General features: G+C 43.0%; 2 protein-coding genes and 1 pseudogene across 2 annotated transcripts; 2 read left to right on the top strand and 1 right to left on the bottom strand.

The window, feature by feature from the left end:
• Window positions 1–70,985: 70,985 nt before the first annotated feature.
• Window positions 70,986–271,782, bottom strand: kdrl (kinase insert domain receptor like). The gene is made up of 30 exons (XM_078547471.1): window positions 271,432–271,782; window positions 238,048–238,144; window positions 223,270–223,490; window positions 208,673–208,797; window positions 190,069–190,228; window positions 188,878–189,017; window positions 186,007–186,166; window positions 182,286–182,403; window positions 177,056–177,225; window positions 168,441–168,597; window positions 167,477–167,591; window positions 153,176–153,284; window positions 141,276–141,584; window positions 135,365–135,511; window positions 131,358–131,489; window positions 130,512–130,618; window positions 127,951–128,086; window positions 125,913–126,017; window positions 122,251–122,364; window positions 119,158–119,246; window positions 118,368–118,533; window positions 117,133–117,230; window positions 115,326–115,448; window positions 115,123–115,234; window positions 105,137–105,236; window positions 103,825–103,930; window positions 97,905–98,035; window positions 97,636–97,726; window positions 86,911–87,011; window positions 70,986–74,003 (listed from the first exon to the last, which is right to left on the bottom strand). The coding sequence occupies exons 1-30, from the start codon at window positions 271,493–271,495 to the stop codon at window positions 73,790–73,792; spliced, it is 4,017 nt and encodes a 1,338-aa protein (XP_078403597.1). The 5' UTR covers window positions 271,496–271,782; the 3' UTR covers window positions 70,986–73,789.
• LOC144684118 (5S ribosomal RNA) lies at window positions 158,098–158,206 on the top strand (annotated as a pseudogene).
• On the top strand, window positions 158,230–158,619 carry LOC144683908 (histone H2A-like). The gene has a single exon (XM_078547472.1). It carries the CDS (start codon window positions 158,230–158,232, stop codon window positions 158,617–158,619), a length of 390 nt encoding a protein of 129 aa, XP_078403598.1.
• Window positions 271,783–288,358: the final 16,576 nt, after the last annotated feature.

Below are 288,358 nucleotides of genomic sequence, written 5' to 3'. Positions count from 1 at the left end.
TTACTTTACTGATGATGGAGAGTAGACTGATGGGGCGGTAATTGGACGTGTTGGATTTGTCCTGCTTTTTGCGTACAGGACATACCTGGGCAATTTTCCAATAGCTGGGTAGATGCCAGTGTTGTAGCTGTACTGGAACAGTTTGGTTCGGGGCGCAGCAAGTTCTGTAGCACAAGCCTTCAGTACTATTGCTGGAATATTGTCAGGGTCCATAGCCTTTGCAGTATCCAGTGCCATCAGCTGTTTCTTAATATCACGTGGAGTGAATCGAATTGGCTGAAGACTGGCATTTGTGGTGCCAGAGGAGGCTGAGATGGAACATCCACTTGGCACTTCTGGCTGAAGATTGTTGCAAATGCTTCAGCCTTAACTTTTGTACTGATGTTCTGGACTCCTCCATCATTGAAGATGGGGATATTTGTAGAGCCTCCTCCTCCAGTGAGTTATTTTATTGTCTACCACCATTCATGACTGGATGTGGCAGGGCTGCAGAGCTTACATCTGATCTGTTGATTGTGCGATCACTTAGCCCTGTCTATCACTTGCTGCTTAAGCTGTTTGGCACGCAGGTAGTCCTGTGTTATAGCTTCACCAGGTTGACACCTCATTTTTAGGTATGCCTGGTGCTGCTCCTGGCATGCCCTCCTGCACTCTTCATTGAGCCAGGGTTGATCCCCTGGTTTGATGGTAATGGTAGAATGGGGGATATGCTGGGCCATGAGGTTACAGATTGTGTTCGAGTACAATTGTGCTGCTGCTGACGGCCTACAGCGCCTTATGAATGCCCAGTCTTGAGTTGCTAGACCTATTCAAAATCTATCCTATTTAGCACGGTGATAGGGCCATCAACACGTTGGAGGGTATCTTCAATATGAAGGTGGGACTTTGTCTCCAGAATGATTGTGCGGTGGTCACTCCTACTGATACTGTCATGGGCAGATGCATCCGCGGCAGGCAGGTTGGTGAGGATGAGGTTCAGTATGTTTTTCCCTCTTGTTGGTTCCCTCACCACCTGCCGCAGACCCAGCCTAGCAGCTATGTCCTTTAGGGAAGGAAATGTCCTGTCCTTATCTGGCCTAAATGTCACTCCAGACCCACAGCAATGTGGTTGACTCTTAAATGCCCTCTGAACTAATAAATGCTGGCCTGACCAGCGAGGTCCACAACCCATGAACAAATAAAAAAAAATCAAGGTAGGCAGCAATCCGTACATGGTCCCTCCCAGGTGGCATGTGCTTAGGTCCTTACATGCTGTTGTGTGGGTCAGACCAAGCTTGAGTACTTCACCACTGGTGCAAGTAAATCTCCTGAACGACTCTTCTTTCATCTTCCTATAATAATGCCAAGGAGAAGGATCATGGTTGTAATTCCCATTTCTATAACGCAATTTGTAGCAAGGAAATATCTCTTTGGCAAAATTCGTGAATGGAAACATTCAGTAAAAATAAAAAAATAGTGAAATGGGATACTAAGTTCACTTTTACATACACAGGAATTTAGACCACACATGATCTCCTTTTAAATCTTTAGTTCTGGTCAACTGAGAATATGTTTGTCTATCATTGCCTGAAACAACTGGGAAATAGAATGCGTGCTCATGTACTAGTGGGGTGGAATTTAATGCCCTCCCCTGTTGTATGATGTTGTATGTGCCCGCATGCCATTGTAATGTAAAGGTGCTTGGCAGAGCATGGGTTAATGTAGGACTGAACAATAGCACCACCCACAGTATTATGTATAGAGTCACATGGTAATAGACTGAGAGAACAGTCTAGAGAGAACACTCTGGAACCAACCTGCATGGAGGTAACAGCACCATGCATGACATTAGCCTGGGATCTGTAAATATTAAAGGTAAACAATAAAGAGTTCATGTTTAAATATACAAGTCTCAAGATCTTATCATTGAGACATCTAAAGAACCCATATTACAACATCCCAAGAAGAGTTTGTTGGAGGGGCATTTAATTGGGCAGGAGGGTGCAGGGTGCTGACCCTGACACCTCCCTGTCTCTGCCTCAATTAAGTCCGGAGTGGGAAGGCTTGTGGGTGGCCTTCCTGCCCTGACACCAACTGGGGCCCTTAAATGGGCAATTAATGCCACAGGTATTCACCCAACGGTGGATGGTGAATTCACCATGCAAGAAGACCGAAAAGCAAATCCTGATGTTCTGGCTGGCAAGTGGGGTCCTTTGTTCAAAGGCAGCACTCAGTGCCTGACCGAAAAATTTGCATCAGGATCTTTACAAAATCTCTACAAGATGCATTGCATCAACCCACCAAGGCTCCTCCGACAACACCTTCCAAACCTGTGACCTCTACCACCTAGAAGGACAAGGGCAGCAAACACTTGAGTACGCCACCACTTTCAAGTTTCCCCCCAAGCCACACATCATCCTGATTTCGACCTATATTGCTGTTCCTTCACTGTCACTGGGTCAAAATCCTGGAACCCACTCCCCAACAGCACTGTATGTATTCCTACAACACATGGACGATAGTGGTTTAAGAAGACAGCTCGTCACAACCTTCTCAAGGGCAAGTAGGGATGGACAATAAATGCTGGCCTAGCCAGCAACACCTAAATCCCATGCAGAGCCACCCCCCTGCCCTTACTGCAGATCTCCTTCCTCTCCCATTCCACCTGGCTCCCTTGGCGATCCTGGGCCTTAGTAGGTGTGATACCAACAGAAGCCATCATTCCCGCTGGCACTACCAACCAATGTACAGCTGCCGGCCTCTGATTGGTAGAGGCGGGGTTCTCGCCAGCTCTCTAGCTGGCGGATGAGTCCCCCATCGCCTCCAATAAATACCTGCTTATGATTTTTATTGCCTATAATTTGATTAAAATCAGGGTCTCCCCAATTTGGGTGAGAGCGCCTTAAATTGCCCATAAAAAGCAGTGTAAGTTTATATGCACAATGGATAAAGTTCCAGCAAAATTGATCTCCAGCGAGTTTTCTGAGCTGTCATTGTATCAACCATAAGAGGTTGAAAAATTATATCCTGTTATTTTACCACAAGGAATACGCAACATTCAAAGTATACCACCAGAGTGCAATGTTGAGCTGTCTTTCTACTGGAGGCTCCAGTCAATATTGAACTGGACGATGTACTCGAGGAAATATTTTACATCGATTAAAATAATGGATGGAAGAATTTCATCCATGTTTATTTCAACTATGGTTTTGTTAGCAATTTGGGTGTGATTTTAGCTTAGTCATTTGTTCAATTACACAGAATGGTGTAAAATGGTGCCCTTTATTGGTTTAGCACCATTGCTTTAAGGCATATGTTACACAAAGGAGAGAGAGAAAGATTGTCGACCCCATCTTTGCAGATTGCACATATTGTAAGCATAGCACAAATCAATAATTATTTACACAATCCGCAACATTTTCTACTGATTTTACTCATATCTAAATGACGAATTGTTAGAATACTTTTTGTTAGATACTTTCTGCTCATCTTATTTCTGTACATTGCCAATAGCACTTAATATCAGTAAGGCCAGTAGTGCAGTTGTAGCATTTTGGCATGTACACTACCAAGCACTACCACAGACACTTTCATTGACTTCAGCTGCAATTTTGTTTAATGAACTGAGTCATTCTTTTGAAAACCCACTTGCTGGACTAAGCTTTTGGTCAACCCCACAATATCCCCTTTTGTGGCTTGATACACATTGTTTTTCCATATGCGTCTGTAAAGCACCTTGAACTGTTTTCTGTATTTAAACTTGCTTTTCAGATGCAGCTTTATGTTGTTGTTAAGTCTTGAAGTCGGTAAAGTGAAACATTCACACCAGGAGGTCTCAGATTGAATTTATAGTCTGGGCTGAAATGGGTGTCATTGGGATGTAATGACCCTCAGTGCCCCAAAGTTCGAGATGGGAAAATCGTCCTGGGTTCTTTTTGGCAATCCTTACCAAGTGACCCTTTGCTAGAAAGTGTACCTGTCGACGTTCCATGAAGTTATGATTGTACAAAAATCTCTTTCCTGCTGCAGCTATTTAACAATGCCCTCTTCACTGTACAGTTATATCTTTCAGCTGGAGAAAACAATAAGGAGGGAGAATTTGTTTTTACCTGACACCTCCAAACGCTTAGGCTCTCCAAAAATGCCCAAGTCAATTCATTACCTTTGAAGTGAAGCCACTGTTGTTAATCTATTTTCGTGTTGTTGGCTGATGGATAAATGATAGCCAGGACACTCCCTTGTTGTTTTTCAAATACTGCTATGAAATTCTTTATATCCACTTGAACAGGCAGAGAGTTGACAGTTTAACATCTTATCTGAAATGCATCACTTCCAACAACACTTCCAACAATGCCGCCTCAGTCTTCCACGTAATCAGATTACATGCTCAGGTTCCTAGAATGGAGCTTGATCCTTCAGCCCCTAATGCTTGGACTCGGAGCAAGAGCGTTACCACTGATCCAAGATGGAACTAAATATAGTTTCACATTTTTCAATTGGAAACCCAAGGATAAAATGACCAAAGTGCAATTTCTAGTACCAGAGCCTTTTTCATTATTCATGAACCACTAACTCTTGGGAAAAGTTGTCGGTGAATTAACTTCATTTAGTTTCTTAGGCATTACAAAGCCAGATAATTAGAAAATATTAAAGCTTGGTTTTTTTGTTTAAGAACTTGTGCTTGACTCAGGAGCTCTATTTATGAGAGGAACTGCATCTATTAATGACAGGTATACCTTGCAAACAGCACATTTTTTTTTACAAACTTGCAATTTTGATTGAGGGGTTGGTTAGCTCAGTTATCTAAATCAGATGAATGCCAATAGCACAGGGGTCAATTACCCATTCTAGCTGAGGTAAATTCAGGGCCTGCACCTCTTTATCTTACTCATAGTAAAAAAAACATAGCACCTTGCTATGGTTCAGCAAATAATCACCAAGGACCTGTCTTCAGGCAGAGAACTGAAGAAGAATTTGGGGTACAGCAGTTTTACAAAACTTTGCAATATTATAATGAATAAATTACCTATGTTCCATTCAATGGCTCTAGACCCTATAATTGAATCAATTAGTATATTAATAAGGAAACATTGGCTATCATTGGAAAAGGCACAATTTTGATACTTATTTCAGTTTCTTGCAGATGACTAGGAACATAATACATAGGAAATTTCTGTTGTTTGAACTCTAGGAGATAGTTTTCTTTACATATGGTTGATACCTTCGGAAGAGGAAAGAAGAAACCTGCAATGGAGGAATTAAAAACAAATCAACCCTAGCAATGTAAAGGAACCCATTAAACAAGAGCTTCTTGGTCCAATATGTTAGATGATGAGTGAGCAATCATTCTTCAGTGGAATTACCTTTCACAACAACAAACAACCCAACCAGTTCCTTTAATACAATCAAGTGCCCAAATTGCCTGACAACATTCACTCGCCTAAAAGTAGAGAGTCAAAAGACAGAAACTTAACCTTAGCCCCGGCTATGAACAGGGGGATCATTTTCATCAAATACTTTAGGCATTAAAGAGCCACTGAGGTGGCCTGGTGGGGTCTTGATCAGAAACTGCGACTTAGCACAAGACGTCAAATTGGTGAAGGAGTTAAGTCTGCACTATAACATCTTGTTAAGCAGCCAACTTAAAATGTCTGCTCGTGCTCATTAAAGAGGCTGCATGAAATTTTGTTGCCATCAACTAACGCCCTTTCCTAACAGCGACCAGCTAGTTGGGAGTAAACACAGGGATGATGTTGATTTCAAGCATTACTTAAATGATAAAAGGCTTTACCAGCACTCAAACAAAATTAATTTCAGAAATTTCCTGAGGGCTCCATCCAAAAGGAATAAGTGTTGTGTTACTCCACCTTACTGGACACTTTATATGAGTTACCAGGAGGAAGGGCATACTTGGTACTTGCTAGAAATCCCTGAAGGAGGAATGGGAGGATATGAGCCCTGGCAGAGCCAGTTGCTGCAAGAGAGAGGGACAGGAGGGTGGTAAGGGAGATTTGGCATCCTTACCCCCTGAAGGACATCCCTCCCCCTCTGTCCCTCCTTCACTAGGATGTCCAGAGTTGCATCTGAGAACCTGTGAGCCCTCTCCCTTTGCCCCTGAGCCATCCTGCAATGTGCCCCTTTGTGCCAGTCAGAGCGGTCCACGCCTTCAATAGATGTGGGTGTGAAGTACCCACATTTACTGCTCCATGAAAATTATGTCTAATCAGCACTTGAGTACTGAAACTGCAGTTTTCTGGTTTAGCAACCCAAGGCAAATTCAAATTATGGTATTCAGAAATTAAGACCAGCATTGTGTGCTAAATCCGCACTTTCATCTGTTATTGTGGTTTTATCTTGGGATTTATTAACTTATTACTCTAGAAGTGCTCTTACTGGAGGTAAAGTGACCAGCCTAATGAGAAAACATCAGCTGTTCTGCAGTATTGCCGTGTAGGAATATTTCATAGGCAACTGGAACAATATGTAATGAATCAGTGCTACTCCTCTCTACGGCAGCATCTTAATGTCATTAAAACGTTTCCATTTTGTAATAAAGTCAGTTTTAATTTTCAATTTGCTTTTAGATAAATATACTTGCATTAAATGTATGCCAGTCAAGTTGTCTGTGTAGACATTTCTATTAACAGAAACTATGCAAGCAGTGATTTCACACTATTATTCTAATGCTTTAGATTTCATGATGAGGTCCTTGGGTGATCTGGGGTGGGAATGAAAGTAGAACACTTCATTCATGTGGTGCTTTACCATGTCAAATTACTTATTGAAATCCAATGGTTGTTGTGTCAATACAGTGACCCAGAAATACAAGCACGCCTAGAAATGACCCTCCAGTGGGTGCAAGGATCCATCCCTGTGCATAAATGGATGGGCCTGATGCACACGTAATATTGGGTTTCAAGCCTCATTATCATCAAGCCAATTAGCTACAGATGCTTATTGTCAGTTTGATGGAAATGACAGCTTAAAGCCCAGACGACTGCAATGTCAACAGCAATCCTACACTGAATCCTTAAAGAGGCCCAAGAAGGGGGACGAGATTGGGAGAGGAGGCAATCAAGAGGGAGTGTAACGGTGGCCAGGAAGGAGCTGAGCAGTGACTGGAGGGTGGGTAGAGCTGGGAGTGGAGGCCCGGATGGGAGAGGATGAAGGCCAGGATGGGAGAAGGTGGGGGCCAGGCTGGGAGAGGGTGGAGACCAAGGTGGGAGAGGGTGGAGGCCCAGGTGGGAGAAGGTGGAGGTCAGGATGGGAGAGAGTGGAGGCTGGGGTGGGAGAAGGTGGAGGCTATGGTAAAAGAGGGCAAAGGCTTGCTTTCCCTTCTGGTTTGCAGCATACCTGGAACAACTAGAAATAGGAAAGGGTCCATGAGGTTTTACCTCACATTCCTGTCCCAAATGAGTGTTTCCCTCTTGAAGTGAATTTGGAGGCTGGATACACTGCCTGTTGAATGTAACTCTACTCACCATCCTCATTTGGAAACATATCGCCATTCCTTCACTGTCACTGGCACAAAATCCTGGAACTCCCTCCCTAACAGCACTGTGGGTGTACCTACACCACATGGACTGCAGCGGTTCAAGAAATCAGCTCACCACCACCTTCTCAAGGGCAATTAGGGATGGGCAATAAATGCTGGCTTAGCCAACGTTGCCCACATCCCATGAATGAATAAAAAAAAACTTAAATTCTACTGTTATGTCAGGTGCCCAGTCCCTTTTGGTTGCTGCCTATGCTCTTCCCATTATAAAGACTGTGCTATAATGTTCAGCATTGTTAGGCAGCTGCTGACAAATGAAATGGAATTTAAAGAGAACCTTAATAGGATAAGGTAATTATTATAACTTTCCATGAGACTAATCCCTGGAAATATCATTTTTTCCAAAAGGAACCTTGAAGATAGACTTAGCATTACTTTTGTGCTTGGGGATTTCCTTTCTGTACTTTGGGGCACTCAAAGAGGAGGTAATGGTGTTTCCTTGGGGATTCCACAGTGCTGGTGTCAGGCAGATAAGGAAGAGAATGGAGAGGAGATAGATGTTGAGGGAAGGCTAATGAGGCACCATAGGAGATGTCAGAAAACTACTGGCAAACCAGTATTACTGACCAAAAGTGCTCAATTCCTGATCTATGCAACAAGCACTGCACAAGAGGGCTGCACATCCTGCTTGAGAGTATATAGGACTTGTGGCTTATATCACAGGCTTGACTTAGACATGGAACCCATCTCCATCAGAGGAACTCCATTGTCTGTGCCTGCCAAAGTAAAGCATTTAATATTTATGCCACTGGACCTATTCAGTTGGCATTCGGACACACACATAATACCAGTCATCTCTCCACAAACACAGTGCCACGTTTTGTCTACTAAATGCTCCTGTGAAGTAGAATTGGGATGTTTTATTACTGGCAAGTTGTGCAACATCTGCGGGCACAGCTTATTCAGAGTAAATTTTGCCAAGTGTTACTTGTAGACATTGTAAAAGCAATTCTTCTGTCATCACCTCTTTTCCACTAACAGGTCACTCATTTGCAGACTCCTGGCTCCCAAAGGAAACTACAGTGACTCTCATTTTGGAAACATTCAGCAATTCCAAGGTTGCGTCCCCATTTTTCCCTAAAACAATTTTTTTTGTTTTGGTTGGTTTTAGTATTTGGGTTACATCAGGCAGGTGGTGGACAGGGCATCCTCTCTCCCTACCTGTTGATGTTGGTTAGGGGTGGGGAGGGAGGGAGTGAGAAATGCAAGGAGACCCATAAATTCCAGTAGTGAGCAGGAAGCTTTTGTAGACACAGAAGGAGCATTCTTCCTTGTGATTCCACAAAAATCATGTCTTTTTTTCAGATTGGCTGCAGTTGGCCCTTTAAGTACTGCTTGTATTGGCCACCCTTACTTTAGTTCCACTGGTTTTTTTTTTATATAATGCATGATCTGAAACATTGAATGTCTTCTGTCTATTTAGCTAGATAAAGCATCATAGCCAAGTCTGATACTGTCCTTAACCAATGTTCACCCATGTACATGAGTCACTAGGTAGTGATCACATTCGTAAATCCTTCTTGATCTTCTCTTAAGAATTGCATTTAAAAACTGGACTCAGAATCTGTTTATCCAAAGCAAGAAAATAACATCAACAGGAGAACTCTCCTAGCTCCTTACGGAAAGGCAACAGGGAGGGATCCATTGCTGAATACCTTGTGCTGCCAATAGTTTACATTTATATTTCTGGCACATGTTGAGTTCTGAGACTTGCTGAATAAGACACTGTAAACAGCGCTCTACAATTGTAGCAGGACTTTGTACACATGTACGAAATCTGGTTCTGTGCATTTAGAGGCATAGTTCTGTTAAATACACTTCTTAGGTAAGAGAGCCTTTGCATTTCCTTCAGTTGTAATTTTAGGAAAGAAACCATTCATGGACCTTACAGGATGTTTTAAGACCTTTGTTATTGGGCTGCAGGAAAGGGTGTTTCTGGACCTAAGGGACAACATTCTTTTCAGTAGTAGAAATTTTGTTCTAAGTGTAAATTATAAACAGATTTTCAGAGGACTTTAGTTTGAAGATTGAAGCTCCTTCCAATGGGAAACACAAATCAGGAAGTATCAGCTTGGTTTGCTTTGTCTTGCCAATGCTCAATATTTACGAGCAATGAGTTCAAAGCAGTGGCTATGGTACAGTTTTGACGAGGCCTCAGCATTTAATTTTGACACATTAACCTCTCCATTCCCATTGCCATTTCCCATACAATTAATCTGCAGTTTTTAGAGGAGTATTAAGAGGAGTATTGGTTGGATATGCTTTGTGTTGAATCTATTAACACTCCTCTTAAGGGGTAGCCTAATGTGTATTTCAGGTTTCCACTTAGGGAGTTCTGATCTGGCTTCATAGACCTGGCCTTGAATTTCCTTCTTGTATTGGAAAATTACACTTTTCACCACCAGAGTAAGTTACACTGAGATTTAGAAAGTTGGCCCCCCAGCCCTTCGAGCTTCTCTGCTAAATTAGGACTGGGCAGGGAAAAGTTAATTTAAATACTTTTGATGCGCCTGTAATATAACTTGATTGTATAAATTGTGTAAGTTGCTGACATCCTCTTTTGGGAAACCATCGTGTAACAATGGTGTATATCTTTAAAAGCACCACATAGACATTTTGGCTAACAGGAACAAGGTAAAAATTTGACAAATGGTTTCACTGGCAATTGTCAGCAAATCAGGTGACAGCATCTCTCACGCACAGCTTCAGTGCAGATTGGCGCCATCATGGCCATTTATGTGCCAGAAGTGCCCATTGCAGCACTATGCTAGTGCAGTTGGCAGAGGAAGCCCAACTGGCTTCTCAGACGAAGACTGTCAAGTTCTCCATTCATGGGATTAGAAAGGGCACCTGGGTGTCTTCGGGCTGGCATGGACAAGATGGGCCAAATGGCCTCCTGCTGTGCTGTAACTTTTCTATGGTTCTATGGTTCTATGAGTCACAATTCAGGAACCTCAGTGTCCCAAATTTTCCTTTCATGAAGCCAGGCACCAAAATTGGTCATGGTGCCTGCAGGGAGCTGACACTGGCGCTGACTTCCAACTCCTTCACATCCAGGACAGATCAACGGTGCAGAAAGAAGTGAAACACTTCGCAACGTGAGGCAGGGGTAGCATGTCACCATAATTTCCCTTTCCTCCCTGTCCACCTTGGATGCCACCAAATTCTTCACCCTCTTAAAGAAACAGTCACACTAATAAGCTTTCAAAATTATCTTGTTCAATCCCAGAACACCTTCTTCCTCTCTAACGTCTTCGCATTCCCACATGTTTCACTTCACTTGTACCAACACAATTGCCCCACAGTCCTTACACACACAGCCTTCCAACCCTTAGTTAGCAAGAAATGATATGTTTGTTTTGAAATGCACCAGGAGCTTGTCTTGTGGGTTGTTATTGTGTTTTATGAATATTACAGCAGATCAGGAAATAGACCATTATGTAAGCTCTTTGCATGGCTGAAAATTCTTGGCACAATCCTGCCGGACCAAACAAATCTGCTTTAGTGTCATGTGTTAGATTGCTTAGGAGAAGGTAATGCTAAGGTGCTGCTATTAAAATTGATCAGTCGATGAAGCCATCCTGAGAATCTGCCCTCTGATGCCCCTTGCAGTGGTGTGCCACGATGTGGCCTGGTTGAACAAGATAATTGTTATGTATATTTTGAAGGCCTAGTAGTGCGACTGTTTCTTTAAGAGGGTGAAAAAATTTGGTGGTATCCAAGGTGGACAGGGAGGAAAGGGAAATTATGGTGACATGCTACCCCTGCCTCACGTTGTGAAGTGTTTCACTTCTTTCTGCACCGTTGATTTGTCCTGGATGTGAAGGAGTTGGAAGACAGTGCCAGTGTCAGCTCCCTGCAGGCACCATGACCAATATTAGTGCCTGGCTTCATGAAAGGAAGATGTGCAACAATGACCTGTTGGAATGGAACCCTGCCCTATTCACATACTTCATTCGGTTGGTGCTTACAATGTCATGTGCACCTCAGTGTGGCACTCAACACCCTGGGAAACTCAGCTATAAGGCCATAAGACCATAAGATATAGGAGCAGAAATTAGGCCATTCGGCCCATCGAGTCTGCTCCGCCATTCAATCATGGCTGATAAGTTTCTCAACCCCAATTTCCCGCCTTCTCCACGTAACCTTTGATCCCCTTACCAATCAAGAACCGATCTATCTCGGTCTTAAATACACTCAATGAGCTGGCCTCCACAGCCTTCTGTGGCAATGAATTCCATAGATTCACCACTCTCTGGCTAAAGAAGTTTCTCCTCATCTCTGTTCTAAAAGGTCTTCCCTTTACTCTGAGGCTGTGCCCTTGGGTCCTAGTCTCTCCTACTAATGGATACATCTTCCCCACGTCCACTCTATCCAGGCCTTTCAGTATTCTGTAAGTTTCAATCAGATCCCCCCTCATCCTTCTAAACTCCATCGAGTATAGACCCAGAGTCCTCAAACGTTCCTCATATGTTAAGCCTTTCATTCCTGGGATCATTCTCGTGAACTTCCTCTGGACCCTCTCCAGGGCCAGCACATCCTTCCTGAGATACGGGGCCGAAAATTGCTCACAATATTCTAAATGTGGTCTGACCAGAGCCTTATAAAGCCTCAGCAGCACATCCCTGCTTTTATATTCTAGTCCTCTCGAAATAAATGCCAACATTGCATTTGCCTTCCTAACTACCGACTCAACCTGCAAGTTAACCTTAAGAGAATCCTGGACTAGGACTCCCAAGTTCCTTTGCACTCCAGATTTCTGAATTCTCTCCCCATTTAAAAAATAGTCTATGCCTCTATTCTTCCTACCAAAGTGCATGACCTCACACTTCCCCACGTTGTATTCCATCTGCCACTTCTTTGCCCATTCTCCTAACCTGTCCAAATCCTTCTGCAGCCTCCCTGCCTCCTCAATACTACCTGTCCCTCCACCTATCTTTGTATCATTTGCAAACTTAGCCAGGATGCCCTCAATTCCTTCATCTAGATCATTAATGTATAAAGTGAAAAGTTGTGGTCCCTACACTGACCCCTGTGGAACTCCACTAGTCACCGGCTGCCATCCTGAGAAGGACCCCCTTATCTCCACTCTCTGCCTCCTGCCAGACAGCCAATCTTCTATCCAATCTAGTACCTTGCCTTTAACACCATGGGCTCTTATCTTACTGAGCAGCCTCCTGTGCGGCACCTTGTCAAAGGCCTTCTGGAAGTCCAAGTAGATAACATCCATTGGCTCTCCTTTGTCTAACCTACTTGTTACCTCCTCAAAGAATTCTAACAGATTTGAAAGGCATGACCTCCCCTTGATGAAACCATGCTGACTTTGCCCGATTTTACCATGCACTTCCAAGTATTCTGAAATCTCATCCTTAATAATGGACTCTAAAATCTTACCAACAACCAAGGTCAGGCTAATTGGCCTGTAATTTCCCGTCTTTTGCCTCACTCCCTTCTTAAACAGGGGGGTTACATTAGCCATTTTCCAGTCCTCTCGGACCCTCCCTGACTCCAGTGATTCCTGAAAGATCGCCACTAACACCTCCACTATCTCTTCAGCTATTTCCTTCAGAACTCTGGGGTGTAATCCATCTGGTCCAGGTGATTTATCCACCTTCAGACCTTTCAGTTTTCCTAGCACCTTCTCCTTGGTAATGGCCACCATACTCACCTTTACCCCCCGACTCTCTTGAACTTTGGGGATGTTACTCGTGTCTTCCACCGTGAAGACTGACGCAAAGTACCTATTCAGTTCCTCCGCCATTTCTTTGTTCCCCACTACTACTTCTCCAGCGTCATTTTCCAGCGGCCCAATGTCCACTTTTGCCTCTCTCTTACCCTTTATATATCTAAAAAAAACTCTTGCAATCTTCTTTTATATTACTGGCTAGTTTACCCTCATATTTAATCTTGTCCCTCCTTATTTCTTTTTTAGTTGTCCTCTGTTGGTCTTTGTAGGCTTCCCAATCCCCTGGTTTCCCACTGCTCTTCACCGCATTGTATGCTTTCTCTTTAGCTTTTATGCTGTCCCTGACTTCCCTTGTCAGCCATGGTTGCCTTGTCCTCCCTTTAGTATGCTTCTTCTTCCTAGGGATGAATTTTTGCTGTGTCTCCCAAATTACTCCCAGAAATTCCTGCCATTGCTGTTCCACTGTCTTTCCTGCTAGGCTCATCACCCAGTCAATTCTGGCCAGCTCCTCCCTCATGTCTCTGTAGTTGCCTTTATTCAACTGTAATACCGTTACATCTGATTCCAGCTTTTTCCTCTCAAATTGCAGGGTAAATTCTATCATATTATGGTCACTTCCTCCTAAGGGTTCCTTCACCTTAAGCTCCCTTATCAAATCTGTCTCATTACACATCACTAAATCTAGAATTGCCTGTTCCCTAGTGGGCTCCACCACAAGCTGCTCCAAAAAGCCATCTCGTAGACATTCCACAAATTCCTTTTCTTGGGATCCATTACCAACCTGATTTTCCCAGTCTACCTGCATATTGAAATCCCCCATGATCACTGTAACCTTGCCTTTCTTACACAACTTTTCTATCTCCTGGTGTATCTTGTGCCCCACATCCTGACTACTGCTTGGAGGCCTGTACATAACTCCCATTATGATTTTTTTACCTTTGCGGTTCCTCAACTCTACCCACACAGATTCTACATCATCTGACCCGACATCATTTCTTGCTTTCGATTTAATTTCATTTCTTACTAACAAAGCAACCCCACCCCCTCTGCCAACCTGCCTATCTTTTCGATAGGATGTATATCCTTGGATATTTATCTCCTAGTCCTGATCCCCTTGCAGCCATGTCTCCATAATGCCCACCACATCATACCTGCCATTTTCAATCTGCGCCACAAGCTCATTTACCTTATTTCGTACACTGTGTGCATTCAGAGACAACACCTTCAGTCCTGTATTTCCCGTCCCTTTTCTCATTGTCGTCCCTTTATCTGATGTGCTTGAAGTTAGATTCCTAGCCCTTTCCAAACACTCTGTCCTATTTTGTGTTCTGGAGACTTTAATAGCCTCTCCTGGGCTCTCCTTTCTTTTCAGTTTTTTCATAATTTTCCATGAAGTTGAATCCACCCCCCCACACGCTAACCTGCTGCTTTGTTTCCCATTAGTTATACTTCTTGGAGTTTTACCCTTCCCTCCCCCCCACTTTCTAGTTTAAAGTCCTGTTGCCCACCCTATTTACCCTTTTCGCTACAACATTGGTCCCAGATCGATTCAGGTGGAGACCAACGGCACAGATCCCTCCTGTTCCAATACTGATGCCAGTGCCCCACGAAATGGAACCCCTCTTTCCCGCACCACTCCTTTAGCCACGGTAGAATTCTATCCGATAGAAGTAAAAACAGAAAATTCTGGGAATACTCAGCAGGTTTGGCAGCATCTGTGGAGAAAGAATCAGAATTAACGTTTCAGGTCAAGGATCTTTCTTTAGAACTGCATATGCAGTATTTGGCTTTAGTTATCCTGTAGAAGTCGCTGGCTCTGCGCCTCTGCTGTCTGGGGATGATGCTGCAGTAGGGATGAGCTTGGCTACTCTCCAAAAGATGGTGGGCATCACTTGCTGGATGCTTTACCTGATACCATCCTGGTTAATGTCACTCAGATCAGTTGTGGCAGTTAGAAAGATCTGGAAGTATAAAAGTTGAGGGCTGATGTCACTTAAATCACCAAGGAGATCAGTTGTGGCAGTTCAAAACCCTGAGTTATGCTATTGTAAAATTAGAAATAAAATAGAAATATGAATGATCTCCTATTAAGGTAAGACACTCGGATTGTTTATAAGAGTGAGTGAACATTTGAAGGCCCAAATTTGGAACATGCTCCACCTCCATCTTTCGTGCTCTTGCCTGGAAGCAGAGATGACCACCTGGACACAGCAAACTGAGATATATTAGACGTGCTTTCTTAAGACCCTAGGTGGCCAAGGCCTCCTGAGGAGATACTTCCTCCTCCTCCCTCTGTGAACAGCTCCTTCCAAAAGTCCAGCACCAATCCCTTCTTATTAAAACAACTTCTTTCAATTCCTTCAACACCACTGTTCTTCCAACACTCTTCACAGCAACAGGATAGTTAACAGCACTTCATCTGAAAATTTAATGGTGATGACTTTAAATTACAGTAGTGTTAGGTCTTTTGTGCAATTGAATACATGCAGAGCTGTGCGGGTTTAAGGGAAGGCATTACCAGGACTGAGAAAGTCCAGTATGGCAGGTTGGACACGGAATTATCATTACACACTGACTGATGCCACAATCTGTCCACTCTCCATGCTTTTGGCGCACACACGCACGGGCTCATTATTCCACTTCAAAATCTGGCGATCAGTGTGTGGAAGGTTTTGACAAGAGTACCTCCTCACTATTTATTTGTTACCTGGCTTCCATAGTGTTACCTTAAGAGAATAAATATCATTAAAAGTTGGCCTAGCCATATCAGGACAGGCTTTCTTCCAAAAATAACTTTCTCTCAAAACTCAGCAATTCAGTTGGGTGCAATGTCAAGTTTGTATTACAGCAGATGGTATGTCTGCTACAATGTGAACTTCTTAAAAACCTTGCCTCCATAATTTTCCTCCATCCTTTCCTGAAGTCTCCAGCTCAAGCTGGAAATGATTCATCATCATCTGGTACCTCGTTCAAGTATCCATCATTCATTTATGAACACAGTGACTACTAGCAGGTTATTTAATGCAACAACTTCATAGTTCAGTTCCATCCTGTCCTCAACCCTTATCTATACCAACACACTTTCCATCAGGCCCTTAAGCCAAGTCTGAATTCTTTCCTACCCCTCATCCAGGGGTGCAAAATCCTGCTGTTTCTTTACTGTTCTTATTGTGAGATCACCGAACATAAAACTGATCAGTAAGTGAACGTTGGGGTCTTCCTGCTCGCTGTATTGTTATCACATTGAGATGTATTTACCTATAGAGCTAACAGGCAGCAAAGTGTAAGCATTTTAAGTTCCAGTTTACTTTTTAAAATCTTAGCAGTTCTTAAAAATATTAAATTTATCGTGTCAAACACAGTTTGCAGCGCAGTGATACAATTTACTTTTCGTTTCACTAGCCAATCAGCAATATTGCTTTAAACATAGGATTAGTAACTTTGTCTGCAATTAGCCGAACTTTGGAAATGAGATGAAGGGACATGTGGGATGAATTAAAAACCCCACATACGTTTGTTTTTTTTAAGCCTGACATTTTATATTATTTTAAACAGAACTACAGTCATGTAAAACATTTTGTGGTCAATTAAGATGCTGTGGGCATTGATAGGTTTCCATTTATGTAGCTGATTGCATGAGGCCCTAGTGTGATTCAGACATGGAGTTTGGTTTATTCTGGCTTGTGACTTTCTTTACCCTTATATTGTTAATAAAAGAAATGGTCCATTGAGACTATTAATTAAATACAAAGACACCCATTTCCTCCTTTACATAGCAAGGGTGGGGCCAAGATTTCCGCAGATCTGCACGTACCCATGGCAATTCCAGGCACTGTTTTAATACTTGTCCATAGTACCTGGATTTTAGCCAGAAGCTGTTGATAATCATCATAATGCCTTCACAGGTCATGTGTTCAGTGTCCACACCAAGACTCAAACGCAGAAAAACTAGTGCAATGTTGAGGGAATGCTACATTATTGGGGATGATGAGGTATGGATGAATTGATAAAAGCCATGCTCCACCTTCAGTTCCTCCCACAATCAACATCACAAAATTAACTGGCTGTAATAACTTGAGGGAGGAGCAGGTTTGGTGCAAAAAGGCTTAAATTTTATTCAGGACACATGTAGAGATGCTTACATTCTTGTCACCATCTCACTGTTGGGAAGCCACGCCCCAAAGCATAGCTTGCGCAAGAAGCTTATTGGTCGAAGCCTCCATAACTGTGTCACATGGTAGTTGAGTGACAGGAGGGAAGGACAACAAATCTAATTACTACATTTCCTCTCCCTTAAGTTCCTTGTGTTAAAAACATTATCACATCTTAAAATTAACAAAATATTTGTAATATCTCTTGTGACTACAGGTTAAGTATCTGAGGTGTTCTATGGGGACGGTCAGAGCGATGCGGCTCTACTGAGGGAGGTTCTGGAACAGGGACAATGGGATCTTGATGTGCACAGAAAGATGCATCACTTGGTTCTGCATTCAGCAGTTCATTGGATGTGCCAGCAATAGCAGCTGTTGGGCGATCACGCACTTCAGAGGTTGGCAGCAAAACGTCAATCAAAGGCTGAGCTTACATTCATTGGGATGTTCCTGTTGCTCAAATTTGATCCACATATTTGCACATTACTCTGTTCTTGATTTGAACTTGAAATTATAATGGACCAGCCTCCAAAATGATGTCTCCTGGAGTCCAGCATGGTCCACCTTTACGCACGTTTACAGGGTTGCCTACTTTGAACGTACGTGTGTAGGTCGTGGTTCAGTTTCTGAGTAGTTTGTTTCTATCTCACCTTCCCCTCCAAATCCAGACACATGCGCAAGTGCCGCTTTATCAGCAGCTCTGAAAGTCTGGAGCCCATAGTAGTTTGTGGTGTTGTGTGGTAACTCAGAAGGAATTTGGAAAGACGAGACTCCAAAGTACCTCCAGACAACTTCTTCACACCGGCTTTAAAGGTCTGGACAGCTCTTTTGGCAAGACCATTTGACGAAGGATGCCAGGGAGCAGTCTTTATGTGCCTTTCAGGTTTGTGAACCTCTGAAATTCGATGCTGGTGAAAGCTGATCCATAGTCAGAGACAATAATCTCAGGCAAACCATGTATACTGAAGGAATGACAAAGCTTCTCAATAGTTGCAGCTGAAGTTGGCATTTTTACCTCGTAGAAATCAAGACACTCCGAATGTGCATCAATGAGTAACAGGGACATGGTGCCTAGAAACTGTTCCACATAATCAGTATGCGGTCTGACCCAAGGACGGCCAGGCCATTCCCATGGGTGAAGAGCTGAAACAGGTTGCTTCCGGTGTTGCTGGTAAAGGGAACAGCATTTAACCATGTTCTCGATGTCATTGTCCATCCCTGGCCACCAGACATAACTATGTGCCAAAATCTTCATCCTTGATGTGCCTGGGTGTGCACTGTGGAGCTCTGCCAAGAGTGGCTGTCTGCCCTGGGAAGGGACCATGAGTCTGGCACCCCACAGCAAGATTCCGCCCTGGCAACTCAGTTCAGTGCTTCTGGAATAAAAGGGACACAGGTCATCAGCCACAAGTGCACTTTGCCAGCCCTGTAAAATAAAGTCTTTGACTTTTGACAGTACTGGGCCTCTGCTCATACAATTCTTGACCTGTTTAGCACATACAGATGATGAATCCAAAACTTTTAACAACAACACTAGCTCTTCTGGAACAGGTGTGTTAGCAGGTCTGCCAGGTAATGGAAGACAACTGAGTGTGCCTGCATTGGCTATATGTGACCCAGGGCAATACATGAATGTGTACTCATAAGCTGATAGGGTCAGGGCCCAGCACTGGATTCTCGCTGAAGCTATAGGAGTGGGAGTCACAACATGGACGACAGCACAGAGAGGCCAAGAGGCTATGTATCCAGGATACTTACCACAGCTGAAAAAGGATATTCTTAGATTGAAAAGGAAGGCCTGTTGATTATTCTTTGTGTAAAATAAGTTCCAGCAATATGTGCACGGGTGACAATTCACAATAGTATCAGACCACATACCGCTTTTGGATCTGTTTAGCGAGTAAAAGGCTATACCTCCCATGCTATCCTTGCCTCTGCAAGAATACAAAGATGGGCCCTAATTTTGGCAGCATATGAATACACCTTTGTACATTGACCAGGGATTCATATAACAAATGCCGACACCCTAAGTCGCCTTCCTTTGTAAGAGAATGATGACCATGCCCCAATCCCACAGGTGCTCATGTTAGTGATGAATTTCCTAGATTCCTCACCAGTCTGTGCCAGGCAGATAAGAAACTGGCTGAATCGTGATCCAGTCCTGTCTCGAGTGAGAGACCAAGTGTTACATGGATGGTCCCAGGAACCAGTCTCTGATGAATTGAAGCCGTTTTTCAACCGAAGACATGAGATGAGGTGTCAAGATGATATTCTATTATGGGGTGCATGGGTAGTAGTTCCTGCACAAGGAAGGGAACCACTTTTAGTGGAGCTACACAGAGCCCATCCAGGGACCTCCCGGATGAAGACAATAGCACAGAGTTATCTTTGGTGACCGGGCATGGATGGTGATATTGAAAATGTGGTAAAACACTGCGTGCAATGTCAACAGCTATAAAAGTTACCAGTGGCAGTCCCATTACACCCATGGGAGTGGCCTGGTAGACCCTGGTTGGACCCACATTGATTAAATAGGCCCTTTCCTTGGAACCATGTTTCTACTGATTATAGATGCTCATTGCAAGTGATTAGACGTTTATGAGGTAAAGTCGCCAACGTCTGGCACTTCTGTAGAAAAACTAGACCAGAGCCTCGCCACCCACGGATTGCCAGAGGTAAGCGTCTCAGATAATGGGACTGCATTTATGAGCGCTAAGTTCCAAAGATTTATCGGCCTCAATGGTATCAACCACATGAATACTGCACCGCACTACCTGTCATCAAACAGACTGGCAAATAGTGCATTACAAACTTTTGAGGTGGGAATGAAAACGTTGACAGGCGATTCGTTGGAGATCAAACTTGCTCATTTCGTATTTCACTACAGAACGACCCCCCCATACTACGACAGGAGCAACACCTGCAAAATTACTGATGAGGCGCTGTCTTTGGACAAGACTAAGCCTAATACTTCCCAATTTGGAGGGAAAGGTGTAAAAATTCAAGGGAACCAAAAAGCGACTCATGATTTGCATAGTCATGAGCAACAATTTACTATTGGAGAAGCAGTTTTTGTAAAGAATTTCGGTGGAGGACCAAAGTGGTTACCTGGTAAAGTGAGCTCTGTGACCGGTCCACATGGAAGTGGAGGGCCAGATCACCCGAAAGCATATGGGTCATTTAAGAAAAAGAGAGATACCCCAACAAAATGTTGTTCTACCTGTAACCATTACTGAACCAGTGGTTCCTGTTGAAGTTGCTCAACCAAGGTCAGGCATTTCCGATGTCTCTGTCAGAGTCGAAGACACTGAACTGCATGTGCCTAATGAGGTACCTGATGTTAAAGTGGTTACAGAGAACGTGCTTCCTATGAAAAAATCCAAAGTCACGGAGTTGCGACATTCCACACGGAACAGGAAGCCATCTGAAAGACTGAACTAGTAATTTCATGACCTGCGTAAATATTGTAATGTCATTAGATAAATATCCTTGTAAATACAAAATGTACAGAAAAGTTAAAGGGGGAGGAATGTAGTAATTATAGTTTTGGGAAATGTAGGACTGTAGCTCTAAGAATGACCCTGTGTTGTAAGATCACATGATGTGTGTAAACCAATGTGTCAGCAGCGCGGGGAACCTGTAGGAGGGAGTTCTTCTTTAGTTATGGAGTTTGATGCATACATGTAGTTGCTGCTGCTGTAAATAAAGTTATAAGTTTCCACTAAGAAAAGTTGTCTGAAGATCAACACTATAATAGAGGCCTAGGTAGGTTATGCCTGGAACGTGCATTTTTCTCACTTCAAACGCACACCTGCTTCCATAAATCATTTCAGCACTTTCTCAAGGTTAGCTAAATGTTCAGTTTCAGTCGGTCCATTGACAAGGACGTCACCTAAGTACACAACCACATGGGGAAGTCCCTGCAGGAGACTCTCCATGGTTTGCTGAAAAATGGCACATGTGGAGGAAACTCGAAAAGGCAACTGGGTGTACTGGTAGAGGCCTCTGTGGGTATTGATCGTCATATACTCTCTTGATGTGCTGTCCAATTCCAACTGCTGATAGGCATGACTCATGTCTAGCTTTGCGAATGGCTTGCCTCTTGCTAACTTGGTGTACAAGTCATCGATTTTTGGAATGTGTTATTTGCTGCTCTGTTGACTGTCAGCTTGTAGTCACCACATAGATGTATGGTCTGGTCTCGCTTGACAACTGGGACTGTGGGTGCGGCCCACTCAGAAAACTGGACAGGCTGAGTTATTCCCAGGTTTTCCAACCTACACAACTCTGTTTCGACTTTTTCTTTTAGTAAGGAACCGGTCTGGCCTTGAAGAAAAGTGGTCTTGCCTGGGGTCGACATGTATTTTAGCTTGCATGCCCTTCAGTTTTCCTAATTCGTCTTGAACAAACAGTGTCATATCTCTTCAAGAGCTCTGGAATTCCAGCGGACTTCAAATGGAATATTTCTGACCAGTCTAGTTTTATTTTCTGCAGCCAATCTTGACCCAAAAGGCTGGGCCCTTCCCCCTCAATGACCATCACAGGAAGCTGGGCTGTTTATTGTTTGTAGCAGACTGGAAATGCAGCAATGCCTTTGACATGAATGGGCTCTCCAGTGTAGGTTCTCAGTTTGGTGGCTGTGTGCTCCAATGTCAGTTACTGATTCCCTACATGACTCATACCAAATCTTGTTCATCACCGCTGTGTTTGCTGACCTATATTGGTTCCTGGTTAAGCAACAGCTTGATTTTAAAATACTCAGCTTTGTTTTCAAATCCCTCACCCCTCTGTATCTCTTTAATTTCCTCTAGCCCTATAACCCTCTGAGGTATCTGCACTCCTTCAATTTTGGCTTCTTGGCCATCCCTGATTTTTATTGCTCTATCAGTGGTCGTCTCTTCTGCTGCCTCAGTCCAAAACTGTGAAATTCTCTTCATAATCCTCTGTACCTCTTGTCATGTTTTTATAATGATATAAAAGCACCAATCACTTATAAGGGATTGGGCAAACACGTTGTAGGTTCATTTATTTAGACTAGGCATATGGGAACAGATAAACTTGGATAGAAATCTTGAAGACATCAGCAGCAGAGCTGTGTGTGCTGTGTTCTGCTCACAGGCCAAAGTGACACTGAGACTGAATCACATGACACACTTCCCCTCTGGTCATGGCATGCTGCTATCTCTTAAAGACATTTTACAACATCTGCCTTTCTTTTCTAAGGTACAGTCCTTCCTTCCAAAGAAGTATAACTATTTACAATATATGTTCATGTTTAAGTTACCATTACATAAGTGTATAGGACTGGTGAATCTATGAGTCTCTAAAGCGAGAGGTCATCTGCTAGTACGCCCAGGCCTCATGATGGTAACCTTGTCTGGTGTTTTCTTTAATTGATTACAGTGATCTGTGGAGTTGTCATTCTTGGATGTTGTTCCTGGTTGTATTTGGGCCTTGTCCTAGATGTTTTTGAGGAGCTGGCATGGATCTGATTGTCCTTGGTTACACCTCACCATTGTACCTTTGTGTGTAATGGCTTCAGAGGAACTTGTTTCTGAACAAATGCTTGTCACCTCAACTGGTTGCCATGTACTTTCTGTGGGATTCTGGATGCAAACATATTGTCCCAACTCCAAACTTGGCAATTCTGTTCCTGCATTTTTATTGTGCATGTTGGTCATCTTCTCTTGCAGGTTTAAAAGTTGCTCCCTAGTTATTGAGGGAGTAGAGTGGGTAAGAATAGGTAAATTGGTATGCCCTGGTCTGCCAAAAGTGAGCTCTGCCAGTGATGTAATAGTTGCACTTAAAGGTGTTGCTCTCAGGTGTAATTGCAATGTGTAGATCTTGCTTGGTCTGTCTACATTCGAGAATTAGGAATTTCATTATGTGAATCATTCGTTCAGCTAGATCTAGGGTAATGAGGAGAAGAAGTAACGTGATCGAAATTCCACTTCTCACATAGATCCTGAAATGGTTTACTGATAAATTGTGGACTGTTATCCATAATGATCTCTCCGGGCACACAAAATAAACTGAAAATAGCACTTAGAGTGTGTGTGACAGTTGCGCTTGCCACATTGTGCAGTTGTCAAATAATGGGGTACTTGGTAAAGTAGTTGCCAATGATGATGAAGTCAGTGCCATGGACATAAAAGTGGTTGATTTTGGACCAAGAATGGGTAGGAACTTCATGCGATATCGATGGTGCTTTGTGCTGGCTTGGCATATGCTCTTGACATGTCTCATACTTCTTGATGACAAATTCAATGTCATTGTTCATGCCTGGCCAATAGACTGTCTCTCCTGTGAGTCTTCTTATCTAATCCATGCTCATGTGTGAACGATTAAGTTGTTGAAGAATATCAAGTCACAAATATTGCGGTATGATCACCCGTCTGCCATTAAAAATGACTATGACTATGGGTCCTGAGCATGGAATGTTGTACGTTGAAAGGTGCACAGTAGTAGGTTTTGCATTGGCCTTCCATGTCTGTGGATGCATGTCTTTTAGAATCCGTAGAGGTAGTATGTTAACACTTGCCGCTGTGTCAACCTTGGCCAATAACGAGTAGTTGCCAACTTTTTTAGGGCAAATAATTTGAATTTTGGCAAACACTTTGGGTGGTGTGACGGTATCTATGGTTTCCATGAGATTGATGGTGTGAAACATGTGTTCACCACTCTTCAACTTGTCGTGCACTTCATCATCATTTTCTGGTTTGTCAATCACCTCATGTATATGTTTCTAACTGGATACCAGATGGTCAGTCTTATTGCTTGAAGGTGTCCATTATTTATGGGGTGTTTGAATCAGTGCATGGCTCTTTGTAGCTGCATCATCATTTGCTCTAGTGCACCGCCACTGCCAATGGCCCTTTCTGCCACATGCCTTGCAGGATTGTTGGAAAGCTCGGCATTTCCTTGGTGCTTACAGAAGGCTACATCTTCCACATGTCTTGCTAGGTTTAGGTGTGCTAGTGAATGCATCAACAATTGGTGTTGTGCTTAGGCCCTGTCAGCTTCGTCAACCTGCAAGGGTTGCTTCGTACTTATTTCTATCCTTGGGTAGCTCTTCAATGCTATAAGTTTTGGGCTGTCTAGCAGATTTTTCTGGAATGCTTCCATGGGAGCGGAGGTGATCACCAACTCAACAATTCTGTCTGTTAGCTCTGCGTTTGAAAAATCACAGTATGTACCCTTTTCTCTGCATCTGCTGATGAAGCAGTCCATGGATTCTGTAGGTTGTGGAAATGACATGAACTCTAGGTGATGAATATGGAAGTTTAACCTGATTCTGAACCGCTCTTCCAATATAATCCATATCTTTTAAGGATCCTTTAGCTCTTCTGCTGTTAATCCTGATGTGTTCAGCCTGTGTAGGCCTTCATTCCCAATTGCTAGGTGAATTTTTATGACTTGCTTGTCTGTTTCAGACAAACCTGAATCAAGAAACCAAAGCTCTGAATGCTGTTTAAACATTTTGGGTTTGGATAGTAGGTCAACTGCATCCTAATTCAAAATTGGAATTTTATGGTCATGTTGACAATATTCCTTTAACCTTCCTCCTTGTTTTATTCAATTTATTTTTCAACAAATTTCAAAGCCACCTGTTACAATCACAACTTTCTCTGGCCAGATTTTATGATTTTTTTTTGTATGACTCTCCTTCGCTCGCTATTGATCTGGCCCCACCCTGGTCACATGCCTTTCCGGACTGAGCTAATCCAGTGCTGTTCCTCTTGCCTGCTGTCCCACTCACTGAACTGATAGGCTACGTATTGCAATTTCACCACGAGGGATCCATCCGCTCACTAGCTCTTTATTTGAGCACAATCTCTGCACTTAGTCGTCCATATCATTCCACTCCACTCCCATGGAAGAATTCCAGAAAGATCCATTAGACAAGCCCAAAGTGTATTGCATCGAAGAACTACTCAAGGCTGGACATAAGTATGAAGCAATTCTTGCAGGTTGACGAAGCTTACAGGCCCTAAGCACAATACCAATTGTTTTCTATGCAGTCACCACACTGGATTTAACACTCTCCGATGCTGCAGCTTTGTTGCAGTCTGACCAAAATGTTGAGAGTTATCTCATGCCATGTAACACAATCTAAGGCTGTTCACCATGTCGTACCTGTACATAATCTTACTGCCATGCTGTTTGACCCCCACTAAAAACCATGTGTTTTTCTAATACAAAAGCACCAATTGCTCATAAGGGATGGTGCAAACACATTGTGGGTTCATTTATTGAGACTAGGCACATGATAGCATATATACATGGATAGAAAGCTTGAAGACAGCAGCAGAGGTATATGTGCTGTGTTCTGCTCACAGGCCAAAACAAAATTGAAACTGGATCACATGACACGCTACCTCTTTAGTGATGGCATGCAGCTATCACTTAAAGTCATATTACAACACCTCTACCTCTCTTTTCTCCTTTAGGATGCTACTTAAAACTTACCTCTTTGATCTAGATTTTGGTCATCTACTCTAATGTCTCCTTAAGAGCCGCAGTGTCAAATTTAGTTTGATAAACCTCCTGTAAATGCCTTGGGACACTTTACTACATTAAAGACATTATGTAACTACAAGTTATTTTTTTGTTGTTGTTGTCATCCTTCATATGTGCCCAGATAATGAGTGCAGGCAGAGCATTCAGTAATTGAGGGGATGATGACCAAATCTAATCCTGTTCTCATCCAACATTCATACTCCCCAGCAAGAATGATGTAGTAGCGTTAAGGGTCTGGCTGATTTTTGCCTTCAGTGTCTGAAGGGTTTGAAGTTTAGTGTAACACTCCTTCCATCTGGCTGATGTTAATTAACTCAACGTAGACAAGGGATTGAAATTGAGGCTTACCTAGTCTGTCGGTTGAGTTGCACAATTCAGTTAAAAACAAATTTACTGTTATTTGTATTGCACTATTTGTGAAATGTGAAAAAGCTGCCTACAGCTTCAATTAGGTGATATAAATAATAGCTGTTGCTAAGATACAGCTCTCTACTCAGAATAAGTAGCAGAAAGCAATGAACTAATGGGACATAAAAGTAGTACTCAACAGGCAGTTATATATGGTATTGAAAACTATTTTTCAGTAATGTAGCATACTTTTTGGTCTTGGGCACTATTTTGCATTGCAACAAGTTACTGCATTAATCATACAATGTTAGCACAAAGCACTGAGGTCAGGCCCAAAGCAACTAGATGCCAATTCATGCTCTAACTATTCTAACAATGTATCTTTACCCCAAAACCATTTTCTGACAAATAATTTCTGAATACTAGCAACCTCAATGAGGACAGCCATTTAGGACAGATAACTCTTGTTGAAATGTGGCTAAATCAGAAGATTTGTTTGTATTGGCTTCTGACATTTACATCTCTTTTCTAGATACTGTTAATCAAAATCCAAATTTAATTCATATTGCTCCATGTGGAATCCCCCACTATCAACATCCTGGGGGTTACCATTGATCAGAAACTGAACTGGGCTAGCTATATAAATACTGTGGCTACAAGAGCAGGTCAGAGGTCAGGAATCCTACAACAAGTAACTCAACTCCTGACTCCCCAAATCCTGTCCACCATCTACAAGGCACAAGTCAGGAGTGTGATGGAATACTCCCCACTTGCCTGGATAAGTACAGCTCCCACAACACTCAAGAAGCTGGACACCATCCAGGACAAAGCAGCCCACTTGATTGGCACCACATCCACAAATATTCACTCCCTCTGCCACCGATGTACAGTAGCAGCAGTGTGTATCACCTATAAGATGCACTGCAGGAATTCACCAAGGCTCCTTAGACAGCACCTTCCAAACCCACGACCACTACCATCTAGGGCAGCAGATAGATGGTAACACCACCAACTGGAAGTTCCCCTCCAAGCCACTCATCATCCTGACTTGGAAATATATCGCTGTTCCTTCACTGTTGTTAGGTCAAAATCCTGGAACTCCCTTCCTAACAGCACTGTGAATGTACCTACAACACATGGACCGCAGCGGTTCAAGAAGGCAGCTCACCACCACCTTCTCAAGGGAAACTAGGGATGGGCCATAAATGCTGGCGCAGCCAGCGAAGCCCACATCCCGTGAATGAATTAAAAAAATGTATTTAAAGGCGTACAAAAAGATATAATAAAGAGTTGTTTACTGTTTGACACAAGGAAGTTATACAACCATCAATCCAATTTTTATGTTTATATGCAATTGTTATTTATTTCTGCTGCTCTAGCATTTCACTGTTCATTAAGGAGCTGGGACCACACCTTAGAAATTATGATTCCTAATTGGCTGTAAGTTGACACCAAACAGTAGATTTTCAGCCAATAAAGAACTGCACCATTCAAGGCTGACCTAGTTACATCACTGGAGCAAGCACGTCAAAACAATGATACTTTTTATTGCTGCAGTCAGGTATTCCCAGTGATTGTATCATCAGCAGATCGCTCGACTATGTAATGCCAAAATTAGTTATCTCACTGACAGAGCTATATGAGCCAAAAGCATTGGCAGCATCCCAAATTAAGCTTTGAAAAAGGCAGCTTTTCACAAAATCCTGGATTGATACACCTTGAAACAACTCCTTGGAAGCTCTGGCCCATTTGAATTTATTCCTTCACTAACAGTGATGGGTCGTGGATTGGTCAGAAGTATCCACACTGAAAAGGAAAATATAATAGCTGCCTAAAATGGACCCATTGTTATCATTCTACAGTATTCCACAGGAAAGGTTTGGTATGATGTAGCTGGTTAACACTGCAGTGAGGAAAGTCAGTGGATTTGCTAATGAGAAAGAGAAAGACTTGTATTTATATAGCACCTTCAATGACCACCAGATGTCTCAAAGCACTTTACAGCCAATGGAGTACTATTGAAGTGTTGTGATGTGGGAAACTTAGTAGCCAATTGGCAAACAGCAACATTCCTATTAACAGTATCACCAATTAATGTATTTTTGTGATTGAAGGATAAATATTGGCCAGGACACCAGGCTAACTCCTCTGCACTTCGAATAGTGTCATGGGCTCTTTTACGTTTTCCTGAGAAGGCAGATGGGGCCTCGGTTTAACATCTCAACTGAAAGCACCAACAGTGAACAGCATACCCCATACTGCAATGGAGCATCAGCTTAGATTTTTGTGCTGGAGTGGGATGTGAGCCCAAAACCTTCTGACCTAGTGTCATGACAATGGATCATAGCCCCGAAAGCTTCTGGACATATTGAACTTTTAAGTAAGACATGTGTTTTTTAAAAAAGGACATACAGAGACTGTAAGGTAACCATCTGCTGGAAAATTACTTGACCAACTATTTCAGAGAGAATGGAATGTCCCACCTAAAAGTTATGACACAGCCTACTTCAGACAAAGGCACTTTGAAGGAAAAGATACAATGCAACCTGAACTGTAATCTTCTGTAGTTGCAAAGATAATGGAAAATGATTACCATCTCAGCCAAAACCACTTCCTTTTGAGTTATATCCCAGACTGCAAACATGAACTGAGTTGAAAAGAAAACAGATCTGGGTGAAATACATGTTTGTTTTCTCCTTTCCAGGAATACACAAGGAAAGGGGTTTAAAAAAAACCCACTGCAATCCTACTGCTGTGTGTTAGCCTGGTGTTCTTTTCTGGTATGTGTGTGCTGTGAAGGTCACAGCTGAAGAATGCCAACTGGGCATCCCTGCAGCTTTCAGGTAAATAACTCTTTCTCTCTGATTGCTGGAAGCAAGTCACAAGTCAGCAAAGCAACAGTGGAAAAGGAAAGAGGACAACTCCTTTCAGCTAACCTGCAGAACCAAGAATCTCCAAATCAATTGCTCAACTGCCAAAGCCAGTGCTACCGGATTCACCCCAACTTAATGGCCGCAACATTTCACAATCTACCCCTCACGGACATGCCAAAGGACTGATTTGTATATTTTTTTAACTTTTATTTTTGGACTCAGTTTCTCATTTCTAATCTGTGTGCATGTGTGTTGCATTTTTATTATTTTTTCTCGCATTTAGTAACTAATAAACTCACTCTTTCTTTGACTCAAGACAGCCTGGTTAACTTGGCTCCTTTTAAAACATAAATACATTTGGACTGGGTAAAAGTATCCATGAGGGAAGGGTCCTTTTTAAATTAACCTTGTTGCAACTAACTGAGGGGTTTGAGGAAAGAAAGGGAGCCAGTTCATCCCTCCTCACCCCGGGAACACAACAATTTAGGGCACCTTGTCCAGGATCATAGAAAATTGGGGGAACCTCGCCCAGGGACTGGTTGTAACACCTAGGGGCAAGAGTACGACCAACTGAAACACAATTGACACTAATTATTGAGATCTTTAATATAATAAAAAACTACATTTTACAGTATTTGATAAGACATTTTTGCGCATAGAAGGATTCTATGAAAGTGACATATTAGTTTGTTTAACTCCACTTCACCTGGGATCTCCCAGGTGGGCCCCTGCTTTAAGTTTAGTAGCAGATTGGTGGAAAGCCTGGTAGGGTTTTCGCCGATCGTTTGTCGAAATTATGGTGGGAGATCAGGAGAACCCATGCAGAAATTCTAGGCAAACCTGCCTTGCTTTTTTCCCGAAGCTTTGAAATCAGACTGCTTTGCAGCAGCTGACGAAGCTCTGCAACTTGTCCACTGTCGAGCCTGAGCTTACAGAAGTGGTTGTCCTCAGTGAATGGCAGGCTATGTGAAGGCCTACAGATATGATCCATGGCCCAACATGGCCAGTGCAGTTCAGGTGCCTGTTGCTCCGACTTGACCATCTTTTTACCACTTCAGCCATGAAGGACTGCATTTGTGAATATCCAAATCAATCTGCATCATTAACTTTACCTTCACTTGCCACCTGGGACTCCTGTAGCTGGCACCTGACAACTGACAATCAGAAATTGAATTCTGTCATACCAGCACTCTGCAGCTTGCATCTTGATGTCTTTTGGCTCCTTGAGTAGTTGTGATAATTTGAATTGGAAAACTCCTTTTCATGTGTCCATTTTTTTTCATTTGTTCCAATTCTGTTGAAGTCTTGTTCATGATTCACTTTTGGTTCCTTTTCTTGCTTACTTAGCAGGCTATGACTTTTTTGTGCACAAGAACAAATGTGCACTAATGATTAAATGTAAGTTTGCCCCTAAACATTATTGCAAACATGCATATTAATAAAGTTCATAACTATTTAAAAGGCACTAAAAGCATTACTGTAAATGTCCGTATTAACACATCTTAAAAGCTTGTTCCCTCCAACTCACATGTGAGAGTTTCTTCTGCACTCATTCAAAATGGGCTTTGTGGAAATGTTCTCAAATATTCTAGGCAAGCAAGATCTCCGAGTTCAAATCGGGCATTGTGCTTTGCGCAGCTGCTGGAAAATTGAAAGCACATTGTACAAAACAAATGAAATCCAGATGTACTTGAGTAAGTGAAATAGTGTGACAAATACAGTCTTACATTCTACCCACCTCGGGTTCGCCACTGGCTGGCTGAATAGGTGAAGAGAGTTGTGCTCTATTATAGTCAGGCATAGAGTCCTTGGGTGGAATTGTCCCAAAGTTGCACTAAGTGCGGTAGCGGGCAGGTAAAATGATGTTTTACTCGCCGGCCGCAATGGTGGCTTTTCACGCTGTATTGTCCCAAATCCGCCGCCTTAGTTATGCATTCCCAGCACGCTCTCATTTGCCCGCCACACCATCACCTCGCTGCTTCATCACACTGGGCACCATATTTAAAGTCCAGCTGCGTGCACACATCTCAGTGCTTCTAGCCCCCAACTACTTCAGGGAAAATGTCCACGAAAGGCAAAAAGACTGCAGCCCCTTGTTTAAAGGTGCGTCACTGTAATGCCTTTTGGACACCGTGGAGGCCCATCAGGACGTCCTCTACCCCCGGTCTGCCCACAGGCAATGGCACCACTAATCCAGCATGGCAGGCAATGGCAGCGGTGGTCAGTGCCAATGCCCTGCAAAAGAGGACAGCCACCTAGTGCTACTACAGGATGAATGGTTTCATCTGCTTCGCCAGGGTAAGTCACTCTTCTCATCACCCTCAACTCACACACTCACAAGCCCATCACACATCCACAGGGAGCTCACACCTCAAGGGACAACACTACTAACTCTCACACACACCATCACGCTGACTGGTGAGGATGTGGATCGTGCCTGTGGTGCTGGTGAAGTGGGCAGTGAATCCCCACCTGAGGATGCTACACCACATCAGCTCTCCCTCAATGCAACTGTGCGTGCTCTCTCTCCTGTTTTTGACTCTGCTGCCATGCACTAATTATCTTTACTTTGGTTCACAGGGAGCTCTGCAAAGGGACCGACACCCTCAGCCGCCAATACCTCAGCTCCATCCACAGTGTCCTCTGCAGCCAAGAGGACACCTCCTCCAGTGAAGAAGTAGAAATAACTAGCCTGGAAGACCCATCACAGCGTTTACCCACACACTGCACCAGCGCAGAGACACACACTTTGGTGGGACCTAGATCTAGAGCAGGTTCGGGTCCACAACCTGGTGGTCACTGCGCGGACATGTATCCAGAGCAGGAGAAGGCAGTTTCAGCCGAGCTCCCTGACATTCGGACTGCTAGAGAGGAGGCATCTGTGAGATCTGAGTCAGATGATGAACCTCTGGATTTGGCCTTCCAACTCATCTTGGAGAGTCAGCAGAAGGCAGGGTAACATCATACAAAGCTGTTGGAAGCACTGTTGGCACGTGAGTTGATGGAGTGCGTCCGCCTGCTCCCTGATGAAGTGATGCCCACATGTGCATGCATAGAGGTCTCCATGGGGAGGATGGCGGACACCACAGAGACCCTAGTCAAGCAGAATGCAGAGATATGTGCAGACCTACAACCCATTGTGGGAGCCATGGGTGAGTCCCTGCAGTGACAATTTGAAAGGGAAAGGGGAAACCTTGACGTCGCTCCGGGTGCTCCTTCCCTTCAATGAGTCAGGTCAGGGCCCTCGGGTACTCGAAGGGAGGAGGAGCGGCAGCTGGATTCCCCAGAGTCATGCACTGAGCAATCTCAGAGGCTGTCCTCTCCCTCCAAGTCCCCTTTGCCTGTGACCCCTCAACCTTGTCCTCTGTTACCACAGAGGGAGCAGCTGGCCAACGAGTGATTCTGGAGGGAGAAGAGTGTGTGTATGGCAGGGCCTTTTGGAGCCTCGTGTGAGCACTCTCACACGCACACAAATCCTTCATATATCACACTCACCTCAATGTCCTGAGTATTTTGAATGCTGCCTGCTGGGGTTCACTTTCAGTTGTCCATCTGAGCTGACCTGCATCTCCGCCCACCCAATGATCACACTCCCATACAGCACCTGATCTTGCCCACCATGACTTTCGTTTTAATTTCGATTTGGACAGAATGGCCTGCATTCCCCTCCCCAAGTCACCAATTTCCTTTCCCCAACACAGTTGACCCCAACCAACCACCACCCGCGACCCCCCCCCCCCCCCCCCCTCCACCCTCCCCAACTGGCATCATTGTGCATGTTCCCTTCTTTCCTGAAAATCCCACCCCCCTTCCACATTAACACCCCCGCCCTCTTCATTCCCACTCCCAGAGTCCTTGTCTGCCTCTGAGTCCCCACCAACCACCCTCGCTGTCCCTTCTATCGACTCTACTGTCTCACTCTGCCCTTGGTCATTGTCACCATTCCTTCATACCATGCCCATCTTCAGTTTGCTCCCCAGGATGCAGACATGGACCTATCACACCCCTCCCTTGCACGTTCACCTGCACATCCCCCCCTCCAGACCCTTTCCCCCCTCCGGACCCCTTCCCCCTTCTGAACCCTTTCCCCCCTTTGCACCTCTTCCCCCCCTCGCACCCCTTCCCCCCTGGACCCCTTCCCCTCCTGGAATCCCTTCCCCCCAGAACCCCTTCCTCCCCCTTAGTCGTCCCACCCTGCTTCCCCTCCGCATAGTCCCTCTGACTTCCTGACTTCTTCCTTCACCCTTACTTCTTCCACCAGTCTTAGTCCTTCCCCGCTCCCGACTCCTTCATTCAGCCTTACCTCTTCCAGTCTCACTCCTTCCTCCAGCCTTCATTCTTCCCCCTTCCTGACACCCTCAGGCACCCTTACTTCTTCCTCCAGCTTTACGCCTTCCCTCTTCCTGACTCCTTCCCCCACCTCTACTTCTTCCTTCACCCTTACTCCCTCCCCTCTCTGCATTCCTTCCTCCCCCTGGACTCCCACCTCTCTCCTCATTCCTTTTTCCCCTGGACTCCCTCCCCTTTCTGTACTACTTCCCCTCTCCACACTCTTTCATTCACCTGGACCCCCTCCTCTCCCTGCACTTCTTCTCCTCTCCGCACCCTTTCCCTTACACCTTACACCGGCCTTATACCTACCTACCCAGTTGCCGTCTTCTCCCCTGTTACCCCCTCCTCTCCCTGTACTCTTCCCCACTCCCAACCTCCCCTCCCCGATACCTTCATTCCCCCCTCCCAACCTCACCCCCTCCGACACCTTTATTCCCCCCACATCCCAACCTCAGCCCCCAACGCCTTCATTCTCCCCTCCCAACCTCACCCCTCCGACACCTTAATTCCCCCTTCCTGGCCTCACCTCTTTCACTCCCAGCGAACCATGTACCTTCCTCTCCCAACCCCTTGAACATCATCTATTGTGAACATCAACGGTGACTATCCAATTTCCATGAGCTGCTTCACAGCAGAGCAATGTCCATGAGAATCCACCCAGCATGCCATGGATGTTCCTCCAGTGTGTTGTTGCTGTCGGGCTCCAGCATCTTCTGCTCCTCAGATGTCTACGATGTGAGCAAGGCCCTGGCGGGTAAGTCCCAACTTCTGCGCATCACACTTGACAAGACGTGTTCTATACTGGTGTGTTTTCCCGCCGAGGTGGGCGGACAAACCAGCGGAGAGGGATGAGTCCAGTAGGCTGGCCTTACAATGATATGTTGATGTTTTACAATGGGGTCTCCGACATCCGATGGCAAGGAACGCAGCCTGCCATTGGCGGGTGGAGCAGATGATTGCAAATTGGTTTCACGATGTTGTGAAACAGATTTTTGGCCTTCTTGCCATTTTGTCTGCTCATGCCACCAAACATGCCAGAGACCAGTGGGCACGGACGATTTAGCCACTTATCTTGGCATTTAGTCAATAGCAATCCACATATCACTGCAATGGTGCTTGATTTTCAAAGCAACATTTTCCTCTTCCTCTAGGTTAGCTTAATCACATAAAAATCCCTGCCTCTCCCTAATCATCCTCAAGCTCCAACCATCTCCTCTGACTGCCTACTGATGCAGTTATGACAAAACTTGAGAATACCATTGCAATGTCCCTTCTTTCTGCATATACTCATTAAATACTTTCATTAGCTGAAATAAAGGCCATACCTCTCCAACAGCCGCTTGTAAGACCTGCAGCCAGCTATTGGGCTAGTCTGTTTCTTTGAAATTAGCAAGCACGCTACTTTTGTAGTGGGTCTTTTTAATAAAGTCTCAATCAGGTCAAACAAGGGATGCACAACTAAGCTTGGATGGACTCTTGTACTCCTTGTGGAAGACCTTGACTGAGCTGCTATCATTAAGTTACATCTGAAAGAATATATTATCTGCTGTGGGAATAAGAAGATAGGGTTGCAGCAATTTGACTGGATGCTGATTTCTAGAACCCCTAAAATGATTCACAAGCTGTCAGTACTTCCTCCTATTTTTGCTTAAGCTGCAGCTGCCCTGATGGAAGAGGATCATGCCTTGGAGAGACTTGCAGGCATTCAAGGTTCCTGTTATCCCTTATCATGGTCCTGCACCTCTTACTAAGTACATTCCCACCTGGAGATGGAAGCATTTCTTTTGGTGAGTTTTCTTTCAATACCCAAGCGTATAGATGGCTAGAATTTAGCCTTTTTCTGGATGAGGAAGTCGTGATTTGTGGCCGTGTCCTGTTGAGGCGGGTAGCACACAAATCTTGTGCCGTTTCCTCAATTCAATGATTGTAGCATTTGGCTGAGTGCCACCCCTCCTGCTGCTGGCTGAAGGATCAGCAGAGTGCCTAGCGACATGCAAGGCTAGCACATGTTCCAGCAAGCCTGCACCTTTTGAAGGCAACCTTCCCTCTTAAAGGGGAGCTGCACTCATTAGAAGGAAGCTGTTGCTGACTGTAGTGCAATTGGCTGGAATCTAAACAAGTAGAGCATCAGAGAAAGGTGAAGGCTCCCAGGTCCCTGGATGCAGTGCTGGAGGCTTTAGTGATAGCAGTTGACAGGTGGAGAAAGGCCATGTTTCTACAGGGAGGTAGGAGACCCTGAAGGAGCACCCTTGAGGGAGTAGGGGTGGATGGTGAGGGAGGCCAACTCCTGGAGTCTGCTCCTGAGGGTCTGGCAGCAGTGCCCCAAGAGTTTTAATGAACTTAAAGCCCCCACCAAATGATGCAACTTAATTGTTCCCAACAGAAAATCAACTTACTTCGCACATAGCCAATTACATTTATTAAAACAAGGGAAATAGTAATTCTCATCCTTGTTTTCAGATCCCTCCATGGCCTCACCTCCTCCTTATCTCTGCAATCTTCACCAAGATCTACAACCCTCCAACATATCTGCACTCCTCCTATTCTGACCTCTTGCGCATCCCAGATTTTAATCGCTCTACCATTGTTGGCCATACTATCTGCTCTCAAGGCCCTAAGGTCTGGAATTTCCTGCCTAAAGCCCTCTACCTCTCTATTTCCCATTCATCCTTTAATGTGCTCTTTAAAGGTTATCTGTTCAACCAAACTTTTGGTTACCTGCCCTAATATTTTCTAACGTGGCTTAATTTTTAAAATTCATTTACGGGATGTGGGAAATATTGGCTAAGCCAGCATTTATTGCCCATCCCTAAAATTTTGTTAGATAAAATTCCTGCGAAGTGCCTTTGGATGTTTTACTACGTTGAAGACTCTATATAAATACACAATGTTGTTCACTGGTCAATCTTCTGGCCATAATATAACAGTTCCCATAAGTTATATTTACAGTAGCTTAAGATTCTTCTTACTCAATTTCTAAACTGACAGAAAAATCTTCATCCCATCTGCAGTCAGGTAAGTAAGGGGACAATCAAAATGATTTGGGCTCTGGAAGTTTCCATCAGGTAGCTGGGGGGCTTTGCTTTGACTAATGGAAGCTGTCACGTAAAAATTGACCCTAAGGAAAAGATAATCCAATCAGACAGACCACTTAGTAACCAAAACCACCCGCCGTACCAATCTTTGCAAATGTTATGAAAGTATAATGATTTTCATAATTTTTTTTGGTTTGTTGTAAAGTAGGTTTATGGGTGTGAGTGTAGATGGTTCTGTCTGTGTGATTTAATTACATTTGGAGTCAGGTAGACTGCAAGCTTGAAATTATCATAAGAAGCTGGGTGTAGAAATGTACTAGAAATGCTAATGACTAAACATAGATGCTGTCTTAGCATGTAAAGTGTGAAGGGAATTTGCATTTTTAGATAAGTGAAGGGATTATTTGGATTTCAAAGAGATGTTCGCATATTTATAACTAGCCAGATAAGCAAGGCTAAGCAGTGCATTTATTTTTCCCAAATGTTGCTGACAATATTGGCATCATGAAAGTTTTGATATTATGGGAAAGGTACAGTCCCATAGACATATGGAACAATGGAATTTACATATTAAAAAGAGAGAAACATATATAAAGGAGAATGAAAGGCCATGTTGGGGCCATATAAAATCTAACAGGAGTGTATGAAATGGCCTTGAAGAAACCTCCAGCCATTTGTGCATAAGTCTGTCGTGTCCAGTAACTAAAGTTGGATAAAGCCATTTGGAATTCCACTGTCAAGTGGGTACTGTATTAACTTGCTGGTTTAAAAAAAAAATCTGAAATCTATTTTGGACTGTTACCTTAAAGGGGGTGCGTAATTGGGAATCAGGTTAATTCGGAATTTTAGGATTTGTTACAGTATTAAGTAACTGTAGTCTTATGTATGTGCTTGAAAAATTTATTTTGTTAATAAATATTTTAATTAAATTTTTATACTCTCTAAAGGTTTTAGTGGACTCATTACTTCTGAACTCAGTGCACACATCTTCTTGTTATAAATACAAATTGCAAAACTGCTGTGATATAATGGCCAAGTCTCTCTCCCTTGTGGATTTGGTCCACTTGGCACACATCATCTGCTATGTCATAACACAAATTATATTCTGTGTTGGTGTCATATACACCCTTTGGGAACCAACACAACATTAGAAGGGGGAAAGCCAAGTAGTCAAGGTGAAAATCCATATAGTCTTGGTGTGGTTGTGTATGTGTTGGATCTATCTATTGATACCCATTGCAAACATAGAGCATGATGCTTTAGTGAAGTGGGATATATGATAACGAGCTACAATCAGTGTGTTCTGATATTTTTCTCTGCTTTTGTTAAATTAATACCATATTTTATTGTCAGTTATTTATTACCTTTCAACACAAAACCATCTTGGCGCAAGTACAGTGAGGAAGATAAGTTCAGACAGCAGACGGAATGCTCCATGATAAATTTGAAGGCTTAGCACATTTGCACAGAGATGAAAAAGCAACTCACAGAGCTGTTAGAGAATATATAGATAAGATGATTCTCGCAAGTAGGGGGAGGAAAGAATCTGTCACCTCTGTCCTCTCACACATCTTTTAGAACTTGTTAATTGGCTGAGGCCTGCTGCCAAGCCATCCTCTGGTGAAGGTCTGATATGTAGCACATGAGAGAATATGGGAAAACAGTCTTAAAGATTATAAGAAGGATAAAAATTCTGGAGCCAAATTGATAATTTACATTGAAGAGTCAATTCAATTCCCTGCAAGGGCTATCAATTTTTTGGAAATTGATTCAATCTCTTTTTGACCTTCCATTAACTACGTGCATGCATTTTTGACTGATATATTGCATATGGTATTTGTGGTTCTATTTAGCAAGGCTATCACATCCAGACCTAGATGGTGTATAATAGATGCTACCACGTAATGTCATCTCATGGTACCTTTAGAATTGAATCTTTCCAAGTGTCAGACTTCATTGTTTAAAAACATGTTTTGTTGATCAGTACATTGTGCTGATCTATCACATAATCCCAAATGATATAAAGGGTGATACCCACACACTTAGTAATTTCTGTTCGTCGTCCTGAGCGAGGAAACTGAGCACAATTTGTTGAGCTGTGCACAATGTCACTGGAGTAGAACTTGAGGATGTCATGAAAGAAGTTATGACACAAGTTGCTTGTTCTCAGGCTGTTTTCAATTTTGAGTAGTACAATTTACAAAAGGGTAACAATGGCGCAAAGGACGGAGTTTTCTGTGCCTGTTGGCGGTGGGAGTGTTTGACGGCATGAGCGGACAATATGTCGAGGAGGCCAAAAATCAGTTTCACATGTTGTGAAACCAGTTTGGAATAATCCGCTCTGCCCATCAATGGCGGGCAGCATTTCCCGCTGCTTCATATCGGGAACTTCATTATAATACTTCTGCATATCATTATAAGCTCAGCCCACCAGAATCATTCCCCCATTCAGGATCACCTGAGCATGTTGGCATGATTGCACACCGATGTGTTTCACAACAGACTATATAAGGCATGCACCCCTGGCGATCTGCACTTTGAAATGTAGGCGCACAGTAAAGCTCATGAGGGTCGCCTGTTGGATGTCAAGGTTGAAGCACTGCACATTCAGGCAAGGGTACAGGCAAGTCACTTTTCCCCAACTGGCTGATAGAACGATGCAGGGGCAGGGGCTGCCCTGCGGTTGAAGCGACTTGTTGGGCCGGGTGCAAGGGCTGCCCTGCTGTTGAGGTGAGTTGTGTGGCCGGGGGGGCAAGGGCTGCACTGTAGTTGATGATAGGACACAAGCATGTGGGTAGGGATGTGGTCACACATTAGGAAAACCTTGTATGAAGTTACCATTCCTCCACAGCTGAGACAGTTCAGACGCAGCCACACTGACATAATTGGAGCCGGGTCTCTAGCTTACCGGTCCACTCAAGCAACGAAGATGCTGAAAGTGCCACCAAGTGCTCCAGAGCTTTTCACCCCTCGGGCACAGGCGGCAAACTAATGGGTGTTTTAGTGGACTACAGAACAATCTGATGACTGGGCTTGTTGTACAATCTCCTTGCTAAAGCTGGCCATGGAGCAGTCACTGCTGGAGGTGCTCACAGCCCCTTGCAATGTCATCATCCCGTTTTGGAACAGTTTCCTCCCAGGTTGAAGCTAACAGTGCAGCCTTGCAGTGCGGGTTGGGAGAATGCCTGCGTCTGAGCTGACAGCACAGCTTGCAGTCCCTTGGGAGAAGCTGCCGCCAATTGGTCAGGTGGAATGGGATGGATTTGGGTGGGATCTTGGGCAGCCATGCAGCGCACTAATCTCTGGTCATCTAAGTGGTGGCCAGCACTCTCTGGGATGCATTAAGGGGCCTTCAGACTTAACCAAAAGAGATTCGTAAACACCCAAGCTAACCCACAAATCTCTCTCTTTCATCCTGCAGAAGGAGTACATCAGGAGCAGGGAGTCAGGTGACCGAGTTGTATGTCTCATGGCGTACAGAGCGTGGAGACTAAGGAGAAGAGAGTGACAGAGGTGCCTGGCTGGGCAAAGGGAGGAAGCAACACTCTCAGGAAGAAGGGGCGGCTGGATATCCCACACAAGGTGCTGAAGAGCCACAGTGAGCCTTCACTGGTTGGTGCCTAGCTGGAAGTGGGGTCTATGGCTGCCACCTTTTCATTCCTGCAAATCGAAGAACCAGTGTCGCCAAAGACTGCGCATGTCTCGGGAACTGGTCAGTCACATCTGCCACCTGCTGCAGGATTTGGTGCCACACGGACATGGTGGGCATCTGACTCCTGTCTGGCCGAGGGCAGCTCACTTGCACCCTGTGATCAAGGTCATATCATGGAGATGCAGCCATGAAACTTTAAATGCACCTGATCCTTTGTCAGCCTTCAGCACCTGTCCCCTTCAGGAGCACAGCGACACGGGTCACAGGTGCTGAAGAGTTGGGGGCCAGTCCCACCTCTAAGGTGCTGAGAGCGCACAGAGAGAATGACGGAACTCTGTGACACCCGCCCACGACATTCTGGCAGCATTGCCGTGAAAGTGACCGTGATGCTCAATTTTTACGACAGTGGTTCCTTTCAGGGCTCCACAGGTGACCTCTGTGGGATATCGCAAGCCTCCATCCATAAATGCACCCGTGAGGTCACGGATGCCATCTTTGCGAAGGCACACAACATTGTGCTTTTCACCCGGTAACAGGAAAGCCTGGATGCAAGAGCTCTGGGATTTGCCGAGATCTCAGCTTTCCCAAAGGTGCAGGGTGCCATCGACTGCATCCCCGTGATGCTCAGAACTCTGTCACAACAAGTGTTCAACTATATCAACCACAAGGGACTCCATTTGCTGAATGTTAGGCTGGTGTGCAACCACAACAAATGCATCCTGCCGATCTGCGCAATGTTCCCAGGGAGTGTCCATGACTCCTACATTCTCAGTCACCCTTAGATCCATGACGTCTTCCAGGGTCCACAGAGGCTGCAGGGATGGCTCCTCAGGGACAAGGGCTAGTGGCAGTGGCTGATGACACCGTGCGGTGGCCTCAGACTGCAGCATATCGAGAGTACAACAAGACTCTTGCTGCAACTTGCACCTTGGTGGGGCAAATCATCGGGACACTGAAAATGAGGTTCCGGTGCCTGGACCGGTCTGGTGAGCCCTGCAATATAATCTACAGAGGGTGTCACGCATCACCAATGCCTGCTGTGCCCTTTACAACCTGGAGCAGCAACGGGGAGAGGAATTGTCTGAAGAGGAGATGGAGAAGCTGGACATCTCCTAAGATGAGGAGGATGTCTAGGGGATGAGGTAAGGAGGTTCTCAAAGGCAAGGATGACAGCAATGAGGCCATCGCACTGGCCAGATGAGGCAGGCACACTCAGGAGGCCCTCATAGTTGCTAGATTCATGGAGGATGATGACGACATGCAGAGAGGATACACCATAGGTGCTCACATTGCATCTGTGAATGTTTGCCTCCAGACTGGCTGATGGCAGCACACATACCTTCTGTGATAAGGCTCCTGTCATGGAGATGCAGCAGATGCCCCAGGAGGGTGATGATGACATGCAGTGAGGGCACTCCATAGACCTCCACATAGCCTCTGTGAATGTTTGACTCCTGTCTGGCTGTGGGCAGCTCACTTGCACTCTGTGAACAGGGTCATATCGCGGAGATGAAGCCATGAAACTTTAAATGTACCTGATCGTTGGTCAGCCTTCAGCACCTGTCCCCTTCAGGAGCACAGCGTCAATGGTCACAGATGCTGACAAGATGGGGGCCAGCCCCACTTCACAGGTGCTGAGAGCACACAGAGAGAATGATGGAACCCTGTGATGTCTGCCCACGACATCCTGGCAGCAATGACAAGCACCATCGAGGTGCAGGCATCAGTAATGTTTCCGGGGAGTGTGATGCCGGACCATCACTTTGGTCTGAAGGCTGAAAAAACTCAGGGATGAGGCCCTGGACTGAGACACCTGCCTTTATCTTGTGTAGAAAGGTTTCACATCTGAGTGACATGAACACTGCTTATCAAACAAAGAGCCATAGGCAGGGGGATATTCTTGGAAGTTTATTTACAATAGTGAACGTTATGTACAAGTGATTAGCGCCCGTACCCAGGCTGTGCAACTACATCTTCTTAATCTGCCTAACCCTGCCACTACGTCTTGGTGCTCCCCCAACGTCCACAGTGGTGGTGGAGGCAGCCTGCTGACTTCTACACCTTGTCTGTGATGACCTTGACAGGCGCACTCTGGAGGGCTGAGACCTGGAGGGCCCCAGCCTGTTTCAGGGTCCTGCTGTGTGGGAGTGGCACCTCCTCAACCTGTGGAGCTGGAGCTGCTGAGTTCACCAGAAGAGGGGATTTGGATAGGCCGGTCACTCCTGGAGTCATCTGGATGGATGGCCCCAGGGTGTGCACCTGCTGATCCCCCTCCCTATGGGTGGGAGGGCCCCAGGCTGATTCCTGGAGGAGAAGCGGAAGCTGGAGTGAGATCGAGCTGCCTGCACTCCTCTCGCACTGTCATTGCTGGAGGTCAACTATGGCATTAGGGATGGAGTTCAGCCCATCCAGCAGTACAGGACAGATTTCCTGGACCAAGGTTCCCATGGGCTGCCATCCTAACCAGTGTTGACCTCTGTGCATTGGCATGCCGGCGCTATCACCTCAGACTGAAGGCGGACAACTCCTCTATCGTGCCTTGCAATCTGAGAAGTGTAGCGGACATCCCTTCCTGATGTTCCCGAACTTGCCTTTGCAGCTCCGGCAACTGAGGTATGACCAAGTCCCAGAGGCTCCTCATCTGAATCACTCAGCAGATTTCTGGCCTTCAGCAGTCCTAATAGTGCCAGAAACATGGGAAGTCCCTGCATCCTCCTGCTGTGGATCAGACATGCGATGTGCTCACTAGGTTGTGTTCCTGAGGCTACTCTAGAACTTGGTCCCACCAAGGTGTGTGTTTCTGTGCGGGTGGAGGGTGTGGCTGAGCACTGTGAGGGTCTTCAATGAGGGTGCCTTCATATTCTTCTTCCAATTTATCTTCGGGGCTTGATCGGAGGCCCTGGGTTGTGGACTACGTCGGCTGTTTCCCAAATGTGCCTACAAAAGCAAGGAGAGATAATTAGTGCTTGGCAGTGGCCTGTGAAACAGGACACATCACTCACAGCATGGTTGTCCAATGGATGTTGTACTGCTGGATCCTCACTTGGTTGAGCACTGCTGACCTCACCGTCAACACAGGAATGGTTCTGATCCTCGCCGGCCAGCTGGATGGCTCTGTTTTCAAAGTCCATGAGGACATTGATTTCAGGCATTCCTTCACCAGTCTGTGACCTCTCCCTCTTGTTGTGTGCCAGCTTGTCCTGCATGAATACAAATGGAGAGAGGGTAAGCAGGATGCCTAGCAGGCCAGATGATAAGTATGGCTGGCATGTGTGGGTGATGAGTGGCCTCATGGATGGGACGAGGACAATGAAGGTGTGTGTGAGAGAGTGAATTGTGATGTCCCTTGAACTGGCAGTGAGTGAGATCCCTGTGGATGTGTGATGGGTTCATGAGTGTGTGAGTTGAGAGTGATGAGAAGAGTGACTTACCCTAGCAAAACGGAAGAGACCATTCATCGTCTTTCGGCACTGGGTGGCTGTGCTCTTTTGCAGGGCATTGGCACTGACCACTGCTGCCACCGCCTCCCGAGCTGGATTGGTGATGTTGTTGCCCCTCCTGCAGCCAGAGTGGAGTAGAGGACACCACAGTGGGCCTCTGTGGCATCCAAAATGCATTCCAGGGATGCGTCACTAAACTGGGGGCTGCAGTCTTCTTGTCTTTCAGGGCCATGCCTTCTTTGCTGCAGTGCTGGGCTGGAAGCACTGAGAGGCGTGCATGCGGCTGCACTTTAACTATGGCACCCAGCGTGATGAAGTGGCGAGGCGATGGTGTGGCAGGCGAATCTGAGGCTGCCTGCCACCGGAACAGCGTGTTTCCCGGGAATGCATGATTAATGAGGCAGGATTGGGACGACACTGCGTGGAAAGCCGCCACTGCGGCCGGCGAGTAAAACGTTCTTTTTCCCATCTGCTACTGCACTTAGAGCAAATCCGGGATGACTCCTCTCAAAAGCAGAAATTGATGGTTTTGGAATGTACTGTGCATGGAGGAAGTTCTATTGTCTGCAAAAATAGAGCGGCCAACACTGAAGTAATGAGTAGGAATAGCTGGCAAGGGTAACAGGGCATGTTAAGGTGAGAAGAGTAGCTTCAGCAGTTTGAATTACAACAATGTCCAAATTGTTTTCACCTAGTGTGCACAGAAGTATACTTTCAGCAAGGGTTCTTGGATTGTGAACAAGAGCAGGAAGTGCGTCTAACATTAATCTGATTGAGATTAACTAACAGCACAGACAGGAATCCAACGTGGTTCCCCAAGCCTATCATCCAACATGGAGAGGGGCTTAATTATCATACCTATTAATTCATTTTGAATTGGTCATTTTCTTCCCTTTTTCTCCTTAAGACCTTTTTCTGCTATGTGCCATTCCCTGAGTGGGTGAAAGGTCAGTCAAGTGCTCTGTTGACGCTGGCTTGTAACTAGTCACTGTCGGAGCTATATCCCATGTACCTCAGTAGAGAAGGCCTTTGTATTGTGCCTTTGGGTAGGCACCAAGATTGGGAACTCACTGAATGTGGAACTGTAGACCTGATGTGGCAGCCCAGCACAGTTTGGCATTGCATGTTCAAACATTGGCATGCAACATCACCAGTAGTTTAATGCATATTTGAATTGTAGCTACATTCAACATGTAAGGACAAGCAGAGAGTAGGAACTAATTGTTACAGGGAGGGGGAGAAATGAAACACTAGTCACTTTTGAGCTTGTTTATGAACTCCCAATGATCAGCTTCTAGTGGGATTGACAAAAATGTGGATGTATGTTAGTAGTCTGCCCTCTCATGCTCAGCGACTGTAAGGGCCCAAGGATAGTAGATGGAAAAAAAACAGATGGACTTTACCTCAGGAGAAAAAAGATGGTACTGGTTTACAAGACTTTAAGCAGACAGCTGGATGAACCAATTTTACCCAATTTTCTACTTGGTACATTTATGGAACAAGATGTGGACATGCTTGAAGTTTCAGGTACAAAGCCTCTATACAACCAGATAATGGACTAGAAACATTGCAGTATTTTAATAACTCTTGGAGGGTTGAGCAGGCTTATACAAATGCTTGATAGCATTTTTGGCACACACCATAGTGAGGGAAAGCTTCATAAAACCATACTCAACATTGTTTAGAAAGGAGCAAATGTTCAGTGGTTAACATTTAAATAAGTATCTCTTTAAATCAAGCCTTTTAACATCTCAGAGACTGTAAGCTTCTGGAGATAGACTTCCTATTGCTGTTGTCAAATAGTTTCCTTATTTTCTTACTAATTGTTTGAAATAATCATCCAAATGTGTAGGAATTCACATATCACTAGTTAATAAAAGTTCTTATTTTGCCCCGACTCAAAATGATCTTCTTTTAGCCTGAATAGAAAGTCAATCCTAGTGCAATGTTGTCACTAGGATTCAATGAAGTCTAATGATGGCCATGTGAAATTTTACATAGGATTGTTTGGATGTACAGTACAGAAACAAGCCATTCAGTCCAGTGTTCATACCTTGGGCATGGGCTCTAATGTGCACAGGATGCCCAACCAAGAGGCGGTCCCACCCAGCACCCCCCTCCCTCTCTCCTCCACACCCCTCCCCTCCCCCCTCTCTCCAAGCCTGGTCATGACTCCAAGCCCGGTCACAATGCCGCCAAGTTTCACCTGGTGGCTTGAACACTTGGTATTGGCCTCCCCTCTGCCGGAAATATCCCAGAGGTGGCAAGAAGGCTCTTAAGTAGCCATTAGTTTACCATTAAAGAGCCCCAATAGGTGAATGGGCTGCCCACCACCACTCTTGTCATGGGTAAAATACCTGCAGGGGTGGGTGGGAATGGCTAGACAGCAGGCACACCACAACTTATATGGTCAAATTTTACGCCCCTGCTGCCTTCCATCATGTCCCTGTGGGAGGGCGAGTATGAAATTTTGGCCATTGGAATTAAATTAACTATCCACCAGTCCTCTAGCACCTTTTTCTAACAAATTATTAACAATGAGTAATCTTATCAGTAATATTTACTATGAGTCTGCTCTCTCTTTCCTACGTCCTTTTAAAATACATCCATCTAGGGGCTTTATCCTCTTTTAGTTTGTTTAGTTTGTTCAATACATCCTCTTTTTTATTTTAAATGCTCTTATCTCATTACTCATCTCATCATTCAATAACATGTCTACCTGGTCTATCTCCCTGATAAGTACCGACGCAAAATTTCTGCCACCCCTCTAACATTACCTGTGGTATTATCCTGTCTATCCTTTAATGGTCTTACTCCTATCACAGCCTTCCCCTTTTATTGATGTACTTGTGAAATATTTCACTATTTTGTTTTATGTTCCTTGATAATTTAATTTCATAGTTCTTCTTTGCCTTCCTAATTGTTTTTTTTGATTTTTCTCATTATCACTTCATATTCTTGCTTATCTTTTTTTATTCTTTCACTGCATGGGAGCATCATTGGCAAAACCAGCATTTGTTACTCATACCTAGTTACCTTTAAGATGGTGTGGACCTGCCTTCTTGAATTGCTGCAGACAATATCTGGTATAATTACAGCTACAGTGATTTTAGGAAGGCAGTTCCATGATTTTCACCCATCAACAGTGAAGGAATGGTGATATAGTTCCAAGACAGGATGGTGTGTCGCTTGAATGGGCATTTGCAGGTGGTGGTGTTCCCATGCATTTGCTGCCCTTGACCTTCTAGGTGGTAGAGGTTGCAGTTTTGGAAGGTGCTGTCAAAGCTGCCTTGGAAGTGCCATCATGCACTACTTGTCTATGTACCTAATGTATGCCTCTTTCCTATCCCTCGGTTGTTCTCCTTTACCTACCTCTTCTGCCCAATTAATGCCAGGGTTGTCGAAATCTCCCATGATTATTATTCTATGTTTTTTACTCAATTCTTTGATTTGTCTGCATATTTCTTCCTCCACTTTCCTTCCATTATTCTATGGTTTGTAAACTGCAACCATTAGTATGATTGATCCTTTATTATCCTTTATCTTTATTCATGTGGATTCTATTTTTATCTTCCTGATAGCTGTGTCCCTTTTCTCTACTACCATTATGTTATCCCAGCTAATCCACCTCCCCTTTTTCCTCTTAATTCCCAGTCCTGATTTTTCTGTAGTCATGTCTCAGTATCCCTACTGAATGAGTGCCTCCAGTTCCCCTGTTTTATCATGGACACTTGTGTGCATTGCTGTATTGACATCTTATGTCATTTTAATAGGATTTCCTCTCACGTTATGTTTAACCATCTTTTGACACTTCTGTTCTACAACTCTATTTATTTCCTTGCCATCAATGTCCTCCCTTACTTTATGTTTTCCTATGCTTTTGTGCCCTATTCCCTTTACATTTAGGTTGCTTACATTTCTTGTAGATCCCTTCCCCCCTTACTATTTATTCCTTTTTAGATTGTATGTCAGCACACGGATCTCTTTCCTGTTTAGGTGGAGCCCATCCCATTGGTAGAGTTCTTTCCTGTCCCAGAACCATTGCCAGTGTCTGGTGAAAAGGAACCCCTCTTTCTGACAACAACTCTTCAGCCTATTTTCATAAGAAGATAGCTTTTCTGAGTACCAGCACACAACAAAGTGTCTCACATGCTGTGAGTAAGGATTTCAAAACTCTACCCTCTTAGGTCCACTTGAATGCTAAATAATAAATTTTGTTCTAAATTTGGGTTGTATCCGAAGAGAACATTTGAACTAGACAGCTTAATGAAGAACTAATGATAGTCACTGGTGATGGTAGTGTAGGAAGCAATTTGAGTTAATGATTTAAGAATGTGCCGATAGAAGTACACTGGAAAAACATGAAAGTATTTTGGCTTATGTGCGGTTGCGCTAATAGCACAATTATGCTCCACATGCCAAATGGCAACAGCAGGGAATGGAGTTCAGCCTCAATTATTGTTGTTACTTTTTTGCTGTTCCTTGCATGAAATAATTCTCTGTCCTGCATATAACACAAGAACTTAAGAAAAAGGAACAGGAGTAGGCCATTTAGCCCTTCGAGCTGGCTCTGCCATTCAATGAGATCAAGGATGATCTTCTACTTCAATGCCATTTTCCTGCACTATCCCCAGATTCCTTGATGTTTTTAATATGTAGAAATCTATCGTTCTCAGTCTTGAACTTACTCAACCACTGAGCCTCCACAGCCCTCGGGTCACAGTTTTCCAAAGATTCATCAGCCTCTGAGTGAAGAAATCCATCCTCATCTCAGTCCTTAGTGGTCTGCCTCTTATTCTGAGACTGTGTCCCCTGGTTCTAGAATCCCCAGCCAAGGAACCATCCTTCCTGCATCCACCCTGTTGAGCCCTGTAAGAATTTTGCATGTTTGAATGAGACCACCTCTCATTCTTCTAATCTCCAGTGAATAAAGGCCCAATCTATTTAATCTTTCCTCATAGAACCTCCCAGGAGTTAGTTTGGTGAACATTTGTTGCACTCCCTCTATGCCAAGCATATCTTTCCTTAGGTAAGGAGACCAAAACTGTACACAATATTCCAGGTGTGGTCTCACCAAGGCTCTAGGTAATTGCAGTAAGACATCTGCAATTACGAAGCATGAAGAATTCCTTTGGATGAGGTTTGTTCAGCTAGTACATTTAATTTAGTTGAAGCCTTCTAAACATTATAGATGAGCAAAAATTAGCAAGATCCCTTGTTATCTTCCAACAGCTTTCCTTGCTGCATTGATTAGTCTGGAGATTTGACTTCAGGGAAAAAATAAATTTATTTCTGTAACATTTCTAATTAATAAAGATGGATTATTGGGTACAGAAAAAAAAAAACATGTTTTACAGGCATGGTAGACCTTACAGCTTGTCAGCGTTTCTTGAAGATTGATTGATCTTGTTCAGAATAGTAATGCTGACACCTGAAAAGTGAATATTCTTGTTTGCTAATAACAGAATGCAGCAAGGAATGGAAGTGTGAAATACGTGAGCCTCTTGAGCAGAATATTCGATAAACTGGGCCTGGTACATCAGGTGAAGATAATTAGACAATAATACCAGATAGAGACGCTAATTTAGTCATAAATAAACAGCCAAGTTCCCTGCTGAACATTTTATAAGTATCTTTTGGAATGTGGGCCATCGTTGGCATGAGGGGCATTTTTTGTCCATCCCTAAATGCCCTTGACAAGGGACAAGAGCCACTGCAATCCTTTTGGTGAGGGTACAATGTAATTCTCAGCCGTGTGGTCTGTCCGGTTTATTCTTCTTATTCTTTGTAGTGAGTTGATGCAACTAGGCTGTATTGTGTTGATGTGGACTTGGAGTTGAAAATTCTCATCCATGATTTCAAATACCTGCATGGTCTTCCTACCTCTTTAATCTTCTCCAGCCCTACAGCCCTCAGAGAAATCTATCCTCCTCCGATTTTTGCCTTTTGTGTATCCTGTATTTAAATTGCTCCACCTTTAGCAACTGTGCCTTCAACTTCCTAGGCCCTAAGCTCTGGAATTCTGCCTTTAAACCCTTCCACCTCTCCACTTCTTCCTCTTTTAAGTTGCTCATTTAATCTCTTTGCATAAGCTTTTGCTCATCAATCTTAATATCTCCTTACGTGGTTTGGTGACAAAGTTTGTCTGGCAACGCTCCTGTGAAGTGCCTTGGGACCCTATACTGTGTAAAAGATGCTATATAAATGCAAGTTATTGTTGTTGATCCCAGCTTGGTTATTTGCTAACAGTCCTCACTGTCACAAATAATCTATGAGAGCTTCATTTGATAGCATAAACTTTATTTAAAGCCGTACAACATGTAGCATCTCTTGTTTTCTTGCTCATTTCTTACCCAGGGATAAGGTCTCCCATTTAAAATGGGGATTAAAGGCCAGGAAGGTTATTGCTAGTTAAAGAAGAACAATGAAGGCATGTCAGGAAGAGTAGGTGGCATCAGAAGGTGCCCACACACAGCAATGTGTCACCATTCATGTCAGCAGACCTCAGCACAGCCATTTGACAATGATTGAGAAGAACTAGTTCTACAAGATCAGACTGAGCTAGGAGAAAGTTACAGTGTTGCCTAATTCAAATTGGGGATTCCTGTGAGAAAATTTAGCCATACGCTAATAGCCGGGCATATCTCCAGTATCATGCCAGTCCCACCAGAATCTGTGAAGCAGAAATCTCTACTCTCTGAATTGTTTTGAAAGAGTTCTTTGAATTCTTTGGCCTCTTACTACCCTTTCATTTTCTTCATGCTTTTCATAGTTATAATTTTACATATGTTTGAGTGTGGTATTCTGCAAAACACATGCAGAAGGGAAGCAATTCAAACAGAATTTTAATTATAGAAAATGAGCTTTGGTAAAATAATAGACGTTAGTAACATTTAAAAAATCCAAGCTCTATCAGCAGCTTTGTTGTAAAGTTTAAATAAGTTAGTTGAAACTTAGCAGGCATTGAAAAGCAATGAGCTATGAACAGTCTCTGGGAATTGATTAGTGCCTGGATACCTGAGCCTTTCAAAACAGATTATAGAAATGACCAGAATTGTTTTTGTCCTTTAGTTTTTGACATCATTTTTCTCTTTATTTGTAAGGCTGTGAAATAAATCACCAAAATAGCACAAGAGCATTAATTAAGTGGTATTCAACCTTAAACGTAAAGAACAGTGCACTGTAATTTATTACACTGATTCTCCTGCATGGTTGAAGACATTGTTTGTTTTGTGTTAGTGCTTGGAATTAAATTCTCTAAAGAGCTGGATGATGAATATATAACTGAAATCAGGCAAAATGTTGATTGGTCTAAGTATTGGTCTGAGCAGGACATATTTCACTTTGTGACTAAGGTGGAGAAACTAGACACTGATTAGAGGAATGTTTACTGCAGCATTACAGCAGTGCCCATTGATTTTAATGGTCTGGTGTCACGATCATGACAAAGGAGAAAAAGATAAGGATTTTAACATACTACTAGTTGATCCCCTGTGCTGCAGCTAAATCAAATGTCTACTTTCCTTGACCCTTGCTCTCAATTACCTATTATCTCTTCTCTGAGCATGTGCCCAAATCACTTCTCTTTTGCTACTCTCATGTCTTGTCCTTTTGATGTCCTTTTACATGCTTCCCTCTATAGCTGCCTCTTTCACTGCCCATCCTCCTCTCTCACTGCCCCTATCCTCTTCTCTTACTGAACCCCATGTCCATCCCTCTTGTTGCCCTCCCTTTTTGGTAACCATTTGGAAAGCAGGAGATTTCTCCTTTGTGTTCCAGGATCTAGTTACAGATAAGACCATGTTTGTTCTTTCCACTATCTCTCTCCAGGTCACTTTTGTGTGGCTCTTCAGAGGAGAATGCCCTTCTATTCAAAATGAGTTAACTTTCCCCCCAGCAAGTGGTACTACAGAGGGCCTCGGTGCTGCACCTGGAAGGGCTGCATTCATGATTTTAGTAGCAGTGTAGCTTTAAAGCAACCAGCATCCCTTTGAAAGCTGCTGGTACTAAGTAATGTTGTTTCATTTCATACGGCTTGATCTCAGAGCACTGTAACTTTATGCAAAAATTAGGTCAGCTAATATCACTATTGGCACATACTGCAACCAAAGACTAGCGCTCACTTAAAGCTTGGCCCATATTATTGAACTTTGTAGTATATTCTTCACTATAGCAATGTTCAAGAGTATATTGTAATTACTTTTGCCAAGATCCAATATAGTGGATATGCTGTCTAACAAACTTAATCCACAACTACCTAACTAGTTGCTACTTGATTGTATCTGATCCAACGTGCCCATCCCATTTACTACAATTTATATAACAGCTTTAAATCAAGCATAAAATAATTGCAATAAGGTAAATAAAAGGAAACTGTTTTCCATTTCTGGGTGAGTCAGTAACCAAAAGACAGAACTTTAAGAAAATTGGCAAAAGAAACAGAGGGTCAATGAGGAGAATTTTTTTAACGCGGTGTATTGCTGTAATCTAGAATGCTCTGCTTGAAAGGGTGGTGTAACCAGGTTCATTTGTTATTTTCAAAAGGGAATTGATATATAATTGAAAAGAAAAAAAACTGCAGGGCCATCAAGAAAATGTGGTGGAGTGGGGCCAATTGGATACGTCTTTCTAATAGCCTTTTTCAAGCAGGCATGATGGCCAAATAGCCTCCTTCTATGCCGTATGATTCTACAATTCTGAGCATATAATTTCTTAGCAAACTAGCGTAAAACTTACTATGTTTCATTGTATAATATTGTAGTTGTTGATGAAGTCTCATGCCGCCATGCTGAATAACAACTCATTGAATTGTATGTATTCTAGGAACCCAGGACAACTTTCCTAACTTAAAATATGGGGTCGATTTTCTTTAGCCCTTCTTTCACAGTTTTCAAACATGCATCTGCATTAAGAAACCCAAGATGCAAGCTGTAGAATCTTCACAGAGAGCCTGACAGAGAAGTATTCAGTTTCCAAGCACTAACATCCCTTGTCTTGATGAGCAACCTATCGTGACATCAGATGAGGGTGGATTACAGAGTTAATGGGCGGAATTTTCTGTGCTTGCTGGCGTCAGGCATCATGGCAGGTGTGAGTAGACAATATGGGAGGAAGACCGAAAATCGGTTTCACGATGCCATGAAACCAGTTTGCAATTGTCTGCTTTGCCCATCAATGGCGGGCTGTGTTTCCTGCCGATGCATGTCAGGAACTTCATTGTAACACATCTGCATATCATTATAAGCCCAGCTCACTGGAATCATCCTCCCATGCTGGATCATCTGAGTATCACGCTGCCGTGTTTCAAAACAGCATTTATAAGGCATGCACCTGGCCTGACACTCCCAGAGTCACCTAGGTGGATGGCCCCGGGGTGTGCATCTGCTGATTCTCCTCCCTATGGCTGCCCGAGGGCCACTGGCTGACTCCTTGAGGAGAAGGGGAAGCTGGAGTGAAATTGAGTTGCCCCTCACCCCTCTTGTGCTGACACTGTTGGAGGCCAACTATAGCGTCATTGATGGAGTTCAACTCGCGCAGCAGTGCAGGACAGGCCGCCACCCTACCAGTGTTGACCCCAGTGTGTTGGCATGCCGGCGCTATTACCTCAAACTGAAGGCAGACGGACTCCTCCATTGAGCCTTGCAATCTGAGGAGTGCAATGGACATCTCTTCCTGATGTTCCCGAGCTTGCCTTCACAGATCCAGCTACTGAGGTATGACCGAGTTCAGAGGCTTGTAATCTGACCCAGACTCAGCAGATTTCTGGGTTCCAGCAGTCCTCCGAGTGCCGGAAACCTGGGAAGGCCCTGCCTCAGCCTGCTATGTATCAGACAGAGCAATGTGCTCACCAGATTGTGACCTTGAGGCTATTCTAAAGCTAGGTCCCACCGAGACGTGTGTCTCTGTGCTGGTGGAGGGTGTGGGTGAGCGGTGAGGGTCATCAATGAGGATTTCAGGAGATTCTGCTTCTGAGGTGTCTTCGGGGCTTGAGTTGAGGACCTGGGTCATGGGCTCCATCAGCTGTTTGCCAGATTTGCCAGTGAAAGCAAGGAGAGATAATTAGTGCATGGCTGTGGCCTATGAAACAGGGCACATCACTCACAGCATGGTTGTCTGATGGATGTTGCACTGCTGCATCCTCACTTTGTTGAGCACCATCAACCTCACCATCAGCACAGGAATGGTCCAGATCCTAGCCGGCCTTCTGCATGACTCTATTTTCAAAGTCCATGAGGAACTTGATTTCAGACATCCCTCCACCAGTCTGCGACCTCTCCCTTTGTTGTGTACCAGCTTGTCCTGCATGAATACAAATGGAAAGAGAGTAAGCAGGATGCCTGCCAGGCCAGGTGATAAGTATGCCTGGCATGTGTGGGTGGTCAGTGGTCCCATGGATGAGGACAATGAAGGTGTGTGTGAGAGAGTGAATGGTGATGTCCCTTGAACTGGCAGTGAGTGAGGGCCCTGTGTGTGTGTGATGGGTTTGTGAGTGTGTGAGTTGAGAGCGATGAGAAGAGTGACTTACCCTGGTGGAACGGAGGAGACCATTCATCCTCTTTCGGTACTGGGTGACTGTTCTCTTTTGCAGGGCGTTGGCACTATCCCCTGCTGCCTCCGCCATCTAAGCCGGATTGGTGACGTTGATGCCCCTCCTGCAGCTAGAGCGGCAGGCCTCCACGGCATCCAAAAGGCGTTCCAGTGACGCGTCACTGAATCGGGGGGGCTGCAACCTTCTTGCCTTTCAGGGCTATGTCTTCTGTGCAGCAGTCGTAGGCTGGAAGTACTGAGAGGTGTGTGCATGGCTCCACTTTAAATATGGTGCCACGCGTGAGGAAGCAGTGAGGTGATGGTGTGGCGGGTGAATCGAAGGCGCCCTGGCATCAAAACGCTGTGTTTCCCGGGAATGCATGATTAATGAAGCAGGATTGGGTCAATATGGCGTGAGAAGCGACCATTACGGCTGGTGAGTAAAATGTTCTTTTCCCCGCCCGCTCCCGTACTTATTGCAAATCTGGGACTATTCTGCCCAATATTTCAGAAATACATAGTGACAACCATCAACTTTAACTCCATGTATTGTGTACTTATTATTTGGTAGTCAGTAAGTCCTTTTTTTTAGAATCCTCTTTCTCTTTATAAGGGTTATCCAGATTACATGTATTTAAAAATGAATTCCTGTCTCAGGTGCATGGACGATACAATAAAGCACAGGAAACAATATAAGGAAAACATAGTCAAGATGTCTTTCTTGACATTCTGCCGAGTTTGCCTCATTGACTCCTAATAAAATACGATATTCTGTTTGAGGTTTTTAAGGTAAGCTACTAACTGTTGAACATATCAACGATTTGCAAAACAATTTCTCTGCAGACAAAACAGAAACCTGACTACACCATCATCCAAATTTACATAAGGAATGTATAGATCAGTTTGTGGCTTTATTCAAAATTGCAGATCCTCACATGGCCCAGGAAAACTCCGTGATTTTCATAATGTTTTTAACCTACTCTCTCATGTAGTCCTCATGATGAAGCTGAAAGCTTTTCCATGTACAAAGCCAAATCTTGGCTTTTACCTGGGATGTGTACTCCTGCTCTAATATTTGTGTATGGGTAGATGATCTGAACCTGTCTACCTTGGAAAAGGAGTTAGGCATTGCTGTCCATCCTATTCAATGTCTTCATCAATTATCATTGGAGATGACTTTGGAGTGTCACTTCCAGGCATTTCTCAAAATATTTCAGCATTCCTCCTCACTAATGAGAGTGTCTCTGGTGGAAACAACTGCTCTTCACCATCATGAACATGGGTTAACCATTGGGATATGGTGGGTTCAATTGTGGTATGATGATCCTGTATGGCCCAAGAGGGAACCTCAATGCTAATGATGGGAAAATATATTTTCTAATTCTTTATTCATAGCATTACCTTAATATGCTGGTGGATGCCAACTTCAACTTGGATGCAGTATTGCAGGTCTCACTGAGAAGGGTGCTTTGATATTGCTCGTCTCCTTTCATGCAAAATCACTATACAGGTTAAACTTGTGATATATGAGGCTTGTGCCCACACAGTTTCCTTTCATGCTCTAGATATTAGCACTCAATACAAGTCTTCCTCTCATGCACATGCAAGATTCTGGGAAGAGTTGTGGCAAAATGAAGAGGCAGTGGTTCCAGAGCTCTAGCCTGCACTAATCTATCACTGAGTACTCTGGAGGAGAGTCAATTTCTCATGAGGAATACCCTTTAGCTTACTAATAAAGCATGGAGGGATGGCACAGTCACTGGGGGCCAAGGTTCTACTCTCTTGGCTCTTGATGAACCTACAAGTGAATGTTAAAATGGATAGGGTGGAAGGAGTTTGTTTTTAGCCAGATAAACTCCAGGAATGCCCCTGTTCACACATTTTTGCATCAAAGCTCTCTAAACTTGGGCAAAAGCAACGTGTCTTTATTGGGAGAAAGCATGCATTTCATACTAAACAAGCATAAACCATACTGGCAAATGTAGATTTCCCAAAGCTTGAACTGGGAGGTTTTAACATGTTGCCGGGCTCCCACGTATGTCATATGCCTGGCTGACCAAAAATAAAACAACAAAATGTAGCACGCAAGTGCTGTTGAAAATTGAAGTAACTACAATTTGTCCAAGCATTAGACAATTGCCAACAACAAATTCTATTAAACTGTGCCCAGCATATTTATGCCCAAGATTTATTAACAGGATAAGATCAGTTAAGTCACTCAATTCCCATTTTGCAAATACTGAAATCCAAGAATATGGTGACAGTTCTATCAGATAGTCCTGTGAGAGGGTTCTACTCATGTCACATGCAGCTGTCAGCAGACAGTGTTCCCTCATACATTACATTCAAGCCCCAAATCTATTACATTATATCATTCTGGTCTCCTTAGAAACTTGAAATAAGCTGGAAGTAGAAAAAGGGAGCAGATTTAAATCACTTTAACAGGAATATTGAAGAGAAGTGGAATGCACTGAAGCACTAAGAGCTAATCTACCAGATCAAGTAAACATCTGCTGTACATCTGCCATTCATTCTGAGCAAGTGGTGCTTTAAAATAACATATTTTCAATGACATTTTTTTTAAGTGGCTGCCTGTTTTTTGTTACCTGTTTTTGTTCCTGCTCATTGGAGGCTAAGGATTTATTTTGAATGTGTTCTCATCAACACCTTTACTAACTTCTCCTTGCCTTGTCCCAGTAAAACAGCGAACTTTACCATTGGCATCTAATAGTGGAATCAGCTGTAAGTGAAAGGACAACACTGACTTGTTCCCTCCATTTGACACTTCCCTGTATTGCACAATTGAGAGGAGATCTGCTTGCGTGTGGGAGAATATTCCATTGTACAGAGCATAACTCTTATGACACTAATGAATCAATTTGGCATATGAAGGTGGGAATTTGAAATTTGGAAGCATTGGAGGACTAGGACCCAAGGCAGATCAGTGAGGACAGGAGTGTTGGCACTAAGAAACACGAGTTAATCACTCACGGCATGACTCTCAACTCCGGTCCAGATTGCAAGCACACGTGCTGAGCAGGCCTACAATGAGAGCCATACTGTTGCAAGCTATCTTACAGAGCATATTGTTGGCATTCCCAAACAAACCATCTGCCACATGGACTCCAGGGGGTCTTCAGCACTCAGCTGAGTCGGTATCAAGATTTGTGATGGCATGTTGTACAACATGGCCATTATGAAGGGATTGTCCTTGTCACCACCTATCATGGGAGAAGCTGAAGAACAGGAGCATGAGGTAGAGGAGGAGAAGGAAGAGGAGGTGGAGGAACAGTAGGAGGAGGAAGTGCAACAGGAATTGGAGGAACTGGAAGAGGAAGGAAAGCTACAATGTAGATGATGAAAGGCCATCATACTGAAACATTGGACTCGATATTTCAGGGGAGGGTTCAGAATGATAATGCTTCCATGAAGAAAAAGGATGGAAGGGCTGTATTTTCCTCAAGTAAGGATGACTTGGGAGCCCTTTAAAAATGGCAGGCTGCTCCTGATTCCAGGATTCCTGACCCCATTCCCAGGGTTCCCAATTTTTAACAGGGTCTTTTAAGGGCGTGGGCTAGTTCAGATTGTGAGCCCGAACCCTGCACTCCTGACCTGGCCACTCCATTGTGGGGATAGGCATGTCCTTGGCCTCCGCAATTTTCAGTTGAGCCAGCTTTTCAAAGGGTCAAGGTTCACGGAACCTTGGAGGTGTCGTGAACCAACATTTAACAGGTGCTCCTCATACCTCCCATGCCAAGGTATCCTCCCAAAACCAACCCCTCTGGCCCCTCATGCTCACCATGCCAAGGTATGCCTCCTACCCATTCCTGTGGTCTCTTATATTTCCCATACAATGCCTTTGGCCCCTAATGTTCCTCATGCCATGCTGTGTCACTTCCAGGCATATACACCCACTATACACGGTAAAGAACCAACGAATCTTACAGTGACAGTAGGACGTGTACAAAACAGCTTTTAAAAAACTGTCTTTCACTGATAACTTTCCACTTTCCTACAAAAGTCTCCTTTTTACTACAGCCCCAAAACAGTGTCAATCATCCAAACCCTATAAAACCAATAGCTGAAACTGCAAGAAATTGAAATCTGGTTATCTTGGGTAAATAAACATTGGCCTGAATTTTGTGCTTGTCAGGCACGCTTGATCGGCAGGCTCGGAAGTGACTGTGATTTCTGCTTCCGGCTGTGATTGGACCCTGAGCACGATTTCACGCTGGTTGGCCAATTAAGGGCCAGCCAGTGTGAAACGCACCCGTACATTGGCGATGTGCTGGCGGCAGGGGCGAGAGCGTGGTGGGCACCGGGTCCCAAAACAGCAAAGGCAGGTCCCTGAAAGCTGCCAGGAGGTTTTGAGGAGCCTCAGGGAGCTGCCTTGGAGAGACTTTTGAAATTTGCAGGGGTTATGGCCTCAGCATCTGCTGGGCATGGAAGACAGGAGGGCAATGCCTGTGGGCACTCTGCCCGCCACACGAGTGCCTGTGTGCTCTAGTGGAGGCAGTGAATGCCAGGCGTACAGTCTGATATCGTGGGATGGCAAGAGGAAGCCATCACATCAGTCAAAGAAAGCCTGGTCAGAGGTGGCAGCCCAGGTCAGCGGGCATGACGTAGTGGATCATTCCTGGATTCAGTGCCACAAACGGTTTAATGATCTTTTGCACTCGGCAAGGGAGTATCGAGTTGGCATGGTACTGTGTGGAGATGTCATGAAGGGTGGCCGCCCTTCATGGCACTCAGGGGTATAAGAATCAGAGTGACAAATGGCACATATACATGTGCCAGCCAAGGCTGGGAGTTGTGGCCGCTAGCCTTGGGGGCATAGAAGTGTGGGATGTGCAGACTTGGGGGCTCCTCAACGTGGTCCTGTGGGGTTGGTGGTGGGTCGGGGGGGGTCGTGAGGGAGCAAGGCTGGTATGGTGTTGAAGGTAAAGTGTGGACTAATGAATGCACTTGGTCCTGAAAGGGAGAAGAGAAGCCATAATGCTGTGGAGCGCAGACGAACGGGTGGTGGGGTGGCTAAACTGCTCATACTGAACAAATTTCAGATAGGTGCTGTCGAGCTAGTGTGCCAGTGAGGAGCACTCACTGTCCTCAGGTCACAGAGAGGCAGGTGTGTTGGAGGTAGGTAAGAGTCTGGTGGGCAGATACGAGACTGGCAGAGAGTGCAAACAATGTAGGGTCATCTCATCTCAAATTAAGACTTCTGAGCAAGAGTCCCCAGTGATTCAGCAATCACGATGCCACCATGATGCAGTTGCCCATAGCATCATCCGCCTGCCTAGCATGTGCTTTGACTATGTGATAATTGATAATACTGATATTCTCTTCCTACCTCAGATAAACCATCCTCCAGAGGCTGCCAGGAACCTGAGGACCCACCCTTAACATCTGAGGAGCAGCTGCAGACAGATCCACCAACGTCACATCCTCTCTTGCTACCAGGCACTAGGGCAGATACAAGCACATCAGTGGACATTAGTTTGTTGGCTCAGATGATAGTGCTTGCAGAGGCAGAGAGTGCCTCGGATGCCAGCTGTCTGAGAACTGCTTGGAGGCCAGGATGATGCTGAGCCTGAGGCAGATGATCAGCCCCTGGTGTTATCCATCAGACAGCAGATGCTGGAGGTCCAGTGGAATGTGCAGGAAGATCTGGCGGAGATCCATGAGGGTTTGCGTGCCATGGTCTCTGTCATGGAGGTGTCCATGCCCTGAGCACCATGCACACAGCCTCCACCATTGAGAGAGTGGCGGCCCTGATGGAGAGGCAGCTCCAGGAATGGAATCAGGGGTTCCTGGGGTTGCACTCGGACCTGCAAGCCCACACACTGGCAGTGACCTCAGGAGGTGAGCTGCCTGTCGTCTCTCTCACAGCACTCCGGATGAGGGCTCTTCTGCCCCTATACCAGTGACTGTGGCAGCTGATGAGGTTGTAACGACTGAGGAGTGCCCAGCTACACTGACGGTTGCACCCTCCCAGGCAAAGTGTGCTTAGGCCCTGCTGGCCAGAGGACGATCGCTAAGGTCAGCAGGGCCGATACAACAACATAGTTAGTAACCTGCCCCCAATGCCACTGCCAGCAAGGGGGTGGCATCAAGACGCAGCACTCGCAAGTGTAAGTTTAAGGTACTGTAGCATAGGATGGGGTTTTTACAGGTGGCATTCTATCATTTCATCAGTGTTATGTATTGTTTTTGTGTGACAGTAGCAACAAAATTATGCTATGTTCCTTTTTGGCAACTCTGGGAAAGATATAAATCTAGATTTTGTTTCAATGCTCCGAGTGTCCTTCATGAGTTCCATAGGTGCAGGCCTCATCAGTGTCTTATGATAAATGCCAGGGGAAGCAAACTTTATTACAGAGGTTGTGAGGCAACATTAGGATCATGGGATTTCCTCCTCAGAAATGCGTTTGAAGGAGGTGGCACACATGCCATGAGAGCAAAGCCATGCCTTGGCAGCCTAGCTGAAGGTGCGTTGAATCAAGGCCTCCTTGGTGTCCCTGCCTCCCGGAAGGTTCTTTATGTCTGCCTCCACGTCGTCACCCTGTGCCAGCCTGGGCTCCTCATCAGATCCACCAATGGAGTCTTCCTCTGAGGCCTGTGGAGCTGCCTCGCTATCCTCATCCTCCAGTGGGTCCCCCTTGCCAGTTCCAGATGGTGCGTTGCGCTCAGCACAACGACTATAAGCGACATGCGCTCCAGATGATATTGCTGGGCACCCCCTGATCGGTCCAGCCAGAGGAACCTCACCTTCAGCAGCCCAATGGTCCTCTCAACCACTGCCCTTGTGGAGGCATGACTCCCTGTGTACCTCTCTTCTGCCTCTGTCCTTGGATGCTGGAGTGGCGTCATGAGCCACCTTTTCAAGGGATATCCTTTGTCACCCAGCAGCCAAGCATCCAGCCAAGCTGGAGCCACGAACAGCCTTGGCACCTGGGAGTGTCGCAGGATATATGCATCATGGGAACTCTCAGGGTACCTTGCACAGACTTGAAGTATCTTTGTCTTGTGGTTGCATACTATCTGCACGTTCGTGGAGTAGAAGCCCTTTCTATTCATTAAAGCACCCGGCTGACCCACTGGCACCTTTATGGCCACATGGGTGCAGTCTGTGACACTTTGGATGCAGGGGAACCCAGTAATAGCTGCAAAGCCTCTGGCTTGCTCAACCTGGCTGGCTTTGTCTGTCTGGTAATGAATGAAGGTCATGACCTCTCTGAAAAGAGAGTCAGTGATCAGCTTGACACAGCCTTGGACAGCTGATTGGGATACTCCACACAGACCCCTCCACTGACCCCTGGAAAGATCCGGATTTGAAAAAATTGAGGGCTACTGGCATTGGGTGCCCACCCATACAGTTGGAGGCAATCTCCAGCCCAATCATCTAGCATATGGATGTCATGGTGTCCCTAGTGAGGCGAAGCCTGCTACGCCACTGGACCTCAGACATGGTTAGCTAGCTGGACTGCTGCCTGTATACTCTGGCAGCAGAATAGTGAAGTCGTCTGCGGTGCCTTCCACATTGCTCTCCCTGCTGGCCCTACATTCCCTGCCCCTATGCCTCTCCTCCCACAGGTCTCTCCCTGGGATGCTGCCTGCAGACACCTGGCCTCCTCTCTCTTCTGCCCCTCTCTTCCTCGTCAGAGGAGGTCCCACCGACGGAGTAAACAATCCCCATTTGCTGAAGTGCAGATGGCATTGTCTCGTGCACTGAAGGGTGCACTTGGCAGAAATCCTCCAGGAGAGCTGATGAAACAAAAGTCCTCGAAACAAAGCTGACAAAGCAAATGCTTCAGCAGAAACCACAGGAAGAGGTATGAAATCTCAGCATCAAAACAGCAGCAAACTCTCACCTGAACTCCTAACAACTCTCACTGTCAATGCTCTGGTCCCTTTTTATCCTGCCTTTGGATGGAGAAATAAGAAAAAAAAAACAGTAAATCTTTCTTTGTTTCTTACACCAAGGCCACCAAAGCATTGTTAGAAAAATGTGTTGCTTGCATGTTCAGCCATATCCCAATGTATCATAGCACAGATGTCCTTTTCAAGGACTTCCACCAATTCTTCCAGATGTATTGCAGATCCTCATTAAGAGGTACAGGATGCCTTTAAGTAGCACTAGCCAATGAACAATCTGGAACTAGCTGTCTGTATGCAGCAATCATATAAAGTAACAGGCGGTGTCAATTTAAAGCATTGGCTGCAACCAATGAAAGGGTGTGGGTTAATAGCAAACCTCGATCTCCATGCACGTATTTGGGGCTGATCTTATGTAACTCATTTGAAATTCTCCTTGTTGTGAATTGTAGTGCTGAAGTCTGGACCCAATGATCTGTGTCAGAATATGTTGCAGTACACCAACAGGCCAAACTCACAATCCCTATTCGACATTTCAACTTACTTATTTTATCATAGCTGCCAATTAATAAACTCCAAATTGTTTTTTTTTACTATTTGTTCATGGGATGTGGGCATTACTGGCTAGGCCAGCATTTATTGCCCATCCCTAATTGCCCTTGTTCAGAAGGCATTTTAAGAGTCAACCACATTGCTGTGGGTTATCACATGTAGGCCAGACCAGGTAAGGATGGCATATTTCCTTCCCTAAAGGACATTAGTGAACCAGATAGGTTTTTAACAACAACTGACAATGGTTTCATGGTCATCATTAGACTTTTAATTCCAGATTTTTATTGAATTCAAATGGATTGGCTGATGGTTCTTTACTGGACAGCTTCTCTCTATGTGGGCTAGATCTTATGGGACACTGTGGTCTTCACCCCCTAAAAGGTCAGTGGCAAGCCTGCCCACCATACAGACAGCTGCCCCTCAGCAACTGAATGCTGGCTGCAGAGCTAATCCCTTTAAGTCAAGACTGTTGCCCCTATCTCGGGTATAAGTCCTATCCTGGAGATCTGCCAGCCAATCGCATGGCCAACAACTCTGTAGTCCCAGCAGCACCATGTGGGAGATGTGGCCACTACTGGGACTACAGGCAGCCCTGACGAAGTGGAGTCCGGACTTAAGGTAAGTTCGGGGTATTGCCGGGGCCAGGTTGGGAGACCTTGGAGAGGGTGATGAAGAGGGTAGGGGACCGGATTTGAGAGGCTGGGGATGGAGGTAAAGGGGGAAGTATAACCTGGGGAGAGGGGTATGGGCACTGGGAACCTGCAAAGGAGGTCACCCCTTTCCCAACCCTAGCTGCCAGGCTACCCGCTTGGCGTGGGCCTCCTCCTGCCACGGGTAAAATAACAGCAGGGTTGGGATGAGGCCCTTGCGGCCTTTAATTGGATACTTAAGGGCTTCAATAGACCCAGGGCGTTCAGGTCACCTGACACCTCCAGCACCCCCCAATCCACTGTAAAATTTCAGACAGGTCAGGGGCTGGCTGGTGGGCTGTGCACTTCTGTTACTTTTCCTCATCAATTTTCTCTGTCAATGTTTCTGCCTTTTCCTTCTCACCTGAAAACCTTTGGGAGGAAATTTGCTTGTGTTTCACCAGTTTAAGTGTATAAAATGAATGTTAAACCTGCCATTTTGGCTTAGGCACTTCAATGGTAAGCTAAGTGGCTGCCTGTAATGAATACATGAGCAGGTTATAAGCCCCTGGAGTCCTATACTTGAATTAGGAGCCTTTTGGGAAATTGGTCCCCGAAGGTGCCCTATTTGCTCTTTTAAGGCACCCAGCAGGAACACACAGGAAGCAGGCTGAGGCACTTATATTTAAAGTCACTTTCTTTAAGGTGAGTCTCTGGATAGGCTGCTGGAGGTAAGGGCACAGAATGTAGTCTGGGTGGGGGACTTCAATGTCCGTCACCTAGAGCGGCTCGGTAACACCATTACTGACGAAGCTGGCTGAGTCCTAAATGACATAGCTGCTAGACTGGGTCTGCGGCTGGTGGTGAGGGAACCAACAGGAGGGAGAAACAGACTTGACCTCATCCTCACCAACCTGCCTGCCGCAGATGCATCTGTCCATGTCAGTATCGGTAGGAGTGACCACCGCGCAGCTGTTGTGGAGACAAAGTCCTGCCTTCACATTGAGGATAACCTCCATTGTGTTGTGTGGCACTACCACCATGCTAAATGGGATAGTTTTCGAACAGATCTAGCAACTCAAGACTGGGCATCTATGAGGCATTGTGGGCCATCAGCAGCAGCAGAATTGTGCTCGAACACAATCTGTAACCTCATGGCCCAGCATACCCCCCACTCTACCATTACCATCAAGCCAGGGGATCAACTCTGGTTCAATGAAGAGTGCAGGAGGGCATGCCAACAGCAGCACCAGGCATACCTAAAAATGAGGTTTCAACCTGGTGAAGATACAACACAGGACTACTTGCATGCCAAACAGCATAAGCAGCAAATGATAGACAGAGCTAAGTGATCCCATAACCATCGGATTAATCTAAGCCCTGCAGTCCTGCCACATCCAGCCACGAATGGTGGTGGACAATTAAACAACTCACTGGAGGAGGAGGCTCCACAAATATCCGCATCCTCAATGTTGAGGGAGCCCAGAACAACAGTGCAAAAGTTAAGGCAGAAGCATTTGCAACAATCTTCAGCCATAAGTGCCAAGTGGATGTTCCACCTCAGCCTCCTCTGGCACCACAGATGCCAGTCTTCAGCCAATTCGATTCACTCCACATGATATCAAGAAATGGCTGAAGGCTATGGGCCCTGACAATATTCTAGCAATAGTACTGAAGACATGTGCTCCAGAACTTGCTGCGCCCCTAGCCAAGCTGTTCCAGTACAGCTACAACACTGGCATCTACCCAGCTATGTGGAAAATTGCCCAGGTATGTCCTATACACAAAAATCAGAACAAATCCAACCCAGCCAATTACTGCCCCATTAGTCTACTCTTGATCATCAGTAAAGCAATGGAATGGTCATCGACAGTGCTATCAATTGCTATTGCTTAGCAATAACCTGTTCACTAATGCCCAGTTTGGGTTCCGGTGGGGCCACTCAGTTCCTGACCTCATTACAGCCTTGGTTCAAACATGGACAAAAGAGCTGAACTCCCGAGGTGAGGTGAGAGTGACTGCCCTTGACATCAAGGCCACATTTGACAGATTGTGACATCAAGGAGCCGTAGCAAAACTGGAGTCAATGGGTAACAGGGGGAAAACTCTCCGCTGGTTAGAGTCATGCCTAACACAAAGGGAGATGGTTGTGTTTGTTGGAGGTCAGTTATCTCAGCTCCAGGACATCACTGCAGGAGTTCCCCAGGGTAGTGTCCTCCGCCCAACCGTCTTCAGCTGCTTCATCAATGTCCTTCCTTCCATCAGAAGGTTAGAAGTGGGGATGTTCGCTAATGATTGCATAATGTTCAGCACCAATCGCGACTCCTTAGATACTGAAGCAGTCCATGTCCAAATGCAGCAAGACATGGACAATATCCAGGCTTGGGCTGATAAGTGGCAAGTAACATTTGTGCCACACAAGTGTCAGGCAATGACCATGTCCAACAAGAGAGAATCCAACCATCACCCCTCAATGTTCAATGGTATTACCATCACTGAATCCCCCACTATCGACATCCTGGGGGCTACCATTGATCAGAAACCGAACTAGACTAGCCATATAAATACTACAAGAGCAGGCCAAGGACTAGGATTCCTGCGATGAGTAACTCACCTCCTGACTCCTCAAAACCTGTCCACCATCTACAAGGTACAAGTCAGGAGTGTGGTGGAATACTCCCCACTTCCTGGACGAGTGCAGCTCCCACAACATTCAAGAAGCTTGACACCGTCCAGGATGCAGCAGCCTGCTTGATTGTCATCACATCCATGAACATTTACTCCCTCCACCACCAACACACAGTAGCAGCAGTATGTACCATCTATAAGATGCACTGTAGGAATTCACCAAGGCTCCTTAGACAGCATCTTCCAAACCCACGACCACTACCATTTTGAAGGACAAGGGCAGCAGATAGATGGGAACGCCACCACCTGGAAGTTCCCCTCCAAGCCACTCACCATCCTGACTTGGAAACATATCGCCGTTCCTTCACTGTAGCTGGGTCAAAATCCTGGAACTCCCTCCCTAACAGCACTGTGGGTGTACCTACACCACATGGACTGCAGTGGTTTAGGGACGCAGCTCACTACCACCTTCTCAAGGGCAACTAGGGATGGGCAATAAATGCTGGCCCAGCCAGCAAAGCCCATATCCCATGAATGAATAAAACAAAAAGGTTGTTGGGATCATTTTGCCCTGTTTTGGCTGAGTATTGGCAGTTCCTCAGAGCACAGAGCTGTGGGAGAAACTGACATTTGTCTGTCACTGTATGGTTTTGTTTTATTGGCTGCACTATATTAAGGAGTCTGGTGATGCCGCTGAGATTATCATTGAGTCTTAATGCCAGGGAGAACAGCAATGACAGCAAAAAGGGCAGCTGATCTGAGCTAGGAGTCTTACCTTATCCACCCCGGTCAGATAATCCTTGCAACATTGCAGCCAGGTTTGTGGATTATTGCTTTTGGCGCTGACCTGCTCTGCTACCTCTGCTCACTGCTGCCTGGTGGGAAGAAGATGTCCGTTCCTCCTGCACATCTCCTCCTCCAGGACCTCCAAGCAGTATTCGAAAACCAGGGGTGGGGGGGAAGGGGAGGGGTTCTTCCTGCTTCTCTTTTGCCTGCCATTTTGCAAGTTGAATTGAATGCATGTGTCTGCAACCACACTGAATCTTCCCCTTATGAGATGTAGATCCCCTTAGGCAAGCTGACAAGCTAACAATCTTGCTAGTAGCGTGGCAACTCACTTATTTTATGATGAAGATCTCTCACTAATTTACCTTCCTACCTGTGCTCATGTGATCGAGTGTGCATTTTTGTGCAACCATTTTCTGCCAACCAAAACACGAGAGGGCATCAATCCTGCAGCTTTGTTGAACAGTTGTGGGTATAGCAAGTGGCAATGGCAAATCAGTTGATTACCAGTGAGCCTGGTAATCCTGAACACAGCAGATCTGATATGGGGCAGAACCTGTTGAGGCACCGGGGATCTCGGCTGTTGGCTGAAGAGAAGATTTGCTGAGCCACATTCCATTCAGGAAGTGGCGAGGCCACTGGCAGGTCCCCATGGGAAGAAGTCTTGCCTAGTGAGAGGTGTCGCCCATTCAGGGGCTGGCAACTGTTGCGCTCAGTAGTGCCATGGAGGGGGCTGTGGCTGCTGCCAGAAGAACAGCCTCTGGAGTCCCAGGATTATGGAGCAACCAAGGACAAAGGTAAGAATTATCGGGGAGTGGGGGGGGATGGATGGGTTAATGGAGTGGGGATCGTGGGGAGAAGGGTGCAGGGGATTTGGAAGCAAGGACAGGAAGCTGGCTCCCCTTCCTAATGTCCAGTCCCTCAACCAGGCACTCAGTGCCTTTGATCAAGGGACAACCCCTTTCCCGGAGGTGACAAGCTGCTGCAGGATAGCAGCTGTTGTGTATGCTGCATGGCGACAGATCTGCCAGCAGCTAGGTTAACCCCAGCGGTGGCAGGATGAGGCCCTTGGGTAGTCCTTAACTGGCCACTTAAGGGCAGCAGGGCTGGAAGGTTGGCAATGGGCCTTCCTGCCCAGAACTTAATTTGGGCGGTGGCAGGAAGGTGGCGGGTTTGGATACGCCACCATCCTGCTTCAGTACATGCCCTTCCCGCCTCCAAACTCGCTACGAGCGAGAGCACAAAATTCCACCCATATTCTCAGCACAACACATTGTTGTGCCATTGAAGGATGTTTCTTCTTCTGAATGAAAACATTAAAAGACAGAAACACAGAACTAACAAAGCTATAAATATATGTAAACTTTATTTTTTGTTAATAGCTCCAATAGAGCTTAGGCTATATGAAATACAGAGGTTCTCCAGTGCATACATTCTTCCACAGATAATACATCGACATTCCTTATTACTTTCCCACAGAATAAATGGCAGTTCTCTGCTGTTCCTTAAGAAAAGAAATCATTAAAAGTGAGTCGTATGAGCACTTTAAAACAAGTGGTTCTTAGAGAAAGAAGTTGTCTTGACATGAATAGATATCCTTCTTTAATACAAAGGATTAGCCTGTCCTGCAAGCATGAGAGTAGGATTCAGAAACAAACCTTTATCTCTGCATCACATTTCAGTTCAAAAGTAGGGATAAGCTAGAGTGTTAAAAAGGACCATGAGTTATGAGTTTGAGAGCTTATAGCACATACATCAAGCTTTCGAATAGTTAGTATGGAATGCTTGTGTTACTTCTTCAAAATCTGTCAGTAAAATATGCAGAAAAGGAACATTTTTCAGAACTGTTTGAGGACTACACGAGCTTCCTGAAAACTTGTTAGTATTTTCTCATTTGTTGTTATTTTGATATTAGTTTTCTCTGACTATGTTATTTTAAAGAAAAAGTTCTTCCATGTGCAAAATTGAAAGAGGGAAACAACCTCACGTTCTGATGCTTAGCAAATATTCCAGTTTAATGGCTGCTGAAATTTTCATTTTTAACAGAAAGCTGGTGTCTCCAACAATCCACTTGACTGATTCTGTAAGTTGTCCTATATTTGTAGGCAGTTTGTGAGTGGTGTGAGCACATGTCTATCAACGTACTGGAGCTGACTTATAACAGGATTTGCCATTCACTACATCATGCCTGAATAAGTGGGAACCATCCTCTGCTTGAAAAGACCTCAGCTGACTCTTCTTAAAAATTAGTAGCAAAATGCCCTCAAATAACCTCACGTTATACCTTCCACTTACACCTGCCATCTCCAACAACTCTCTCAAGGGGTGTAAGGGTATTTCAAGAGCTGACTTGCTACAATTTGTTAGTATTAAAAGTTCAACTTAATGAGTAACAATGACTTATAATAAGTGCACGGTGTCAGTAATCACTTCTAATTTTGAGGGTTTTGACTTTAGTCTCTGCCAACTCTCTCCAATACTATACAACCACTTCTCTGATGCCCTGACAATTCAATGGGCAGGAGAGGATCCTTGAGGAGAGAATCTGTACACACAAGAGTATACACCTCTCACCATTGTTGTAAAAGAAGTCGCTAATGAATAGCTAGCTCACTAGTGTTAGCAAAGGGAAACTAATAGTATGAATGAAAAATTAACAAGAATGATCTATTTGAATTTTCAAGATTCTGTACTTGGACATTTCATTGGAATTACAACTAAAGTTGCCTCGTTCTTGAAGTGTGCTGTTATACTGTCCCATCTGTGTTGATGAAAAATTCTGGTACATGATGATTTGTATATATGTATTAGGTTAAGTCTTATCAGGAATAATATTAATACATTGAAAATGGCTGAAGAGAATACCATTTAAAACTTTTGTGCATTTACTAAGACCTTTCATTGTACATCTGTGATACTTATATTTTAATTTCAGAACACTGGAAATTACGGAGTTGAATATTAAAAATATTTGTGCTGGCAAACTAGTCATGCAATTTCACCACCTTGGCATTGAAGCTGGCCATTACATTCTGCATAAACGCTGCATAGACACAAAGATATAAGGCAAAGAAAACATTACAGGCTAATCCATGGATTGGGTAATTTAAAGAAGCATAAGACTTTGTTATTGGTATTTTGCATGTATAAAATAATGATAATTAATATTAGCTGTTTCGTAGACAAAGTTCATTTGTCACACTTTGAAACCATATACTCCCCTTACTTAAATGTTATTTGCTTTCCAAAGCTTACTGCTAGTTAGCTAATGCAAAATAAACACATTTCCAGTTAATGGTACATAAACAAAAACAAGCTACAAATAAGTGCAACTGAACAGATAGGATAATCGATAACTGGTAGGAATTCAATCAAGCGGTCCTGATGACATCATAACTCGTGATAACAGCATTCGAGTGTCAAGAAACATCATCAGGATTACAAATTCAAATTACTGAAGCTCACACCCAGACATTGCTTATTTTTTATATTATATAGTCTATAGCTTTAAAATAACAATTCTGAATAAGGAATTAAGACAAAAAGTAAGCCTGCAGCAAGAAAAGACCAGCTGCCCCATCAAGTTCACTTCATCTTGAGCCCATGTATGATTATTTTATCATGGTCATACACCACCACTTTGTTACAATCTTTTGACGCCCTTCTTTAAAAAAAACCCACAGTCTTGAAAGCACACTGTGAAAATAACGCACCAATGTTTAATGGATGTGTCTCCCCTGTGCACTATTTCAGCAGTATCAGTGATCTATTTATTTGAAATGGGTTAACATCTCTGTAAAGTAGCGGAGAGAGGAATGTCAAAGTAATGCATTTTTTAAGGTAAGGATATCAAAGTGTTATGGAACAAAGCTGGGTAAATGGAGTTGAGGTACAGATCAGCCGATGGCAGATGGGTTGAGGGGTTGAATGGCCTACTCCTGTTCCTATGTTCTATTGTGCTATTTTCTTACAATATAATTTCAGGGCTAAATTCCTCATTCTAAATTTACAATGCTGCTAATTTCTCTACGCGCTCAATTATATTTGGCCATGATTTGTGGAAGGAACAATGTGAATGGGTGATAAAGGGAACAGAATACTAGAAAATATATGAGATGGTGCGATGTCAGATATCTTTAATTCCTATATTGCAATGTAGAATAACTGGATTTGTGACTATACACTATATAACATAACACAACAATACTGGGCACCTCCTTATACTCGTAACATTCACAGTAGACCCATTGGAATGTGACCTATCTGAATTGTTCATAGGACAATCTAAGGGATTTACAGCATCCTGGGAGTTTCAGTGAAAAATAACCATTTTCTCGTTATTGTTCCTCATATATTAATGAAAGAACTCTAATTCCAGAGTTCTTTTAAAGAACAGTAAATTCACAGTATGCAAAATATTCCCTGTTTTACACTGCAGTGTTCCTTTTCCACTTTATTTAAAAAAAGCCATTCACAATCTGTCACCTAGGGACATTTCTAATATACTTGGAATGGTTTGAACAGTTAATTGCTTTTAATTTGTTATAACAAATACCTGTGCAAGATCTAGAAAAAAAGGATACAGCAACATGAGATTACCTGAGACCTTTTTCACTCTAATTACAAATATTGATATAAAGGCAGAGAGTAATTACAGCCATAACAGTTCTTCCTAGAATTTCTGACTACATCTTTTGGTAACATCCTGATGATAAGCTAGGAAGATGTGAAAAATTCGCAGTCTGATTCTTTTATAAAATATATAAATTCAGTATTAGAAATATTGTAATGAGGTAAATGACTAATTTGAAATATTGAAGTTACTTCTTGCTTTAGCAACTATACTTTTGATATTTTATTTTGCTGTTTTACTAAATTCAGCATTGGAAATATGTTAATAACACCAGGTAAAGTTAAATTAGTAAGTTTATTTTTAAATAAATACTGGAATTTGTAAAATATTAGAAGATGCATAAAACCAATCAGCTGGATACAACATGTTCAGATTCAAACCCTCTCCTTGAATAGGAAAGTTTTGGGGTAATTTTCATTTAAGCAGTTGTGCTGTTCCCCCAGCCCACCTAAGAACACTCAGATAGTTTTTCTTGATAATTAAAAATAGATGAAGGAAATATTCTATTTGTGCAAATAGTATACCTTCGTTAATTAAAGCTAATGCCCAATAATGACACTCTCTTAAGGTGGGGGCGGGTGTGGGCGGGGCGTTACACGGGGGCGGGGGGGCAATTGGGGAGGAGTGTAGAGTCCAAATTTTACATTATCCTTACAAAATAGTCTGAGTTTATAAAGCAATTGAATTTGTATTTATCATTGCTGATCAGTCTAATTCTTGCCGTTTTAAAGCTGTTAGCCCTGAAAATTAGCCATTAATATTTCTAAAACATTTTTGCAGATTAAAATATTGTTTCTGGAGCATTGACACATTTTTTCTCACTTTGAGGGATCAGGATTGTCTCCTCCTTATAATATACAACTACTTTTCTCAACATTGTAGAACATAATATGCCTCTGCCAAACAAGAATGCATTGAATGGCATTAAATTGTGTCCAGTGGGAGCTGTCTCATTCTCCATGATTGGATGGGAGCAGGGGGATACAAGCTAATTGTTGTGCAAAACTTATACTCTTCATGATCTTAGAACAAGCCAGTCATTATTGAGAGTACAATAGCAAATCTGTATGTGTTTGACAATGTGCATTGGGAGGGTGGGGGGTTTCATTGTTCACACTTCTTGTTAACTATCTGATACCAGGAAAAGCCTCAACACAAAATTCATGAAGAATCCACAAAGAACAAGCATTAATAACAAAGAAAAACTCCTTTGAATGCTAATCTTGTTTGGAAAGCCATCAGAATATGGGTACATAATAGTGGAGATATCCTCACATTGACATAATCCTACAGTTTATATGGCTCTAGTTTCCACTGCTTTCAGTTAGATGTGGAATAATCAAATTTTAATTACCTGCTGCAACTATTTAAAATTCATCATGCCTGGAGAACATAATGATATTTTCAACTTGTCTGCTACCCTCAATGTTATAGAGGAAATTCTAACAGAGTTTGTGACTAGCAAAAAATTCTTTCACTGTTTTTCAATTAGCCATTTTCTTATTGTTTTCCCCCCATCTTATATTCTCCATCATTATCTCCTCAATAGCTTATCATACCCACAGCCTTCACTAGAATCAGAAACTCTGTGCCACAGTGTTTTTATCATCACCATTAATACAATTTTTATGTACAGCTTGTTGCTCCTTACTATGAGATGGACCAGCTTATTTCTGCGAGATGTATTTCATTTGGAGGCCCAACTCAAATTCACCTTAAATTGCAACATGCAATCCTGGGAACTGAACTCACAACTTTGTGTCAGGGACCTTAGACTGCTAAAACATCATTAAAGTGATACAATTTACACACATCTCTTCTAGTATTCAGCATTTCACTGAAGCCAATTCATGTGTGGGAAATTTTTCTTAACAGTTAATTAGGAAAAGAAACAAAATTAGGGCATTTTAACTTTTGGTGAATGATAGCAACACTGGACCTCCTGTTGACTGAACTATGTGAAAGTTGAACATTGGAAAATATGGAACGATATCTTCATTTGAGTAAGGGAATCAAAACATTCAAATAAAAATACTGCAGATGGTGAAATAAAAAATGGAAACAAGGAACAGGTCAGTCAGCATCTGCGGAGAGAACAGATAGGTTTCAGGCACTGACCCTTCTTTACAACAGTCAGTTAGCAAAACAGTTGACAGACATATGTTTTTTATACACATACAAATCAATTTTTTGAGTGACATTCCCATGATTGACTGGGATACTTTGGACATGTTTGGAGAATTTCACTGATACAATTTGATTCACTGACTACACACCACAGCTGTGAGATCACTAGCTATACCCACAGCCACTCAGCACTGGAATAATAATGATATTGTGCGGGGTTTTTCACAGACCTGGGACTTTTCAGAAAATTACCTGCAGGGGTATTTTTTACTGAATGAATAGTAGGGCTTTAACACAAGTACTTATAGTAGATTTGACATCCATGGTTATATGGCTCTCTCTATATCCCTTTAGCCGAAGAAGAGTTTGGTTTACAATATCCAGGATGTTGTGCTGTGGTACATTCCTCATTAAAGGCTGCACTGACAATTGTGGTGTGGTAGCATTCAGAAAATCCAGTTTATTCAGACTGGTGGTGTGGTGTAGCGAATGACAGAGTTGTAATCGGGCGGTGGGCTGTGGCATTCCAAAGTTTGATCCATAGGTAACAGGATTGAATCTTCCAGGGCAAAATCCAGGCCTTCATCCTCTGTACCACACACAGCAGGCTGGAGTGGGTTAGCATGGTTCTCAGACTCAGACAATACAGACTCTTTGCTTTTACTCACAGCTCTCATTCTGTTTTAAGAAAGAGAAAATGAAAGAAAAGCAATTAATTTTGATGGAATCGTTCTACCGGAGCTTATTGAAGACAAACAGTGATGAATAGGCCTTGTGAAAAATAAACATAGAAGAAATAATCGCTGCAATTTTTTAGAAAAATTCTAAAAGCAAATGTGGTCAGGTAAGTAGCATTTTAACAAGGTTGTTTTCTGGGGCACCTTAAGTGCAGTGGATATGAAAATGAAAAAAAAAGCTCGTAGTCCCATAATATTTAACTCTGCCTTTAAGTGATTCACATATAAGGATAAATTCACTGATCAGTGCTTCAGCAAGAAATTAAAGTCAAAGAGAGCATGGGTCAGAGAGTCAGTGCAACGCTGTAGCAGCCTCTCCTCAACATATACTTCTTTCAAAGTGTACCCTGCTAATTCTGTGGGACTGGTAAATTTACTCAATAATAAAATATTTTTGAATGCAGTGGCTGTTATGCAGGCATATATTACAGTTATTTTGCACACACAGAAATAACCCACAGTGAAGTGAGTGATTAGTTAGTCGGTTTAAATTATATTGTTTGAAGGAGGAATACTTTGTTTAATGTAATATTCACTGTTATGCACTGGCAAGCCAGTGTAATGGTTGATATGATAAATGCCACCATAGAAATGACGCGGCTTTGTTTTTGTATTTATCCTGACAGAGATACTGGCCTGGATTTTCACCGAGATGGCATGACTCAGGAGCCCTTTAAAAATGGCATTTGAGACCCAAATCCAAAACTCCTGACCCCCTTCCCGGGGTTTCTGATTTTGGGAGTGCCTTTTAAGGGAGTGGACTGGGTTGGGTCATGGGCCTGAACCTTGCACTCCTGACCTTCCATTGCGAGGATAGGCGTGCCCTAGCTCTCCGCAATTTTTGTTTTTTTATTCATTCACGGGATGTGGGCTTCACTGGCTGGTTCAGCATTTATTGGCCATTCCTAGTTGCCTTTGAGAAAGTAGTGGTGAGCTGCCTTCTTGAACCGCTGCAGTCCATGTGGTGTAGGTACACCTGCAGTGCTGCTAGGAAGGGAGTTCCAAGATTTTGACCCAGTGACAGTGAAGGAACGGCGATATATTTCCAAGTCAGGATATTGAGTGACTTGGAGGGGATCTTCCAGGTGGTGGTGTTCCCATCAATCTGCTGCCCTTGTCCTCCTAGGTGGTAGTGGTTGTGGGTTTAGAAGTTGCTGCCTAAGGAGCCTTGGTGAATTCCTGGTGAGTCGAGCCAGGTTCCTAATGAATCTTGGTTTACAGCACCTCAGAGGTGAGGGGACCTTTTAAAAGGTAAGTTCAAAAGGTCCTCCTCATGTTCCTCCTGTGTAGGTATGCCTCCCTACACACCTATGGCCCCTCATGCCCCCATACCAAGCTATACCCCCAAACAACCCTTATGGCCCTCATGCCTATCATGCCAATGCTATTGCACTTCCATACCCATTTACCTGCTATACACTGTATAGAACCAATGAACTCTATAGTGTAAAGTAGGATGTGTAAAAAAAAAAGCTTTAAAAACATCGATTGATAACTTTCCACTTTCTTTAAAAAATCCTTTTTACTACAGCCCAATAAAAAAGTGTCAATGATCCAGACCCTTTAAAGTATCGATCAATAAAGCTGAATCTGCAAGCACTTGAAACCTCTTAAATTTGTGTAAATAAATATTGTGAAATTGACAGCACAATGAAAACTCCATTCCTGCAGGTACATTTTCCAGTGGCAGGTGGACCGAGATGGGAATTTTCCTGATTCCCGCTACCTGCTTCGAGGATGGAAATCCAGGCCACTGTCTTTAGTTGAGGCTGGTAAATGCTTTGAATCCAAAGCTTCCTTAATAATTATAAAACTGGAACGAGGAAACCAGTGCACCAGTGCAATGCACAATGCTGTGCAGCATTATAAAACAATAAAAAAATATGAAGCTCAGCTAAGACATCTGTAGATACACTTTTAGCATAATCTGGGAGGTAGTGCAAGAATATGGGACGTCCCTCAAACGAACATATGAATTAGGAACAGGAGTATGCTGCTCGGCTATTCAATAAGATCATGGCTGATCTGATTGTAGCCTCAAACCCACATTCCTGCCTCCCCTCCGATAACATTTCATCCCCTTGCTTATCAAGAATCTATCTAGCTCTGCCTTAAAAATATTCAAAGACTTTGCTTCAACTGCTTTTTGAGGAAGGGAGTTCTAAAGACTCAGTACGCTCTGAGAAAAAAATTCTCCTCATCTCCGTCTTAAATGAGTGATCCCTTATTTTTAAGCAGTGACCCCCAGTTTTAGCTTCTTCCACAAGAGGAAACATCCTCTCCACATCCACCCTGTCAAGACCCCTCAGGATCTTAAAGGTTTCAATCAAGTCGCCTCTTACTCTTCTAAATTCCAGTGGATACAAGCCTAACCTGTCTAACCTTTTCTTATAAGACAATCCACCCATCCCTGGTGTTAGTCTGGTGAACCTTCCCTGAATTGCTTCTAATGCGTTTACACCTTCCCTTAAATAAGGAGACCAGTACTGTGCACAATGCTCCAAACGTGGTCTCACCAATGCCCTGTGCAGCTGAAGCATAACCTCCCTACTTTTGTAATCAATTCCCCTCACAATAAATGATAACATTCTATTAGCTTTCCTAACTACCTGCTGTACCTGCATACCAGTCTTTTGTGATTCATTCTAAGACACCCAGATCGCTCTGAATCTCAGAGCTTTGCAATCTCTCACCATTTAGATAATATGCTTCTTTATTATTCTTCCTGCCAAAATGAACAATTTCACATTTGCCCACATTATACTCCATTTGTCAGATCTTTGCGCAATCACTTAACCTATCTATGTCCCTTCATAGCCCCCCTATGTCCTCTTCACAATTTACTTTCCTACCTATTTTTGTGTCATCAGCAAATTTAGCAAGCATTCCTTTGATCCCTTCATCAAAGTCATTTATATAAATTGTGAAATGATGAGTCCCTAGCACTGATCCCCGTGGCACACCACTTGTCACATCCAGCCAACTAGAAAAAAGACCCACTTATGTCAACTCTCTGCTTCCTGTTAGCTAGCCAATCTTTTATTCATGCCAATATGTTACCCCTTACGCCATGAGCTTCTATTTTCCACAATAGACTTAGATGTGGCACTTTATCAAATGTCTTGTGGAAACCTAAGTACAGTACATCCATCGGTTCCTCTTTATCCACAGCACATGTGACTTCTTCAAAGAACTCCAATGAAATGGTTAAACATGATTTCCTTTTCATAAAACCATGTTGACTCTGCCTGATTGCCTTGAATTTTTCTAAGTTCCCTGCTATACCATTTTTAATAATAGCTTCTAACATTTTCCCTATGACAGACATTAGGCTAACTGGCCTGTAGTTTCTTGCCCTCTGCCTCCCTCCCCTTTTGAATAAAGGACTTACATTTTCTATTTTCCAATCTAATGGAACCTTGCCCGAATCTAGGGAATTTTGGAAAATTAAAACCAGTGCATCAACTAAATCACTAATCACTTCTTTCAAGACCTTAGGCGGAAGTCCATCCGGACCTGGGGATTTGTCAGCCTGCAGCCCCCACAATTTGCTCAATAACACTTCACTGATGATTGTAATTTTCCCAAGTTCCTCCTTCCCTTCCATTTCCTGATTTACAGCTATTTCCGGATTGTTACATATGTCCTATATAGTGAAGACCGAAGCAAAATACCTGTTTAATTCATCCGCCATCTCCCTACTTTCCATTATCAACTCTCCAGATGTATTTTCTATAGGACAAATGCTCACTTTGTTAACTTGTCTTATTTAAATATCTATAGAAACTCTTACTCTCCGTCTTTATATTACTAGCTGGCTTTCTCTCGTACTCTAACTTTTCCCTCCTTATTAATCTTTTTGTTAATCTTTGCTGTTCTTTATATTCTTTCCAATCTTCTGACCTGCCACTGTTTTTGTGTAATTATATGCTTTTTCTTTAAGTTTGACACTGCCTTTAACTTTTTTAGTTAACCACAGATGGTGGGCTCTTCCTTTGGAATTTCTCTTCCTCGTTGAAATGTACATATTCTGTGTATTCTGAAATATCCCTTTAAATGTCTGTCACTGAACTTCTATTGACATATCCCTTAACTTCATTTGCCCATTCACTTTAGCTAGCCCTGCTTTCATGCCTCATAATTTAAGTTTAAAATACTAGTCTCAGATGCACTCGTTTCTCCCTCAAAATTAATGTAAAATTCAATCATATTATGATCGCTGCCACCTAGGGGTGCCTTCACTATGAGGTTAGCAATTAATTTTACCTTGTTGCTCAATACCAGATCCTGTATAGCTGGCCCTCTGGTCGGTTCCAGAATGTGCTGTTCTAAGAAACTATCTTGAAAACATTCTATGATCTCTTCATCTACGCTACCTTTGCCCATCTGATTTTTCCATTCTATACTTAGATTAAAATCTCCCAAGATTATTGCTATATCTTTCTGAAAAGCTCCCATTTCCCATACTAATACCTTTCTCTCTTGCCTTGTCTCTACTCTTTGGTTTACCACATCTTCTCAAATTTGATCCTTTGCCCCACTACTTAGTTTAAAACCTTCCCTACTTGCCTAGTTATGTGACTCGCGAGGACACCAGCCCCAGCACGGGCCCAACAGTACAGATCCCACTTTCATTAATACTAGTGCCAGTACCCCACAAACCAGAACCCACTTCTCCCACACCTGTCTTTGAGCCACGCATTCATTTCTCTAATCTTATTTGTCCTATGCCAATTTGCACGTGGCTCAGGTAACAATCCAGAAATTATGACCTTTGAGGTTCTGCTTCTTAATTGGTTCCTAGCTCCTCATACTGACTATGCAGAGCCTCCTTCCTCATCCTGCCTATGTTGGTGGTGCTTGCATGGACCACAGCTTCTGGATCCTCCCCTTCCCAATGCAAGTTCCTCTCCAGCCCTGAGCAGATGTCCTGAACCCTGGCACCAGGCAGGCAACACAGCCATCTGGATTCTCATTCTTTGCTGCAGGGAATGGTGTTGATCCCCCTCACTATAGCTGTCCCCTACTATCACTATGTTCCTTTTTGCTCCCCCCCAATTTGAATGCCTTCCTGTACCACAGTCAGTTTGCTTATCCACCCTGCAGCCCCTGCTCTCATCCAATCAAGCTGAGAGAAGAAGAGGCATGAAAAAGAAGAGGCACTGAAGGGTCATATGGACTTGAAACGTTAGCTCTGTTTTTCTCTCCACAGATGCTGTTAGACCTGCTGAGTTTTTCCAGCATTTTCTGTTTTTGTGTGAGAGAACCTCACATCTATTGGACAACTGCAGAGGCTCACACTCCTGCAATCCTGCCCTCTGGGTCCCCTTAACTGCCTCACTTGCAGTCACACCCTCCTGACCCTGAGCACCGACCAAATCAGAAGACTCTATCCCAAGTGGTGTGACTGCCTGCTGGTATAAAGCATCCAGGTAACTTTCCCCCTCCCTGATGTGTCACAGAGTCTGCAGCTCAGCCTCCAGCTCAATGACTCTGAGCCGAAGTTCCTCAAGCTGCAAACACTCACTGCAGATGTGTTTGCCCTGGATCACAATGTTATCCAGGAGCTTGACACATGTAGATCCAATGGATGATCCCAAAGTACTACTGGCAAAACCTGAGAGTGTTCTCTTTGAAATGGTTCATATAAGGTGTGAAGGAGAAACACCAAAAGACTGAATACAACCTTTATAAAAACTTGAAGAGAAAGGACAGCCAAATAGATAAACTGTAGATTGTGAATAGATGTGAAAAAGAGATTTTGAAATTTACACTATATTCTTCTCTCAATGACTTTTTAAAACACTTTGTATTTAGCGAACTATTGAAGTGCAGTGATATATAAAAAAAAAATAGGGCAACTATTTGTGCATAAAAACCTAGGAATGAGATGAATAACCAATAATCTATTTTTGGTTGCAATGGTTGAGGAAGGGATGTTGGCCAGAATAATTCTTTATCCTCATTAAATATTTCCATGCGATCATCAATAACCACCAGGAAGGACAGCACCTCTGACAATGTGACACTTCCTTCATACTATACTAAACTGTCAGCCTAGATTATGTGCTTAAATTCAGCACAGGAGCTTTGAACTCTCAATCTTCTGACTTGAAGTAATATCAATCAAGCCAATCTGTCGACTGATAAGCCATAATAGGTGCATGATCTGTGGAGTTGTAATGATTAACTAGTTGGTAGTAGTAACTTGTTGTTACTTGTAGCTACTTACTAAGTAGTAGCCAAGAGCAAATAATCAATTTCAATGACATCAGAATGCATTGATGTGTTCACACCAGCCTTTGGAAATGCCTGGTCATGTAGTTAAGTAGCTACTTCTCAGATTATATTATTACTGGAAGTAGCTTCAACTGTGTCAGAGTTCACATGTCTAGCCAAAACAATTAACAGGGCAAAACATGGCCTTTGAATATGAAACTTATAAAATAGTTATAGAACTCACTATGTTCCAACTTGCATTTGAACTCCAAGGGCAGAATTTTGCCCTCGGATGGCGTGCGGGCCCCACCAGCTCGGCGGTGGGCAGACAGCTGACCCCCACCACCGAAATGAGGCCTGCCGCCATTTTGAGTGGGCGGGCCAATTAAGGCCCACTCAGCGCCCTGCCCGACAGGAAGCGCTATGCACTTCCTGTGCAGGGGGAGAGGGATTCTCCATCTGTCAAAGTGCGCTCTTTCGCGCATGTGCGCGAAAGAGCGCACTGCTCCCTGTGGTAAAGTCCTGTCTCAGAGAGATTAGTGACAGGTAAGAAAAGTCAAAAAATAGAAAAATTTAAAAATTATTAACATGTCCCCCTCATATGACAATGTCACACGAGATGGGACATGTTAATAAAAATGACATAAACTTTATTAGACTTTTTAAAAACGGACATGAAACCTCATCCCGCCAGTGGATGAGGTTTCATGCATTATCAGAAGCCCGCTGGGGCTCCTGGCCTGTCCGCCAGCCTTAAACTTGGACGGGCAGGTCTTTATAATTATTTTAATTAGCCTGTCAATGGTCTTAATGGGCCATTGATAGGTCGGTGGGTGGACAGCTGATTTCGCTGTCCGCCCGCCTTCCTAAAAATTTAAAGGGACCGGGATGACGTCGGGGGTTCCTCTCGAGGTCATCCCGCGTCATTTTCCCGTCGGCGAGCGGGCCCCGCCCCCAAATCGCCGATGGGAAAATTCAGGCTCAAGTATCCACATATTTTGCCAAAACATTATTAAAATACATATACCGTCCATTAAGCTGAAATGAGCAGAAATAGTGACTATTTTTAAACAAAGTGTCCATTCATGAAAAGGTAACATTTCTTTCTTGGCAAACTGGGCTTCGTTCAAAGTTCTGTTAACTCTCAACAACTAACTTCTTCTGATACTCTGTTTTTAATTTTCATGCATTAAAGTTGTCTAGAGAGACAAGAGAAAACATGAAAGTATCTGTGTTTCTTGGAAAATATCCAGATGACTGGAGTGTGAGATAAAAGAAATAGCATTAGAGATAGTTGACCACACAATAAGAGATTTTGTGAGACTTACAGATTCACAGCCAGTGGTCCAATTGTACTTTGTCCTAAGGGTAGGAACTGCTGTTTGGGAAGGGTTGTCCATCACTTAAATTACACTCCTAACCAAAGTTTAACTGTTGATTTTGACATTTAATATTTTTAATGATATCCTTGCAGCTCATCGGAATGATTAATGCAGCCAAGATTAACCTCTAAGATTAACCTCCAAGATTAACCTCATGAATGCTACAGTAAAATTATTAAGGAAGGAAAATTCAGAATAGTATTTCATTTACAAGAAGCTAATTAAGTAACTCTTTAATTACTGGTGCCTATTTGGGGAAAATAGAGAATGAACGTGAGAGGACATTAATTTTTTTCATCATGAATTAGAGTTGGGTACTGTATCTTTACGAATCTGTAAACAGTTTCAATTGGTTTTGAGCCTGCTAGATGTGCATATAAAATTTGAAAGCCAACAAAAGATCCTGCAATTAAATTCCTATGCTCTTTGCTTAATAATTTTTATGTCGTATGCTTTATGTGAAGCATTCTATCCCACTTCTGTTTGTGAAAATCAAACTTCAATGAGTGACAGTGAGCTGAAAGCACAGGTTACAAAACATTACCAGTGAAAACTCAGGAATACATTCATATCACAGTTGTAACAGAACAATGAATGTCTAATATTGGAGGTGAAAATTTTCAGGAACATGGGGTAGAATTTTGCCCCCCATTGGCCGGGGGGGGGGTTTGTGCTGGGGGAAATCGCGAGCGGGCGTGGACGTGGACCTGATCGGCACCCCCAATCGGGTCCGTGCCGCCATTTTACGTGGGCGGGCCAGTTGAGGCCTGCCCAGCGTGACGCACGCCCGCGAAAGAACCCAGAAATCTGTGCCTCAGGGAGATTAGTTTTAAATTTTAGCAGTTCAATAAAGTGTTTTAAAAAATTTTATGACATGTTCCCTCATGTGAAACTGTCACATGAGCTGGGACATGTGCATTAATTTTAATAAACATTTTTCTGAAAATTTTAAATCCTTTATGAAACCTCATCCCGCCTGTGGATGAGGTTCCATGAAAAATGCGAAGGCCGCCTGGGTTCTTCGCCTGCCCACCAACCTTAAGGGGGCAGCTTTCTCAATAGGCTTAATTAGTTCATTAATGGCCTTAACAGGCCTTTGACAGTTCGGCAGGTGCGCAGCCGAGTTGGCTGAAAATCTAAATGATGCGTGGTGACATCGGGACGCACGCCCAACGTCAACCCACATCATTTTACACCTCGGCAAGCAGGCCCTGTCTCCGCTCGCCGAGCCGAAGATTCAGTCCATGATTTTCTTGCTCATATGTGAGTATGGACAGTTGAGGGAAATGCTAGTTATTTTGAAACCCCAGGAGAAAAGAAGTGTCTTAATCGTTGCTTGTTAGACAATATATGATATTCCATGACATTGTAGTCAATGTATCAAGACATGGCTTTGGTTTAGTGGAAGAATGGCAATTTTCACATTTAAGTTATGCCCGAAAAAAGGTTAGAGGATGCTGCCTCTAGATATGAATTAATGGACAAAAAACGTACTTTAAAGTGAGTTATTACACTGGCCATTGAATTCAAATCTAGTCCAAAGTGGAAAAACAAATATTTTCTCTGTCTGGCTGCTCCCACATAAATGAGATTAGGTAGTTTAAATTCAATTTCTAGTGAACATGGGCCAATGCTAAAGCTACCACTAACATGGCACCAATTGGCAATCTCATTCAGTTGTACTTATCAGGTAGCTGCTGGCAATAGTAAAAAATCTCAGCGGTGTAGTTTGTGACACTTTTCTGAGGTTAGGGCAGAGTCGAAAGAGCTTTGCTGTGAAACTAATGGTGTTGTACCTAACCAGCTGGAGCTTTATACTGAGTAGCTGTGGTCAAACTGATCCGATTTCCAACACTAACAATCCTCACTTTGATGAGCATTTTGTGAGATCACAAAAAAGGGGATGGTCACCTCTGTCGGGGAGGTTGAGGCAGGCTTGGTTGTTGAAACAGCGACAAACTGTTTGCTCTGAATGCTTCACTCAGGTGCCCCTATAAAATTTGCCATGACAGATTCATGCAGCAGTAAATGCCTCATCTGCAGGCCAAATCTTTAGGGCAGAATTTAATGGCCGTGGCAGTGGCCCTGTCCACTGTCTTGAAAGCCAGTGGCAACCTCTCCACAGGATTAAATGTCAATCCGACAGTTAACTATCTGTTGCCGGGGTTTCTGTGCCTTTAAAGAGCCTGTTCCCAGGATCTGTTGGACAATCAGAGGTCCAGCAGCTCTTCAGTCCCAGCAGTAGTACCTGGAGCGGTGGTCACTGCTGGGACTATAGGAGGTTTGGAGCAGCAGTATCGATGGAGGCCCCAGTGAGAGATAAGTGGGGTGAGCTCGCTGTGTCCAGTCAGGCAGGCCCTAGCAAGGTCGGGAGGAGAGAGGGGTATCCGTGTGGACGACAGGGGGTCTCTATCAGTGGGGCCAGTTACTGCACATGGTGCCCAATCTGGAGGGCCCCCCACCCACCTGAGCCTGCAGGGAAGTCACCAGTGTATACCTGGCGACCTCCCCAAATGGCTCCCTCTGGCAAAATACCAGCAGTGGTGGGATGAGGCTCTTAGGTGGCCAATTAAGGGCCACTTAAGGGCCTCACTTGGCCAAGGGGTCGGAAAGTCATCCTTAATCTTTCCGCCCTTCAATTAATGAGGGGAAGTCGGGCTCTCCACCCTCTACCTTCCCACCCAATCTGTGTGGCCTCCCTTTCCTTCCAATTCGCTCCCAGTGGGTTTCGGGCGGAGGGAAGGGGTGCATTAAATTCTGCCCTTAGTATGCACAATGGTGCTCAACACTAATGAATTAACACAGTGCAACAGAGTGGGGATGGATACAACTCGATGCGGTTTTCAATCTGCGGGGTAATTCATTTTTGGCAAGCTGGTGTAAAATTGGAAGGAGGGAATTACGTCTGGACGGTCTTCGTAACTCAGCGGTAGGCTCCTGGAAGAGGTTGTCAAGGCAGATTACCCTGGCTGTTAAACAAAGGTTTCACAGTACAAAAACAAAAATACCTGGAAAAACTCAGCAGGTCTGGCAGCATCTGCGGAGAGGAACACAGTTAACGTTTCAAGTCTGAATGACCCTTCAACAGAACTAAGTAAAAATAGAAGAGAGGTGAAATATAAGCTGGTTCAAGGTGGGGTGGGACAAGCAGAGCTGGACAGAGGGCCAGCCCCCTCCCCCCCCACCACCCCACCCCACCCCACCCCCCCCTCCCCGAACCAGCTTATATTTCACCTCTCTTCTATTTTTACTTAGTTCTGTTGAAGAGTCATTTGGACTCGAAACGTTAACTGTGCTCCTCTCCGCAGATGCTGCCAGACCTGCTGAGTTTTTCCAGGTATTTTTGTTTTTGTTTTGGATTTCCAGCATCCGCAGTTTTTTGCTTTTATCATAGGTTTCACGGTATTTGGTTAAGCAGTGGGATCCTCAGTATTCTGATCTCATGAAATAATTCTTCCAGATTATTCTAGAGAGGTGTTAAAAAGAGTTTTACACCACTGGTCACAGAAATATTTGAAAACATACATTTAAAACAAAACATAAATTACAAGAAAGGATTAAAGAAAACACAGCAAGGTAAATTTTGGTCAGCCTCACAATTGAGGAAGCTGCTATACAACAGCAGAAACCATGGCTGTTAAAAGAACAACAGCAAAAAACCTTACATTACTGCCCCAGGTAACAGCAATTATAAAGAGCAACAAATCAACAAGAAAGGTTAGAATTCAGTCCAAATATCCATGACAATGATTTAGTCGTAAAATACAGGCTGACTCATTAAATTGTATAATTGCACCATTGAGCCTCAGTCTCACGTGTATACATAAGCATTAAAAGTGCTCAGCAGTAAACCAATTGCTTCTTTTAGCGATGAGTTGCACAATATTGCAAGGGTGAGGCTTGGCAGCACCTATGTCAAGGGGAGAGGGTCCAGAAAGCATTTTGAGGGAAGGGGAGACCTTAACCTTTCTTGTGGGACCTGGCAGGCATTAAGAAAAGCTTACGTTAAGTATCAGCTTCTGGTCACATATTCTCTTCCTACCTTCTTCAACTGGCCGTAAAGCCATAAAGACTTCCTTGATTAGGCCAGAGTTAAAATTGTATGTGGGTGCACTGGTTGCCTGCTCAGAAGAGTAGAGTAAAGATGGAAGGAATCATGTCTGTGAGTATGTCACCTAGATGGGTAGGGTTAAAATTTCCTCTTTGATGCTGTTGAGTCAAATATGCCTCTATTTCCTCTCTGTTATTTTTTAGCTATTGGCAATTCACCCTTTGCTGTGGTTCTGAAATGGGATAGCCATAGTGGCTGGCCTTTCTTTAGACAGCTTTGTCTTCTGTCCTGACAAGCTGACCACTTGATAGCTCATCAGCTGACATAGAACATCTTGTGATACATCCAAATAGGTTACGTGATATTTATTCTGCATTACAAGTAATATTTTCTCTCTAGGTTCACTAGAGATGCACTATATATGCCTGGCCAAAACCATAGCCCAGTTCTTATTTCCCTCTATGGCCGCCTGACATCCTAGATGTTAAAAAGCCATTTGAGGGATAGATCACCCTGGTTGTTATTGATTTCTCCTTCTCACTATTTTCATATTCTATACCTATATTCAGAATTAATTTGAGTAGCCTGGTGTAGCATTTTACATCAACATTGATCTAAAACAAGGACAAAAAACTAGTCTTGTGCGTTAGCTGATGCACAAAGTCTCACTAGAGCCAGAACCAGAAAGCTTTGGGATACAAGGCAATTAGGGAATTTAAGTAGCAGCCTTTGGAAATCAGCAATTTGCTTTGGTCTCTGGACGGGTGTGAAATCTACATTCAGTCAATAACTTTGATGCATTTATACTACTGGAAGCTGAGAGAATGGTCCCATCTGGTACGTGTACAATGGACTTTTTGGTACTGTTTGGCACTTTGCTAATCAGGAAAGGGGTGAGGAGAAAGGTTTAGGAGGAGATGAAGTGTTATCTATAATTTAGAGTAGAACTATTTTCAGTGTGTAAATATGCTATAACAGTAAATTAGGAAACAATATTAAATTACTTTTGGAGAACTTTGAACTTATTTAAATATAACTTTCTGCTTTTCTCTTGGGGTGATGGGAGAAACATGATTCTTAAACTCCCAAATATAACACTTGTCCAAACCAATGACCTTGGTTATTGACGTGCCCAAATGTCTTGATGCATCCTGAAAGTTTCTTGCAATTAATTTTAAAGAAGTGGGTGTACTCACGCTAATGTAATTATTCCAAAAGGGCGGGATCTGCTTTCCAGGCGCTTCAGGGACTTTAGCTCATCAGAGGCTAGCACCATTCCACTGTCAGTTTCACCTTCCTGTGGAACAAATCACACCTAATCAGAGCAGTGAGATAAGAAGCTCCAACCTTTCCTGGACTTAGCTCTATTCCCCAATTATTTTGCTGAAACCTAAACTACAGTAAAATTATTTATTTGAACTCATTCTATGTAAGTAGTGCTGAAAAAAAATGTTTGCTGATTTAAAAAAATTAATTTACGGGATGCGGGCATTGCTGGCTAGGCCACATTTATTGCCCATTTCTAGTTGCCCTTGAGAAGGCGGTGGTTAGCTGCCTTCTTGGACCGCTGCAGTCCCTGTGGTGTAGGTACATCCACGGTGCTGTGAGAGAGGGGGCTCCAGGATTTTGCAACCAATCAAAAAACAAAGTAAAACAAGAATGTGAAAACAACCAATCATATTACCACTGAGCTAATTGGCTATTTGGCCCCTAGGAAAACCTTTGGTTCAGGATGAGAAAATAGTGCACTCTCAAACTTTTCTCTCCACTCTCTTACTGGAGATATTAATAAATGCAATTTAAAAGATGTATTAAGATAGTGGAGGGAGGAATTTTATTCAAAGATGTTTGAATGAGAACATTTCTCCCAGTCATTTCCAGATCCTAAGGGTTGTGGAAAGTTCTTATCAACTATAAACCATGTGCTAACTCAGGAGTCTGTGCAGTGTGGACTGGCTGCCTCCATTGCGGCAGCTCCTGGGACTAGCTGCAATCCCAGCAGTGGCCACTGCTTCTTGTGGCGCTGCTAGGGCTGAAGAGATGCCAGCACTCTGAGTGACCAGTTGCTCTTGAGTTTGGGATACCTGCTTCAGAGGAGTGGAAGCCACAACTGTGGGCAATTAATTGCCTGAACAACGAAAAGTTGAGCTTTGGCTTCCAGGGCCGGTGGAAGTGGGGGCTTAGCACTAACCTTTCGGCTTGTGGACAGGGCCATCGCCTCCATGCAAAATCCTGGTCCCAAGCTCTCACTTAGACACATGGGCACAGTGCCCATGACACCATTTTCATAAACCCACTGGGGTCCACACAAAGTGGAGGTCTCCATCGGACCCAATATGGACTGACACCACACTATATATAAAAAAACAACGATTGGAGCACTCATACAGGAGAGGTCTCCACTTGAGCACCACCAGTGCCCTAACCCACCATAAATGAAGCAGATGAGGTTAGCACTAGCAAATGCATGCTGCTGGCTTGACTGGGTCACTGTAGAGAATGTTTCAAAGATTATCCTTTACTGGTAAAGATGGAAAGAATTCCAGTTATATCACTTATATCAGATTAGTTTTCATCACTTACAGATAATATCTCACATAAACTGTCATATGTCAGATTAAACTTTAACCATTCACTGGTGCTATGACTTATTTGTTATTTGTATTGGCTTAGGTCCTGCCCTTTTATAGACACTATTGGACAGTATTTGTTTTGCAAGGTTCTGCGTGGGTGGCTTTCCGTGGAATGGTGTTTTTGAGTTTTACTGTTACATTACCTGGGAGACTTTGGCAGTAGGTAAATAAAATACTGTTGAACAGAGGGATCATTACATCTATTCTTAAATATAATTTAGTAACAGCAATTCAAACAGGAGTTTTTAAAAAAATCATCCTTTTAAAATATATTTTCACCTGTGACATGTTAACAGGATGGACAGAAAACATATCAAGTGCCACTCTGCAACTTGATGTCCATTACCTGCACAATGTCGGGGTTAGTTGATTAAAAATGTAATTTATGTTAACTGTACAATTAGTAGTCAACTAAGCTGCACTGAATGTTAACCAGATCTGTACACCTGTACACATAGATCCCAGAACGCACCAGATTTATCCACCTGGGGCAGAATCTTGCCCTTGTCAGGCAGGCTTGGCGGGGGCAGTTGAGAAGCTGACCGCTGCCTGCGATCAGGGCCGGACGGCGATTTCACACCGGCGGGCAAATTAAGGCCCACCCAGCATGAAACGCGAGCGGCAGTGCTCAGCACTGCCTGCGCAAGGTGCCGGGGGGGGAGGTGGGGGGTGAGCGGGTGCTTGATAATCCCCCCGAGGCACAGAGCTGCCTCAGGGAGATGAAGAATTATAAAGAAAAATAAAGAAATTAAAAATGTAATAAAACACGTCCCCGCTCATGTGACTCTGTCACATGAGTAGGGGCACATTATTAATTAAGTTTAAAAATTTTTACTTTATTTTTATTTGTTAGGAAAACTCATCCCGCCGTTGGGTGAGGTTTCCTAAAAAGTGCAAAGGCTGCTTGGCCTTTTCACCTGTCTGCCCAATGAAAAATTTAACTTAATTGATAATCTAATGGCTTTAACAGGCCTTTTAATTGTCATTGGGGGCGCTGCCGATTCCCGCATGTGCCCACCGACCGAACTATTACATGACTGCGCGTTGATGCCAGGACGCTTGCCCGTCAATGCGCATCAATTCACGCTCAAGCGGGTTGGACACGCGTCCCCCCAGCTGAGGTGGAACTTCGGCCCCTGGATGTGTTAAACAGCTTTAATTCTGAACTCAAGTGGGGGAGATTTAATACAAGTCCCCCATGCTGGTATTGCATCAAACAGGATGGAAAGTAACTCATCGTCGGATTCTCCTGTCAGAAAATGATTTGCTTTGGCTGTGTGCTCCCCTGGTGGTGCTGGACAAGATCAGGGACCTCTTGCATTGTTAAAAAATTCAGCACCTACTACCTGTGACACAGTGGTTCACTAATGTCACCCAGTATTATCTATTGGGGCCACTATTTTAGGCGGGCAGGCCAATTAAGGCCCGCCCAGCATGACATCCGCCAGGAAGTGCTATGTGCTCCCTGTGCAGGCGGGGGAGGGGGAATTCCCTGAGCCGGGAGTGCGCTCTTTCGCACATGCGCGCGGAAGAGCGCACAGGTCTCCCTGAGGCAAAGTGCTGCTTCAGGGAGATCGGCTCAGATTACTGTCACGAGTTGGGACATGTCCATAACTTTTATCTTGAAATATTCCGAGATTTTTAAATCATTCATGAAACCTCATCCCGCCCGTGGATGCGGTTTCATGCTTTTTCAGAAGCCCGCCAGAGCTCCCAGCCCGCCCGCCAACCTTTAGGTTGGACGGGCAGGTCCATTAAGGGTTTCAATTAGTTTTTTAATGGCCTTAATAGGCCGACCTGAAAATCTAAATGATGCGGGGTGATGTCGGGACACACACCCTATGTCACCCCGCGTCATTTTGCGGGTCAGTGAGCGGGCCTCGCCCCCGCTCGCCGAACAGAAGATTCTGCCTGTAATTTCCCATTTGCAACATATATCGACAGAAGACCCAGCAAAAGGAAGTGAAGGATTATTCTCTAGTGCTCCCAGCATGTTGCAATCAGCTATAACCTGCATTGAAAATAGGGCTGCCAACTGTGATTAAATGTATTCCAGGATGTTTCATCACATGACTTGCCCCAATGTTCCAGCCATTAGTCGGCCAACAAACCCATCCTTGTGACGCACTGCCTCCCTACGCCAATTGGAAAGCAAAAAGACTCATTACTCAATAGGATAATGCTTAACAATCAGGCAAACAGCCTTTTTACCTCCCATTTTTATATCAGGTAAAGAGAAGTGTTCAAAGAACACTAAGAAAAACTATCTTCTTTAATATCCCAATGATTTTTCTCCAGGATTGCACACAGCAGTGTCCTGGAGATTGATCTTCAATTCCTGGAGACTCCAGGTCAAATCTGGAGGATTGACAACCCTAGAGCAAGTTTGCTGTCAAATCCTTTACTAGGCTTCAGCTGCCATTTCTAAAAATAGATTCTGCTATTTTACTTGTGGGAATGTAAAAATAAAAAGCATATTTGTTTGGTTATCCATGGCATTCATTTGTAATTTTATTTGAGGGGAGCTTTATGTAGTCTGTCTGTGAACTATTGGTTCACCTGGGACAGCAGTTTGAATTTGTTGAAAAAATAACACACTAGACAATAATAAGAGGGACTTTCATTTAGTCTGACCTCTACTGACTTTTTGTGCAACCACAGGAATGTATATTGGAATGTCTTAATTAACATTGGTGGAGTTATGTTACTCCAATGACTCCTCCCAGATAAGGAACAGAGAAATTGCTTAAAGTTTCCATGAATATTAGGATGCCAAGTTATTTTCATTGTAAGCCTTTTTTTGAAAAAGCCTTTTTCATAACTTTATACTGACTTCCATATTTGTACAGTTGTGCATTTTGCCTAAACATTTAGGAGGACATAAAAACATATACATTACCTTGTATAATATGAATGCATGAATGTTTAATAAGGTGGTATAAAATTATGCTGCTAAATATGGGGGTTGCTAAGTTGTTATTTTAAATGGATTTAATGGACACCAACATTAAAACAATAGGCAAAGTAATTTCATATGTACTCAAATATTGCAGTTTAATTTCTAGGATAATTAGTCTATTAACAATGTTGGTGTATTAGGAACATAGGAAAAGGAGTAGACCATTCAGACCATTGAGCCTGCTCTGCCATTCAATTAGATCATGGCTGATCCTCAAGGCTAATTTCCCACACTATCTTCATATCTCTTGATGTCTTTAGTCTCCAGAAATCTATCGATTTCTGTCTTGAACATGCTCAATGATTAAGCTTCCACAGCCCTCTGCGGTAGACAATTCCAAAGGTTCGCCACGCTCTGACTGAACAAATTCCTCCACATCTCAGTCTTAAATGGCCTACCACTTATTCTAAGATTATGTCCCCTGGTTTTAGACTCACCAGCTAGGGGAAACATCTTATCTACATCCACCCAGTCACACAGGGTGTGTATTGTGACATATATTGTGTCACATGCTTCACAAATCAGGATGTTAGTTGCTGAAGAGTGGCTAGGGTAGTTTGGGGAGTATGCTACACTTCCTGTGTGACATATTACTAGGTTGATGTTTTTGTGCAAGAGAGGTGGTGTAAGCCATTTCCAGTTATGTCTGCATCAACTGATATACAGAGAGGCACATGGTCAGTGAGGGGAGACTTCAGCCTGAGTGAGACTACCACTGAGTGAGTATATTTGGGAATTTGGTTCAAAGCGGGAATTGAACTGGTAAATCTTTTTCAAGTTCAATTTTAGAGTAAGATCAGATTCTGACCTAGAACTAATTACTTAGAATTAGCAGCCTTTAAGTAAGTTAAATAGCCTAATTTAACAGGCAGCTGCCTTAGTGGCAGTTAACTGTCAATCATCTCAAAACCCTTGCCTGAATAAGTGTTGATTACTGTAGCAGGAAGCTAAGCTTGAGAGCGACTCATATGTAGGAAAGGGACTTTTAAAGTGTATTGTCAGTATGAGCTGCATGGTCAGTGAGGGGAGACTTCACCCTGAGTGAGACAGTGACCAAATGAGTATATTTGGGAATTTGGTACATAGGGAGAAAAGAGGTGCTTTAGGTAAGGTTTACTGCAAGAAGTAAAGTGTGCTGAGTGGGGAGTTCAGTGAAGGGTGGGGAGGAGGTACGTTTCTTTTTCTCTACTCTTTTTCAGCCTCCAAAATTTGATTTCCACTTTGGTGCAGCAAGAGGAGCAGGTAAACCAGTAACTGGTATTATTAGTTTTATTAGTATTGTAAGTACTGCATTGTTTTATCCGTATTGTAAAGGTTTACTGACAGTGCCGAAACCTATTGGGAGGTGTCAGCTTTATTAATTAGAAGTAATTAACTAGCAATTATTAATTAATTAACACATATTGGAGATGGCAGGGCAGGTGATGTGCTGTGATTGCAGGATATGGGAGCTTCTGAATACCAGTGTGATCTAGGGGAAATAAATCTGCAGTAAGTGTTTGCAGCTGCAGGAACTTTGGCTCGGAGTTAGAGGCCGAGCTGCAGACACTGCGGCATATCAGGGAGGGGGAAAGTTACATGGACACTTTATTCCAGGAAGCGGTCACACCCCTTAGAATAGGGTCTTTTGATTTGGTCAGTGGTCAGGGACAGGTGGGTGTGACTGCAAGTAAGGCAGGTAGGGGGACCCAGAGGACAGGAGTCTCAGCCTTTGCAATTGTCCAACAGGTTTGAGGCCTTTTTCAGCTTGTTTGGATGATATGTGGGTTGCAAGGTGGTTGAGCTGACTGGCCATGGCGCGCCATAGTACAGGAAATCATTCAAATGGGGGGTAGTTACAAGGAATGTAGTGGTAGTACGGGACAGTATGGTCAGAGGGATTGACACCTTCTCTGCAGCAAAGAGCCTGAGTCCAGGCAGCTGTGTTGCCTGCCTGGTGCCAGGGTTTGGGATATCTGCTCAGGGTTGGAGAGGAACTTGCAGTGGGCGGGGGGGACTCAATTGTCATGGTCCATGTTGGTGCCAATGACATAGGCAGGAGAAAGAAGGAGGTTCTGCATAGTCAGTATGGGGAGCTTGGCACCAAATTAAGAAGCAGAACCTCAAAGGATCTCTGGATTATTACCTGAACAATGTGCAAATTGGCATAGGACAAATCAGGAGGTGAAAGACTGGAGTTGGAGAAGTCTGGTTGGTGGGGCACTGGCACCAGTACTGGGGAAAGTGGGACCTGTACCGTCGGGCTGGTCTACACCTGAAGCATGCTGGGACTGGTGTTCTTGCGAGAACTATCTCTAGGGAAGTAGAGAGGGTTTTAAACTAAGTCGTGGGGGCAAGGGATCAAATTTGGGAAGATGTGGTAAATCAAACAGTAGAGACAAGGCAAAAGAGAGAGGTATTATTACGGGAAATGAAAAACAGACCGTGACAGGAAGGGATAGAGAGTACAAATCTAACAGTAAATCAACAGATGAGACCAGAGATTGTAAAAAGAACAAAAGGATAAAACTAAAGGCTCTGTATCCGAATGCATGAAGTATTTGAAACAAAACAGATGAATTGAGAGCGCAAATAGCAATAAATAAGTACGATTTGATAGCTATTACAGAGACATGGCTGCAGGAGGACATGGATGGGGACCTGAATGTTAAAAGGTATGGGACATTTAGGAAGGACAGGAAGCGAGGAAAAGGTGGAGGATTGGCTCTGTTAGTAAATGATGGTATTAGTACCATAGAGAGGGATGACCTAAGTTCAGGAAATCAGAATGTGGAAATGGTTTGGGTAGAGATGAGAAATGGTAAAAGCAAGAAGTCACTTGTGGGAGTAGTGTATAGGCCCCCTAATAAAAACCACATGCTCGGATGTACCATAAAGGAATAAATAATGGCAGCTTGTCAGAATGGTGATAATCATGGGAGATTTTAATCTACACATAGGCTGGAAAAGTCAATGGGCAAAAGTCGCTTAGATGAGTTCATAGAATGTTTCCTGGATAGTTTCTTATATCAGCATGTTATGTAGCCAACCAGAGAACAGGCTATACCAGACCTGGTATTGTGCAATGAGATGGGATTAATTAATGATCTAATAGTGAAGGTGCCCCTAGGTAGTAGCAACCATAATATGATTGAAATTTACATTCAGTTTGAGGGAGAGAGGAGTGGGTCTGAGACTATGTTTTTAAATTTAAATAAGGGCAATTATGACGGCATGAAAGCAGAGCTGGCTACAGTGAATTGGAAAATTAGGTTAAGGGACAGGTCAACAGAGATGCAGTGGCAAACATTTAAGGAGATATTTCAGAATACACAGAATAGATACATTCCAATGAGTAATAAAAAAGTCCAAGGAACTAACTCATCATCCGTGGCTAACTAGAAAGGTTAAAGATAGTATCAAACCTAAAGAAAAAGCATATAATTGTGCAAAGATAGGTGGAAGATCAGAAGATTGAACAGAATATAAAGAATAGCAAAGGATGGCTAAGAGATTAAAAAGGAGGAAAAAATTAGAGTACCAGAGAGAGCTAGCTAGAAACATAAAAATAGATAGTAAGAAATTCTATAAATATTTAAAAAAGAAATAAGTTAACAAAGTGACCGTTGGTCCTATAGAAAGTGAGCCGGGAGAATTGATCATGGAAAACAAGGAGATGGAGATGAATTGAACTGGTATTTTGCATCAGTCTTCACTATAGCGGATACAAATAACATCCCAGAAGCAGTTATAAATCAGGAAATGGAAAGGATGGAGGAACTCAGGAAAATTACAATCTCCAGAGAAGTGGTACTGAGTAAATAGTTGGAGCTGCGGGCTAACAAGTGCCCGGGTCTTAAAAGAAGTGGCTAGTGAGAGAGTTGGTGCATTGGTTTTAACTTTCCGAAACTCCCTAGTAGGTCCATTAGTTTGGAAGATAGCAAATGCAACTCCATTATTCAAAAAGGGAGACAGAAAGCAGGAAACTATAGGCCAGTTAGCTTAATATGTCATGGGGAAAATATTATCAAAGAAGCTATAGCAGGGAATTTGGATAAGTTCAAGGTAGTCAGGCAGAGTCAACATGGTTTTGTGAAAGGGAAAACATGTTTTATCAACTTATTGGAGGAAGTAACATGTGGGGCAGAATTTTGCCCTCGCTTGGCGTGCGGGCCCCACTGGCTCGGTGGTGGGCAGACAGCTGACCCCCTCCACCGAAATAGGGCCCACCGCCATTTTGAGTGGGCGGGCCAATTAAGGACTGCCCAGCGGCCTGCCCGACAGGAAGCGCTATGCGCTTCCTGTGCTGGGGGGGGGGGGGTGGGAGGGAATCCCCAGCTGTCAAAGTGCGCTCTTTCACGCATACGCACGAAAGAGCGCACTGCTCCCTGAGGCAAAGTCCTGTCTCGGGGAGATTAGTGACAGGTAAGTAAAGTCTAAAGATAGAAAAATATTAAAATTATTAACATGTCCCCCTCATGTGACAATGTCACACGAGATGGGACATGTTAATAATAAACACTTAAAAATTTATTACATTTTTAAAAAATGGACATGAAACTTCATCCCGCCATTGGATGAAGTTTCATGAATAATCTGGAGCCCGCTGGGGTTCCTGGCCTGTCCGCCAGCCTTAAGGTTGGACGGGCAGGTCTTTAATTATCTTAATTAGCCTGTCAATGGCTTCAATTGGCCATTGACAGGTCGGCGGGAGGACAGCTGATTTCGCTGTCCGCCCGCCTCCCTAAAAATTTACATGGCTTGGGATGACGTCGGGGATTCCTCCCGACATCATTTTCTCCTCGGCGAGCAGACTCCGCCCCTAAATCACTGAGGGGAAAATCCTGGCCATGCTGTGGATAAGGGAAACCAGTGGATGTACTGTACTTAGATTCCCAGAAGGCATTTAATAAAATGCCACACCAAAGGTTATTGTGGAAAATAAAAGTTCATGATATGGGGGTAACATATTGGCATGGATAGAAGATTGGCTGGCTAACGGGAAGCAGAGAGTAGGCATAAATGGGTCTTTTACAATTTGACAAAATGAATGGTGTGTCACAGAGATCAGTTCTGGGACCTCAACTGTTTACAATTTATACAAATGACTTGGATGAAGGGATGGATGGAATGGTTGTTAAATTTGCTGATGACAGAAAGATAGGTAGGAAAGTAAGTTGACAATAGGACAAAAGGAGGCGAAAAAAAGATACAGATAGGTTAAGTGAGTAGGCAAAGATCTGGCAAATGGAGTATAATGTGGGAAAATGTGAAATTGTCCATTTTGGCAGGAAGAATAAAAGAGAAGCATGTTATCAAAATGGTGAGAGATTGCAGAGCTCTGAAATGCAGAGGGATCTGGGTATCCTAGTGCATGAATCACAAAAGGCTAGTGTGCAGGTACAGCAAGTAATTATGAAAGTTGATAGAATGTTATAATTTATTACGAGGGGAATTGATTACAAAAGTAGGGAGGTTATGCTTCAGTTATACAGTGTACTAATGAGACCACATCTGGAGTACTGTGTACAGTATTGGACACCTTATTTAAGGAAGGATGTAATTGCATTGGAAGCAGTTTGGAGAAGGTTTACCTGACTAATACCTAGGATGGGCGGGTTGTCTTATAAGGAAAGGTTGGACAGGCTAGGCTTGTATCCACTGGCGTTTAGAAGGTTAAGAGGCGGCTTGATTGAAACATATAAGATCCTGAGAGGTCTTGACAGGGTGGATGTAGAGAGGATGTTTCCTCTTGTCGGAGAATCTAGAACTAGGGGGTCACTGTTTAAAAATAAGGGGTTGCCCATTTAAAATAGAGGTGAGGGGAATTTCTTTCTCTCAGATGGTCATGAGTCTTTGGAACTCTATTCCTGAAGAGGCGGTGAAAGCAGAGTTATTGAATATTTTGAAGGCAGAGCTGGATAGATTCTTGTTAAGCAAGGAGGTGATAGGTTATCGGGGGTAGGCGGGATGCAGATTTGAGGTTACTATCAGATCAGCCATGATCTTATTGAGTGGCAGAGCAGGCTCGAGGGGCTGAATGGCCTACTCCTGCTCCTTGTTCGTATGTACCTTTAAAAAGGAACTGGACAAATTCCTGTCAAGAATATGGTTATGGCAAAATAGATCTGCTTAATTGAAGCAGAGCTTAAAGAGAAAGTGCAAGGATCTTGGGTGAGGTGAATGGGAGTTGGATAGTCTCCGATTGAGGTCCCACATGGACTGTGGCTGGAATATCCTTGGTCATTCAAATGATCGTTTCTCATTTCAAGCTTCATTTTCCTAAATTGAGTGTGCAACTTTATTCATCATTCAATTCTAGATTGACAGGATCCATATTAAAAACTTACCTCGTGTATCACGGTGGTCTTATTTTCTACAGGAACCTCATCAAATGTTTTTACACTCAGTGGCCTCTTCTTTGCATTATTGCAATTGAGTCTATCAACAAAAAAGGGATAAAGATTTAGTGCAAGCAGTTTGGTAATGTGGAACAGGACATGGCACAATAATACAAATATCAGGGTAATTTTCCAGAATCTTCTACACAGGAAAGGAACTTTGTTTTCTTTTGTACAATTTAATGAGCACTTCTTGATTAGTCTAATAAATAACTAACCCAATGACTCCTGTGCAATTGTAATTAACTTTTGGATTTGTTATGTCTTCTGTGAGGCTGGGGTCTGCAGAGAGGCTTGAATCACCATCTGTTGGCAACATAGTATTCAAAGGAATATAATCCTTTCCATCCTATATTTAACAAAAAAAGAAAGCAAGTCAGAAAATGGAAAAAAAACGTGCACAGAATTCATCACCAGAGACTGACCAGCTCAAACTTCTTCCTCTCAGCAGTCTTCACTGTTGATTTGTTTAAATTGAACTCATATTATTTAACCCATTTTGCACTTTGATTTACATGTGCTTGGAGGGAGAGTACATTAAAATAATTTTTTTGTGCCAAAGCTTTCCTGGAAGGTGTATTCTGCAGCCTCTCAAAGTGAGCTTCTGCAGCAATTAATGCCAAATTATTAGAATTTACCATTTTAATTGAGGTCTTAGTCATTGTATATAAGTGTCGAAGCTCCTGGCTTCTGCAGCACGTAACTCATCTCTTGACTCCATAAAAGTATATTCACTATCTACAAGGCACAAGTCAGGGATGTGAATGAATACTCCCCATTTTCCTGGATGTGTGCAGTTCTAACAACACAAGAAGCTTGACACTTGGTTGGCACCTTATCCACCACCATAAACATTCACTCCCTCCACCACTGATGAGCAGTGACAGCTGTGTACACCATCTCCAAGATGCACTGAAGCAACTTGCCAAGCCTCCTTCGACAGCACCTTCTAAACCCATGACGTCTGACACGTAGAAGGACAAGGGCAACAGGGGCACGGGAACACCACCAGCTGAAAGTTCCCCTCCAAGCCACGCACCATCCTGACTTGAACTATTATCATCATTCCCTTACCATCACTGGGTCAAAAACTTGGAACTCCCTCTCTAACACATTTTGAGTTTAACTTCACCAGGTGGACCAGCAGGTCAAGAATGTGGCTCACCATCACCTTCTCAAGGGCAATTAGAGATGGGCAATAAATGCTGGCCTGGCCAGTGATGCTCACATCCCATGCATGAATGAAAAAAATTCCTGTGAGCACGTGATTGTGGATTTTTGTCAAAAAGCTAGTGATATACTCCCAGCTGATGGCAACACATGTGAAATGATGATCTTGTGTTGCCAGCTGCTCTTTCTTGGAATTGTTTATCAGAAAGTGAGCTTCTACTTTTACATATTTCTGCTGACAAAGATTTCAGTCAGGTAACGGGACTGTCAGTCGCAACATTAAAGCAGTTGATTCGAAAGATGTTGAAAGGGGTTGAATGCTATTGTGTGATCTCAGTAATAGTGCTAATGCATACGTATATAATTCCACTTACTATTATTTTAATGAAAGCATTTAACCACCGAAAACAAATTGAATAATGCTCCTTTTAAATTAGCAGAGAAAATAATTTCATACCTTTAATGTCAAGCACACAATTTCAATTTGTGAGGGAGAGTTGACGTTTACTTGCGGGCAGTTTTCCTTTAATAGTAATATTTAGAATACAACTGTATCTCTCTCTCTCTCTCTCTCTCTCAACCCCTTTAGATGTCAGCCAAGGCTAATTCAAACAGAATTTTAAAAACTCACCCTTGTCTTTCTCAGGGGAAAGGAATCTAAGAAAGCTTCTGATATTTATAGTCTGGTTATAAAATTATCTACTTTTGGGAGTTAGCTGGGTATAATAAAGCATGACCTTTTTGTTAAAATCTTATTTCTTCATAAATTATTGTTGATGAGATTGAAAACACGTGGGACACATCCCTGCTCACAAAGCAGTAGGTTATGAGTAAAATTTCAAACACAGCTTAAACATTGCTGTGCGGTTCATGTCATCACAATATGCAGTTATAACCCAAGACTCTTGTAAACAACGTGCACAGCGGCACTTTTGTTTTAAAGCAAACTGACTGTATAACATGCAATTCTGCAAATGAGCAACATGATTCTTTAAGGCAGGAGAGTATTAAATTTCATATTAGTGGCTTGTGAGGGTTGTAATGTGTGTGGCGAAAGTAATTACATTACTTAGAAGCTGAATGCAAATATTTTTGGAAGTCCAACTTTTATGAAATTCTTTTCCTGTACAGTATCCAAACTATTGCTTCATACCCTGATATAGTCGTGATAAGCATAACCTGTGAGAAATATTTTTTTTTCTTCTTAAAAATTCCTATTATACTTGGAAATACAGATGGCTTTTAAAAAAAATCCACTTACTTTCAGAATTAGTTTTCCCAGGGATTAACCACTCTATCTTGGTTTCTATTTCTACTGGAATTCCTACCATGTGTGACGCCTGCTGCATCAACCAGAATTTCCATAGGGTTAATTTTTCTGCACACAGTTGTGCACAGCCCATCTGAATTACTGAACATTTCATCAACTAGGCCGGTTACATGGTTACATAATGAGAAAAGCGCTATAAGATCAGAATTATAGGTCCATATTAATGGGTTAATTTTTGGTTGTGGCAACAAGCAGTCAACTATGTCAACCGCAAGGGCTTCCATTTGCTGAATATTCAATTGGTCTGTGACCACCACAAAAGCATCCTACAGGTCCTCACATGATTCCCATGGAATGTCCTCGACTCCTAAATCCTTAGCAGGTCTCAGATACCTGACATTTTCCAGGGTCCATAGGGTTGGCTCATCAGGGACAAGGGTTACCCTCAGAGGATGTGGCTGATGACACCTGTGCGGCGGCCTCAGACTGCAATAGAGCGATGGGATAACGAGTCTCATGCCGCAACCCGGACTTTGGTGGAGCAAATGATAGACATCTTGAAAATGAGGTTCCGGCGCCTTAACAGGTCTGGTGGAGCACTGCAATACTGTCCACAGGGGGTGTCATGTATCATCGTAGCTTGCTGCACACTACACAACCTGGCACTGCAATGGGGGAGGACCTGACTGAGGAGGAGATGGAAGATCTGCATGTCTCCTCCAATGAGGAGGACGTCGAAGGTGATGAGGTCCTTGAAGGCGGGGATGCCAGCAATGAAGCCATTGTACTGGCCAGATGAGGCAGGCACGTTCAGGAGGCCCTCACAGCCGCAAGATTAATGGAGGATGATGACGAGATGCAGTGAGGACAGTCACAGCCCTGACATCTTCACCTTGCATCTGTGAATGTTTGACTCCTGTGTGGCTGATGGCAGCGCAAATACCCTCAGTGCTTAGTCTCCTGTAATGGAGATGCAGCGGAGGTCCTAATAGTTGCTCGATTGCAGGAGCATGATGACGACATGCAGTGAGGACACTCCATAGATCTTCACATTGCCTCTGTGAATGTCTGACTCCTGTTTGGCCAAAGCCTGATCTGTCAGGCTACCTACGAATACTGTAGTATTTGCACTCTGAGCAGGGTCATATCGTGGAGATGCAGCCATGAAACTTTAAATGCACCTGATCCTTTGTCAGCCTTCAGCATCTGACCCCTTCAGGAGCACAGTGTCACTGGTCACAGATGCTGATGAGATGGGGGCCAGCCCCACCTTAAAGGTGCTGAGAGCACACAGAGAGAATGACGGAACTCTGTGACGCCTGCCCATGACATTCTGGCAGCAGTAACAAGCACCATCGAGGTGCAGGCATCAGTAATGTGTCTAGGGAGTGTGAAGCTGGACCATCACTTTGGTCTGAAGGTTACACACTGGGAAAAGGCCCTGGACTGGGACACCTGCCTTTATCTTGTGCAGGAACCAGGGTTTCACATCTGAGTGACATGAATACTGCTCATCATAACAAGGAGCCATAGGCAGGGAGACATTCTTGTGGGTTCATTTACAATAGTGAACATTATGTACAAGTGATTAATGCCCGTGCCTAGGCTGTGCAACTACATCTCCTTAACCTTCCTAGCCCTGCCGCTACGTCCTGGTGCTCCCCCGACATCCGCAGCGGAGATGGAGGCAGCCTGCTGACCGCTACGCCCTGTCTGTGATAACTTTGGCGGGCGTCCGCTGGAGGGCTGAGACCTGGAGGGCTCCGGCCTGCTTTGGGTGTCCTGCTATGGGCCGGCTGTACCCTCTTCGGCCTCTTGAGCTACAGCCGCAAGGGTCACAGGAAGAAGGGATTTGGATCGGCTGGACATTCCCGGAGTCACCTGGGTGAATGGCCCCGGGGTGTCGAGCTGCTGATCCTCTTTTCTATGGGTGTCCAATGGCCCCTGGCTGACTTCTTGAGGAGAAGGGGAAGCAGGAATGAAATTGAGAAATTGCACCCCTCTTGTGTTGACACTGTTGGAGGCCAACTATGGCATCAGTGATGGATTTCAACTCATGCAGCAGTGCAGGAGTGACATCCTGGACCAACGACTCCATGGCAGCCACCATCTTGGCAATGTTGACTTCATTGCATCAGCATGCCGGTGCTATCACCTCGGACTGAAGGTGGATGGTACCTCCAATGCCCCTTTCATTCTGCTGAGCGAACCAGACATTCCTTCCTGATGTTTCTGTGATTGTCTTTAAAGCTCCACCAACTGATCGAGGACCGAGTCCAGAGGCTCTTCATCTGATTCGGACTCAGCAGATTCCTTGCCTCCAGCAGTCTGTCGAGTGCTGGCGACCAAGGATGTTGCTGCCTCCGCCTGCTGTGAACAGATTGTGAGCTGTGCTCACCAGATTGTGATCCCGAGGTACACTCTACATCTAGGTCCCATGGAGGTGTGTGCCGCTGCACTGGTGGAGGGTGTGGGTGAGTGTCGTGATGGGTCTTCAATGGTGTTGCTCTTGGCGCTGGGGTCGGGGTCACGGTTGCCTGAGGGCGATGTGTCAGATGTGCCTAAGAGTGAAAGTGGAGATTATCAGTGCTGGGCAACCGCGTTGAACACAGAACAGTGGACTCAAGAGTAGCATTGAGAGAGTGATCACGTGGTGCAGGATCCTCACATGGGTGTTCACTGTCGCCGCAGGAACGGTCGACATCTTCTCCAGCCAGCTCCAATGTTTGACTCCTGAATGGAGTGAGGACCTTGATGTCCGGCCCCACCCAACCCCTGGTCTGGGACACCTCCCAGTGATTGTGCGTGATTTTGTCCTGTGTAAATATGGAGAGAGTGTGAGCAAGGCGCATGCTAGGCCTTATGAGAAGGATGCCAGGCGTTCGTTTGTGCTGAGTGGAGCCGTGGATAGGATGAGGAGGCAGTCTCCAGAGGAGATGAGGCCAGATGGAGATGTGAGGGTGTGTGTGAGAGAGTGAGTAGTGATGTACCTGGAGCTGGAAGTGAGTGAGATGCCAGTGAATGTGTGATGGGCTTGTGAGTGGGTGAGTTGAGATTGATGAGATGGTTGACTTACCCTGGCGGCATGGATGAGATCATTTGTTTTCTGCATTGGATGGCCGACCTCTTGTGCAGCATTGGCACTGACCACCTCTGCCACCTCCTCCCAAGCCAGAGTGGTGAGACTGAGGGCCTCCTGCGGCCAGAGCAAGAGTAGAGGACTTCGTGGTGGGCCTTCATGGTGTCCAGAAGGTGTCTCTAGGAGTTGTCACTGAATCGGGGGGGGCTGCAATATTCCTGGCATTTGGGGCCATGTCTTCAGTGGAGCAGTCCCGGGCTGCAAACATTGAGAATTGTGCGCGTGGCTCCATTTTAAATATGGCGCCCGCCGTGAGGAAGCTCAGCTCTCGAAGTAATGGCAAGGTGGGTCAATCGGAGGCCTGCCACCAGCGATCCGGTGTGTTTCCAGTTACTGCATAACTTATGTGATGGGAAGGGGACGATACAGCGCGAAAACCCGCCATTGTGGCCCACTACCGCACATAGTGCAAATCTGGGGTGATTCTGCCCAAAGTAAACAACCCTCATTGGCAGGAGGATTTAAAAAAATTGTACAACCCCTGCTTTCAGGAATTTTTGACTCTTTCACGCGCTTCCCCCGCTCCCCTGATAATATCCACCTGTTTAGATTCCCCTACCTGCTGAACATTGGCCTGCAAAAGATCTCCCAGCTGTTCCACCAACTCACTGAAGGTAGGCCTTTCTCCTGGGTCCCCATGCCAGCAGTCTAACATTGTCTGATAGCTAAAACAGAAACAGAGCAAGGGTATTAGACAACTTGGTTAGCAACGTATTAAACCATTTAAACTAGTGCAAGCTCTAAGAGAGATCTGAGTTTTTGCAGAAATATGGACTTGCTTTCAAGCAGAATCAAGTGAGTTTAGCCCTAAACTTGAATATATCTGCATCTATCCAGTACAAGGCAGTTTAGACTTTGTATAGTGTTTGCTGTTTTGGCACAGATGCTGTCTTGTTTGCTCATTAGTTCTCTCTGTGGCAAAGTGGTGTATTGGTCATACTGCTTTAAAAGTCATATCTGTGGATTCCCATCATGTTGTAGCTGGTAAAGGCAGGTGCAATAATGGCATGTACACTAAGTCAAAGGGTGAAAACTGGCTAAAAAACATTTAACTTGCACTTCTAGCTTTTACTTTGAACGCCCGAGTGACAGAGTTTATCTGAAGATACAGCCTGTGGTCTGCTGGTCATAAAACCTGTCCAAAGCACAGTTGATACATCAAGGGGTAGAAATCCCACAGAATCATTGGAACTGTTAGAAGTTTGAGGGCGTAAATCTTCCAGCCACTACACACAACTGGATGCTGATTGCTGCTGTAGTGGTGTGAGAGAGAGACCCCCAACCCATGGAAATGGTGGATCACAGTGTGATCTTCTGGTGTTCTTCGAAGTGCAGATGAGACAGGTTGAAAGATGAAGTGACCAAACCAAATTGAAAAAACTTCCAGGAAGCTCTACACCTCCTTTGGTAATGCAATCAATCCTTCTATGATTGACTGGCATTTTACCTTTCAGCTTCAGGCCCCAACTCAGGCTTACAGTGGCCACCTAGGCCAGCTCTCAGCAGATATTGGTCTCACTGGGAGGATTCTTTGGTGGGGAGGGTTGGGAGAGGGGAGAAGGCCTCTGACATACCCTCAAACTGTTGGAGCAGGGCTGAGTAGATGAATAACCCACCCCGTCACCCCAAATCCCAACTTTATTTTTTAATCAATGAAGTACAAACTTGGTGGATCTGGGTTTTGCCACAGATTATTCCACCCTACTGGGATCAGATTTTCTTTAAATTCTATCTCCTGTTTTGTCACACCATTGGTTCATCACTTGATTCTTCTAAAGCTCACCTAAATGAGAGGTTTTCATTATTTACAACTGTAATTGGAACAGATCTGCTTCAAAAAAAAACATGAGACATTAGCAGCAAAATCTTACACTTCTGGTGTAGAATATTCAGGGGGCTTCATCCTTGTTCCTTCTTTTAACCTGTGGCAGAATTCTTCATCGATTTGGACTCCTGGATAGGGAGAGGCACCTAGAGCAGAGGAATGTAAATAGACAACATTTACTTATTTTACCACCATTTTTCTCCATTCGTTGACTCCACAAGTATTGGCTACCCTCAGATGCTTGTCCCATTGGCCATTGATAATATGTGTGCCTTGATAATGACCATCAGCAGACCACTTGACGACAATAGACAATGCAATCAAGCTCAATCCTGTTCTTAACCAACGTTTCTTCCTCGTCCTCAGAATGGGGGTAAAACTGCAACACCCCCTGCTACTATTTCTATGGAAATGATCTAAGATACGACAGACTGGGGATTGAATGTGGACCATCCTGATCTGTCAGGCTACCTACTAATGCCATTACTAGCTGAACCATCAGCAGAGACTAGCAACTCCTGTTATAACACTCCATGACTATGGGCAGGATTTCCCAGTTGGCGTGTGGGGGGGGGGCGGGAACCGCACGCCGATGCGCAAAATGACACGGGATGACGTTGGCCGGAACTCCTGACATCACCCCGCATCATTTCAATTTTCAGGTCGGCAGGGGCGCAGCCGAATCAGCTGTGCGACCGCTAACCTGTCAACGGCCTATTGAGGCCATTTAGAAAGTAATTGCAGTAGTTAAAGGACCTGCCCGTCCAACCTTAAGGTCGGCGGGCAGGCCGGGAGCCCTGGCGGGCTTCAGAGAAAGCATGAAACCTCATCCACAGGCGGGATGAGGTTTCATGTAGGTTTTTAAAAATTTAATAAAAGTTTAACTAAAGGTGATGGACATGTCCCAACTCATGTGACAGTGTCACATGAGGGGACATGTCAGGGAAATTTTATTTTTCTATTTTTAACGTTTTTGAATTTTTGGCGCCGATCCCCCTGAGGCAGCACTTACGCTCAGGGAGATGAGTGCACTCTTTTGCGCGCATGTGCAAAAGAGCACACTCTTGGCTTTGGGAATCCCCCCCCCAACCCCAACCGCCTGCACAGGGAGCGCATAGCGCTTCCTGGTGGATGTCACGCTGGGCGGGCCTTAATTGGCCCGCCCACGTAAAATGGCGGTACGCCCCCGATCAGGGGTGCTGATCGGAGGCGCGCCTGCACGCGCCCGCTCCTGAACTACCCCCCCCACCCCCGGATCGGGGGAAACTTCTGCCCTGTGTTATTTTAAGAGTCACTAGAACAACCTCCAAAAACAGGAACCATAAGGAAAATTTCTAAAGAAGTCATATGGAAATGAAGGAGTAGCTGCAAGAATGTCGTTCTCATCATCGTAACCCCACCAGGGACACTACTGGGAAGTCAGTATTGCCTGCCAATATCATTAAAGATTAAAAAATTTTATTTCTAAAATTGAAATGTAACCAAGTGCTGGTGCTTCTAGGAATGATATTTCTTTCTAACCTTTTGTGAAATAACCAAAAACATTTCAAAGCATTTTAAAAGGCTTGCAGAAAACTGCCCTTGGGTAAACTATTGCCAAACTTACAGAGCTTTGTATAAATGTCGCCAATTAATGTTCAATATAACTTACCTGTGGAAGAATAAAAAGCTCTTGTGGCGTCTCCTCTCCCCCTAACATATTTGAAGATATGATTGAACTGATAAATCTCTGCAGCAATTCATTTGTGGAGCACAGTGCACTCTATCAGGTGGACTGTTGTGTTAGAAAAACTCAGACGAGGCAGGATGGTTTTCATCATAACTTGAGTTTTTTGGCTTCCTTTATTACAGATGAAAGTCTATGAACCAATACTTCCACACTATAAAATATGAAAGTACCTGGAAACAAATAGACTTCTATATGAAATATTTCTCTTGAATGTGAGCTCTTTGATTATTAGCATATGCATACTTCACATGTTTATAGGAATTCCTGTGTTCATTATTTTGATGGATAATGCATCTGTTAGCAGTGTGAACAACAAAACTGGATACAATGTGTTAAGTATTCAAACGTTAATATTTAAAGACTTCAATTATGAAGAAATTATGCTTCTATGGCCTATTTCAGATTTTAGAATTTTCCCAACAGCTTGTTTCTAAAACTGGCCACAATTGCAATTGTTTCATTCATTCGCCATGTACACAGTAACTACAACAGCAAATACACTCCCACATTACTTCCTGCCACTAATTTTCCATCATTTGTATTTCAATACGTTACAGGCAAAGTATCTTACAAAATGAGGAATTCAATCAGAACGGGATACCTGGCCAACTAAGTGTGTTATTAAAATGAGACAGGTTTTCCTTTGTGTAACCTAAATCAACAAGATAAGGAGATCTAACTCTAGACTCTGAACCAGTCACAGACCAGCCCTACCTATATTTGCGTAGCCTTACTAATGTGGGATAGTACATTCAGAACAATGAGAAACTTGGCTGAATTTGATAATATTCTTTGCTAGTCCTTTCTTCATACCAGAGGTAATGTTTTAATCGTCTTTTTAATGTTTCCACATGATACTTTTATTTAATATCCCCTTTACGTTCTGTGGGGTGATCTTCGGAAATCATCATTTAATTGGAGATGTCTCACTACTCTCACATATTTACTTTCCTCTCTGCCACCACTCATGGTCAAGACTGAAAATCTACCCCTTCCTTTACTACAAGAGTGGGAATCTGTGTCTGTCTCTGATCTCCATAAAGTGGACCATTATGGAGTACTATTAACTATGGGAATATTGTGCATCTGTGTTCAATGATACTGTTAATGCAGAATTGGCTTGACATGTGAAAGTTCTATTTTCATAATATAAACCGAAAACCACAGACTATCTGAGAACTGACTGAAGGATTTTCTTTTCAGTGAGTAACTGCAGAGACTAACAAATGATAGATGTTCAGTCAGCATCAGTGTGTCACAAGTGGACGTGTACACTTTGTTAATACCATCTATGGATTAACTGTGTCCTTCTTGAAGACAGCTCCACAAGCATTCAGGCAAAATTCCTGCAAAATCAATTATGATGGACTGAACACTGTCTGGATGGCTGAAAAGCATCTCCCCACCAGGTCCTGTTTTCTCAACTTTCAAATAGCCAACACTCCAGGAAGAACAAAAAAAAAACACAATAAAGACACTCTGAAGCTCTCCTTGAAGTGCAGCAGCATTGAAATTAATGACTGGGAGGGGATTGCTATCAATCGTTCAAATAAGTGATAATTTGTCCATCAAGCTCCATCATTCTTTGAGTTGTAATGTTTTAATGATAAGGCAGAGTGGTGGCAGAGAAGGAAAGAAAAGCAAGCAAATCCTGCACTCCACGTCCCACTACTTCTTGGGAAGTGTGCCCCATGTGCCCAAAGATCTGCAGGTTGAGAATCGGCCTGTTTGTTCAGTCACGTGAAGAGCCGTGGGAGAAACTCGCCAACCTGAGTTGACATCATCCTCGAATCAAGGAACAGCCGACGACTGATTAGCTGTTTTCTGAATGAGAGGGTTATGCCAAAAATGCCAACAAAGGACATTCAATCTACTTTTGCATTATAGGTCTGCCTCAACAGCACTGTAACAGTGCCTTTAGTCTGTGGCGCTATATTGATCCACTCCATTTACTTTGCAAGAGGCATTCCTCTGCAATGGAATCTAAAAAGCAATTACACGTTTTTTAAAATTGCCATTTGCAACACGGTTTTCCAGTTACAGCTTCTACAATGCCTGGTGTCAGCGGCCATGCTTGAAGGTAAGTGGCAGACTTGTATAGCAAAAGGGTGAGAAGTTTGAAATACTTCCCACGCCCACTTTGCTCACTAATGCTTGTGAATCTTCAGCAGCATGCGCCCGCTCTCTAAATTCCATCTCATGAAAATGGAATAAAATTTCCACCATAGGATCTGGGCTTCCTACCTTGGTTAATAATAGAGTTGCTGCTCGGTTATCTGAATGAACAGAGACAACTTTATCGTCAATTAGATAGTGTGGCTATCACTTCATAATTCCATGATTTATTCAGGAAGATTACACTGTTGAACTTGACATAAAAGGTCGCCTGGGTGTAACGCATAGAGGAAAACTGGGTGGGAAGGACAAGTGCCCATAATGAAGCCTGTCTGATTTTCCATCGCAGGTGTGGAATCCTTCCCTGCAGAATTTCCTCTGTACATTATCCAGGCAATTAATGCCAAGTACAACAAGAGGAAAATCTGCACTGTTGTTTCCATACTGTACCAACTTGGTATTTTCACTATTCTACAAAATTATTCTACAAAGTATTTTCACGTGGTCTGGTGCCCAGGAAAATCATGACTGAGGTGAACTTTCACCTAGTTATATACAGTGCACAAAAGCATAGTAAGGGCTGAATTTTCACTCTTGAGTTGGGAGCGCAGAGTCAGGAATAGTCCTGGCTCCATATATCCAATTTGGGAGAAAGTGCTCCGGATATCCTAATTTTCGTTTCAGGGGTTGGAGGGAGGCCACGAGTCATGCCCGCTGCCCTCCATAAACACTGCAGAGGCAGCCACATAGGCTGCTGGGTGCAGAGGAGGACGGCTGTGTGAAAGGCTAATCTCGGTGCTCAGGAACGTGCAAGAAGAATAAGACTAAAAAATAGACCCCACGCCCTCACCCCTCACACATTCTCCATGCCAACTCATGCCATCACGTGCCCCCACCCATTCCCATGGCCCCTCATACCCCATGCCAACCTATGACCATTTACCCCCCCATTGCCTTTTAAATCCCATTCTAACCTATGCCCCTCTACCCAACCCCCATGGCCTCTCATTACCCTCCATTACAACCTATGCCCTCTACTTACCCACAGGGCTCTTTATAGCATCTATGCTAATGTAGTGCCAACTCATACCCCATACCCACCACCCTTTTCTCTTACACCCTTCATGCCAGCCAGTATTTACCATAGGCAGACCTCAGGAGCCACGCTGAGATGAAATAAAGATCTAAGTGTCAATTGATGACTTCACTTTAAAAAAAAACGCTCTCATTGATTAAATCCATTCACTACATTCAATGTCCTCTTAATCCCTTATGAAAAGCAAAAATTTCATTCAACTACTTAATCCCTTATAAAATCAAGCATTTGTATTCAATGCCCCATATCAAAGACTTCGTAACTTGGAGCTGTCAATCAAACTGAACTGATAGGCACCTCAGTGTGATAATGCAACGTTGTGAAATCAGGCATGGAGCACAAATCCTTTAATGATAACCCTCAGGCCTATGTCAACAGAGTGAAATAGCAAATACTGATTATTTAAGAACTGCAGACTTTTAAATTAAGGGGCAGGAAATTTAAATGTCTTATTATTTAAATGACAGTTCCAATCAGTTTATCCATTTTTTTAATACACTTCACATCTACTTTTAATAATCCCAAAGGGTACTTGACCTCTCCCTTACTACTCCAAAAGGGTACCCTATCTCTCCAAAGAACTCCAGTGAGTTTAGACCTTCTCCTGAAAAGCATAAAGCCCACAAGTTGTATTTCAGAAGTCTAGGTGACAAAAATCGCATCTGACTGAAGGCAGCTGCATTTTTACATGTGCTGTTGCCTCCATGAACCATGGGTGTGCAAAATGCAATCCATTCCCATTCCCCCACTCTGGCAAAAATGGTGGGTGCTGGATTTGGGGCAGGATTTCTAAAATCGGGGTTTCACCACCAGTCTGGCTAAGCCAGGGGCCCTCTCTTAAACCTGCAAAAATTCAGGCCTAAGTGTTTACTTAGCTTTATTTGCCACTATGTAGCTGTGACAGAAGCAGTACGTAAGGATCTATACGACCAGAAAAAGGCTTTCAGACTGAAACAACTATTCATTCTGTCTCTTTCCACAAGACATTCCTTAAGTTTTCATTCTTACCTTACTGCAGAAGGTGAAACTTTGGCTATTGCTTTTACTAAGTTCAGCCAATCCACTGTACAGTGACATCTGGTACAGAAGGTGTTTGTAAACTGGATATACATTTAATTAAATTTGAAAAGATGTCCTGACTGGGTGGCCAATTTGCTGCTGTTCAATCCTCATTACCTTTTGTTTATTTCCTGTATTTACAAGCTGTGCCAGTTCCTCACTCCTCATTAAGCAGATACATCATCCTTTTTACCATAATAGTCACACTTCACATGAAACCAATTCAAAATATTGGCCATTCTGTGGTGTGAATCATTTCATAACATGTAGCAGCCCTGAAGAAACCAAAATATTCTACTGAATTGTAGTATCTATAACATCTTTATAGCCATAGAATACTTTTTGTTTTAACTTTGCACACTTTTAGGAGCATTTCGCTAAAACTGAAGGATTTTATTTTATATGGGAGGTGAAGGGAGCAAACATCATAATTCACTCAAAAAATTCCAACACTAGCTGTTGGGGAAGATTCTTTTACCATGAAGGATGGTAATGATCATGGATGAAAGGAATTTGGAAAAGCTCAGTAAATATTCACAGACAGCTGGGGAATCGTGTCACATGAACCAGGAAGGTAGACAGACCCAGTTTACGTTACTGTGCCATGCTGAATTGGCTGACACCAGTTGAAGGCACTAAAGGTATTAAATGGACCCCAGTGCCTTGAGCAAGAGTAGAGAAAACGAGTTGATCAAGACAGAATTGATCAAGATTCTCTCTTTGATTGGTATTCAGTTAATTTTGTTAGAAAGTGGTCATATGTGGATGTTTGGGTGAGGGCAGGATTAAACTTGGACTGCAAGGGTCCCCCCACACCTCCCTCAACCCCCCCACACCTCCCTCAACCTCCATAACCCCACAGTTCAACAGCCTGTTGGCACTCAGGACCTAGGCTCAGATATGAAGAATGGTCATCACGGTGAGGTCCACAGAAGCAGGAAATGTCCTCGGAACTGTACCCCAGCATGCACATATCAGCTCTTTTGGTGAGAAAATGGGAAAAAATGTTCAACAAACCAAGAAATATGAATACAGTCAAGTACTGCAGAATCCTGTAACTTCTTTAAAATGAGATTTGAAAAGAAGCTTGCAGCAGAACAACAAATTAAACTGAAATCCCATGGAGCTGCAACATCTAAAATGCACATTGAACAGATTCAATTCATAACTTTGCAAAGTTGCATTCTAAGTCAGAAAACAAAATTGGATATATTGGCTTTTGAAAATACAGGAAAAATAGACATGGTGGTTTGAATACCTGTTAAGAACCACTTGCTATAATTGTTACCATTCAAGGTCAGCCATCTAATAACAAAGATACGTCCCACAATTGTGCCACATGACTATCATCAGTTTTATAAATAAGAAATCAAGTCCTAAAATGCCTTAAAATTTCTGAGCTTAATCTAGCCCGCAAGCTAACAATTATCTTTCAAATATTGCACTTATTCACCCTTTGAGTGGCGTGGAAGTAGAAATATTTTTTTCTGGTTATCTTTCAACCTTGGGGAAATCAATGGATTCAGGGGAAATGTTGTCTTTCTGGGCTGAAGATTAGTTTTCAGCTATTACATCCTGTGTCACTGGTATTAACATGAATATTGCAAATCAAGAATAACTTTATCATAAGATTAATGCTAAACCACTAAATTAAAAACCCAACACAAATTGATATCAAGGTAAGTACATTTGTATGTGTCCTACCATGCATTTTTCCATTTGCATTTTCTTGTATTCTTTCTGACCCTTTTCATATTAACTTTGGTTTTACTCTTAACCTACTCTAACCATGTTTCTTTTTCTTTGTGAAATTGGTCTCTGACAAAAGCAGAAAACAGGTGATGGTGAATTGGCAGGCTAATTCATACCATTGCAAGCAAATTAATCTCCAGAATCTTTTATCCACGTCTCTTAAATAGCTCTGTGTTAATTGTCTGCTAATTGAGTATTTAACAGCGTTCAGGTGGTGGGCATTATCTGAGGATTCACTTGTGCTCCTGTAAATAGGAACAAATTGAAACCATGGTTGTCTGCTTCAGAGGTGCATGTCTGTAATGCAGATCTCTGTAAATAAAAACTTAGAAAGTGTGTCAGTGTTTGTTTGCCCTTCAATTTTTTCTACCTGGCTTTCTGTAATAGAACAGAATCACAGAATGTTTACAGTGCAGAACGAAGCCATTTGGCCCATTAAATCTGCACTGGATCTCTGAAAGAGCATTCTACTTAGTCCTACTCCCTTGCTTTATTCTCGTAGCCTTGCACATTCCATTCCCATTGTCCAGTTTGAAAATGGGAACAACAAACAGCTGAACAAACAAATTGGCTGATAGGTTTTCACAGCTGATTTTCAGCCAATGAAAATCCAGCTATTGTAGATTGATAAGATCATACCAGCAGGGAGATAAGATTCCTTTTGTTTGCTATGCGTAAAGGTAAGGGAAAATGTTTGTTATTTCTAGCAAAATTGTAAAAGCATTGCAAAGGAAATTAGGAAATCTGCCTACTACATTAATAACCAGAAGACATCATCCACTAGTTCTATTTTTTACTTTACACAATGGTGCAGTTGGTGTAGATTTTCTTGACACTTTCGAAACTCTTTCAATTAAAATGCCAAGCACAAATCCTCAATTCAGATTAAATGAGTGCCTCATTTCTAGGCCTTTGCCATTGACATTCTCCGAAAGTTAAGATTTATGATAAACTCACTTGTTCCATGAAATGTAATTAATTAAACATTCTTTGAATCCATGCATTATTAATTCTAATGGTATCAGCTGATCCCCAAACATATAGGGGAGAATTCTCTATTCGGCGTGTGGAGGTGGACCCAGCATGCCGACGCATAAAATGATGCGCAGTTATGTTTGGCGTGCATCCCGATGTCACCGTGCATCATTCCGATCTTCCGTTTGGCGGGTGCGCACCGGAGATGGCTACGCGCCTGCCGAACTGTCAAAGGCCTGTCAAGGCCACAATTAATCCAATTAAAGATATTGACAGGGCTGCCCGTCCAACCTTAAGGTTGGTGGGCAGGCGAAGAGCCCAAGGAGCCTTCGCATTTTTCATGAAACCTCATCCACGGGCAGGGTGAGGTTTCATGAAGGTTTAATTAAGTAAATAAAAACATTTTTGGCATTTCATAAACATGTCCCAGCTCATGCGACATTGTCACATGAGGGGACATGTCCAAATAATGTTTTCCCGTCTTTAATGAAAACTTTCTTCCCGAACTTAATCTCCCTGAAGCAACTCTGTGCCCCAAGGAGATTTCTGCGCTCTTTCGCGCGCATGCGTGAAAGAGCACAGGCCCCAACTCTCCCTCTTCCCGCACAGGTAGCACTGAGAACTACCGGTCACGCGTTATGCTGAGTGGGCCTTAATTGGCCCGCCCATGTAAAATGGCGGCGCGCAGCTGATCGCGGGTGGCGATTGGCTCCACGTCCGCCCATGCCCGCTCCCAAGTGGCCAGATTGACGGGGAGAAAATTCTCCCCGTAGTGATCTGTATAAAATTGAGTTATGCCCAAAGTATAAACTGGATAAGGTGAGGTAGTGATATTTTCACCGGACTGGTAATCCAGAGGTCCCAGTGTAATGCCATGGGGACGGACCTGGGTTTGAATCCCATCGCGGCAGATGGTGGAATTTGAATTCAATAAACATCTGGAATTAAAAGTCCGATGATGACCATGAAACCATTGCCGATTGTCGTAAAAACCCATCTGGTTTACCAATGTCCTTACCTGACCTGGTCTACATTTGACTCCAGACCCACAGCAATGTGGTTGACCCTCAAATGCCCTCTGAACAAGGGCAATTAAGGATGGGCAATAAATGCTGGCCCAGCCAGTGACACCCACGTTCCATGAATGAATAAAAAAAAAAACATTTTCTAAGGGCGAACTAGTAGTTTGAAAATTGGCATCTAATCCTAATTTTTGACATGCAGCCTCTGGCAACATTTTAGAACTTAAATGTAAAACTCAAAATTGCTTCCTGATGTTAATTATTCCTTTTTATTTCAGACTTACCTAAGGAAAATATTTCCCACAGTAGCACTCCAAAAGACCAGACATCACTCTGAGTGGTGTAGATTTTATCAAATATGGATTCTGGTGCCATCCATTTGAGTGGGAGTCGGGCCTGCAATGATGCACAAGACTTTATCAGCCACTGGACAGAGATACAAGAGCACTGGTAATTCAGCTTCTGTGATCGGAAGCTGTAAACTTACATCTCCTTTCCGTACATAATCTGGGTCTTTGTAAATGTCACGAGCCAGCCCAAAGTCACAGATCTTCACAACATTGCTCTCAGACAGAAGAATGTTACGGGCTGCCAAGTCTCGATGGATGCACTGGAATTAAAATGGAATATTCAAGAGCTTAGAAACAAAGCCCATTATGTTCTTTTGATTGCGTTTTTAAAAAATAAACACTGATATTCATTTTTTGAGGTTTTGTAATGTTACCTTCACCCTCGCTGAAAATGGAAGCCAAAAGCCCCATTGCCAGATCTCTGTCAATGCCAACAAATGCTTGGGGCTGAATTTGACGTATCCCTTGTGGCTGTGTTTCCTATGGGGAGAGGTGGTGGTGCATGTAAAATGGGGTGGGTGCCCATCCCAATGCCTTCCACCCACCCTGGAACTCATCCCCATAATATGGGGGGGCTGGGCAGACACCATATTAAAATGGCCAATTAAGGGTCAATTAGGCTTGTTATCAATTGACCCTAATAATATGCTGCCCATGCTGTAATACGTTTGGCATGAGCAGTGGGGCCGGAGCAGGAACCATTTTAACCTGAAATGGTTAAAGGGCAGGAAGGAAAGGGGGGTTACTCTTTGGGGGCTGCCCTTTGGTAATCATGGAGCAACCCCCCTTAGATTGAACCCCCCCCCCCCCAACTTGGTTCCTACCCACTCCCTCTCCTAAACCCACCCTCCCCCCGCCAACTGCCCCCGTACCTAACACTCCCAAACCCTCCCAGCCCAAGACCCCAGACTTACCTTCTCGGGGGATCCTAGGCTTTGGGCTCCACTCCTCACTTGCAGTCCCAGCAATAGCCACTGATGCCTTCCTAGCACTGCTGGGACTGATGGAGTTGCCAGCCAATCTGATGAGGGGTAGTAGTCACACTCAGCACTGGTTAAGGAGCCCTGCAGTGTGATTTTCGGGGTTTGAGGTGGGGGCATGCTGTCTGCAGCACCCCACGCCCCGGTCCCCCCAATCCCTACCCTCCTGTGTTATTCAGCCCTTGGCTTCCAATAAGAGTGCAATAGTAACATGGCTTGCCTGACACAAAGATTTTCCCTCCCTATGGGGAAATACTACGCTCTGCTTAGTGCCTTTTTATGGGTGCCTTAGTTGAGGTTGAGAACTTTGGCTTGCTACAGGCCTGTCAGAGGATCACCTCCCCTCCTCAGATACAAGCCTCCAATTATCAGCCAGGTGAGAGTGGGAGTCAGTTGATTTCCTGCCCTCCAGCTGTGGTGTAGTAGAGCAATTGCTTGGTGCTTGTTGTTTGCCAGTGGCATGCAAATAACATAGAATTACATTCAATATATAGCACAGAAACACGATATTCAGCCCATCTAGTCAGTATTAGTGTTTATCCTCCACCTGAATCTCCTTCTATTCTGCCTACCTCACCTTAGACTTCCAGCATATTTTTCTACATGTGCTTGTCCAGTTTCCTTTTGAAAGCATCTATTGTCCTCAACTACTTCTGGTGGTAGCGAGTTCTGCACTTAAACCTGGTCCAGATCTCAAATCCGAAAGTTGGGCTGGTGGCAGCCTGGCAGGTACACCTTGTCCATTCTCCACCTGAAGTTAAACTTGGCCCTTCCATGTGGTGAATCTGGAGCACCGGATGTTGAACTCCATTGATTATATGCTGTCCAATTTTATTAAAACAATTTTGACCAGGGTATCAATGATTGATGCTGGATATGAAGGTTTGGGTCAGTACCAATAGTGAAAATGCAAATTTCTGTAAAGGGCAAAATCTGATGTTTGTAAGAATTGGAAACAACTTACTTTCCTTGAAGCCAAAAATTCCATGCCTTTGGCTACTTGGAAACTGTAACAAATCAGGTCTTCCATAGCCATTGGTCGTTTATATAGGTCTTCAGCATCTGCAAAACAGGTCAAGTGTCAGTAACAGCAGAATGGGTGTAAATTTATCATAGCCTGTCATTTTTAAATTTTCAATAGATCTTATTTGTGTTGCAGTCAGCAGCTTCTGTTTGGATTTGCCCTCTCTGTATTGTTGGGTGGAGTTCAGAACACTGGTAAAAGCATTGGAGCCACTGCACATTCACTGGTTTGTCCAGTTCTCCTTCTTGCCCTTGTTCAAAAGTCATACTGCTGCTTCATAGATATTGTGCAAATGCAATCTCACAGGTGTGCAGTTGCTTCCGACTCACAGTCTTGGTGTTAGGTTTCCATCGATGGATCTTCCTCAGTACCAAAGGAAGGTCCACACAGGCTAACTATGTAAGAGCCTCATTATTGACCAACAAGAGATAGGTTGAGAGTTTAAAACTGGATGAAAATTACTCCAAATGCCATTCAGCGGCAGCGCCTTTGCATATTTGCTGGTAGCAGCACAGGGACAGTCTAAAAGGGTATGGAAACCAGGTGGGCCAGTAGTTAAGATGAAAATCTTCTCTGGCTACCTATGAAGATTCTGTATGAAATGAACTATTAGCAGTGGACATGGGTCCTCAGCACAAAACTGGTATTACTCTGCATATTACTGTGCTGTGGCTGACCTGAGAGTGCTTGATGCTGATCAAAATGGTGCTCGAAATGGAAACATGTTCCATTCCCAAACATTGGCTTCCCTCACCTTGAGAGCACAAATTAGGTTGCTGGAATAAGTTTGCAGCCCTCAAAGGGCTAACTTTTCTATGGATTTGTGAGACAGTATTATCAGCTTGCAAGCTTATCGGGGTTGTTTACTTCTGATACCAGTAAGTTTACTGAGAATGGCAATGTGATTATTAATGATAGCATAAAGTACACAATGCAATTTGTCCAAGCAAGTTAATGATATTGTAAAGTACAACAGGATGTTTTGATCCTTTGGCAGGTATTTTTGGAGCCTTTCAGAGGGTCACTTGAGTTTAGCTTAAAAGGAAATTCCCTATTCATACAGTAAATTACTCTTGTTATAGATTTTTAATAGTCTTGCTACATTAATGAAAACAATCATGGCAATTCAATTATTTTCCCAATGTAGTACACATGAGGAAGGAAGATGAACGTACCTTCCTCTTCCTCTTCCGCGTCACTGTAACTCTTATCTTCCACAAAGCCTGAGCTTGTTGAGCTTCCTGTACTCGCCACGCTCTCCAATCTTCGCTTTATGCCTTCCATTACTTCGGAACTGGTTTCATCTACAAGTGTTTCAGGCTGGCTGACATTTTTCTGACACTGGAAATAGACATCAAGTTTACAGAGACTGCAGGAAGACAGGTGCATGCAATAGATGTAACCCTGCATGATCGGGGCTAATGGCAAAGAGTCAACACCATAATGAGTAGATACTGCTCAGACCTGTAATAGCTGAAATATCCTTATGTGTGGCGACTGTGCTTGACTTTAATGGGATGCTGTTATTCTAAGACAAAGCCTTTAGATAGTAGACTGTAATTCACATGATTAAAATATTTCATCTTATATTTTTTCCCTCCTCCTGATTTTATGATTTTCTACTATTCCGAGTGGCGTGATGGTACTTGTGTTTATGTTTCTTTGCGACTTTCTTTTTAAAAAAGGAGCTTACAAGAAGTTTCATTTTATCATTCAGTTAAAATTCTTTTGCAAGTTGTTTCAGTGCAGTGGTTAATATATTTTGTTTCAAACTAGTTAATGACTGCAATAGAATGATGCTGAATGCAAATGAGTTAGCACGCTGCTAGACAAAATTGTATTCCGAAGGGTTTAATGAAAGAAGATGTACTGATTGCAGAGTTTGGGCTGTTAGATAAACCACTACCCCTCAGGTTACCAAAGTAACCTGGAACGTTCAATCATGCTCTTAGTCTTTGGCCATACCTTGACTAAAATGAAGTCATTTCTCTTGCTCCTGAGGTAATTGGATAGGTTTCCATACTTGCAATATTCCACAATTACCATCAGAGGGCCTGGTGAAAAACAAACAAAACAAGTTTTAGAGAACAGACAGTGAACCCATCTCATGGGAACTTTTCTTTTCTGCACAGAACACTGTGCTTGTTTGCACAAGCACACCAACGAATGGAAAATTGGCTTAAAGCTGGTGACTTGACCACAAAATGTTAATTTTTACGAAGAACTTATTAAGCTTGGAAAAAGCTCTTGCTTCTGGATTGACAGGTTATGCGTGAGGAAATAGCCACAAGAACCTACTATTCATAATGCTAAATGTGAGCGATATGTAAAGAATTGCTTTTCAGAATTCATCAATCAGAATAATACGGGTATACATTAGACAGTAGCTAATTAGTTGTAGTTACTGACTTCATCATTCAACTAATACCACAGCGTAACCCTTTTAGTACTGATGGAGGTAGTATAACGAAATACAAGAGAATTTAGTGATCCCCAGGTGATGGGTTTCCTTTCTTTCCTGATTTGACAGTGGTAGGCGCTACTGAAGGTTAGGTCCTCTCCCAGATGACAGAAAGAAAATAATATTTATGCAGCAAATTGCCAGTGCAAAGGTCTGTGAGCATATGGACTGCACATCTGGTCCAAAAGCAAAATACTGCAGATGCTGGAAATCTGAAATTAAAACATAAAATGCTGCAAATACTCAGCAGCATCTGTGGAAAGGGAAACAGAGTTAACATTTCAGGTCGATGAGCTTTCGTCAGAACTTGGAAGTGGTCGTTCTTTATGTGTGTGGTGGGTGATAATCCGATGGGAATGACTAAGAACTCTGCAGCTGGGATCACTGGACAATGATCAGGAATGGGAACCCTGGCTGATTTTCCTCTCCTTAGCTTTAGCTCTTTAGCCATTGGAAGCATTCCTACTGTCATGCTATGATTAGCAAACTCAGCACAGACTGGGGACCAAACCTCAAACTTTCTTGGCCCATGTGGCTTATTGCATGACTGGGCAGACTCCTTTTATGAAACAATTAATAAGATACGATTGTTAACTTTGTCAGTTTGTTTTCATAGTCTTATCAGTAAGGAAACACGTTTATGATAGAAAAGTTTGAACATGAAATAAAAATAAGTTTTAATTATTGTAATTGATTGCAATTTGATTATTGCGCTAAAATAACAATAAAGAAAACATGGCCAATATTAGTTAATTTAATTTTTTTAAAATTAGGTATGGCATAGGCTCAACTAGTCAAATGGCTTCCTCTATCCTGTGACCATTTTATGATTCTATAATTCACTTGTACTGATTCATCCAAGTCCCAGACATTGGAGTAGAAATTAGTCTGCAGCCCTTTTCAGGCTGTGGAGAAAGTCTGTGCCTGAAGCACAAAGGCTGATGGTTTATATGAATTGGTTCTCAGCTTCACATCTGAATCAGTCTCCTCCCTGCCTCCGCCGACAGTGGACCAGTAGGTTCCAGGTGTTGGAATGGACTAGGGGGTGGGGGGATGGGGGTGGAGTTGGGGGGGGGGTTAGTGAGGGTGATTCTGACACCTGTGGAATGATGGGGGAGCACTCCAATCACTCTGGCTCCACCAGAAGGTGCTTTTGAAGAAAAAAATGTCAAAAACATATCACTGGTTGGTGGCACAGGGACTGCTGAAGAATCCTGAGTACGGGTGACCTGATATCTGCTCCGTTCACGAGGTGATCAATTTGTTAAACAAACGCCTGAAAAAATCAGCTCCACAATTATGACAGTGGGTCTAACACCTGCACAGATTTGTGCAGGTCATTCCACATCTAAACTGATATGTTTTGCATGTGTGTCACAGCAATTTCAACTCCATTATCTCTGCTATTCTTAGTAAACAGAATGATAGGAAATGTGACATATAATATGGAACCTCCCTTTGAATTGTATGCTTAACAAATCATTAAATAAATGTTGGAGCCAGAGATTCACAAACCAATGTTCCGAAGCTGAATATAAAGCTGTGATTGAGTTCCTTTGACATGCACAATTGCAATGTTTAATTTTGATAAACTGCAATTGTTTGGCTGTAGGTAGGTCAGGGACATCTATTATCTGGAGCTGCAGTGAAGCGAACAATACAATACATACAATTGGTTAATTTTACCTTCCCTATAGAAAGCCATTATGTTATCTTATCCCAAATTAGGAAAGTGAGCAGCAAGAAAGGAAGTTAGATTATTTTTGATATGAAGGGAACAGACTTGGGCAGTAAATTAGCAGGGAAGCTCATTCAAGTGTTCAGTATTAACAGGCTCATGAGACAATTAGAAATGTTTCTGGAGAGAGGAGGGATATTATGGGCAGAATTTAGCCTTTGTCAGGCGGCTTCGGCCGGGGTGGGTGAGGTGGTCAGGAAGCCGACGACTGCCCACGATCGAGGCCAGAAGGTGATTCACACCGGCGGGCCAATTAAGGCCCACCCAGCATGAGCTCTGCGTTGCCTGTGCGGGCGGGGTAGGAGGGCGAGCATGCACTTGAGAATCTCCCTGAGGCACAGAGCTGCCTCAGGGAGATGTAGAGTTTTCCAAAAAAAAAATAAAAGAAAAATGTTATAAACATGTCCCCTCAAGTGACTCTGTCACATGAGCAGGGACATGTTATTAATTAAATTTAAACATTTTTATTTTACTTTTATTTGCTTTAGGTAACCTCATCCTGCCCGTGGATGAGGTTTCCTAAAAAGTGCAAAGGCCACTTGGCCTTTTCACCTGCCCGCCAACTGTAAGGTTGGACGGGCAGTGAAAAATGTCAGTTAATTGAGACTTTAATAGCCTTAACAGGCCTTTTAATTGTCAGCAGGCGCCCTGCCAATTACTGTGTGCACCCGCCGACTGAAATATTGCGCGACCACGTGTTGACATTGGGACACTTGCCCGACATCAATGCATGTCAATTTACGTTCGAGCGGATCAGGGCCTATGCCCGACCACCACGGTAAATATTTTGCCCTATGAGTAGGTGGGGTAGTTTGGAGGATCCATCAAAATTCATGTGTGTGGAGTCTTCAGTTCTTACCTCCAGGCTTGGTACAGGCTCCCAGCATGTTCACGACATTCAGATGGTGGCCAATGTGGATAAGAATTTTCAGCTCTGACATCAGTGCTTTGCATTCATTTGTTGTAGCCCCTTCTGTTAAAGAATGAGATTGAAGTGAATTCACAGAATGGGAAACGTGTTTGGTCTGTCTACAAAGAAGGTTAAAAAGCCAAGGTTGCAATGCTGTTTTTAGAATGTTAACAGAACAATGAAATGATAAGGTATTAACTCAAGGTTTGGCTTTGATCTCATTTCTTCTAATAATAAATATCTTGAGTTAGTGTTATAAATGGATTATAAGGTAATAAATTCCAAACAATACATTAACAAAATGTGCAGGTAATACAATTAACATTGGAACATGGAGTGGCCAAAATATGTTGTTTCCTTGTTTAGTAAAGTAAAATTTATGGTTTTGAATTCCTCAGTTTTTCCTGTCCCTTGATCTCTCAAACCATGTGACCCCTGTCCTTAGTGTGGCTGGGGTATGAAAGGTCTACTCCTCATCCTCTCTCTCCATGCTTGTCTTAACCAGAGAGCTACCTGGAAGTGACTGAATTCTTTTTCCTTTCCTCTGTGGGGGGATGGCTGTCCTCACCACCTGCAGTTTGAACGAGTCGGATACACGAGAGGTTGGTAGGGTGGCGGGGCTGGTGCTGTGCAGGCATGGTGGGGGAGGGGGCTGGGGATCAATCCTCTGTCCTGCATTGACATTCCAGCATTCATTGGTAGTGGAAAATTCAGTGTCACCTTGCTGCAGAAAAAATCCTTATAACAAGAATGAATGTAACTAATTAACACTTGAAATCTTTCTTTTCTTTACCTTTTCTTTGTACTTCTAGCTTCCCACTTCCCCAACTTTACTACTATGGATTTCAGTTGGTAGGTATATCTAGAAGATCAGAGACACTCTTTGGTTATTCTGTTAGGTCAGATTTTGTCTCGCTGTGAGACAGTTCTTGCTAAATTTGAAAATGTGCCACTTCCCTTCCAGAGAAACTTGGAAGTGAATGAGGTTGAAATTTGAGCTTGATCTTTTGCAGGAGGGCTGTGCCCTTGTATTGTAACAATCCATTTGAAGTCATACTTACTACTTTACACAAAGCCAGAAACCTCCAAATGAATATATCCTGTTCTGTGAATTATACAGTAGAACCCATAGATTAAAATAAACTATTATAGAAATCTCAATACTGGCTTTTATTGGCAGTGCAGAACTTGAAAATTTCCAGAGAGACATGTGCTCATCAGGACAAACACAAGAATACCAAATTTCAAATGATCACAACAATTTACACTACAGGAGAAAAGGGTGCTTTGGCTACACGTCTCCCTTTTCACCAATATTCAAGTACTGGCTTTTATGTTTTACTTATTGCATTGTGGAATTTGTAATTGTGTGATTAATATCTGATAGAAAAATTTAAACTTCATTTTTTATATACCTAATTTTTTTTAAGGATAAATAGGGAAGTCCATGTTCTCTTGACAAGTTAAAGAAAGAGCTTTTTCTTATTCATTCTCGGGATGTGGGCTTCGCTGGCTGGGCCAGCACTTGTTGCCCATCCCTAGTTGCCCTTGAGAAGGTGGTGGTGAGCTGCCTTCTTGAACTGTTGCAGTCCATATGGTGTAAGTATACCCGCAGTGCTGTTAGGGAGGGAGTTCCAGGATTTTGACCCAGCGACAGTGAAGGAACAATGATATATTTCCAAGTCAGGATGGTGAGTGACTTGGAGAGGAACTTCCAGGTGGTGGTGTTCCCATCTATCTGCTGCCCCTGTCCTTCTAGATGGCAGTGGTCATGGGTTCAGAAGATGCTGTCTAAGGATCCTTGGTAAATTCCTGCAGTGCATCTTGTAGATGGTACACACTGCTGTCACTGTGCATTGGTGGTGGAGGGAGTGAATGTTTGTGGATGTGGTGCCAATAAAGTGGGCTGCTTTGTCCTGGATGGTGTCAAGCTTCTTCAGTGTAGTGGGAGCAGTACTCATCCAGGCAAGTGGGGAGTATTCCATCACACTCCTGACTTGTGCCTTGTAGATGGTGGACAGGCTTTAGGGAGTCAGGGGGTGAGTTACTCACTGCAGGATTCCTAGACTCTGACCTGCTCTTATAGCCACAGTATTTATATGGCTAGTCCAGTTCAGTTTCTGGTCAATGGTAACCCTCAAGATGTTGATAATGGGGGATTCAATGATTGTACTGCCAATGAACGTCAAAGGGTGATGGTTAGATTCTCTCTTGTTGGAGATGGTCATTGCCTGACACTTGCGTGCCACTAATGTTGCTTGCCACTTGTCAGCCCAAGTCTGGATATTGTCCAGGCCTTGCTGCATTTGGACATGGACTGCTTCAGTATCTGAGGAGTCGCGAATGGTGCTGAACATTGTGCAATCATCAGCGAACGTCCCCACTTCTGACCTTATGATGGAAGAAAGGTCAATGATGAAGCAGCTGAAGATGGTCGGGCCGAAGACACTATACTGAGGAACTCCTGCAGTGATGCCCTGGAGCAGAGATGACTGACCTCCAACAACTACAACCATCTTCCTTTGTGCTAGGCAGGACTCCAAGCAGCTGAGAGTTTTCCCGCTGATCCCCATTGACCCCAGTTTTGCTAGGGCTCCTTGATGCCACTCTCGGTCAAATGCAGCCTTGATGTCAAGGGCAGTCACTCTCCCCTCAATCAGGCACTGGGCGCCTTAGAAGAGGGACCCTCTCTGACAGCCCGCAAACATCCTGCATGGGTTTGCTCATCATGATCCCCGCAAGGCAACTTCCCCACCTGCTGCTGAGTAAATACCAGTGGCAGCGGAATAAGGCCCTTAAATTGCCCACTTAAAGGCCTCAATTGGTGGTGGTGGGGGGGTGCGTGGTTGCAGGAAGGCTTTCCACAAGCCTTCTCCTCATGAACTTAACTAGGTTGGAGGCATGAAGACAGCAGGGTCCTCACCCGCCACCCTCTGTCTGATTAATTGCCCTTCATTGTCAAGCCTACCTCAGGGGAGAACATCAAATTCCGTCCTATATGCAGTCAGCTCAAAGTCAAAGATCTGATGGCAACTTTTGAAGAAGAGTAAATAGTTCTCCCAATGCCATGCTCAACAATGATTCCTTAACCAACACTACCAAAACAAATTAACCAGTGATTCATCCCATTGCTGTTTGTTGGGTCTTACAGTATGTATTTTGGCTTTGTGCTTGCTGAGCAGACAATAGTGACTACATTTCAAGAGTAATTTGTTTCTTGTAAAGTAGACAAGTTGAAGACACACAGGGGTCTTCATGCATCGTTGACTAAATTCTACATCTTTCCAAAAATGCCTGCTGGTTGCCTCCACAATTACGTTAATTGGTTTCCCTCTACTCCCAAGGTGCAGGAGAAAATTGCCTTTGCTGTGTCCTGCAAAGTTTGGGTTGGATGGGTTTTTGCCTTCCTCTTCCCCCTGCTCCATATTCTGTACCAGCAAATTACTTATTTGAGAAGATCTAGTGTGAGGCTGGAAGCTGCATCAGCATAATCCCCAGTGAAACATGCAGAAGTTGTTTGTGGTTGGATGCACAGTACTTTAAAGGCAGCTGACTTTAATGACTGCTACATCTCCATGAAATCTATATTTATTGAGGGCACAAGAAAGTACCTTTCAGCATTTTTACAGCCACTGTTTTACAGGTTGAAGATTTATCAATCCCAAAAGCAGATGCCTCCACCACTTTGCCAAATGCACCAAGTCCAAGAGTTTTGCCTGTGCATTAGATAAAGAGAAAGGGTTCAGTTTACAACTTTTTTTTAGACCAGGCTGTACAACTTTTACGAGTAGAAAGATGCAATTCAATATTAAAGATCTGGCACCATGTGAAATGAAGCAAACTCCACAATAATGGTAAGTTTCTAAAATTGATTAGATACAATAATTGTTCATTAGTCGATCTAAACAATGAAGTATACAATATTACAAAAGCAAAATACTGCGGATGCTGGAAATCTGAAATAAAAACAGAAAATTCTGGAAAATCTCAGTAGGTTTGGCAGCATCTGTAGAGAGAGGAAGAGTTAACGTTTCAAGACTGTATGACTCTTCTACAGAGCTGCATGCACACTGCTTTGCTTTACTGAAGATAGAGTAAAAGCCCAAGGAATGAGGTGAAAGTTGGGAGTGGACTTTCCTTGGAACAGTCTTGGAGGGGTGGGGAGGATGGGGTCGGTGGGGGGGGGAAACGTTGGCCATTTTGAAGGCTGCACCTCATTGTCATCAGGACAATGGATCATGGCCAGAGATTGAGCATCCTGGGGCAGTTATTGCCTATGGTGCTGAAAGAAGGTAGGCAGGAGGAAAGACTGATCTCTGGGGGTTTGGTAGGAAGTCAATATGACAGGGTCCAGGCTGGTTTTGTGGAGGAGCATTACAGCTTCTCCAGACTTTACAAATATGAAGAGGTCCTTAAAAATAAGATCCTCATCAGCTGGGCTGCCAGATAAAACAGGTCAGAGTGGGCACAGTGCACACTCTGACCAGGTTAGTGTAAATAGCAATCCAGGTCCCAAGCATGTTTTTCACTCCACACACTCATGTTCCAGTAACTGCCTCCTGTGCATTACAAGCAATACAACTAGGACAGCCCTGTTTAAGTTTATATTGAGCTCTGATCACAAGGTCACTGGTCACAGGTCTGTGTGTTAATGTGGCCGTGGAATTTTATTGAGAAATCTAGATGAAGGATCAATTCGCTTTGAGGACAATGCCAATCTTCAAAACAGTAGGATGGAAGAGGAGTCACAACAAGTAGTGGTTGGGTGACACAAGCTTGGGTTTTAAAGGTTTGTAGATTATAGGATGCAGCAACACAGAGTGAACACAAATAGTTACCACAATTTGAGATCCTTGGAAAGAATGGCGGGATTTTGTCAGGCTGACAGGAGTCTTGCCCACTGGTCAGAGACCTGGCGGGAAACCCCCAACTGTTCTGTTGGGGAGGCTCAACGGAATCAAGTGCCCTCAGACACTTAAGTGTCCACCGGTGGATTTATCCCACGATTGAGGTCCCCAGTGGCAGACGTCTTGCTTGCCAAGAACTGCTGGCCAATCAGAGGCTGGCAATTCTTCATGCCACCAGTGCCAGCGGGAGTGGTGGCTGCTGGCAGTACTGCACCCACCAGAGGCCCAGGATTATCACGGGACCCCAGGCCAAAGGATTTGCTGGGCAGCCTTCCAAGGGCGCGGGAAAGACTTGCGGGCCTCATTAATCCCTGAGCCACGACTAAATTGCGGTGGGTTCAGGGATAATTGGCGTCAATTGACAACCTGCTGCCGGTAGCCGTGAATCTCACATCAGACCCTTCCGCCCTCCCACTTAATCAGAGAAGGTTTTGCAACCAGCAAGAGATTGACATGGGGCCTCGCTCACGATCAAGTGGGTCTGGTTGCCATGTTTGGCACCAGGATGAGCTGCATTAAATCCAGCCTGATTAATAAGGGGGAAAGGCTGAGCTGAGCCTAGATTTCAAGGCTGCTATTAAACCAGCCATTGATAGAATTGGGTGACTGTTTTGAAGTAGTCAATTCAAATTGAAACTAAAATGTCAAAACAAAGAAAAGTTTGGCCGCAAGATTAATTTATGGCTTTAGTTCCATTATTACATCTTTTAAAACACCCAAACTGTAAATGTGCTGTACTTACCGAGCCTGAGTCTGTCTCTAGGAAACTCCCATTTACTGCTATCATATGGGAGATGCTCACACTGCTCATCCAGTGGCACTTCATCTGGATCCATTATGATTGACAGATATCCAGCTTTAACATCCCCAGAACTAGGCTGCAAAGATATTATGTGCCATTGTCAGTTCACACACATGCAGCTCATTCTTTTGTTCCTGTCAAAAATACTGCCTGAATCGCTCTCCTGATTGTTTAGAGAGCAAAACCACCTTTAGTGTATTAGTGAACCATACAGTTCTGGAACATCTTGTCCTGTGCTTCTGTCCTGTGCTGAGTTAGCTACTCCAAGCCAGGCTCGTGGTGGGGTCACCACAGTAGACCTTGGCGCACTTGGGCTCTAAAAAATTAGCCAGGGGTTCCTGCCTTGAATTAGTGAATCCCACTGGAAATTTGTACACCTGTATGTGCTAATGCAACTTTCCCACGTGATTGCGTAGGCTGTCAACATCAGCTGAAGTAGGTTTTCTGTTGATTTTACAGCAGAACCAAAGTGGACAGGGGTGGAAAGAGGAAATGTCCTTCCACTTTTCTGCTGGAAGTAATGGATGACGTGATATTTCCACCCATTTTATGGGTTGGCATGTTCTAATAGCATTCAAATAGCAGAAAAATATCATCTGATGTGTTTTCCCTTATTTATGCCACACCAAACTGAACATCACGGTCTGAATTTTTCAGCTGGTGGGTGGGCTCGGTGCGAGTGGGCAGGGGTGGTCATGGAACCGACCGCTATGCCCGATCGGCTCCGTGCCGCCATTTTACACGGGCGGGCCAATTAAGGCCCATCCAGCGTAAGATGCGAGTTGTAGCGCTCAGCACTACCTGTGCTGGCGGGGGGAGGAGGGAGAGTCGGGGCCAGCACTCTTTCCTGCATACGTGCAAAAGAGCGCTTCAATCTCCCTGAGGCACGGAGCTGCCTCAGGGAGATTGAATCACTATTGAAATTATTAAATAAATGGATTAAAAATTTACTTAAACATGTCCCCTTCTGTGACTGTGTCTCACATGAGATGGGACTTGTTGTTATATTTCGGAAAGATTTAAAAAAATTAATAAAAGCCTTAGGAAACCTCATCCCGCTCGTGGATGAGGTTTCCGAAAAAACATGAAGGCCGTTTGACCTTTTCGCCTGCCCGTCAACCTTAAGGTTGGACGGGAAGCACTAACAGTTACATTAATGACTTCCTTAATGGCCTTAATAGGCCGTTTAAATATCGGCGGGCGCGCAGCCCACTCTGGCGTGCGCCTGCCGAACGAAACATCGTGAGTCATCGCGCGTCATTTTATGCCCCTGGTGTGTCGGGCCCGCCCCCACACGCTGACTGAAAAATTCAGGCCCTCAAGTTCCAGGTTGTGGAGCATTGGGGCCAGGGGGTGGCGGGGTGGGGGGGAGAATGCTGTTTAAAATTTAAAATTCAGAAAATTTGCACCATCGATTACTGTGTGATGGTTCTAAAAAAATATTTTTTCTTAAATTGTTTTCTCATGGTGTAACAAGTGATGCTGGCCATGTTATGCTGTGGCAGTCTTGTCGCAGCCAGTCACCTTCCTCTTCAGACCATGTGGGGTCCCGGTAGAAGTCAATGGGCCTGCCAAAAATATTTCACTAACTGTGAGCCTAGTAAACTTGTAAGGGTCGGGGCACATATTGTGGTGTTTTAGAGGTCAGACCTGCCAGAAATGAACCCAGTTCCAGCAAAGCAGGATACAGGAGTCATTATTTCGGGCTAGATATGAGGAGTGAGAATTTAAATAAAGTCCCTGAGGGATCCCAGCAGCTATAGAAAGAACTTGCATTTATATAATGCCTGTCACAACCTCAGGATGTTCCAAAGCACTTTACAGCCAATTAAGCACTCATGAAGTGTCATCACTGCAATAATGTAGGAAACAGGACAGCCAATTATGGCAATTTCCCACAAGCAGCAATTAAATAATGAAAGCAATGATCTGTTTTCGGTGTTGATTGAGGGATAAATGTTGGCTAGGACGCTGGGGAGAAATCACCTGTCCTTCCTCAAATAGTTTCATGGGATCTTTTACGTCCACCTGAGAATGCAGACGTTCAAAGTCTCATTTGAAAGATATCTTCTCCAAAAGTGGAGTGTCAGTCAAGATTATATGCTCAAGTCTCCAGAGAATGACTTGAACACATGATCCTCTGACTGAAAGGTGAGTGTTACCATTGAGCCATGGCTAACACCTGGATTTAAACCATCGAGACAAGTTCCACCCTTTAAGAAATAAGGGCTGAAAACTGATAGTAAAAGTGGAAATATTCTTATCACTATTTTTCTAGGGCTTACGCTTCATTAAGAAATTAGTGATGTGTGTAATGACCCTTGCAAAGTTTCAGATATTGTAAACTGGAAACTCTGAATGGAGGTGGATGCTTTAGTCATTCAGTTTGCAGCGATGTGGTGCCATAAATCTGCACATTTTTTCCTCATCTGACATTTTGCTCCTTTGTTTCATGGTGCAACATAAAGTTAGCAAACCGGAAAGATAATTTATAACCTTACCTTCTTGAGTTTACGGATAAAAAGTGTAAGTAAGAGCCAGAATAGTGTGGCTGCTACCCCAGTACAGACCAAAATAATCAGTTCCAAGTTGGATTTTTCCTCGGACCCTTAAAAAAAAGTGTTAAATGACATCAAAAAATTGTCTTTGTTCATGGAAAAAGTTTTTATATGCCCTGGAATTAAATTTATTAGGGGTGACAAACACAGCTTATTATAATACCACACACCTCTGATGGGATGAAAAACTTACAGTATAAAACTTACAGCACAAAGTTGCAATCAACCTGATGCTGTGATATCTCCTGAACTTTGAATGTGCATGCATGTCTTAGGAGAGGAGCCATTATTTAAATTTGCTGTGGCATATAGCCTATTCACTATTACATTTGCCACGGCACCAGAAAAAATTAGTAACAGAAACACTTACGCATGCAATGACTGAGAAGATAGGCAGTGCAAAATACGGGTTATATCATGGGTCATTTGTTTATGGTGACTGAATGCATCAAAATCTTTATTTATTATATGAGATTCTGAAAAAATTCACTTGTATTCTGGTATCAACTTCTCTGGTTTTGGCCATCTTTAAATGAAGTTCAGAAACAGTGGCCAGGGCTATATTGTAGGAAAAGCGCTGTGATGTAAATACTAGCGTTGTGGGCTAGCATTCTTTGGTAAAATGATAGATAAGTGTGCTTGAGTGTGCGTGTTTGTGTGTTTCATTATTTCACTTTCCACCATTTGAAAGAGGATTGTGAACATAGTAGGAGAAGGACATTTCACTGTCATGGTCCACTACCCACAATTTCTATCAAAAAGAGGAAGAAAATTCTTGCCGATCCATACCTAGAACAGATACGTATGCAGAGGTTTCCACTGTGCCCTTTTCATTGGTGGCCTTGCATTTATATTCTCCTTCATCATCAAACCTGACTCTTTCAATGATTAAAGTTTTGTTTCCTGCTTCCAGAAAAATGCCTGGGTGGGGAAAAAAAATCACATTGTTGGGTATCAAGATTTAAGGAGGCCTCTGTTCCCATTCAAAGTCATGGTACTTGTTTCCAAGGCTATTTCTGGTACAAATAAAAGATAAGCTAGAGTCATTGAATGACTCTAGATTATAAATAAATATTGATCTTTGCTATAGATATTCTATGAACCGATTGAAATACAATCAGTATTCATTTACATTGCCTAGTCCAGATTACAAAATTTCCCAAAAGGTTTTACCTTTAATTTGTAAATAGACAGTCTGGAAATTACTGAGTGCTATATTAGGATACGAGCACTTCATAAGCAAAATTTTATGGTCCCCATCCACAGGTTTGAAGGTGGGGTCTTGTAAAATGCAAAACATGTCCTGCACGCCACCTAACTGCCCCACCCAATCTGTCCCCCATTTTATAGTTGGGAGGTTGAGGTGTCACCCTTGGGCCTGTTGAGGCCCTTAAGCGGCCAATTAATGGCAACTCAAGTATCTCATCCCGCCCCTGCCGCTATTTACCTGTGGCAGGGGAAGGTCCACACCCAGGTGGGTAGCCCAGCAACTTTTACTGCATGGGCTGGTGATGGGCAAGGAGAGGAGCCTGCTTTGGGGTCCCCCTGTGCCCATTGGAGGCAGCCCCCAAAAGGTTATACTCTGCCCTTAACCCTCCCCCGCTGGCCTCTCAAACCCAACCTTTCCCCCACCTTCATTCCCCTCCAAAAGGTACCCTGGGCTTATCTAAAGACCGTCATCCACAACCTCCTTTTCTTCAAGGACTACCTGTGGTCCCAGCTCTGCACTGCTGAAATGCCTAGATGGGGTGGAAACCTCGAACTTGGGCAATTAGTGGCCTGTGGAATGTTAAACGGCTGTGGGGAAGCCAGGAACGGCAGGATTGGGTTCCTTGCCAACTCTTCAGGGGGCTGGGATGGAACCCCTGGTATCTTCCCCATGTCCGTTTTTTAGCAGAGGCATTAATCCATTTATTTTAAATGGGTTAATGCCTCCATAGTTCACAACCTTGGTGCTCTATTGAACGGTGAGTTACCGTCCAAGGTCATATTGTCTGCACCACAAAGACAGTCTCTAATATAAATAGAATCCTCATCCTTGTGTTAAAATTCGTCCATCACCACCTCTGTAAGTCCCTCCAACACTACAACCCATGGAAACTCTCTGTTCTTTTGGCTCCAGCCTCTTGCACTTCTCCCATTACCTTCAACCCGCCATTGGAAGCTGTGCTTTCAGTTGCCTAGGTCCCACTCTCCAGGATTGCCTCTTTAGGACACCCTGCCTTTCCACCTTGTTCTTCTCCTTTAAGAACCCCCTTAATTCCCATCACTTTCATCAATTAGTTAACCTTCCTTATGTCTCCCAAAACTTGACATCTCTATTATTCCCCTGCACCTCTGTGGGACATGTTCATACATTACCAGCACTTTGTAAATTAAAATGACAGAGACAGGAATATTAAATGAATGTATTGTACTTGTATGCTTATATTAAAAGTGATCATTTCTAGACTGTAGCCTATGACATTTCAGTCAAGTGTCAATGGACACTTGCAGTCCAGAACTCTCATGGATCAGTATTATCTTCTTAATCTGTGCCTTTTTTCCTACCAAATTCCTGCATTTGTCTCCTTTTCTGATAACCATGTCTGCTTGTGGGGATACCCTTTCTGATGCCTTCCTCAAACAGTTATTATTTATACCTTGGCCTTGGCTGTGAGTATGAGACTGAGGGAACAGTACACAGTTCTGATTCTGTTCTCACCTGATGTCTGAATTTCTTCTACATGGAGCAACAATCGCTGGAGTGCAATCAGGAGTGGGAATCTAATTTCCTTCATACCCTGCTAACACTCACGTTTTAGTCTCAAAGACGACAAATGGCCACATGGTGGGGCAACAAGGCAGCTGGTAGTGCATGTGGAACGGCACCTCAGCGAGGGTCACCAACTGAAGCCAAAGAAGAAACATCCAAAAATACAGAAGAGTGTAGAAATCTGCCAATCCTCCTTTTTTAATCTACATGGTAAATCCTCAGGCAAACAAGATATTTCTTGGCCAAGTTGTCAGCATTCGGTAAGTCAATGAAATAACCTTGACTCCACATGCTTACATCTGATTTTATTTTAATGCAATGATGTAAGAAACTCCTTTATTTTGTTCTGTCATGATTTATTGCACTGTGGAGGCTGTATAACACTTTCATGACATCTTATTAAGGTGCTATATAAAGAGCAATTATATGAGGGGAAACATACACAGAGCCGAGGCGAATGTGAAAACCAAACTGTGTCTGCGATTCAACTGTTTTTATACTCTTCACTAATGGTGGCTTCAATTTTTAAAACATTTTTTTGCTGGGTGAGGACAGAACCCCAGCACAATTCAAACAATGCTAATGTCACAGATTCCCCACGCTACCTCCACTCCTCCTACTTTTATCTCTTCCTCCCCCAATGCACTGATTCATGCTGTGTGGCAGTTCCATGGTTACAGTTTTTTTAATGTTTGATACGTTACAGTGAGTGTCAGCAATCTAATCTAAGCAATCTAATTATGGAGGGCCTTATAGCTCAGCCTGATCCTAGTTCTCACTCTAACCTCCAAACATGCACACTATCGACCATCAAGCGCAGGTACCCTTACTTTCTCTAACCCAGGGCTGCTGAGGCAAGTTATTGCATCTGCACTGAAACTCTGGCTGAAATCAGGTAGCCTGATGACATTGGGGAAATAATCTGAGGCCTTCCTAGTCGGTAGGCCTCAGTACCACATAACTTTTTGGTTTACAAAAGCTAATTGTATCTGCTTTCAGGCAATCACAGTTAAATCTGGTTTATATACTGCACTTCTTTATTTTATGGTTGCCTATAAACCAGATTTATTTATAAGGCACATGCTGGAAAACACAAACATTGGCACAAAGATGATACGATTCATTTTGAGAGTAAGATATGTTTGTTGTGTCATTGACTCAGTAAGCACACTTGCAATGCTGCTACTCATAGTACCTGCGCTGATTCACCCTCTGGATTTTATTGCACAAAAGATAGATAAATAAAAAATACGATGAAAATTTAAATGAATATAAAGAAAAAAAATCAAAAAATTGGAAATTAATAAAAATGAATTGATGGGAATAAATTGATCAAGGACAAATTGCTGGGAATGAGAGAATGAAAGAAAATATTCTGAGTCTCTGAATTTTTGCGCACATTGAAACAATGATACAGACAGAATGTGATATCTCTTGCACTAGTATGCATTGAAGTTGTGCAAAAATACCATGAATAATACTTGGATTTCTACAGTATCCTTCAGATCAAAGCACTTCAAAGTGCTCTGTGCAACAATAAATACAGTGGCTGTTGTTACGTAGACAGATAGGAATGTTTGTCAAAGTTCATGGTGAACGTGACTTTAGAATATAAACCACCACCAATAAGGCAACTGTCTGAACTAAAAACCCTTAAGAGATCTGCCAAGAAATGTTGTGTATATGTTCCACATGTGACAGGACAGTTATTCTCTTGACAGCTGCCCCACATGCCTCAAATACCATTTCCAGATGGACAGAAGATGGAGCTGCCAAAAAATTGTTAACAGCTAACACTGTTTAAAGATACAAACAAATGTATCCAAAAACATCAGCTTTGAAATCTCCTTTCATTATTATGGAGTTTAACTTTTTTTAAATTGAGAAATCCAGGTGAAGCATCCAGGCCCACTGTATGGGAAGATGACCATGTTTGAAAAGAATAAGAGAGACCACTTCTGTTCATACTAACTAACACACCCATCTACTATCCTCATCACCTTGTTCAAAAAAAGAGAAAGGAATAGTAAATATCGTGCACCTGAAGCTGGGAGAACCTGTTGCTCATTTTTGTACCAGGTGATGCTGGGAGGGGGTCGCCCATTGACATCGCAGCTCAGGATCACAGTACTGCTGCTGTTGATCTCCAGGCTTGTCAGGTTCTTCTGCAGAACTGGAATGGTCTTAGCTGCAATGAAATACACATTTTTTTTGTTTTTTCTACTTATTAGTTTTATTTTTTCTAATTCTCTTCCCCTTTTCTTCCCCTGAAAGTAATGATTTAAATGTGATCTTCTAGACTGGTTTTGATTGCCGGTGGAGATGGAAGCAGAGATTTTCCCCTATGTCAGACCTGGGTTTTTGTCTCCCCCAGAAGATTACATGGCTACGGGGGAGTGGATGGGGGGGGAAGTGTTTAGTCACAAAGTTCTGAGTATTACAAGTGTGGCACTGGTTTGATGGACCATGTGGCTTTTTCCTGCCCATCATTTTTGTATGTTTTGCATGGATTTCTGTCAGGTATGGTTTCATGGAGGATAGACACCTCCCATAAGACTACTTCTCAAATGTGGGCCTAGACAGTGAGTCCATCAAAATATTGAACTGTGGAGGGCATCATAATCCTGAACTGAGTGCCACAGGCACACTATTCAGCAAGAGTATTTGAATAGAGATCAGGAATAGGAACCTGAGCTTATCATTTCCTTCCTTAGCCCAGAGAGGAAGAACAGTGCCAATTCTCACATCTCCACTACTTGGTTCTATGGTCCGGCACATACATTGTAATTTTTAAAATGTATTTTTTGTTCTAACTGAATGCTGACTTTCTGACCCACACTTCTGTTGAGAGTAGCTCCTCACTGTATTCTTAACACGGAATCACCTCTATTACTTTAAACATTAGGAGAACAGTTTTACACAAAAAACAGAAGCAAAATGGATGGAACAATAAATGATAATTGATTAAACAAATTGCTTTTTACAAAGCTGGTGGAAATCCATCTGCATAATGCAATAAACAGATTGATATATTCACAAAGAACATACTATTACTATAAGTAAGTAAAACATTATCTCCCTCCACTTTGCACATTTCCAACCTGTCATTCAGCAGTTTTCAAAATAATAAAGTGATTATACTTCTTCTTGTGTTCTGATTTAACGGTTTCGTCAATGGAAGGCCAGGGTCAGTTGAGGGCCAGTTAATTTGGAGAATCAGCAAAACATATTGTGGGCTTAAAGATGTCAGATTCAGGTGACCTCATCATTCCGGAAAACTAGTGACTCATCCTTTGTGTAGATTTACCAAATTTATGTGGGTGTATGTAATAACTGTTTAAAAAGATGAGAACTTGGCTTCGAAACAGGCAAGAAAACTTTTCACAGTGAGTAAGCCCAAATATGTTAAGATTTAACCAGTAGAAATCCCCCCATTTCTGGCTTTCTGTGTTGACTCTTTCATATTAGGGCAGCAAATACTTGAACTAATCTTTTGGCCTAAAACGAATGTGGATGGACAGAGCTTGCAAATTTAGTCAGAAGACAGCATAATTGTCTTCTAAAGCTGAGCTACTATAAGGGAATAGTCTGAATAAGCAAAATCACTCAATGCAAATTAGCCTGAAACCTAAGGGATTTTAAAAATTCATTCTTGGGATGTGGGTTATTGCTAAGTTGCCCTGAATTTGACACAACTGAGTGACTTGCTAGGTTCCCTCCGAGGGCAGTTAAGAGTCAATTGTGTCGGCGTCAGACTGGGCTCATATACAGGTGAGGCCAGATAAGAATGGAAGATTTCTCCCCCCTAGATAAATAAGTAAATAAAGAGAAACTCTTTCTAACAGTTGATAACCGTGGGCACAGACTTAAAGCGATTGGCAAAAGAACCAAAGGTGACAAAAGGAAAAGCTTTTTTCTGCAATGAGTAGTTAGGATTTGAAATGCATTGCCTGATAGGGTGGTGGACACAGATTCAATAGTAACCTTCAAAATTGGATAAATACTTGGGCTTGAATATTCTTGTCAGTGTGTGGGGGTGGACCCTGCTCGCTGACCACGTAAAATGATGCGTGGTGACATCGGGCATGCATCCCGACATCCACCGCGCGCCATTCAGATCTTCAGTTCGTCGAGCGCACACTGGAGTCGGCTGTGTGCTCGCTGAACTGTCAAAGGCCTATTAAGGCTATTTAGATATCAATTAAAAGAATTAACAGAGCTGCCTGCCCAACCTTAAGGTTGGCAGGCTGGCGAAGAACCCAGGCGGCCTTTGCATTTATCATGAAACTTCATCCACGGGCGGGATGAGGTTTCATGAAGGTTTTTAAACTTTTAATAAAAATTTTAAATAAAATTCATTGACATGTCCCAGCTCATGTGACAGTTTCACATGAGGGGACATGTCCTTAAAATTTTTTTCCACCTTTGTTAAACTTTCCACAGCTTAAACTAATCTCCCTGGGTCAAACCCGTGCTTCAGGGAGATTTCTGCGCTCTTTCGCGCCTAGGCCCCGATTCAGGGAATTTCCCCCCCCCGCCCGCACAGGGAGCGCTCAGCGCTTCCGGGTGTGCGTCATGCTGAGCGGACCAATTAAGGTAAACGTAAAATGGCGGCGCCCACCCGATCGGGGGCGCCATTCGTATTCGGGCTCACTCCCACCCCCTCATTACCCCTCGCCCCGCGGACAGGAGGAAAATTCTTCCCTTAAAATCACATTGACAAAACGCTGTAGCTGACATGGTCCATTAAACATAGTTTTACAGCTGTACAGGAATAACAATATCAGTAATGTTGGAGCTGTTTTTGTTAGGAGATTATGGGATAATTTGATAGAGGCGGCTAAAAATATGAAGAGATGGGTAAATTGAAACAGGCTATGAAGTCTGAGACAAGGGGACATAGATCTCAGGTGAAATGTTAGAGACTTAGGACAGAGAATAGTTCAGACTTGTGAGATTGTGGAATTCACTAACAGAGTTAGTGAACAAAGCTGAGACCATGCCTGAAAATTTCCTTGGAACTGCTCCTACTCTGCTGTAGGTGTGGCAGGAACTCTATGGCCAGGATTTTACATACGTCGGGCGGGCTCGACGGAAGCGGGCAGTGGCAGAGCCGACCACTGCCCGTGATTGGCTTGGCACCGTGGTTTCATGCAGGCGGGCCAATTAAGGCCCGCCCAGTGTGGATCGCAAGTGGTAGCGCTGAGTGCTACCTGTGTGGGTGGTGGGGGGAGGAGGGAGAGTTGGGTCCAGCGCATGAGCGCGAAAGAGCGCTTCAATCTCCTGAGCTGCCTCAGGGAGATTGAAGCGCGGTTTAAAGAAATTATTAAAAACGTTAAAAATTTTATAAAACCTGCCCCCTCATGAGATGGGACATGTTTTTATTTTTCAAAAGAAGTTTTTATTCAATTTGTAGAAGCTTTAGGAAACCTCATCCCGCTTGTGGATGAGGTTTCCTAAAAAATGTAAAGGCCGCTTGGTCTTTTTGCTGCCCACCAACTGTTAGGTTGGACAGGCAGCGTAAATTTGGAGTTAATTAGTACGTTAACGGTCTTAATAGGCCTTTCAATTATCGGCAGGCGCACAGCCAACTCTGGCCCGCGCCCGCCAAACAAAATATCGCGAGACAGTGTGATGACATCGGGACGCACTCCTGACGTCATTTTACGTTCCGGTGTGCTGGACCCGCCCCCGCTCACTGAATGTAAAATCCTGGCCCATGTGGATAAGCTGGGTTTCTCTCCACAATTCCAGTGAAGTTATGCCGCAGGGTTGGAGCAACTCCCAGGAAATCTCCAGCCTGTGTTAGAATTTAAGGGTCATTTATTAATGTGGATAGATGAAGAAAGGGGGAACAATTGATATGGGAACATGAGTGGACACGTGGGATTCGGACTATTGCTCATGCAGAGGATAACCACCAATCTGGACTGGTTATGCTGAATGCTCTATTTCATGTATAATTCCTACGTAATCCTATGTAACACTTTAATGACCTTTAGGTCAGTTACACTAACATACTAATAGTATAATATATTTCAACTATGCTATTCAATTTCCCCTCAAATTAAAGTCTCAAAATGTTTTAGCTGTTATAAAATGTAATTGGCTTATGTTGTTATCTGCAACTTGGCTTCCTTTTGAATATACAGACAGTTATGGTAACTGGATGTGCAGTAGGTTCGAAACTATCCTTTCACTTCAGGTTTTGAATCCAGCCCACACCATGAGTGGTATTTAATCTAGATGACAGGGGCCTTGTCCATTGGCTAGGGAGCCAGCAAAAGCTCCCTGGTGCCTCCTTTGGAGAAGGCCCACAGTATTAGGTGCAAATCAGGCATTTAAGTGGCCAGTGGCGGGGCCTTACCTGAGATCAAGGACGCTGCGGGGGGGGGAGAAGTCCTACCCCTCGAGAGCTGCTGGCCAATCAGAGGCTGGCAACTCTCCAGTGCAGGCAGTGCCAGCAGGAACAGCGGCTGCCGTTGGCAATGTACCCATCAGAGGCCCAAGCCACAGTTGATTGAGGGCTGAATAGGGATTATGTAGCAGGTGTCATTGGAGAGTGGGGGTGTTAAGCAGCATGGGCTGGGGGTGGCTCTCAGTGGACACGCCCCACTTGCTGATGCCAGGTCCCTCTATCAGGCACTGAGAGCCTTTGAATGAGGGACCCTCCCCTCCCCCCAGCACCCTGCAAGTAGACCCTGCAGGGTTTTGCTTTTTTGGGCTCCCTTCATGATGGGTCCCCTGCCTGATGCTAGTTGGATACCAGTGGTGGTGGGGTGAGGCCCCTAAGTGGGCATTAATTGCCCCCTTAAGGGGCTTAATTGGTGGTGGGTGGGAATAGGCCGTCCATGAGACTTGCTGCCCTGGACTTAGTTGGGGCAGAAGCGAGAAGGCAGCAGGAAGGGCCCCCACCTGGCAGACCCACCTGATTTAAAAGCCCCTTGCCACCACACTCTCACCGGGGAGAGCATTAAATCCTGCCCTGTGATGGAAGTCTTGTGTGTCTGCTGGCTGTCAAGGTCCTATGTGAAAATGAGCTTGGGTGACCTCAATCGAGCTGTTAGTGGACCTACACCTAATAACTGTCCTTAATTTGGAACTGATTTCACAATCTGGCTGATGTGCTAACAGAAAAGTGTCACCCTGTTGAATTAGCATGTGCCCTTTAGAAGTTGGGCTGAGATATGCTGTTTCAGTGGAGAAGTTCTATTTTGCACCAGATCATGCTGTAGCTAATCTGAGAGTCATTGATGCTGATGCTGGGTACCTGAAATGGTAAGCATTCCACATCCCAGCATTAACATTCCCAATTAACATAAAAATTAAATAAAAGCTATTTGTTTCAGTAACTATGCAATGCTAGATCTAATGGGTGGAGTTATATTCAGGTACGATGTGGAATAACAATATGATCTAAATAGTTAAGTATCTTCCTTAAGTATCTAACTTAGTTTCAACCTTTTCCACCAATTTTCTCCCCTATTGTTCCCTTCCACTGACCTTGCTGGGATAGCTACCGCCGGGAAAAGTTGATTCCAGATACCTCACCCAAGGGAGCATTCTTCTTTATGAGAGTATCTAAACTATTTAACTGCTAGAGGAATCACAGCTCAACACAGGTCTTTCCACATCTACAGCCACATATGCACCTCCAGCAGGCCTTCTGGATTGTGATCGTGTTCAGGAACCGTGATCATTTTCTCCTTCCCTTATCCACGTGAACTCATGTAAATTATGGGCTCTCGACCTCTGACTCAGCTGACATCAGCTAACTCAGGACAGACCAGGGATCAAGCTGAGGACCTTCTTGAATGGTATGGCACAGCCACTACAGTGGTATAGTTATCAGCTAAGCCATTGGAGCAGACTTAAACATTTCTTAATTGGGCCAAAATAAAAACAAACAGTGCATCTAAATAGCTAAAGTTGTTCTTGTGGGACTCACTTACGTTTTATGTAGACCATAGTGTGTTTCTCGTACTGCTCCTTGGAAGTCTTGTTCATTGCTCTGCACTTGTAAATGCCAGTATCCCTTCCAGTCACATTTCTGAGATGGAGAGACAAGGTGTTGGAGTAGTTTCCATAAACTGTCTGAGTGGAACTGTTCAGATTAATCTCAGACGATTTCACCAAGGACTGGTAATACCAGGTAAATTCATTCATGAGGTACTTTCTAATTATACAGGTAAGAGTTAGGTCGCCTCCCTCAGTTTGAGATTCGTTGATATTTGCCTTGAGATGCAAGACATCTGGCTGATCTAATCAAAAACAGACAAAGACAGTAAACAAAAGTGATACATTGAATCCTATCGGCCTTTTTGTAAAACATCTTCAGTGATTGTTACCAAGAGGTAGAATTCTCCACATAATGCCAATTTAAAGAAAACTCACACGCAAAAAAAAACATCTATTCATTGGGACTACAGTATAATTTGGACCCGACAACTCAGTACTACTTCAAACATGTATCAGTCTATTGAAAGTCCTATACTCTTGTCCATTTACCAGGAATTTTATATAAATAATTAATTTTTCAAAAATAGAAAGATAGAATTTCACTTCAGTATCCCTTTTAAAAGCACAATTATGAAGCATTATTATTAATGCTAACTTCCTTTTCATTTCTGTTTGCATGGATTATAAAATATTTTTTGTCTGAACACTGAATGTTCACAAATTTATTCAAGTATATTGACTTTAAGATTTGTGTGAAGTGATTTAAATATCAGTAGAGACTGTTCTAATCCTGAAAGCCAGTTGGTGAAGGATAGTACTGGGGCCAATCTTTAATCATGTTTACATTTATTTACAGAGTGAAGCATCTCAAGCGTATATCTCCAAACCCAACTAAATAACGGTTTCAATAAGTGTTTCTTTATATATGCTTAAGTGGAACATTTGCAGAAAGTGAATTTATCTATCACCCGAGGATCCAGGAGGAATAGGTAACACTGCGATAGATGAAAGTTCATCACTTTGTTACTTCAGAATGCTAATACCATTGTCCCACAGCCAACCAGAGACAATCAGTTCACTTGCAACAACACCTGATGTTGTTAAAGTTCTGGATACATCACTAACTACAAGTTTATAGGCTCTATTAAAAAGACTGGCTATTTAATGCTATTAATTTAAGGGCTCCCCTTAGAGCCTAATCCTAACTAAATGCAAAATGTAAATCTATCTCAAATACTGATTGCAACAGTAAGTTTATAATCAAGTGGCAGGAAATGCTGAATTACTTTGACATAACTGAACTGATATTATAGCCTCTAATATTTATTGAAAAAGAATCTGTTTACTAAATATTTGTATACTCAGGCCTGAATTTTCATGATGGAAAGGCTTATCTCAGGCTTATCCAAAATGCAACTGGAGGCCAGAATTTGGAAGTCCTGCCCCCACCATTTTTGCTGAAGTGGAGAACAGAGGCGGATTGTACTTGCACATCCATGGTTAACTCAGATCCAATTTTCATGAGTGGGATGTCCAAAACATGACTTGCAGGCTTTAAACCTCTCAGGAGAAGGTCTAACACTGTCGGAGAGGTAGATACCCTATTTGATAGATCCAGAGACACATTTGAGAGAGGTAAGATGCACTTTGGGAGAAGTCAACAGCTCTTGGGGATTGTTAAAAGTAGAAATGAATGTGCATAAAAAGTGGATAAGGTTACTGGAACTGTCAAGCTGATTGGAGTCAAGGAAACTGTCAAGTTTAAAGGTATATAAATCTCCTGTCCTTTAAACTTTTGAAAAAAACTGTCTGCAGTGTAAAAAAAAAATCAGTTCTTGCTATTTCACTCTGTCTGTTGATACAAGCCTGAGGGTTATAGAATTTGTGCTGCATAACTGAATTCACAACCTATCATTATCACAATGGGGAGCCTGTTAGTTCACAGTTTGATTGACAGCTCCACGTGCTTGTAAAGTCTTTAAAGTGGGGCAATGAATTCAAATCCCTGCTTTTATTTGGGATTAAGTAGTTGAAAGAAGTTAAATGTAGTGAATGTTTTTTTTAAATCAATGATAGTGTTTTTTTTAAATAGTGAATTCATCAATAGACACTTAAGGACTTAATTTTATTTCATCTCAGCATGGGTCTTGAAGTTTGCCCATGGTGATTAGTGGGTGAGTTGGCATGGAGGATGTAGGGACAAAGGGTGGTGGGTGGGGGTATGGGTTGGCATGAGTTGGTACTAGTTGGCATAGGGGCTATAAAGGGCCATGGGGTGCTGGGTAGAGGGGCATAGGTTGATATGAATGGTATAAGTTGCCATGGGCGGTGGGTAGTGGCACTTGATGTGGCCTGGATGGGACATAGGGAGCGTGTGGGCATTGAGAAGATGTGAGGGGTGAGAACTCGAGGGCAGTTTCTTGTTTCATTGTTCTTTTAACAATTGCGACAAAGTCCCACTTCACTGAGACGGGCTATTCCCACAGCCTGCCACTGCACTGGCGGCCCCTGCCCCCAGCTGTAGCTGCCTCCAAACTCTTTCCGGGGACGGCAGACCCAACTCCAGTTATCATCTGGCCCTCCCACAATGAAAGTCCGACTGCCTGGGGTGCCTACTCCTGTGCCAGGTTTGCAGAGTTGGGAATTTTCCTGACTGTGCTCCAGACTCAGGAGCGAAAATCCAGGTCTCAATGTTTAAATTTAATGGTGATTCTAAGGCTAATAAACAGTGGCTAGTTCATGGCTCTGCCCTGATTTCTCCTTTGATAATTGGCACAAACGGCTCGCTTGTGGTGGTGTTAATGTATGCATTAAAATAATCTAAACTGGTGGCTGCAAGACAGTTCCAGAAGCCAAATTTAGGCATCATTAACCTTTAACATAAATTGGGTGGGTAACACAGAGTTAAGGTGAAAGGTTTGCTTGTGCTTTTGTTAATTATTCTTGTCAGAATCTACATTGTAGTGTTCTGACAACTTTGATGTGTGAATAATAAAAAAATGCAGATGTGAGCCTGGAAGAAAAATTGCAAAGTAATAATAAGATTGCAGAAGCCCTTGTGAGCTGTTGAGAAATCACAATGTCTGATGGCAGTGATAGCCACTGTTGGAAAGACTGATGTGCATCAATACTTAAGTCTTTCTTTTGTGTCTTGCTCCATTGTTACTTTAAAATAAAATTCTTTGCAGTAGATCGATTAATTGGATAGTTTTCAGTGTGTTGGATGTGACATTATTGTTAGGAATGTTTCGAATAATATCAAACTATCAAAAGAACCTTTGGGACCTTTGATACCTTTGGTATCCTTTGGAACCCCTGGGGCAGAATTTTGCCGTTGGCGAGCAGGGGGCGTAAAATGATGCGGGATGATGTCGGGCGGAACCCCCGACGTCATCCTGCCCCATTTAAATTTTCAGGAAGGCGGGGGCACAGCAAAATCAGGCCAGGAGCTCCGGCAGCAAATAGAAAAAACATGAAACCTCATCCACCTGCGGGATGAGGTTTCATACAGGGTTTCAAAAATTTTAATAAAGTTATTATGTAAATTATGAACAGGTCGCATCTTATGTGACATTGTCACATGAGGGGGACATGTTAGGGAATTTTTTTTCTCTACTTTTAAATTTTTTCAACGTGGAAGCGATCTCCCTGAGGCAGCACTTAGCCTCAGGGAGATGTGTGCTCTTTTGTGTGCATGCGCGAAAGAACGCACTCTCGCTTTTGGGGAATCCCCGCCCGCCTGCACAGGAAGTGCATAGCGCTTCCCGGCGGACGTCACGCTGGGCGGGCCTTAATTGGCCCACCCACATAAAATGGTGGCGGGGCCCACTTCTCCGGGGGGGATCAGCTCCCTGCCCGCTGGAGATTGGGTTGGGCCCACCCACACGACAGGCAGAAAATGCTGCCCCAGGATTGAAATTCTGATTGGGTACCAAGGTGCATCAACTAGCTAGGAACTGAAGTTGAAGCAGAAACTAGATCTGATAGAAATTTGTCTTGTGCAAGAGGCATAGAAAATTCCAATTGGAGGAGGGGGTAGGGGAAGGGTTGGAGGAAACAGGCAATTCTACCCCAAGGATTCATTCACATGGCAAAATTAAACCATATGGAATTCTCACCAGTTTTCTATGTAGGGCTTAGTACAGCCCCCAGATCTGCACCTAGAGGGCTGAATTTCCCCCTGTTGGCGGTGAAGTTGATGGGCGGGCGCGTACAGGCGCGCTTCCGATCGGCGCCCCCGATCGGAGGCGCGCCGCCATTTTACGTGTGCGGGCGCTCCCTATGCGGGCTGGGGGGGGGGAATCCCAAAATCGAGAGAGTGCTCTTTCGCGCATGTGCACGAAAGAGCGCACTCATCTCCCTGAGGCTAAGTGCAGCCTCAGGGAGATCGGCTGCACGTGTAAAAAAGATAAAAATAGAAAAATAAAATTTCTCTTACATGTCCCCTCATGTGACAATGTCTCATGAGTTGGGACAAGTCCATCATTTTTACAAAATCTTTATTAAAATTTTTTAAAGACTACACGAAACCTCATCCCGCCTGTGGATGAGGTTTCATGCTTTTTCTAGTTCCCGCCGGGGCTCCGGGCCTTTCCGCCAACTTTAAGGTTGGACAGGCAGGTCCTTTAATTACTTAATTGACCCTGTCAATGGCCTCAATTGGCCATTGACAGGTCGGCGGACGTGCAGCTGATTTTGCTGCGCTCCCGCCTTCCTGAAAATTTCAATCGGGCGCAATGATGTTGGGAGTTCCCCCTGACGTCATCGCGCGTCATTTTACATGTCCGCGAGCAGGCCCCGACCCCGCTCGCCGACTCATAAAATTCTGCCCAGAAAGTTAATCCAACCCAGAAGGGGTGGATTACCTCTACCAGGTAAGCAATCAATATTTAATATTAAAATCTTAATTATTAAATATTTAATATTTAAGCACCTAAATAATTAATTTAATAATTAAGATTTTAATATTAAATATTAATTAAATAATAAATTAGTTATTTCTTAATAAATATTAAGTACCATCAAAAATGTAAATATTTAATATTTATTAATTAATAATTTAGATTTAAATTATGCTTGCCTTGCAATTTGGGATGAGATCTGCACTCTAGCTAATGGATGAATGGAAATTCTTCTTCACCACACTTGGCAGAACAGAAGACTTAGAATATTGAGACAATGGATGGAATCATCCACTTCCATTTGCGGCGGGCGTCATAGTGAGCAGGAGCAGAAAATATAGGGAGATCGCAAAAATCGATTTCACATCGTCGTAAAATCAGTTTGCGATTGTCTGCTCACTTGTCATTGGTGGGCTGTGTTTCCCACTGCTGCTATCGGGAAGCTAATTTCAACACTTTAACATCTCATTATAAGCCCTGCTCTCCAGAAATAACTCCCGCGCTGGATCATCCGAGCACACACTGACATGTTTCACAAATGTACATAAGCGACGAGCACCTGGTGGGCTGCACTTCGCTCGGGACTTCGAGGTTTGTTTGTCCACCTTGCTTTGGACAGCACTCACAGCCATCAGCGCCAGGCTTCACAGGCAGCACCACATCACTTTTAGGGGCACTCACGGGCAGGTCTCCACCTACCGTACCAGCCATTAGGTGGTGGTGGCTGCAGGGCTAGGACTTGCTTGGGGAAGGGGGAGATGTGGCCTCAGGCAAAGGAAGAAGCTGCAGGGCGAGGGCTGTACTGGGGAAAGGGGGTATCCCAGGGTGTGTATGTGGGGCACGTGTTGATCTGTGCAAGTGGCCTCAAGATGGTGAGGGCTGAGGAGGCAGTCTCCAGAGGAGATGAGGCCAGATGGAGATGTGAGGGTGTGTGCAAGAATGGGTGGTGATGTCCCTTGAGCTGGCAGTGAGTGAGTTGCCAGTGAATGTGTGTTGGCTTTGTCAGTGTGTGAGTTTAGAGTGATGAGATGGTTGCCTTACCCTGGCAGCACAGGTGAGATCATTCATCCTCTGTCTGCGCAGGATGGCCAACCACTTCTATGCAGTGTTGGCACTGACCACCACTGCCACCGCCTTCCAATCTGGGGTGGTGAGATTGCTGGCCCTCCTACGACCAGAGTGAGGGTGGAGGACATCATGGTGGCCTCCAAAAGGCGTTCCAGTGACAGGTCACTGAACTCTGACTCTTGGCTTTCAGTGTCATGTCTTCACTGGAGAAGTCCTGGGTTGCAAGCATTGAGAACTGTGTGCATGGCTGCATTTTAGATATGGCACCCAGAGTGAGGAAATGGTGAGGCAACAGCATGCTGGGCGATTCAGAGGCTGCCCGCCAGTGAGATGGTGTGTTTCATGTGGCTGAATAATTACTGAGGCGGGAAGCGGACGATACAGCTCAAAAATCCACCAATGCACTGGCGGGAAAGTGCACTGAGAGTGGGCCAGTGGTCATCTGAATGACTTACTGAAAAGTGAATGGCTTCTAATGCCTCATAATAGACTCAAGGAAGTTAATGGTACATCACGCATCTCATATGATTAATTTAAAAAAGAGATATTTGTGTTTCAAACAGAGGGTCTGCAATCATGTGTAATGCTATAAATTAATTATTTTTATTTGACTTTTTAATTTATAACATTGCATTGTAGAAACTCTCATTAAAGCTGATAGCTTCTCACTCAGCCAAGCAGAATCATTCCTAGATCAAGCTACTGTTTCAGTTCAAGGGTTCAACTAAAGTTTCTCAAAGAGAGAACAATACTCCTTTAATTCAAAATAACTTTAGTGAAATTGAAGAAGAATCGCGGCAGTTATAGTTTTCAATTTTCTTTGAAACACACTTTTCTACAAGCATAGACATGTGTTATAATTGTTAATATCTGCTGATCAGAATTTGGTACTCAAAAATCAGAATGGATGAGTGAGCAAGACTTGCTTCCAATCTCCATGTACTCCACCCAAGTATTTAGAGGATAGGATACAACTAAATACGTATCCATTGGTGACACCGCAACAGTGCAGCAATTAACGCAAATGCTTGAGGGAATACAATAAAAAAAGGACTTGCATTGCTATGGCACCTTTCAAGTCCACAGGACATCTCATGATGCTTTACAGCCTTTGAAGTACTTTAGTGTAGTCACTGTTGCAATGTAGAAAATGCACAGCCAATTTGTTCACGGCAAGATCCTACAAACAGCAATGCAGCAATGACCAGATTGTATGTTTTTGAGAGATAAATGCTGGTCAGGGCACCAGGGATAGCTAGGCTCTTCTTCAAAATAGTGCCATAGGATCTTTTACATCCACTTGACAGTGCAAACGGGACCTTGGTTTAATCTCATCCAAAAGACAACACCTCTGACAGTACAGCACTCCCTCAGTACTGCATTGTAATGTCAACATTGACTTCTTGCTGAAGTAGGATTTGAGCCTGCAACCTTCGGACACAAAGATAAGAGTGTTACAAACTGAGCCACAGCTGATGCTTAAAAAGCACCGCAACTGTGGACAAGATTAAAGCTGTAGGCCCAGATTTTCGACATGATGGAGAGCCTCTCCATCATGGCAAACATGGCTGAAAATCATAAGTCCCACCCCCAAACATGGCAATTCTCATTTTCATGGGGCGGGAATGGGGGTGGGGTTTGTTTTGTGTATATGTGGCAGCTGGCTGTTTAAATCACCAGCAGCCTCCACTGAGTGGGATTTTGGTAGCCTTGGAGTGTGAAACGTGAAGTGTGAAGATTAGACCTGGTAGGAGCAGATCTAAAATTTTTGGATTCATTTGGATAGCCTGAGTGCCCTTTTGGAGATGTAAGGTACCCCTTGGATCTGGTCCCAGGGCACCTTTAGGGAAGATAAGGTACCCTTTGGTGGAGGTAACTGGCTCTTTGGAATTGTTAAAAGTAGGCATAAACATACATAAAAAATGCATTAGCTCATTACTGCCAAGCTCATTGGAACTGTCAACAGATCTGTCAAAATCAACTGTCAAAACTGTCAGAAGTACCTGTTAAAGGGATCTGTCAAAAGTATCAAGAGGACATGCCAAAGGGACCTGTCACAGGGAGCTGTCAATCTGTCAAAACATTTAAAAGTCCTGCCCTTTAAAGTTTTGAAAAAAAACCTGGAGCGTTAAAAAATCATTGCTTGCTATTTCACTCTGTCTATTGACATAAGCCTGAGGGCTTCCATTACTAGATTACTGCTGCATAACTGATTTCACAACCACCCATTATCACAATAGAGTGCCTGCCATTTCACAGTTTGATTGACTGCTACAAGTGGTTATAGACTCTTTGAAGTAGGGCTATGAATTCCACTGCTTGGCTATAAGGGATTGTGCACTTGAATTAAATGTTTGTTGTTTTTGGCTTCATTTAATTGATGGAATATAAATGTAGTTAATAGATTTTTATGGATGAAAGTTTTTTTCAACATAGTGAAGACTGCAATAGATATTCGAATTTGATTTCATAGAACTTCATTTTATCTCATCTCTGCATGGATCCCAAGTTCTGCACATGGTGGATACTGGGTGAGTTCGCATGGTAGGTGTAAGGGCAAATGGTATTGGGCTGGGGGCATGGGTTGGCATAAGTTCTCACTAAGTTGGCATAGGGGCCATAGCGGGACATGCAAGGTGGGTGGAGGGGAACAGGTTAGCATGGAAGGTATGAGGGGTTATTGGGTGTTTACAGGGGAACAGGTTGGCATAGAGGGAATGGGTTGGGTATAGGGGCATAGGTTGGCATGGAGAGTATGAAGGGTTATGGGGTAGGTACAGGGAATGAGGTGGCATGGATGGGGCATGGGCAGTGTGTGGGGGGTGGGTAAGGAGTGAGGGCTGGAAGGGTATTTCATGTTTTATTCTTTATTTTTAATTTTGGACACAGTGCCAGATTACCAAGGCCAGCCAGCCCACCTCCACACCTGGCAACTACTGAGTTCTTCCAGGGTCACCCACCCCAAATTCTAATCCAACCTGCTGCCCGGACCAAAAATCTGATGTCAGGCAGCCATTTATAAAGGTCAAGTTTGCAGAACTGGGATTTCTCCCGACTCTGCGCATCTGACCTGGGAGCAAATATCTGGGCCATAGTGTCCACAGAGGCCAAACCACAAGCATAAGGTGGGTCAGTATTTTCGGCAATAATTGGGACTAAGCTGATGGGAAAATTGTACTCAGTGTCAGAATCTTCAATGTTGGCTATTAGAGTATAACAGAAGAGTGGGTGAAGAAATGGGATAGAAATTATCCTTTCATCTTTGGAATCTGGGTTACGTCAACCCAATCTTAAACCAATCACTAGTCACCGCAACATAAAACTGCAGCTTACTGGATAATTGCTTTTACTTTGGCAATTTCACTCAGCTAAATTACAAGCTTTAGGAAAATATCATACTGATGCAATAGGGGATGTTTTATTGGTGGTGGGACAGAACAGACAAAGATTTACTCTTTATTTACCATGCTACAACAAAGAAAAGTCTCTGCAAGAATCCTAGCACAGCCTCCTTAACAGGGGAATAAACTGTCCTTGATTATATGAGTTTCTTTACCACTGTTATCAACTGAAAGGAAATGAACTGAGATACCAGCAAATATGGTGTGTTACAGTTTACTCATAGAGTCCAAGTTGCTGTGGTAACATACACATTGTAGTCCAGAGCTGTGGATAGTGATGGTAGAGACTCCAACATTCTTTCCATCACATGGCTGACCAGGAATCTCTCCCACTCTTATGACCTGCCGTTAATGTGAGTTGGAAAGATTTGCAGGTTGATACTCAACCTGTTTGGCCGCATCGTGAACACACCTTCCTTGGCCATTAGGTCTTGAGGTAGGAGTCTGGCTCAGAGGCAGGGAAGCTACCCACTGCGCCACAAGATCTCACAAGAGCAAATAGACCACCACTAGGCAAATATCACCATTGTTGTAGAGAAATAGAATTATTGTTCAACTCAACATTTACTCAACTGTAATATTTTGGGACAATGTGAGGCTGCCCAAAATAGTAATTAAGATTATACCTTCACATGCATATACTTATTGTGGAAAACAATACTTACAATCTTTGCTGCACAGTTTGGACTGTGCTTATATTTAGATTGGAACCCTGAGGCTCTAAGATTGTGTTTAAAAAAACACGCTTCCATCCAATTGCTTACTGTGGGTGTACCTACACCACATGGACTGTAGACATTCAAGAAGGCAGCTCACCACATCTTCTCAAGGGCAGTTAGGGATGGGTAATAAATGCTGGCCTAACCAGCGACACTCACATCCCATGAACAAATTTTAAAAATTATTTTTCTTCAAACTCAACTTATTAGTTTATGTAGAGATAATTTGGAACAGAGAAAGGAAAAAGCTGAATGAAAGGTATTGTGCGTCATTTTTCTTTGCTAATTTCCTTTCCTTAGGTTTTATGTCTTTTCTGAGGCTACAGTTCTGAAGGTGTTCGTAAATATCCAGGCACGAGCAAAGATAGCTTATCTCATTGTACTGACAGCTGAGCCTGATCCTACCTGGCCTTCATCCTCCAACATCATTCACTGGATAGTGATAAGCAGTGGGAACTTTGACGGATATTTTTTCCTTCACCATCCCATGATTTGCAAACCATTTGCAGTTTCCCAGGTCAATTTATCTAACCCAACACAAATTAAGCATGGAACTTTCAGGTTTGAATAGTTTAACGTTGAAGGTGAGGGGACTGTGGATACCGTTAGTTTTTGATTTGGCATGTGCGTGAATGAGCACATTAGCATGAATTTTAATGAGTGTCCCTTTTCAGGTCCGATCAGGATCTGAAGTTTAAAATACCTAGAAATATCTCCCTAAAAAATGCTGCCACTCGTCATATAAAATAACAGGTTTCAGAACTAGCAACTTAAAAGTAGATTTTCTCAACTATTGTACCAGCAATTCTTGCTTTTCAAATAATATTTTTGAACAGCATCCAACAGAATAACAATGGTGCACATCAGCTGAGAAGTCAGTCCTTTATAGGTTTAAAGGGGTTATGTTGTAGAATTGTATAATAGGAAATCCCACAAACCTTGAAGGGAGCTTTTATTCAATTGAAAATATCATTTTGCGTGTTATTTTAAATATATGAACAATACATAATCATTATATGGTGACAGGCATAGGTGTGCACAGGATATAAGTGAGTGGGCAGGATGCCTACCAAAAAAGAACTTACTCCTATCGACCATGACAACCAGGATGAAATCCCTGTTTTAATACTGTGGAAAGTAATGTGTATGTAAATGTGTGTAAAAAAGGGGCTATGGGGTATGAGTGGGGGGAAGGAGTTGGCATTGAGATGGCATGGAGGGTGTGAGGGGCTTGGGGTGGGGGGGGGGGGTGGTGGGGGTGAGGGGTGAGGGCTAGAGGGCCTAAAATCTTCTAAAACAACTGGGACCAAGTCCCAGAGAACTGAGGCGAGCCTTCCAGCTGACTTCGGCATTCATCCATCACCGGGTTCTCCAAGCACCTGATTCCGGCAGGCCTGACTTCAGCCCTCACCCACCCCCCGCTCCTGGAGTGAAAATCTCGCGACGCAGGGTGCTTTTTACTGAGGCTGGTCTGACGAGTCAGGAAATTTTTCAGTAGCCAAAATTCAGCCCCTTCACTCTTGAGAAGTGATCAGCTCATATTAAAACATTTCAATCTGACTTTTGTGTATTGCCAGCAGTGCAAGAGGGTCATGTCTGATTGATTCATTCTAAGAGTTTCCAGTCCAGTTCTCCAACTGATCTGGTTGCTGGACAATGAAAACCTCCAATTACAATAAACAAATGTGATTTTTTCCCCTTTGTAAAATATTAACAAGCTGGCAAATGGATTGAAATATCGATTGTCAGCTTTAAATCTTTATTTTGATCGTGCACGGTCTCCTGATAGCAAACAATTGCTTACCTGTAACGTAAAAGTTAATTCTTCTTCTGTCTTCACCACACTCACTGGTAGCTATGCAGTGATAATTACCTGAGACCTTGGCTTCGGCCACAATCAGAGTGCTCACAGTCTAAAACAACAGAAAAGAGTTCCATTTATTAGCTGAAAACAGTAAACCTGTTCTTTAAAAAATTAGGTAAAACTGGTGCCATGTCTTAGGTTAAGGGGAGAAAACTCGACTGCTGGGATCCCACAGAGCTTGACACACTTGCAGAATCTTGTGGCTGTTTGGGGATCACAGCACAGTAGGCAATTCACCCCTAACAGATCTCTCTCTCTTAAGTATAAAAAGGATTCCTGTTTCAGAATATTATCCAATGACATCTGCTGGACGTATATGTATGTGGATATTGGCAGGATCATAACTGGCCTAAGCTGTTATGTTCCCCGTGATCAGAATGCCGGCCAACACACATTGACACATGTGAAGAATGGTCACTGGGCTGCCAACACGTCAGTGCATTCGAAACAGAGGACAAAAGATAATATTTGAATACCATCAAGGTAGTCATTTATGCATAAAAGCAAACTGAACCAGCTCACCATCTGTGCAACATAATAGTTATGTAAAATGGACAACCTGCCAATAGATCAATTGATTTCAAAAGAATTTCTGCTCAAACCACTCAATAAATTGGCTGGACACCCAACAGTGCACGCCCCGCAGAAGGACTGAATAAAGGGTGCCATTATTTTGTAAATAGCCTCATCAATACACTTGCCACATTGCATCATAGACCCTGTCTGAGGAATGTTTCACATTCGGAGGCTTTTGCCATATTGTAACGTTATTTAGAAGTACTTGGAAACATACAACAACAATTTACATTTATATAGCGCCTTTAATATAGTAAAACATTCCGATGTCCTTCACATGGGACAAAATTTGACAAAAAACCCTGTAAGGGGATATTAAGGACGGATGATCAGAGATTTTGTCAAAGAGGTAGGTTTTATAGCATTAGTGGTGGAGAGGTAGAAAGGTTTAGGGTGGGACTTCCAAGAGCTTAGAGCCTCTACTAAAGACCCGGCCACCAATGGGGCAAAGGAATCAGGGTGAACATAAACAGGACAGACATCCTTTAAATAGGCCATGTTTAAACTAAAAATATAATAATTTCTGGTAACTGAAAGCAGACATTCTGCAGAGTCTATGAACAAAGATGTACAAAATATATTTTGGTCAGTAAAATGAGATGAGTAAAATGTTTTTCTCTCCCTTTCTTGCCTTAGTAGAAAACACAGTGTGACGTTCTTTAAATAGAACTGCTTGCAGGCACCGCAGACTGACCTCATACTTGATGCTGATCCACATTAAACTGCTTTGTGAAAATGGCAAGGATCAGTTTAATTTGGGTTTGGTCCAAATATCAAGAGAGAAAACTCCTTTTTGCTGTCTTGTGCAGGCTGTGTTTGCACGCAACACAGAACCTAAGTTCTGGAGTGTCTTTGAAAGATAATTGATTTTAGCTCATCCTCATCTATCCCGTCATTTTCCAATGTGAACTTCCCTGTTCCTGGATTATAATGAGATCAATAGTGCTCCAAATCACATCCGTCCCCCAAAGAAATAAACACGCCACGGGTATTCAATTTCTTTAGCAGTAACAAAGCCAAATGCTTGCTAAGATTAAGCAATGGGAAACATGTTATCATTAAAAGGCACCTGTGGACTTGTGTGTGGTAGCAATTTCTGAACAGAAGCTGATGAACACTTCCACAAACAGTCATAAATATAGGACTATGACACGTAGTGACACTGAAGTACAGTGGGCACACAATTTTGTCCTAAATTAAGATGCAAGTATGCCCAACATTGCATTTCTTGTATAGTGGAAAGTTATGGCAAAAATTGCAGGGCTATATCCTAAACTGTGGGCAATCGGGACTCTGTCGTTAAATCTAATTTTTAAATGGATTTAAAATTTCTTATATGCTCGTCTCCGTGATAAAACTGCGTGAATCAATTTTCTTTGAAAATACTTTCCAATTCTGCTGTGGGAATTCTATATCTTGCTAAGAGTAAGGGAATACATAGAGGGGAGACTACAGCAGAGTGAAATGTAGGCAGAGTGTATTGTTGGGAATTTGGTCCACGTGGTAAGTTCTGCTGTCTTTCTCAAGTTTAAATTTAGATTAAAACTCAGACTCTGACATAGAACTTCCAGACTTCAAGTTAGTTAAATAGCCTTGTTAAACAGGGAGCTGCCTGGCAGTGGCAATTATCTGTCAATCAGTTCAAAATAGTTGGTTTAATAGGCATTAATTATTGTAGCAGGAAGCTAAGCTAACTAGTGATTCATCAGAGGCTCTATACAGTAAATCCTCACTTAAAGTTGTGGTTGCACTCCTGAAGATCGCAACTTTAAGAAAAACAACTTTAAGCAAATCATAGGCTCCCATAGGGATCAATGTTAAACTCAATGTTTTCTTGCCTGGAAAAAAACATTGTACAAGCTGAAATACTGTATTGTACAAGTGCAGCACTGTGCATTCCTAGCTGGGATAACTTGCGAAATAAAATAAATCACAGAATGTAACAGAAATGCCATATAAATTCAAATTAGATAACACTAAATCACTCATACCAGCCCTGAGTAGCACAGCTTCCTACAGCACTCCTGAAACTCAGCTCAACTTTTTGCTTGCTTTCCTTTCCCACTCTGTCTGTCTGTCTGCCTCTCTCCTTTCCCACTGAATCTCTTCCTCTATTCTTACTCTGTCTTTCTGTCCAGAGCCTGGACCCCTTCCTGACAGTCTGCAGTGGATAAGCCTCTGTCCCTGAGGGAGAGGGAGGGGGTGGTGCGGTGGGTGGAGCCGGGATCCATGGATGGAGCCGGGGGAGTCTGCGGATAGAGTCAGGCGGTGTCTGCAAATGTAGCCAGGTGGGTCTATGGATGGAGTTGGGGAGGGGGGTTGTCAATGGGGCTGGTGGGGGGGGGACACAGAAGGAACCAGGGGCTGCAAAAGGAGCCGCAGGGTTTGAGGAAGTAGCTGAAGGCCCCGCTCCCTCCACCCCTGCTCTGGGTTACCCACAGTTCATTGCCTGATCAACGGCCTGCAGCTTCCCATCCCTGCCCTGTGCTCCTGCTCCCAGAATTTGGGGCCTTGCTCTCTCCATTCAGCCTGGGCCTCTGGTGACTGCAGTGATGGCTCTGGTATCAGAAAATGGCAGGGGCTGTCCCTCCAGCCCAAGGGATGGGGCCAGTGTGCAGATACCAAACCAAAAATAGTGATGGAAATCAAAAAAAAGGCCCCAAAGAATAAATGACGTGATGCAAAATGACTTTAAACGGGGCAACTTAAAGTGAATACTTAACTTTATAAGCAGAGAGGTCTTTCAAACCACATGGAGTAAGAGGATGCACGGAGAGAGACTACACTAGACTGAGACATAGACAGAGTGTGTAGTTGGGAATTTGATTAACTTGGGAATTTGGTGCAGCAGGGCAAAGAAGTACTCCTTTTTCTATTTTTTCTTTCAGCCTCCAGTGGTTGGTGAGTTTTCTTCCTTCATCTCAAAAATAGGTAAGTGCAACTTTCTATTACTTTATCTGTGTAAATAATTAACTAATTGACTAAATAAATAAATAAGGTTGGACAGAAATGGCAGGGCTGGTGGTGTGCTATGGCTACAGCACATGGGAATCTGTGGAATTCATTGCAATCCTGGACAATCATATCTGCAGTAAGTGTCCGCAGCTTGGGTAACTTTGGCTTAGAGTTGCTGAGCTGGAGTCTGAGTTGAGGATATTGCAGGGCATTAGGAAAGGGGAGAGTTACCCAGACACTTTGTTCCAGGAGGTAGTTACACCACTTAGGTTATGCAGAACGTTAGAGTTGGTCGATGGTCAGCGACAGGCTGATGTGACTGCAAGTCAGGTAGGTATGGGGAATCAGCATGTAATGATGGAGGAACCTCAGACCCTGACTTTATTCAACAGGTATGAAATGCTTACTTCCCGTATGGATGAGGAGAAGGAGTACAAGGTGGATGAATGGACTGGCCATGGCACAATGGTAAAGGATGTTATTCAAGTGGGGGAGTGAAGAGGAATTTGATAATGATAGACAGTAGAGTCATGGGGATAGTCACTGTTCTCTGCAGCTGTGACCTGGAGCTCTGAAGGTTGTGTTGCCTGTCTGGTGCCAGGGTTAATGACATTTCCTTATGGTTGGACAGGACCTTGGGGAAAAATTTTCCCTCGTCAGGGGGGTTGTGCGGGGGCGGGCGGGGTCACACGAAAGAGTGCAGAAATCTCCCTGAGGCATGGAGCTGCCTCAGGGAGTTTAAGTTTGGAATGAAAGTTTTTATTAAAGACAGAAAAAAATTATTTAGACATGTTGCCTCAGCGTCACATGAGCTGGGACATGTTTATTAAATGTTTGAGAATTTTTAATTTAGTTAATAAACCCTTCATGAAACCTCATCCCGCCCGTGGATGAGGTTTCATGCAAAATGTGAAGGCGACCTGGGCTCTTCGCCTGCCTGCCAACCTTAAGGTTGGACAGGCAGGATTCTTAAATACTTTAATTACTTTCTTAATGGCCTTAATAGGCCTTTGGCAGTTCAGCGGGTGCGCAGCCAAGTCAGCTGAGCGCCTGCCAAGCTGAAAATCTAAATGACGTGCCCGACGTCACCGCGCATCATTTTACATGTCGGTGAGCGGGCCCTTCCCCCACTCACCGACCCAAAAATTCTTCCCTCAATTAATTAAAGTTTTTAATTAAAATTCATAAACATGTTCCAGCTCCTGTGACACTATCACATGAAAGGTCACATCTGAATAATTTTATTTTTTTACTTTCACCATCCTTTGCATTGAACTGAATCTCCCTGAGGCAGCTCTGTGCCTCAGGGAGATTTCTGTGCTCTTTCGCGCACATGTGGCCATACTAGTCTGAAAATGCCCGATCTCGGAAGCTAAGCAGCCTTAGGCCTGGTTAGTACTTGGATGGGAGACCGCCTGGGAGTACCAGGTGCAGTAGGCTTCAATAAGAGCGAATTCTGAAAGATGTCTGGTCGCGGTAAAACCGGAGGCAAAGGGCGCGCCAAGGCCAAGACTCGTTCCTCCAGAGCCGGGCTCCAGTTGCCTGTCGGCCGTATCCACCGGCTGCGGTGCAAGGGTCATTATGCCGAGCAGGTCGGGGCCAGAGCCCCCGTCTACCTGGCCGTCGTCCTCGAGTACCTGACGGCCAAGATCCTTGAGTTGGCCGGCAACGTGGCCCAGGACAACAAGAAGACCCGCATCATCCCCCTCCGCCTGCAGCTCACCATCCGCAATGACGAGGAGCTCAACAAGCTGCTGGGAGGGGTCACCATAGCCCAGGGTGGGGTCCTGCCCAACATCCAGGCTGTGTTGCTGCCCAAGAAAACTGGCCACCCCAGCAAGGTTTACGCCTGAAGGGGTGAGACCAGAAAAACAACACATGTAGGCCCCGACTCTCCCTCCTCCCCCCGCCCGCACAGGTTGGTTGCGCCTGCCCACATAAAATGGTGACATGCAGCCGATCATGGGTGGCGATCGGCTCCGCGCCTGCTCCCGACCGGCCAGCCCAGTGGAGAGGAAATTCTCCCCTAGGAATAGCAAAAGTGAGAATACAGGAATACAGTGGTGGATGTGGTTTATACTCTCGCTAATAGTAGTTACACAATTGGACAGAGCATTAAACAAGAAATTATTGGAGCTAGTAACAAAGGAAATGTAACAATTGTAGGGGACTTTAGTATTCATTTAGACTGGGACAATCAAATTCGCAAGAGTGGTCAGAAGATGAGTTTGTAGAATGTTTTTGTGACAGTTTCTTGGAGCAATACATTATGGAACCAATTATTGCTTTCACTATCTTAGATCTAGTATTGTGTAATGAAGCAAGGTTAATTAGTAATGTCATAATAAAAGAGCCACTGAAAAATAGTGATCATAATACCATTGAATTCCATGTTAAGTTTGAAAGTGACATGCTCCAATCACAAACAAGAATCTTAAACTTAAACAAAGTTAATTACATAGGTATGAAGGGAGAACTGGCTAAGGTTAATTGATTAATAGACTGGAAGGCATTGAGGTAAATTAACAGTGGGAAACATTTAAAGAAATAATAAAAAATGTTCAGCAAAATTACACTCCATTGAAAAGGAAAAATTCAGCAAAAAACGACCCATCGTGGCTCACTTTGGAAGTTAAATATAGTATTAGATTAAAAAAAAGGTGTATAATGTTGTAAAAAGCTGTGGCAAATCTGAGGATTGGGAGTGTTTTAGAAACCAGCAGAGGGCCACCAAAAAGTTGATCAAAAGGGAAGAAATAGAAACTGAGAGTAAACTTGCCAGGAATATAAAAACAGATTGTAAGAGCTGTTATAAGTATATAAAAATGAAGAGAATAGCTAAAGTAAACATTGGTCCCTTAGAAGCAGAGACAGGAGAAATTTACTTGGGAATGAGAAAACGGCAAAGGCATTGAACAAATATTTTGTGTCTGTAGAAGGCACAAGTTTCATACCAGAAATAGATAGCACCTAGTGGATAAAAAGAGTGACGAAATAAGGAAATTAATATCAGCAGAGAAAAGGTATTGGAGGAACTTAAGGGAATAAAATCCACCAAATCCCCAGGGCCTGATGGCTTACACCCTAGGTTTCTAAAAGAGATAGCTGCAGAGATAGTGGATGTGCTTGCTTTGATTTTCCGAACTTCCTTAGATTTGGAAGGGTCCCATCAGGTTGGAAGGTGGCAAATGTTACACCACTTTTTAAGAAAGGAGGGAGAGAGAAAACAGTGAACTATAGGCCAATTAACCTAACATCAGTTGTTGGGAAAATGCTGGAATCTATCATTAAGGTAGTCTTAACAATGCACTTAGAACAAGTCAACATGGTTTACTAAAGAAAAATCCTCTTTGACAAATTTATCACAGTTTTTTGAGAATGTAATTTGTAGGTTAGATAAAGGGGAACCAATAGATGTAGTATACTGAATTTCCAAAAGACATTTGATAGGGTTCCACACAAAAGGTTAGTAGGCAAGATAGGGGTTCATGGAGTTGGGGTAATATATTAGCATAGAGAGAAGATTGGTTAATGGATAGAAAGCAGAGAGGAGGTGTAACCAGAGACTTTTCAAGTTGGCAGGCAGTGAATAGTTGAGTGCTGCAAGGATCAGTCCTGGGCCTCAGCTATTTACTAACTATATTACTAATTTAGATGAACAGACAGACAGTAATGTATCTAAGTTTACTGATGACGCTAAGCTAGGTGGAAAGATAAGCTGTGGGAAGGACAAGGAGAAGGTGCAAAGAGATATAGGCAGGTTAATTGAGTGGGCAGCATGATGGCAAATGGCGTATAATGTAGGGAAGTGTGAAGTTATTCACTTTGGTTGTAAGAATAGAAAAGAATATTTTTCAAAAGGTGAGAAATTTGCAAGTGTTGATGTTCAAAGAGACTTGGGTGTGCTTATACAAGGATTGTAGAAAGTTTGCATGCAGGTGGAGCAAGCAAGTAGGAAGGCAAATGGCATGTTGGCTTCTATTGCAAGGAGATTAGAGCACAAGAATAAAGAAGTCTTGATACAGTTATACAGGGTTTTGGGGAGATCACATCTGGAATACTGTATGCAGATTTGGTCTCCACATTTAAGAAAGGATATACTTGCATTGGAAGCGGTACAATGAGGGTTCACCAGATTAGTCCTTAGGATAAGGGGGTTGTATTATAATGAGGGACTGAGTAAATTGGGCTTATATCCTCTGGAGTTTAGAAGAATGAGAGGTGATCTGATTGAAACCTACAAAATTCTGAAGGGGCTTTTTAGGCTGGACGCTGAGAGATTGTTTCCATTGGTCGGGGAGTAGGAAACATAGGGGCATAGTCTCAGGATAAGGGGCCTTTCATTTAAGACTGAGATGAGGAGAAGCTACTTCTCTCAAAGGGCTGTGAATCTTTGGAATTCTCTACCCCAGAGGGTTGTGGAAGCTCCACTGTTGAACACATTTAAGGCTGGGACAGACAGACTTTTGGTCTCTTAGAAAATTAAGGGATATGGGGAGCGGGTGGAAAAATGGAGTTGAAGCCCATGATCAGCCATGATCATAGTGGATGGTGGAGTAGGCTCGATGGGCCATATGGTCTACTCCTGCTCCTATTTCTTGTGTTCTTGTGATCTAAAGTATCATGAGAAAAAGCATCCACTGAAACATTCCATTCCCCAGAACAGAAGCAGGCCCATCACTGGAGTGGAGGTGGATGGGGGCAAGCCTTTCCTTCCAGAAACATGGATTAACAGACACAGACCTTAAAAATCAACCTGTCCGTATCCAACTCAGATGGTTGATATGTATGGTTAGTAGTTTGGGTAAACTGTGTTGAGCTTGAAGTCCTGAAAAAGAATGACTTAGAGTTGGAGATAATTCAATGAATCTTGATTTCAAAAATATGAGGTTGGAAGGAAAGGGAGTGCAAAATTGTGTATTTAAAGTTTAGGAGATTTCACATTACCATAGTAATATTGATGAAAATAAGAAAGGTTGAGATGGAGAATGTATGAAGATCAGAGATAAGGAAGGATCATCCAGCAGATCACAAGCTTCTATTTTTATTCTGTCCTAGATCCTACAAGAGAATGCTACAGAATGCATAGAAGTCATATACTGCATCTTGCATAGCTGAAATGTATCTGTATACAGTAGAGTTATAATAGTAGAGTTTACACTCAGCTACGCAGGTTTTTCCAGTGCAGTACACCTGAAATGGATAGAACCAGCACAGAGAGAACATGGAGTTTTAAGCATAAATGATTTAGAGTGAAAATTGCATTTCCGTGATCTTTCACACAACTTTAAAAACATTGCACTAAAAGCCATCCTCACTGACAAAACTGGCCACGGCCCCAGATGAATTAATCACCATTAGGAGTTATTTGCACTCGTTTGTAGGCCTTTAAGAGGTTGTAAAATTTAAGCTAGTTCTCTAAAGCACAAGGACAGTACACAGCACATTTTAAAAGCTTTGGAATATATATTTTTATAGTTTACTAAGACACTGATTAAAGTCCACCAATATACCTAGCAAAGGATACTATGTACTTTGTAAAAGTCATTTTCAGCTTGGCTGGCCTGCACAATCGACGGGCCTGGGAGTGGTCGGGAAACGGACCTCTGACTGCGATCAGTCCCCCGACCGCGATTTCATGCTGGCTGATCAATTAACCGTGGTCAGCCAGCGTGAACTGCGTACTGAAAAGTTCAGCACTGCCGGGGCAGGGGTGGGAGGAGGGCGAGTGGTGATGTCAACAGGGGCACAGGCAAGCACTGAGAGAAAGCTCCCTGAAGGCAGAGAGCTGCCTCAGGGAGCTGAAGACCCGAAACCAGGAAATAAAGTTTTTAAAATCAGCAAAGAAATGTCCAAGCATCACAATCAGGCACTTGAATATGTAGATTATAAAAATGGTGTCCACAGATTTTTATTTTTATTTTATTTAATAACAGAAACTTCTTCCCGCCCTTGGATGAGGTTTGCTAAGAAATGTAAAGGCTGCCTGGCCGATTCGCCTGTTGGCCAACCATAAGGTTGGACAGGCTGCGTAAAAAGACAACAATTGCATCGTTAATGGGCTTAATTTCCCTCTTCATTGTCGGCAGGTGCGCTTCTGACTTATGCGCGCGCCCACCGACCGAAATATCGCGTGAGCGCAGGATGATGTTGGGGCGCTCGCCCGACATCATCTCACGTGACTTCACGCCCGATTGGATTGGCTGTGCGCCCCACCCCCCGATCAGCGTAAAATTCAGCCCCTGGTGTATTTCATCAGCTTGTACACATTGAACATGTATGTTGTAGATTGCAGAAGCTGTGTGTCTACCAGAGTAATGTGGACAGTATGTTGGAGCTGGTGATGCAGGAATTGGCATTTGAGAGTGGACCAAGAAGTGAGCTGATGATGGAATTGGTCACATTTACTTGGCCTAGATAAAAATTGAGAAGATAAAGGGCAGGATTTTCTGCCCCCCCACCCTCCCCCACTGGCGGGATCATCTGGTCCCACAGAAGTCAATGGACTTTTGGCTGGCTCACCACATCAGCCATGGCAGGACCCACTGCACCAGGGATATAAACCCATGGGAAATATTAGACATCTAAAGTAAAATTCTGGAAATATACATTTTTCCATTTGTGCTGTGTGCAGTCCTGGTCACCCCATTACAGAAATGATGTACTTACATTAGAGAGGGTACAGAGGAGATTTACAAGGATGTTGCCAGGACTGAAAAATTGCAGCCATGAGGAGGGATTGGATAGGCTGGGGTTGTCCTCCTTGGAACGGAGGAGGCTGAGGGGGGTTTTGATTGAGATGTACATAATTGTGAGGGGCCTGGATTGAGTGGATGGGAAAGACCTATTTACTTCAGCAGAGAGGTCAGTGACTAGGGGGGCATAGATTTAAAGTGATTGATGGAAAGATTGGAGGGGAGATGAGGTAAAATGTTTTCAGACAGAGGGTTGTGGGGGTCTGGAACTCACTGCCTGAAAGGGGAGTAGAGGCAGAAACTCTCAACTCATTTGATGGTGTCTGGATATGCATGTTAAGCATAACCTGCAGGGCCACAGACTAAATGCTGGAAAGTGGGATTAGGCTGGGGGGCTTGTCTTTTGGCCGGTGCAGACACGATGGGCCAAGTGGCCTCTTTTTGTGCTGTAAATTTTCAATGGCTCCATAGTTCTATCAGTCTCTGAAAGAGATCAACATTCCAGTGAGATGTCGGAATTGGTGTAAACTTCCACACAAATATTAATCCATCTTTACCTTTTAACCTGCTGTGCAATATGTGGTTTTGATTTATGTAGTATCTTAAAGGACTTGAGGGGCTACATAAATGTGAAGCACTTACTGTACAATGCCACATGTTTCCCATATAGATCCCTGCGTGTTACCTTTACTATGTTATGTAACTAATGGCTTACAAATGTTCCTGGGGCTGTCCAAAATATGTCTGTGACCTTTTGAGGTGACTAATACAATGGTGCCTGTTGAATCAAATCAGACACCGAGAGCTGGTGCCTACTTCCATTTATTTTTCAGAATTTTTGATCACATCTGTCTTCATGGAAATAATTTTGGGTTTTGAATTATGTTTAAGTGCTGTGCTTTAAAGCAAAGTAAGTTAACATGGAGTTCAAAACATACAAGCTTTAGACATTGAAGCTGTGCATTAAAGCAAGTTGGGCTATTTATGGAATATCATAGGCTATTTCAAGCTACTATGTTGAGGGCCACTTGTCTCATTTGTAACTCAGTAACAAGGTGACCTCTATTAGTTTTAAAAACATTAGGAGATGGTTTCTTTAAACTCAGACCCCAAGGTGGGAGGAGATATAACTGGTCTTATTGACTGACCTATGAGTGAATCACTAACAAAGGAGGAAATCAGCATCACCGACCTTCCTGTGGCTGAGAAGACAGAGAGAAAAAAAAACAAAGGACACATGGACAGTCATGCTTTAAACATGAGACTGTCATATGTAAACCTGAAATATGAAGATGAAAGATAACAAGCAGAAGGACAATATTTATAATTAGAAATAAATGGAAAGAAAGGTCATGCCAAAACCAAGAAAGCCAGCCCACATAAGGCACTGGCTGCCTGAGTTATGTATTTTGAAAGAGGGAAGTGAAATTGAGTTAAGTCAATGAAATTTGCTTTGACTGTAGGTTCACTTGTTGCCTGTGGAATGTTTATTGTCTAGTGTTACAGTCTGCCTACTGAAAAAGCTGAAGGTACATACAAAAGGCATCAGGGCGATTTATAATCGTTCTGTTTGCCCATTTCTGCCTGGAAAATGGGTGGCTGGTGGTTGGAAATCAGGGTTGGGTGGGATGCACCCCCACGCCCCATTGATACCCAAAGCCCCTCTCAAGGGTTTGTATGTGGACAAGTAGTCTGCCTGCCTGAAAAAGGTGGGCAGCTGCTTATGTGTGTCAGAATCTTTGCCAACCCCAGGAAATGCAAGGAATAGGGCAATGGTAGTCTCAGGCTTAGTAGCAGTAAGCTTCCTAGGTCAGCTGGTGGAGGGAGAGGGCATTTTAGGTTCCCTCAATAATGGTGCCAGAAGCACAACTTTGCCCATTTCAAGGACATCATTAAAAAATATTTCCTACAGCCTTCAAGGTACTTGTGCCCTTTTTTAAAAGTGGTACCTTCTCGTTTGATGTGGGACTGCAATAGGTGTCCTGCTGCATCTCCCTGGCCCAGCAACAATGGTCTTCCTCTTGTTACTGGAGGAATGTAGACTGGGGTCATGGCAGGCTGGGTGGCTGGAGGAAGATTTCTCCCCTGACCTCTGCTTATCAGGGGGATAAAGCTGGTCCATTGCTCCACCAAAATCTAACTCTGACTTTAATGTTTTGTGAAGCCATGACTGGCCAGAGCTGGAATGTACATGTGGTACCTCATCCTGTCTCGTAGGAACATAGGACTTAGGAACAGGAGTAGGCAATTCGCCCCTTTAAGCCTGCTCTGCCATTCAATAAGATCATGGCTGGTCTGATTGTGGTCTCAAATCCACTTTCCTCTCTGCCCTTGAGAAACCTTGACTCCCTAATGGAAGAACTGCTTTAAAAGGAAGAAGGCTTCAGGAGAAGCAAGAGAGAGACAGGAAACCAAGTAAAATAGATTGGAAATATCTACCAACATTAAAATTGATGAAACCACCGTGTGTTGCGATTATAGGATGGAACTGAAATAAAGTTAGTGGCTAGCAGACGCTAGCTATTTTGAAGACTTTTCCATTACCTCTTCTGTACAACATGGATTGTAATTTTCTTAGATAAATTAACTGCAAATAAATGAACTACACAAGAAGGGGTTACAGTCAAAAGTGGTGCCAGCCTGTTTTCAAAGGCTCTGTTTTTGAAATCTAATTATTTTGCAGTGCTTGAGATCAAAGAGCATTTTAACACTGGCACTTGAGATCTGCTTTGGATTAATTCAGAATTTTTTTGGAAGAGACAGACAAGAGATTTATCTACTTTCTCAGAGATGCTCCGGCCTAAGATCCTGCTGCTTTGAGGTATAGAAACACACAGAGACTTCAAGCACAAACTTAAACCTTGTGGAGAAAGGAAAGCAGAGTTGGATTTAGCCTTCAGTGCTCTAAATTAAATAACATATGTGGCTGAAAAAGCTTCAAAAAGAATAAAAATTGATTATGGCAGCAGGTAGCAGATTCAATAACACTAACAAATTCGGTAACATATTCATTGGCACTTCACACTCCCACTTGACACTTCATAAATAAAGATTTCAAACTTTATACAGATTTATTCTGCAAACTTCATAAATTGAGCATTGGTGGTTTCATCACACAATTAACTATATACTTTCTCCCATGAACAAAGCCATAGAATGTTATGCTTTGCATAGATTTTTGTTACATCAATTCTTTTGCTATTTTTCACTATATCAGATTGCTTCCATATATCCTCACAGCTGATCTTATCCACTGCATCCTGCAGGAAATGGTTTGTATATGTGCAATGGATAAAACAAGAGCAGGCTCAAATTTTTAAAAAAATGTTCCAGGAATGTGCGCAGTGCTGGCAAGGTTCATATATTGTCCATCCTTAGTTGCCCCCCCAGAAGGTGGTGGTGTGTGATTGTAAAACTGCATGTCTTGCTAGAGGAAAGCAAGAACCAACTGCACAGATCACCTGGAGGCAAGACTCAGTAACAGTGGCAGGTTTCAGTTCACTAAGTGACAATAATGAACCAATTGGCTTTATACCACAAGTTGGCAGCTTTTTTTCATGCTTATTTTTTTCTGGTGCCAGTCTACAAATTATCAGATTTATTGATTCCAGTTTGACAAAATGCAATGTTGGAATTTAATCTCTGGGGAGTGGGAAGGGGGTAGTCATTATGAGTTTGGTCGCATGACGAAATTTGGAGGGTGTGGATCAGCTGTCTGATTTTACAGTTTACACACTAACTGATTTCCCTCTCAATAATCTTCAAATCAAAAAAATAATTGAGTGGGGTGTATAAAGGGTGGTCGATCCGCAAGTGCCAGTTTTCCTCCTGTGCCCACATTGAAAATTACCGCTACAGCCTCTGGGTAAACAGTTCGGTATCATAACCACCACGCTACTACCTTCTCCGTTACATGTCCTGCATGGTAATATCCTCTGGCTTTACTACATGTAGATGGCAACGGCATTAACCTTATAGTGTAAATACACCAAATCCAGATAGATCACATACATACACTGTTTTTATCATTATATGATTCCATTCTGTGAGTGATGTTCTCGATTCTGTTGCCTAGGCTTGTCTGAAATGGTTTTGAAATGTTAATTTTCACATCATCATTTGTCTCACACCTGTCAACAGATGATAAGAAATGGTTACAAACAGCCCTGGATGACTTCAAAGGAAAGCATCTGCAATTGATTAATAGCATTTCGAGAGAGCATGCCCAGTGTTACAAGGAAATCCACTTGTAAATTATGCTTAAAGAAACATATGTGTTGACGGATGTTCAAAGAGAAAAGAAAGGCTTTCCCCATGTTTGATTAGAGTCTCTTGGATTAGATGCCAGTGAGAGATTAGGCAGGCAATACAAGTCTCAAACCTAGAGGAAATCAGCCGCACTGCAGTGGGGGAGAACAAAACAATTGGGTTACTGGGAATGGCTTTCCATGAGGGAGGAAGCCGGACAACAACAGGAAAGCAAATCATGCGTCATTTCACGCAGGAAAGCAGTTTCACCTTCTGTTCGGCCAAGATAAGAATGCACTCAAGGCCCCATAGATGAAGGCCGCTGCTATCACACTCGTCTCTCTAATGTCACCTTCTTGACACATCTATCACGTAAACTAAATAACGTCATGAGGATCTATGAGAAATGTGATAGCATTGAAGGATTAGGGGTTAAAAGTCAGGCAGGGAAGATCCGTATAACTTTATAAACTGTTGATCAAAATGCAAGAACCTTTCTCTTTGACCCAGTTTAAGTAAAAACCCTTGGGCAGGGCAAAAAAAGATCGGAAATAGAATGATATTTATATAAATCTTGTGAGGCATGTAGAGAAATATGTTTGCTAGTTCCTGAGCATGTCAGGTTAATTGCCATCAATTTATTCATCCCATTCTTCCCCTTTGTACCCTGAGCCATATATATTGCCTTAGGTTGGCATCTATTGTGGGAAAGAAGAGGCAATAAGTCTTACGTTGTATGGGATAGGTTGCTGATGCAGGGCTGCCATTGCCAGTGAATTGTGGGAGATGGAATTCCAAAGGCAGTACAGGTCAGTTTATGTTTCTTCCCAAGCTGATAAAACCTTTCCTCTTGGGGTCCCACTGCATTGTCATAGATCTGTGGTTTTGCTGAAAGTAAACAGTAGAAAGTGAGATTTTAATACTCCAGTAGACAAAATAGTATTTATCATGATTTATACCACAGATGCTTTCAGGGAACTGTGAAATAACTTTTTTGTCATTCCATTTTATTTTAATTGTTCCTGGGATGTGAGCATTGTTGGCCAGGTCAGCGTTCATTGCTCATCCCTAATTGCCCTTGAGAAGGCGGTGGTGAGCTGACTTCTTGAACCACTGCAGTGCTGTTAGGGAGGGAATTCCAGAATTTTGGCTCTACAACAGTGAAGGAATGGTGATATATTTCCAGGTCAGGACAGTGTGTGGCTTGGAGGGGAATTTCCAGGCGGTGGTGTTCCCATGCATCTGCTGCCCTTGTCCTTCTAGGTGATAGAGGTTGTGAGCTTTGAACATATTGTCGAAGTAGCATAATTATTGAAATTGCAGGAACTGCACTGCTTTCCAATGTGACCTTCAGTTCACCCAAACTATCTGCTGTAACTAGAATAGAGATGACACCTCAGCCCCCAAAACACCTTGCTTCAGTGGGGCTGTGATGACTTCTTAGCTTCATGATTTGAATCAACAGAAAAACGAGCTAAGTAACTTCCCAATTTTCCAATGGCCTGAATTTTCAGCTTGGCGAGCAGGGGACGGGGCCCACTCGCCGAGGCATAAAATGACGTGTGGTGACGTTGGGCGGGCGTCCCGATGTCACCGCGCGTCATTTAGATTCATTTAGACTCAGCTGCACACCCGCCGAACTGTCAAAGGCTTATTAAGGCCATTTAAAAATCAATTAAAATAATAAACTGAGCTGCCCATCCAACCTTAAGGTTAGTGGACAGGCGAAGAGCCCAGGTGGCCTTCGCATTTTTCATGGAACCTCATCCATGGACGGGAAGAGGTTTCATGAAGGGTTTATAAATTTAATAAATTTTTGCATTACTGTTCATTGACATGTCCCAGCTCATGTGATGCTGTCACATGAGGGGACATGGCCTAAAATTTTTTCTTCTCTTTATTAAATTTTTGAAACTTAAACTAATCTCCCTGAGGCACAGAGGTGCCTCAGGGAGATTTCTGCGCCCTTTCGCGCGCATGCGCCTCCCGACTCAGTGAACCCACCCCCCACCCGCACAGGGAGCGCACAGCGCTTCCGGGCACACATCACACTGGGACGGCCTTAACTGGCCCGCCCACGTAAAATGTCTGTGCGGACCCAATTGGGGGCACCGAGCGGGTTCACGCCCATCCCCACCCACCCCCGTACAACCCTCCCGACAGGGGGGGGGAAAATTCTCCCCCACTATTATGATTTGAGGCAACAGATTCTTGCAAATGGAATTAGCTCGAGAAATAGACCATGTCAGTTCCTCATGGCGCTTTACTTGTGAGTTGCTGTACTACAGTACAAAAGCAATAAAGGGAAGTATTTTTGCAGTTTGAACATACGTCAACAATTATTCACTAAGATAAAAGCAAAATACTGCGGATGCTGGAAATCTAGAGAAACAACAATTATTCAGTTGGGGCTGAGTTTTGTTTTTGGTTTATCGAGCGGGCAATCCCACTGTGCTCTCACTGAAACACACTGGAGGCCTGAATGAGATTTGTGATCGATGCTCATTAGAATAAATGTGAGTTACCACTCTTGAATAAATACTGACAGCAGAGCTCCCTGATTACTTATATTCTATGAAGTTATTATACATATGGGTGCACATTCACATATATTCTGTGAAGCGATTGGACAATTGAGGATAGATATTGTGATCAAGTTCCTGTTTCCAGCCATTTTGGAAAGGAGTCTTAGAGATCACTGGGAGCATGAGCAATCTTACTATCCAGGAGGATCTACCTCAGTTCTCACTAAACCTGAAAGGGCTCCCCGCTACAAGAAGACTGTTGTGAGCCCTGCTACTAGATGCACAGAGATGCACTTCTCCCTCAATGGGGACGTGTAACCACACCCACAGAAGACACATCGCTGAAAGAGATGTAGCAAATGCCAAGCAGAATGATTTTGGACCCCCTGCTGAGATGTGCAGGCACTTAACAGCGTGGTGAGTTCTGTCTGCATGCTACATTCATGGTAATGAGCAAGCTGCATGTAGTTACTGTACTGCCTGCATCACACTGAACGGGTGTGGGTTAATTGAGCATCGTCAGCCCCACTCCTGTTTTTGGGGCTGTTCAGTTTAGCCCACTCAGCTTCCAGCATAGCCCTAGGGTAGAAATATGGCACACAGCCCTTCCATGTCCTTCTTTTCATATGTTAATGAAACTTAAATCGATCCTCAGCCGAAGCTTTAGACACCCATCCTAGAATAATGAATATCAAGTGTGGCTGTTTAACTCAACAGGAATCTAACAGATATGAAATCAAGCCAGAAATAAGACATAATTTGCACTCAAGCAGAAAATTTCCATGGAGGTTCTCCCGCTACGTCTCCCACACCCTCCCCCAATGACTTCCGTTATGCTGTTTATCCACGGTTTCTGCGGCTCTTCTGACAAAGTTCCGATGGTAAGCAGGAGAATGGAAATTAACCAAACTGTATCATTTGGCGCACGGGTTTTCATATTCAAATAGGAACTTAACAAAGAGATCTTGTTGCCTGTGTTCCAGATGGGCCAGATTTAGTTTCTCACAAGTGATTGATGTTTGGATGGGTCCAGTGAAGCGTCTTGGGATGCTTTATTGCGTTAAAAGCACTATGTAAATATAAGTTGTTGCTTTTGGATATTCTCACTCCTACTGGCTGGTCTGTTTTGGACAACACACGGGGCTGAATTCTCCGGTTGGCGAGCAGAGGCGGGACCCGCTCGCCGATGCGTGAAATGACGCGTGGTGACATCGGGCGGGTGTCCTGACGTCACCACACGTCACTTAGATTTCCAGTTCCACAGAGGTGCCTCAGGGAGATTTCTGCGTTCTTTCGCGCACATGCACGAAAGAGTGCCGGCCCTGACACAGGGAACCCCCCCCCCCCACCCCCACCACCCACCGTCCACACAGCGAGTGCACAGCGCTCCTGGGTGAGCGTCACGCTGGGCGGGCCTTAATTGGCCCGCCCATGTAAAATGGTGGCACGGCCCCGATCAGGGGCGCCGATCGGGTTCGCGCTCGCTCCCACACAAACCCCCCCAATGGGGGGAAAGTTTTTTCCATGCACTTTCTAGAAGGGACTGTTTAGCACAATGAGACTATAGAATTTAAGTGTTATAAACAAAGCGAAGCAGTACCCAGCCTAGTATTTGTACTTATACCTGTTCATGTGTAGAATAGCTTAGAGTGCACTGCTTTGCACTGTGTTTCCAGTATGGTTAAGAAAAAAGATAATTGGGCAATGTCTCTTTAAGGAAATTCTGTATTAAACAGCTTAATGAGACCCATTCTCTTGGACACCGTTTTAGATGTCGCTGTACTTGTACTTGACAGTGACTAAAAATGCATTCAATGTAAAATAATCCAAGGCCGGGATCTTCCGGCTCCGTCATGGATGGGACCTTCCATGGGCGAGGCGGCGTCCCAGCCGGAAGTCCATTGACTTGCGGCGGGACCGGAAGATCGCAGCAGCGAACAGGTGCGGAAAATCCCGCCGAAAGTCACAAATGGAGCAGTTTCCACACATGTAAAGCAACTCAACAATATGGTTTGCTGCATGATTTCTCTCTCTTGTCTGCATTTCGTAATTAAATATTATTTTTTATCCATTTTGTCCCAAGCTGAAGTTAGTGAACCTTACACTCAGGCCTCTCTGACCCTGGCTCAAATGCTGCCAGGCCTGCTTAGGGTTTCCAGCATTTTCTGTTTTATTTCAGATTTCCAGCATCTGCAGTATTTTGGTCTTGTCATAAAAATAGTAGTTAGGTGATATCATGCTTAGGTTATAGTTAAAGAAAGAGCTTATATTTATATGCATCTTTGAGATCCTCAGGATGTCCCAAAGCACTTTACAGACAATAAACATCTCATGTGAAAGATGACACCTCCAACTGTACAGTATCCCTCAAGTGTCAGCCTAGGTTACATGTTCAAGTCTCTGAAGTGCAGATTAAATTCTCAAGCTTCTGACTTAGAGGGGCGAATTCTACCATGAGCGGAGGTAGTGGATGAAAAGACTGAAGGAGGTAAGGTGTTCCAGAATTTTGAACGCTTGACAAAGAGTGATGGCGTTTGCTGAGTCGAGATAAAACAGAGGCAACTATATTTAATTGTGACGTCTTTTTCGTCCAGATGGAAGTATGTTTGTTAATTTGGGAGTGCTTATTGTTAGGGACAAATGTTTCAAGGAGCTATTGAGTTCAATAATGTCAACAAGTCAGCAAATTAATACACACACAAATACAAATTAATTCTGAAGCATCATTGAACTGTTAATGTTAACGCAACTCACACACATCATCAGTTCTATAATGGACCAATAATCCGGTCTGCCAGATTATCAGGAGGTGAAATAAAAATATTCTCCAGTAGCTCATTCACAAGTATTTACTAGTGTAACAGAAACACAGCACACAATTGTTTCTTAAATTGTTGTCACATTTTTCTCAGCCTTCCCTAAAGGCACTAACCCTTGATGGGTAATATCTCCATGGATGCCTGCACCCCAGAATCTCACCAAGTAACCACTTGTGAACATCGGCAAGATATTTCACCTCAAAGCCAAACCCAATTCTGACCACTTTTACTGACCACAAATGCACACTTTTGAGTAACCGTTCAGTGTTACAGTAATACCACTATCATGAACTCAGTGTTGATCAGGCAATGAATCTTTGACTTTCTGGTATGTAGTAGGCCACAGTCTCGCACTCTCCAGTGCAATTACCAGCAGGGACCATCAGAGGCACCTGCACTGATTGAATTTTTACACTGTGTTTGGCTATAAAATCTCTCTTTAATAGTCAACTTTCCACAGGTTATTAGATTCTGGATCCTGCTTTCCTAACTAAATGTCCAACTTAATGTCTGACTTTTCATTGTAAATTATGCACTCGGCTTCAATGCTGAAAGTGAATTCTTGTCAATACTTTCAAGGCATAAAACCTGAGAGCAATCAGATCTGTCTGTCCAGACTCCCACCACTCACCAGTAAGAAAGAAAAAATATGGTGCTCTCCGCAAGCTACCACCTCATGTTTTTTTTTAAAATTCCCTTGACAGACAATCGCTCTTGGTAGTTATGGAGCTTTATATTAAGCTTACTTCAAAAGAAATTTCACTGGTTGAAGTACTGCTTGTAATTATTACCAGCATTTTTTGCTGTAAAGCCATTGATGTTTTTTTTTTAACTATCTCTGGCATAGCTTTTTCTTCAAGAGAACAACTTTGATAAGAAAGCAAAGAAAAACTAAACATAACACAACATGCAAACAATAAATCCATTACAGCCTACAAGGGTACTCTACTGTACAAAAAAATAACTGCATTGCATGCTTTGAATTTTTTGGCAAAAGATATCTGACCCCCAATAGAAATGCTCGCTACTTCTAATGAAATCAAAATAGTTTGGATGATTTTTCTTGCATTATACACACTCCCCCCGAGGCTCTTCCAGCTGACCTAGATCATTATGTATGATGAAATCAAAACAGAAATGTTGGAAAGACGCAGCAGATTCATCAGAGTCTGAAAAGCAAAAAATAATGCAGGCTAATATTTTGGGTGTAGTTAGATGAAGAGTTCCAATGAAGGTTATGTGCTCAGGACATTAACTTGTCTTTTTTCTTTTCAAGCCCTGACCAACATTTGTATTTTAAGGATTTTCTATTTTTATTTTAGAGTTATACAATATTCTTGATGTTGTTAGACTAATGCAAATACGTAATGAGCCTGCAGAGGTATATGAAACAGGAGATTTATTGGAACACTCCTTCCACGAGGCTATAGGCAAGATCAAATCATGTGATGTCGTGTCATTTCCTTTGATGATGTACACAGTATAGGATTAGCATACTGAACAATTAGAGTTAAACCATTAACAAACCAATAACCAATATAACATATTGCACTACATCTCCCCACAAAGTCTCTAATTCCCATTGCTATATTGTGAAGATCAAACAAATGTCAACTTTAAACTCTGGTGTGTTGCAATACTTAATCTTGTTTTCTTCTCATAGATCCCCTTCTTTCCTCCGTTCTTCTTATATGGAATACTGCTGTGGTGATTTCACAAGTCTACGAGAACAGATCCTTTTCTTCTTTGGAGAGACTGGATGTTTGTGGTCCCTCAGGCTCTGCTGGGTAGAAGGGAAATTTGTAGATGACTCAGGTTCACCAGTCAGATTGTCATCTGAAGTGGTGAATGATTGCAGCATCCCTGGCCAGTTAGATTGGGTAGATGACTGCTTCTATTTAGTTGTTGAGTTGTTGCTGGCAGAGTTGCAGTTGTTAATGTAAAGGTTTCCACCTCTTCAACAAGGGCTACATCATATTCTTCAGGCCTTGCCATTAGGATACAAGCCAAAACAGCCGCAGTATTCTGCAAACGTCGTCATCTCAATCTGAGTCGTTGTACTTGTGGGGCTATTTTTGCTAACATCTTAGAATTTAACAGTGTCACTAAGAGTTTGAGATGTGTCTCTAACTTGAAGTGGAGACCAAGAACATAATCTCCAAACCTTTCGCAAGCCCAAATAGCAGCTGATACTTCTTTCACAATCACTGCACATCTCTGTTCAGCCTCAGTCAGTGAACGGATGCCTGGTAAATTGATCTGTGCTTTCCATGCATCTATATCTGAGAAGGTTAGAGCTCCCAAACCTGTAGATGATGCATTTTCCTGCACCTATATGCATTCGTGAAGTTCCCCGCTTGCCCTCCTCCCCCACAACACGGGCAGCGCTGAGCGCTGCAGCACGTGCTTCACGCTGGGCGGGCATTAATTGGCCCGCCAGTGTGAAATCGGGGTCGTGGCTCGATCGCGGGCAGCGGTTAGCTTCCCAAACCCTCCTGCTCGCCCCCGCCGAGCCTGCCTGACAAGGGCAAAATCCTGGCCAATGTTTCTGTGATTTCTTCCTTTCAATACTGGAGGGTTGCCTTCAGTTCTCCTATGATCTTGAGTTCTATTCTTTCCGGCCCAGATAGATTTTGCATGATGGCTGAAGAGAGCTTCTCTTCAACTATGGTTCAGCATCAGAAAGAACTGAAACTGCTGCACCCAAGCTTAGCTTAAGGTCTGCCTTGTTTCCCTCCACTAGGTTATCAGCATTCCAGTAGCTTCTGCTTGGTTCCTGGTTATCTCCAATGAAAAGCACCTCAATAATATGGATATTTTCTACTCCATGCATCTTGCCACCTCTCATAGACTTACCTTTGTGTGTATTCTGAACAGGCTTCTTGTTATGGCACAGAACCTGGAAGTGGCCCATCTTTCAGCATAAATGACGTTTGGTCTCTTTGGTGGGGCAGTTTTCATGTCTGCATTTTTCCCTGCCACACCAATTACAGTTAGCTTGGACTATTGATGGTTGCTCTTCCTGTCTCCCCTGCTTTTTTATGAAAGTTTTTCCTTTTATATATTTGGCATACTCTAATGAGTCAGCTGCTTCTGAGATAGGGCTTTCCCTGTCACTTCGAACCACAGACTGATTCTGTTTCCTGACCTCAGCTTGTCTGCTCAGTTGGATTGCCTTTGCTAAGGTTCGATCATTTCTGGACTGCAAGTGGTCCAACAAGGCATCATCCAACACTCCCATGATGATTCTGTTTCTCATTAGTTCATCTTTTGAGCTGTCACACTCATAGTCCTCTGCAAGCCTATAACGGTCATTTATGAATGCACCAGCACTTTCCCTGTGATGTTGGATACATTTGTTAAATTTAGCCCGCTCACAATGGTTCTTTCTCAGATTGAAATAGTTACCAAGTGCTTTGATTACTTCATCATCTGCAGCTTTCTCCTCATTGATACCCTGCATGACAAGCATATCATCTGTACAGTCACCTATCACATATAACAGCATACTGACCTGCTCACTGCTTGCCTTTGCAACAAGGCCTGGTGCAGTGCAATACCTGGCAAACATCTGATACCATTTCGGCCACTCTTCTGCTTGATTGAGACCTGCAACCTTCTCAAAGTTTTCAAACAAAGTAGAGCCTTCTCTATCACTGTTTTTCATGTGCTGCCACCATACAATATTCTTGGTATTGTTAGACTAATGCAAATACTTAATGAGTTTGCAGATGTATATAAAACAATGGCTTTATTGGAACATATCTTACTGCTCTGGCTTACATTTTCCATAAGGCTGTACGAGATTCAAAATCATGTGATGTTGCATTTCTTCCTGTGATGACGTACACAGTATATGATTAGCATATTAAATAATTAGAATTCACCCAATAACAACCTAAAATCCAATATAACACATTATACTGCAATTTGTAGGATTTACTACTTATTACTATCTTAGATTATGTGCTGTAAGGCATAAATGGATTATAACTGACTTACCAAGTACTCTTAGTGTGATGGTGAGGTTCTTCTGCAGATTATGCAGCTTGTTGGTTAGTGAAATAGTGTAATTTCCTTCATCATCTTTTGACACACGCATTATTTTTAATGCATAGTGGTTTTGGGTATAGCAAGTCTGATTTTGTGTAATGAGTTTTCCGTTTTTGTACCTGTTACACAAAAACTACAGATTAGATGGACTAAATAAAGATTAACATTCCTTGTGTATTTTATTCCAATTGTAACATTTAATATTTGCACTCTAACTTTAACCTACTTAATTGGCTCAGTTGATAGCATTTGCACTTCTGAACCAGAAGTTTATGCCCCAAGATCTGAGCTCTTTATTTATGCTGACAATCATGTGCAATACAGAGGGAGTGTTGCAGTTTCAATCAGTGCCATCTTTCAGATAAGATGTTACGCCAATGTTTTATTGATGGGCTATCTCAATGTTAATGATTCAACAACATGGTTTGAAGAGCAGTAGAGTGTCTCAAAGTTCTGGCTCACATTGTTTATCATCAGAAACAAATGAATTGATTACTCATCACATTGGTATTTAAATAGTCGTTTGGTAGTACAGAACTTGATTATTGCTAAAAAAAAATACTTTTTTTGTAGAAGCTTTTCGTCTTGCAAGAATGCAAAATGAAAGGGGAACGACAATTTTGCAGACGGAAAGAACATGTACACACATTGCGCCTTTTTCAGCTAAACAAAATAAGTGACAGCTAGTTGATGGTTCATTCTTCAGGACAATGCCTTGACCAATCAGAGTCAAGCTGTCTGGTTTAAATTTTAAAAAAAGCTTGGCAGTTAACTGTGAGTCACCGTCAACTGGTGTATTGTCCATGGCAATGTCTCTACTACTTGCCAACCAATCAGCACTCTCTTCTCATACAGTATAAATGGTATTTGGCATTCTTGTGAATTGTCCTGATGAGTGCAAGGCAAAAAGCTTTGACAAAAAAGCCTCTTTTTTCAGCAATACATTGGTATTTGTGGGATCCTCTTATGCATAACATGGATACTATATTTGCCTACTGCTAGCAGCTATTGCACTTCAAAGTAACTCATTGCGTATATGAAATATTTTTAAGTGTCTGTAAATGATATGCAAGGCACCATGGCATTATCATTCTTTCTTCATTTTCACTTTCAAGTGGAACAAAAGCTAATGTTAGAGGGATGGTTCATTAGTTGTGGATTGCTGGCCACAGTCAAAGTTTTTCTATTACATTTTCCCCACCTCTCATGCACATCAACCCACATTCAGGCAACTGTCACTAATAGTTATCAAAAAAGAGGCTGAAAATCATTCTGGTGTGATTCTAAGTCTGGCTAATCAATAAGGGCCTAAATTTAAATCTGGGCTTGTGCTGAATTAGTTGCTCTTTGTCAGTCCAGTGATGGAGTGAACTTTTAAGATCACAGTTGCTGTTTCCCTGAGCCCAGATTAAGGCCTAGAGTTTCTGCTCAATTGCTCTGCGTTTTCCAAAGCAAATTGTCTGATATTGGCATAACCAGTGCAAAAGATTGTGGAATTTTAAGTGCAAATTCTATTCAACTTGAGTTTCCACGATCTTTTGGACTAGTTTTAAAATCATTGTAGTTGAAGTAGGACCCAACCACAAAACTGAAAACCCCTCCAAAGTGAATTAACCACCATTCGCAGTTTCCACTAACTACCATCATTTGCATGTCTTTTAGGAGGCTTCAAATATTAAGCAGGATCATTTGGATACACAGATGCTAATAGGTGTGTTTTGAATGATTTTTTAATGTTTTTATCAATTTACTAAGAAACTGAATTTTGTACCTAGTAAATAGCTTTGTAAATTTTTAAAAGTAATTTAAAAGCAATTTAAAATTTTGTTACTTTGTGGTGGATTGTGATTTACATTTATTTTCCTGTTATAGAAGTAACAATTGAACCAAGTTTACACAGTTTTAAGAATCATTTATTTATTTATTTAAGTGTTCATTCCTGGCACTTGACTTTGTTTTTCTTACAATCACTGTCTGGAAAATAAATTAAATATTTTCTGAAATATTTTGGAATTAATCTTGTTTCGCTTTATAAAATGGCAGCAAGAATGGATACACTGAGTTATGATAAGTGCAAATACTGACTAATTCTTTAAAGGAATGACTGAAACTTCTAAGGTATGACTCCTTTATTCTTTTATTAACTGGAATGGTTTTATTTTTGATTTTCATAGCTATTGTGCTTAATCTCTGGAGTATACTTGTAGTCAGGAAACTGACTTCAAATAGCAATTTCCTTAGGTAGGCTTTAGCTAAAATGCTAGTCTCGTTGATCTAGGATGATTGTGGGCATAATTGTTTCTTGCAACAGAATAACCTCTTGCTTGAAAATGTGCACTACAAAGAGGTAGGGAAATCATGCTGTAGCACATGTCCTGTTTATATTTTCATGTTCATCTTGTACAAAGTGCCTATCCTCATGTACAAAATGTCCTAAAAACACTGCAACCGGACATACGATGGCAACTACTCCACCAGCCTAAGTGCAGCAGAGTGGAACCCCCAACTGACTGATGGTAAAGCCACAGACACCATCCCACAATTGGGAAGCTGGTTATTTGTATGGAGTGGGTGCTTAGCGCCTACTTCAGTTATCTGGCAGAGGGGCATGCAAAAAACAGCCTGACACTAGGACACCAAAATCCGGAAAGGGCTGATATAAAGGATATTGTAAGTGGAAGTTTTGTTCCTTAGATACTGACCTGGAGACATTTAATAAGAGTCAGATAACTGACTCTGCTGATATATTCTTCCCTATTTTTGGAGCTTCTGAAGTCTTTTTACTGGATCTCAGTGGACTGCATACAAGCTAGCTGAGGCATTATAAGGGTAGGATGGGAAGAATTTATTGATATGGAATGGTTCAAAGGCAGATATTAAAGGGACATTACAAATGAGGCTGAAACTTGACTTTTTTTTAATTCATTCATAGGATGTGGGCTTTGCTGGCTGGGCCAGTATTTGTTGCCCGTCCCTAGTTGCCCTTGAGAAGGTGGTGGTGAGCTGCCTTCTTGAACCGCTGCAGTCCATGTGGTGTAGGTACACCCACAGTGCTGTTAGGAAGGGAGTTCCAGGATTTTGACCCAGTGACAGTGAAGGAACGGCGATATATTTCCAAGTCAGGATGGTGAGTTACTTGGAGGGGAACCTCCAGGTGGTGGTGTTCCCATCTATCTGCTGCCCTTGTCCTTCTCGGTGGTAGGGGTTGCGGGTTTGCAAGATGCTATCTAAGGAGCCTTGGTGAATCCTGCAGTGCTAGGTATGCCTCCAACCAGCAAAGAGTTTTTCCCCTGATTCTCATTGACTCCAGTTTTGTGTGTGAATGTTAAGTGATGGCCTGACTGGGGTCAGGTGTTGTGCTTTCCAGGGTTAAATAATCTGCTTACAATCACTATCAAATCCCCCATGCAAAGAAATGCCTGATGGCTCTGGACACCTGTAGAAACATGAATCAACACAAGGAGAGGAGTGGAGAAAGCTGGAAAAAGATGAGCCACTGCTTCCATTATAACAGAGTAATTCACAGAAAGGCTATGAGGTGGCATGGTAGCTTCAGTAGCCGTGTTGTTTTACTCTCAATCAGGTGTTCCTGGTTTACAATTTCAGGCTACTTTGGTTTAGTGCATTTCAACAGATCTCAGCCTTTGCACGCTGGAGAAGAGCAACATGTTAATGGTCCACTCCTATGGGAGAGGAGGTAATGCTAATACTGGCAGAATCAGCAATTTAAAGTACACATACTCTTTTTCAATCATAAAGCTATTCTGCTAAGATGTGTGTGCTACGAGATGGTACTATATTCTCTGCTTAACAAAATCACATGGGAAATGTGACTATTTGCTCAATGGTCAGAGGAAAAGATTAAAGAAAGTAGTTTATTAACATTCAGTACATATCAACTATCATTTTGTCAGATATTGAGTAAGTATGATCAGTGATTTTGGCAGTAATTTGTAATGTGGTTAAAAAGCTATACTTTTTAAGTGGGATGATGAGAAGTCTGCAAGAACTTCCTTCACCAGTTGTCTGATTACTACCCTTCTTCTTTGAAACTTGATACATTTATTTTCTGAGCAGATTGTCAGCTTTCTAAAAGATCTGTTTCTTTCAAAAAAGATCAAACCCATTTTTTGCAGAACATGGAGACATTAACAAGGCTGTCAACCTTTTTAATTAGTTCTCACAATCAGCAAAGCAAATCTCAGAGCTCAAGTCATGGTCCTTGTTAAATAGATCCAAAGGCAGATGGTGAAGAATGAAACTAGATGCTAACCCTTTTCCTTGATAGTAAGTTTATTTACAGAATGCAGCATTACACATATTTGCCTTCCACCAGTGTCCCGGCTGTCTCTTGAGTCAAAACAATTAAACTAAATTAACATTGGGACAAATTAAAAAGCAGCCCCTTAAAGGGAAACTGCAAAAAACAAAGACAAAATTTAAAGGAAACTTACAAATATTAAACCAAAAAATGTGATTAAGAGAATCACTAAAACATCCCAGTCTCTGCAGTGCCCACCGAGCATGGAAGGCCTTGACAGTGCCAGCAGACACCGCGTGCTCCCTCTCCAGGGACACCAGGCTGTGAACATAGTCACGGAAAAGGGGCAGATAGTCGGGTCGGATGACCCCTATGATTGCCCGCTGCCTGGACCTGTTAATGGCCAACCTGGCCAAGCCCCAGGAGCAGGTTCAGAAGGAGGCCCTCCTCACTCCCAGCCACCCTCCGCACCGGGTGCCCATAGATCAGGAGCGTGGGGTGAAGTGCAAACAAAACAGAAGCAAAAGGTTCTTCATGTAACTAAAAAGGGGGTGCAGCCTACAACAATTTACATATGCGTGGTCCACAGGCTCCACAAGGCTGCAAAAAACGCAGGCATCTTGGGAGTTTGTGAACCGACACATCCTATGGTTGTATGGGACTAATGCGTGCAATACCCTCCACCCCAGGTCGCCGATGGAAAATTGGAGGACACCCCCATAGAGGGCCCCCCATATTGATGTCTAAATAGCAAGGACAGTGATTTGGGAAAATATACCACTGGGCAACTATATCCCAATATGTCTTCACCTTTAGGAAAGAATGAGAGAGAATTTGTACAGTTAAAAAGAAAACATTCAAATCAATATGCTCACTAAAAAGTGGAATTTGTGGAAGAATCAAAATGATGGACTTTACCAGGACACTTCTGGAGTTGGGAAAGCGTTCACTTTCACAGCTAGTTTCACAGGTTTTCCTCCAGCTAATATGCGCAAAGGGTTCTGAGTTTTGAAACTTGCTTCAATAAAAGGCTCTTCTGAAATTGGAAGAGAAAAATAAAACTATTAGGAGACTAGTAAGGCAGTATATTATCATGTTGAATAAACAAATTTTGGCTGACTGAAACCAGTTGTACTGTGGATACTGTGGGGTTCAATTGACGCTGCTACTCCATGGTTTCTGCTGAGGTTATGTTGGACAACTGGGAAACCCTCATAGAAATTCCAGGAGTTTACATTTAGTTTCACAATAATTCGAAAATATTCACCATTTTTATTATTTTAAAGGATGTACTTGAAAGCAGCTTCAATGTGCAACCCAAAAAGCATAGCGAGGAATGGAACTTTTTACCAGCTTCACAGGGTTTAAAAAAAAAAGTCATCCTATGTTTAAAATGTCGAAAGCGAAGGTGATGTATGTATGTTAAACTAACAGAAAGTTCTACGCCTCTGTTATTCCGTTCAATGCCACATTTGCAAAAAGCCTCTTGTTTCTCTCAGCACAGATGCTGCCAGATTTGCTGAGAATTTTCAGCAATTTTTGCTTTCCTTACATTGAATTGAGCTGCTTCAGCATGTTGATGTAAATGGCAGTAGAGGTGAATCTGACATGTGGATAGTAGTGGCTCCCAACTGATAAGGCAACCTTAAGTTATATTTTCCAGGAAGTAAATGAATGTGTTACTATGTTTTCCACAGACTCTGGTGGACTACTTTGACTAGAAGCCATTTTCCTTAGAATTTCCTTTTTACTTGCAGAAAAGATTCATGAGAATGGTTCCGGGGATGAGGAATTTCAGTTATGAAGATAGATTGAAGAAGTTGGGACTGTTTTCCTTAGAGAAAGGAAGGCTGAGAGGAGATTTGATAGAGATATTCAAAATCATGGGTCTTGACAGGGTAGATAGGGTGAAACTGTTCCCACTTGTGAAAGGATTGAGAATGAGAGGGCCCAGATTGAAAGTAACTAGTAAAAGAAGCAAAAGTGATATGAGGAAGAACTTCTTCACATGGTTAGGGTTTGGAATGCACTGCCTGAGAGTGTCATGGTGGCAGGTTCAATTGAAGCATTCCTAAAGGAATTGGACTATTATCTGAAAAGGAAGAGAGGGGTTCTGGGGAGAAAGTGGAGAAATGGCACTAGATGAGTTGCTCATTTGAAGAGCTGATATAAATATGATGAGCCAAATGGCACAACCTTCTGTGCCATAACAATTCTGTGATTCACGTAATACATATTATCTATTGGAAATACATCTTCCATGATGTTGCTCACAGGTAGTTCATGAGATGGACTGAAGAGCATTTGGACGGAGAATGAGACATGGAACACAAGTTAGCAGGGAATGCAACCAGCCAAAGTCAAAGCTGGAGTGAAGAATAGATCTAGGATCCATGTTGTGACAGATGGAGCAGGGTAATTTTCCTGTGAGTTGCCAAATGAGAGTGGAAAAGTTGCTTTCAAGACTAAGATCATTAATTTTTTTTTAGAGAGGGATATCAAGTGACATGGTGGCTAAATGGAGTTGAGGTATAGATCAGCACGATCAATTTGAATGGCAGAGGAGACTTGGGCTTGAATGGCCTAATCTTGTTACTAAATGGAAATTCTAGACATTAGGTGAGCCCGGTGTCAGTAAAATCTAGGATATGGGATGGGCAAAGATATTAGTTGGGCCCAAACCAGGGCACTGGCTTGAATCTGTGGTGAGGTCTGGAGTCTTGGGCTGCTCCTTAACAAGCAAAAGTCCCTATAATTTTTTTTGAGTGTGCGTGCGAATTTGTTAAGTCTGTGAAGCCTTTAAATTTTTTTTGCACAGCTGCTCATGCCTGGTAATTTAAAGGGTTGACTTGTGTGCTACAACCACCCAATGAGCTAAAGTGCGAACTGTGATTGATCAACAAACTTGGAAAGTTACTCTACAAACAAAAAAAAAAATAAAAAGTGCATTGAACATATTTAAGTCAATTGAGATTCAGTGAGCTACAACATAATTTGAAAAACATTGATTTCAAGCTGCAAAGGATTGTACATAAATAAGATGGATCCATTGATCCTGCAATTTATTTAGAATTTACTCATATTTCAATGCATAGCTTTGAGTTCCACCTATTTTATATTTTTATTATTGCTAATTCAAACTATGAACACATACTATAAGTTACCTTTGGAATCCCCAACGATCCATCTCTTAACCAAATGCTACCTCTCAGCAGCATCATCCATAAACGCAATGTTAGATTCCATTGGTATGCTGATGACACCCAGTTTTACCTCACCACCAACTCTCTTGACCCCTCGTCTCTCTCTAATTTCCAGAACTTTCCTCTGGCTAAACGTTGGTAAGACTGAAGCCATTGTCTCCGGTCTCTATGACAAACTCCCTTACCTAGCCACCGACTCCATGCCTCTTCCTGGCAACAATCTCAGAGCTGAACCAGACAGCTCACAAGATGGGTGTCCTACTTGACATTGAGATGAGATTTTGATCACTTGTCTGTTCCATCACTATGACAACCTACTTCTCCCTCCAAAACGCTGACCAATTCTACCCTGCCTCAGATCTTCTGCTGCTAAAACCCTCATTCCCACCTTTGTTACCTTTATATTTGACTATTCCAATGCTTGCTGATCTCCCCATCTTCTATTCAACATAAATTTGTTCATTGAAAGCTCTTCTGCCCTTGTCCTAACTCGCACCAAGTTCTGTTCACCAATCGGCGTTGTGCTCACTGTACCACTCCCAGTCAGGCAACACCTCAATTTTAAAATTCTCAGCCTTGTTTTCAAATCTCTTCATGGCCTGATCCCTCCCTATCTCTGTAGCCTGCGGAACTCCTACAAGTCTTATCCCTCTGCTCCTCCAATTCTATGTACTTCCCCAATTTTAATTTCTGCCAAGACCCTAAGCTCTGGAATTCTATTCCTAAAACTCTTGGCATTTCTTCATCTCTCTCCTCTTTTAAGACATTCCTTAAAACCTACCTCTTTGTCCAAGCTTTTAGTCATCTGTCCTGATATTTCCTTCTGTGATTTGGTGTCAAATTGCTGTCTAATAATTGCTTCTGTGAAGTGTCTTGGGGACACTTTACAATGTCAAAGGTGCTACATAAATACAAGCTGTTGTATTCCCCAAAGCTGAGTGGGATTAGAAAATAGATTTACTCACCAATAGATAAACTCGCCAAGGCTCCTTAGACAGCACCTTCCAAACTCATGATCACTACCACCAAGAAGGACAAGGGCAGCAGATACATGGTAACACCAACACTTGTAAGTTCCCCTCCAAGCCACTCACTACCGTGACTTGGAAATATATCGCCGTTTCCTCACTGTCACTGGGTCAAAATCCTCTCTAACAGCACTGTGGGTGTACCTACACCAGATGGACTGAAACAGTTCAAGAAGGGAGCTCACTACCACCTTCTCAAGGGCAATTCGGGATGAGCAATAAATGCTGGCCTAGCCAGCAAAGCCCTGTCCCTTGAATGAATAAAAAAAAATTATCTTATTGCATAACCAGTCACCAGGACACACCAAGATGCACCGGATTATGGTGTAGGTTGATTGACTGCCCCTCTGTGAATGCCATTCCAAGTCATATAAATGAAATGTGTTTAAAAGGTCCACAATAGCTTACCAATGACAATAACTTTAGTCCTGTTTTGCGATATATTTTTATTCAATACTTTGCATATGTAGGTTCCTTTGTCACTTCGCTGAATGTCCTTCAGAGTTAGCATACTGTAATATACAGTTGGCATTACCCGTGCATTGTAAATATCAACTGTCCGATCAGCCTGTGAATAAATGAAAAGAATTATGCATTGTAATCCTATTATTATACAACAGCTCCTCATGGGAACATTGCCTTTAAAAACGCTCAGTAAAGACATTAATATGGCTTCCTCCCAGTGCCACTTATTAAGCAGAGAAGCAACAAATGGTATTCAGTCACTAATAGTTGCTGCTTTTGCATGTTTAAATTTTGTGGGGGCAAAACTCAATAGCCCCTGATAACAGTTGTGGGGATTACGATATATTATTAACTCACACCCATTGTTTCTGATGCAGGCAACATGCCAACTTCATGCTGCTTGCCAATTTGCATGATTGCTGCACCAGCATTAAAAAAAATATTCTTTCGAGTTATCAACAGTCACAGATTGCAACTCTTTTGAGTACAATCACAGTTCTTGGTTTCCAGGAGTGGGACATGAACCCACAACCTTCTGATTCAAAGGTGAGGGTGCTATGGACTGAGCCACAGCTGACACCTTTTGCACCAGCATTAAATGTGCTGTTAAGTAGCTGCATACAGCAATCATGCAAATTGAATGCAGGGGGTCTAGAATTGTGCGAGACTGGCATGAGTTAAAGCTGGCTTGTATTACTTAAAGCCAGCCTGCACCTCTTACATGGGGACACATTCTGGCTAGAGCAGCTACTGGAAGTGGCTGGGGAAGACATTCTGAGCAGGAAGAAGAGTTAATTATGGTGCAAAGGGGAGTGAGCATGCTCCAAGTTTCTCTGTCACTATTTCTCTAGATGTCCTGCTGTTCTAGATGTCTTAGTAGAGGAGGTACTAAGGAGGAGTAATATGATAAGGGGCTAAGAAGCCCTCTAGACAAACCTTACAAAGGCACTGTGGCCAGATAGCCATCACGGTCAATGTCAGAAGTCAAGTCTGGAGGACTTGGATGCAGTGCCACAAAAAGTTCAATGAGCTCACAAGTGATCAAGGTCAGGGAAGGTATCTTCAAATGCCATATCCCACCACCTGCACCACCAGCCTCATACTCTGCTCAATATACTGCACGCCCCATCACTCATCTGCCAACAATTTCTACTGATCATGATGCATACCTCACATTCATAACTTCACCTCACCCTCACACACTTAACACTGTTGCCAGCCTCACATCCACATCTCACACACTGCCAGTTATTCAACATGACAGCCACATCAGACAAACACATCGCATCATGCTCATTGACACATGTCCTCTGCTCTTGCAGCAAAAGGTGGTGTGTTACTGCTGCCAGGATACCAGGCATTGGCTACATGATTCTTTGTATATGGTCAAACTCCAGCTGGACATTGAAGGGGTGGAATCGCTGTTGTTTACAGTCCATCTCAGAGTTGTCATGCACTATTCGCAAAACATTGTGTGTGCACTCAATGGCACTCTGCACCATAGGAAGATCTGCAATCCTTTCAAAGCTGCACACTTGCTCTGCCTGCCTCTCTATGGCAAGTGAGTGAAATCTATTCAGTTCTCTTGGAATATAGAGCCTCACTGACCTCCCTTATGCCACACTGGGTGGCAAACTGGAACATGTTGCAAATATCATCTGCTCCAGCCTGGAAGAAGAAGGACAAGTAAAACCCTTCACAGCCACTGGAAATCCAGTTCTATTCCTGTTCTGAGGTTGCAGGTGTGGCAGCTGCAGTTGGCAGACGTCAGTGAGGACATCCTCCATGAAGTGCAGGTGTCTGACTCACCATTCCTTGCTGAGGTTCAGACAGGAGAATTGCTCCCTGAACACCCTGGGTAAATATGGCCTCTTGCTGAGAACTCTGTCTTCACCTCCTCCTCCTCCTCCTCCTCCATCTTCTAGCAGCTTGCCCTGCTCTGTATCACCTCTGCTCCTTCTTTCTGCCATGCTGTAGCCCAAGGGGAATTCATAATGGTGCATCCATGTCTGGGAGCAAGTGGTTTGTGCAGTATCCTTGAAGTCAGGACAGAGTCAGGACAGCAATTGCCACATGTCTCCCTGTCGGCTTTAGCAACTTTAAACAACTCTAGAAACCAATAAACACTTCTAAAATCACAGTTACGGCCACTAGAAATCACTCAGTAACTAATCTTAAAGCAGCTTATGTTCCATTTCTTGGCACTGTTGGGAGAGCCTGCTGCTGAATAAATGCCTAAATAAACTGTGCACCTTTAAGAGAGAATGTCAGATGGTGTTAGGGTTCAAATTGGCAGCATGGCCTCAAATTAGTGCTGACATCATAATCTGTCTACTCAGCACGCTTCTGGTGCATGCTCCCTGCACACATTGACACCCACAATAAAATGGTGTCTGCTGTATCCTGCACCAGAAGTATGAGCACAAACCATCTTTGTTTATGGTCTGTTAGGTTTATCAGTATAAATTGTAGGAATATGCTGGAAATACATCCGTTAAAAAACTGGAATGAAATTTTGAGAAGCTGTAAGGTTTTCAGATTGCATGAAACTGATGGATTTCGCCAGAAATTAGTGTTGGCCTTATTAGTGGATGAAGGTTCAACTTGTTTGTATGGCATTCCTTTCATATTTCAATGCAGATATTAATATGTTTAGCGTGTAGCAGACATAGGAATGCCAAATGAATATGTTAATGCGTCCATCTGTAAATTGTGCTAGCAGTAATTTTGAAGCTTTTGCATCAAACTATTAATAAAATCCTTCAGAAAATCTGGTAAATGTACTTCAAGATGATGTAAAAAGTCAGGACTTACTGCTTTACCAGGATACTCCCACTGAAATTCAGGTCTGGCATTCAAAGGCATTTTTGCTGTGCACTTGATAGACAGTGTATCCCCAGATAGCACCTTGATTCTTGAACTGGTATTAAGGTGAAGATATTTCACCCCTTCAACTGAGGATAAAAGGCAAAACAATATATATATATGCAACAAACCACAATAATCAAGCACTTGAGCTTAGGTCAGAAAAAAAATGACAAAGAAGTAATGCAGCAATTTCCATCTTTGCTAACTTTGTTGTAACTCTTTCGAGTTATCAACAGTCACAGATTGTAATTCTTTCGAGTTCATTCACAGTTCTTGGTTTCCGGGAGTGGGACATGAACCCACAACCTTCTGATTCAAAGGCGAGGGTGCTATGAACTGAGCCACAGCTGACACCTCCTAACTTTGTTGTACTGCTACAAATGTTTTCGTTGAACAAATTAGAAACCAGGTAGTGGATGTTTATTGCAAATCAATTGTCTTTAACTCTATGCAGATGGGGAGCATTGACTAGAGATTCACTTGTACCCTTATACAAAGGAACTGACTGAAACTTTTTGCTGAGTTGGGAGCTACAAGTTTGTAATATGTATCTCTGTAAATAAATACTTATAAAACTTTGCAAAGATTGGCTCTAGTTCTAGCCTTTGCCATCTTGTTTGCTAGAGTAGAATAGTGGACATTTTTGTTTGGTGCACTTTTGTATTCACCAAGGTGAAGGATGTTATCCAGGAGGCTTTTCTACGTGTTCCAAGCACTGTCAGGATGAGACACGTTGAGGTTGAATATTAACTAAATTTAAGTGTTAAATAATTTCCCTCCACCCTTTTTCAAGCAATGTGCTTTTATCCCAAACTTAGAAGAGCATTTTCTATTGCCAATGTAGCACCCCTCTTATTCTGGATCAGGATCTCTTTGGAGAGCAACAACCCATTCTGTTTCCCTCTAGGCTTTGGCTAATCCATTTGGCTACCTTGCTGAAAGTTAATTGAATGGCTGAAGCACATAGTGCAAATAGCACTAAATTTGAGAAGACTGGTGAGCTGCCACTTTCCACTCAAATGAGGCCAGGCAGTTCAAATTAACCAGGCCTGTAATGAAGACTCTGACAGGATAGCTGTCCACTCACATTGGAGTTGACATTAGCCCAATACATTTGGAAGGAAAGAAAACACTTACCTTCTTTGGATATTATAAAGTAAGACCTGAAGGCTTGATTTTTGACCATGGTTTTGCATTGCAGCATTCCAGAGGGAATATGTTCCAGGTTTCGAATAATAAAGCCTTGCGTAGGATCCCATACACTATTTGTCCCATTGATTTCAAAGATGGTGTAATCCTGTATCAGGCAGAAATGATCATCTGTTAAACTGAAACTCATAACAAACAAGGTAAGTGTGAATTATCATGTGGAAAGAATTGGACTTCTTTAGTAGGCACTCATTAAAGAATTGCACATGAATGGATAATGCATAATTTAAGAATATAAATTTTTGATTGGATCTAAGCAAATTAATTACTTAGTTTGCTACGATGGTGGACTAATGGGTACCAGTTACTTGCGGGCAAGTTGAACTTTTTAAGGAAGACCTGTCCTTTTTTAAAAAAAGAAATACAAGTAAAGATATTGAGCAAAAGATGGCTGATAATGTAAAGCGACCACTGTCTAGAAAATTCCCATGTGGATTATACTTGACTGGCTGGTCCTGAGAGGACATGGAATGTCACACCTGAAAGGGGTCATGGCCTTCTTCAAACATAGGCATTTGAGAGGGAAATAGGAAAGGTGCAAAGGACTGAACTTTAATCTCCTGTGGTTCCAGAGACAAAAGACTGATTTGCATGTCTCAGCAGACATCCGATATCCATCGCCTGTTGGTTTATATCTCAGAATGTATAAATGGTGTGAGATGAAAAGAACATGGAGGCTGGGTGTGAGTCATAGTTTTTCCAGAATACACAGGGAAAAATCATTTATAAAGCTGATGTGCTAGATTGACTGTGTGTTACAACAAGTGGAAGAACAAGCTAGTCACCCCCCCTTCAGCTTGCAGGTGAAGGATCTCTCTCTGTTGCTGCAGGCAAAGCTTGGCAGAAGGCACAATCTAAAGGAAATAGGACAGCGTTTCAGCCATCCTGAAGAACTGAGTGTCTCCAAACTAACTGCGAAACTGCCAAAGTCACCTCGACTGGAATCACTCAACCTAACAGCCGCAACGTACAGTCATCTAAGCCTCACGGACAAACCAAAGACTGATGCATTTTTAAAAAAATTTTATTTGGATTCTTAACTTCTCATTTCTGATCCGTGTGCATGTGTGTTGCATTTTTATTATTTTTAGTTTTAGTAACTAATAAACTTACTCTTTCTTTGACTCAAGAAAGCCTGGTTAAACTGGCTCCTTCAAAAAAAATAAATACATTTGGATTTTTAAATTAACCTTGTTGCGACCGACTGAGGAGGTTGAATAAAGAAGGGCAGCCAGCTCATTCCTCCTCATCTGGGGGCATAACAAAATTGCAGTCCTGTTCAGAAAGTTAACAAATTGAGGGGACCTCGCCTGGGGACCGGTCATAACAAGTACTAATACATTTGTAGAACTTCATACTCAGGCAATCTCTTAAATTTATATTTGTTTTACATTTCTGGTCAAACTAAAAAAGAGGAAAATATAAAAGGTGCCAAATTTCATTTGATACTTAGTTTCATTGTAGCAATGAAATGCTGCAATGAAATTCCCTCATGCTGGAATCTAGAGCTAGGGGGCATGGTTTCAAAATAAAGACCCAGATTTTCATCCAAGAGGGGGGTAGCGGGAGTCGGGAGAATTCTAGGCTCAGCCCGCCCACTTCGTCTGGAAGGATGCGATTTTCATTGGAGTCAGGCTAGGCACCCCAGCAAAAAGGTTCGGAGGCAGCCGGTGGGGCTGCTGGGTGCTGAGACCTGCCTCAGTGCTTGGGATTTCATCCCAGTTAAAATAAAAACAGAAATCCTACCAGCCCTCATCCCTCACATCCTCTCACACACTCCACATGCTCCATCCATGTCACCTAATGCCCCCACCCACCCCTTTTAGCCCCTCATGGAAGTGCCATAGCTTGGCATGAGGGGTCATGGGAAGGGTTGTTTGGGGGAGCATAGCTTAGCATGGGGTGGGGGTGCATGAGGGGGACCTTTTGAACTTGCCTTTTAAAAGATTCATTCATGGAGACTATGGCCAGGATTTTCCCCTCGGCGATTTGGGGGTGGGGCCCGCTCGCCGAGGGGAAAATGATGCGGGATGATGTTGGGAGGAATCCCCGACATCATCCTGGGCCATTTAAATCAGCTGTCCGCCCGCCGACCTGTCAATGGCCAATTAAGGCCATTGACAGGCTCATTAAGATAGTTAAATGCCCTGCCCAGCCAACCTTAAGGCTGGCGGGCAGGCCAGGAGCCCCAGCAGCCTGTAGATTATTAATGAAACTTCATCCACTGGCGGGATGAAGTTTCATTACCGTTTTGTAAAAGTTTAATACATTTTATGAGTTTGTTATCAACATGTCCCATCTCGTGTGACACTGTCACATGAGGGGGACATGTTAATAATTTTAAAATGTCTCTATTTTTTGTCTTTACTTACCTTTCACTAAACTCCCTGAGACAGGACTTTGCCTCAGGGAGCAGTGCGCTCTTTCGTGCGCATGCGTGAAAGAGCGCACTTTGACAGTTGGGGATTCCCTCCCCCCCCGGTACAGGAAGCGCATATGTCGGGCAGGCCACTGGGCGGGCCTTAATTGGCCCACCCACTCAAAATGGCGGCGGGCCCCATTTCGGCAGCGGGGTTCGGCTGCCCCCCCGCTGCCAAGTCGGTAGGGCCCGCCCACCAGCCAAGGGCTAAATTCTGCCCAATGGTTCGCAACATCTCTGAGGTGCGTGCGAACCTCGACTCATTGAAAACCTGGCCCGGTTCCATGAAAATTGTGGAGGACTAGGACGCATCTATCCTCGCAATGGAGCCAGCCAGGTCAGGAGTGCAGGGTTCTGGCTTTTGACCCAAACCAATCCACACCCTTAATAGGCACTTTCAAAAATTGGAAAACCTGGAAATGGGGTCTGGGATCCTGGAATCGTGTACCGGCTGCCATTTTTAAAGGGCTCTTAAGTCAACAGAACTCGATGAAAATCCAGCCCAAGGTGTTCCCCATTTAAGATGGAGATGAGAAGAATTTACTTCTATCAGAAGGTTAATATTGTTTGGAATTCTCTTCCTAAGGAAGCAATGGAAATCTGGGTCATTGCATATATTCAAGGCTGAGTTAGACAGATTTTTGATTGACAAGGGAGTCAAGGTTATGAGGGCAGGCAGGAAAGAGATGTTAAGGTTGCAATTAGATCAGCCATGATTGTATAGAATCGTGGAACAGGATTGAGGGGCTGAAAGACCTCCTCTTGCTCCTATTTCTTATGTTTGTATATAGGGCCTTGAAAATCTACCTATTTCTCTTTTCTTGTTCTTCCTTCCTTCCTTCATCTATTGTCTGTATATTGCCAAGTCCTAAATTGGGTTCTAGGGTCAGTTTAAAATGTTTAGACTCTCATGTAACTTGTGAATTGTGCCCATCAGCCATTTTTGGACTCGGAGAAGTTGTGTACTGTTAGGAATGTTATACTGGACATGTTTTGTGTTGCTCATGTTTGGAATTCTTTCCCACATCAAGCTGGGTCATTGAATACATTCTAAGTTGGGTTAGACAGATTTTTGATTCACAAGGGAGTCAAGGGCTTTGGAAGGCAGGCAAGAAAGTGGAGTTGAGGCCACAATCAGATCACCATGATCATACTGAATGATGGAGCAGGCTCAAGGGGCTGAATGGCCTCCTCCTGCTCCTATTATTAATTCCAAAGGAGGACTTAATATCGAGCTCCAGGAAATAAACAGAACAGTTTTAATAATAAGAGCTGGAACAATCATCTGGAGGGGTGACTTTTGTTGGATGCTGAAGTTAAGCATGTGCCAATAACTGAAATCTTGCTCATGTCACAAAGGGAAGTAAATGTTCCTATATCCACTCTTGTGTAAATGGGAACACGGTCTTTTATGTAGTCATCGTGCATTGAGTCCATTAAAATATCTGCTTTATTTAGCTGCACGGATTATTTCAGCGTCAATTAGAATACCATATTAAAAGATGCCACACCAGAAAATGGACATTTTTGAGAAACAAAAGTTACAGCTATAATATAAAAAAATTACATTTATCTGACCAGCATTACATAAACTAAAATACAGGAATCACATTTTAACATGTTTTTTGTTTCAATTTGATTTGAGGTTTTAAATGTTAGTACTTTAATTCCTTTTATTTCCCTTTTCTTGAACTGTGAATATAAATGTATACAGAAAATGGACATGATAGTTACTGTGAAAAGATTTCTGTGAGAAACTGATCACAGTAGTTCCTTGCTAAAATTATTAAAGGACAGAATGACTCACATATTTACAATTTTTACAGTGAAAACAAATAACTTTAAAACTCAAATTTAACTTAATTTAAACTTTCCCTTCTTTTCCAAATGTCCCATCAGGAAGAATGAAATTCTGGATGGTGGTTTCATTACTCAAGTTTGAAGGAAGCTCTCAGTATGGAGGGAAGATAGAGCAAAAATCCTGAAGTTAAATGTGTTTATTTAAGCAGAATCTATCAGTTACATAAAGCATTGGGACATTTATTGGCAAAGTGCCGCCTCAGGGAGATCGGTGGAAGTTATAAAAAGTTTTTAAAGGGTAGAAAAAATTTTCCTGACATGTCACCTCATGTGACACTGTCACATGAGCTGGGACATGTCCATTACTTTTATTTAAGAATATTCTGAAATTTTAAAATCCCTCATGAAATCTCATCCCTCCCGTGGATGAGGTTTCGTGCTTTTTCAGAAGGCCGCCTGGACTCTTCGCCTGCCCGCCAACCTTATGGTTGGACGGGCAGGTCCGTTAATCATTTCAATTACTTTTTTAATGGCCTTAATAGGCCATTGACAGGCCGGCGGGTGCGCAGCCAATTCGGCTGTGCGCCCGCCGAACTGAAAATCTAAATGGCGCGGGGAGACGTCGGGATGCCCACCTGACATCACCCCGCGTCATTTTATGCGTCGGCGAACGGGCCCTGCCCCCATCCCCACCCCCACCCCCGCTCACCGATGGGAAAAAGCTGCCCTATGAATAAATTTGAAGATTTTTGTCTTTTTTATGCTAAAAGCCCTATTTTAAAGTAATTTTCACTGGTTATTGATAAGTCACAATATTATCATAGAGCAACAGAAAATTACATCATAGAAGGAAGTTATTTAATCCTTCATACATGCTTGAAAGAGCTGTGCTGTTTAGTCCCGCACCCCCTGCACTTTGACATAACATTGTAAATCCCTAATGTTGGAAAGCTTTTGCTTTCAATATTTCGTGGGACTTTATTGATTCCCCATCTCTGTTTCATGAGCTGTTTTACGGGTAGCTCTTTTGTTCATTTTTGACTTAAAATAGCAAGTAGGCAAACTAGCAGTTTGTAGTTTTTGACATGTTTGTCACTTGTTCATCAGTAAATTTGCAAACTTTTCAGCCAAAATTTGTTACTTTTAATGAGTATGGTCTTTGAACCAATCAGGTGCAAGTCCGACAGACACTTTGCTTGTTGAGTATTTACATGATGTGTTGTAGTGTAATACTTTAAAAGATGGTGGTAATTTGATGTTTTACACATACGATTCAGACTCTTAGTTTTATAGGTTGTTTTAGAGTTCTCAGTAATCCGATATTGAAGGACAGTGCGCAGGGAACTGGATTTATTATTGTTGACATCAAACTTACTTTCAGGCAAAGCTTAACAGCTCAATCCCTACCTATAACTTTCATTGTGTAATGCTGACCTATGCTCCCAATTTAATCTTATCCAGTTATGTTACTGGAAACATAGTGAGAACATGCTTGGACTGAAACATCAACATTTACTTATGTTAGGGAGTATCTCAAATAGTCATAAATTTGCATTCTAAAATTCACCTGTCATTAAGGATATAACATTGTTTTAGACTCCAAATTGGACTGCATACCTTTTCATTAGCAGTCTCATTATTTTGTTTCCTCTAGCTATTTGCACACCTCCATGAAATGATCTCATGATAAGTCTGCTTAAGCACTTGAACCAGGACCATATCTCACAGCTTCTTTCTAAACTCTTGGCATTGCTGGGTATCCCATCATGCATTTTTTAAACAGAACCCAAATTCAGTCAATCACCATGGGGTGAATTTTCTGATTGTCGGGTGGGCCGGTTGGGAGCGGGCGTGGGCACGGGCAGGCATCGAGCCAATCGCCGCCCGTGATCGGCTCCGCACCACCATTTTTTGTGGGCGGGCCAGTTAAGGCCCGCCCAGCGTGACGCACAGTCTCAGGAAGATTAAGTACATATTGAGAACTTTTAATAAAGATAAAAATTATTTATACATGTCCCCTCATGTGACATGTTTATGAATTGAGCAAAAAATATTTATTTATTTAATAAAACCTTCGGGTAACCACATCCCACTCGAGGATGAGGTTTCCTGAAAAACGCGAAGGTTGCTTGGGCTCTTCGCCTGCCTGTCAACCTTAAGGTTGGACGGCCAGCATTGTTAAGTACTTTAATTGGTTTTTTAATGGCCTTAACAGGCCTTTGACAGTTGGGGCGCACAGCCACCTCTGGCACACGCCCACCGAATGAAAGATCTAAATGACATGTGGTGACGTCGGGATGCCCGCCGCGTCATCTTACACATTCTCATTCTCAGCCACATTTGATGCTTGTTAATTTTCTGTATAGCTGCTCTAGTTCTGCACTTGCAGCCCAAATTGAACAGACTGCTTTTGTTTATGCCATCTTTGCCTCTTAGCCTTCTAAAGATCTACATATCGTATTCCTCATGGCTTACTGATAAAATAAATTTGTTTTTATTTCTGCTTTCATTTGCTGGGAAGAAACTTAATACCTATGAGCTATTGGTTAACAACAACATTTCTCATAGTTAATCAATCTGGCAAGGTAAATCTGAAATGTATCAAATCCTTCATTTCAAATTAGAGATTATTGTAAACTAACAAAGTTAGAGAGATGAACAACTTTAGGTTGACTGCTTAGGTTTGCCAGTCATCACTTGTTGCAATGATGCGCGAGAGGCAATACATTACTGGGTATCAATATGCAATGAATTTTAATGGTTGCCCTCTTTGTGGTAAATTTAATTTCATGTCACATTAAAAAGTGCTGAAGTTAATGGCCTAACATTTTCATTGGGAAGAATTTTCTGGTTGGCGAGCGGGGGCAGGGCCCGCTCGCTGACGCGTAATATGACATGGGGTGATGTCGGGCGGGCGTCCCAACGTCACCGTGCGTCTTTTAGATTTTCAGTTCGGCTGTGCACCCACCGAACTGTCAAAGGTCTATTAAGGCCATTAAGAAAGTAATTAAAGTAGTTAAGAATGCTGCCCGTCCAACCTTAAGGTTGGCGGGCAGGCGAAGAGCCTAGGCGGCCTTCACATTTTTCATGAAATCTCATCCACGGGCGTGATGAGGTTTCATGAAGGGATTATAAATTAAATAAAAAATTTTGAAAAAATTCATTGATGTGTCGTATGAGGGACATGTATTAAAATATTTTCTTTTCTTTATTTAAATGTTTAAACTATAAATTAATCTCCCTGAGGCACCTCTGGCCCGCAAAGGGAACGCTCGGTGCTTCTGGGCGAGTGTCACACTGGGCGGGCCTTAATTGGCCCGCTCACGTAAAATGGTGGCGTGGCTCCAATCAGGGGTGCCGATCGGGTTTGCGCCCGCCCCCGCACAACCCCCTAATGGGGAGAAATTTCTGCCCATTATTTTGTCTTTCCAAGAGAAGTAAATTGTGTACCCTACTATAGTTGAAAAATATGTTGGAAATCAAAATAAACAATTTTCTTAAAAGATACATCATCGCCTGAAAGGGAGTTGACAGAATAAGGACATAACCTGCCCATTGGTCCTAATTCTGAGGAGGTTTTCATCGTTTTTTGACAGATGTCAATGGTAAACCATGGGGAACAGTAAGTGAACATTCTGGACACATACCAATCAGACCAATCAAGTAAAGTCTGTAACACTGCAAGTCACATTGGAACAGAATTCACATCAGCTCTGAAGATAATGAGAAAGATGTTTCCATCCCTGACAAGATATTTCCATACCGTTCCAAGCTAATTTGCAAAACTTTGCGGTGGAGGTATTTACCAGCCTGATAAAGGTAGCAGAAAGTCCTGACAAGTTTCACTACTGGAACTTTTTAAAAAGCTGCCAGTCTACTTATCACCTGGACCAGGCAAGAAGAGGGCACAGAGCAGTTGCCTGCAGGGGAAGATTGAGTGGCCCTTTCCCCCCTACCAATTCCAAGATAAGTGGTAGGGATAGGGTTTCAGGATTGACTTGTGGGAGGGAAGAGTGGGAGCTCAGCGCAGAGGAACTCCTGATACTCCTGCTGTTCCTGGCCCCACAAAACAAATTCTTCCAGAGGCTTGCACACTTAATCTAGGCTGGAACCCTGGTGTAGTGCTAATGGAGTGCTGCACTGTAGGAGGTGATGTCTTTCTGATGATATGCTAAATGTAGCAGTCCTTCAGTAAGAATGTATTCAACTTTAAAAAAAAGCAACGTGAGAAAGCCCAAAGAAAATACTGCAAAAAGGCCATTTGTAATAGACAATTTTCAGAAATTGGCCCAACTTTGCCTCCCAACATTCCATGGAACCTTGGAACTGGACCTAAAAAAACCTTCAAAACCTGACATAGACACCAATGGGTGATTTTTTCAATACACTAGTCAAGAGATGGCAGGCCACACAATGGGTATCGGAACATAGGGGCAGAGTAGGCCATTCAGCCCTTCAAGCCTGCTCCTTCATTCAAGATGATAATGGCTGATCTGGTTGTGGTCTCAACTCCATTTTGCCATCTGTACCCAAAACATATGACTCCCTTATCAAAAATCTAACTCCGCCTTGAATAAATTCAATGTCCCAGCCTCCACTGCTTTCTGAGGAAGAGAATCACACAGACTAATGATCCTTTGACAGAAAAAAATTCTCCTTATCTCCGTCTGAAATGGGAGACCTCTTAAGCCTTAAAATGTGTCCCCTGGTTCTAGTCTCTCCCACAAGTGGAAACACCCTCCCGGCATTGATTCTATCAAATCCCTTCAAGCTCTGCTGTGTTTCAATAAGATCATTTCTCATTCTTCTAAACTTCAATGGTATAGGCCCAACCTGTTCAACTTATCTTCACCAGATAAGCCCCTCATCCCAGGAATGATTCGAGCGAACCTTCTCTGAAATGTTTTTGATGCAATTATATATTTTTTCAAATTTGGAGACTAAAACTGTACACAGTATACCAGACGTAGCCTCACCAATGCCCTGTACAGCTTCATTAAAACTTCCCTACTTTTATATTCTATCTCCCTTGCAATTAATGCCAAAACTCCATTTGCCTTCCTAATCAATTGCTGTACCTGCATACTAACTTTTCGTGATTCATGTATCAGGACACCCAGATCCCTCTGTAGTGTCTCCCCATTTAAGTAGTGCACTACTTTTTTATTCCTCCTGTCAAAGTGGACACGTTCACATTCTCCCACATTATACTCCATCTGTCAGATTTTTGCCCACTCATTTAACCTGTCTATATGTGTTTGCAGGCTCTCTACCTCTTTTAATAACCTGACAACCATTTTCTAAATCACTCGACCCTTCCAGATTCTAAGGAATTTTGGAAGATTATAACCAGTGCAGCTACTATCTCTGAGGTCGCTTCTTTTAAGACCCTAAGATGCAGGCCATCTGGTCCTGGGGACGTGTCAGCCTTTAGGTCAAATAGTTTTCCCAGCACCTTTTCCCTGGTGATGGTGATTGTTTTAAGTTCCTCCTCCTGTTCCTTCCTTGATTTTCAAATATCTTTGGGAAGTTTTCTAAGTCTTCTACTGTGAAGACAGAAAATACCTGTTCAACTCCTCTGCTGGTTCCTTGCTTTTCATGATCAATTCTCCAGACTCACTCTCTAGAGGACCAACACTAGCTTTAGTTGCTCTTTTACTATTTATATACTTGTAGAAGCTCTCACTATCTGCTTTTATATTACTACCCAGCTTTCCCTCATACTCTTCTTTCTCCCTCTTTATTTTTATTTAGTCATTGCTGGTTCTTAAAATTTGACTAATGCACCTGTCCACTTAAATTATTTGTCTTGACCATTGAACTCTTGTGTCCAAACTATAGGTCTGCAAGAAGAATAGGCCAACGAGCTATGTGGGGCCACTGTGTCTGACTGTGCCCCTGTATTCCTTGGAAACAGCAATCCCAAGAACTGCCTGATTAGAGTGAAATTTGGTGATGTGATAACTAGGAGCTTCCCCATCGAAACACCTTCCTATGTTAATGGACAATTCTTGAACCCAGGATATGAGATTGTTGCAATGTGTAAGAATCCACAGGTTTAGGGAGGGCTTTGTGGTAATCATTGTAGTAGTGTGATTTTTGGTGGTTTTAGGAAACGTTTGTTTAGCAGTAAGAGGAGTCACAGAAACAGCAGTAGCAGCACTGAACAGTATGGAGCTTCTCAGAAAATATGTTTAATGAGGGGATTGGATGAACTAAAACAGGACAAATAAGCTAAAGGAACATTAATAACAGAATTAGCATCTCTTCAGAAGTGTAGCTCTTCTAGGGTTAAGAGCGTGAGTGCAGCTCCGAAGTTACAGGAAGAGTGTGGGTGTGGTACTGATTTAACTTAAAAGACAGCAGGGTACTGAGGTTTGTAAGTCATTAATGGTCAAGATCATTTGTAAGTACTGATCTAACATAAGGGGAGTAGGGCACTGATGTTTTTATGTTTGCCAATATTACAATAAACTATTGAAAAGAAGAGTTGTGAGCCTTGATCATTTTCTCCACCTGGACTGGCTCAGTCCAAATCCTAGAGTTAGGAGTAAAAGAGAAGAGGGAGGTGCAGGTTCACCTACCCACAAAATTGATGCCCTCTTAAGTGGATTAAAAAATCCTACGGTACTTTTTCAAAGAAGAGCAAGAGAGTTGTCCCCAGTTTCCTGGCCAATATTTACCCCCTCAACCATCATTAATAAAACAAATTATTTGCTCATGTATCACATTGTTGTTTTTGGGAACTTGCTGTGGCACAAATTGTCTGCCGCATTTCCCTGTGACTACACTTTAAAAGTATTTCATTGTCTATAAAGCACTTTGAGACATCCTAAGGTCTTGAAAGCTGCTATGTAAATGAAAGGCATTCTTTTTATATCTAGAATGACCTCTTTGTTTTTCCCACCAGCTTCTGATCCGCTGCAGCCTGGCAAGAAAACTGTGGCATCAACACCACTCAGGGACCAGTTAAAATATCATTGGGATGCCATTGGCATAAAAGAACCCTGAAGTGTATAAATTCATCAGGCATGTGCTTCTGAAGTCAAATTCTAATCCTAATCGGAATCCAATTGTGAAACTGCAAATAGAACTGGCATCCATGTTGGTGGTGAGTTGACCTGGATAAATTTGGCAGATTAAACTATTGAAAAGTTAGGAAGGTACCTCATTTACCTGCAGAGCTGCGAAGTTGAATAGTCAAAAGGGTAAAATTCTGAGCAGATAATTCAGCTGCTTGTTTTTAACAGGCTGGTTACTGCCAGGCAGGTTGGGTTAAATCCAACCTTTGCACCTCCGCTCACCTCACCACCCCCGTAATGGGCACCGTTGCTGTGACTTTTTCTCAGTATTCACCAATGGGTTTTAACCAGTGCCTGAACTGTAAAACATTTGTCCTGAGGAGACACAGGCATTCAGCAGTATGACAACAGGTTGAACGAGTGAAGTGTTCCACTCACAGAGGATTTACTCCATCATAAATAAATAATAAAGACATTTTATAAAATTCCTTTAGCAAAGTGGAAGGGGGAAATCTTGGGCATTTTGTGATATTTTGCCACGCAATATGAGAGATTTAAGAAATGGAAAAAAAATTGGGTCAGCAGCACAGTGATTGATTTGGAGGTGTCAGCTGAGAAAATATAACTCTCTATCCTGCCACCAGTGGGCTGCATGCCCCAAATGAGTATCACTCTGCAGTTCACTGGCTTCAAGCCAGTACAACATTCATGTGGTGCATGGGCTGACTCAGCCAGCAGGAAGTTAGAGTCAGAGGGGAAGCATTTTTGCTCCTCCTGGCCCCAGATAAACCATTACTTACATACAGTTTTGGAACATCCTCCATTTCATCACCCAGTCATCCCTCTAAAATGCTCTAAATGCTTATGCACGTCAGAAGACCCCAATTTGCATACAGTAATAGGCTACTGCTGGAAGGCCGGGGCTCCAGCCAATATGGTACAAGTAAGTGGTGCACCGCAATCTTAACTCTACCACAGCCAGTTTCCACCAGGTTGAGTTAAAATTGGCCCTTGTCTCTCTTGGGTAATAACTAGCCATTAGCTGACCTGTGTTCTTGCACAGTCTGGCCCACTATCAGCACTGCAAACCATATCATTCCACTTGCCAAAATCAGTTGATTCATTGAGCTTTTAAAAATATGTGATTTGTAGAAGTGTGATGGCTCTGGGAATAGATTTAATTTCCTGAGAAATGTCAGTACATCCAACATAAGAGTCTGTCACCATCTTTTCAAGAAAGCTACTTTTGAAGAGTTGAAGCAGTATTGTTTTCACATGAAAGCTTCATCTCTAGGGACTGGACCATTTAAGCTTTTTAATAGTTCAGTCTGCCAAATTTATCCAGATCAACTCGCCACCAACATTCAACAACATGGATGCTATTTTAATTAACAGTTTCAGAGTTAGATCCCAACTAGGATTTGGATTTGACTTCAGTGGCAAGATTAGATTTGGATTGTAGGTTTGGGAAATTTTCTTCTCCCCTTCCTTAAGGTATCAGCTCATTCCAGGCTGCAGGCTCATGAGCAGTAATGGACCTTTGTACGTCAATGGTAGTTCTTCATGGGTGAATCTAAACAATGAGTATTAACAGTCTGTGGATGTGTGTCGGTGATGCTACATTCTAGTGTGATCAGATCCTCAATCCTTGTCCCCACAAAGGCACTTTACAGGAATCACTGAATATGGATCAGCAGCAGACACCCAGCTGAATTTTTCCCATTGTTGCTACGGCTAATTTTAGTACCCTAACTGTTATGCAAGCTGAGATCAGCTAACCGTACAGAGACTGGGAATCATATCCCAGGGTTGCTCATTTGGTGTGGCTTAGTACACTGAGAGAACATCAGGCAAGGTTTCTTGGCATTATTTGTCAATATAATTTTGGGAAATGTTCAAGAAGGAAAGAGCCAAGCAGAATGTAAACACATTTTCCTGTTTTCCTGGATTGGAGGCCTTGTTTAAAGTTCATAAAATTTAAAGGCTTGGCGGAGGATGTTTGTAAATGGGACTAGAAATTCTCCCATCGCTTCCTCTTGCAAAGCAGGAAGCAGACAGCTTGTCTCTGTGACACTCAGACAGTGGGACCTGGGAACCAACTCAAATGTCTCTATTACTCAGAAGGAGAGGTAAAAATTAACTACAGCGATTTAAGAACAGATATCAAGGTGCATATTAAACATATTTATTTCAAAATAATTTCTCCCATTTTCTGCACCAGTTAGAAGATTGCACCTCATGGGCATTTGTGTCATCAATACTATCCTTTGGCCAGAATTATGGTAAGTTTCCATGTAATTATCTTCCAAAATTAATACATATTTGAAGCCCTATCTAGTAAACATCCACAAATGATTGCACATTTGGAGCAGTCTGAAGATGCGATAAATATATATATTTTAAACAAATATATAGCATTTCCGGGGTAAAAATAAGGAAATGTTAAAAATGATAAGAATTATCAGTAGAAGTATGATGGAATGCTGAGAGCACCAAACCTGCATGGATTGCAATAGCCAACTTAATGTAGTTGCTAATTCGATCAGTCACATGCTGGCAGGTATCGTGAGGGAATCATTGGAAACAGGAACGATGCTGGAAAAACTGCAATAAGTTCAATAAACCAATTTGTGAAAAGAGGCATAACAAATGCTCTGGGGAATATAGGGATGTGAACCTGATGCATATAGTAAAAGGAATCCTGAAGGAGCGAATAATGAATTACTTACGGAATAAGAGGTCAATATGGCTTCTTGGGCAGGGTGCCGGGGTGCAATCAGGGGGAGATAGAGTCATGCTTGCCAAATCTCATGGATTGAGTTGAAAATGGGAATTCAGTGCATGTTATTATATTCAAATTTTAGCAAAGCTTTTTGACCCACAATGCTGGAAGTAAGGGGAAATCTTCTGAAGTAGCTGCATCAGAGAAATCTTTGCATTGTTTTACATGAAGCTACACTGGGAAGAAAGCAGGGACCAATTCTTGGGACATTATTGTTCACAATGATAGATTAAGAAGTTTGACTGACAAGTCGAAGATGTTGTTTAATGTGGATACATGTAAAACAGTGAGAATATGGAAGGAAAGTAAGGTCTGACAGATAAGATAAACTGATCTAGTCTACCAGAGAGAGGTATCCCAGAGGATAGTTCACTGAGTACAAGAACACATGAACTGAACATGTCACATTGCATGCGGAAGTGGTAGAGTATAAACGCAATAAAGACTTACACTTATATTTTACCTTTCACATCCTTAGGGCAAGCAAGTGTCTTACAGCCATAAGCTATATTTTGAAATGTAATCACTTTAATTTGTAGGCAAATGGAGCAGCTAACGAGCGCACAGCAAGAAACTACAAACAGCAGTTAAAGTTTTTTGGTGGTGTTGGTTGAGGGCTACATGTTAATTAGGATAGAGAATTGTCCATTTTTTTTCTTGGAAGAGAATCCATGTGCTGTATTTTGCCCTCGTTGGGTGGGCTCAGCGTGGGCGGGTGGGAGTGGTTGGGAAGCCGACCGCTGCCCACCATCGGGGCCAGGCCGCGATTTCACGCTGGCGGGCCTGTGGGGGGGTTGGAGGAGGGCAAGCGTGCAAGTTCATGCGTGTGCACGGGTGCGCGCGGGGAAAGTTCCCCGAGGCACAGAGCTACCTCAGGGAGATGAAGATATAAAAAATTAAAAATAAAGCATTTTAGGATGGTAAAAAGCATGTCCCCACAGGAACGTGTTAGAAATTAAGATGAAATCTTTACATTTTTTTTTTAAATGACGGATCAAAACCTCATCCCACCCATGGAGGAGGTTTCACAAAAAAATGAAAAGGCGGTTGGTCTTTTCGCCTGCCTGCCAACCGTAAGGTTGCTCAGGCAGCAAAAAAAAATTAGTCAATTAGATTCTTAATGGCATTAATAGGCCTTTTAATTGTCGGCGGGTGCACTTCTCACTCCTGCGCGCACCTGTCGACCAAAATATCGTGCAAGTGCGTGATGACATCGGAACGCTCGGCCAACGTCATCGCGCGTCATTTTACACTCGTTCGGGTCGAGTGCACGCCCACCCAATGAGTGAAAAATCCTGCCCTATATATCCATCTGCACAGGTAGATGGGGTGTCAGGTTAATGTTTCAAGAAAAAGATCACACATCTAACAATGCAGGATTGTTGTTTTATTTTATTTATTCATTCGCAGGATGTGTGTCACTGGTTAGGCCAGCATTTATTACCCATTCCTAATTGCCCTTGAGAAGGTGGTGTGAGCTGCCTTCTTGAACCGTTGCAGTCCATGTGGTATAGGAACATCCACAGTGCTGTTGGGAAGGGAGTTCCAGGATTTTGACCCAGTGATAGTGAAAGAAAGGCAATATAGTTCCAAGTCAGGATGGTGTGTGGCCTGGAATGGAACTTGCAGGTGGTGGATTTCCCATGCATCTGCTGCCCTTGTCCTTCTAGGTGGTGGAGATCATGGGTTTGGAAAGTGCTATTGAAGGAGTCTTGGTGAGTTGCTACAGTGTATCTTGTAGAATGTATACATTGCTGCGTCAGTGGTGGAGGGAGTGAATGTTTGTGAATGAGGTGCCAATCAAGCGGGCTGCTTTGTCCAGGATGGTGCCGAGTTTCTTGAGTATTTTTGGAGCTGCACTCATCCAGGTAAGTGGATAGTACTCCATCATGCTCCTGACTTATTCTTTCTGGATGGTGGACAAGTTTTGGGGAATCAGGAGGTGAGTTGCTGGCAGCAGAATTCCTAGCCTCTGACCTGCTCTTGTAGCCACAGTATTTATATGGGTGGTACATTCTGTTTCTGGTCAATGGTAACCACCAGGATGTTGATAGTGGGGAATTCAGCGATGGTAATGCCATTGAATGTGAAGGGGAGATGGTTAGATTCTCTCTTGTTGGAGATGGTCATTGCTTGGCACTTGTATGGTGCGAATGTTTCTTACCACTTATCAGCCCAAACCTGAATGTTGTCCAGGTCTCACTGAATATGGACATAGACTACTTCAGTTTCTGAGGAGCTGCAGATGGTGCTGAACATTGCGCAATTATCAGCGAACATCCCCATTTCTGACCTTATGATGGAAGGAAGGTCATTGATGAAGCAGCTGAAGGTGGTTGGACCTGGGACACTACCCTGAGGAACTCCTGCAGTAATGTCTTGGGACTAAGGTGATTGACCTCCAGCAACCACAACCATCTTCCTTTGTGCTCGATATGACTCCAACCAGTGGAGAGTTTCCCCCCGATTCCCACTGACTTCAATTTTGCTAGGGCTCCTTGATGTCAAACGTGGTCAAATGCTGCCTTGATGTCAAGGGAAGTCATTCTCCCCTCACCACCAGCCTAGGCTCGCTTGGAGTGCTGTTGTGATCATTGTATCAGTGTAGAATGATCTGATCAATGGTGAGAGCACATTGAAAGGCAACTGAATTAATATTTTGAATTAGATTTTGAAAAGAGGTTACGGAAATGAAAAATACTACATTGGAGAATTATGAAGAATTATGAGATTATAATTATTATGATGAAGACTAAAGTCAGTCCTTATCAATGGATCCAAGATTCTAGGGGGCTACAAGTAGTTTGAAAGCTATGCTTTCTGTTATCGTAAACTTGATAACAAAAGGTTTGAATTCAAGTTCAGAAAAGGGGAAGTGAACAGGCTGTTTAAATTTAATTGCTATCCTCAGAGGATGGTGGATATATGGTACAGTCTGCCTGTTTCAGGAAGCATTAGAGGTGAATAATGTTGGCAAAGTGAAGAAGGAACTTGATAAATATTTGACAGTGTAAGGGATTGAGCAGTAGGGGATTGAACAGTGTGACAAGTATTGTGGTGTTTGTCATTTTTCAAATGTTCACATTGGATGTAGGACTTCAACAGTCTTCCAGTTATGTGCATTCCTATATTGCCAAATAAATCAGAAATAAAACCTAATTTATTTGGATAATAACTTAGTAAAATCAGATCTTTTATCAACTTAACCTAATTTTTTCTCAAAGCAATGTTTGCATTGTATTGTAATTTCTCCACTTTGCCTGCATCTCCTCTTCTCCTGAACTAAAGATGATGATGTGCTGGGGTATTATATCATGGGCAATGGCAGTTCACAACTGCCTTGTGCATGAGCCTAGACAGTGAGTGTTGATAGACTATTTGAATGTGGAAGGTATTACAACCTCTCAACTAATGTTCACACTCACACTTCCCAGTTCTGGTAACTGGGTGGTAGCTGGAGTGGGGTTTCCCCCTTAAGACAAGGGGACTGAGGCCAGTTGTAGCAACAGTTGTCGATTATTGGACCAATCGTACGTGTACATTTTTAGTCATTAGCTGTGTACCTGCGATAAAAGCACGAATATGACTAAAATTATCAGGCTGCATCTGTCACATTGATTACAGTGGATGACTGTTTGATGTTTACTTTTCTGTTTTATTCCTTTGTCTCCCTTATTTTTGTACTTCTTCACAACTGACCTGGCTGATGGATTTGCAAGTACTTTCTTTTACTATGGAATGAGATGAGGAAAATACAGCCATGGAAATAGCAGCATCTGACCAATCATAGTGCCAGTGAATGTTCACCATTAAAACAGTAGGGTTAAATGCTTAACAGAAGGCACTTGCTATTAGTATGAATGATGGCTCCTGCTTTAAGAACAACATCTTACTTTCTCCCGCTCTTCAGACAGACAAAGCAAGAGAAATCTTAGGCAAAGTTAATGCATGCATGACATTACAACTTTCTGCATATACTCCTGCCAAACTCAGGAGAGGTGACATACCTGATTTATAGCACCACTTTTGCCACCAAGTCTGAGATCACTTAAGTTAGTGCAGACCAAGCATTGAACCATGGAACTTACATGCTCCTCAGGAACATTTAGGCACAAATGATCAGAATATTACAATTTCAGAGTTTGTTATATACCAGTGGATAACATCTTGTGGGCAATCATATAGCAAAAGCATGTGCCTAGTAACACGTGGTAGTGAAACAAGCAACATTTTCAGATAAAACAAATGTTAGTGGTGAAAAGCTGAAATAAAATCAGAACATGTTAAAGTTACGCAGTTGATCAGTGTGGATCTGAAAAGAGAAAAGGTAGATAATGATTTGGTTGACTTCTGAGCTGTTATCCTACTTTTCTCTTTTTAAAATGCTCTTTGTGCTTCCAATCTTTACTGCGCTTTACATAACATTTCTTGGAAAGACACTTTACATTATATAACTTGTTTGTTGCAGATCAGAAGCAGTTATGAAAACTTTTCTTTTAAGTCTCTTACCATCAGTAGTGTGACCTGTAGATTTGGCGCTGTGACGCGGCAGGGGATCACAATCTCACTGCTTCCACTGAACTTTATCACTTCAGGACGTTCTGTATGAGGTTCCACAAATGGGCTTTGATGATCTTTTTTTAAAAAAAGCACAGGGACAAAGGTTTATACTCCACACTAATTTATAACATTTTAAAGGCGCAGGTGTTTCCTAAGACAGTCCAGCTCGAGTGCGGTCAATATTATCATTATTTTCTGAAAGACGATTTTACCCCTTAAGTGCTAAATCTCATTTGAAGGTTTTCAAATTCCATCTTGATCCCTATAATCATATGCATGAATTATCTTCCTACAACGTAAGGTAAAAGCTCTGTAACATAAGCTCCTAGGGTGGGAACAAGGAGCACCAGGATATGGCCTGATATACTTTCCAAGGCCGTTCACACTAGATGTTCCAATCTGGCCCTTTCACTACTGTCGTAATTTAAACTGCCCATTCTTTTCTTTTTCCTCCTCCTACAGTGAATTTACTAATGAGATTGTAGCTTTGAATTTAAAAATGGAATGGCAGTTGTGGGGTCATGGAGTTAGATAGGAAGTGCACAGACAAAGTATTGCGATTGCACAACCTTACCTACGTTAAGCACAATGAATCACAAGGCTGCACAGTAAACTAGAACATTCAGGCATTGTAATGATGTGGAGAATTCTGACTCCTGAAATTATTTTAAACCATGGGAGTAAATGTATAATCCTGTGTTCCCGGCAGCGAGTTGTACTTGCAGGAATAATGAATCAGAGGACTGGGATTACAGTATTGTAGCCTGATCTCCCACTCGCATTTCCTTTGCTGGGAGTCTGGAATCAACATCAATTATTTACACTCTGCACTGAAAAGCAGTATTTGTGCAGGCCCGAAATTGGTAGCACGACAATGGAGTTTATTCTGCAGTAATCGCAGTAAGTTGCAAAGGCACTTATGATGCAACTGCTGCAAATTTATATTTAATATTTTCATTCTCGGCAACTAAAATATATTAAGTAACAAGAGAATTGTTCTGAAATCCAAGTCAATAAATCTTGTGAAACACATTCAATTTTGCATGAACTGAGGGGAAGATTCACTTTTTCTCAAGAATGGAAAATATTTCCAGATGGTCTTTGAGGTGTTGATGGTTGTAGTGAGAAAAGTAGGGCTGCCCTTGACATTTAAGAGCCTCTTGGTAGAGAAGAATGACCTGAAAGAACTAGCAAGAAAGAGGCAAACTCAGGCCTATGGAAAAGTGCCAATATACTGCTGCCTAACAGATACCTAGTAGGCACCTAACCTGAGCTTGCACATATGAATATACAAACATGTGAAATAGGAACAGAAGTAGGCTATTCAGCCCCTCGAGCCTGCTCTGCCACCCAATAGGATCATGGCCAGTCCATTTGTGTTTCAAGTTCTACATTCCCATCTATCCCCGATAACCTTTGATTCGCTTGCGTAACACAAATCTATCTACCCCTGCCTTAAAAATATTCAGTGGACTTATCTCCACTGCCTTCTGAGGCAGAGTTCCAAAGTCACACAACCCTCTCAGAGAAAAATTCTCCTCATCTCTGTCCTATAAAGCCAACTCCTAGTTTTAAAACAGTGGCCCCCTAGTTCTGGACTCACCCACAAGAGGAAACATCCTTTCTACGTCCACCTTGCCAAGACCATTCAGGATCTTATATACTTCAATCAAGTCACCCCTCATTCTTCTAAACCATAAATGCATAGTGGCAACAATCGCAGTAAGTTGCAAAGACAGTTATGATACAACTGCTGCAAATTTATATTTAATATTTTCATGCTCAGCAACTAAAATACATTAAGTAACATTTGTGTTTCAAGTTCTACGTTCCCATCTATCCCGATAACCTTTGATTCACTTGTGTAACAAGAACCTATCTACCCCTGCCTTAAAAATATTCAGTGAACTCGTCTCCACCGCCTTCTGAGGCAATTTCTACCAATTTCAGGCCTGCACAAATACTGCTTTTCAGTGCAGAATGTAAATAATTGATGTTGACCCCACTAGTCACATCCTGCCAATCAGATAAAGACCCATTTAACCATAGTGGAAACAAACCCAGCCTGTCCAACCTATCCTTATAAGACGACCTGCTCATTTTAGTAAACCTCCTCTGAACCGCCTCTAACACATTTACATCCTTCCTTAAATAAGGAGACCAAAACTACACACAGTATTCAAGATGTGGTCTCACCAATGCTCTGTAAAACTGAAGCATAACATCCTTACTTTATATTCAATTCCTCTCATGATAAAGGATAGCATTCCATTAGCCTTCTTTATTTCATGCTGTACCCGCATATTAACTTTTTGTGACTCATGCATGAGAACGCCTAGATCTCTCTGTACCTCGGAATTCTGCAGTCGTTCTCCATATAAGTAATGCCCTGCTTTTCTATTCTTCCTGCCAAAGCGAACAACTTCATATTTTCCCACATTATACTCCATCTGTCAGGTTCTTGCTCACTCACTCAACTTATTTATATCCATCTGCAAACTCCTCATGTCTTCTTTACAACATACTTTCCTACCTATCTTTGTGTCATCTGCAAATTTAGCTACCATGCCTTTGTTACCCTCACCTAAGTCACTGATATAAATCGTAAAAAGTTGAGGCCCCAGCACAGACCCCTCCCTGCGGGCAGCCCTACTTTTCTCACTACAAGCATCAACACCTCAAAGACACCACCTGGAAATATTTTCCATTCCTGAGAAAAAGTGAATCTTCCTCTCAGTTCATGCAAAATTGAATGTATTTCACGGGGTTTATTGGCTTGGATTTCAGATCAACTCTTTTGTTACTTATTGTATTTTAGTTGGTGAGAATGAAAATATTAAATATAAATTTGCAACAGCTGTATCATAAGTGCCTTTGCAACTTACTGCAATTGCTGCAGAATAAACTCCATTGTTGTTCTACCAATTTCAGGCCTGCACAAATACTGCTTTTCAGTGCAGAGTGTAAATAATTGATGTTGACCCCACTAGTCACTTCCTGCCAATCAGACAAAGACCCATTTATGCATACTCTCTGTTTTCTAACCAGCTAGCCAATCCTCTATCCAGACTAATATGTTACCCGCTACACCACAAACTGCTTTATCCTTCAAAGCCATCATTCAGCCTCACATCCTTTGAATGTTCAGCATAGTGGAGGTAACTTGCATCTAATTCCAGCCCAGAATCCTGGAATGTAAGCCTCTCCTCTTATAGGCTACTGTAGCTCTTTGTGAACAGAGTATGAACAGCCCCACCTCAGTTCATGGCCATACAGCAGCACATAAACCCAGGATACAAGTTACGTTTGGAACAGTTGTTATACTGAAACCTGAACGGTGCTTGACACAGCAAATTCTGCAGCATACCATCGCACTATGTTCAGTTACTTATATGGGAAGAACTTCAGGATAGCTACATGGATGCCATCAGTGATTGTTCCAGCAGTTTCTGAAATGCAGCTGTGCATTCTACCATTTCTATTTTGTGGGAAGGATGTTGTATGTATTGACCCTATTAACCAATGCATCAGTCATTTGCTTGATACATCTGTCGCTATCTTGAAAGGAAGCAGAGACCTGCTAGTGAGGGAGACTTTGTTTTCAAATATGGAAACTCATGGATCGCATGGATTCAAGGTCAAAATTCACAAAAAAGTAGTCATTTAAAATCTTTAAGGGGTCCCTTCACCAACACAATAATGCCATTGGCCTTTAATGGCATTAGTCAATGTAAACACCCACATGTGAGGTATATGGCAGGACTGTGACTGAAAAAACTGCAGTGGAAAGGATGGTGAATTCAGCAAAGGTGGTGTCTTACAATTTGACTGGTTGGTGGTAGAAGAAAGAGTATTCCTTCCTCCTTACCATCCATGGTTGATTGGTGAGTAATGGTTACTTTAAGCAAAACCACTGTCACATAGCTTGATACCAGAGTGAACAGATATGGGTTTCAGCTGAATGTAGCTTAATGGTCCAATGGATTTAGTGACGCACAGCTTAATCCACAGAAAAACCACAGGCACTTTAATTGACTTTGAGAGGTTATACATTCACTTTGCACTTGTTTGAGAATTTGTTTTTTTACAGGGAACTGGAAATAGAAATGGCCATTCTATTTTTATATTTAATCAAAAACATATGTGAAGAAAGCTGTGTGTACTGTTACGATCCTGTTAGAGACTGTTAACATTTAAAGAAGAAATCTGAACACCTAACAGTCAGCAACATAACTACACCACAAGATTTCACGCTTTCCTACAAAAACAAACTTTATTGTATGTATAAAGAGAAATTAAGCAATGCAAGCACCGCTAACTTAACACTATAGTATATAAAGCTTATGCTATAAACTCAATTCTACTTTATACTTGCCCCCAAGAGTTCCCTTATCTTACAAAATCCTGAAGGTTCATTCACTTTTCCTGGGACCAACCTGAATGTGTGCCACAGCCCTCTGGAATTCACTTTAATTCTCCTCAGTGTTCCAGCTATCGCCTGAAATAAGATTCTGTTGGGGTCCTTTCATTAGCTTTTTTGGCAAGACGACCCTCTGCATTTACAGACCTCATAACTGTGGATGCCTCAGCTACTTGTTCAGGTTGCCAGCAGATACCCAATTACCTTCCCACAGCTTCTCAAACTAACTCTGCTGACTGATTTCTGCCTCAAGACTCTGTGAGGACAACTGTAGATTTCTTCCACCAGCTGGAAGCTAGAACAAATCTTCCAGCTGCTTTTCTCTCGTGAAATCCAAACTGAGAATGAGCATCCACTTGAATTTCAAGCACTGAATGATGAAGTTAGTATTTTCTCTGACTGAAGAGCAGGTCTAACTAACTAACATCTCTGTGGCTCTCTCAGTCAGGTGAGATGCAGTCTACATCACAGCAAAGCTGCAGCTGCCTCTGTCTGTTTCCAATGAACCACTTGCTTCTGTTAGCAAGCACACACAGGCAAATTAAACAAAGGAACCTTCTAACCAAGGTTCCACTTTGAATCACTATCTCTACGTCAGTGTGCATGCTTTAGGATGATTCAAACAAAAATGCAAAGAGATTACTTTACTTTCTGCACAACTCTTTGATTCTGAAACCCATGTGAATAATTTGTATTGCTAATTGAGTCTGACAACTTTTTCTCAGAATTCCTAGCACTTAGTTTCTTCTATGGAGATAATGAGGTCCAAAAAAGGGTCATCTATTGTTCAGTGTTTACAGTTCTTACTCTTCCTCAGGGCAATGCCATGACCAATCAGGTTCAAGCTGCCTGGTTTAAATTTCCAACAATGCTTGGCAATTATCTGTCAGTCACCATCAGTGGTGCTTTCTCCATGGCAACTCCACTTGCCAACCAATCAGTGCTCTCTTCACATACAGTATAAATTGTTGTCGTTCCCTTATATTGGTATTCTTGCCAGTGTCCTACTGAGTGCAAGACGAAAAGCTTAGCCATGTCTCTCTTTTCGGCAATACTCAAGTTCTGTACTACCAAATGACTATTAAGGTAGTGCTCTCAAATCATTCCTGAAATTGGATCAGTGTAAACTGGAATCTGTTCTAATGGTTCAGAATTCCATTTTGCCCTGCAATTTTGCATTTGGAGCACATGGTGAAAGAAGGTAAGCATAACTGAATGGTGCAATTGCCTTTCAACTCTGGGGCTTGGATTCAAACGCACCTCAGTCTGATAAGATGAATGTTTTATTTGTCTGATGGTAAAACAAAAATTCCTATGTGAAATGATTTGGCCTGTCCAAATCCTGGTCTAGCTGAAATCAATGGTAGCACTAATACCTCTGAGTCAGAGGGTTGGGGTTTCTCAATTCCACTCCAATGACTTGAGCACAAAATCTAAGTTGACACAACAGTAATAATGAGGGAGTGCTGCACTGTCAGAGGTGCCATCCTTCAGATGAGATGTTAAACCGAGGCTCTATCTGCCCCCTGAAGTGAATGTTAATGATCCCATGGCAAGAAAAGTACGGGAGCTATCTCCTGTGTCTTGGCCAATATTTATCAATACCCAAAAAACAGATTATTTGGTCATTATCACATTACTGTTTATGGGAAATTGCTTAGTGCAAATTGTCAGTTGCATTTCCTACGTTGTAACCGTAAAGCACTTTGGAACATCCTGAGGTTGCAAAAGGTGCTATTTAAATGGAAGTCTTGCTTTTTGTTGTCTTTCATTGGTCTACTGTACCAAATTGCCCTTATTTAACATTGAACTTGTATTCTACAACATTTGAATTCTTCAGCCTGGTGAGTGTCATACTGAGAAAAAAAATCTAACAACTGTGCGGCAAAAAAAAAATTCTTGCCTCTGACCTTCCTCTTTCTCTTGGTGGGAGAAATGCCCAAAGAATTGCTTTAACTGTGTCCTGAAAATGGAGTGAGCAGTCAAAATATGAGAAAAGGAGAAGGCCAATGCTAATTTAAGCATGGAGATTTATACAAACATGATATTCCTTATCAGATATTGAAAACAAGCGATCAAACCATAAGCTATGCTTGTTAAGGGGAAAATAAAGACGTCTGGAAACAGTGCATGACCCCTTTGCAAGAAAAGACCTGAAGCTAAGGGGTAAATGAGTGATTGGCATGTCTAGGCACTGATGTTTTATTGATTTGGAGATCATGAAGACTACCAACAAGGCTTTAAGAACATAAGAATACATAAGAAATAGGAGCAGGAGTAGACCATTTGGCCCCTCAACCTGCTCCGCCACTCAAATAGGATCTTGGCGGATCTGATCACCGCTTCAACTCCACTTTCCTGACTGCCGCACCATAACTCTTGACTCCTTTGTAGATCAAAAATTTGTCTAACTCAGCGTGATCTGACTGACGCCCGAAGAATCAAACTCTTTTAATATGCATCCCGCAAGTTATCTCTAGAACTGAGGTGAGTCCTTGGAGATTAGAACTGAAGTCTCCATTGTCAGTTCTTAGTTTATTTCTAGTTCTTGTTGCAGTTTCTGTAGTAGGAGGTGTAGGATTTCTTTGTCTAGTCTACTATACAAATCAGAAAGTTAGCAAGTCCATCCTTGAGAGAACGAGAGAAAATGAGAGTGAGGGCAAAAGGTTACAGAAGTTAAGATTGTATAGTGATACTAGCCAGATACAAGTGTGTCACCTAGATGTACCAACCACCTAGAGATCAAGGGAGGCAAGATTTAAGACAGCTAATTCAAATATAATTAACAGGGTGGAAGGTGAATTTATTCAAGAATAGAGGAGGAGAAACAAATTGAACCTCTACAACAACAACTACTTGCACTTATAAAGCATCTTTAATGTGAAGAGCATGGTTACTCACTCTGATGTGTCAGAAGGCTAACTTCATCCTCCCAAAGGAAAGCAAAGCAGCCTGTTCATCCATATTACATAACAATAAGGCTGTACAAGTTCTGGAAACATTGCTAACTACAACCATATACACTTTAATCTATTGAATAGACTAAAAGAAAAAGAAAGTCTTGCATTTATAAAGCAGTTCACATGACCATCAGATGCCTCAATGCACTTTACATCTAATGAAGTACTTTAGAACCGTGTTTACTGTTGTAATGTAGAACTAGCTATCTAATGTCAACTTTCGCTAAGTTGTCTAATCATAAAGTACCCTCACAAATTTATTTCAATCTCTGATGTGGATCTCAACTGTGAAGTTATTATTAGCAATCAGTTAATGCTGGGTTAGTGTGGTATAACTGAACTGGCTTCGTAGTCTCTTTTATTTCATAAATAAACCCTATCTACAAATTATTTACATATTCGATATTTAAGCCTAATTACTGCTAACTATGTTTCCAGGGCTAATAAATTGTTGTTAGTTTATGACAGTGGTCATAACATGGACTCCTTATTTGATAGTTGTCCAGAAAAGGTTAATTTAGTCATTTGGTAGCTTGTGTAGATCATGGTGGGAGGTTGGTACCGTAAATGCTAATATAATTTGAACCTAATGCAGGACAGTTCACCAAGCCTACGTTATTCATCCCTTGGCATAGGCTAGATGGAAAGGTCTCTTGACAGGGAGTTATGGTGAAGGCATTAAGGATTTGTCCAATGTCCAGTATTCATTTCAGGACAACCAATTCCAGTATTCCTACACTTAGACATACACTGGAACCAAAATCATATTCCAGATGAAACAGCGTCATTCCATTTTTGCTATATAATTGATGACATATTAGACCTATTTTGTGCTGTTCCTGTGCTTGGAATTTTGAGCGTCTGTAGTGAACACATACACTTCATACATAAAGCTGTCCGCTGTGGAATGCATTTGATTCTTTTTAAAACTGGGAACCTGTTTTTCATCACCTCACATCTACAAGAACAGTATAGTGCTCAATAATTTGGGTGCTCACTATTCTAAAGCAAAGATGGTGAAGGTCACAACAGATGTTTCATAAACTATAACAATATTACTTTAGGTTTGATGCAAAATGCTCATTAAACCAAAAAGGATTGAACCAAGTAAGTAATCTGGTCATGCACAGAATGAAATGGTTTTACAATTATATATCAACGTGAACACATTGAAGTCATTTTAAATTCCTCTTGGGAGTTTTTACAAGTATGCTCAGGCCTTTGGATAGCTTGTATTGAAACCATGCATGGTGAAAAATATTGTTTTGATGATATTGCATACTTCTCCATCCATATTGATAATGATAATCCAAAATATTCATCCACAGAAAGGCTTGTGCATCATACGTCAGCCACATTTTATACATCACAGCATTGATAAACATTTGATACTTTAAGGTGCAAGAAGGGCAGTAATTTCATGTTGGTTTTGGTGACCTGCAGCCAAAGGTTTGCAAGCATCTGCCTATTGGTGAGCTTCTCTCTCCGACAATAATTAACCTGCAATTGACCTGGGCATACACCTCTTTACAAATATACCTTGTGACATTAAAAGGAATAGGTCAAGTTTAAGACATTGGCACCTTGGCAGCAATGAAGCATTGCACAGTTCATGGTATAAATTTCCTGGCCACTCCCCGGAATGGAAAATCCTGGCCCTAGAATTTCCTCCTTCAACCTCTTCATTTGTCTATCCTCGCCTTTAACACACTCTCTAAAACCTACCATACTGATCAAACCTTTGGTCACCTGCCCTCATATCTTACATGTGACTCAGTGTCAAAAACTGTTTGCTAATTGTGGAGCGGCTTTTAATGCATAAAATAGTCTTATAAATGCAAGTTGTTGTTGTTGTTGTTGAAGTGGGTAGAACCCCACCTCCTAGAGCTTCATTTCCTGATGTTGAATTTTGGCCATTTTTATTCTCCTTTGCATGGTTATATCACCAACATTTTAACTCTGATGCAAATTGCTTGTGAAATTGACAGCACACACCCAAGATGGTTCTTTCATCTTTGGAAAAAGTTTATTTTGGGAGTGTGCTGTTGTTACCATAAAGTGACCTTTGAGTTTACTTATTAATTCTCAAATGGCTTCTACTAGAGTAAATCAAGATAAAAAAAGGCTGACTTTCAGTAAATAAATGTACAGCTAAATTATATTACATTGTATCACTTGGAGCTTCTTCGTCACTGCCAGTTTTCAAAGATCCTGTCAATGATGCATCATGTTATAACGGGAACTTTTAAAAGTAGTGGAGGAGCAGGAAATAATAGAGCCAGCATTTCCGAAACATTCACAATCCATTTCCCTACAGCAGAAGTGAAATCAAAGGGGCACTAAACAATTCCCTTTCAGTAATCTGCACTTAACTCACCATACTTTCTATCCCACTAGCTCTTGCTGCATTTCACTGACTATGTTCCTGTATTTCTATTTAAAACTGTCATGCTATGAGAAATAGTGGCGTTGAGTCTAGACTATGTGACCCTTGCGACACATCCTTTACGTTGAAATCTACTATAAAGAGTTTGCTTTGTATTTGGTTTGCATATTCCAGCTACATGTGATTGCCAAGTTCCGAGAATGATTTTTTAAAACAAAGTTCAAGTAACTCAAGATTAGTAACTTGGTTTACAGTACTTTTCAGTAACCCACACCAGTATTTGTTACTATGGAGTTATCCGGGAGATGGGTTTGACTCTCGGCCAGGACAAGGTAGTAAAAGCCCCCTTTTTCTCCTGGTGGTAAAGCGAATAAGTGAAATGTTTTTGGGTCTTTTGACCAGCTCCCATGCCCATGGCACAGAACTAGTCATAGTACAGGGCAGCTTGTAGATTCATTCTTTTTTTATTATTCATTCATGGGATGTGGGCTTTGCTGGCTGGGCCAGCATTTATTGCCCATCCCTAGTTGCCCTTGAGAAGGTGGTGGTGAGCTGCCTTCTTGATCCGCTGCAGTCTATGTAGTATAGGTACACCCACAGTGCTGTTAGGAAGAGAGTTCCCGGATTTTGACCCCGCGACATTGAAGGAACAGCGATATATTTCCAAGTCAGGATGGTGAGTGACTTGGAGGGAAACTTCCAGGTGGCGGTGTTGCCATCTATCTGCTGCCCTTGTCCTTCCAGGTGGTAGTGGTCGTAGGTTTGGAAGGTGCTGTCTAAGGAGCCTTGGTGAATTCGTGAAATGGCTGAAAGCACTGGATACTGCAGGAAGGATGCTACATTCATGAAGGCTGGTGTGGAAAATGGATGCAAACCACACTAGCTCCTTGTTGAGGCAAAACAGTGGAATCTTTTTTTGTCTCTTCCTCCTCTTGCAATACCTGATCATGGGTACATTACATTCATATTGCCAAAAGAGGAAAGAATGTTCCATTCCTCAGCAGTTATGGGGGAATTTTAATGCAGGTGAACTCATGGGTTTAGGCGTGGGTGTGGGGCGAAATACAGGAAAAATGCGAGTGCATTGGACAGCTGGCTGCATCTCGCCAACTTCAGCATTTTACTCCAGTGTGTCAGACTGCTTGTGCATATCCCTCTTAGGGAAAGGCAGATGGTGAATTTTAATATGTTAATTGCTCTATTAGAACAATATTAATGTGGGTTTTGCAATTTAATTTTGGCTTCATGGGTCTCTCAGGCTTGCTGGAATTTGCCAGCGAAAGCAAGGTGAGAAGATGGTGGCAATTGAGGCAGCTGAAACCATGACAAGGAAATGCAGCAACAAGTACACAGTACTTATCAGCTCTACAGAGCATGTACAAGACAGAAATCGATAGATTTCGAGAGACCAATGACATCAATGGATATGAGGATAGTGCTGAAAAGTGGCATTGAGGTGGATGATCAGCCATGGTCAAATTGAATGGCGGCACAGGCTCGATGGGCCAAATGGCCTAGTCCTGTTCCTATGTACTGAAAATCACTTTCTTACCTGCTTGGGTGAAAGGCTTTGTTCACAGCACTGTGCTGGGAGATGACATTGCACACTTCGGTGGTGTCATCTTCAGTTTGGAAATACGAAAGTCTGCTCTGTAACTTGGAGCTCTGATCTATCAGATCAGCATGGGTGCTGTGTTATTACAGACCTCAGGAGAGTAACAAGGTGACCACAAGCAGCACCAGAGCAGCAGGAGCAGCAAGACCTGCACCAACTACAGCCTGCAGTTCCATTGGAGAGAGAGAAACAGCAGCGAGGTGCAGCTCGCAGGAGGCAACATATGGTACACATGGGGTCTTCAGGCAGGGGAGAAGCCTTATCGACATATTGGAACACCAGGGTTTCAGGAGGTGCAAGGTATCATATCAGGTAGTAGAAGGCATTTGCATCTTTCTGGAACAAGACCTGCTGTCAACTGGACCTGGTGGCTATGCATTAGAAGTGGCTGTCGATGTCACCACCACCGTCAACTATTTTCTGCCTCCGGATCCTTCTAGAGCTCTGCCGGAGACATTTGCAGCATCTTGCTGTCGGTGCAAGATAAGTGACTGATTACTTCTTTGCCAGGCTATGCCAATCTCACCTGATGATGCCAGTCAGAATGAGCACTCTGGTCTGCAGCTCTGCCTGGCTTTCACAGTGGCAGGGCATCATTGACATGTGGCAATTAAGCAACTGTAGGTCAGTGAGGAGAATTTGTTAACTTCAAAGGCTTCAACTATATTAATGTTCAGCTGGTGTACAACCACCAAAAGATCTTTATGCAGGTGTACACAAGATTCCCAGGCAGCTATTATGACGCTTTTGCCCTGTGGCAGTGCTTGGAAATAGAGTTACCTGCTAGCTGTTCAGAGATAAGGGATACCCTCTGAAAACCTTCTTGATGCCAATCTCAAAAACCTGGGGAATGAGGCCCAGGAGCAATAGAACCAGCAGATATTATTTCAAACAAACCATTGGCATGCTGAATATATATTTCAGGTGCTTAGAGAGATCTGGAGGCATCCTTCAAGTACACACCCATCAGGGTGTTCAGAATGTGAACATTGCATAGCAGTGAGGTTTGGGTCTGCAGGAGCAACAAGATGCAGAGCACGGAGCCTCTTCACACGATTTTGAGGGAGAGGACAATGGGGAGGGGGAGAAGGTAATGTAGAAAATGTACCATCACTGGTGCACATGGTTTTCTGGGATGCCCTGATTATGACAAGATTCATTATGTTCTATGCATCTATCCAACAACTTCTTAAGCCACTTTTGTACCCCCTCCCACCCCAACCCCTACCATGGCACTGACACAAAGTAATCCTGCAAACAACCAAGTCTGCCTTTCACAGTAACAGCAACCCCCGTCCCCCCATTGCTCATGTCAATTCATGTCTTCCCATTTGTCATGAAGCAATTGACTAGGCCATATGCCGACAAGCAACCAAGAATGAACAAGACAGGAAAGTGGTCCAAAACAATATTATTTATGTGGTTCACATATAAAACAGGAACTTATCAATCTGACATTGTATAACACACCCATGAGTATACCATTGTGCAACTACAAATCTTTATTCTAGCACCAGTACCTCTATGTGGTGCAATCCCTATGGCTTTAGCAGGTAGGTGCAGGCTGTTCAGATCTCTGCTCTGACTGCTGAGATGCTGTCGAACAAGACCCTTTGGGTTTTGGAGCTTGTGTTGCTTGCTTTAAGATGGTTGGAGGGCTCTCTTTCTCTCCCTGGTGTTTTGTGCTCTCTTCTCCTGCAAGGAGGGATATTAATGTCATGCGTTGGACAGATGGATGGAGAGCCTTTGTTGAGGGTGGCTTTGAGGGAGAGGCATGACATTGCATAAGGATGAGGGTGAGTGTCAGTCATGGGTGGATCAATGGAGATGTGAGCGTGCAGAGGCAGGAAGGGATAGGTGTTCCTGCAATGTAAGTTGGTTAGAGCAGTGATGTGTGAGAGTAGGCTTGAGGAAGTAGAGTGAGAAGATTGTGCTCATCAGGATATAGGTGAATGCACCATTGCTCCCACCTTTCCTGCTCTGTTGAGGTCATTGAACAGCTTCCTATATTATATCCAGGAGTGACATGCTCCTGCTGTTTGGCCTCTTGTGCTACCTCCAACCATGCCTTCTTGCTATCCCCAGCTTCTGTTATTACAGAACAGAACACCCCTCCAGGTCCTCACAGCCCTCAGCAGCACATCCAGGAGACATCACTGAAATGAGACACAGTTTTTGACCTTCTGGTTTCCATTCTCGTATTCCCTTCTCTTTGGCTACCAACTCCAATCTCCTTCAAATTATATGTTTGGAATGTCCCTGTAAAAACTGGAGTTGAAATCGCATCATGTGGCATCATCACGACCACTGATGCTAATTGGTTAGGAAACCCAGAGATCATATGATTAGGAAATGGCTCAGTTAAATAGCCACTGACAGATGCGCTGTACTGAATTCTGGGTTTCCCGCATGTTACTAGACTCCCCAGCTCCCACCACCTGGCAAACTTAAAATCCAGCGTGATATATTTCACTACTTAAATCCATCCAAAATTTCTAATTCCTAATTTTGTCAGGAGAAGCCAGCATTACTGATGCAATAACTAGGCAAGTTACAGTGATCTGGGAACAATCTTTAAGCACGATTACAAATAAACTGGATCATACACAACCTAATGTAACTGGATTAACTTATTGTTAAATAGTAAACTCCCCTTCCTTAAATGATATTCATTTCCCCACATCATATGCTATTCTGTGATGGAAAAATACCACTAGAAGGTCACAGGAGGGGTCCGAGGTAACTTGTTCACTGCTACATCCTTCCTCTCTGTAAGGGAGTAGTAAGTCTCCAGTCTGCATTTCCTCCTGAATTACAGGTTCCAAAGTGTGCCCCAATTTTCCACACCACAACATCCCAGAAGACCACCCCAACAATTCCAACTTCATGCTTGCAGGAATATTGATTTGTCAATAAGTTATTAACTCAGTCAGACTATTATTCAGCAAGTGTAGGCTATTTTGTTTCAAACAAGCAGATATTCTTTGAGTTGTAAGCTCCTTCAGACATTCCCCTGTGTAATTTTATTGTATTCTACAGTTGAAGAGTCACCAAGCCACACTGTATCACACTCAGGGTTTTCCATGATAGGGTTATTGGTTTAGAGCACATCCAGACAGTCAAGGCCAACAGTTACAGACAAAGGGGACTTTATGGTTTCCTTACCTGTGACAAATAAATAGATCTGGGATTTAAGGCTTTCATTGGCTTCGGAAGTGGCGTATTTACAAGTATAGCTTCCAGTATCACTGCGATGAGCCTTACTTAGAGTCATGGTACTGCAAAAATACTTCTTCTTGTCATTGCACCTGTGGTTGGTTATGCTTAATCTGTCTTTTGTAGCATAAGGTAGATTGGGTCCAAACCAGTTCAAGGATGCCTGCCCCCTGTTGATAAACCATAATGGTTAAAATTAATCACAGACATAACAGCTGCATTACCAGTACCATTGCATCTGCTTTGTTTTTCCATTTTTATTTCACTAATGAATCAAACTTATGTCCAGCCTTTTGTATTACAAAGCTCATCAATTCTCCAGCTTGGTTATCCTTTATGGGAAAACAGCACAATTGCTTTCATTTATACAGCTCCTTATCACCTTAAAGCTCAAAGTGTGCCACACTACAGGGGAGATTTTTAAAAAATTCATGCATGGGATGTGGGCTTTGCTGGCTGGGCCAGCATTTATTGTCCATCCCTAGTCGCTCTTAAAAAGGTGTTGGTAGGCAGCCTTCATGGACTGCTGCAGTCCATGTGGTGTAGGTACATCCACAGTGCTGTTGGGAAGGGAATTCCAGGATTTTCACCCAGCGACAGTGAAGGAACGGTAATATATTTCCAAGTCAGGATGGTGAGTGACTTGGAGGGGAACTTCCAGGTGGTGGTGTTCCCATCTATCTGCTGCTCTTGTCCTTCTAGGTGGTAGTGGTCGTGGGTTTGGAAGGTGCTGTCTAAGGAGCCTTGGTGAATTCCTGCAGTGCATCTTGTAGATGGTACACACTGCTGCTTCTGCGCGTCGGTGGCGGAGGGAGTGAATATTTGTGGATATGGTGCCAATCAAATGAGTTGCTTTGTCCTGGGCGGTGTCAAGCTTCTTGAGTGTAGTGGGACCTGTACTCATCCAGGCAAGTGGGGAGTATTCCATCGCACTCCTGACTGTGATCCACACTCATAGTGGGTTCGGCACTTGTCTTTGGAAATGCCAACATATAAACAATGATGTAGAGATCCTATGGTCTATCCAGCCTGTCTCACACAATTCTGATACCTTCTGTATCATAATGCCACCCCACCCAGCATGAAATCATGTGATCCCCTGCGGGAGGCAAAAGGAATCTATAAAAACCCAGATCAATTTGAGGGATTGAAATCTGAGAAATTCCTTTCCAAACCATTTAGCAGATCGAAACTAATCTAGTAGATCACTGGTCCTGAATCTCCCAAAATACCTATCTTTTGTAAGAGGTGATCTCCGCCCCAACAAGAAACAGGGCTAACTCTACCTTGAAGGAATTCAGTGAATCGGCATCCACCACACAAGTCAGCAGCCTCTTCCATGGGGAACATATTCTCCGTGAGAAAACCATTTCCTGACATCTGACCCAGGTCTGACCTTATACAACTTCAAATTGCAACCCCTTGTCCTCCCAAACCTTTTTAATTGGCACAAACTTTTAATTGGCACATAATCTATCTCCTTCACCGTCTGAAAAGCCCCAATCAAATTACCCCCAATTCTGAGTTTCACTATTGTGTACAGTCCCAATTTCTTCAGCCTACCTTGATAACTAAGATGCTTTATACTGAGAATTAGTCTAGTAGCCCTTCCCTGCACCCTTTACAAAGCCTCAATATATAAAGAGACCAAAACTGGACATGGTACTCCAAGTGAGACCCAAGCGTATTGAAAAATTTCTGGAATGCAGTAGTCAAACATGGTAGATATTCTGCTCCAGCAACTTCCCACAGATTTCAGTCTTCAGTTATTCTGTATGGTTGAGAAAAGAATGTGGCCAGGTCACTGGGCTCTGTTCCTAATGTTTCCCAGATAGAACCATGGCATCTTTAATGTCGACCTGAAGACCAAACAAGAGCTTGTTTAACATCTCACTTAAGTAATGGATCACTCCCTCAGTACCGCCTTTCACTGTGAATCCAATTTATGGAGCAATACCCAAACCTAGGGGTGGAGCTAAGTTCAAAGAATTGGGGGAATTTGAAGTTTGCTTGACTTGGCACAGCAGAGGCATGACGACATTCTCCAATTCCATGTTTTTGTTCATGTCAGACTCAAAATGGCAACGTGACTGTGAAATTAAAAGTTAATCAACAACTACAACTTATATTTATATGGTACCTTTAACACAATACAAGGCCCCAAGGTGTCTTGCAGGAACACGATGAAACAAAATTTGGCACTGAGGTGCATAAGGAGATATTATGTCAAATGACCAAAAGCTTGGCCAAAGAGGTAGGTTTACCATAGTTTCTTAAAGGAGGAAAGTGAGTTAGAGGCATGGAGATGTAGGGAGTGTATTCCAGAGCTTAGGGCCTAGGTAACTGAAAGCACAGTCAACAATGGTGGAGTGATTAAAATCTAAGATGCTCAAGAGGCCAGAATTTGGTGAGCGTAGGTATTTCAGAGGTTTGTAGGGCTGGGGAAAATTACAGAGCTAGGGTGGGAGCGAGGCCATGGAGGCATTGAAAATAAGGATGAGAACTTCAAAATCACGACGTTGCTTGGTGGGAGCAAATGAAGCTCAGCAAGCACAGGTGTAGTAACTGAAGATATAGCCTCTCCTTCTGTTTATCAGGGGTCACGTGATATTCTTGGAGGCTAGTGTATTGAAATAGTTCATTCTAGAGGTAACAAAGGCATGGTCGAGGCATTCAGCAGCACAGTAGGTGCGTTAAATATTTGCAGTTGGTTTTGGTCAATTCCTGACTTACAAAATTGGCCAACCTCAAACTGCTTGAGATGGCATACTGGGGAAGAAGTGTGATGGGGTGGTTGGATCACAATCAGTCCCCCCACCTCATTAGCTCTCACACTGATCAAATGTACAAGATCCCTCAGAGGGGAAAGTGTTAACTGGGTTAAACTGATACAAGGTGACTTTGTATACATTGGGTGGTCTATCCAAACTGATTGAGGATTGCACGACTATCAAAAGCTACCCAACTGTAAATATATATATATATATATATATACACATACATAAAACAATTAGTATAATTTATGACATAAGCATTAGGCAAAGAAAAAAGCAATGTATTCTCCCAATAATATAATGCTACAGAAATCCATTGAATCCATTTCCCTCTGTTCAAATTAAACCTACATTTTTTTTTCACTTACTGTGTGAACTGCATTAATAAAACTAAGGGCAGGAGTTTCGGGTTGTCGGGTGGGCGCGATGGGCGGGCCCGGGAGCAGCCGGGAAACAGCTTGCCATCCGCGATCGACCCCCGACTGCGATTTCACACTGGCTGGCCAATTAATGAACAGCCAGCGTGAAAGACGCGCTGAGAAGCTCAGTGCTGCTGGGATGGGGGCGGGAGGAGGCCGAGCATAAAAGTTTGCGGGGGAGCGCGCACTGAAAGCTCCCTGAAGGCCGGGAGCTGCCTCAGGGAGCTGAAGAATTTTAAAATCAAAAATAAAGCTTTTCAAAATTGGAAAAAAAAATGCCCCCACATATGACTCACTCACATGAACAGAAACATAACAAAAATTATGTCAAAACATTTTTATTTTCTTAAAAATTAATATCAGAAACCTCATCCTGCCCGTGGATGAGGTTTCCTCAAAAATGCAAAGGCCGTCTGGCCGATTTGCCAATCGTAAAGTTGGATGGGGAGCGAAAAATCACTTATAGTTAATTCTTCAGTGGCCTTAATAGGCCTCTTAATGGTTGGCGGGCATGGTTCCAACTCTTGTGCATGCCCACCAACCGAAATATCGCACGCTATTTTATGCCCGATTGGGTCAGGCGCGCGCCCGCCTGCGGGATGTAAAGTTGTGCCCCAGGATACACATTTATGGTATATAATACCATTGTGAAATTTCATGTAATACGCAAAGGATAAGTTTTCCAGAACTGAAAATGTTTGAGACAAGAACTAATGATTTTGACAACAGGGGACATTTTGGCAGAAGAAATGCTGGTGTGGTGATCAATGTAGTTTTATTTTTAAAATCAATGAAATTCCCATCAAGGTTTAAAAGGCTAAAAGAGATGAAACAAGTTAAAAAGAAATGAAAGATGATGCAAGATTATCATTTAAAAGCCTTCAGTGTAGAAGGGTGGATGGAAAATATTGATGTGAAGAAGGAGAAGGTGAAATGAGGAGAAAGAAAAAGGTGAAACATAATGATAGTGAGATTGCGAGTGATTGGTGGAGGTGGGGATTAAAAATAGCAGTATTATCAATGATCAGCAAAGTGCTATCACCATTCATTTTAAAAAAGCTTTATCTCATATTATTGTATTTTTCAATATTGTAGAGCAGTAGCATTTTGAAAGATCTGCAGTTGTTACACAGTGCCACTTCACTTGTTGTCACTATCTCCAGTTACATCGTAGAATGAAAAGACACTGTGGGTTAGATGGCCGTCATGAAAACAGCATTTTACAGACTCATTTAAGGTTGCTTACTTGAATGACATCAAAGAACATCGGTACGTTTTTGAAACTATTTTGTGACCAAAATGTTTTTTGTACCACTTTTGCCCTCTAGTACCTTGGTTGGACACACTTTGAGTACTGCGGGCAGTTCTGGTCTCCATATTTTTAAAAGGATATAGATGCATTGGAGAAGATACAAAAAAGATTTACCAGAATGATACCAGTACTGAGAGTTTACACTGATCAGGAAAGATTGAACAGACAGGGGCTGTTTTCTCTAGAAAAGAGTAACCTGGTAGAGGTCTTTAAGATTATGGAAATATTTGATAGAGAAGATGTTTCCACTTGCCGGGAAGACTCGAACCAGGCGCCATAAATATAAAATAGTCACTAATAAATCCAATAGGAAATTCAGGAGAGAACCTTCTTTACTCAGAGAGTTGTTGAGGTGGAACTTGCTATTGCAGGTAGTTGAGGCATATAGCATTGGTGCATTTAAGGGGAAGCTAGGTAAACTCAAGAGGGAGAAAGAAATAGAAAGATAGATTAATGAGTTTAGATGAAGAAGGATGGGCAAAGACTAGATGGATTATAAACACTGGCATGGACCTGTTGGGCTGAATGGCTTATTTTTTGTGCCGTAATTACAATGCAAAACTATGCACTCAATATTTTCTCATGCAGCCACTGCCTCTTTAAACAATTTGACAATTGTGTCAACACCCAAAGTAAAATAACCTATCTGCTTTGTGAAGTAAATGTTCTTTTCTTAGTAAGAATAGACAGATTTAAGCCAAAGTATCTTAATTCAAACACTCTCAATCCTGGCATGTAGTTCAAAGAAAGATTTAAACAAGATAGTTGCAGTGCAGAAACTTGCTACCATCTTTCTGTGGACCCACTTTACAATTTAAATGATGTGGGTTGTGTGGGATGGTGGCCAGTGCTATAACAAAGCTGCTGGCTTAACTCTCACCACTGAGTAATACTTGGGTCCACCCACCAGTCCTGTGATGAAGTACATCATATTACTATGAGAGAAAAATGTGATTGCGTGCAGCTACTGATCTTTGGATGATTTTCCAAAGTGGTACAGATCATCATTGGTGTCAGACGTTATCAAAGAGTTTGTCACACATTAGACAAATTCTCAGCTGGAAGTAGGATGTTTGGACCATGGTTATGAAAAATGGAAGAAGAGGTAAATAACTGAACAATACAAATTGCAGGAGGGAGCAGCTTACACAATGAAGTAGATAAGTAATGAATGAACAAGAATGAGACTGATGCTGTCTGCAGATCATTTTTGCAGCAGATTCCTTGACATACATTCATAAGGGCTGACATTTGGATCTTAGACTTGACTGGCTAACTTCTGCTCGTGTGTTCTTGCCAGTCCTCAGCAGGGACATTCAGTAGCAAGTGAACAAGACAAAGATTCAGTAGGAAGATAGAGTTCTGCTTCCAAAAGTGCCCTTCCCCTGTTCAGAGAGAGTGACACTTACTGTGCCTGTGGAAAGTTAAGAATATTCCAAAGCAGCAACAGATCATTTGGCCTATTAGGTCTGTGCCAATATTTTATTCCATTTGAGGCTGTCATCTTATTTGTTGCTCAGTCCCATTAATATTCCTCTTTTAGAAACAACAAACCTTTAAAAATAATTTATGGATTCTACTTCAACAGTTTGTGAGAAGAGGGATCCATGGGCTAACTGTTATCTTCTAGAAAGTCAACAATAAAAACAACTTATAATTTATATTTATACAGTGCCTTTAACATAATAAAATGTCCCAAAGCACTTCACGGAAGTATTATAAAACTAAATATGACACAGAGTCAGATAAGAATGACCTTGGTCAAAGAAGTAGGTTTCAAGGAGTGTCTTAAAGGATGAGTGCAAGGTAAAGAGCTGAAGAAGTGTAGGGAGGGTATTCCCAAGCTTAGGGCTCAGGCAGCTGAAGACATAGGACAGAATTTTACGGCAGCGGGATTTTACGTTCCCGCTGTCGTCAATGGGGTTTAGAATGTCCCGCCCGCATTTTATGGCCCCGTCCCCGCCAAAACGGGGCCGTAAAATTCTGCCCATGGGTGAGATTTTCAGGTCCTGCCCACCATGGGCCGAGTGCAGGCAGATTGTCCATATTATTTAGAATGGGCAATGAACACAAAAGTGTTTTGGGTTTCTTGCTGAAATCACTAGGCAATGTATGCTCAGTTGAAAATTGCTCCCATACCTTTACATACCAAACAAAATAACCTGTTTTCCCTTTTATGTCCTTATCGACTTGCACTACACCTTAATAAGCTCTGATTTGCACATGGATACCTTACTGTAGTCCATTTAAAATCATGCCTTTTAAGGTATTTTCCAGTACACACTTCCACAGAATGTGGTGGAGGCAGATACAATCAAGGCTTTCAAAAGTGAATTGGATAATTGGACATGAAGAGAGAAAAGAAATGAGGGCTATGGGGAAAAGGTAGGGAAGTAGAACTAAGTTGCTCATGCAGAGGGTGGACAGAGGCATGACAGGCCAAATAGCCTTTGCTGCAACTATTATATGATTCGACACTCCTTTCCAAATTTTTACTTTTAAGTTAGATTCACATTTTGATAGAGAAACGTACTGTCCATATGTTTTCTCAGCCTGTTAAGAGAAAGGGGAAAGGGTTGCATCAGGAAAGAAACAAATGAACAACAGGAGTTACAATGTCAGCAGCTTGGCTGGTCATGAATCGGTAGCCAATTTTTCACCCTGCTACTTTTGACTTTTCATTGACTTGGAACATTTTAACTTTGAAATAACCGTGAACAAACATGTCTCCAAAAGCAGTTTGAACTACGAACTTCAGCGGAAGAAGATTGGAAATGGTGAAAAGTCACCTGCCAATTCGCCAAGTGCCCATTTCGTTCTGTTGATGTAAACCAATTTCACCCCCTAAATATTTTAAATTTTTTCTTGCCCTTCCTTTCAATCTATTCTTTCCTATTTCTCTCTTAATCCAATTGTTCTTTCTCTCATGTCATTTCTCTCTCAGTACTATTCACCTATTATAATTCACTGCCCTGCTTTGTCATTTCCTTGTTTCTTTCTCAATCCTTAAATCTCATTTATTGTTCATGAAGTTCTCAGGTGCCCTGTTGCTCTTGTCATGCCATCATCAGCTAAGCCTTCTGACAACTTACAGGGCAAACCTTTTTTCAAGTTGCTGGGTAAGGGTAAAGGTCTAACTAGCAGAACGCTCTATGTAATGCCCCTCTCCAGCAAAATTTGGGTCATTATATATTTGTAACTATTTAATTAATTGGCCATTAAATATAAGCAGTGGGTTTGGGAAAGTTTTCAACAGGTTATAAAAGACAGATGCACAAATAAATCGAACAAAGAAACAATGAGGGAATGGAGATGTTGGGATTAACACAGACTGTTACACACAGTCTGCAGCTTTGTTTTTCAACTCACCAGACTATGGAAAGTCATTTCCCCTGATAGACTAAAAAGTGGAATTTTGCAAGCAATTGGAAATTGTACCCATTTTTACTAACAACAGCTCCACTACACACAGACTGTCCACCTAGGGAGAAATGTGCTGTGTGAAGTGAGTTATATGCCTTGGCAACTGGTGATATAGAAAATGAAATATGAGGGAAGTCATTAAAATAATCAATAAATCTATGTTCTACATTGCAGTGAATTCCCTGAGCGATGTTGGACATCCCATTCCATTCCATTTATGTTATCTACTTATAACAATCTGTCTGGTTTAAGGATATACTTATTTAAAATGTATGCAGAACTTTGACCATATTCAGATTGTAAAGGATGATTTTTTTAATGCAATTAGTGCTTTCCACTGATTATTCATTCTCAGGCTTTTACCTATATGTGGAGGAAAGAATAAGCAAAAGAAGTAAGAAAGACAGTTTGTAGAATAAGAATGATTTAAAAAATGGTCTTCAGAAAATACCAAATTATGAAAAAACTGAGTAAGTTTAAAGCAATTATGGTTACACGGGTGAGATTTTCCAATGGACTTTTGGCTGCTCTCCAAATTTTCCAGTCCAGGACCATTCCCACTGTGGGCGGGACTGGAAAATCCTGGCCAATATTTTAGTACAGGAAAAACACAATTCACTTGAGTTTTAGAAGACAGTTTACAGTATATACTCAAGAACATTTATGATCCAGTATAAAGAGTACTCTGCTTTTACTTAAAATGCCTTTATTTATCACATGACAATACCAGACAGTTTAATTTCCAATATAAACACTTAGGGCTGCAAGGGTGGTGGGTTTGGGGTCAGGCGTGCTAGCAATTTCGGGTCACCGGTCGGTGTGCCAGTCTGCTGGCATGTTCCTGTTTCCGGCCTACTTTCAATTAGGCTGCTTCTGGGTGGGTAACGAGTACCCGCCCTGCACTGTCAGGTAGCCATTAAGGCCAATTAAAGTGTCTATCGAGGGCAGTCTTCAGAAGTTGTTTCCAGATGGGCCTCTCGCTGAGGCCAAAGTCTGGAAGATGGATGGAGGCAGCCTCCCGGCGGCTAACTGGAGGAGGGGTCTAGTGATGCCTCCTTTAATTCCCTCTCCGCCCTCTCCCACCCTGGTACGCTATGGATCAAAGAGCCAAAGCTGCAGGCACAGTCTATTGTATGGAGGAGCTCTCCTCTGAAATAGGGACCAAATTCACTTTGAACTGTCTGACTTCCAGTTTTAACTGAGGCAAGAAGAGGATAGCTAATCTGATTGCAGTCCGAAAGTGGGTTAGTCATTGAAATATTATAATGAGGCTTTGTGCCTTAATTTTAACAGTTATTCCATTGAATCCATGAGGTAAGTGCCTTTACAGGGGGAGAGAAGTGTTTCCTCAAGGCCCAAAAATCTACCCAGTAAACTCCCACCACTGAGATCAATCCAACTCACACCATTGGAACCCTGGACAAACGTGGGCCTCCCACCGCGCCACAATTGAAATTCAATATGCTCTCCCCCGCACCACCATCATGATTGGAATCTTTTGGACCCCTATGGAATCATCCTCCCTGCAACTGGGGCCTAGTCCACCATTGGATACCTCTCCTCGATCCCATGATTGGTACCCCCAATATCACCATGGGAAACCCCACTTCTGCGATCCAGACCCCACTTCCTATAATCCATTTCTGGGGTCTAATTGGAGCTCGCTTCAGCTCTCGGCTGACATGATCTTTATGATATAACATCACACAATAACTCTTAAGGGTTAGCGGGGGCAGAATTCCATACCATGATACCTTTTAAGGGTTAATGGGGCAGAATTCCAGAGGTGGCTCAAGAACTTCCTTCGCCTGCCTGACTGATGGTGAGGGAGGCATAAGGAAGGTGCACTCCTGCCTCCAACCTTGTAAGAAAATGAGACAGAATTCAGGTTCAACCCGTGTCCACCCCATTCTCCAACGTTGATGCCAAAGAATTGCTCCAGTTGCATCTTCAGTATTTTGGGTACACTGGGAAATTCAACTAAGCATACTTTTTGATGGTGCTACCATTCCTGGTAGATAATTTATTATGAAGAGTATAAAATGCTGTGAGAATTTTTAAACGCATTCACTGAATTTGGATGTTCATAAGCCATTGGAGCTCATTATTGCATTCTCAGTTCCCCTATGGACTTTTGACTATAGACTTCAAAGCAGCTTGGCTAATTTTGTACTATTCCATTTGATCTATATTTTCTATTGATTGAAAAGCCCCATTCAAGTGTATAAATTAGCATCAATTGCAACCAGATACATTTCGAGAGTATATTTTTGATTCTACTCAGATGTGGAACTAACTTTAGAAACAAAATGGCATACTTAGAACCTGATAGAAATATGTTTGCTTTTATTTTAGAAACAGCGTAAAACATAGGTAAATAATGTGTAAAGTAGTCAATCTGTCGTTTTAACAGACATGTAAAATGACTATGCTAGAAATGTTCTGAGGTTCTGATTAAAAGTTCAGTGGTACACAGGTAAGTATTTGCTCTATTGGTTTGAAAAGATACAAGTTTAAATCAAGTCAGGTTACACATATGTGGGTGGTTAATCATCCTATTTTCAGGATATCTCATCTGTCCCATCCTGCTCCCTGTTATGTTAAGGTCTTCCCACCCTGTCCCAGCCCTGTTCACTGTTTATTTAACCCTATTCCTTCCCTGTTTTTTTTTAAAGCTAGGTTCAAATTGTAGCTTAGGTTGTTAAAAAGTTTAAATAAAAGTCATAGTCTCACAAATAATGAATTGACTTTCTTTTAATTTTTAAATGCTGCTTTTTCATTCTGAGAGACATCTTTGTGCAAAGTATTGCTTGACAGGATCTCCCTGAATACTGTACAGTCCATTTTGAAATTCAGTGAGCATTGTTGGCATGGAACATATAATTTGACTTGCAAGTGATGAAAGAATGCTCAATGCTGGACAATTCATCTATTACGTAGAACACTTGCACAGTAATGATTTACTCACAACACATTCAACTGCATCTGCTGAAAGACATTATTGCCTTGCAGAAGGAAAAGAGATGAGTAACCAAGCTGACTTTGGGAAAGCGTGAGGAATTTTGGCTTGCTCTTTTTGGGAAATATGAAACTTTGAAATGATTCAACTAAAGTTCACATGCTTATTGATAAATCAATTCAGACAATTTTTTCCCCTGTGATGATGGGCTCAAAAGACAGGAAACACAAGTAAAAATTAGGAAATTAATGTTCATTAAAGTAGAGAATCAGCAGACAATGCGTGGGAGAAGTTCACAATAGAATCTACATTTGTAGAATCGATGAAGGGAACATAATGGGACAAAATGCCTTTGTCAAATAGCTGGAATGTATTCCATTCAAAATGAGCATGGCAAAGAAACAGACTAGAAGAGCAAGTTGAAGTGAACGCAATAAATAGGTTCAAAATTCAATGGGCTTAGGAAAGTTAAGGTGGGGCTGTTTTGCCAAAAACATATTTGGCCTGGTGATGTTTTCTTGTTCCTGATTGTATTTGTGCCATCTTAGACAGCTTGGTAGCACTCTTTAAACCCAGAACCTTCAGATCCATAGGTAACTTATAAAATTTGGATTGATATTCCTGTGCAGCGGAGGTGCTTATTTGATTGCAGTCTTTCACCAAAAATGGTTAGAGGACAGCGACAGAAGCATAATATAGGAGAATGCTTTAAACGTTTCCTTGCTTTTACCTATGGCTAGGTCTTATTTATTCACTTTGCAATGCTCATTATTGTTATTTTTATGTTAATTTTTATACACTTTTGTATTAGTTCCATAAATATATGCAGGCATACCAATGGTTATTAGTTATTACATAAGGTATCCTTGTTGATTCTTCCTCTCGCAATGTTTTTATGACCAGGATTAGTTGCTCCTCTGTAGGTGGCACTGAACTTCATGTGAAGGATTTGATGGTTTTACATAGCTTGGAATAGTTTGAAGTAGTCTGGTATTGTAAAAACTGCAACGGTGGATAAAAGAACCACCAAAAAATAGGCATGTGGGAATGCGTTGCCAGTGGCTGTCAGGGGCCTGCCACTGGAGCACCACACTACAACTCCCCAAGGTTCTCTGCCTCTCTTTAAGTTATGTTCGTGCTTCCCCTGCAAGGAGAGAAAGCAAAGAGGTGTGTGTTGTGAGTGTTTGTAATGACTTATGTAGAGAGGAGGGAAGGACAACATTTGTGGAGGGACACTGTGAGGTTCTGGATCCTCTTGGTGTACTCTCTCCAGGTTGGAGGGACCACACTCCTGTTGCTCACTTCCTCAGTCACTTCCCTCCATGCCTGCATTGTCAGTGATACTTTCCTCTTCCTGCCTTGAGAGAGTTCACCTCAGTGTAGCTCTTCAGATCACACAGAAGAACCTCTACGTAAGAATGAGAGAACCGGGGAGTAGACTTTCCAGGTCTCCTCCCCCTTGTGGTTGCTACAGTCTCAAAAAAAACCACATTATGCTTCCCTCTCTCCCTGATTGGTCAGGGTACCTGAGGTAAGATGATAATTCTGGGAAAGAGCTTCGGCAAAGCTCCTTCATCATTCAGGTTTTGAACATGCAAATGGTCCCACCATTCTGACAGGGACTAAGTGCAGCAAATTCCACCTGTTAATTCTGTTTCTTTCTCCACCTGCTTAGTATTTCCAGAAGTTTCTGTTATTTCATATTTTTAGCAATTGTGGTATTTTGCTTTTGTATTGGTATTTAAAACTAGTTTGCTTTAATTAATTTTGTCATATTGACTGAACCCACAGTAATGTATAAGCATTTACTTTGGCAATGCATAGAGAAGAGGCAGTAAAGCTTCAGTGGTAGTTGAATAAACTCACACTCCTCCTCTTCCTTCAGGTACCATGCCCTAAGAGGGCATCGGTGACCATGAACTTCCATTGGATTGGTCCATGGCTCTGCTTGGCAAAGTACTGCAGTGGTTTGGCATTGCCTTCTGCAGTATGGCTGGCCAGCAAGTTCTGCTGTGTTTAACATCTGCCATCAGGAGTATTGGAAGGATGTATAGGTTGATAATCAACCTGTTTGGCCACATTATGAATGTATCTTCCATGGCCATCAAGTGCCGAAGTGGGACTTGACCCGGAGCTTCAGGGCCAGAGGTAGGGATGCTACCCACTGCGCCACAAGACATCCCACACACTCACACTACGTATAGCATATTCAATCAGGGTGCATGATTAGATGAATCATTATTGTAATGAAATCCGATGCTTACCTTGGTTTTGAATTGGCAGTCGAATTTGGATCTTAGGGCTTTCTGTGCATGTGCCATTCGGGAAATGGCTGCACATGCGCAGTTTGGGTTTCTTTTACATTCCTCGGGCCTCCTGCGCATGTGCTGGCCGGGAGATGGTTGCACATGCGCAGCTTGTTGATTTCACATTCTTCAGCTGGGAATCGGCCCTGTGCACATGCACAGAAGAAAAGGAAGTAAAGACATGAAACAGCGCGAAGCTGCAGGTCAGGTGACCTGAACCAGAGCGCCATTGCAGAGCTTGTGTCCCAAGGAGCAGGATGGGGAGGGGGGATGGGAGAAGGTCTCAAACCAGAAGAAGGTCCTAGGCAAGGAGAAAGATAGGGATCAGAGATAGATCCCATTGAGTCAAAATAAATGATAGGAGCAGAAAAAAAGCCTTCAAGTTAAAGAAAGAGCTGTGGGGAGCAGATTAGAAGTGAAGCAGGCTTGAAAGAAGTCCAGAAGATCTGAGAGGGCAGCCAAAGGTTGGTGACTCAGTGCTGCAGGCTGTAAGGAAAAACGTACCCTTTTGGAACAGTGGTTCTGCTTGGCACGGCTGAAGATCTGAAAGTATGCTTAGAAGGTGAAGCTTGAGTGTGCTAGGAGATCCAGGGGAACGGAACCTCGGAAGGTGAGATTGAAGCCCTGGGGGTGGATCCTTGATGAAGGCATCTGAGTGGCAGCGATGTTTGGAGAGACTTCCAAAGTGAGTTTTTCAAACATGGAGATTGGAAACCCTTGTGAGAGAGACAGAGGCTGGAATTTTCTAGCCCCTCATGCTCACGGGATCTTCCGGTCCCGCTGATGTGAACGGAGATTTCAATGGTTTGCGGGCTCTGCTACGGGAGGATCAGCCCCGAGGGTGGGAGGGGGGGAGGAGTGGGCTGGAAAACTTCAGCCAGAATTTCATTAAGACTAGTTGGCTCACCTAGTGTGACAAACATCTGGATGGGTTGTTGAGGAATCCATGGAATCTGCTTGGGTCATATCTGTCATTTACTTTGGAGAGTTCGCCTGTTAATTCATATGTACTGCATACTTAACCTGAATGTTAGAGTATAAGATAGATGTGGTAAATTGCTTCATCCTTCTGAATTTGTATGTCTGTAATGTTATAGATGGGATGAAGGAATAGTGAATATTTGAATCATTTTCTTGTGTTTATACTGAGATCTTTCCAACCTTTTTGCCTAATGTAATACTGTTCATTTTCCTTGATTAATAAATGTTTTACTCTTTGTGTTAAAAGTTCATCAACAGACTCCTGTGAATTTGTTCAGTAACTTTCCTCCACAGTTTAAAAAAAAAGTTAGGATCTATCAAGCCAGGTTCCCCTCTGGAATCTGGCTTGTCCAGTAGTGATATTATGATTAAACTATCAACCTGGTGACCTAACCTGTTTTGATGCATTACTCAATCTATTCGGTAGAATGACCAATGGAAACTCTGGAATGTGAATTTGAAGAATTGATACTCTGTAAAGAGGGAAAGTGGATAAGAGAGAAGAAATAAACCAAAAGTACCACCTTATGGTAAAAAAATAATGTAACCTCACCTGCAGGTGACTGTGATTGTTCCATTTACTTCAATGACCAACTGCTTGTCAGTTATATTCAGTTCTGGTGCAATCCGATTGACTTGAGAAGCTGAACCTGAATAAAGAAAAACCGTAGCATGCATTTAGTTACATACCATCCACCAAGTAAGGCCTACTCTAGTGGAGCACTGCTTAAAAAGATACTGTAGACACTGAGTGAGGTTCATGCATTTCATTGGCATGATCAGGCTACTGTTTTTGTTATTATTTAACATTGGTGATCCATATAAAAGAGCAAATTAAAAGGTGCATGACTGATTTCGAACAGAAAACTGGCATTAGCCCGGCATGACCAAAGTGCCATCAGGTGGATTAAACAATGGGAATTCTAAACAACAGTCTTAATGTTGAGAACGGAGGATCAACATTGTAAAAACCTTTTCATTATCTCCTCTCCCCACCATATCTCAGTGACATTGCTTGCCATTAAATATCCTTCAGTTAGAGGAGTGAGCTGGGCTCTGGGCTCCAGGCCAGCATCAACATCCTTCCGTGAAGTATCTCAGCTCACTTCAAACAGGGATCACTGATCAGTTGTCCTTTTTTTGCTTAATAGGAAGTCTTACCATATGATGGACCATCTATGATACGTGTCTGCAAACAGATGGAATTTATTAGACTGAATGGGGGAGAAATTGGACACACCACTGCCTGTTTTGCGTCTGAAAAATGGGCACCCTGCAGCTGAAATTAGAGGGTGCCCCAGCCATTCCTTTGACACCTCATGTCTAGCTGATGAGTAATAAGGCGGGCCTGTAAATGGACGAGCTGCCCACATGCCTGACACAGGCATAAGGCTGCTTAAATATGCAAATCAGGACCTCAAAAGCAAAATTCATGCATAAATAGGTGGAACATGCATATTCACCAGATTTGCACCAGACACTGAGAAGCTAGCAGTGCTTATAGGAATCACAGTTGGTTGCTTAAAAAATGGCCAGTAAATTTTAAGGAGTGCTCCACCTGGGCCCACAAAATAATTCTGGCCCATGGCAGGGCTGCTGAGGGTCCCTTCCCTGGGACCACTTCCTCACAGGTCTGAATTATATTTTATTCATCTGTGGCCCTGATCAGTCAAAGTCCTTTATCATTATCTATATAACTATTTTCAGTCGTTACAAAACCTAGGTGCACTAAATGCTATGTTCAAAAACAAGTTTGTTTTGTTACAAGCTGTAACAGCTGCAGGCATGGAAGGCATGTTTTGAAAAATGTTGCTCAAGGCATTTTATTTTTCTGCTTAGATCTCAAGATTCGTGACTTCAGTATCGCTTACACCCTGCTACTAGATTATCTGTTTAGCAAATATTACTGCCAACTTCCACCTTTGATACGTAAGTACATATTAATTTAATTAAGTGTACATGGGACATTAAACATTAATTTAGCACAAGCACTATCGCTCTCTTTTTACAGCCAATAGGTAGGAATTACTGTTGATAATATTGGCAAATGAACATTTAATACATTTGTGTGACATTCTTGTCTTTTACCCTCATTGTTGGCCTTAGTCCAATCATATTAAATGTGTTAACATGTCCATTGAAATAGTGGACAGAGGAATGTCATAAAAAAAGGGCTAAGTGTTCATGTGCCAATATCTCCAATACTAGCGTTCAGTCTTAGATATGACTTTATAGTGACCATCAATAAAAGTGTTTATTTTTAAACTATGGAATGAAAATAACCCAGAATATGGGATCTGAGATTATTTGAATAGACTCAGATCAAATTTGAGAGAAATGTTGGCCAAGGCACTTGGATAACTTCCTACTCTTTGAATATTGCCAATTGGCTATGTTATTCATTTGAACCACCAGAAGCAGCAGACAGGATGTTGGTTTAATATCCCATTTAATGGGTGACACTTCCCATAATGTGACACTCCTCAGTTCTGCAATGCTATGTCAATCACAGGTCATGTACTCAGATGGTGGAGTGGGACCTGGTCTCCAGTTTTCTGACTCGGTCAAGAGTGTTACCAGCCGAGCTGTTTATCATTATTGAATTTGTAAGCAGCTGAATCCAGGACAAAGAAACTGTGCTGTCAGAAATTTGACATTCTCCAATTTTGATCACTTTGTTCACAATTTCTTTTACCTTAAGGGTAGATTCTAGCTAGGGATAAGGAGGCATTATCAATACATTATTCTAATTCTTGTATAGGGCACACTTGCTGTTCACAAAGCTTTCATGCTATTGTCACCATTTTGCATCACACTTTTCAGTCAACATTTACCACAGAAAATTGCTATGTCAAATGACATAAAGTAGCTTGTGGTCCTGGCACTAGATGTTATTGCGAAATGAGTTTGCGAAGTCTCTCACCCAATTCCATTGCCATATTGTATATAAAAAAAAAATACTTACAATTGCCAAATGACCATGGGTAATTTGTAGTACAAGTTTAAAAAATTGTGCATTGTATTCTGATAAAATCAGCTCTTGGCTGCTTTTCTAATGTCTGCATCTTACTTTCAAAAGAGGGAGGAAAATCAAGTAGCTGGATGCAAATATATTGCCATAAACAGATGGCAAAAATCAATGAAAAATTCCCTTTGAAAGGTTTTTAAGCAGAACTATATGGAAACGTATAACCATATTGACCACCACAGTGATCATTTTACAAGATGGAAGGCTGTCACTTGTACGGAAACTACACATTAAGGCCAGAGCTTTCCGGCCCTTTTGTTGTCGGGGCATAATGCAGAGGGGGGGGGGGGGGGGGGGGGGGGGGGTGGGAGGGGGAGGGAGTTGTTGGTTGGGGACAATATGCCGAGAAGGCCAAAAATCAGTCTCATGCCATTGTGAAAAGAGTTTGCGATCATCCACTCCACCCATCAGTGGCGGGCCAGATTCCCCGCCACCACAACATTCAATACTTTAGTGTCTCATTATCAGCCCTGTGTGCTGGGATCATCCCCCCCCCACGCTGGATCATCAGGGCATGTCTGCGTGATTGCACGCCATTGTGTTTCACAACTGTACAGAAGCGATGTGCACCTGGCGAGCTACACATCGCTGGAGACTTTGAGGTTTGTTTGCCTACCTTGCTTCGGGCAGCACTCGCAGTCATCAGTGCCAGGTTTCACAGGCAGCACCACATCGCTTTTAGGAGGCCTCACGGGTAGGACTCTACCTACCAGACCAACCATAAGGCAGGGGTGGCTTTTCAATGGCTACAGGGCTAGGGCTTGTTTGGGGAAGGAAGAGAAGTGGCCTCAGGCAAGGGAAGAGGCTGCAGGGCCAGGGCTGTCCTGGAGAACAGGATATCCCAAGGTGGTGTGTCCGGGGGTGGGGGGGCATATTGATCTGTGCAAGTGGCCTCTGATGGTGTTGGCTGAGGAGGCAATCTCCAGAGGAAATGAGGCCAGATGGAGATGTGAGGGTGTGTGAGAGAGACTGAGTGGTGATGTCCTTTGAGCTGGCAGTGATTGAGATGCCAGTGAATTTGTGATGGTCTTGTGAGAGTGTGAGTTTAGAGTGATAAGATGGTTGCCTTACCCAGGCGGCATGGATGAGATCATTCATTTGTTTTCGGCACTGGATGGCTGACTTCTTGTGTGCAGCATTAGCATTGACCACCTCTGCCACCGCCTCCCAAGTCAGACTGGTGAGACTGATGCAGCCAGGGTGGGGGTAGAAGACTTTGTGGCGGGCCTCTACAGCACCCAGAAAACTGAATCAGGGGGCTGCACTCTTGGCTTTTCGGGCCATGCCTTCAATGGAGCAGAATTGGGTGGCAAGCATTGAGAAGTGTGTGCGCAGCTACAGTTTAAATATAGCACCCTGCGAGAGGAAGCAGCGGGCAAATCGGAGGCCATCTGCCAGCGAGATGGTGTGTTTCTTGTGGCTGCAAAATTAATGAGGCCAGAATGGGATGATACATCGCGAAAACCCGCCATTGCGGCCGGTGGGTAAAATGAGTATTTTCCCGCCCACTACCGCACTTTGTGCAAATCTGGGATGATTCCGAATTGTATACCGAGAGGCTTGTAGTTCGTATGACAGTTAATGAAGCACCTGCATTTTACAAGCATGAACTTCAGGTCATATAGCCAAAAATAAAGCACCCTGTCCCTTTAATTATTTTGTGGCACGCTCGAACAAAAATGACATATTATATAAGATTTCTGTTACTCCATCTCTTACTTTTGTAGTCTTCCTGTGTCCTTTCATTACTGTTTGAAGTGCTTGGAATGCACTTTACCCAACAACATTTTAAACGAATGTCAAGCTTTGATGAAACAATCACTATGTAGATAAAGTGCAACCTATAATCATGATCTTAGCTCTTAAAACACCTCTCAAATCAAATGGTGAGGGGAGAATCTAACCTTTCATAGCTGAAGCAGAAAATGTTTTTTTCCAGTGACTCTGAATGCAAAATTGGTACATTAAAAATCATGCAAAAACACAAACTACAAATTGTATTATTTGTGGCAGGGTCTGGGTTTGCATTGGTGATATTTTGTATGTCTTTAACCATCATAAATTTTTTCCAAAGGCAGCATCGATTTAAAATGATCATGAAGGTTGAAGAAAAGTGTAGAGAAGTGGCTTTACATAGAAGGTCACTGGAGCGTGGAATGCTTTGCAATAGACAGTGGTTGGAGCAGGACTATTGGATCCTTTCAAGGAAAATTAGATGAAAAATTGAAATCAGAGAACCATACAAAGCCAGGAGAATAAAGCAGGGTATAAAGGGATCAGTTTTGGATAAGTCTAGCAAAGAGATGGTCAAAATGGCCTTCTCTGTGCCATAAACCTTTTTCCTCTAAAGTGAATAATTTTCGACCCTTTTATGCAGGGACTAGTCCTACTTCAATGAAGTGCTTCTATTATTATCCCCTTTTAGAACTCTATAATAAAGGATTACGATTCCAAATGGGTGAATATCAGACTTAATAAATGGTGTTAAACTAATCGTGGGAAGGCTAGAAAGATTTCGGAGTGATAACTTAATCACGCATGTTCACTGAGTGTGGAGCAGCAATTTAATGCTGCACACGAACTTTTATCTCAAGAATCCCAAAGCCGAGTGATTGTGTAGAAGTTGTTCCTATGGCATTACTCATCATATCCTCATCCAGCTGAGACCACATGAGGCAAAATTAATCTTTTAATGAAAAATGGAAGATTGTTTTAATTCTTCATTAGTACTATTCGCTAATTAAATTGGCTGTCAGAAATTCCTCATTTAAAGGTGCTTTATTTATTTGGTTAGCTGATTAATTAAGAAAATCAAACATTTTCCTCTAGTTTTCTGCCATAGTAAGACTTATATCTATAAGCCCCATTAAATCATACCAAATACAAGCACAATATTTGGGAGTAACAAAATGAATATTTGGGTTGACCAAATTATTTCAACTTCCTTTAGTCTCTCTGACAGAACAACATCTGTTTTTAAGATTTTCAATGCAGAAGAGGAGAGCTATATTCTGGATGGAAAATTTTTGCGTTCTGTCTTATTTTCCTTACGCATTACAGATGGAAAGTAATAGTTCTGATGCTCTGTATTCTGGACTCTCATCATCTTAGATATTAAAAGATCTTCATATGATAACTAAATAATGTTTCCAATCTGAATATACAACTTCACTAAACCGTGCGCATTTATCTAATTGCTGTTTGTAGGATTTCCAGGAAGACAAGTTGGGTGGTCAGTACTTTAGTGGCGTTAGGGTTGAGAGAGCAGGAGGTGGATGTCACAGGCAAGATGAGTTCAAAGCCAGCATGAAAAGAGATAAGGGATGAATTGGAGAAAGGCATGGCCTCAATGATGTGGTTCGAGTGGTAGGGCTGGTGGTTGTGGTCTGAGGGGAGGTTTGGCTTGATGGGCAAGGGAAAGAGAGGAAAGCATCATTTAGATGCAGAGTAAAATTCCTAGAGCTCTGTCCCTACAACATGCCTTAGTCGTAACTTCAGAATGGTACTATCTATTAAGCCACTGTCACATTTTTCTTCTTTCCAATCCATCCATTCTGTGGAATGAGAAAGTTTGCAAATTTGGAAAGAAGAAAAATCTTGCCTTTTCATAGATTCTTTCAGGTCCTCAGGGTGCCTCACAATATGTAGTAGCTAATAGATTTTTTGAAATTTCACCCCTGCAGGGAAACACAGCATCCAATTTTCTCACAGTAAGAGCCCACAGGCAAGAAGATAAATCCAGTTAATCTGTTTTTGGTGATTTTTGGTGCAGAGACAAATGTTGGCCAGGACACCAGGAGAACTTCCCCACTCTTAATTAAATAAAGCCATGGGATCATTTACATCCTTCCAAACAGGCAGACAGGACTTCAGTTTAACATCCTGTTAGGGACTTGATTTTCCAGACAGGTTTCTCATAAGAAACAGTGAACATTATTTACAGGACCTCAGCAGCAGAACGTGCTTCCATCAAGATCCACAACAAGACACAAACTCCACCCCTAAGGTTTCCCGCGCTTAGGGTTGATTAGTTCACGCTGTCACGTGACACTACACAGTACAATAGGTCTTAAAGCTATAGTCACTACATTCCTTAAAGCTACAGTTACTGCACATCCAAAAGATTCTGCCTCTAATAATGCAGAATTCCTTTATTACTGCAATCGAGTGTCAGCCCAGATTTTGCGCTCAAGTGCCTAGAGTGGTCCTCCAACTCACAACTTCTGACAATGAAGCAAAAATATTACCACTGAGCCAAGTTAACTGTTGACAATTACTCAAAATTGATAACAGTTTTCTGACATGCTTACTGGGAATTGGGATGACACTGTCCAAACTTATTTTTACCCACACTCATTTCACGTTGAATCCTCTTAGTCAACAGAAAGGAGAATATTTCATTCCATCATTCTGGGCTGGGTTTTAAGTGTGGTTTCTGTCTAGCTCAATGCGTCACCCAGTGTACTATTTTGTTTTTAAAGTTATAGAACACATTAATGCAAGACATTATGGTTATCCTGCTTTTCATGTCTAAAAATAGAAGTTTTTTTTTGTGTGGCAAAAATCAGGTTGAATTGAGGTGATTACCAAATGATGTTAATGGAGATTTTAAAGGTTTGTGGTATATGTGTTCTTGATCTATTTAAAAGAGGAAAAGGAAGGAGCATCTCTTGTGACCTAATGTACTTTGGAAGTCAACATTAAGGTTCTGGGAAAATGCACCATAAATTTTCTTGGGGGCTCTTCCAATCCTCTGGCATAATTTAGGCAGAAATCCTGGATATACCACATAGATCTTCTGATCAATTTAAGACAGCTGATTGGGAAAATCCATGAGGAATTTCCAAATATTTCCATCAACGACAAGCTATTTCTTCCCTGTTGGCATTGTTTGATTTCCTGGAAATTTCCTATGACTAAATCAGGTTGTAACCAGTGGAACAGTCTATTTGAGAGATACCAATTGTAGGATCTTTCATTCTGACAGAATCTTAGGCCAGAATTTTCCAGCTCCTCAAGCCGGCAGCATCTTCCAGTCCTGCCAATGTGAATGGGGATTTCAGTGGCTTGCTGGCCCCGCTGCAGGGGAACCCGCCACAGGGGTGCTGGGAATTTCCAACCTTAGGATAGTTAAGGACCTTGGCCCATTGATTGCTAATACTAAAAACCCCACTTTATCATCATTTCTGATACCAAAGTACACCAAGAGTGCAAGTTGGAGGGACCTCCAGCTGTGGCAACATCTATTATTCAATTTTTGGCAACTCAATTCCTTCCATGCGGAGCCTTTAGTGAAAACAATATGCTTTCTATTTAAATTACTTGTCTAATTTATACATTATGAAAGGGAAATGGTCAAGCAAACTAGCACACAATACTCATAACCTTGAAGAGGTTGGACTCATTATATAAAGCATTTCCTCTTTACAGGGTCAGCATGGCAGACAACAAGGTGCAAGACCCTCCGGAAAACGGAAAGCTGGGAATCATCCAGTTTTACATTACAATGAATGTGAAGCATCTCTTTTGATTTAGAAGCTTTTTTTAGTGAACTTACATACTTTACTGGCTATGGTAACTTCAGGCTATGGCTTGCTGGTAGTTATGCTGAAAGGTACTAGAGGAAGTAAATAATGAGGGTCTTGCATTTACTTATGCTGGGTTGACAGGCCAGTGCCCTTGTTTCTCAAACAGGTGCTTAATTTGAACAGAAATGGTGGGTCATGGTTTTCTGGGTGTGGATAAGGCATAAGTGAGTGCTGATATTGGCAGTGGGGAGCTGGGCATTCCCATGGTGAAAGTTATGCATTTAGAGGACAAATAATAACTTGAATAATGCACAACTTAATGGAGGATGTTTGGCTGTGATTGAAATGTTGTAAAGTATTATGCAATTCCAAATGCGTGTAAGTTGTTCCAAATCCTTGGAAAACCTTTGCTTTCCTACATGAATATCTGGTTATTCAGCTCATGCCGCTATGCGTAATCGAGCTTTTCTGATAAGAGTAATAGCAGAGGATTTAGTTTTCTACAAAATTACTGTATTCATGAAACTGTCATGTATTTCTGCCCTGTAATTAAAATGTGTTCTTTCTGGCAGGTTTTTTTGTTAAATGGTTAATGATTGTCAGCTTGATTTAGTTAGGAATAGCTAATAATTATTACAGCTCAACTTAAGTCACGATTGCGCTTTATTAATGTACTCAGAATATCTGAGCCTCAGGGTAAAGCAGAGATGTAGGTAACAGGTACGAGTTGTTAATTATTTCTTTTTTAAAATCACGTTCTAATTCTAAATCAAAGATAGATACTTGCTGCCTCAACAAGGTATTGATGACTGGAAATAGGATCAGCTGTTACAAGGGGCTGGATTTTAGGTACCCCTGCTGGGCATGTTTAGAACAGCGGGGCGTGTAAAATAGGGCAGGCACCAACCCCACCACCTTCTAGCCTACACCCAAGTGCACCCCATAACATGATAGGTGGGTGGATGCCAAAATTGGCAGCCTGCCCGCCATATTTAAGTAAATAATCAAGGGTCAATTGAGCCTGTTAACAAGCCAATTGACCACGATAATACGCTGCCCAAGCAATAATACGGTTGGCGTGGGCAGTCGGGTGGGAGCGGGAGGCCCAGTTTTTAAAAAAAGCATTTTAAAAAGGTGGGAAGGCAGGGAGGCACAATATTCAGGGGCTGCCCTTCAGAGGGAAGCCCCCCCTAAGATAGTACCTCACCTTCTTCCTGACTGCCTGCTTGCCAAAACCCACCAGCCCAATCCCCCGCCCAATACCCCAAGACTTGCTGCGGGATCCATGGTGCCTCCTTCTTGTGCCTGCATGCAGCCCCAGCAGTGCCCACTAATGAGCTCTTGATGCTGCCAGGACTGCTGGAGCTGCCAGCCAATCTGATTGGCCAGCAGGTCCCGCGTTAAGGCTGCGGGCCGGTTTGGTGTTCAACGAGTCAGCTCCATGCTGACTTTGCTTCTGGTGGGTGGTGGTGGGGGCCAGTCGTCTGCCCCCCACCTCTGTAATATGCAGCCCAAAGTGTCTTCATGTGTACTCCCAGTTGGCTCATGGTAAAATCAGTGCCTGGTATAGTACCAAGCCACATGGACTAGGCTGATTTGGTTCCTGGTTTACAGTGAGTTAGCTGAGACAACAGCTGGGATACTACGATTGACATCAGTACCTCTTGGTTATAAAAAATAAAATCAACCAGGTTTACTCCAAAGGAATCCTGCTGGAAAGGTTGGGTAGGTGTCAGATGAAAGTAGGCGAGACCTTAGCTGGAATAACCTTCATGTTCAGATATTCTCATTGCTCAGAAATGAAGATTGGTTGCTAGGGTTAGTTGATTTATGCCAGGCACAATTCCCTAGACGCCAATAGCCCTGTGATATTTCATGCAAATAGCTGATCTTTATGTGCGAGCTTCATTCATGCTAGGTAGTTGAACCAAATCCAAACACTATCTTTATCTGTTGTACACACTTATGCATTTTCACTTTGGGTAGAAGTTAGTAACAAGAACTTCATTCTCCCTTCCATATTTCTGAGAAATTTGATTGAAATCAGTTAACTCAACATTGATTTAGAATTAGAACCTGAGACTGGATAATCAGTTAGTTATCGAATTGGTCACCAGCAGAGTAATATTTATATTTATAATAATTTCTAAAACAAATTTTTTATGTTATAGCACTGGTTTACTTGAGAGAGAGAGAAAAACCCCAAAAGTAAATTGCATAGCAGATGCTCTAAACAGCTCAATCCTAAATCAGCAGCCCGGATCCTATGTATGTGATGGTACCCCAATTTGCTTGTTAAAAGGGATCTAAAACCACGACAATGTCAGTGGTAATGAGCCAGTAAGTCTACAGACCATGTTAATGCCGATCCTGAAAGTTAAAAATTACAAAGCTGTTCTTCTCTGACAGTGCAGCAATCTCTGAGCACTATATTGATGCATAATCCTGGATTATGAGCTCAAATTTTAAAATGGCATTTGAACTCTCAACCTCTTGATTCGGAGACAAGGAAGTTTTAAAAGTGACAAGCTGCATCATTAATTACACTACTACTAATCCCTTTAACCAGTTTCTTCACTGTAACCAGCCTTGCTCCCTGCCATGACCAAGCAAGCCCTGGACCAGCCTGAGGTCGGGTTGCAATGTTTGAGGTGCAGTCACACTGGGGAGTCCAGCAGCGTTGGGCAGATCTGCCTCAAGTTGAAATTGGCTCTCCCCTGCATATAATGTCAAAAGCCCTTGTTCCCAGTCATTTCTGGGACGGAGCTTCACGTCCTTCAGCAATTTTAGTGCTTTTGAAATCAGTAAGGAAGAAACACAGATTGGTACTCCGCGAGAGTGATGGTCATAGAATCATAGAATGGTTATATCAAAGAAGGAGGTCATTTGGCCTGTTATATTCATGGGTCTCATCTCTCTGCAAGAGCGGCTCAGTTAGTCCCACATATCTGCCCTTTCCCCTTTTGTCCTGCAATTTTTTTCTCTTGAGATAATTATCCAACTCCTTTTTGAAAGCCATGATTGAATCTGTTCCCACCACACTAATAAAGCATATAGTATCTTGGGCTTTATTAATAGGGGCATAAAGTACAAGAGCAGGGAGGTTATGCTGAATTTATATAAGACACTTTTTAGACCTCTGTTGGAATATTGTGTACAGTTCTGGGCACCATATTATAGGAAGAATGTGAACACATTGGAGACAGTGCAGAAAAGGTTTACAAGAATGGTCCCAGGGATGAGAAACTTCAGCTATGATGACAGATTGGAGAGGTTGGGATTGTTCTCCCTGGAGGGAAGAAGGCTGAGAGGAGATTTGATAGAGATGTTCAAAATCTTGAGGGGGCTGGATAGAGTAGATAGGGAGAAGCTGTTCCCACTCGTAAAAAGATCAAGAACGAGAAGGCACAGATTTAAAGTGATTTCCTAAAGAAGCAAGTGTGACATGAGAAAAATCTTTTTCACACAGCGAGTGGTTCAAGTCTGGAATGCACTGCTTGGAAGTGTGGTGGAGGCAGGTTCAATCGAGGCATTCAAGAGGATATTAGATGATTATTTGAATACAAACTATGTGCAAGGGCATGGGGTAAAGGCAGGGCAATGACACTCGGTCATAATGCTCATTTGCAGAACCGGTGCAGACGTGATGGGCCAAATAGCCTCCTTCTGTGCCATTAAGATTCTGTGATTCACTCTCAGGCAGTACATTCCAGATCCTAATCACATGCCTCCCTTGGTTCTTTTGCCATTAACGTTAAATTGGCGTCCCCTGGTTCTCGGCACAGTCTACCTATCTACGCTGTCCAGACCCCTCATGATTTTGAATCTCTCTATCAAATCTTCTCTTCTTCAGCTTCTCCATCCACCCACTTACTTGATGTTCCTCAGCCTTGGAACAATCCACAAAACCTTTTCTGCACCTTCTCTAATGCCTTCATATCCTTCCTAAAGTGCAAAGCCCAGGATTGGACACAACACTCCAGTTGAGGCAAAACCTTTTATAAAGGCTCACCATAACTTACTTTCTTTTGTGTTCTCTGCCTCTATTCATAAAGCTGAGGATCCTGTTTGCTTTATTAATAATTTCCTGCACCTGCCCTGCCACCTTCAAAGATTTGTGCACATACACCCCCACGTTCCTTTGCTCCTGCACCCACTTTAGAATGGTACCCTTTATTTTGTATTGCCTCTCCTCATTTTTCCTACAAAAATATATCACTTCATACTTCTCTGCATTAAATTTAATCTGCCATGAGTCAGATGTAAAGTACTCATTTAGTATGTGAACTATTTCCCCTGTCTCCATGTGTAAATCCTCTTTTTAGTTCCAAATCAGCCCTGTTCCTCCTCTTACTACATTTTTACTATTTACTACAGGGGAGGCGATGGTGTAGTGGTATTGTCGCTAGACTAATAATCCAGAGACCCAAGGTGATTCTCTGGAGACCCTGGTTTGAATCCTGCCACGGCAGATGGCGGAATTTGAGTTCAATAAAAATCTGGAATAAAAGTCTAATGATGACCATGAAACCATTGTCTATTGTTGTAAAAATCCATCTAGTTCACTAATGTTCTTTAGGGAAGAAAATCTGCTGTCCTTACCTGGTCTGGCCTACATGTCACTCCAGACTCTCAGCAATGTGGTTGATTCTTAAATGCCCATGTCCGCATATGAATAAAAAAAAATATCTATAGAAGATTTTTGGATTCCCTTTTATGTTAGCTGCCAGTCTCTTCTCATACTCTCCCTTTGCTTCTATTATTTCTTTTTTCACTTTCCATTGGAACTTCTATATCAGCCTGGTTCTCACTTGTATGATTAACCTGGCATCTGTCTTATTCGCCCCTTTTTCAGCTTTATTTTATTCTCTATTTCCTATGCTGGGGCCCTATAATCATGGCCCACCTCTGAGTGGCAACAGTGAGGTTGAAGGTCAGTTGGAGCTCACAGGAGAGGGAGGGAGGTAATTGGCCACTGAAGGGAAGGCATTGACTGCGAGAGCGCATAAGGGAGGAGTTAGTCAGGATTAGCGCTGTAGACTACTTCCAGTATTTCTAAAAATGATGCCATAATGAAAGACAGCACCACACGTCTTGGAAATGCAATTGGGAGGTCTTAAAGTTAAAGAAAGCAACAATATCACCTACCTTGAAGGGCTCAGGTAGGTAAAAATGAATTGTTAAGCTTAAGAGTGACAGAAGCAACATGATAGAAAAAGTATAATAGAAAACAGTTTGGCAGAAAAATGTTGCAGAATTTGAGTGCTACTTAACAGCAAATGTGTGTATTCACAAGATGCTTAAAACATTAATAAATAGAAGTGAGTGAAAAAATGCTGTGTAATTTTATATCACCATGCTCAACCTGTGGTAATCTACTAGAACCACAGTTGGTTTATAAATCCCAGCATTGAAATCCACTAGGTTAAGTACAGGGTTATAATCATGCTCCTTTAAGCCACTTAGGAGTTCACACTATGATTAACCAAATCATATGAGAAACATTGAATCATAGAATCATATAGCACAAAAGGAGGCCATTTGGCCTATAAATAAAACATAATAGAAGTTTCCAACTTCTTCCATGGTTATCACCTATAGCTCTATGGTGTAGCCATTTTTTGCCAAATCTAAAACTGGATGGCAGACGGAAACTGAAGTGGGATTATAACTACAGTTCCAATGATTGTGACGCCACTAATCAAATATTATTGAACAAGAGGGTACAGATTTAAGGTAATTTGGAAAAGAAGCAATTAAGACATAAGGGAAAACTTTTTCATGCAGCGAGTGGTTAGGATGTGCAATACACTGCCTGGGGGTGTGGTGGAGGTAGTTTCAGTCGAGGCATTCAAGAGAGAATTGGATTGTTACCTGAAAAGGAAGAATGTGCAGGGCTATGGGGAGAAGATGGGAGAGTGGCACTAGGTAAATTGCTCCTATGGAGAGCTGGCGCAGAAAAAATGGGCTGAAAGGCTTCCTCCTGTGCTGTAACAATTCTGTGATTCTGTGACAATGACTTACATTTTAAAGCAAAACAGACCATTTAGTTCAAGAAATGGAATGCAAAGTTAGCAACAAATGTGTTAATGAGCATCTACAGTTTGGTACAGAGAGTTTATGTAGTGCTGTAACATATCCTCAGGATGTCCCAAAGTATTTCACAGCCATAAAATTACTTCTGAAATGTAGTCACTGTCATGTAAGCAAACACAGCAGCCAATTTGCATCTAATAAGGTTTCACAAAAACAACAACTTGCATTTATATAGTGCTTTTAACATTGTGAAACATTTTAAATCATATTACAGGAAGAAAATTTAACACCCAACTGCAGAAGGAATTATTATGACAGGTGACTAAAAACTTGGTTAAAGAAGTAGATTTTAAGGTGTATCTTAAAGGAAGAGAGTGTCAGAGCTGCAGAGAGGTTTAGAGAGGGAATTTCAGAGGTTAGCTGAAGACATGGCTGCCATCGGTGGACCGATGATAATTGGGATGCGCAAGAGGCCATGATTGGAGGAGCGCAGAGATCTCGGTGGATTGTGAGGCCGGAGAAAGTTACAGAGATAAAAATGGGTGAGGCCATGGGGGAATTTGAGAACAAGAATGAGAAAGCAAGAGCCAATGTATGTCAGCAAGCACAGGGTTAATGACTGAACAGGACCTGGTGTGCGTTAGGATACAGAAATAGATGTTTGGATGAGCTGAAGGGGAGGTGAAAGGAGAGAACATTGGAGTAGTCAGATCTTGAGGTAACAAAGACATGGTCGAGAGTTTCAATGGCAGAAAATCTGAGGCAGTCTCAAGATGGGCAAAATTAAGGAGATTAAATTTTATGGCGGAGTGGTGGCTGAAAGCCATTTGCCTGCACTTGCATGTGACCCTGCTTCTTGCCCTTGCCAGTGATGCTCTCCCCGCAACCCCTGTTTCACACACATTTAACTGGGTCCAGGGATCCAGCATTGCTTTCTAGGGCAGGATTTTCCCTTCGTCAGACAGGCGTGATTTAAGGCCCAATTAAGGCCTGCCCAGCTTGAAACGGCCCAGCACTGGCCGGGAAGGGCTCAGCGGGGGGGGCGGGGGTTCCTGTTGGGCGCCCGGTCCAATGGCGGCTCGTTTAAAAGCAGCTCAGGCAACCCCTGGAACGCTGCCATGGAGGACGTCCTCTGAGCCGACACTATGGGCCCGAGTGCAGCTGGACACAGCAGGCGGGAGGGCAGGTTGGGTGGGCACTTGACCCCTGCTTCTCTGATGAGTGCCTCGCTGTCCTCCTGTCCCCAGGGATGGGGGGAGGAGGCCACTGCACCTCACCAAGCGGACATGAGAGGAGGTGACAGCAGCTGTGACATGGTGTGGCACTTCTGGGTGCAGTGCTGGAAGTGCTTCAGTGACCTGCTGTGGTCAGGAAGGGTGAGTACCATGTTGGCATGGGTCAGTGTGCAGGTGTGTTAAGGTCTGGCCAATCCCCCCCTTGGACCTCAGGGGTGCTAGAGTCTGAATGACAACTATCAATCACACTAGAGCTAGCCAAGGGGGTGAGCCCTGGCTGCTTGGACTGAGTGCCTTGCGGCTTGTGGGCCACAACTTGGATGTGCCCTGCCAGGTGCTCCTCAGCTGGGGTTGGCCAGGTTGCAGTGGAGCTGCAGGTACAGAGTGGATTAATCAATGCTCCTCTGTTGTTCCAGGAGAAGACGGCCCACAACAATATAGAAAAATCACGGACCGGCGGAGGCCCCGCTAGCCTCCTAATCCTCTCGAGATATGAGCAAGACGCCTTGGAGCTCGAGAGCCGGCATGCCCCACGTGCAACTGGGCATGGAGAGGCAAGGATGCCAGACAAAGGTAAAAGTGCAGTGCACAGAGGTGACAACCATTCTAATGCAGTCTTTTCATTGATGTGAGCCTCGAACCTGGAGTCTGCAATGGTCATTGGAAGGCAAGGGCACCATGATGCAGATCTCTGTTGTCTCACCAGGGTGCCTGGCATGCACAGTGACAGTGTGATGACTTTAACTAATGACATGTTCTTCTTCTCCCTTTTAGGTTCACCAGCAGGTGTTAGCTCTCTGGACCTGAAGGGCCACCCCTGACACCGGAGGACCACCATGCATCGTTTGCACTTGCATCACGCCCGCTCCCTGGAGCAAGTACCAGCACAGATACCAGCACATTGGTGGGCATTAGAGTGGTGGCTAGTATCTCGGTGCACATTGGTGAGGGCACTGCACAATCACTTGAGATGCAAACGGAGGCAGAGAGCGCCCAGGGCGCTGGTAGTAGGAGGATTGCTGGGTCGGTAGGAATTAATAAATTGAAGGCAGCCCTGCCTAACTGGACAATGGATGCATTAACAGAAAATGTAATGACCAATTAGTGAATTTGTTTTTAGTGCTGTTGGTTGGCATAAGGGTCTTGGCTAAGAAACTGGGAGAACTCTGCCCTGTTCAAACAGTGCTGCAAGGGTTTTTTTTTGTATGTTTGTCTACCCTAACAGACAGACATGGCTTTGGTTTAATGTTTCTATTCAAAATCCAGCACCTATGGAAATGTGCTGATGGATCAATCTGGATTATGTGCTCAAGTCATGGGGTGGTGTAGAACTTGAACTCTACTTTCTGATTATGATGTGCGATTGCCTAGTTAATTGAGCCTAGTTAATACTTGCATTGAAAATAAATGTGTTCATGCTTTTGTCAAAACAGCAGGATAAGGGAATTTCACACAAATGCATGAATAAGATTGTTACTAATGTCACACAGCTTGACTTCAGCCTCTTTGAGTGTACAGTTTACACTTTAGAGAAATTGTCAGACAGTCAACCAGAAACTGGATTTACTGGCTCAAAACAGGGAGGTGACAAGGATACTATAGTTTATCTTAGTGTGAGTTAAGTTCTTTGATGTAGTGCATTGTTATTGCTGAGTAGCACTCATTATTATTTATTTCAGTTTTGACAACTTACACTTTAATTTGAAGCAGAATAAAACATTTGTCACAGCATCACTTGGGCAAATATATTTTTCACATCCTATTGAATTTCAACAAGAACTTTGACATATTAAAGTAAACACTAAATTAAAGGTTAAGTAAATTAGAGACAAAACTACTACAAATCTTATAAAATGCTGAGCTCTGACCCACTAATCTATTGAACACTTAAGGAGGAAATCCTTTGTCACAGTTTGAGAGCAGTAGGAATAATTTGCGGAATTCCCTTATCTATGGTGCAGACTGGCCACAGGCTATTTCCTGTCTCGGCAGCTTATTCTTTTCATGCCACAGCAACTAGCGTCACTTTGCTTTGAAACAATATTACTGCACCACAAGGAATGACAGGGGACTTTATTCCAAAACTGTGTTTTAAACTTTAAAGTCAAAAATAGAACTTTTCTCCTTTACATTTATTAGCTAACTACACCTCCAGCCAGCTATTCCAGTACAGCTACAAAACTACCCGACAACCTGGAAAGTTGCCTAAGTATGTCCTGTGCATAGAAAGCATGACAAATCCAATCTGGCCAGGTACTTCCATCAGCCTACTCTGAATCATCAGCAAAATGATGGAAGATGTTGTCAACAGTGCTATTACTGTACTTATCAATAACCTGCTCATCGATGCTCAGTTTGGGTTCCGCGATAGCTATTTGGCTTCAGACCTCATTACAGCATTGGTTCATATGTGGACAAAAATGCTGAATTCCAGGGGTGAGGTGGGAGTAACTGCCCTTGATATCACGGCAACGTTTGAACAAATGTGACATCAAGGAGCCCTAGTAAAATTGAAATCAATGGGAATTGGGGAAAGTTCTCCACTGGCTGGAGTCATACCTAACACAAAGGAAGGTGGCTGTAGCTGAAGGCTGTGAAGGTAATGAAATGGTTCATGTCCATATGCAAAAAGACCTGGACAACATTTAGACTTGGGCTGATAAATGGAAAGTAACATCTGTGTCATGCAACTGCTAGAGAATGACCATCTCCAACAAGAGAGTCTAACCTGACATTCCATCGCATTGCCATCACTGAATCCCCCAACATCAACGTCCTGGGGGACACCATTGGGCACTTATCCAAAGCAGCCATATTAGTACTGTGGCTACAAGAGTAGGACAGAGGCTGGGTATTTTGTAGTGAGTGAATCATCTTCTGACTCTCCAAAACATTTCCACCATCTACAAGGCAGAGTTAGGAGTGTGTTAGATGAGTGCAACTCCAGCAACACTCAAGAAGCTCAACACCATTCAAGGCTAAGCAACCCATTTGATTTGCACCCCATCCACCACCCTAAGACTTCACTCACTTCACCACTGTGGTGCATTATGTACCATCTACTAGATGTACTGCAGTAACTCACCAAGGCTTCTTCAACAGCACTTCCCAAACCCGTAGCCTCTATGGCCTAGAAGAACAGCAGGCTCATGTGAACACTATTAACTCCAAGCCACATGCTACTCTGATTTGGAAATATATTGTTGTTCCTTCATCATCACTGGGAAAATTCCTGGAACTCCCTCCCTTACAGCACTAAGTGCCTTATGCCTTCACAGCAAGGGCTGCAGCAGTTCAAGAAGGCAGTTCATCACCAAGTTCTCAAGGGCAAAAGTAAATATTTGTCTTGTTACAATGTCCACATTCGATGAATGAATAAAAACAAGATTAATTCTTTCTTTATATAATCACTATCCTTTATATTTTCAATAAGCTTCATGCCTGAAATTTAACAGATGCAAAATGTCACAGTTTGCAAGGAAATAAAAAAAAGGAAGCAAATTATTTCTAGGCTTTGTGGAGCCAATAATGGCCACAGCTTTTAATTGTTTATGTTATGTGTACTAAATCCTACACACAAAAGTGACCAAATGCATAGAATCATAAACTGGAGAATTTCACTGCTCATGGGCTAAAGAGCTGAACTCCAGAGGTGAGGTGAGAGTGACTAACCTTGACATCAAGACAGCATTTGGCCAAGTGTGGCATCAAGCAGCCCTAGCAAAACTGGGGTCAATGGGAATAAGGGGGAAAGCTCTCCACTGGTTGGAGTCATACCTAGCATGAAGGAAGATGGTTGTGGTTGTTGGAGATCAATCATCTCAGTTCCAGTACATTACTGCAGGAGTTCCTCAGGGTAGTGTCCTCGGCCCAAACATCTTCAGCTGCTTTATCAATGACCTTCATTCCATCATAAGGTCAGAGGTGGGGATGTTTGCTGATGTTTGCACAATGTTCAGCACCATTCGCGACTCCTCAGATACTGAAGCAGCCCATGCCTAAATGCAGAAAGACTTGGACAATATCCAGGTTTGGGCTGACAAGTGGCAAGTAACATTCGTGCCACGCAAATGCCAGGCAAGGACCATCTCCAGCAAGAGAGAATCCAACCATTGCCCCTTGACATTCAATGTCATTACCACCACTGAATCCCCCACTATCAACACTCTGGGGGCTACCATTGACCAGAAACTGAACTGGACTAATCGTATAAACACTGTGGCTACAAGAGCAGGTCAGAGGCTCAGAATCCTCCAAGTAGTAACTCACCTCCTGACTCCCCAAAGCCTATCTATCATCTACAAGGCACATGTCAGGAATGTGATGGAATACTTTCCACTTGCCTGGATGAGTGCAGCTCCAAAAACACTCAACAAGCTCGATACCATCCAGGACAAAGCAACCCAATTGATTGGCACCCCTTCCACAAACATTCACTCGCTCCACCACCGACGCACAGTAGCAGCAGTGTGTACCATCTATAAGATGCACTGCAGGAACTTACCAAGATTCCTTAGACAGTACCTTCCAAACCCACGACCATTACCATCTAGAAGGACAAAGGAAGCTGATGCATGGGAACACCACCACTTGCAAGTTTCCCTCCAAGCCACACACCATCCTGACTTGGAAATATATTGCTGTTCTTTCACTGTCGCTGGGTCAAAATCCTGGAACTCCCTCCCTAACAGTTCTGTGGGCGTACCTACACCACATGGACTGCAGCGGTTCAAGAAGACAACTCAGCACTACCTTCTCAATGGCAATTAGGGATGTACAATAAATGCTGGCTTAGCTAGGAACGCCCACATCCCATGAATGAATTTAACACTCTTTCAATCGATTAAATATATGCCAGTGCTTTTTTTCTCCATATGAATCACCATTCTCACTATTTTGGTTGTTCCCTTTTTCAAGTAAGGCCTGAATTTTTGATCTCGAATTGAGAATGCAGAGTCAGGAGAATTCCGGGCCCCGCAAAAATGGCTCTTGAGCAACAGCCTCGGAATTTCCAATTTTTGTTCTGGGGACAGTGGGGTGGTGATGGGAGTCGCGCCTGCTCACCCAAAAACTGTCCAGAAGCAGGCAGGCCGGGCAAAAGGCTGGCCTTGGTAATCTGGCACTTTGCCCCAGCAGCAAAAAATACCCCAATAAAACAAAAAACAGCCCCCTAGTCCTCACCCCCTGCACACTCCCCATGCCCATGCATGCCAACCCATGCCATCTCATGCCCACTTCCCCCATGGTCCCTCATTCCCTCCGATAAAGCTGCACTTTAACATTAACATTAATTTAAAATGTAGTAAACACTGTTATCCAGACTGGCAGACATTATCATGGGGCTTTAAGATTTTAAAGGGTAGAGGAGTAAGTAGGACATAGAAGCTCATTACAGGACGTTGTGCAATAGAGAAGGTCATTAAAAAGGCAATCAGGATCTTTTGTCACCTGAAAAATTAAAGGGGGCCTAGCCAGCTAAGCAGAGGCAGGTGCTCGACTGTGAAATTTACGCTGGGGTTTGGGGAACTTGCTTTCAGTGTAAAATCCAGCCCTATGATCGTAGTCCTGTTAATTCACTTTCAGTTCTGCAGCTACTTAACTACAAATCACTTAATCCAACACTAACTAGATGGACTATTAGAAACCTCTTATATACATTTACAATCGTACCATTTTATTTTTACATTTTATTTGAGCTCTTCTACTTTACCTTTCTTGCCACAGCATTTCACTTTGATAAGTTTTATGTCTTGGGCAAATGAGTTTGTTGGCCAACCGAACTCTAACTGCATGCCTTCCTATATTCTCATTAATTGCTGCTTTCAATCAATAACAGGGAGAGAATGATATAAGAATGAACAGTGATGGTTTATTGAGATATAGGGCAGAGCACCAGATCATATATGCTCACTCAGAAACTTCCAGAACCAGACTTACAGTTCCCAGTTGCCCATGCCGTGCAGCGATTCATCAGTGCTGTCACATGATCAGCACACTTGCATCCCCTTAAAGGGACAGGGTACTTCACTTTACCACATCACTCCCCCTTTACTTAAAAGTACAGCTAACAAGCTTCAAACACGTTAACTATTTACACAATAACCATTTACAGGTCAAATCTCTCAGGAGGCTTTCTCAGACGTGTTGAGTGTCTCAGTTCAACAACCTCGGCTGGTGTTTCTGAGACCTCGTTTTCAGGGGACAGTTGTCCACGAGGTCCCACAGGCCCTACCGATGCTTCCAAATCGTGTAATCTGTCCCCTACATGCGGCACAAGCTCAAGCGTAGATGAAGACTGCATTTCTTCTTGTGGGACTGGTGTTCCTTTGTGGAGATGATTCACGTGTCATCTAATTATTTGGCCGTTTACTGATACATTATAGGAGAGGAGCCCAGTTACTCTACTCACCTCACCTAACAGCCAATTGGGCCCATCTCCAAAGTTCTTTGCGAGGACCGCATCTCCCACTGTGAAAGTTATTTCGTGACCATGACCATCGTGCTTGGTCTTCTGCGCCTCTTGGCTTTTCTCCACCTTCCCCTCTAAATTTGGCTGGATACGGGTCAGGTGGGTGCAGGGACATCTCTTCATTAGTAGTTCTGCAGGGACAATGCCGGTCGTCGTGTGTGGCATTGTCCGATGTGCAAACAAGAACCAGGACAATCTCACGCCGATGGAATCCCCTTCCATATTTTTCATCCTGGATTTAAAGGTTTGGCCTGCCCGCTCAGCCATGCCATTCATTGCTGGGTGGCAGGGTGAGATTTTGATGTGGGTAATGCCATTAAGGGTTGTGAACCTATGGAACTCCCCGCTGGTAAAAACGGTCCCTTTGTCCGATACGAGGACATTTGGCAACACGTGCACTGCAAAACTCTGCCACAAATGTTCTATGGTGGCAGCTGATGTGGGCGACTGGACTTCATAGACATCCATCTATTTGGAGTGGGAGTCAATCAGTAAAGGGTCCTACGTAATCGACGTGGAGGTGCACCCACGGCCACCCCAGCTATTCCCATGGGTGCAATGGAGCTAAGAGGGGGGAGCTTTTGCACCTGCTGGCATTGAGGACAGCTTTTGACCAGGGTTTCTATGTCTAAGACCATGCCTGGCCACCACAAATAGCTGCGTGTGAGCATCTTCACTCTGCTAATGCCTGGGTGAGCGCTATGTAGCTCAGCTAATAACAGCCCTCGGGAACACGATAACCCTTGCTCCCCTGAGTAATATGCCATCCTGGCAGGAGAGCTCATATCTGCGATCAGAATAGGGCTTCATCTCCTCAGATTTAGATCCGCCTGACCAACCATTCAAGACCTGCTCCCGGACGTTAGACAATAGTGGGTCCCGACTTGTCCACTCACGGATTTGTCTAGTCTGAACAGGGGAGGAATCCAGAAAATTTAGCACTAAGACCAGTTCCTGGGGAATTGGAGCCTCCCCGTTATTAGCTGGCAGGGGAAGGCGGCTTAGTGCGTCGGCATGTGTGATTTGAGTTTCCAAATGGTGAACAAAAGTATATTCGTAGATGGCTAATATTGATGCCCATCTCTGGATGCAAGCCCAAGTGGTAGGTCGTATCACTTTATCTTCTCCAAATAATCCCAGTAGGGGCTTGTGGTCAGTTATAATATGGAAATGGCGACTGTGGAGATATTGGTGAAACTTCCGGACGCCAAACACAATAGATATCCCTCCTTTTCAATCTGGGAATATCGTCGCTCTGCGACACTGAGTGTACGAGATGTATAATCAATGGGTCGTTCGAAGCCATTCGCCATCCGATGTGAAAAGACAGCCCCTATTCCATAAGAGGACGCATCACATGTTAAAATTAATTCCTTCTTGGGGTCAAAGTGGACCAACAAGGTCAACTACCTTAACAATCGCTTCACTTTCAGGAAGGCATCCTGGGGTGGGGCTTGCCAACTCCATTTCTGGTTCTTCTTAAAGCAGGCAGTGCAATGAGGCCAGCACAGTCGAGAGGCTTGGGAGAGATCGGCTGTAATAGTTTACCATGCCGAAGAAGGCCTTAAGCTCTGTGGTATTTCTCAGTGCAGGTGCCTCGTGAATGGCCTGGACTTTTTCTTCCACAGGATGCAGGCCCTGCGCATCGACCTTGTGGGCCAAGTAAACTACCTCCTTAGCTTGGAACAGACACTTCCCTCGTTTTAAACGTACCCCCGCTTGTGCGAAGCGTTTGAGCACCTCTTCTAGATTTGCTAACTGTTCATCGTCGGTCAGTCCTGTGACCATTACATCATCCAAGTAAACGATAACATGGGGCAATCCTTGGAGCAAGCTTTCCAATGTTCTTTGGAAAATAGCACATGCCGAGGACACCCCAAAAGGTAGACTTGTGTATTGATACAATCCTCGGTACGTATTAATGGTGACGAATTCCCTAGAGTCCTTTTCCAACTCTACCCGCTGGTAGGCATGGCTTGAATATGTGGTGCCCTGTGCCAACTTCGAATACAATTCCGCAATCTTGGTAATCGGGTGTCTATCAAGTTTGGCTTATAGTCACCGCATAAACGCACGCTTTGGTCCGGCTTCAGTACAGATACGATGGGACCGCCCACTCGGAAAATTGCACTGGTTGTAGGATGCCCAGTTTTTTTCAGTCTGTCCAGTTTGGTTTCAACTTTGTTCCTTGGAGCATAAGGGACTGGTCTGGCTCCTATAAATCTGGGGGTTGCGTTTGGGTCTACGTGGATCCTGGCCTGTAGCCCTCGAATCCTTCCTAACTCGTCACTGAAAATGGAAGCATACTTTTGCAGCAATTGCTGTAAGGCTTGCATTGTAATTAGAAAAATTTTGGCCCTTTTCAATTTAATCTTTTCGAGCCAGTTGCGGCCATATTAAGCTGGGGCACTCTGCAGCTACCACTAACAAGCAACCTTTCAGATTGATCTCCATACTTCGCCGAGACTTGACATAACCCTTTCAGTCTTATTTCTTTGCCCGTGTATATCCTCAGCTTTGTGTCCGAAACTTCTAACTTCAAAGGATGGGTTCCTTTACTCAGATATCCAAATGTATGCTCTCCAATGGTGGACATCGACGCTCCCGTATCAACTTCCATCTTATTGGGTTGTCCGTTAACTGTAATGACTTATATTGGCTCGGTTCTACCCATTTTGAGGTTATATAACGAATGGATGTCTGAATGTCTGATTCTATTCCTTCTGGCTCTTCCATGAGGAATATTTCACAATTTTTCCTTCTGCCTTTATAGTTTTGTTTTACCCTTTCTCTCAAGTGCCGCCTCATGTGGCCATAGCGGTGGCAGAAAAAGCACTCGACTTGTTTGAGTTGTCATTCACACACTGGAGGCCTGGATGTATTTCTCTCATTCATTTTGTGGGTTTTCACTGCAGTACCTTTGTTTTTAAATGGCCTGGAGCTAAAAAGCGTTTCCAGCCTTTCCATGGAGTCCAAAGTTTTCACGCCTTTTGTTGCCAGATTGTCCCGCTCGACTAGATGGACGGCGCCATTTTGTGTATCTTTTATAACTTCCGAGTTTCTAACAGCACTTTCCATTGTGGTAGTTAATTTTAATGCTTTATTGAAGTCTGGACTAGGTTGGGCCAGGAAACACCTTTGGACAACATCATCTCCAATCTCGCATATCAGTCGGTCTCTCAACATTTCACGAATGAACGTTCTAAATTCCCAATGCTCAGTCAATGCCTTTAAAACGGCCACATAGTCAGCTATTGTCTCCCCTGGAAGCCTGTTCCTTGGATTGAACTTGAAGCGCTGCATAGTACCTGAGGGCTTTGGTCTCAGGTGGCTCTGTACAATTTTTATTAACTCGTCGAAGTCTTTGAGTCTGGGGCGCTAGGTGACGTAAGTCTGTGGATCAGCCTGTACATTTTGCTCCCGCATGAAGACAAAATAATCGCCCTCTTTTTCTCCTCCCCTGCGATGTCATTAGCAGTAAAAAAAGAATGCTAGGCATTTGACATACTGAGACCAGTCATCTGAAATGGGGTCGAATGGATCAACAGGCCCGAACTGCGGCATCGTGAACGACTGCAAGTGGCTTTCCAGGTAATGATGAATCTATGTGTTTGGCTTACCGCGGAGCCGTCCTCTCTCTGGGGTCTCTTATAATTTTCTGTCCATAGCCATTTTTCATTTATTTACCCTTTTAAATGGATTGCTGCTTTAAGAGCAGTCACCTTTTTTTAAACTCTGTCTCTGCAGCTGTTGGCTTTTCTCTGCTGGGTTTCGTGCTCTTTTCGAGTTTTGGTGGGATCCCCGTGATCGCGATCCTGCAGGGCTTTTTTAAAATTTTAAACTGCAGCACTGCTTCCTGTTCCGATTGCCGGCTGTCGCCTATTTTACAACATAAGTGCAGTTGCTCTTTCCAATGATTTGCTCATCCATCTTGAAATTTATTTTCTTATGTTCTTTATCCTCATTGCCACTTTTATGTCTTGGGTAAATGAGTTCATTGGCCAGCCGAACTCTTAACTGCATGCCTACCTATGTTCTCATCAATTGCTGCTTGCAATCAATAACGGGGAGAGACTGATGTAAGAATAAACAGTGATGGTTTATTGAGACATAGGGCAGAGCACCAGATCATATGTGCTCACTCAGAAACCTCCAGAACTAGACTTACAGTTCCCAGTTGCCTGCGCTGTACAGTGACTGTCAGTGCTGTCACATGATCAGTGCACTTGCATTCTCTTAAAGGGACAGGGTACCTCACTTTACCACAATAAGCCTGATCTCTGTCAAATAGAATGCAGAATATACATCATTTCTGATAATTCTTACCCTGCTAAAATGTCTGTTTTTAAGTCACAAAAGCTTATTTTACATTTGCTAGGTGCAGAAAAGTGATCCATACATGAGAACAACAGTTATCTTTTTTAATAATCAACAATAATAAAGCAACTTGCATTTATACAGTGGCTCCATCAAAATAGGAGACATGCATATTTGTCTATTTTAAAGACACTTGGCTGAATTTGACTTCTGGTGCAAATTGGGAGGACAATGTGTAGAGTGCACTTGCCACTCTCCAGTTGTTGCTGTTATGAGGCCTAAGCCATTTTAAAGCCTGAGGGTGGAAGCATCCGTGTTCCCCTGGCGTCGAGTGTGTTCAGTGGCATGAGCGGGCAATATGGCAAGAAGGCCAAAAATCGGTTTCACGACGTCGTGAAACCAGTGTGTGATTATCCGCTCCGTCCACTGATGGCGGCTGCGTTTCCTGCCTTCGGACATTGGGAACCTTATTGTATTACATCTGCATATCCTTATAAACCCAGCTTGTGGAATCGTCCCCCTCTCTGCACCCCCCTCCTGGCTGGATCATCCACACAAGTCGGTGTGTTTCGCAACAGCATATAAAAGGCGTGCACTTGGCGGCTGCATTTTGAGGGGAACTCGAAGGTGAGTACACGGTAACATTGTGGCGTGCTCGCCTAGGTCGCCTGTTGGACTTCAGCTTAAGGGCTGCCCTATGGTTGAGATGCGTGGGGGTGGGTGAAAGGGTGCCCTGTAGTTGTAGAAAGCGTACAAGCATGTGCGGGGTGGGGAGGGGATGAGCGAGGGAAGCAGTCCCGCATTCGGGAAACCTTATATAAAGTGACCATTTCTCTACAGCTGAGGCAGTTCAGGTGCAGCCACATTGATATGATTGGAGTCGGGCCTCTAGCTTCTCTGCCCATTCAAGCAACGCAGAGGCATCAAAGTGTCACCAAGTGCTCCAGAGCTTTTCACCCCTTGGGCACAGACTGCAAACTAATGAGCGTTTTAGTGGACTGCAGAACAGTTGGACGACTGGGCAAGTTTTCAATCTCCTTGCTAAAGCTGGCCATGGGGCAGTCACTGGTGGAGGTGCTCACAGCCCCTTGCGATGTCAGCATCCCGGTTTGGACCACTCTCCCCCATGGTTCAAGCTAACAGTGCAGTCTTGCAGCGTAAGTTAGGAGAATGCCTGCAACTGAGTTGAGATTCAGCTCAGGCACAGGCATTCTCCTAAACCACACTGCACTGTTAGCTTGAACCATGGGGGAGAGTGGTCCAAACCAGGATGATGACAATGAAAGGGGCTGTGAGCGCCTCCACCAGTGACTGCCCCATGGCCAGCTTTAGGAGTCGTCCAACTGTTCTGCAGTCAACTAAAATGCTCACTACTTTGCAGTCTGTGCCTGAGGGGTGAAAAGCTCTGAAGCACTTGGTGACGCTTTGATGCCTCTGTGATGCTTGAGTGGGCAGAGAAGCTCGAGGCCTGATCCAATCACATCAATGTGGCTGCGCCTGAACTGTCTCAGCTGCAGAGGAATTGTCACTTTATACAAGGTTTCTCTAATGCGCGGCCGCTTCCCTCGCACATCAACCCCCAACCCCGCAAGCGCTGGTGCGCTACCTTCAACCGCAGGGCAGCTATTGCACCCCCTCCCAATGCGCCTCAACCTTGAAGTCCAACAGGCAACCCGGGTGAGCGCTCCGCAACATTACTGTGCACACACCTCTGGGTTCCCTTCAAAGTGCAGCCCGCTAAGTGCATGCCTTTTATATGCTGTTGTGAAATACGCCGACATGGGTGGATGATTCAGTGGGGAGGGACCATTCCGGCAAGCTGGGCTTACAATGATATGCAGATGTATTACACTGAAGTTCCCGATGTCTGAAAGCAGGAAATGCGGCCCGCCATTGGCGGACGGAGCAGATGATTGCAAACTGGTTTAACGATGTCATGAAACCAATTTTTGGCCTTCTCGCCATATTATCCACTCACGCCACTGAACACACCCGACGCCAGTGGGCACGGACGATTCTGCTCGTGGTCCTGTTAGTTACAGCACTCTAAGTACACAGTGTTTTCTAATTATGATGAAGGTTTCTGTTTCTGCGTCTACCACCCTTTCAACGAATGAGTTCTTGATTTCCCCCTGCTAACCATCCTCTGGATGAAAACATTTCTCATTAACTTCTTCTACCAATTATTTTAAATCAAGGTCCCCTGGTTATTGATTTCTCTAAGCTGCTAAGGAAAATAAGCCCAACATAATCATACATTGCTCCCCTGCTAACAAAGTCAAAGTGCTAATTTACTCTTTCTCAACCACTGTGCAATCAACTGTACAACCACAGAAAATATGTGTATATAGATTATGTTTTCAAAAAATACAAAATCGTAGGATGCTTCTTAATAGGAACACCTCAATGACAGACAAATGTTCCCTTTATCCAATGGCTCTTACTAAGCAAACATTACAGAAGTCATGAAGAATGAATCGATGTCTGAGCCCTTTATATGTACATTTCCACTAGCACCATGTCAATTAACAGTCATGTACTGCAGAAAATGTGTTCTGAAGACTTCAAACAAAGTAGTCTGGGTTAAGGTACTAGTCTTTGCTGAACCTGGAACAATACCTCTGTTAACTTTGAACTTTCAGGGTGCTTTTGCTACACTTTTCAAACAAGGTTATCGGAATTCATTGTCACGGCACTATGGCGGGTCATGTGGAGAGTGTTTATTTTGGAATTTCTTTAAACCGGTGCAGTTCTACAATAGTTTTATGATCTTGGACATCAGTCTGTCGGGACTATTTGAAAACCTAATCTCATCAACAGAAAACGATGCCCCCTTTTGACCTGAGGAGTATCAGATACTGTTAGCACAAACTTAAGAACTCCCTCTGTGCCTAGACACTAACAATGTTGTTGAGTGCTATCGACATTGTTCATTTATTTGGCTCACTTCTCTTGTCAAAGATGCTGGAAGTGGTCTGGTACATTCTCTTACCACTAGTAATGCCACTTAAAAAGTAGTTTTACAAGCGAGCCATCACATTTTATGACAAACTTAAGACTGTTTACAGAGTTCCCAAAGTTGAAGGCTGGAAAATCGGGCAGCCTGAGTTTAATCTGTATGGATGACCACACAGCAAATAGAAAAGGGCAAGTGGAATCAGTATCTATGCTGTAAGTGAATAAGGGAAGGGGGACTGGGTAAATTTTTACTTTCAAAGGCTACTGTCTCCATATAACCTCAAAGGGGCACACACACATACCACAAATGTCTTACCAATGTCAGCACTAATGAACACTCCGCATGTTTTGTATGTCAGAAAAGGACTGGAAGCAGGTTAAAACATGCACATACCTTTAGGTTTTTTATCCCTTCATAATATATCTCCAAGTTTTCATTGCTATTATTTATGGATGGATTTTGCTTTGTAATTTAAACATGCTTTGTCTTTTAATCTCTCCGGTTACTGGTCTGGTTACCTCCCTTCCTTTTCTAGCTGTTCATGTTATAAAATTTTTACCTCCGCCACTGAAAGTTGGTGGAGGTAATGTTTTTGCTCCTGTTAGTCTGTTTGCCTGTAAACAATTTATCTGAAAAACTAATGGACAGATTTCAACAAAACTTGGTACAAAGATAGGGTATGTTCCAAAGAAGAACTGATTCGTTTTTGGCAAAGATATGCACCTGGATCCGGATCCTGGAATTTTTTTAAAGGGACAATTAACACTGGGAGATTGGGAAAATTGACTTTCTTTTTAGAATGTTGGGGTTGCTTTATTTAGAATGTTATTGTCTTGGAATGCTATGGATTGTTTCAGCTGCTGTGGTGCAACTTTTCACAGCTTTCAAAATACGAACAGAGTTTTCAGAGCAGGTTGCAGGATGTGGATTGGCCTGAAACATCTTCAATGAGGTGGAAGCTCTGATAAAAAGATTTGTTTTTCCAGCTATGTAGTTGCAGAGCATCAACCAGGCAGGGAAAAGCCTCAAGGAATAGCTGCGTAATTGTAATAGCATTGAGTTAACAACAGCATGGTGAAGGTATGCCCACTGATTGACCTCTTCACTTGTTATTTAGGTTGTGGTGCGGTTCAATGGGCACTAGCAAGCTCTGATGCATTACCAACATGGCTATTCATTATGTGAAAGCCTGAATAATAAGTATCACCAGCTATTGAGCTAAGGGGCTGAGAGTAGAACTGTTCCTCACCTGGTGTCAATGTATGTGTGGGCATTGCCTGGGTATAAGCAGGAGTGCTTTGGTTCATGCTGTTTAAAAAAACAATTGGACAGAATGTGACTGTGTATTGAGAGGCAATTATCAATGTGTTCAATGTTTATCTTTCGTTCAGTCTTAATTTTTTTCAAAGCCAAATGTAGTTGAAGCCATTATTAAGAGGTAATTACAAAACTGAAACAATATTTTCTCTCAGGTGTTATTTACTGCAAACTACAGGGAATTTTCCACAATGTTATCAGGTAACTAAAGATAGTATTTTCAACTATTTCAGGAGAACACTTTCATAAGTTTGATTTTTATCACCCAAAGGGAAACAACGTGAAATCTCTCAAATAACACTTCAGATTTAAGTTAAGCATTTTGAGCTCCAGCACAGGAGCTATGCTCAAAGGAGTCACACACTGTAGTTAGGGTTACAACAATGTTGCTCCAATTCTCAGACCCATCCCCACTTCAAATATGGTTCCCTGTTGGAAGCACAAAATTGCTCTTACTCTTTATAGAGTGGTACTTGGTCAGTGTAGAGGTTACAAAGTAATAGAAGACTCTATTCGGAAATGTGATTTCACACCTGCTGGAGCCATAAAGAGAAATTTTCACCACGATGTGAAAGAGCCTTACAAGAGAATTTAGCTGATTAAAAACACATATTTTCAGCAATGCCATTGTTGACATGAATATCTTTTGAATATGCTATCCTCATTAATTTACTAACTACACAAAATAAATTAGTTCATCAGAAGCGGCCTGTAGTTTACATGGTAGGAATTCTATCATTTGCCAGTTTAAGGTTTCTTCAGTGGTCACTCTGGCATAATTTAGGGCACAGACAGCTCCTGAAGAGTCCAGAAATTGAGCCTACACTCCTGAGGCATATGAAAGTTACTGCCTTTAAATAGGAGTTTCTTTTGGCGCCTTGGCTCAGCAAGAGTCAGTCGAGAATTTAGTGGTGGAATGGAAGAGGGGAGGGAATGAGTTATATTTCTTATCTTACATTCAAAATAGACTTGTTCATGGGGGCATGCAACATAGAATCCTGCAGTAAGTCCACAAAACTCATGTTTATTTATTTCAGGAAGGCATCTGGCATCAAATAAATGTGATTCTATTTGCATTGTTTTTATCTAGTAATGCATCACAGAGCACAGAGGTGAAACTTTCTTGTCAAATTATGTAACTCATAAAAGCTTTCAAAATGATAGCCTAGTAATTATTCTGTAGAAGAATAGCATACAAATATTTAACATTGTCTGAAATTCTGTTGCCTATTATTTTAGTGGAGTTGTTACCCATTTAGTTAAAAAAGATTGAAGTTCACAAGAAAGCAGAAGAATTTCAGACAAATGCACGTTATTGGTCCACAGTGTAACTTCAAGCCCAAGAAAACAAACCATCATCTGTCTTAGGTATTCAATAAGGTGAGGTAACAGATGTTTGGGACTTGGAACTCCCAAAGGTAGCTATCATTGTGGAGGGCATACTAAATAGTATTAACATATTTAATTTAACGCTGACTCAAATTCAAATGGATCATAGGTTTTTATATATTTAAATCGAAGATAAATGTGCAGTTAAAAGTACTCATATCCAAATCTTGTAGAAGCAAGTATATAACATGTGTGTTGGATGAGGTGGTAAACCAAGGACATATCTGCCTTTGCAAGTGATTCAGGGAGATGTTAAAAGTCCCATTGCACTATTTAAAGAAAGCAGGGAATTTTCCTAGAGCTTTATCCGATATTTCTCCCACAACAATTATTACCAAAATCACATGAAATATTGGTATGATGTTGTTTGGGGCATGTTGCAGGCAGGGAATGACTTCAGTGCTCAGCTACACTGCAATAATCACTGATCTTCAGAAACCCATTGTATACCCTTTACGATGTTTTGACATGATATATAATGCAAAGCATTGTTACAAATAACATATGTAATATAATATAAGGAATAATATGTAACATAGGTAATAAAACCAGAACAAATGGATATACATGGTTGATCTATCAGGATAGACACTTTCTCCAATTGACAGGGTCTCAGCAAAGGATTTTTAATCAAAACAATTATCTCAATGGACTTTGCTTATATTTCATATTTCCTTAGTACCTTTGAATATAGTTGCCTAATTACTGATGCATTCCTCACACTAATTATATCTATCCTTGAACAACTTTGTAGTCTGCTCTGACACATTGCCTATAATCAGATTCCCCTATTATTTATAGCCCAATTTGTATCTCCTGAATTTGAAGAAAAACTAACAATCTGAATCATGTATATGTGTTAAAGGTTTGACTCTCTCTTTCAAGTACAGTCAGTGTTCTTTGTATACAACTGGTTTTGACATAAAACAAAACATATTGATTGGATTTGAAAGAATTAGCTTTACCTCCCATTGTTGATACTTAATTGAAAATCAATTCAAAAAAGGAGGTTGCTGTTGTGTGCTTACTGTAATGACTTGCATTTTCCTTTGCCCCTTGCCCCTTCAGTTCAACACTAGGTGTGCATAATTAAGCAATTTAATAGATTGAGTAGATTTGCTTTTCTCCATGTCATGGACCTGTTACATTATTCTTCCCAGACTCAGGAGGTTTATTTACCAATTTACAAGTTTTAGATATCTGAGGAAAGGGGGAGGCATGTCATCAAAATTTCAATGCAAAACCATGAGCACGCCAGTCACAGCGTTTGCTCTGTTAACCACATTAGTGCCCCTGCTTGTTTAGTGGGTAAAGGGTTAACAGAAACCAACTTTTTGGTCAAATAACTTAGTTGGGCTAAAAGTTAGCAAAGGCAAAAAGCATAGGGCAACTTTAAATCAAGCTATTATTTGTGTTTAAACAAATATGTTTATCATGACTTTAATTGTGTGCTATTTCACAAATGCCCTCGCCACTGAAAGAATGCCAGGGCGAATATGTCTGAAAAATTCATCACTTCAGGCAAGAGGCTGGGAAGTGTTTACATACCATTACAAACATTCTATTCTGCAATGAAAGTAAGTAAACAAGTACGTACAATAGATTCCACATTAGTATATGACTAATAATCAGAGCTTTAATATTTCTGTATTTTCTTACCGTGGATCAAAATGAATCTCCATTGAATATAAAAAACTGCTGCTGTGAAAAATCCGGGGTACATGTTCACTCCAGCTGAAATGGATATTCCTATCCTGGATCTGTTCTATGTGCAATCCCAATAAGATTCCTGCAGAAATTTCAGTGCAATGCAGATTATGCACTTAAAAAGATCCCAAGAGGCAGGTGCTGTGTCTTTTTCTGTCTCAGGTCTTGAGTTTCTCACTTTATGAAACTTTCAATTTCCCACAGCTCTTAAAACTCCCAAATGCTTCATCATAGCTCCACCACAAAGCCAATTCCACTGAGGGATAGGAACATTGTTAAAAGTTGCTTGGTTGTTTCCTATCTGACTGCACAGTGCAATGAAATCTGAGCTGAGTTTAGGTGGTGCTGGGCTGTTTTTCAGCCTCCAGATCCTTTATAGTGTAAAACAGCGGAAAGCAGCTACGTCAGCTACTGCCAGAGGGAGCCCATTTACTGTCAGAACTCAAACAGCAGCAATGTGAGCTATTACTAATAAATACACTGCAGCAAAATTTGGATGCTTTCATTTTAGACTCCAAGGATTTAAATATACCTCCCAAGTTCTTCTGTGTTATTTGTCTTGTGCTTTGTTTTCTTTCTCTCTCATATCAATTTTGTTAGAAGTGAAAAACAGATCCTAAACTTAAATTTCCAAGTATGGCTTGAAGTAGCTGAATATGATTGCACAGCATGAACTTCTTTTCCTACTGTAACATTCTTGCTTTTCAGTGTTTTTTTATCTTTTAGTTCTCTTCTTATCACTTAAGTTCAGGTTTAGTTTGGCACACTTATTTCCATGTACACTTTCTTTGGCACAGTTTTTTTTTGCACAGTTGCTTTTTTCATGCAGATTTTTCAGTTTTCTCATTGGGAAAGGAAACTCACATATTTTATGTCACCACTATTTTGTCACATGGTACTTTAAAGGCAATGGAATGAAAGGAATTCTTGCAATTATGGGCAGAATTTTGCCGTCGGCGAACGGGGGCGGGACCCGCTCGCCGACGCGTAAAATAATGCGGGATGGCGTCGGGCGGAACCCCCGACATCATCCCGCCCCATTTAAATTTTCAGGAAGGCGGGGGCGCAGCAAAATCAGCTGTCCGCCCGCCAACCTGTCAATGGCCAATTGAGGCCATTGACAGGATTATTGAAACAATTAAAGGACCTGCCCGTCCGACCTTAAGGTTGGCGGGTCAGCCAGGAGCCCCGGCGGGGAATAGAAAAAACATGAAACCTCATCCAGCGGCGGGATGAGGTTTCATGTAGGGTTTTAAACATTTTAATAAAGTTATAATGTAAATTATGAACATGTCCCATCTCATGTGACATTGTCACATGAGTGGGATATGTTACGGAATTTTTTTTTCTATTTTTAATAGTTTTAAAACTGTCAGCGATCTCCCTGAGGCAGCACTTCGCCTCAGGGAGATGTGCGCTCTTTCGTGCGCATGTGTGAAAGAACGCACTCTCACTTTTGGGGATTCCCCCCCCTGCACGGACAGGAAGCGCATAGCGCTTCCCACCGGACGTCATGCTGGGTGGGCCTTAATTAGCCCGCCCACGTAAAATGGCGGAGGGGCCCGTTTCTCCGGCGGGGATCGGCGCCCCGCCTGCCAGAGATTGGGTCGGGCCCGCCCACCAGGCAGAAAATTCTGCCCTATATATCACCTTATCACACCACAGAAGGGACTCAGTTACTTGGTACAGTGAATTACTTAAACATCAGTGGCTATCATTATGTCAGCAAGTACGTTGTTAATTTGTATCAGCAACATTCATCAAGCATCAATAACATGGATAGTTTATTCATCAGTTTTTTCTTAGGTGGCAATGATTGACAATGTTGGCTTGAAACTGGGAGAACTCCCTGTTCTTTTGAGTGGCAGTTTGGTTCTTGGAGAGAACAGGCAGATGAGACCCCCATTTAATGTCTAATTCAAAAGATATCAGCTTTAACAATGCAACACTCCTTCGATACTGAACTAAAATATCAACGTGGATTATGAGCTCCAGTCCTGGTATGGGCTTAATTCCACAACCTTGTGATCCAGAAGTGAGAATGTTACCAATTGTGCCAAGCGAATATAGTAGCATAGAGGGGTAGTTGCTCCAATTATACCCATACCAATGGTAAATATAATTTCTTTAGTTTTTGTGTTTCTTGTTCCACATCATCTCCATTTTGCCCAGTCTTTCGTTCATTAATTTTTTTGGAATTTTTCCTTCAGTTTGGATCTATTCTACTATTTTAATTTTTGATTATGTTACTCCTTCTTTGTTCTCCTCCTCATTCTGAATTTATCACCTTTGTTCAAAGTTACCCTTTTAATTTGCTTACCTATTTCCTTTCCTCAGGTCTCTTTTACAATTGGCTACTTACGTTTTACTTTCTAAGACTTTTTTTCAATTTACCCTTCCTCTTTGTACCTTTGTTCCCTTCTTCAAAGCAAAGTTAGAAGACTGAATACTTTTCCTTTCCTTGATGACAACTTCAGTACTCTGACCAATATCATGGCTAAGATCAGCTAACTCAGCCCTGTCCACAGATTGAAGCTAGAATGTTCCTGAACTCTATGCTTTGGCCACTCACTTTGCGATATTTCTTAGTTCATTCAACAAAACATCTGCAGCATAAATGGGAATGGTGACATGTGGATATGAATAGAATATAACTGTTTCCGTATGTCCGGAATAAAAACGATAATTGGTGTAATTACTTTTTTGCAGCCTGCACTTCGGTTCCTTTAACAGGTCAATCTCAGCAACCCAAAATCTCCTCCAGACTTCCAAACCCTGACTTTTTCTAGTGGTCACAGGCAACCAGCTTCCAACCTCTCCCCTTTGTCTCTTAACACCGACTCTCACCAAATTGATGGACAACTCACAGCCTCTCTTCTCACATTCCCAGCAGTTTCCAATTCTTTCCAGCTGCTGATGTTTGTCCTGCCAGATATCCAGGCCTTACCAACCTGGGTGATGCCTGGCCGCTTGTTGTAGATGGGTAGGTTGTCATGGCTGAATGCTGAAGGCAGCTTGCCTGCTTCTTGTGGCATGTTGCTTACACTTAGCTGATTTCTGGTGGCTAGTTGACTGCTGCTTTTAGTGATGGTTAACTGGTGATAATTCAGATAGCTATTGAAGTTAAACAGGTGCTTCTTGTAGTTGACTATTGGCCTTACATGGGTGACTTCTAATGGTTGGCCATTATTATATGCTAGCGAGGTCATGATTGCTGGTGGTGACCAGCTAGCTGACCATTCTGGTCTGGATGACTCAGGCATTTACTGGTTGAAACCTCAGAACCACCAGGGAGCATGTTTTGTGTGTTTATTTACAAATTATGAACTGGCCCATAAATCATAAGTTTTGCATATATACAATATGGTACCCTGTGGCATCGCTCATGGGGAGTTAAGACCAAATGTAGTCTTCAGGGGAAGTAGGAGTAGAGGGTGGGCTATAATTTGTCCAGGATGCATAGATGCAATTCTGTTCCCATTTTAAATTTGTATATTCTGTCCTTATTTTTACATAATATTTTAATTTATATTGCATTTCATAGTTAAATGACAAAACTTACAGCAAATGAGGCAACGGAGAGATAGAGTTGGTTGGAACATAGAATGTTCTTTGCAGTGCAGACCAAAGAGCTGGGAGTTGTAAGACTGAGGTGATCCAGTGCCACCACTGGAGAGATGTTATCATTACAATGCGACAGGTTTACAATACACTTTCCATTATAAATTTGAATATCAGAATTTATAAAAGAAAATGTTGACGCAAAAGTATAAAAGAAGCATGACAGGAAATAAAGCTTTAGATAGGGGATATGTGCAGAAAATATTTTTATATATTGTAGATTTACAGATAAGTAAGCTGTAGAAAACAAAATCTCATATGAGATTTACAGTATGCTAACCTCTAGAATTGCTGTTACATTAGTGCCTTTGATCATCGCTTAGACTCTATATTATAACTGGGCTTAAACACTCAGCACATAGGAATCCTTAGCACTAAACAGACATCATGGCACAGCAAGGTGGAGCCTGACCATACCATCAAATACTGTCATGAAATTCATTTATAAATGAAAAATTATAGGAGCTTCATTGAAGCCCAACGCTTGGATCTCCTCTGGGCTCCTGAATCGGGCCAAACAGTTAGATCCTATCTGAACTTGTACCTGTCACGGCAAAAAAGTAATTTTAGTGTTGCTTTTTGAAGTCCAGTAAGTGGTTCTTTTGTGATAAAATAAAAGCTGGAAGAATAGTTTAAATTGTGTATGGATGCAAATTCAGATAAATTGTATTCAATTTCATGCTTATGAACAGGGAGGAATTAGGCCCAAGGTAAAATTTATAATTAGCAATCTAATGCAATCCCTAACTTATCTTCCCACCCCCACTCTCAGTCCCAACCTGCCTTTCTTGGTGTGAAGTGCAGGGTGAGCTAGTGCACTGAGTTCTTTCTTGCAATGCCACACTTCCACCTGCAAAGTTGTGACGCTCTCCCATCATCCCAAGTTTATGATTTCTATCTTACTACATAGTAAAATCATAGAACCATCGATTCATAGTACAACACCTAAAAAAAGCCATTCGGCCTATCCAATCTGTGTTAGCTCTTTCAAAGAGCTATCCAGTTACTCCCACTCCACAGTCCTTTCCACATATTCCTACAACTTTATCCCCTTGAAATATTTATCTAATTCCTTTTTTGCAGGCTACTATTGAATCTGTATTTTACCCTATCAGGCAGGGCATTCCAAACCCTAACCACTCTTTGCACAAATTAGTTTTCCTCACTTTGCCTCTGATTCTTTTGTCAATCACCTTAAATCCATGGCCTCTCATTATCAACCCTTCATCATTGGAAATGGTTTATCTTTGTAATCTCCATCGAAACTGTTCATGATTTTAAATATCTCTATCAAATCTTCTCTTAGCCTTTTCTGTTTTAAGGAGAATAATCCCAACTTCTCCAGCCTATCCACGTAGTTTTAATCCCTCATCCGTGAATCAATCTAGTACATCTCTTCTGCACCCTCTCCAAAGCCTTCACATCTTTTCTAGAGTGTGGTGCCAAGAATTGGATACTAATGGAAAAAGCTAAGTAGTAATCATAAACTGGTGGGTAATAAGTATGGGGGTGATAATCGTTGCTATCAATGGTCAACCAGACTGAGAATCTGAGTTGAACCTGAGGGACAAATTCTTGCCTCTTGGTCAGGAATCAAATCATTGATATCATGTGGAAGATTTTGGACTCCTTCCCAAAATGGGCAGATGCACTGTTTTCCCATTCACAGATCTGCCTGAAAATCACATCAAGTGAGCATTAGGCATCTACAGAGCAGTTCAAGTGCTCCTCAAAAGCTGGCTATCCGTTTTGCATGATTGTCATGAGGTTCATTTGGTACATCACTCTGACTGTGTTGTTTATTGCTTCTGTCACTTTTTATTTTCTGGATGTTTCTTATAAATTCATTACTTCAAGCACTGACAGTGGAATTGATTTAAGCTGGCTTGCATTTAATTACTGTAAGGGAAGAAATTATTTACCATTAGATTCTACATTATGATCCAAAACATAATGGTTTCTAGTTTGTCTGATACAACAGAAAAAAAGTAAATAGAGGAAAAGTAAACACAGAAAATTACTTCAAAATAAATTGTGTCAGACAAGGACAGAGATTCAAGTTAGTAAAAGGCAATTTTAAGGCTGATAGAGGGAAGGACTTCGCATACAAAGTGATCAGTGCATGGGCTTCTAGAGGGAGTCGTGGAGGTGAATGCCCCGAAATCATTTCAGAACCTATTCGGTGCCGTGAGGGGTAGTGTTTGTATACTTCAGCATTATTGAACTAACAATGGTCTCCTTCATCAGTAATTACACATTGTGAGCTTGTTATACTATTACAGTGGCTATCTGGCCATATTACTTGTTCTCAAAAATGTTTCAGTTTTGATCTAACAGAATACAAAAATATGAATTATCCTTTCCGAAAAAGTAATGGTATTTGAAGACTGCTGTGGAGAGAAATGGGTAGAAAGAGATTGTCACGCTACATTCTGCTTACAGTTTGCTGCCCGGTTTTACAACTGTTGAAGTTGTCTGACTCCTGCAATCTCTTTCAGGTGCAAGTTAGCAGTATTGTGTTCTGGTGGTAATAGACCACACTTTACAGGAGCCTTCCATCCTAAGCTTTAAAACCTGCTTTTTAGGAGATACAATGGCGAAATGCTAATTCTTCGAGTGACAGTGGTGGAAATCTTACCAAAGCTTTGCAATAAATAGATGACTTGGATGCATTATTTAGGCAGGCTCAACATGATGGGGTGAACTTGGCTGATTTGTTAGGGAACCAGAGAGGGATTAAAAATAATTCAGAAATAGAAATGGATTAGACCTGGCGAGTGGGCTACAAGTGAAACTCGTGAATATTAATAAAATAAGCGTATGCTGAACTCAGTCAGTTTCTGGAGAACAACTAATAATACAATGGGGGAATAAATAAGACTGCTGCCACGTGCCAAGTTTAAAACCAGACAGATTTAGATCTGATGTCCACAGGGAAATTAGTGATTAGATGTTGGGCCAGAGGCTAATTCTTTTCCTCTCTCTAGTCCAGCCAGTTGCAGCTCCCTTACCATGGCATCAGCTGAGATCAGCTCACCCAGCATATGCAAGGATTGAACCAGTGACCTTTTTTGTGGTGGAATTTTACGGCCCTGTCACGGAGGGGACGGGGCAGTAAAATGCGGCGAGCCTTTCAAATGTCCATTGACTACGACGTGACCGTAAAATCCCGCCAGCGTAAAATTTCACCCTTGATCACTATGGCTCACTTCCATAACTGGGCAGTGCAATTGCTAACAAAGGACAGTGCTGATGGATATTTTTAAAACGATAACAATACATGTAAGTATTAATTACGCAGAGGCACATAGATTTTAGTAACTGTGTTGGTATTTTTCTTCAAACATTGCAACACGTAATGGAAAGTGAATAACACATAAACCTAGATGATGAATGTAAGTGCATTTAGCTTGGCTTTTACTTTTTGGACAGTCATATCTTTAATAAGCCTTGCTGTTGAGGTTAAGATTACAACACTTAAGAATGCATGATCATTTAAAAATTCACGCTATATAGGTTAAAGAAAAGCTGTAGCTTAAGGCACATCATGATGCTGCTCAAACAGGCTCTAACACATTATGGGTATTTGCTATAATGTACCTTAGCTATACCATCTAAGGCAAAGGGAGTCACCACTTTCCAGCAGGGAGCTATGTAAAGCCATATTAGGAGAAATAAAAGTAAAATAATATGGAATGTCTTTAAAACAGGGACAAAATGGAAAATATTTGCCACTTAATTTTAAACTGGGATCTGACCACCTGTGGGAACAGGATGAGCATTGCATTCCCAACTATATTTTTAAACTCGCAGTATTCTGATGCTTCAAATAATAAACTAAATCCCTTAACTTGTGTGCACAACCAGAATCATATTGTTTAAAGAATGTGGTGCCTTGAAACTGATAAAAATAACACACATAAATAATGCTTCCTGCAGTGCCATAGACATCAAATCAGTTGAATAGTTCCTTGAGATTGTGGCAGAAAAACAGTTTTAGCAAAACTATGATCATTACTTGTTCTATCCTGAGGAAGGTTATCCAACTTGTGCAAACTTGTGCTGATTTAAGGGTTATTTTATGCTCTCAGCCCTCCTACTGAGCCCTCAACCTGATTGAGAATACCCCAATTCAATTCATATTACTTTCAACAAGGGAGGAGCCTGCATTTGATTTCAGTGCAAACCCCAACATATTCTTTTTGTCCTCTGATGTGAACAATGTGGGTAAAGCCATACTGTTAACGTCCAACCCTGGCTGTGCTGTGAAGGTGTTGGTGGACCTTCAAGAACCACTGCAATTCTTCATGTCTCCATAATGGTGTTAGGTAGGGTATTCCAGGGGCTGAATTTTACGGCAGTGGGATTTTACGTTCCCGCTGAAATCAATGAGGTTTAGAATGTCTCGCCGCATTTTACGGCCCCGCCCCCGCCGAAACGGGGCCCTAAAATTCTGCCCCAGGAGTTTGACCCAAAAATGGCATCATGGCCAGAATTTTATGCTTTCCCAGTGAGGTGGGAGTGGTGGGGGGTGGTGGTGGGAGGAGTGTGAAATTGAAGGGATGGGATTTTCTCTGGGTTCCTGCCTGTCCTGACCACACAGCAATTTTAAGCTGGGGCGGGCAAGGCTTTGGCTGGCATCCTTACCCCAATTGAGGCCCATAAGTGGCCAATTAACTTAGGCCAGAATTTTTCTGTAGGCGAGTTGGGTGCAGGGCCCGCTCGCCGAGGGGAAAATGACACGGGATGACGTCGGGAGGAACCCCCAACATTATCCCGGTCCATTTAAATATTGAGGAAGGCGGGTGGACAGCGAAATCAGCTGTCTGCCCGCCGACCTGTCAATGGCCAATTCAGGCCATTGACAGGCTAATTAAGCTCATTGAATGCCCTGCCCATCCAACCTTAAGACTGGCGGGCAGGCCAGGAGACCCAGCAGGGAATAGAAAAAACATGAAACCTCATCCACTGGCGGGATGAGGTTTCACGTCCGTTTTAAACATGTTTAATAAAGTTTATGTCCTTTTTATTAACATGTCCCATCTCGTGTGACATCGTCACATGAGGGGCACATGTTCATAAATTTTTTATTTGTCTATTCTTGATGTTTAAAAAACTTTCAGTGATCTCCCTGAGACAGGACTTAGTCTCAGGGAGCAGTGCGCTCTTTCGTGCGCATGCAGGAAAGACAGCACTTTGACAGCTGGGGAATCCCGCCACCCCACCACCCCCCCCACCCCCGCACAGGAAACGCATAGCGCTTCCCGTCGGGTGGCCTGCTGAGTGGGCCTTAATTGGCCCGCCCACTTAAAATGGCGGTGGGAGTCGGTTGCCTGCCCGCCGCCGAGCCGGTGGGGCCCGCCCGCCCACCAAGGGCAAAATTCTGCCCTTAAGTGCCATTTCCCACCCAGACGCAATTTTTAGGCTGGCAGGAGGATTGAATGTCTGTGGGGGAAGCCCAAAAAAGAACAGATTTAGATCCTGGGTGTGAAGTGGGCGGGGGGGGTGGGGGGGGTGGGGGGGGGGGCGGTGGGAGAGTGGCGTGGGGGGGTGCCGCCTCCACCCTAAGCCCCCTTCTGAAGTTGGGCATTCCCCCCACCCCCCCTCAAGGTTCGGTGGCCTCCGGATCTTCCTCCCCCCACCCCAGCCTCTCCCCCTGGTCACTCCCTTCGCACAACCCCAGGCCTTCCCTACCCTTCCTGGCCTGGGACCCCTTAAACTTACCTGGGCCTCCGGTGCCCAGACTTAGGTCTCGCCATACTCCTGCATTTTTTCTCCTGTCCACTGCAGCGCTGTCACTGCAGGGACTGAAGAGCTGCCGGCCAATCAGAATTTCCTCCCAAGTGAGAGGTGGAAGTCCCACCTGCGGGCACTTAATGCTCACTCGAGTGCGAAATGGCTGCGGAGCACTCAGAGTCGGTAGGGATGTGAGAGTGGCCGGTGAGGACCCTCCAGCCTTCCTGCCTCTGCGCCGATTAAGTCCGGATGGGAAGGCCCATGGACGGCCTTCTATCCCAGCACCAACTGAGGCCCTTAAGTGGACAATAAATCCCCATAAGGGCCTCATCATGCCACTGCTGGTATTTACCCAGAGGTGGGTGGGGCAGTGTCATTCAGAGAGTCTGCAAACATTTTGTAGGCTCACCTGGGGCCATTTGTTCAAAGGCACTCAGTGCCTAATCGAGGAACCTGGGGACAGGTGGAGGGGGTGCACTAAGAGCCACCCCCTGCTTTGCTGCTGAGACCCCCCCCCACAGCAATCGCTTCATCCCACCATCACTCACCTGTGGCCTGGGTCCCTCAGTGATCCTGGGCCTTGGGTGGGTATTGTACTAGGAGCTGCCACTGCTCCCCTGGTGGCGCTATCTGCAATGACAGCTGCCAGCCTCTGATTGGCCAGTAGCTCTCAGAGGGCAGGTTTTGCGTCCCGGGGTTCTCGATCCTGGGTAAGGCCGCTAGGATCAAGGTAGCATTTGGCCGAGTATGGCATCAAGGAGCCCTAGTTAAATTGAAGTCAATGGTAATTAAGGAGGAAACTGTCCACTGGTTGGAGACATACCTAGCACAAAGGAGGATGGTTGTTGTTGTTGGAGGTCAGTCATCTCAGCTCCAGCTCATCACTGCAGGAGTTCCTCAGGGTAGTGTCCTTGGCCCAACCATCTTCAGCTATTTCATCGATGACCTTCTCTCCATGATAAGATCAGGAGTGAGAATTTTCACTGATGATTGCACAATGTTCAGTATCATTCACAATTCCTCAAATAATGAAGTGGTCTGTGCCCATATGCAGTAGGACAACATTTAGGGCTAGGCTGACATGTAGCAAGGAGATATTTGTGCCACACATGTCCCATGCAATGACCATCTTCAACAAGAGAGAATCTAGCCACCTCCCCTTGATGTTCAAAGGCATTCCCATCGCTGAACCTTCTATCTTTAAATCCTGGAGTTCACACAATGACCAAAAACTTAACTGCTTCAGCCATACAAATACTATGGCCACGAGAGTAGGTCAGAGGTTGGGAGTGACTCCCCTCCAGACTCCTCAAAACCTTTCCACCATCTACAAGTCACAAGTCAAAACTGTGATGGAATGCTCTTCACTTTCCTGGATCAGTGCAGTTCCAACAACACTCAATAAACTCAACACCATCCAGGATAAAGCAGCCTGCTTGGTTACCACCCCATCTGCCCCCTAAAACACCCCTCCAATACCAGCACACCATTCCTACGGTGTGCTCCATCTACAAGATGCACTGCAGCCACTCTTCAAACCTCCTTCGACAGCTCCCTCCAAACCTGAGAAGTCGACCACCTAGAAGGAAAAGGGAGTAGGTGCATGGAAAAAAAAAACACCTGCAAATTCTCCCCCAAGCCAAATACCATCATGACTTGGAAATGTATCGCTGCTCCTTCGCTGTTGTTGGGTCAACATCCTGGAACTCCCTATCTAAGAGCAATGTTGATGTACCTACACCACATGCACAGCTGCGGTTCAAGCAGGCTCACTATCTCGCTATCGTCTCAAAAAATGGCCAATAAATACTGGCTTCGCCTGCATTGCCCACATTGTTCACATGAATGAGAAAGACTCAAAATAGCAGAGATTAGATTTCATTTTTTAAATTCATTCACATGATGTGGGCTTCACTGGTTGGGCCAGCATTTATTGCCCATCCCTTGTTGCCGTTGAGAAGGTGGTGGTGAGCTGCCATCTTGAATTGCTGCAGTCCATGTGGTGTAGGTACGCCCACAGTGCTGTTAGGGAGGGAGTTCCAGGAATTTGAACCAGCGACAGTGAAGGAACGGTGATAAATTTCCAAATCAGGATGGTGAGTGATTTGGAGGGGAACTTCCAGGTGGTTGCAGTCCCATCTATCTGTTGACCTTGTCCTTCTAGATGGTAATGGTCATGGGTTTGGAAGGTGCTGTCAAAGGAGCCTTGGAGAATTCCTGCAGTGCATCTTGTAGATGGTACACACTGCTGCTACTGTGCGTCAGTGGTGGAGGGAGTGAATGTTTGTGGATGTGGTGTCAATCAAGTGGGCTGCTTTGTCCTGGATGGTGTCAAGCTTCTTGAGTGTTGTTGGAGCTGCACTCATCCAGGCAAGTGGAGAATATGCCATTGCACTCCTGACTTGCACCTTGTAGATGGTGGACAGGCTTTGGGGAGTCAGGAGGTGAGCTACTTGCCGCAGGATTCCTAGCACCTGACTTGCTCTTGTAGCCACAGTATTTATATGGCTAGTCCAGCTCAGTTTCTGGTCAAATGGTAACCCCCAGGATGTTTATAGTGGGGAATTCAGTGATGATAATGCCATTGAACATCAAGGGACGATGGTTAGATTGTCATTGCCTGGCAAATGTTAATTGCCACTTGTCAACCCAAGCCTGGATATTGTCCAGATCTTGCTGCATTTGGACACGGACTGCTTCAGTATCTGAGGAGTCATTAATGGCGCTGAACATTGTGCAATCATCAGCACATATCCCCGCTTCTGACCTTATGATAGACGGAAGGTCATTGATGAAGCAGCTTAAGATGGTTGGGCCAAGGACACTACCCAGAGGAACTCCTGCAGTGAAGTCCTGGAACTGAGATAGCTGACCTCCAAAAACCACAACCACCTTCATTTGTGCTAGGTATGAGTCCAACAGAATCACAGAATCTCACAGTGCAGAAGAGGCCCTTTGGCCCATCGAGTCTGCACCGACCAGTGGAGATTTTTCCCACTGATTCCCATTGACTCCAGTTTTGCTAAGCCTCCTTGATGCAACATTTGGTCAAATGCAGCCTTGATGTCGAGGACAGTCACTCTCACCTCACCTCTGGAGGTTAGCTCTTTTGTCCTTGTTTGAACCAAGACTGTAATGAGGTCAGGAGCTGAGTGGCCCTGGTGGAACCCAAACAGGTTATTGCTAAGCAAGTGCCGCTTGATAGCACTGCTGATAACCCCTTCCATCACTCCACTGATGATCGAGAGTAGACTGATGGGGCAGTGATTGGTCGGGTTGGATATGACCTGCTTTTTGTGTACAGGACATACCTGCACAATAGGTGCCAGTGTTGTAGGTGTACTGGAACAACTTGGCCAGGGGTGCAGCAAGTTCTGGAGCACAAGTCTTCTGTAATATGCCAGAATATTGTCAGGGCCCATAATCTGCATTATCCAGTGCCTTCAGCCGTTTCTTGATATCACATGGAGTGAATTGAATTGGCTGAAGACTGGCATCTGTGATGCTGGGGACCTCCAGAGGAGGCCGAGATGGATCATCCATTCGGCACTTCTGTCTGAAGATTGTAGCAAATGTTTCAGCCTTATCTTTTGCACTGATATTCTGGGCTCCCCCATCACTGAGGATGGGGACATTTGTGGAACCTCCTCCTCTAGTGAGTTATTTAATTGTCCACCATCATTCACGATGCATGTGGCAGGACTGCATAGCTTAGATCTGCTCCATTGGTTGTGGGATCCCTTAGCGCTGTCTATCACTTGCTACTTATTATGCTGCTTGGCACGCAAGTAGTCCTGTGTTATAGCTTCACCAGGTTGACATCTCATTTTTAGGTATGCCTGGTGCTGCTCCTGGCATGCCCTCCTGCACTCTTCATTGAGTCAGGGTTGATCCTCTGGCTTGATGGTAATGGTAGAGTAAGGGATATGCTGGGCCATGAGGTTACAGATTGTGTTCGAGTAGAATTCTGCTGCTGCTGTTGGCCCACAGGGCCTCATGGATGCCCAGTCTTGAGTTGCTAGGTCTGTTTGAAATCTATCCCATTCAGCATGGTGATAGCGTCACACAACACGATGGAGGTTATCCTCAATGTGAAGGTGGAACTTCATCTCCACAGCAACTGTCCAATTGTCATTCCTACCCATACTGTTTCGGGCAGATGCATCTGCATCAGGCAGGATGGTGAGGATGAGGTCAAGTATGTTTTTCCCTCTAGTTGGTTCCCTTATCACCTGCCGCAGACCCAGTCTAGCAGTTACCTCCTTTAGGACTTGGCCAGCTCGGTCAGCAGTGGTGCTACTGAGCCACTCTTGGTGATGGACATTGAAGTCCCCCCACCCAGAGTACATTCTGCGCCCTTGCTGCCCTCAGTGCTTCCTCCAAGTGGTGTTCAACATGGAAGAGAACTGATTCATCAGCTGAGGGAGGGCGGTACGTGGTAATCAAAAGAAGGTTTCCTTGCCCATGTTTGACCTGATGCCATGAGACTTCACGGGATCCCCAGTCGATGTTGAAGACTCCCAGGGCAACTCCCTCCCGCCTGTATACCACTATGCCGCCACCTCTGCTGGGTTTGCCCTGCCGATGGGACGGGACATACCCAGGGTTGGTGATTGTGGTGTCTGGGACATTGTCTGTAAGGTATGATTCCGTGAGGATGACTATGTCAGGCTGTTGCTTGACTAGCCTGTGAGACAGCTCTCCCAGTTTTGGCAATTTTTTTAGTAAGGAGAACTTTGCAGGGTCGACAGGGCTGAGTTTACTGTTGTCGCTTCCCGTACCTTGGCCGATGCCAGGTGGCCTGTTTGGTTTCATTCCTTTTTCGAGGCTTGCTCGGCCATTTCAGAGTCAACCACATTGCTTTGGGCCTGGACAGATTTCCTTCCCTCACGGGCATTAGTGAACCAAGTGGGTTTTTATGACAATTGACAATGGTTTCATGGTTTAATTCCAAATTCCTCCATCTGCCATGGCAGGGTTTGAACCCGGGTTCCCAGAGCGCTATCCCTGGTCTCTGGATTACTCGTCCAGCGGCAATACCACTACTCCGTTGCATCCCACTGATTCCAGCCATCAGGCTCACAATAAAAATATACTTCTGCCTAACTTGTCAGTTCATTTAGTTCAGTGGGCAAGTGTTTAATTTTATTGCTTCATTTTTAAAAAAGTATTGACACTTAAAACTTCTGAAACAATGTGTTGGCATTTTATAGCCTGGCAGAGGTGGGCTCAAAGGTGGCTGTGCCTGCAATTTAATTTCACCGCTGGTGTGCTTGTCTGTCAGCAGGTTCCTGCCTCTGGCCTACTTTGAGGGAGGCTGCTTCCGGACAGTGATGGCTAAGCCATTAAAGTGAATTAAAGTGCCTGTTGAGGGCACTCTTCACATGCCAGCCCCGAGGTCGAAGCCTGTCAGACGGATGGAGGCAGCGATGCCTCATTTAATTCCATCCCTCACCCCCCCTAGCCTCAAACGCCAGAGAGTTAAAGCTGCGGCCACAACTAGGCCATCCTGTGGTGGTGTTCACCCTCCATAATGCTGGCCTAGCAGTTGTGGCCACATTTTATTTTTAAACTTTCTAACGTCTTCATAGTGCACCTCAGTCCTGACCTGCTTTTCATCCGATGGCAGGATCGGGACCCGGAAATAAAAATTCAGCTCAATATATGCAGGACTCCTGTGCCTAAATCTTCTGGTCTGCGTGCGGGGGAGGCGGGCCCAGCTCGGCGACGTGTAAAATGACGCGCGGTGATGTCGGGCATGCGTCCCAGGGTAACCGTACGTCATTCCGATCTTCAGTTTGGCAGGTGCGCATCGGAGTTGGCTGCATGTCCGCCGAACTGTCAAAGGCCTATTAAGGCCATTTAAAAGCGAATTGTCACAATCAACAGGTCTACCCATCCAACCTTAAGGTTGGCCGGCAGGCAAAGAGCCCAGGGCGCCTTCGCATTTATCAGGATTTATAACTCACATAAATTTTCTAATTAAAATTCATTGACATGTCCCAGCTCGTGTGACACTGTCACATGAGGGGACATGTCTGAATTTTTTTTTCTTTATTTAAATTTTTCATAATGAAATTAATCCCCCCTGAGGCAGCTCTGTGCCTCAGGGAGATTTCTGTGCTCTTTTACGCACGAAAGAGCGTAGGCCCCGACTCAGCCTCCTCCCCCTGCCCGCACAGGGAGTGCTCAGTGCTTCCAGGTGCGCGTCACGCTGGGCGGGCCATAATTGGCCTGCCCACGTAAAAGAGCGGCGCGCAGTCAATCGCGAGCAGCGATTGGCTGCGTGCCCACCCATGCCTGCTCCCGCTCAGCCCTCCCGACAGGGAGAAAATTCTCCCCTTGGAATTCTGCAACAGGTCAAGGCCAATATTATCAACAACCCAAAAACGTGATACTATTGGCAGTTATAATTTGACACTTGGTGCCTGTAGGGCTGATGAACCACAGGTGCGGCAGCACATATTACTAAACTTTTTCCAGTCCTCCTATCAATGTACCAATGCAATGCCTGGTATTCTGGGTTAACTGACAACAATCTTCTCATTCCCATTGAATTGCAACTCAGTACCTCTCATCCATACCCTGCACACTATTGGTTAAATTGACTCATTTTTTTTACAAAACCAGCAGAAAGTTTCAGCAACTGAAATCTGTAAGGCTGAGTCATCACCTGAAGTGGAAGTGTGCAAACTATGAAAATAAATGAGCTGAAAATAAATAAGGATTAGATTGCTGGCCTAAATTGGAAGAATTTAACTCACATCACTGGCATTGATACAGCAGGCATTGGCTCCGATACAATTGCAATGAGGGGAACTACAGAAATTGGAAAATTTTGGCAGGTCTTTTACGGAGACAGTTGTCCCACAACCAATTGAAACATTAGAGACATAGCTAGAAAGGCCTGACCTAATTGTACGGCTATCAGGCTGTTAATTGGCACATCTGGGAAGAAGTCCTGCCTCCAGTATAACTGTGCTACTGGGAGCAATGGCCACGGCTGGGACTGCAGCCAGTACCCAACGGCGATCATTAATGGATCCTGACACCATGGTAAGTGGGTGCTTTTGCCAAGAAAAGTTAGGCAGACCCCGTCAAGGGAGGTGGGGGTCTGCAATCAGCAGTGCCGGTGATGGCAATCAAGCGGGGATGGTGCATGTCATTGGGGGGCAGCCTCCATTGGGGACTGGGTCCCTAGACATGAGGGATCACCTCCACCAGCTTGTAGCCACATGGCGTGGGTACCCTTCGCTGATGGCAAAATACCAGCTGCAGAGAGAAGAGGGCCTTAACTGGTCATTGATTGGCCATTTAAGGGCTTTAATTGGCCCAAAGGTGGGTTGCCCTACACCTCTCCCATCGCTGGTAAAATTCAGTGGAGGCGGGTAGATGACAGGCTTGGCACCCACCATTATGCCACATCACTTTGTGCCTTTCTCACCTGCCAGTCTGCTCCTGGTGAGGAGGGGTGTGTAGGAGGAGGTAAAATTCCAGTCATGGTGGGAGAGAATTTCCGTGA

This window comes from Cetorhinus maximus, chromosome 8 (assembly GCF_964194155.1).
Source record: "Cetorhinus maximus chromosome 8, sCetMax3.hap1.1, whole genome shotgun sequence".
NCBI lineage: Eukaryota > Metazoa > Chordata > Chondrichthyes > Lamniformes > Cetorhinidae > Cetorhinus > Cetorhinus maximus.
The sequence above is the reverse complement of the archived record's forward strand: the minus strand, read 5'-3'. Positions and strand labels throughout refer to the sequence as shown.

What these genes read in the sequence shown, in the direction of transcription:
- kdrl (XM_078547471.1), bottom strand. Translation starts at nt 271,495, where the DNA reads ATGTACCCCGGATTTTTCACAGCAGCAGTTTTTTATATTCAATGGAGA. An exon ending in GATCTATTTATTTGTCACAG is followed by an intron (nt 208,798 to 223,269) that starts GTAAGGAAACCA and finishes TTTTAAAAAAAG; the next exon opens with ATCATCAAAGCCCATTTGTG. An exon ending in AATTTTTGGCTTCAAGGAAA is followed by an intron (nt 115,449 to 117,132) that starts GTAAGTTGTTTC and finishes TTTTAATTCCAG; the next exon opens with TGCATCCATCGAGACTTGGC.
- LOC144683908 (XM_078547472.1), top strand. Translation starts at nt 158,230, where the DNA reads ATGTCTGGTCGCGGTAAAACCGGAGGCAAAGGGCGCGCCAAGGCCAAG.